Genomic DNA, 202,021 nt, shown 5'->3' with positions numbered 1-202,021 from the left:
ACCTTCTTGTAGCCTTTCATAAAGTGAAATGGAAGCTTTGGCTGGCGATAGAACACTGGAAAGGGGAAGGAGAAGGGCAGCCAACAGGAGGAAGGGTCCAAGTGATGCTTCCTGGGCTCTTCTCTTTCCCACCTGCACACTAAGACTGAGGATGCGGAGCCGGCTGCTCGGCCAGGCTCTCCATGCCCCGTTGGATGCTGGCAGCCGCCCCCCGTGTACCCCAGAGCCCCGGGCCGGGAGCGTGAGGGGGTAGATGGCAGGGCCAACCCCAAACTGTGGCCAGGCCGGGGCCCCGCACACGCTGTGCACCTGGCAGGGCAAAAACGCGTGTTGGTGTCGGCCTGGATTTTTTTGATTTTTTTTATTAAGAAAAACAGATGTCAGAGGAGGGGGGGGGGGGGCGGAAGCGGGAATAGAATGAAAAGGGAAAAAAGCGAAGGTGGGAGATTGCCTGGAGGGAGGGAGAGGCTCGCGGGGGCAGGACACGGACAAAGGGCGGCGAGGGCGAGGGGCGCAGCCCTGCCCGGCCGTAGCGGCGCGGCAGCGGGGGTCCCCGGCGGGCGGGGGTCCCGGGCTCAGCCCAGCGAGCAGCCCACACTGCGGCACCGCCGAGGCGCTCAACAGGCGCTGCCGCCCCGCCGGGACGGGGCCGGCACACGGCAGGAGCCGCGCTCGCTGCCAGCCCCGTGCCAGGCGGCGGCGGCGGGGAAGGGGTAGGGAAGGGAAGGGGCTTGGCCGCCGCTCTGCGGGGCTCGCCCGAGCGGGACCCACCCTGCCCGCCCAGCCGGGGCCGGCAGCCCGGCCGGCAGCGCCGCCGCTTCCTTTGTGTGCGTGAGGGGAGCTGCGGCGGGTCCCCGCGGAGGGCTGTCAGCGCTGCCCGCGAGGAGGCGGGGAAGGGAAGGGACGGGAAGGGAAGGGAGGAGGCGAGGGAAGGCGCTGGCAGGGCGGCTCTCGCGTCCCCGTCACAAGGTAAGCCCTGCTCCCCAGGGCGGAGAGAGGCGCTGGAAGCGCCGCGGGGCCCCTTGCCTGACCTGCCGAGCGGCTTCGCCCAGCCCCGCAGAGCGGCCTCGGCGGGTCGCCGCCGCCTCCTGCTCCCCGGCGGCGCGGGGAGCCGAGCCCGGGCTGCGGCGGCGGCTCGGCGCGGCGCGGCTCCGGCACTTTGCGATGGGCTGGCGGCAGCGGCGGCCGGACAGCAGCGGGGGCCGACGCGGGGCTCGCAGCTAAGGGGCGAGGAGGAGGGACCATGGCCGCATCCAGCAACTCCAGTTTGTCCGGCTCGTCGGTTTCCTCCGGTAAGTTTCTCCAGCGAGCGCCGCATTTCTCCCCTCCCTCCATTTTAGCAGGGAGCTACCTGTCTGCAGCGCGCCTCGCCGTCCCGCTGCCCCGACCGCCGGGCGGGCGCTCCCCAGCCCCGGGGCGGCGATCCTCTGCCGGGGCCCGCTGTCCCTGCGGCGGCACCCACGGGGGAAGCCGGGACAGGGAAGCGCGGCGGGGTCCGGTTCGCCTCCCCGCCGCGCTGCCGTGCCTTTGTGTGGGGTGAGGGACAGGGGAGCTCCGCGCCCGGCTCCCTCGCCGGGGAGCAGCATCCCTCCGGGCTCGGGAAGGGGCGCGCCCGCGGCCCCGCTGCTCCGCGTTCCCGGGAGCTCCCGCCGCGGGGCTGGGGTGAGGAGGGCATGCAGGGACCAGCGCGCATCCTCTGCCGCGGTGCCCCGCTCCGGGACCGGCTCCGCATCGCGCCCCGGCGATATCCCGGCGTGGTGCCCTGGGGCGGGCAGGGGGTGCCAGGCGTGCCGCTTGGTGGGTGTTGCAGCACACCTCGCGTTTTCTGTACTTCCACAGGACTGGGAACGATTAAATTCCCGATCCAGGTGAAACGTGCTGCAGGTGACGGACTGCCCCAGGCTTGTGAGGAGCTTGTGCCTGCTCTGGGTGCTGGGGGTGCGGAGCTCTGCCCCGCTCACGGTGGGGGTCTGGCTGCGCTGCAGACCCGCAGGAAAGCACAAAAGTTACGGTGCCTTTTTAACCGAGGCGGCCTGAAATTGGAAGCAGTGATCCAAGAGTACCATCGCCTGCTGCTCGGCTCACGAGCAGTTACTGTAATGTTTAAGCTATGAGAAATTGGCTGAGAGTAAGGTAACATCCTGGCATTTCAGTGGGCTGAAGGAGTAAATAGAAGCATGAACAACTTAGGGGTTCAAGGGACTTGTGACTCAGTGTTTTATTTGAGGTGCCAGACTGAGATTTTAAGAGCATTTCTTAAACATAGCAATATGTGCTGTGAACATCAGACAAGCTCTTCTGACTATCAATACAACTTTAGCAAAATATAAATAAATGTAAAGGCCAATGAGCAGCTACTTTTTTTTTAAGACTATGTATGTAACTTACACAACATATTCTATGCCACTGTTCCAATGTTCAACACTTACAAGCAGAGCTGAAGAAAGAACTAAATCCTAAAAACATTTTTTTTAAGTTTTAACAAAAACCACAAATATTCCAAGTCCTTATTGCCTTAACTTGAAAGCATCTGAAAGAAGTAGGCACAAGAAATTCTGCCTTGTGTTCATATTCACGATGCAAGAGTTGCAAGACCAGAATGAAAATAAGCATGAATCCAGCCAACTTTATAGCTTATTAGTGAAGGTACTTATTTGGGCAATGTGGTTTTATTTTACACATAATTTGTATATTTTTACTTCTAAGTTATGTGATAAAACCAGAAACAACTTTAAAAGCCCAGACTGGAACTTGTGACTCTCTTCTTTGGTGCTTCAACCACTATGCTGCAGAAGCATGTCCCCAGCTTGGAGGAAGTGTAGCTCCCTTGCTCCATGAATCTCATGGTCTTTCCTTGCATACTGCTCCAGGTCTGTGAAAGGGTACTGAGCACATACCTCTGAACCTCCTCTGGCTTTACTGAATCTGGGCTTCAGGATCCATCCTGTGGATGGAGAGATGTGCATCCCCTAGAGTGTTGGTTCAAATGCCTGAAATGCAGGGAAGAGGGGGAGTTCAAGCACATCCTTGGTGTGAGCAGTTGATGACATCCAATTCCAGGTGGCCTCCTGCTCACCAGGTAAATCTAGTGCCAAAAGTAACATTCAGCCAAGGAACTGAGATCTAGGTGTTAATGTCGTTCATTAAAAGATGTACATCAGGAGTTGACACTTGACAGCACCCTGCTTTGTATGAAGTCCTTAGCTACAGCCTACAACAGTTTGTGGTTTTCTTTTGTATTGTTTTGTATTTTTGCAAGCCTGAGCACAGCTGAGCCTTGGCCTGTGCCTGGGGCTCTTAGGTGCCACTGTAGTACAACTAATAAATGCTGTCAAATACTCTATAAAGCAACTGAGTGCCCTTCACTTTCATAACTTATGATCTTGGAATTATTTTTGCTTTTGTTCTAGTATATTCAATCTATATTTTTCTAAGTGTGTACTAACCAGCAGTTAAATTTGCTGCAACATGATAAAGTTGCCAGTATTAGCAGACACACCATATCTGACTATGTGCAGCTGTATTCTGGCTGTCTGTGGTTTAAGCTCTCAGAACTCAGCAAGTCTTATTGTTTACATGGTCTAAACAAACAGTCTTGCCTTAAAATTTAATTTGGTAGAACTTATATGTATGCTTAACATGCCAATATGAAGATTTCCATTCTATTCCACAGAAGAGGGGAAGTCATACTTCCACAGTACATGCTACTAATAGAAAAAGGAAGTGAAGTTTGAGGTTGATAGCAGAATACCACACTGCAGAGCTCAGCTCTGCCACTGCTTATGAATGCTGCCAAAGCTCAACAATGTGTTACTACAAGTGACCATTTGTGATGTAGCATTTCTGCTTCAATTTCTGCCAATTCATGTCAATGAGAAAGTGAAACAGTTCAAATATATTTATTGTGAGGATTCTGACCAAGAATTTTATGGTGTAGATATTTTGTTTGCCCACTAATATTTCTATAAATGTACAAGTAGGATTTACAGTCTTCACTTGAACTTGTGTCTACATTAAGTTCTGGAGTGGTTATTTATAAGCACTCCCTGCCCAGTGTCATGGCAGGGTGCTGAGCTGTAGCTATTGTACAGATGAGGAGCTAACATGCATGGAGAGCTGACTTCAGCTATCCACTAAGGGTAAAGCAAATATTCATACTTAGGAGGCTGTTGCTCCTTTGAGTTCACAGCTGGAGGACCAGTCCTCCTTCAGAGCTTGTGTCTGTGGTCTGTGTACTCATCTCAAGAGCCACTGTGAGGCTGCTAATTATAGGTTCAATAATATTAGGTTCTTGTTACTGGCCCCATCTGACAGAAGCCTATGAAGGATTTTTTTCAGAAAGCTGGCCCTCACTGCTAACAAAATCTACAGGAGAGCCATGCGTATTTGTGCTGTATTTCTTCATATATCATTTCTTCAAGCTCTCTACTTTTGGTACCTGAACTTAAGCTGCCCTGACCACCAGCTGTTGTGTTTGAAGTGGCTGGGGGAGAAAGAAGGGTAATATGCTGGGGGAAGAAGGGGGCATGGTAAGCAATTACATTAGGTGTTCTTCTTTGGACCTTGGATAAATCTGCACACGGTATAAAAAGCTGAAATTATAATTACTTCCACTGGGAATTCCACTTTACTTTCCTGTAATCTCTTCTTTAACACATACCCAGGTGATCTATTAGCTGTATTCATGGCAAACCCCTAAATTTTGTTCTTCTCCCTAGATGAGGTGCTTTAACTGCAAGCAGCATCTTTTCTTTCTCTCCTATCCTCTAAAGAAAACTGTGCATGTTTTTATCCTCTCCTTAAATTGATACTCCCTTGCCAGTGCCCATCTTAGTATTGACCCTTATTCTCACTCATTATAATCTTTCTTTTTAAAACTTTTATGCTGTTACTGAGACTTCTTGGCTTTTCCTGGCAAGCAATCCACCTCTCCCACTTTGTCACTAGCTGCCTCCAGTTTCCTCCACCCAGTAGCCAAATACTGATTATACAGAACTGATGAACTTGAGACTCGACTTTCTGGAATGTAAATAGAAGCTGGAGTGAAGAGACCTTTGTGGCTGTGCCTGCTTTGCTTCTCAAAGAAGCAACAAATGCAGCCTGTTTCCCACCTAGGCTCAGTGCAGTGGCATTTCTAGGCACTGTACTTCTTTGTGCAGTTGTGCCATCCAAAGTTAGTACAAAGTGCCTGTAAATGCCAGTTGGCTTTTAGAGCTGCCATTCTGCTGGAAGAGTCTTATGCCAGATTCCCCCCTGCTGAGGCAGGTGGATAGGTTAGACAGCTTGGGCTGTCTGTCAGGTAAGGGTCCACACCGAAGGTAAATGCAAATACAAGCCTGAGAAATGATAATGTGTAGCCAGGCTGCCTCTGACAGCAGGATCAGACTGTGCCAAAAGCTCTGCATGAGCCTGAGCCTGTGCTGTGAGATGGTAACACTGCAGGAATTTGGGTGAGAACCCAAGGCAAATATGTAAATACCCGTGCCAGTGTACCCAGGATTTTGTTCCTTCTGTGAGCTCCAAAGACAAGTTTGCAGGTGTTAGGCTGAAAGGGCAGCTCAGCACCTTTCTGCTTCCCATCTCGAATTGGTGCTTCTTCATGTGCTGTAAGCATTTTGAGTAATACCTGTCAGTAGAGCAGGTGATGGAGTTAAAACACACAGATGAGCTCTCTGCTACAGGCCAAGAAGGGCTTGTGTGTTTTGTCAGGGCATTTTTGCTTTTCAGCTGAGTCCACTGCTCTAATGAAAGATGGCTGCTTCTCCCCCCAACCTCCTCTTTTTGCAAGCTACTGTATAGAAGACTGTTACAAAATAAAGTCACTGATTATTGATTTTTATTTTCAAATTGAAAATCAGACGATTTTTCTGTCTCAAAGTTCAAAGAAAAATGCCTTTAAGTATCATTGAAGAAGTGGTCCTTATTAATTAATAATTAAATTTATGGTTCATGCACTCATTCAGTAAAATTTAAAGGCAGCAAATTGTTGAGTTTTTTTAAATAAATGAACATAAGTTGTTTAAAGAAAGCATAGTTCTCAACTCTGGGCTTTTTGAGAAGGATTAAAAAAGGCTTATCAAGGGAAGAAGAAAAATCTTTGATGGTTCCAGTAACTTAACAAGGTCAAAATAAAATATTAAAGGCTCATGATTCTCTGGGGGTCATGAAGGTGCTGTGATGTGAAATAGGCAGATATATTATAAAAATGAAAGTCAACATGGACTGATTTTAATTAAGATGCAAGCAAATGGGAAGAAATGAAATTATTATTGTACAGAGATTCAGAGAGATTCTAATTGGGGAAAAGATTAGTAAATGAAAATAGATGTTTATTCTTAATGATTTAATAGAAATAGTGTTGTGAAAGTGGCACATGAAAGCTATTGAAATCATGCTGTCCTTATGCTGATAAGGTGCTGCTTTTGATTTTTAAAAGGGCAATAAGGGTTATTTTTTTATTTCTGTTCCTCATGCCAAGCCTTCTGCTGGCCAGGGTGTTCTTCCTCTAAATTAAAGCTGAAGTTTTTTGTATCTGATGATTACAAAGAACTCACCATTCTTATTAAAAATAATAAAAATTCAAAAGGGAAAAAATGCCCTAGTACTCCATTCTGATGTAGTGATTGATTCAACAGTTAGTTACTGAACATGTAGGCTGTGATTATTTGAGAATATAATAGCCTGGAAATTGGTACAATGCATGTCTGCTTCACAATTTGGCTTGTAAGCACTCATGCTCTGTAAAGCATGAGTCTTGTTCTTCTTAAGGGTCTGCTTGTCTTACAGACATATGTGGAGGATCAGGTGAACAGTCTTTCATGCTGTCATGCTGATGACCTTTTTGGATATCCGTTCTGTTGGAGTTCTTGCCTCCTGTTTGATGGTTCTAAGAAAGCTTACATATGCCAAATGCTGAGTGATTGTAGGCAGGAATATTTTTACATTGGTGAGTGTTATAATGAGGCCTCTGGTATTCCCATGTCCATCATGTTTTGCTTGTCTGAAATCATAATTTGTTTACTGTGGTACCTAAGTAAGTCTTAGACCTGGGGTTTTAGACAAAAAAAGAAAAATCTTTTTTCAAAGTTGATTTGTTTATATGCATACCTTTGGCTAAAGGGCAGCACTGGCTGGATTGGCATCACTTACAACATTGGATGCTGGCAGAAGCTGTTCCCATGCTGGGGAGCCAGTCTGTTGTCACTCGTTCTTCTCTTCTACCAAAGGAAGAGATACTGAGGAGATTAAATATTTGGAGAACTCTGTGTTAGGGAATGGCACATTAATATTGCATGAAAAATCTTTTGTTGCAGGAAAATATAGCAGGATTTATACAAGAAGCTATAAATCTGTAATTCTATATATATCAAATTTTTTACAGGTGTAGTCTAAGAATTATACAGTATGTAGTGTAAAGGTATAGGTTTAACTGCTATGAATAATGACCCATTCTTGCTGTCTTTTTCTGACCTTTGATTATGAGAATGTAAATTTGAATGTTGCATTTGGAGGTGGTTATTACCAACTATGAATCATGCAGAATTCAGCAATAATTGTTTCATCACCCTTTTTTACTCAGCAATAGTCCAAATCCCAGGGCTGGAGGGTGAGTGTATCCCTGCAGAAGGAAACTGATGTTGCAATCTTGTTCTCATAACATTAACACAGTGCAAAGTTTGCCAGTGAAACATGACAGTGCAGGCGGATGTGTTTGGTAAGGTAAGGAGAGGTTAAAGGGTTTTTAAAATTCAGAAGACTACACAAGTATCACATGCCTTGCTTCTGGTATTATTGATCAAGGTCATCACAAAAGAATCAGTTCAGTAAATAAGACATCTGTTCTGAGGATATCTTTATCAGGCAGTCCAATTCCACAGAGACAAGGTGTTTCCAGTGTGGTGCTCTTACAGTGCAGAAAGTACAAGGTGGGCACTTCTTATCATCCGTAAATCATGAGTCACCTGCTGTGACCTGTGTGTCAAGTCACATTTCTCAGTTTCTTCTTACAAGCTTGTCATGTAACTATTCCTCTCCTTCCTTCTCATCTTCTTGTTGGCTGCTTAAGCATCACTTGGAACTTTTAGATAAAGTGGTATGTTTGTGGTGTTTCACTTTTTATTTCATCACGGAGCAAAAATGGGTGTTAAAAGAGAGGGAGATCTCAGTTTGTAAATGGGGATCAGTTGTTTAATTGCTAAAAATTTGTCTTATCTTGGCAGATCAATTGGTTCAATGTTTGGCTAAAAAAATGACAAGTACATGTCATGTACAGGTATATGGGTCACAGCCATTGCAAAGGCAGGCAGAAGTTCCCTGCAGAAGCAACTCTCCTCTAGCAGTGTGCTGTGTGCCAGAGGATGTGTGCTGTGGTCAAAAGCAAAAGAAGCCTAAGAGCTCTCTCAGCATTAGGTATGCCATCAAAAGTCATGAATATCTGCTGTCATATTTTTCTGCAGTGTGAAGCTGCACTGATTTTACCTTAATTCCCCAATAAACTAAATCTGATTGCCCCAAAGGAAAGAGGAAAGCATGGGGGGGATCATGAGGGACCCAGACTCTCAATTTTGTGAGAGGCCCATAAAATTCTCAAGTTTCAGCTTCTCCAAGGCATTGATATGATTGCTGTTAAAGCCAGTTGAGTGTCACTTTTTGTGTGGCTGAACTCTACCTTTCTGTGCATGCAGCACTGTAATATTTTGGCATATTCCACAGTGCTGTGGCTGCACAGACAGTGCCAGCCCTTGTATGTCCTGTTTTTAAGCAGTTACAGTGTGTAACTTAATAGCAAACCATATCCTCTGCTGCCCAGGCACTGAGGGTTAGGCACTTCCTAAAACAGAGACATACATTAACTGTGGATCTCTTTGGCATGGAAAATTAGAGATGCTGGTGGCTGACCTGAGCTGATATTCAGATAACTTTGCAGGAGAAAGATCCATCTACTGCTGTTAAGCACAATTTTACCAGCTCTGCCTGAAGTCCCTGAGCTGTATGTGAGCTGGGAGGCTGGTGAAATATGTGTGCTATAAAGCTGCTGTATTCTTTAGCACTTCCTTATGTATCCACTGATAGTCACTGTGGGAGATAATCTACTGATCTGACCTGTCGTTGCTGTTCTTATCTGTCGGGCTGGTAGAGTTACTGCTGCTGAATCAGCACACCTTTACTTCTAGGTCCTGAGTTCTAAAGCCAAGGGCTCCTAAAAGACAGGAAAAATTGGGGGTGAGTTTAAAATACAGAATGCTGACGTTATATTTTGCAGGTTAAAAACAAAACCAAAACCTGCACCTGTGTTACAAGGAGACCTGATAGAAAAGTCTTACTAATCATGTGCTGTATTGAAAAGTCTATAAATTTGTCTCAAACTCCCTTTCTTCTTTTGATTGAAAGGCTTTTTCTCTCTTCTCCTTTGCCTTGTGAATACATGAACCAGCTGGATTTATGGTCTAGCTACAGCTGGATCACATTTCATTCTTTCTGATTCCAATATTAAGGCTAGCAATTAATGAACTTTCAAGAGCTAGAACAGAATTTTTCAAATAAGGTTCCTCAAAGCTCCAAGATTTAGGGCTTTATAAAAAACCCTGAATGTTGCAATCAAATTTTTGTAATGCACAGAAGTGTAATAAAGCCAAATTTATTATTTGTAGAAGATTTGGTTTGTTAATGAAAAACCCTTTATGAAGACAAGGTCTTAAGTCCTGACCCTTCAAGCTGCTTGGTCCCTTCTGTTCCCACTTCATTGAGTTAGTAAATCAGCAGCTACTGGGTGGGATAGCTGCTTTTCTGAGTATTTGTATGCAGTTTCCATTAAAGTAGCATCTGCTGTTATGATGGGATAAATTATTATAAGCTATGTGGGAAAACTCCCCTTATCCAAGTACATAACTTATTTACTATTCAATTTATATATATATATAAACCTAACATGTCAGTTCATTGGTGATGAATTTCCAAGGATTATCTACAAGACTTATATTATATGTAATTTCTATAAATTTAAGCTCCTGATCTTTGCCAAGCAAGCCAAGATGATGGACAGCTTTTAGTGCCGTGATGTGATAGCTCTCTATTTGTTTTATTTTGCAATCTGAAGCATGTAGTTAGAATGTTTCATGTTGACAAATGTGTCTGCTGAAAAAATATTGAACCCTTTGATGTCTTAACCAAAAATGGATAGACAAATTTCAATTCTAAGTTTCCTCATGCATCTTCCTCTCTAATGTATTGGTGTATGTTGGAATTTTTGGTTAAGTTTAGAGATAACTATAAATAATGAAATAGAACTGACTGTCACGGATGAAATTTAGGGCTGGAAGATATATTAAGCCATGAAAATAGTGACTGACAGGCGTGCTTTTTTTCTCCTGTTCCATTATGACACTAAAAACAGCATTAAATCAGTAAGCCATGGAGAAATAGAGTTAGCTGGAGGATGGAGGTGAGTAGATGTTATATTGGTGAGTATTCACAAAGTTATGTAGACCAAAAAAAAAAAAAATTTTTATTTTGGTTGTAGAGAAATAAGAATCAGGATCCTGAACTCTCTTTTGAAAGCAAGTTGTTGTATCAGCCCATGTTATTTACCAGGGTGGGAATGTATGGTTTTTTAATGTAGAATTACTGGTTATTTTGGTAATAGGTGAGTACATCTAATCATGGGAGAGAGAAAGCCTGACACAAAATGTTTGGTGCTGGGTTCAGGCCTTACCTGGTGTTTCTGAGTGAGCACACAAACAGAGGCATAGCATCAGTCTCTGGCCACCAAAGCTTAGGTTGTAGCCCCTTCTCCTCCAACTGATCCAACAGGTGACTGCCAAAGTGAAGAACTGTCCTGTGCTGTGGTAGCATTGTAGGTACACATGTGATACAACAGCATTTCTATGATATGAAGTTTCAGGGTTTTATGGGAGTCTGCAAGAGTTGCATTTCCATCCACATGGTGCCTGGAGTGACCACTGTGGTAGCTTTCCCCATAGCAGTTTGAGTGATTTTTCCTCCATTTGAAGAAGTATTGTGAATACATGAGGTTTTCTGGGTGTGCTGTTGAGTAGCATGGCTGGCCACTGCTTTTGCACACTGCTAAAAAGTTGTTTTATTTCCTTTCAGAATTGATGGATTAGTTCCTTCAATAAGCTCCAAGAAAGAAAACCCATGAAACTCTCCTCCCAAATCCATTAAATTGCCTTGCACCATTGATTTTAAAAATAAATTTGAAGAAATGAAGTATAAGTGCAAAACCAGAGTGAAATGTATTATTTTTAATGATTAATATAACAGTAAATCTTTAAGCACTGGCAACTTAAGAAATCAACACACAATGTGTGATTTCCTCTAGCACTACAAAATATGGCAAATGTGTATAGGTTATATATCAGCTTGTTTACACATGAAAGCTATTTTGAAAAAAGGTTGTAAGAGGTATATTGAAAAAAAAAAAATTCAAACATGGAAATATTATGGAATAGTTATTCTGAAACAGCTATTCCTGAACATTGTTCAGTTATATTATAGTGATGTAGATCATTGACTTAAAAGGTGTAGAAATACAGCATTAATTGTACTCATTTGTTGAGAAACACTAAGCTTCTCATCTTTCATTTTCCTTTTTGCTGGATGTATTCTTGGAAGCTCATTGCTTCCTTTTGCCAGAGACAGAATGTGTTCCTGGCATCAGAAATTTAAAACTGAGCCTGCCATTTTAAAGATTTTTTTTCTTCTTTTATTTAGTTCTGTGTTGTTTAGCCCAGGAGCTGATCACGTGATGGTTTAACTATAAAAGGATGAAACGAAGATAAAGATGATTAATTTCAGAGTAAAACCTTGCTAAACAAAACAGGTCATTATTAGAAGTGTTCATAGGCATGTGAGAGGTACAGTCAGGGCTGAAGGTCTACTTTGCTGAATGTTGTTGAACAGGATATTATAATTACCACAGTATCATTTATGCTGACAATGCATTTATATAGAAATCAGGCGAAAAAGCCAGAGAAGTTGGTAGCTGTATAAATACAGAATAAATGCCTGTTGGGAGAACAAAAATCTTGTAACTTGAAAAATGCTAGGAGCATGAGGCTAGTGTGTGTAAACTGCAGTCAAAATGGTGAAGAACTGGCACACTTTTGCTAATGACCTGTATCAAAATGTGTGCATATGTTTAAGAAACAAAAATAATGAGAATGTTTAGGAAAATAACAGGAATTTGCTCCCTGCCCCCCATGAGCCATTTCTCCTTTAATTCTGTTAACTGAGAAGAAGAAGGCATATTGTCTCCAAAGAGTCACTGCAGAGAACTTTGGCTCGTGGAAAACCTTTTCTGTCTTGTGTTTGGTTTAGATCCTTTGATCTCTTTTGGTTTGATGAGCGTGTGTCATCACTTGGTATTACAATTTCTTCCTCTTGCTCAGATGTGACAGTAATAAATACATTCACTGAAAAGTGTAATTTAAAATTTATATTATTCACAGTTATTGGCAAGTACTGTAGCCTAAGTGATGAAAATGAGGGAGAGTCTGGTTCAGGTTGATTTTTTAAAAAAGAATTTATTTGACTTATCAATATGCATAATAAGCTTATGAAAATAGACTTTTCAAAAATTAAGTAAGAAAAAACTCAATATAAAATGATTGTAAGTGTAATTGAGTAGTGTAATTTACTTTCACTTTACAGGAAAAGGCTTTCAGCTCCACCTCTTAAGCAGCTTTAGAAAATGGCACACTGACTTCTGGCAGTAGTGTATTGATTGAAAGCATCCAAAGCATCTAGAAAGCATAAGTGTACATAAATTTGTCTGAAAGGGATGTGTTTTATAGAAGAAAACTCCATCACTGTCTAGGGTTTGTAGGAAGTATGTTAACTTCAAAAGTACTGGAAATACTATAATATATGATTGAAAGCTTGGTAACAGCAGGATTTCTTTAAAAACTCTTTTTTTCATCACCCTGTAAATACTTAACTAATCTTCACAGCACCTGTTTCACAACTGGGAAGAAATTAGGCAGAAAAATGGAACCACTCAACTATTTCATCAGGAATAAAATTAAAGTTTAAATAGAATAAAAATGGAAGATTCATCAGGAAACCTTCTTTGTTCATCAGTGAACTAATTGTGGTCCCTCTTTGGACCTCATATACAGGATGTATTTTTTTCCCCCATTCGTATTGTTTACTTTAGTTTGGTTTTGTTTAATAGTGTGTCCTAATTTGTCTTACACATTTTTGGTTCTTTTTATTAAATCAGTTTATGAAACGCTTTGTGTCAGTAAAATTTAGATAGATTTCTTTTTGTTTATTCCTCCTTTCTCATATGTACTGTCCTCCCCCAGATGAAAAGCTTTTCTATGCTTAGGCTTGGGTTAGGTAGACTTATGCTTAAACCAGTTAAGTAACTGCAAGAAATATCAATGACATGAACAGTGTTATCCTGGATTTATGTTCTAACAGTTACTTAGTCTGATGCTGACTTTCTGCATCCTTGATGATCAGATTGTTCCAGAGTAAACATTTCAGAACAGATTTATTCACTGCTACACACTTAAAGAAGTTGGTGCTGTTCATTTCTGGGGCTGTGGAGCACCATTTGGAGTAGCAGCTGCTGAGGTAACGATTTGGACATGTCCCCTACCATCCTTGAAAGGAGAAACATCGTGGGTGCACAAAACCTTTCCAAAATATCAACGACATGCAAGCCTGAGAGCATTTGCATATTTTATTTTAACAGATTTTTTCCCACCATGAATATATTTATCTTGCTTGCAGATAGTGAGTCTGTTTGTATGATGTCAAGCAGGAATGGCTTCAGGACTTTTTGTATATCTAGGGCCCCCATAAGCTCAGGAGCAAGGGCATTTTCTTTCTGATTACCTGCCAGGTTGTGACAAACTTAAAGAAATATGATCTTATGGGTAAGACTTAGTAGTCAGCTCAGTTTACTGTATCCTGTGATTTATTGGAGCCTGCAGTCCATGTAATGGGAGATGCCAGCTCTCATTTGAGGGAACTCTAGGAAAGAATGAGAAACTCACCTCCAGACCTGGACCAAATTCCTGAAACCCTGAGAAAAAGAGTTTTATAGTGAGGTTATTACTTGAGACCAAACCAATTTTTAAGCCAGCCTGTCTTCATCCCACTGCTCCTCCAAAAGCAGCCAGACCTCCACCCTTCTGCCTAGTAAACACACCAGTGTTGACAATCTGTAATCCTAAGGGGCCAAACCCTGGGGACAATCAGCTGGGTCCTTCCATCAGAGAGTCTGCCTGTCAGTGTTCTGTGAGAAGCTGTTCTGGTAGCTGACCTGTCAGAGCAGTGACAGTTCCTGGCAGTGCAAAAAGGAACTAAATGCTGCTACAAGATGTCCGAATCTATAGTGCTACTGTGGGGTTTATGTTTTTAAGGGTGTATTTCCTTTGGACAGGTTTAGTAAGAGGAATATGAAGATCTGCCTTACAGTGGTGCAAGCATGAGGAGGCAATCTCCAACTCTTTGCAGAAATTTGCCAAAATATCTTGCTCGTGTTGTTCCTTGCTCTTTCTACCTTTGGAAATAGTAGAATATTATAGAAGGATAGAATAAAATTGAATAAAATAGAATAAAATAGAAGGGAGGTGAGCCTAAAAAGTATGAAGGGGGAGAAACAAAATTCCTGTAAGATGACTTTGTCTCCATTCTCTTTTCCCTGTTTTGGGTCCCTTTGCAGGATATTAGTTGTGATTAGATGCAGCCAGAGCAGCCACTGGAGCTTGCTTGTGTAGGAAGAGCTGCAGCAGTGGCCACAGGCTCAGCCACAGCCCCGTGTCCTCCTTCCACCTGCACCCTCCAGCCAGTGCTGCATCAGGAGGGGAAAAATGATGGAGTAAACTCCTGCAGGCTATTCCACTGGCATCCAGGAATCTGGATGGCATCCAAAAATCTCCCTGGCTTGGGAGCTTCCTGAGACTGGGCTCTGAAGTTTAATATGTATTTTTTTATTGTTGTATTTGATGTTATTAATTTGGTAAGTTGGTATGTGGGCCCATGTAAACTTTGAACATCCTGTGAGGAAGAGCTCCAGACTCTGAATGTGTTATGCAAAAAGATGCCTTTTTCAGTTGCTTTTGAACTCATATGGTTGATTTTATTTAATACACTGTTATTTGAATAAACAGTGAAAATCAATTTTTATACATGTCTAAAATCTGGAGCAGCATAAAGCCCTTTATCAATATGCTACACTCAAGTATTTTCCAGCCTGAAGAGTCAGAGGGTATTTGACCAACCCTTGTCTGGAATAGCCTGCTTGTCTGGTCATCCACAATTATTACTCTTTTCCTGTCCTAAGGTAATCTTATAAAAATGGACCAGAAATTAAAACAGTCATCATGCTATGGATGCATTTTATATTTATTCCACTGAAGTTAGGATGTGTTCTCAGCTCCTTAATATTTGCTTTCTTTTTTCATTTGTGATATTTTAATGCTTTTATGAGAGTTGTGTTGACCTGTCTAATATAACATATTACCATGTGTCTGCCAGTACTGTTCTTTTCAATAGTTTCTATCAATTTGAGACTACCTGGGTTTGTTTTTTTTTTTTTTTTGGCTTTTTCTTGGGGTCCTTTATAAAATAGTCATGGTGTAAGCCATTTTGCAGTCCTTGGATTCTGAGGCAGTTTTAAAAGAGGCAGTTATTCAGTGCTGTCTCATCCATGAGTTCCTTAAGAATGCTTTCACAGTATCTTCTGATCTGTGCACATTGTTATTGTTCATATGTTCTTTCTGTAGCCTTTTCCACTGGAATCTCCACTTAAAATGGATAATCCAACCAGTACCTCATAAAGAAATGTTCTGACATGTCAGCTTCTCTGCATGCAAAGCTCAAAATTCTTATTTTCTGCTCTAAGTGCTGTTTTTATCCACTGATCATCTATTGCCAGACTGACAGGTTTTGCATTCAGATGTGAAAAGGGGACTGTGGTTTGTTCTCGTGTCTTCTCATAGTCATTTCACAAGCTGTCTTTTGACTTACCCAATTGTGGTTTAAGTTTGCTTTTGTTTTGGGGTGATTTTTTTTTTTTTTTTTTTTTTTACTTATTTAGCCAACAGTAGGTCATGAGTCTTCCTGCTGGCTTTCAGAAGGAGGTTTATTTGCTTCTGACAGCCTCTCATACCCTGTTGTTCAGCTACACTGGCTTGCTTTACCACTTTCCCAAATCTTTTTGTGCTACGTGCCATATATTTGCACTCAGCCTCCAGCGGGGTATCCCTGTTTACCATATTGGTAAGGTTTCATTCTCTTAGCTTCCCCATTTAGCTGGTTTCCTTTCAGCAAGATTTAATGTATCCTCCAGGGTGACTTAGAAATCAGATTTTGAAGATTTTATCAGTCCTGTCAAAATTTCTTGGTATGTGTATCAACAGTACCTTCAGTTACAAACCCATTTAAAAAGTCCAGACTGTTAAGAACTGAGTGTGTCTGTGTAAGTACATGTTCTGTTCATCATAGATAGAGAGCAGATAATCATTCTTGACAAGAGGAATAATTCTAAGTGTAGAATCTAGGCAGTCAAAGCTGGCTCTTGTTTGTTTTTATCAGGCTCTAAACCAGCTCAAACTGTCTCTTCAGATGTGATGCTGCTGGCTCCAGCACCTGTGGCTGCCTGAGGGTCAGCCAAGCTGCCTTTGGACCCAAAGTCTGGAAAGGGAGATCTCAGTTTTGGGCTACTGCAGTTTGGAATTTGGATGGAGATGGTTTAGCAGGACTTGCTTGTACAATTGTACATACACTTCTTGAAACTAAAGTGGGAAAATTTTATTCCAGGAAGAATCTGAAGCACTCCCCTAAAACTGCATGTCTTTGTCACATCTGACTGTGATAAATCCAGCTGAGCAGCCAGTAAGTGTTAGTGGAGAGCCTTAATAAGTGTGGACTGATGTGGTCCACACAAGTTTAGTAGTCCTGACACTTAGCTGTGGGTTTTTTTTTTCTTTATGAAAAAGCTTTTTAGAGAGTCAGAAGCGTAGGGGTAATTGGATTGCATCATAAGACATCACTGACACTGCTGCTAAAGGGAAGAGAAACTGAGAAGGATTAGTGGTTTGCAAATATTTTAAAAGAAGGTGGTAAAAGAATTTCAGAAAAGATGAAACAGTGAGCAGACATTTTTCTTTAAACCAGAATGAGGCAGTTTGTTTAAATTTAATGGTAGACTACAGATACATGTACGTGCACTCAGAAGCTGTCACATTACCCAGCCATTAATTTTGATCTGACCTGTTCCAGACAAGAAGCACTTGCTCTGTGAACTTTCTTCTTTAAACTTCAGATGTGAGCTCTCTTTATGATAATACAATTTTTTCCATGCTGACTTTCTGAACCTTCCTCCGTGTGTTTGAAATTTACAACACTGAGCTTTATCTGAGAGCAAATTTATTTTTAGACCTTACAAGAGAATAGTTCAGCTGTGTGAATAATGTGCAGAAACTGGGCAGCCTGGAAATACCCCTCTCTGAGAAGCAGCTCTTCTTGGATGGTCACAGCACCTTTCAGTTTCCCCATGACACAAAGAGGTATAGGGTGTGTGGTTTCAGTTTCCTTATTTGTAGTTTATTAACACTTTTAAAATATGATTGTAAGGGGAGGTGCTCTGTGCTAATTACGGGAAAGCTGACACTGAAATATATTTCTGTGAATGGCTAGGGAGGTCTGTTCCAGAAGCAGCAGAAATAACATCCCAGAGGCTCTTCCATCTGACTGGGATGATGTGTGCTTACCTCTCCCTTTCCTGAGGCATCTCCCCAGGGAATATGTTCCTCCTGAATGCACCTGCCATGCTCAGTGTAACTCCATCTTAGCCCTTGCTCCCTGTTTTCACCTTGATTATGGCAGTCCTTTTTGCCTTGCTCAGAGTAATCCCTAGCACTGTAGAAGATGTGTGGAGTGGGGTCATGGTGTGAGGATCCAGGAGGCAGCTTGAGCAGGCTGAACATCTTGATGGTGCCAGAGAGAGGTGGTGTCCCAGGCTGCTGCCTGCTCTCTGCTCTTCCTGCTGCCATGGATCGTGGTGCTGGCACTCCTCTTGTCCTTCTGTGAGCTGGCAGCTGGCACAATTTGAGAAGCAGGGCTGACAGTGGAAACCAGAAATCTCAATATGGCTTTTGCTTAGCAATGGTCTCCCCTCCTTAAATATGCTTTTTGTTTCTCTTCATACACTTCACGTGGCATGTTGATAATTTCTAACAGCTTTGCTTGCAGTGGCTTTCAGAATTCCCAGGTCTTTCTCTTCAGTTCCTCATCTTGCCCCCCACCATTCCTCCCCTCATTCAGAACTGTAAAATCTTTTGATGCCTGCATCCTTCCTTTCATCAATTGTACATGGATTTTGCCAACTCCTTAGTATCTGAGCCATCTTTAGGTTTTAATAAAGCATCTTTGGATTTATATTTTTTTAAATTTCAGCAAAGCTGAAAATATATACTGGGAGCTTTCTGAGAAAAAAAATGCAAACCAACAGTATTGTGTGTTAAAAACAACGCAAAAATGGTGCTAAGAACTGTCTACTACCAAGTTATGATATATAAACCATAAAATTCCAAACTTGAGAGTCTAGGTGCACATTTTCATGGGCACTGTCAGCATCTATATTAAAATGTAATTATAAAGCATATGATGTAATGTTACTTTGCAAAACATCAAATCACACAGTTTGTGCTTAGAATATTACCCCATCTCTGAAACACAGTGTGTTTTATTAGGTAGGTGAGCTGGAACTCAAGAAAGCTATTTAAATGAAATGTGCTTATTAAACAGAGGTGGCAATAGTCCTATAGCACCAAAGGATTAAAAAATAAATTTAAAAAAAGAAAAAGAGGGAAAAGTGAACCCATACATGAACATTTTAGAGTCCTGCTTCGCTGTCTGCATGCAAAGACTTGTTTTTTGGTTTGGTTTGGTTTCTTTTCCTAAGGATGCAGCCTTTTTTCTATAATTTCTTTCCCTGTTCCTTTGAAACACTAGACTGGGAATGATGATTTTCTGTGACCTATTGTATTAACTTGGGCTACTGCCAAGAAAACTTTTCTGCCTGGAGAAACAGTGCCAATTTTCAGGTTCAATATTTCATACTACCTGGGTGATAAAAATATTGTGAATTTCTGTGCAGCTGACAGTTTGTCTTTCCAATTCAATAAAGCTGTTACTAGAAACTGGTTAATTATTAATCATTGCAGAATTGCTTTTTTTTAAACCCAAACTGTCTCTTGAGCAGCTTTAGATAAATAACATTTACTGGGGGTATATTTTACCATGAGATTTTTTCAACTGCAACTTTTAAATGCTGAATTAATAACTTCTTTCATATATTAAATATTTTGCAACTGAGACTTAGATTACTTTAAGAGCAGAGAGATCATCAAACTGTGTCATTTTAGGAAACAGATTCCTCTAACTTGAACATATTCTGCAAATATTTTTTTTTAACCTGTCAGTAATTTGATAAGTTTAAGTTTTCAGATGCATGATGGTCTTAAGTGACATGACAGTAAAATAAGGAACATAAAATCTTTATTCACATGAAACACTTTGGTCCCATTGAATATTGAGAAACAATTCATTATAAATCAAATTGCTATGTAGGGAATTTCAGAGATGACACAGATATTAGTTTAAACTCTGGAAAAATAGTTGGGAAAACATAAAACTTTTTAATCTTTTCAACAGGGAGTAAATGACACTTACACTTATGTCTCTAAAATATCTTTGGTGGAGTAGAAATGCTTTGGAGAACAGTTAAGTGGAATTGGCTCCATGGTTCAGAATATTAGAGCCCTGCAAATGCTCAATAACAGATAATGAGGATATGTGAGAAATTCAACCAGGAGTGTAAAGAGAGGCTCATTCTTGCAATGAGCTCCATATGGCTACACATTTCTGCTTTGTAGAACATCACTGCTATCAGCAGGTCCCCACACAGTACATGGATCAGCAGTGTAGAGCTGATTGCATCATCAAAATGAAGTGGCAGCATGTCTCAGTTGGTCAGCTAAAGGTTGTGTGATATTCTTGATCATGGGGATAAAGCCTGTGATTCTTTTGTTTCCATTAGCTGATTCAATTGTGTGTTTCATCCAGTTATACTTACAGTGTTTGTTTATTGTCTGGGATAACACATGCCTAGGCTTTGTTTGGAATGGAACTGTTTAGTCCTAACAGCAATTTCTGGGGAGTTTCTAGAGGACAACTTGGGGAAAGGGAGTAAAATAAGGAATTCTGTGAATAGTTGAGCATCTTAGCCCTCTTTATCCTGAGTGCTCTAAGCTCCCCACTACTATGGCACCACATCCCAGCTGGATGCTGTGTGACTCCCCAGCTGTAACACTACAGGCATTGTCCCTATCTGCCTTCCCCTCACCTGTGCTCATATTTTCCCCTCTGTCCATCTGCCTGCAGCCCTCCCTGATTTCTTCCACTTCCTCCTAAATCTATAAGCTACTTCTTGAAGTACCCTCTGTATTTTTGGGCTTGTTTGGCTGAAAGTCACCCTGTCCTTTTGTTAGTCTCTAGCTGTACATTCACTAACTCATCAGGAAGTGTGTGCGACCCATTAGGGGTTTTCTGTCTGTCTGTCTGTCTCCAGAATGACATCCCCAGTGAGGTTCTGCCCTCTGACACCATCAGTGATCTTTGATTTCTCCCTGTCTTTTGAGTCTCACAGCCACATAAGCCTACAGGAATGTCATGTCTTTAAAATTTTTCACTTTCTTACATTAAATACAAATTGGGCCATGAATTACAGTAAGTTTTGTTGCCTGTGGGAAAAACAGGGACTGTCATTTTGGAACTAAGTAAAAACTCAGCTTTCTTGAAATATGAAAGCTGACTTGCTATGTCTGTACGAGTGACTGAATGTGATCCTTTTCAGTCTGGTTAGTTACATACATTTAAAAAGGGGGAAAATGTATTTGTTAGCGTTTGAAGTATGTCTGTGATTGAAACAACATCAGTATTAATAAACTTTGTGATTAATTAAAACACTAAGAAACTTCAGCTTCCTGTCAAATCAGAATTTCTTCCTTTCATCTTAAAACTTACCTTAACAGTAGTATTTTTAGACAGATCTAAATTAAAGTATGCATAATTCAAAATAGCTTTCAGTTGTATCTGTTTGCAAGTGATTTGTTGTTAAATCCATCCATTCATTTCCACAAGAATGCCAATTTTGGGGCCAGGTGAGACACTCCCAACCTGGTTGAGGATGCCAACACCTTATATTCATGAAAGACATTTAATCTGTCTGGGAATTAAGGCTCTTCACTGCCTCAAATACACTGGAAGAAGAATTTGGGGGTTCAGTGCTGCCACAGCCTTCCAGCACAGAGCAAGGTCAACAGGTGAGCAGTAGAAGTTAGAAAGCATCTGCAGCTGCAAAGGGGTTTGTAGGCTGCAAGCACCCCAAAGGGAGCTTAACACTTGGAGGGAAGTCAATGCCTCTGCTGTGTAAAATTAGTCATGAATTGAACAACCCACTGTGCTGGTTTATGGACTTTCTCTGAATGGTGTCACTGCAGGCAGCACATGGAGTTTGCACAGTGCAAATCCAAAGGACAACATTGCCTTCAAACCAAAGACACAGACTTGGCACTTCTTGCTCCAGATGTTTCATGAGCAGCTGTGATTATCATCATCAAAGTCTAGCACAGAGTAGCTGCATTTTAAGATTTGAAAATGCATGGGCTTAAACAGCACAGGTAGAATCTGCCATATTTTTCTGTCTAGACATGCTTTTAGCTGCAGCATCTTGAAGTAACAGAACATAAATTCATAAAAATTGAAATACAGCAGACAGCATCTTGATGTCAGGGTGGGAAGGGACTGCATAACCATTTGATCATGACAGGGACACATGAAAACAGAACTCAGTGGCTTATGCTAATGTGTGAATTTATGCCTTCTTCCCCCACAGCAGAACACTGCTTTTAATTCTTGGTTGAATGATAAATACTGTTACTGAAGTTACTGGTCAATTTTTTACATACATTTCTAAGCTCTTTCTTAATTCTTTGCAAATACATTTGAAGCATGAAGAGTGATTTATAAAATATGAGCCTTTGACAATTTTAAGATCCTTATTCAATAAAAGTACCATTCAATTTTCAAGATAAAAAGGATACAAAGGGATGATGGCTTCACTGTACTATAAAATTTATTTGTACTCCATTGCAGTGACTGCTGAGGTAGTTCTCAAGTTACTTGAGTTTTTCCTGTTTGCAAATGTTAATAGTTGCATATCTGACAAGCACAGGTTCAAAATGAGTTTCAAACTGGTAATAAGAATTACTTTCAGTCTTGAGGAGAACTTTTGTAATGAACCAGGATTTCCACAATATTTGGATGAGACACTTGACACTTCAGCACTGGAGATTTTAGGGTCAAAGTGTGATTGGACAGCAGAGAGATCAATCTTTTTAGGGCAGAAAGCTGTCTCTTTTCCCAAGGAACAAATACTAGTACAAGAGGAAACTTGTCCTCAAGTTGCAGCAGGGAAGGTTTGGACTCTGTGTTAGGAAAAGTTTATTCACTGAAAGGGTTTTCAAGCCTTGGAGGAAGTGTCACCAACCCTCAGAGATGTTTAAACCTGTGTAGATGTGGAATTTGGGGTATGGTTTAGTGGTCACTTTGGCAATGCTGGTTTAATGGTTGGACTTTTGTCTTAGATGTCTTTTTCAAACTAAACACTTTATTATTCCATGTCATATATTCCTGAGAGGTATTATTTATTAAAAGAAAAGAAAAAATTGCACATGTTAGGATTTTTCCTTCCTTCCCCCTCCCCCTAGTTTCTGTAAAGAACTCTGGAAGTTTTCACTAACAACTTCTGTCTTCTTAGCTGACATATGGAGAAGCCATGATGTTGGCATGAAGTTATCTCCCAGTTACAGTGCCAGCAGTGTTATTGTGCAGCATTGTTTAGCATAGGAAACTGCTTTGCCTTTTGTCTGTAATTTCAATTTTTCTGAATGTTTGTTTTTAGATTCATAATGTTAATATTGACAGCTTCTTTTGCATTTTGAAATGTGTAATAAAAAGGATAATGGTAGCAGGAAATATTTTTTGTAGATCTTGTATTTCTTTTTTAATTCCCTCTCCTTTAGATATCTTTAATGAGATCTCTGGGGCAGATATTGAAGAATAGCTGTTTTAGGAGGAATTGTAACATAGAAATGCCAACTTTTTTATGTCTGAAAACCTTGTATTAGTGCTAACATTAAGATCCATCTCAGCTGTGTAACAATGAACCGTGTGCTTCTCTGTTAACACAGAAAGCAAAGCTGTCAGTTTAGGTCAAATCCTGACTCTGTGCTCACAGCAGCAATAGGCAAGTCAGGAAGAAGGGAGTGAGGTTTCCACATCCCCATTTGTTTCCTGACCTGTGGACTGAGCAATTCTGATTTGTGAATTAACTAGGAATAAAGGCTTCAAAGTACTTTTAAATAATAACAGCCAACATTTTTGATAGCAAATTGTAGATAAAAGTCCTGGTGCTGTTGAAGTCAGCATTGAAAAATCCCACTGGCTTGAGCAGACCAGGATTTCACATCAGGACATTGATTGATGCTCTGTTGCCATGTCCAGGAGACAGGTGGGTGGGTAGGTGTCACTGCCTTTGATTTGCAGGGCAAGATTGGAGGATGAAATAACTTCCCTTCCTTCACAGAGAGCCACTTAGTGCTAGGACAGGAATTTGGGCTTCCTTGACCTCAGCAGTCAGTTCGTGCCTGACACCATCCTTTACAGAACACTTCTGCATGATATCCCCACGTGTCATGTTGATACTCCATTCTTTGGCCTTGTTTTTACTTGCCCATCTTTTTACTTACCATTTTATTTATCATGTACTTCTCTAGCATTTTTTCCCCTCTACTTAATTTACAGTGGTTCTATTTCTGGCCATTAGATTTCCTCTCCTCCTTTTATGGTTATAACAGAGCACACTTGTAAATCATCCTTTGGACAGCATGCACTGGCTGCCTTCTTGCTGCAAAACACAAGCAACTCTACCCTGTCACTGACATGTGGCAGATGTATTACCATTGCTCCAAAAGTATTATTTTCTTCATATTTTTAAATGGCTTTCTTAATATTTTTGATTGGCCTTTTTAACATTACTGGCCTTCAGTCTCTTTTCATGAATTCAATAAATGCATTCTAAAATGTGTAAATATTTGTTGAAGTATTTGGAAGCAATCTGTACACGCTTAATATTTATATTTCTTCTGGTTGCAGACTATTCAGTTAGGTGATGCGAAATTCATTTATCTGTCTCAGTTATATATTGTGTTCTACACAAAAACTTAGATTACATTCCTAACAAAGACATCATGTGAACAATGGTGGACATGCCTGCTGTATCCAACATCTTATGCTGTGCTTCTGGGAACAAATAATGTGCTATCTTTTTAAATTTCCTATTCATTTCCCTAGTCCATTCCTTGTTGTACTTGTTTTCAGTTTAATGCTGGCTTCTTTCCTCTATCAAATGAGATCTTTTGGAGTACCTTGGCATGTATTGTGATTTAATAGTCATTAACTGGGTTTTCTCTATGGACAAAGAAAAGCTGGCACAGACAGAACTCCCTGGGTCCCTCCCTCCTTTCTCTTCTCCCCTGGAGCCTTGAGCTCCAGCTTTTTAACAGCTGAGGTCTTATCTGTGTTCCCTGGCATTTGACATGAGGGTTCATCACTTGGTGAAAGGCAGCACTCATTTCTTTTAAGAGTTGCATTCAATGATTTTGTAACAGTGTCAGATGGCTTGGGCAAAGTGAGTTGAATCTGAGTTTGAACACAAATTTTCTGTGGTTGGTAGTCCTTACCATTTTGTTTTTCACTTCTACTGCACAGTCATGCTGAAATTTGCAAGTTTAATTCCTTATAACAAAATGTTGAAATGTGGCAGCTTAGTAAGTGAATTGCCACTTGCTTTCTGCTAAGCATTATAATCAGTTTTGGCTCCAAACCGAAACCTTGTTCTCAAGTACTCCAACATTTTGATCTGGGAAAAATCCAAAATCCACAGAGTATTTGTCTCCTGGTTCTGGTTTAGAAAGCATCAGGCTTTGCCAAGAGCAGTGATTTTTTACCACATCTCAGTGCAAGAGAGAATGATGTCTTTGAAACAAGTAATTCTGTGAGATTTCTACTAATTTGATGTAGCTAACTTTTGGAGTTTCTGCCTTTCCTCACGACTTGGGCTGCTCTTGCTGCCAAAGCAGTCGCTTGATCCATTCCTAAACTCTGGTGTAAAAAACACCAAAGTCTGTGCCCAAACTAATGCTCCTCAGTGTATCTTTCCCTGTGTTATCACATAGCTATTCATCTGTTTTCAGAGTGGAGGGGAGGGAAGGATGGAGGAGGAACCACCATCCATGTGAGCTGCTTCATTCATTATATGCTCAGTAATGCATTCTGTGACTATAGCAGGCTATTCATTTTAAATGGTATTATTGCTGTTCATAGAGGCATAGCTGAAATGCTGGCTTGAGAATTAGATCATGTATATTTAAATGCTAACAGTTGTAAAAAATGGTAAGCACTTAATGGCTGTGTAATTTGTTACTGAAATGACCATATGGATTGGTACTATTTTCTTGTGTGTTTGAAAAATCCATAGGTAGCTTCGACTCAAAAATAGGAATGTACCTGGATATGCCTAGGAGAATGCCAGTCTTGTATTTTTTTCAAAAATTCTGGAAATTCATCCAGAGAGATACAAATTCTAATATTCAGTGATTCTTCAGGTCCCTGAAATATTGACTGAAATGTAACAGAAGATGATAGCAGGGTTCATTCAAAAATTTTTGAGTATTCATTGACATCTAAGAGCGTTTGATTCTGTGAGTAATTACTGAAATACAACTGTACTTGCTTTTTATGGAGGAATTCAGTATGACTGAAAAACCATTTATATCAGTGCTCACTCTTCCTGCATTGTGCCTGCATTGTGAACAGGCCAGATGGTGCTTTGCTGCATGTGAGCACAGCAATAATTGCAGTTCTCAAAGTGAATGACTACATTTTGCAGCATGACACCAATTTTGGATGAAAATGAGGCCTGGTGTATTGACAGACACAAGCAGAGTGAAGCCATGGCCTGCAGAGGGGGAGTGGACTTGCATTCTGGCTATTCCCTCTTATTATTCTTTATTACATTTAACAAATGTCTATGTAAAATAGGGCCATTTGAAGAGATGTTTGGGTGGGGTGAAGTTTCAGAAATTATTCTTCTTCCCTGAGGCTGTATGTTTCAGGATCCTGACAAATTTCTTAAAATATTGTTTAGTTATTAAGGGTAGTAGATATTAGTATGTATTTTGAAAATAAAGTTTTGGTTGTTAGAACTGGAGAATATTTTTCTGCCAATTACTTGTTATTACCTAATTGAAAACGTTTGTAACTCTATACCAACTTGTTTTCAATCTCCAAATAATTTGATCAACTTCAGTGTTAAGTGCATTTCTACTCCCTTTTTCTGTCTGAAGTCTCATCACTAATCTGGTCTGCTCAGAAATTAGTGAGCACCCATCATTGCCTCCCTTTCCTGCTCTTATCCCACTTTCCAGGATGCCTTTTCTCTTCTCTCCATTCCTTTGAAATCACAGTGTTCAGCTACCTGGTCCCTCTGCCTCCTCTGTCCTTTTTGGGGTCCCAGACTTGCATTTTTGGATGGAGGGAAGGAGATGTTGAAGGCAAGTTGTCAGCTTCAGCAGCTCTTAATAGGAGAGAGGGGTGGGGAATTGGGGAGAGGGGGGCAGGGGTGGGAGAAGGTTGCTAAGGATTAGTTTTCCATCTGCCAGTCTCTCATCTGTCCTTACCCTGGCCCTGAGCTGCCAGTGCTCCCCTCCTTTTCTGCTGTTGAAAAGAAGGAAGAAAGCATGGGCTTTTACTTGTTTAAAAGCATAAAAGAAAGAGGGAATTAAGCTCATTAGTCCTTCCTTATTAGTCACCATTGAATGTAGAGAGTCAGCTTGAGTAAATGCAGCTTGCAAAATGATGTAAAACCATTCAATAGTAGCAGTTAAGGGGAAGCTGAAAGTTTTTTTTCCTGCAATTTTGAAAAATACTGAAAGAAGATAATTTTACATCAGAGTATGAAATTCAAAATCTGACATATTGTGTCACCAGTTACTTCTTTCCCTCTTACTGATTGTCAAAATAATCTAAATACTTATGAGGCAAGAATTTTAATTCATACTTGGGTTAGCTCTCCAGCATATGCTACAAACTTGGATTGTATGAATTCTAAGAGCAAATTTGTTATTTTAAATGAGTGCTCTGAGGTAATGTATATAAATACTTATATCTGAAATACATTAGAATTCTCAAATAGTTGTGTTTAGTAGGATATTGTTCTATTTGCAAGACAAGTTTCTGTTTTCCTGCTCTTGGATTTATCTTTGATTGATGCCATGCTAGAAAATAGACGAAATTCTGTGTTATCTGCTCTGATAAGAACTGTTGTCTTGATTTTAATCATGGAAAGCCAATTCCTGTTGACAATTTACTGGGTTCACCATAATTAGAAATTGGCTGGGTGCTAAGAGTGCTTAGTTAACTTAATCTTTATGATACAGAATGTCTAAATGCATGATGTAAATAATTTGCTAGAATATTTTGAATGTACTGTAAGGGCACCTTTTGACAGTGAAATAGTACAAATTTTCAGAAAAATAAAAAAAAGAAAAGGATCAGTAACCTAAAAATTCCCAGGTAAGAAACTGATGCCTTTTACTGCTGCTACTGTGTTGGAGACTGCAGCAACTAGTAGCCACAGTGCAAACTGAAGATATTTACTGGGGAAATTATCTTGGGAAAGCAGCAATTAGTGCATTCTTAGCACATTTACATGTTTGATGAACACAAGAGATGCAGCAACCAGGGAGATGAATTACCAGGTGCTGAGTGCTGTGCCCCCTCTGCCCTCTGTACCTGTGTGTGTGGGGGAATCCAATTTGCATCAAAAATTCCCTTAGCTTGGGGTGGCAGTGGCAGGTGGAGGTGGTCTCATGCAAGGAAGACATGTAGAAAAGGGAAATGAGCACTACAATTTCATAGACAGCACTACTGTTTTCCTCTTTCTTTTGAAGATTTCATACAAGCAGGTTGTTCCTGACATTCTTTGAAATTATGAACATGAGTGTGGATCCATGTAGTATGCCTCCATGAAGTTTATTGTATTTTTACATTGTTTGCTTGCTCTGGCAGGAACCAGTTTCAGTGAAGACAGTTGCTCACATGGCTTTAAGACAATAAGAGAAAACAGGCAATTGTTTACAGTACTTGTAACAACACCTTCATTGATATGTCTCATTTTTAGTATCCTTTTATCTACATGTCGAAAATTAAATTAGGTCTCCATTACTAAAATTAGAAGAGTCATTGGATTAGAAGTGCTTTCTTTCTGATCCTTAACTGAATGAAAGGAGCTTCTTTTGATAAAACCATAATAGAATTAAATGCTCCACATCTCATGTCCTGAAATCTTATGGATGGAGTATTAAGTTTATTATATCCACCAGACTAAAAACACCTTAAAAGGTGGGACAAAACTCTGTGAATAGGGAAATAAGGTTTATATGAGTAAGAGAGATTAGTCATTCAGCCCCAGTATTAATCTTTCACATACTGGATTTTTGTTTAAGGTAGCCTTCTTACCTTGCATAAACAGAACTCCCATTGTATTCAACACAAGTGTTGCTTGTTTGAGGCAACATGCTTTTCATAAACTTCATTGGATTTCACTGATGCTTAATTCAAAGCTTGTGCATAAGTATTTTTACTAATTGGGATAATAGCATCCAGCTTCATTGGCATTTTAAGGACTTCAGGATTAAATCTACTTATTGGCACTATTACTCAATATATGTGTTTTGTATGATTAAGTATTGGTATGTTTCTAAAATGCTTTCTTTTCCACTCCAGAAATCATTCATAGCTGAACCCCAACCTGGTTCTTTTCTGCTGAAGTTTCTGGCTTAGAGACCTTAAGTGCTCTTCAGTAGAAATAGTGTAGGGGAAGAACAGTAATCCCAGAAGTATCTGTGCATTCAACAAAAATATCTACATTTTCCTATGATTTATAAGTAGCAAGATCAAACACCTTCAGAGCATCTTTGGGAAGATGTGAATCCTTCAAGGTTTTGGGGGGCTGTGGATTTATCTGGTGTTAAAGGACTCTAGACAGGGCCTTTTCTACCTGCTGCCAAGAGGCCCTGGCAGATGACACTGCATGATGGATGATTGACAAATGACATTCTCTGAGCTCAAAATCTGATTTATGCCAGTCCCACACTCAGGTTGCTGGGTCAGCTGGGATGGTGCAGCAGGATATAGGGTGGGGAGGTATGTTCAAGTGGTTCCTGAGTTCTGTCCAGTTTTTTGCAGAGCACTGCCATGGAGTGCTGTGTCTCATTTCAAAACTATTCATCCAATCTTGCCAAAGACCAAGGGTTCAAGTTAAGTCTACTTCAAGGGTTCAAGTCTACATTTTTGTAGAGATAAGCTTATTATGTGCCAAATTTTGCATGTACCCTAACAATCAAAAATTCAAAGTAAAGAACATAAAAAGCTGTTCTGTTGACTCCATTTCAGTTGTTGAATGTTGGGGTGTGAAATTTGCATGTCTTTGAATTTATTTGTTAACTTGTCTTTCAGATATATAAGCATAATCAGCATTTGGGCATAGGAGGGAAAGCTAGTGTTAAAATTTCTTTCCTATAATTGGGTCATTCTCAGTGAAGAAATTTTCCAACTGCACTGGAGTTATTTTAGCATGATGCAATGCATTCTGTAATGTGAGCAAGGCTCTTTCATGTCTGATGTGTCACTTTTATAAACAGAGCTGTAGAGGAATATCTTTGAAAACTTCTAAGGTGATACTTGCAGTTTTCAGGACCTTTTATTAGTGCCTGTTCAAGCTGAAATATCTTCTAACTGAGCAGTTTCTGAGCTTACCTGCTTTGGCCTCTTTTCCATGTTCTTGAAGCACAGATTCCAGATGCAAGTTTCACTGCTTTTCTGGAGTTGGGACATCCATTGAAGCCCTGTTTCTGAGTGTTGGGATCCCACCTGGTCTTGTGGACCCACATTCCAGCCTGATATTTTGTACAGTAGTGTTAAAGCCTGGTTGGCCTTGCTGTAAAGAGTTGTGACACACTGTTGTGTTTGTCACAACTGGTGACAGATGTGACATTTTTCTAACAGGAGAAGGTCCTGGCCTGCATGAAGAAGGCAATTTGTTATCATTCAGAGAAACAACTGGCAGCTACTAGGGGTAATGAGAATCTCAAAGGAAAGGTTCATTGGGAGGTGCTGCCTTTGAAATAGGGGAAGAAGCCCAGAAGAAATCAAGGAGTGGGAGATCTGAAACAAAAGCCTCATCTGCAGCAGGATAAATGAACTATGGTCTGTAGATCTGGAGCAAGTGAATCTCTAAAAGTCATGCTTCAGTTTACATAAAGGATTTGTCCAGAAAGGTTGTTAAGAACATACTAGTGGTGGAAAATGTGATCAGCATGAAAAGCAGGCAGACCTAAACATGGAGCAAGCAAGTGCAGTACACAGGTTATGGGGTGTAGTTGTCAAATGAGTCCGTCTAATTCTAATTTTACATTTGGGTTTAAAGAATAAGGCAAATTATCACTTAAATCTTAGGCAAATGGCTGCTTAGAGAAAGGGAGTTTGCTCCTATTGTTTCTTTTTAGGTTGGAAGGGGCTTGGAGTGGTAAGGGCCAGTCAAGTTCACAGAGGGGCAGGATGTAACTGGAAACATTTCCTTGTGCGCAGTGAAGCACTGATGTGAAGAGGAAGTGTTTGAAGGGTGGATAAATGCCTGTGGGTATATTTAGCCAAAACCTCTATGACAAAGGGCAGCAGGGACTGGAAGGATTGCCAGGGCCTTGGTGTGCAACAGAGATGTGGAAGAGGTAGCACCCAACCTTCTGTCCAGGCTGGGTGCTGACAGCAGGGTGTGACCTCACAGAATTTCTCTTAAGAGCCTGGAATCCCTTCAGCATCAGTAGAAATTAACAGTTTAAAGAGTTCTATTTTTTCACATATATTCCAGTGAAGGCTGTGAAAGCCTTTACCAAAAGAGCATTTTACCTAATTTGCAAAATCTGTGAGGTGTGTGAGCAATGCACCTGCTTTACTGTTCACTGGGGGAAACAAACGTTTTGATGTTGTGATCTTTTTTTTTTTTTTGAAGGAAAGGAGTGTTGAAACTGCAGGAGAAATTAAAAATCCAAATTCAGTTTTGTTAATTCAGGTGTATAAATAGGTCATTCCAAGACAAAGGGATTTAAAAAGACTGTGAACTAAAATCTGAGTTTACAAGTATAATGTTCTGTGTATTTTATATGAAATATATTTTTTAGAAAAACCTGACTTGGGCATTTTTTATTTGAGGGTTAAAAAACCAAGTCTTAACTTCTCAGAAAATGCAGTGTTTCTGGAATGCTTGGTTCAGCATATATAAAACTATGTTTTGAGAAATTTATTCCACTTAACTCCATTAAAAGAAACCTGAGCATCTGGCAGTGTAATGGCAAAGACTGGAGTGTGTTTCTCTTCAAAAATGCAGCTGAACACAATCTTCCCCCTATAGTTCTGATGAGTATGTGATGGCTGTATCAGCTATTTCTACTTTACTTGTTTTGACAGATTAACATTTTGATGGGAATTTTTCATGGAATTAATCTTTTTGTAAACATGTACTTAATAAATTAGAAGTTGACTAACAGGCAGTGATGACTAAATTATAACGTAGGAAATACTAATATGTCAAGAATTCCTGTATCTTAGAAGTGATTTGAGCTTCTGTTCTGTTTGTATGTGTTGCTGTTAGCAGCAAGCCAGTCAAGACAACAATCCATCCTCTCAGTATTTTTTTGCAAGTTTCCAAAATAATGTCAAGTTAAAAACTGAATTCTTTCTAAAAGCAGTTTTCCCTTCCATAGGAAAGAAAGATTGGAAAAAATCTCATTTAATGTAACTGATATATCGCAAAAGACAAACTAAAAAAAAAAAAATTTACATCCATCACTACTTCTGCTATTTCTTGTATTTGGGTCTTTGGTCTTTTTTTGCCTTTTAAGTATCATTTTCCATTCCTCCTCCTAGAGCACCAAGAGCATACATATGTTGAAGACAGTATTTGGCATATAAAAATTTATGTATAGGGAATTATATGCTGGACAAGTCTTTATTCCTGTTAAAAACCCTAGTTGGATTAGCAGAAAAGGTGATGCCATTTGAGCAATGCTAATTCCTGAACACCTGAAGTTTACTCCTTTTTCTTCCTTGAGGTGTCTTCTCAACTGATAAGTAATAAATCACTTTTAAGCCAGGGCATAGGGGACTATGGCATGGAAGAAAATGCAAGGCTCATTTACTGGCCTAGCACACAAAGAAGTTGGGCAGGTTGCCATTTCTCATCTTGAGTCTGGAGTTCAGTTCAAAGAGATGCTTGTCAATGCATCTCCAAAAGGATGCGTCATTTCCATAACGAAGCTGGTGCTGACTGCACGCTCAGTAGAAGCTGTGAAGAAACTGGAACTTCCTCCTTGTTCTTGTTTTGACATGGGATATATGGTTTATACAAACTGGGTTATAAGGTATTAAAATTAATGAGTAATTGTCCATTGTTTTCTGGCTAGAAGAAAGTTGAAAGCACACTTTTCAAAACACCAAGCTTTGCCCAGACTTTGTCTGCTGCATTACCAAAGGGAACATGCCCTGATTTGTTTGGTGGATCACCCTCATCCAAATGGACTTTCTGGGTCCACAGCTGGTCAGAATACACTGAGGAAACAGGGATGCTCTGTCACATCTGTCCACTGTCCTTTCTGCTCTCCTGTTAAAGAAAGGCAGTGTCTACAACCTCATTGAACAATGGCTCTGAGTAAGCCCCCACTGGGTGACATTTCCACAGAGGTTCTAGAGAAAATTCAGAAACGTATGTAAATGCATTGTCAGAGAGAAAAAACAAAACCCCAGAAAATGAATTTTATTCTGCACACCCCAGGAGAAAATGCTACCTTCATTTCTGTCCTGCTAGCCAGAATGAAGTGTTCTGGTCATCCTGCAGGATTTCACATCCATTAAATCTCCTTTTAAAGTGCTGTTGTGGTAAGTGGCAGGATGTACTGATGCCACCAGAAAACTTTTAGTACATGCTCTTTCAGAAATAAAACACAATTTAAATTTCTCAGAAGAAACATTCCTTGTCAAACAAGAAATAGATTGAGGAGGAGAAATCCTGATGGAATCCTTGCTGGGTTTTTTTAAAAGGACATTTTAAAAGGTGTGATTCAGCTGCTTCTCAGTGGCCATTTTTATTTACCTGAGGTTTATCTGTGGGGCCCTAGGTATTGCCATGGATTGGAACTAAGCATGCCTGTATATGCACCTTACTTGACCCATGTACCATAGATTAACAGTTTTATTCTACTTTTAAAAAAATCTTCTGAAATTAAGTAAACTTTCTAATGTTTTTTCAAATGTGTGATGGGAACTCTGTTAAAATCAAGCTCTTTTTAGAGAAAACTCCATGTCTATGAAGTCTTTCTTCCAAAGCATTTGAAAGTCAGATCAAATTCTCTCTTCTAGTCTTTGTATTTAGTACTTTGTATATATTCCTTGTATCTCAGTTCATTTGTTTTGGCATCAACTTTTTACTACCTACCACTGAGCCCACAAACATCTGTAACTTCCCTAACAAAATTAATTTCTTCTATTAATGAAAGACTTTTTTTTCCCTGTAGAAACACATAATCAAAAATTGATTATACCAAACCAAACAAAAATTTTCATGAGCATGAATCTGAGGAATTCCCAGTACAGACAATAGAAATGAAGTGCACCTAGATCATTCTGACTCCTGTTCATAATTATTTACACAAGTAACAGGAACTAGGCTATGCTAATAAGCAACTCAGCCTTTGAAGTACAAAGAGTATGCAAATGTGTTAGCCAAAATTTGGAGTTTGGAATGTAATTAATTGAGCAGAAGAAACACTGAGGGCGCAGAAAAGTTACGGAACTATGGCCCACTTTCCAGGTGGAATTCACTGAATTTTGTGAAGTTTTTAATCATGCCCCAATTTTTTTTTTTCATTCTTCTGATTGTAATTTCAGGTGATAAATGATACTGTAAACTGCAGCAGTTTATGGATACCTGTTTTATATGTTAATGTTCATCTATTCTTCCTGCTGTTTATGCAGCTAAGGAACTTGTGCATTTACCTTTGCTTTGCTTGTGTCTTAACAAGCACAGCATTTTTGGGAATGCTCAAACTTAGGTAATTTTGCTCCTTAATTTCTCGTAGCATCTTTCCAGCAGCAGCATTGAGCCAATATACTCACAAGCTCTAAGGGGAATTTAAGGGAAAAAGTTAGTCCAGACCTAGGGGTATGGAAAGGTGAAAGATGAACATATGAGTTTGAACATTAGGAAAACAAAACAAATTACTTCTGAATGGATTTAACTGTTAGTAGAAGAAAAAGCCAATAGAGAGAGTATAGAAAAGGGTGAAAATAGGCAGGCAAGAAGGGACATTTTGAACACTTGGATAGTAGCAGAAAAGAATGAATGAATTGATAGAAGAAACTTATCATAGGTAGGAAGCTGGTGAGTATTTTCAAAGCATACCAAGCCAACCCTGTTTATTTCTATATAGAGATCTAGCATCTTACTTTGCCTTTAGAATCTGGAAGTATTTTAGATAAAAGTTTTATGTGCCTCCTTGTGCCCAGTTCTGATTTTTTAGGGAACATGCTGCAAGAGAGTTGCAGTGGCCCTGCTTTCATGCATAATGAAAGTTAAAGATGAAGGTGAGCACTCAGTGGTGTGGGATAGAGTTCATTTGTTCACTGTCAGGACAAGAGGAGGTATTCTGGAAAAACAGTATTTGTAACATGCAAATCCACTCATTGTGTTGTTCACATGGGCAGCTGTTGGAGCACTAGGCTGTATACATGCAGAATCTAAAGGGTTGGGGTTGAGGTGGCACTATCAGAGGGGTACAGATTGAGTCAGAGGTGCTTGGAAGCTAAATTACCTCTTTGGATTTCTTCAGTGCATTGACCCATACAAGACTGGTAGAATTTAGTGACAGATCTTGAAAGTAGCAGCTGACTGCAGTGAAGGGAATAATTGAGAAACTATGTCTTTCACACATTAGTCATCTTTGTTTTGCAAGATTGTTGATTAAAAAATGCTGGTGTTTTGGTTTATATTCTGAAGTTTCTTATATCACAGATGGAATTGAAAAAGAAATAAAAAAAAAAAAAAAGAAAATAGCGTCCTATCCAAGAGAAAAAAAGCTTCACGAAATACCTTGGCACTTCCTGGGATGTCTGCTTTTTCTTTCTTGGTAAAGAAAGAAAGCTTTCAAATCAAACTTGAAAGCATGGATTAGAATGTGTGCCCCATGTATATGTCTCCAACTCGTTTATGAAGAAAATATAGTAGTAATAGTACATATACTAGTAATTGTCCAATGCAAATTACAGATTACATTTGAAAGGGAAAATCCTCCATAATGAAAAGAATATTCAGAAACATAATCAGTTTACTGAAATTTAATTATCAGATGAAAATTTTTCCTACATCCAGAGGAGTGAAGTGTTCAAAATTCATAATTTTTATTAAGATTTCAACTAGTACAGAAATTCTGTAAAACTAGAAATTTCATATAGTAGAAAAGCATAGATTTTTAGTGATATTGAAGACCTCCACAAAATATTGGAATCCAGGGTAAACACTTTTGCTGTGGGTTTTGTTACTAAGAGTCTGCCATGAATTCTCTGTGGTGGAGCACTTCTGAAAGGCATTTCCTATCTCTGATTGTTGATTAGGGTCACAGAAGTAGCTGGTGAAGCCCGACAGGAAATGATCATGTGCAGCCCCGCACGCTTTCACTCCCCTCTTAAACTGTTCATATCCTGTTTTGTAAATGGGCGATGATTAAATGTTTCACAGAAGAACAGAACTTGGAAGGTGTGGTATTCTGGCTTTGTTTATAAATATTTTTGCATGCTTCTTGACTAGCCATGTTTATAGTCTGATGTTTTATTGCCATACTGCCCATAATGTTCAAGCTGGATTGGGAACCTCGTCCCACAAACCGCCACTTACCACTCCAGAAAATCTTAGTCTGTGTCCTGTGTTGTACAGGATACTTCTGTTGGCAGGGATGGTTAAGCTTAAAGATGTTAAAAAACCATTTTAAAAGATATGCTTTTCATGCAATTTCTGGTTCCCATTTGCCTTCTGCTCAGCAAAACCAGCTGGGTAAGAGCTGTACAGTGCGGCTTCAGAATCATAATTCTGCAGCTGAGGAAAGATGTTATTTACCAAATGGTTCAGGCTTTTCAAAAATGAGACTGAAACCAAGGAATATTTTGAAATTTATTCTCACATGCACAAGCTGTGTTATTATTTCCCCACAAAAAATATGATTTTGTGTGTAAAGATACTGTTTAGAAATGGCTCCTGTGTTGCCTGTACTTCAGAAGTGACTGTGAGTGGCAGTAGGAGGTTTGGGAGTGCAAGGAATATACATAAGAACCATTCTGCACAGATCTTATTGCAGACCAAGTACATAAAACATTGAATCAGATATCCACTGAGAGAAATCACTGAAGGTCTGTGGAAAGCTGCAGTCATCATTGGCATCCTCAGAATTAGAATGAGGTTAGCAAGCTGCTGGCTAAGACAAGCTTGTCTAGTTTACATGGTATTTAGGTTTTGGACTTATCATTTCTTGGCAAATTTATTCCTGGGAAGGATGTTAGCTGGCCTTGATGTAACTAGGTAACTTCATGTATTAAAAAATACAGTTATTTCCGAGAACATTTTTCCATGGCAAGTTTAAATACTGTTAGAGGACAGAAGTCCAGGAGAAGTTGTTAGGATTGTCCATCCAGAGCATTGGAGACCCCAGGGCACTTCAGAAATCATTATATTTATGCAGCCTTCCCTCATCTCTAGTTAGACCTACAGAGAGCATTGCTGACCTGTTGTTGAACAGATCAGCATTCCAGATTTGGAGAATGATTTTTATCTTGTTCTAGGAGAAAGCCCTAGAGATATGAAGAAGTGGCCTTGTACGAACACAGCTTGGACACGGGAAGAAACAAAAAGTACTTCCAGCTTTTTGAATGTAATTGATAGATGGTGGGTAACACTGGGAAATGGCAAAAGGTGTAAAGCAGACAGTTTCAGAGACAAGGAGTGTTGCATTTCAAAATAGAAAGGTGTTTTCTGAAGATTGTCTTCAGACAACCTGTTAGAGCTGGGTGTGTTAAACTCTATCTTCCTTTTAATGAAAGAAGACCTGAATGTTTTATACAGTAACATACATTTGCATGCAGTGGAAAGTGATTTTTATGTTACATGTATTTATCCTGTAAGTTCAGACAAATGCCTTAAGGAATGAGCCTGGTATAATCAACTTCAATATTAACAAAATTGTCGTCATCAGAGGCTGTTAATGCAAGCTTAAAATTACAATTTTGAACTTTTTAAAACATTTACTTCAATCCCATGTCCCAAACATCCCTTACATTTAAGTCTATAATTTGTTCTAATGTCTATTATAAGGAAGCAAAACATGACTAAATGACTTTGAGAAATCAGATGTATAAAGTGTTGTGAAATAACCAACCCAGAGCTATTAATTGCTATATATATATTTAAAAATTTCCTATATTTTTTGCTTATGTTACACGTGAGAATTTTTAATAGTAGGTATGGTTCCAAAAGCCATGGAGCGTATCAACAATGAAATAATAGTTTTAAGAGACACTGTAAGGCTGATAATCCCAAATTTCACCTACATGTTTTTTGTTTACTTTATGGGCTTGATGCTAGTCTAGACCTGCCACTGATGCTGCTAGCTTCAAAGCTGCTTCAGTGCAAGAGGAGCCTCCCTCTGCCTTTTTTACCTCCGGCAGTGTGGTTGTTTGAAGCTGTTCTTTGTTTTCAGTCTGCACATCATAATGTTAGTCTGCATATTATAACACAGGCATTCAGGTTCTTTCAACTCTATGTAGCAATAAGATTTATGAGACTGTTGTTGGGGTTGTAGTTAGTGTTCATTGATAGTGTAAAAGCGTGCTATTACCTTAGTTGTACTTTCCAAATCACCTCCCTTCAAGAATGTCTCCAGTAATGCAAAATGACTGAAATACAGGGTTGAAGAGAATCAAAGCCAAACAGAGAATACATTTTGAGTACTGCAAGTGTACTTTTGGGGGTGTGGAGCCAGCCAGGTGAGGCAGTTGGCAAGCCTGCAGGGGCTCTGTTGCATGAGTATTCAGAATAACTAAGCAATTGGACTTCTAGGGCATGCAACAGAGAACCTCAGTGCTAAGTATTGAATAGATACATGGAAGTTTTCACTTCATGAAAAGGAGTTGAAAATGTGACATAAAGGAGTGACTTCAGTAACAACTGATGATTAGTCTGTCCAAATTTTAGGTTTGCAGCTTGGTACTTCAAGAACATCTGGTTGAAAGTTTCTAAAGATGAAAAGTTAGGACTCAGAATCTCTTGAAAACAGGGCAAATACCCCAGCTAACCTCAAATTTGCACTGCCAGATTCTTAGCATTTGAGAAGTATGAGCAGTTGGCATTGTGTCAATGCTGATAGGAACACAGAACTTGCAGAAAAACTCATTTAATACTTGATACCTAAACACAAGTATTTACATGTATTTTGCTTAGTAAACACTCAGTCTTTATAACACAGACTATTTGGTACAAGATTTGCATGTTGTTTTTCCTTTTATTTGGTTCCAAAGTTTAAGACAGTCTTAAATGTCTTTTAGTATCTGATTCAGATGTGCTGTTCTCTCATAGGATGTTGGCTTTGTATGTGAGTATGATAAGATCATTTGCTCTTAATAATCAGGTATAGGCTAGAGAGTATATAGAATTCCATGTAGGTTTATATGTATTTACCCTATCTTCATTGCCCAAACAAAAATGAATAAATAGTAAGAAAGGAACTGGCAATTTCTGCCTGTGAGTAACATGGCTGGCAGGTTAATTGCAGGCTTAGGCATGAATATGCAAAGGCTGAGATGATTCACGATTGTAGGAATAAAAGGACAATGAATGGAGTTCTTGGCTAGATGTACAGTTATGCCTGGCACCAGAGAGGGTGAATATAATACTTCCTCAATTGGGCAATCACCATGATCAAGAACAAGTTCTTCCATGGGCAGAATTGCAATGAAACCTGGTTTGCTGCAGGTTTGTAGTGTTCACCTCCTCACCTTGTGCTTCTCTCCAGTATCTGCAGCTGCAACTTCTTTGGTCTTCAGTGCTCCCTTGCCTCAAAGCAGTCCTCTGTGCTCTCTTCCCTGCCATATTTCCTCCTCCTCTCATGCTCCCTTGACTGCCAGCTATGCAGTTACGCTTCACTCTTAAATTTAACAAACCAAGCTCTTAAATCCCTTCTGTGCCCTTCCCCACGTTGGTAAGTCACAATTTTCAACCCTTGTGTCTGAAAATAAAGCTGATATAATGTGAGCTTAAGACACTATTTAGGTGGGAAAGAAAAATTTGAGATGTCTGAAGTCTGAATTTCTATTGGATTGTTAGAAGCTTTTAAAAATCTCTAGTCCTTAAGATGCAGAGAAACCCTTGACTGACTCCTAGTTAACTCTTACCAACTTAGGAGTAAAGAAGAGTTATCATTTCTATCAGTTATGTATTTGTTGATGGGAAAATAAATTTTGCCACTTCTTTGGTAACCTGTTTGCAGTGCTACATAATGGATTAGAATTTTTTTTTTTAAATGTGCCTGTTGGATAATATAAGTGGTGCTCTCTGTGTGGTTTTGTGACCATAAGGATTTGCAAAATGCTCATTTGCAAGGTTACACAATACTTGGATGAATCTGGACAGTCTTCCCACACAACATGCTTTTAGCTGCAGTAAAGCTTCACAGTTAAACACAGTTAAACTTCACATGAAAGTTGTGGCACTGGCAGTTTTTGCTGTTGTTTCTGTGCTCCACAGTTGCATTTCTTTTCTCCCTGGTTTTGCTTTATGTTCTGTGACAGTTGAGTCACTTGTTGAGTGCTGATGAGCTCTGCTTTTTTTTTTTTTTTTGTGGCTTTTCAAAATGCCTGAGTGATGAAAAGAGCTGGAATGAAACAGGATTGGCCCTACTTGTGCTTCCTTGCTCATTTCTGCAGGTTTTTTTCTGTGTAATTTCAATGTGAAACAGATGATAGTGTGGTGATCCGAATAGCTTTGAAAAGTAATATGACATTCACCAGAAAGTACTTTTGAGGAATAAAGACTGAATTGGGTTTGTGGCTCTTTGGGTTGTAGAGGAATGAAGTTTTGATCAATAATCTTGAAGTACACAAAATTGCTGCTGATGTCTTTAGTGGATGTATATAATGAGGATAAGGCAGTTGTGCAGAATAGTGTTCTTATCTGAACCAACCCAAAAAAAAACCTCCAAAGTAGTTCTTGCTTTAAAGGGTGATCTCTGATTGACGGTGTCAGAATGGGGCTACAGTGTCCCAGCAAACAGGTATTATTCTGAAGACTGATAGTGAAAATACAACTTGAGAAAGGTTTTTACAAAATGAACTTATGAACTTTGGGAACATGTAAGTAGGGCAGAAGCTATCAGGAGCAGACTGGTGACTTCCAGTATGCATGTCACTGGTACAGCTGATTCCAGAGTACTGAGTCAGTCCTCATCTCCTTCAAAAAGGAAGTTGTAAAAGGTAACAACAAACAAGAGGGACACCAGAGATAGGGTCTGAGTAATGAATGAGTCTTAAACAATAAATGTAAAAAAGATATCAGGCTTATTTATTCATAAAGGAATTTGAAGGAGAGCTAGATTATGGTGTACAAATTCCTCCACAGAGGAGATATGGAGTGCTAAAGGCTTTTTTAATTCTGTGGAAAATGAGTCATAGTCATAAACAGAAAAAAGATAAAGTCAAAGGAGAAATTAGGTACTCAATTAAATGTGAGAAACTATGAATGAGTGAGGAGATGGTGCCGTGTCTATCCCTTGGTTTCTTCCAGTCAAAACTGAACACTTTTCAAAAAGGTGCATTTCCACAAGATAGTACAAAAAATAAGGATGTCATATACAGGACATTAGACAGTCTCAGGCCTCTCAGGCCATTAATAAAATGACCAGATCATTTTGACTGAAGAAGTAATGTAGCAACTTATACTCAAGAAACCTTGTGGATTTATATGCAATTACAGTTAGGGTGCCAGTTCTACACACAGACTTATTTGAGTGCTAAAGTAATACAATGCTAAAGCTCATGATGAGAATTAGTCACAAACTTGTCTCAGTCTCACATTTTATGTTTGTCTTTTAAAGCTCTTATCACCTCACTACAGGTTTATTTGTAAAGCAGCATTACTAATGAGTACACACACAGGATACTGAAAACAGTGGTAGGCACACAGTGCTGAAAAGCCAAGAGAGGAAAGGGTTAAAATGCAGTTTTATTTGCAATTCACAATAATTATTTGCTTTTCTTAAACTGAAGGAACGGCAATGGCCATTTGGATGAGGAGCAAAGTGTGTGATGCTGTTTTTCTAAAAGTTTATGGCTTAAGGATTATCTCAGGATTGGAGAAGGGAAAAGCAGGAGGGAGATGAGCTTTTCCAAAGAGTTAGACAAAAGTGTTTCAAATTATATTTTAGGGCTAAATGGGTACAAAAATAATACTGATTATTCTTGGAGCAACTGCAAGAACTTTTTAAAATGTCAGTCTTTATTCTGAGTTCATTTTCTTCTGAAGAAAACTTTCAGGACAGATTATAGGTATTTGAGGTGTAACATTTACTGCACTAATTTGAATAATAAGGAAGATGCTTGGGTAGCAGTGCAGCAGCCATAGTGATTTTAAAATATACGTATATATATGTATATATTTTTAATATTGTTATGAGGGGCTTTCTTGCTTAGCTATATGGCCTTTTCATTTCTTTAAAAGTAGCTGCAGGGAAAGGTCAATTGAGGGAGTACAGCTGATGCCTCCTGGGAGGGGGACATAGCTTGAAGTACAAAATACCTGATCATTAGCACCCTCCCCAGAAGGATCTGAGTGCTGCAATTAAATGCAGCGCTGTTTTTTTATGTTCAGCTTTAGTTTTGGTAAGTGCTAAATACCCTCAATTTTAACCATACTCAGACCTGAAAATAGCCAGTAGCAGGAGCAATTCATGGTCTCACACTTTCTATACCTTCTCAAACTTTTAATGGTATCTACTCTGTGTCTTGACCTCTGCCGCTTGCACACTAAAAAAGACTAGAAGACTGTTATATTTAATAGGAAGGACATAGAAAGAAATGTTAGATGGGTCTGGAAGAAGAAAGCTGTCAGTAATGTGTGGTATTTGATGCCAAATGAGGTGCAGTGCTCTAGATTTTTATTTTCTGTACTTTTTTCTTGCTCCAAAGTTGTACTATGTTAAGAGAAGCAGCTTGTAATTTTTCTTATTTTTGCCATCCTAGCCATTTAAAGTTAAGTTTGGGTCATGAATTAGAATAATCTTCTATTTCCTTCCCTGTCATTAATGAGGCTTTGAGTGCTGAATGGCTTTTTAGAAGAATTACGCATTTCCTTTTATTTTCCTCTCTGGCCTGTAGAATAAGCTGCAGGGAGGTGAATTTTATTTCACTGGAGTATTCCTCTTGGAAAATAAAATAAAAACTGTGCCACAAATCCAGCCCCAAGCATCCAGTCTGGGGAAAGCCCAACATTTGGTAATGAATTTATGGTTCTGGTGGGTTGTGTGACAGTTCCACTTTCTGGAGACATCTTTGTGAGCCTGACCTTCTGCAGACCTGGGAACAGAGAGCAGAGCATCTTCAACAAATGAGTAGCACATGAGAGGAAAGAGTAAAACTTAATTATTGTCACTGTTTGTTTGATGAAAAACCATATTCTGATATCAGACTCAGTAAATGCCACTTACTGTCACCCTTTTCCATTTTCTTTGTTGAAGCATGTGCCCACTAAAAAATGAGTGAATGTTCCTTATGAAGGGAACTCCTTAAACTCAGGATTTAGAAACTAAAACAGTGATTTCCTGTCTCTCTGTCAAGAGAAATCATTTTAATTATTTACAATTCTGTTCCCATTTCCTACCTTTGTTTTAAATAGAGTTGAAAGAATTCTTAGGTGAAATAAGTACAGATGCAAATAATTTTTAAGTAGAGCTACAGAACAGTCAACATCTAATTTATAAAATACAGATAGTGGGTCTGATAGGGTTGAAAGAATTCTTAGGTGAAATAAGTACAGATACAGATAATTTTTTAACAGACCTACACAACAGCTGACACCTAATTTATAAAATACAGTTAGTGGGTCTGGGCTGCTGGAGGTATTGGGGGATCTTCTTTGCATTGCATGTATTCAGTTCCTTCAGCATTTTTTTACAGGTCCTAATGTTAATAAGAAGTTTGATGCATAGCAACAGCAAAATATACAGCAAAATTTTATAGTGTGGATTGGAAATTAATTTTCCAGTGGTGATTTCACATAAAGTAAAACTCTTGAGGGGCAAATTTTGCACCCCACTGAAATCAGTTTGAAACTGATCCCGTGAGGTCTTTTCACTATCAGCATTCTCTTAATTCACATGGGGAGCAGCATTTCAGTTTTAGAGAACTGAAAGTGCAAACTTGCTCCGAGCAACATAGATAAGGTCGTGCATATGCATATATGTGTTCTACATCTCCTTTATGCATGAACATGTTCAGGATCTCTTCATAACCTTGAATGATAAATTATTGGCTTCATAATCACACTTCCAAGAGCCTGAAAAATTTAGTTGAACAATATTTTTATCTAGTCTTTATCTTCTATCTTCTCTTTCAGCACACTGTTGCATAAACAGATTCTGTGCTGTAGAGGTAGAGATGAAAATCCTCTCAAAACTTCCTCTATCATGAACCACTTGTCAGAGTGTTCTGAAATGGCTTCTTCTTCCCCATGGCAGAAGTGGAGAGATGTAGCTCCCTTGCTGGGAGAAGGGAGTGAAAGAGGGGTTTATTCCATCCATCTAGCACAGAATTCAAACACAACTGGAATCTTCTCTTTAGACTGGTACTTAAAGTAGCCTAAATTATTAGCTGAGACTTAGATGCACAACTTCTAATTGGCTAGGTTGAGACAAAGTCCTAGAAATATTTTGATATGCTCACTCTGTCCAGACACAGTCTTTGTGCAGTCTGAGGCCTGAGAGAGGAACCAAACCAGTTTGGTAGCCAGCTTACCAGTAACTAGTGGGTTTGTGTCCAGGTGCCTGGACACAAATCTGCCTTTAGATACAACTAAAGTGTGGTAGAAAGTACATCAGATTAACCTGTGTTAAAGTATAAATGGCATGCCAGTCTGACCCATCATTTCATTGGCAGATTCAGGCAAAAGGTAGTGTTGATTTTGTCATCTCTTTGGAAAGAATATACCAAACACAGCATCAATGTGTTGTCTGTGATTTATTCTTTGTGACTTCTGACAGGGTTTCAGCCACTGGTTTATTTCTGCCAGTGTCACACCATCAGAAACTATTAGCTAGTGTTTTGACAGTTCTTACCTCTTTATCCACTATCATGACACCATTTACTAGCTTTGCACTCTGTATACTGACATGCATTGGATCTTGACTAATCAGCTAATTGGATTGTGTTAACCAGCTTTTATACTGCTTTTATTGGAGACCTTTGGCTGAGATGTTGAACAGTGTAGTGTAATAAATTTTAAACTCCAGAAGTGATGAGTTTCACTGTTTGAGAAATGTAGTGTAGGTCAGTGAGCTGCTTGGTTGGAAATGAGGAAAAAAAGAGGACAAGACATGCAACTTCTTGCAGATGTTTGTAGAGCCACTGTGGGGAGGTAAGGAAGGTGTAGAATTCCTGATGTATAGAGAGCAATCCTGGCAGAAGCTAAGAAGTGCACAGCTACTTACACAGCAGCTATTGCCAACTCTGAAACATGTAGCTTTTTTTCCAGCCCATCCTCAATTTCTTATCATGGCTGTAGTGCTGCAAGTAACTATTTTCTCAGATCTTCCCACAGATATGCTTATTTAAAATGTTTCCTGACCTTGTTCCATCCAAAACAAGCTTGGTTAATTTATGCAGCCTGGAAAACATGTCTGTGTTTAACTCTACCTGATGCACTTTTGTGGGCTGAGACATCTCAGGCTGGAGTTGATGATCTTGGTGGATTTTTCTAACCTTAATAATTCTAGAATTCTATGGTCTGGCAGGAGGGCTGTGTGAGTGAGCTGGGCAACAATCTTTTCATTAAATCATAAAGAAGTTGGATGGAAGCAACCTTTGGAAATCTTGAATCAAAACCATTCCCAGCACTATGACTGATGAACGTGGTTTTTGTCCAGCTTAATCATGAAAACCTCCAAGAATCAATGTTTCACCATCCCACTGGATAGCCTGTTCCACTGCTGCCTAGAATTTTTTTAACCAGTTTTGTCAAATCTGAGGCATCTAAGCTGTAGTCCACTTGTAGTATTTCTGCTATTACCAAAGCAAATTTGGGTCTGTCAGCACTGCAAAAGCTCTTTAAACCATCGTAGGCTGCTATTAGATTGACCTTCCCTTTGCCACACTAACAAAGCCCAGCTCCCTTAACCTTTCATTGTGGGTCACAAGCCTTCTGTGTGGTGTTTGTATTATTTGTGAAGAAGGCACGCTGTTGGTTCCTATTTATTTGGAGTGCACCATGACCTCCAGGTCACTTCAGCAGGGCTGCTGTACAAGCAGTCAATTTCCAGGCTTCAGTGGTGTATGGATTTAGTCTGCTCAGAAACCAAACTTCACACTTGTAGTTGAACGTGATGAAGTTTCTGTTGTCCCAGTCTTCAGTTTAAGGAGCCCTGGGACCTCATTGGATTCTCAGCTGAATCTCTTAGGGAGAGATTGAGCTAAAAAGTAATTTAAATTGTCCACAGAGTTGCTGAGGGTCTGTTTTATCACTCAGGTAGCTGATGAAGATACTGAACAATATCAGCCTGCTACTGATATTGCAGTGCTTTGTTGATTACCAGAGCAGTTGTAAAAGTCCCTTCAGGACTGTCTGTCCAACCAACCAGCCAGTTTCCAACAGGCCTAAGAATCTGTTCTTCTAGGCCCTATTCCTCAGCTCTCTGGTGGGTATAGGAGAGTCACAATGTCAAAAAGTGTAATGAGCTGAGATATGTTGTATCCACCTCTGTCCTCATCCCCAGAGCAGGTTGTTTTTGTTCCAGAAAGCAGTCAGCTCGATGAAGCATGGTCTGCCTGTGTTGTGTCTTCTTGATTGCCTTCTTGCTCTTCATGTGTCTGGAATTAAACTCCCAGGAATTTGTTCTTACACAAGGTCTGAGATGAGGCTGATGTTCTCTTGGTGCTCCTTCTTGCTTTTCTTAAAATTGGCATATCAGTCCTTTTCCAGCCCTGGGGATTGCTGTGATTGTGTGCATTTTCTCATACATAGTGGCCACACAGTCACATCTGCCAGCTCTTCTGGCACCTCTGGATGAATCCCCTGCAGTTCCAGGTGCTTGAATAAATACATTGAATTTTACTGATGAGTCCCTAACCAGTTACTTACAAACTGTCAGCTGCCCAAACTTTCTAAAACTGTAGCAGCCCATGCTACATGATTTGGAAGCAACTTTTTCCACATTGTGATTCTGCTCCAATAATCTCTGCGCCTACATTTCCCCTGAACTTCCTTTTGCTGCTGGCACTGCTTGCAGAAGCCCTTCTTGTTTCCCTTTGCCTAGCTGGCCTAATTCAGCTGTAGCTGGCCTTTGACCCTCCTGGTGTTAACCCCTAGTGACCCAGCAGTGTGTTTATCCTCCTTCTCCGGTGCCTTTTTAACCAGCAGAGCTGCTTGTTGGGGAGGATGTGTGCCTGCACCTTGGGCATTCATTAAAGCCCCGGGAAGCTGTGAGTGCACAGACGGTGTTCCCGTCGCTCTCCCTCCAGGGCAGAGGAGTGCCTGCTAAAGATACCATCTTACTATTTACATCACTTCAGTCGCTTGCTTTTGTACACATGTAACAGGTCATGAGAAACTATTACTTTCCATATCCCTGGTGGCTATTTGCAGAATGACTAATTTATCTCAGCAGGCACTCTATTATAAATATGTATTATATTGGGATAGTGCTGTAAATGGCCATGTTGTTCAGAGGAATTGCTCTGGTTCAATGTAATACTTTTCCAGTTACACTATAGTGCTACCATTTTTTAATTCAGTGCAGTTAAAATGTCATAAAATTGCAATATAGGAAGTCTATTTTTTTACTTCAGAGCCCACATAATGGTACAATCTTGATATAATCTGTATTTTAAAGTTAAGGTAAAGCAATGCATACATAGAACTTTGCCCATGGCTTTTCTGCCTGGATACTGATGTATGCCACGGAATTTGTGTCCAAAGCACTTCAGAGTGAGTGGGTGTGATGGAGCTCTGATGGTGATATGTGGGAAGAAATCTCCTTCAGTTTAGTTGTCCTGCTCTCATATTCTTTGGAAACTGTGTCACTGAGACAGGCAGACTGTCTTGCCTTAGTATTGCCACCTCTTTGTTCTCATGACTTTTACATCTTGATACTTTTAACTTTCTCTTATACATATTTAGTTTGAGTGAACGTGTTTTCTAGTACATTTTATTGGCAACTACAATTTGTCAATAGGATGGATAGATAAATAATGTTCTGAAAGCTTTTTAAGTCGAACTTCGAGTGGATGTGTTTTGTAGTGCATTAATGGCAACACATACCCACTATTTAATTAATTGTATTTCTTATTCAAGCTGAAATGGCTTGTTCCTGGGCTCTTTTCTAGTATCAAAACAACAAAAGAGCAGTTGGCTTTGACCTTAATTAAGTTTACTCAATGTGAAATCAGTGTGCTAGGTCTGCTGCACAATTGTGTTTCAGAATTATGTTTCTTTTAAGAAGACGTCTCAAAGATCACAAGAGACACTTCTCAAAAGATTTTCAATAACAGCTTGTTTACAAGATGAAATTTCAAATCAGTAAATGAATAATGAATAGGGATGGAATAGGATATATAACAATATGTTTTAGAAGTGGGTAAGGCAGAACATGTCCTTGTCCAGTTTGAACAGAAACAAAAAGTGCTCTACTTGAAATCAGAAAAGACACTTGAGCTGTACAGCTGTTTGAGATTTAGCTTGTTTTCCTGGACAATTCTGTCTGTTCCACCACACTTAGATGATTTGGGGGGGGGGGGATTTTTTGTTTTTTGTTTTTTGTTTGCTGGTAACTTTTGTCTCAGTGCTTCAGTTACTTCCTGCACTTATCTGCTTCTTTGTGGAGTTAGGGAGTACTTTGTTATTCATAAGGAACTAAATCAATCATCACTTTCTCATGTCATCTTGCATTGCATCAGCTTCCTCTTGCAGATGAAATGGATGGGTGTAACTCCTTATGGAGTTTAGCAGTTTGCTGTCTTGGTTTTGGGTGGTGGTTGCTCAATATTAGCTTAAGCATTTAAACATTGCAGTTAATTTATGTTTACCCGTGCCAGTGCAAGGCTTGGAGTTTAAGCACTGTTGAGGTAAATGGGCATTTTTACTGCAGTAATGTTGTACCATTATCCCTACAGTCATAATTGCAAAGATTTGCATTTTCAGTGGAAGTGGGTAAGGATTAAGAACACAAGCAGGAGAGAGGTGGGTTGTAGAGATATAACTGAGAATACAATTTGTCCTGCCAGCTCCTATAATTGCTAATAGTACCTTAGAAGAAATAAAAGAGCTTGGGACTGTTTGCAAGATTGCCAATTAGTTTGTTTACTGGGGGGGTCGATGGAATATTTCATAGGGTTTGAGAGCTGACAGGTAACAAAAAAACCTTATCATTTGAAGCATACTTTTCAGTCTGGAGCTGCATTCAGGTTTGAGTAGAATTGAAATTCTATTGAAACAGAAAAAATGACATTTTCTTCAGTGCATTGTACGGTCTGCTCCACTCTGATTTAGTTCCCTGATGTCATAAGTGTCTGCCACCTAAGTTATTACATTAATATTCATTGGGTAGACCAGTATTGCACTGCTGGAACCAATAAATTTTGGTTTAGTTTAAAATCAGAGATGATATTTTATACATTATGTTAGCATACAATTTTTATTAGCATATCAGACTGGGAAAGAGTGATGCATTGCAGTAAAAAGCCAAGTATTTCAAGTTAATTGCTGTTCTATTAAGTAGAAGTGGTGGTTTCAGCTTAAAAGAGTGCAGAAGAAATGTTTGGCTAATGAAAAGAGTGCTCAGAGTGGTAGTAATTGTTTGATGTAGTGAGGCTGCTGGCTGAAAATACTCACCTCAGCAGTCAGAACTGAAGGCCCTCAGACAGTGGTGCTGAGATGGGACCAGTCCAGCAAACAGAAGCAGTGCCCACCAAGGCCCATTGTGGTACACAAAATAAATAAATAAATAAATAAATAGCTGCCAAAATAAGTATTCAGCAGCAGGTTTGTCTAACCTGACCTGCTCTTTTTGTCCAGAACAAGTTGTACAAGAGAGCCAAAACCACATAAAAGCCCTTGGTTAGAGGGTAACTGGTAGATGCATGTGTGATCCAGCAGATTCTTCTGCACCATGCAGTGCTGGTGCATTGCCAGCCCACACAGGCAGCTCCTCTCACAGGGCCACAGTGAGGGCAGGGAATCAAGGCAGGTGGTTTTTTAGCTGCTTCCTTCTCTCCTGCTCACCTTTCTGAGCTTTGGGCAAGTGTGGAGCCATCACTTCGTGTTACCAACATTTCCTCATCCTAAATCCAAAAGCAGCACTGTACAAGCTACCAAGGAAAGCTAATTCTACCCCAGCTCAAGCTACTTCTTGATTTCCTTCCACAGCCACACCCTCAGGTTCTTACTTCCTCTGCCATGACAGGGTTGCAGATAAAACCAGAGTGGAGGAAGGGAATCCAGCTTTTGCTGACTGCTATGGAGATCTCTGTTCAGGAATGTTGAATGAAAGCTCCTGAGACACATTTTGATTCATAACATAGCAGCAGTTTCCTTCCCCATGCCCCTCTTCAGTGATGCTCTCAACAGCTGCCACAGATTTCTGAGCACTGATTTGAGCACTGCAGCACCACAGGGTTATTTTTGTCAGATTAGAAATATCCAATCTGCTGAACTTTGCATTGAAGATTGGATTTGTTTACTTCAGTCTCCCTCTCTGTTTTTTGCTGTAGAGAGCTGCTTGTTTTTGAAATGTGTCCTGTTATTTGAAGCAGCAGATGTATTTATGGCTCATTTTGTGATGATGTCTAAAGGCCAGATTTGAACAGGGGTTCTGCTGCTGCACAAGATGGGGTAAGGTGGCTCCTTTCCCAAGAAAGTTCAGAGAGGAAGTCTTTGTCTTATAGCAATGGAATAGCATTTGGAAGAGTTAGAAATGTAGCTCAATGTCTGAAAATTGATTACTATCCTTTAATTGCAAACCATTCTTTATAATTCCTAGATGTCAGGGTGCTCCCTCCTATTGCATCCTTGAACTGTGTCACTGGTTTGTCTTTTTTCTAGCTGGATCCATGAAACCCTGAATAAAAAATTGGAAAAACCATAAAATTTATTTTGGATAAAGTGCAAAGGGGGAAGAAAACTTAGTGATTCATATATTATGAAAAATCCAGTGAAACTGTAAGGGATCAAAAACATTGCAGTGAGCATGGGAGAGGGATGTAGTACACTGCTCATATGTGTAAAAGAACAAATAATAATAAGCAGATGTGGTAGAGAAATCTGTGTCTATATATGCTGGTAAATGTATATGAGCATATTCAGAAAAAAAAAGCTGGAATTCAATAAACTTTTTTATCTACATTAGGATATAGTCACTGGAAACACATCAATTTCAGAATGTGATTGTGCAGCACTGGTGTTTGGTCTGGTGTGCCATCTTTTACTTTGCTATAGGTAAAGATTCAGCCTTCTGTTCTAACATAAAGTTATCTTGCCAATATTTAAGGATGAAGGAATTGGACTTAAAATGGATTTGAATCAAAAAGCGTTTGATACAGTTTCTATTTTGGGACCTTTGTAGGTTTTTAGGTTAGCTTTTAAAGAAGTTTTTAGTAATTGTTTTGGGTTTTTTCCACCAGGCTGGACACTTCTTTCAGTGATTGGCAGAGTCTGTGTTTATCCAGTGTATAGTTTGATGAATAGACTTCTGTAATTCCATAGGTGCTTTTAATCTTTACTGCTTTAGCAGTGCATGCAAATTCTGTCATAGGAGACTACATCTGTTGACCTGGACATGCAAAAATCAAGTGCCCTTTCAGTGTCAAGAGTCCTGGACTGTAAGGGTAATGAGAGTGGAAGGCTCTGGTTAGCATTATATAGAACATGAATAAAATTATTATAATTGGTAAAAGGTAAGTAGAATGTATTGCAGTCACTGGTACTGAGACTACCGAAAGAATGTGAGAACCATCTGCAGTTTAACACCATGACCACTGAGACTTCTGAGCTCACAATGCTTCTATATAACCCTGGACAGCACTTTGGCTGAAATAAATCATTCTCATCCTAGTGAAATCAATGGAGCAGTTGTAAGTTTTATAAATCAAAGTTTGGCAATCTCTGATATAGAATTTTTTATTGAGTTGAAACATCATGGAGGTCTCAGTTGTAGGCTGAGATATTAAGCATTAATTTTTTACCTCTTAAGAGATGTTTCTTCAGTACTAACTATGCTACTTTATTCTCACCTAAATTCACTTTTTGATAAATGTTAAGCTAGTACATATTTTGTGGCACTTTTTAAGTAAACCATGAAAGGATTAGTTACCTATTGTCCATAAGACAATAAATACAATATTTAAGATGCAGAATAAATAGCCCAGGTATATAGTGCACCACTCTAGGATATGCAAAAAATAACATTTGTGTAGAACAGCAGGAGCAGTCAGGGCTCAGCTCTGAAATCCTTGTTGGAACTGGTACAAAAAGACACTTGTACTTTGAAGGACATTTCAACTTAAAGTTGAAACTGTTTTAAGAAAAATCATGGGAGCTGCAAAGCCTTTCTTCGGAGATGGTACCAAACCATTTTGGCATCTAATCAGTCATTTCTCTGGTTGTTATAAAAACACTGAAACATTTTCAAGTGAGGGTTTTGAGAATAGCATTTGTACAAGGCTCTCCTGCTGTAATAAAATTGCCTGCAATACATTTCTTGGGGACGTGTGATTTGCAGCTAATGATCATGAGGAGCCACCTCATGTTAATAATCTTCCAGTACTTTTGTGCACAGCCACTGGGCTGCTTGATGGAAGCTCACATCTCACATCTCCTCCTGTCCAAGGGTCGTGTCATTGTAAATTGCCTGCGGCAGAGCTTGGCATTCTCCTGAATTTCTCTGTCTGATGGCACCAACTGGGGGCTTTGTGGACCTCATCAGACATACATGACTGCTCTCAAATCTGGCCTCCTCATTCCACCAGGGACTGAGTCTTGGACCCTAATGAGTGACAAGCTGGGAGGAAACGTGGTTCTTCTAGACAATGAATTAGGTTCAGAAAAGAAGCATTTATCAGTGGAAAATGTTTATCATTTGGGGACTCTGGACCACACTTTGCACAGCAGCAGTGTGAGTAAATTGGCTGGCACCAATGAAATGATGCACTGAAATCAAACTGCTGAGCAATAGGCTGTAGGCATGTCTTTGAAAATGCAATGAAGTCAGCTGCTGTTCTCTATTGCACCTTAAGCAGGGCAGGATATGCCCAGCGTGAGCTGCAGATTGCTTTGGAATAACTCACTCTTCAGTAGAGAAAGGTTATTATAAAACCTTGATCCAAAATAATTATTTTATTTATGTGATGTGTCACTTCTATAAAAATGTAACATAAATGTATTGAGGTTGTTTTTCCTTGTGATCTCAGAAGAAACTAAATCTCCACCATTTTTCTTAACATTTATAAGCAAACCTCTCTCATGTAATAATAAATCAGCTTATCCTAAGTTACTGCTAGCATATTTATGTGATGCTCTGCACTGCTTAATTTTTTTTTTTTTTTGCCAACATCTTCTGTTTTCTAGTTAACTTTTCATTACATTCAGACAAAACTACTCTCTTAATAACTAGGGGAGGATACTGTGGCTGCTACTTATAGCTGACATGGATAGCACTCCTGTTACTCTATTCCTTTTCCATCTCTTTTCCTTTTATCTGTTGGATGCTTGCCACACACTATAATCACAAGCACTTTTAGGTCAGTGACTGCTGTGTTTTATTTTTAAACTGTACTTGTTAGCAGTTGGACGTAATACTGAACCTGATTTTGGGTTCCAAATGCTGCCATAATGGGAATATTTAATGATAATAAAATGCTTTGCTTCTCTTTCATTTAGAGTTCCACCTAATCTGACTAAGCAATCAGCAGTTAGTAGGCAGATCTAAATGAAATATTATTACTCTATAAAGCTGTTTAAATCTGAATGATCTTTTATTTAAAATGCATAAGCATTTTTGCAACATTTGCACTGTTAAGCAAAGTATATGCTATAAAAGAAGCATTTATTGCTTGCTTGTAAAAATAAAATGCAATATTGGTAAGTTAGCTGGGAGCTTGTAGATATCCTAAAAAGATGACAAGGTAAGATAAGCAGCAGAGCTAAGCTGAAATTGCTCTGGAGGTCTTTCTGAATAGCTGCTGTCAGTTTTATGTTCTCCTAGCACAATAATGGGCACTCCCAGGAGGTGGGAGCCTCATGGGATAATTATTCTTCTGAGTTTTAAACTGGTTTTGCTATGCCTTTTCCACAGATCGGTAAGACTGCCTTACAATTATTCCCCCTCTCTTTCACTAGGTTTTGCTAATATAGAAATTAATAGAATTAAATTTGTATACATGCAGTGTACTTGCATTACCTAGCCTATTAATGAATTTCAAGCAATATTGAATGCTATCAGATGGCAATAGTAAGTGGTCTGGTTAGCTTTTATCTTGCAAATTGGATTTAAGTCTCACTGCCCTTGCCTCTTGATATGTGTTTCTTTTTAATATTCAAGTCTATTCTGCTGTCATAAGCAGGCATATTTACTCTCTCAGATTGGTAAACCTTTAACTATCCTTGAAAATAACAAGACCAAGAAGTAAAAGTTTAAAATAAATGTATATTTACAGCTGTTGAATATTTTTACAGTTCTCGGTGCACAAAGCTGACACAGATGCTCACTATGTCCCTTGTGAGCATCAAATAATATTGGTGAATTTAAGCAAAAACCTGGCAAAACCTCAGTTTCCTTTGGGGTGAGTTGTTGGGCAGCACATTGGCTCAGTCATTAGTTATAGCTGATGTTGCCAATAAACTCACAAACTGCCAGCAACCTTATCCTCTGGGCTCTCAAGCAAATCTGTATTTTGGGAGGTTTTGCTACTAGAATGATCTGACAAGCTCTGACAGGTTTTCCTGTATGATACAACGAACATAGAGGAAAAGCAGGAAAAACTTTTTTGAAAAAGATACACATGTATTGGTGTATTTCCAAGATGAAATACCCATCTATGTTGTACCCTCTGGTGATGTTGGACAGGAGTGAATTAGCTCATCTTTTAACCCAGCTTTTGTGTCTCTGAGAGCAGAACTTCAGAGCTGTGGTTGCTACTAGGACATGCAGTTCTTGCTCATCACCAGCCCTTCCCCTTAGCTCAAAAAAAAGACATCATTTTGCTTTGGACATTTGCCAGATCTTTCCAAAGGAAAGGCATGAATTTGTTTTGTTCTCCCCTCTGTGCTCCAGAGAAACATTAGTCAGTTTTGAGTCTCTGAGCATGTAGACACATGTTTGTCCTTTGGGAGTAATGAAATGCTTGAACATGAACCTTGCTTGGATGAAGATCAGTATGTTATCAGAAGAGCAAAGCTCTCCTTGGTTTCATTACTGGATAGAAACTGATGGAAAACATCTTTTTTGTTTCCATAGATATGGATCTGCCAGAGTACTGGTACCTCCATGTGAGCCCTGGGAGCTTGGGCACAAGGACAAAACAGCTTCTGTAATTCTGCCTTGCATTTGGCCAGGTTTCATTATCAAGGCTGTGGTTATGCTATGGCATTTAAAGAATTCTGACTCATTTGCTGTTTTAAGGGCAGACTGAGCTGGGTCATATAGATCAGCTGCTGATTTTGGTCCACAGGAGAAAAAATAAGGATATTTGATGTCTAAACTTTACCATTCAGTGTATAAATCACAGTAGAAAGTGTACTTGCTTAATGGTATTGTATTGAATATTGTTTATTATTTAGCTACTGGAAGCTTACAGCAAATACATTTGCAAAACTTTTGATGACTATTGCTTCTTTTCCCTGAGCCTTAGCAATGAAATATATTAAATACTGTTGTGCCAAAACCATAACCTTATTCATAATTAATTGTCCTCACAAAAAGTGTTTCAGGGGGATGAGTTAGAGGGTTTGTTCAAAATTGTGGCAATTGGGTGTATCTTTAAAAATAACATGATAGAAGAGGGTATTTTTTTCTTTACTGACTGATTTTATGATCAAAGATATGATGGATGTGCTTTTAAGCACTAACTTTACCATCTTCTGAGTCTTTCTGTAAGATAAGTGGGGTGAGAAACAAATTTTATTATTTTTGCAAGGGTGAAGAACAGTTCCAGAAAAGTTACTGAGAAAAATTGTGCTTTCTCCTTCCTTTGTAATTTATTAATTATATATGTAAAAATAACCAGCCTGTCTCTGATTGCACAGAAGCAAAATCCATTTTTATATAGGAATTACTGCTTCCACTCTATTTCATTTAGTTATAGCATGTAAAGAAACTTCATGTGTTCTAAGACACTTAAATACAGTATTCTTGTGCTGTCTGCATCTTAAAAATTTGTGAAGTAGGAAACTGGGATATTACCCAGGCTGCAGTTGCATCTTCCTTTATGAATTTTGGGTGGCTAAATTCTGCCCTCTCACTCAGTGGCAGTGGAGACACTCATACACTTGTCCTACGAGCACCAGTTTGGAACTGTTTTAATTTGACAATGAAAATGCTAGAGAGACATTGGGCTGGCCTCATCAGACATGTCATTGTCCAAAGGTGGGTGCCTCAGTAATACCTTAATCCAAACTATTGACCTTAGATTCAGAGATTAACTTCACATAAAATAATAATTCAATTGATACACTTACATAAAACTGCCCCCCAAAGAATATCATTAATAGAGTCATGTTTTTCTAACATGAGAAGTATATTGGTGCAGTGTTGCTTGTTGTCCTAGGAGTCCCATTTATTCCAAGTTTTATCCAAGAGCTGTGGGAATGATAAATATGCTTTGCAGGTGGGTGGTGGTTTTCCTGTTTTTCATGTTTTAATGCATAGATGCAAATACTGCAGCAATACTGCAGGACCTGTAAAGCAAGACAAAGTCAAATCTAATTGTTTGCTAAGCTTTTATTCTTTGGCAGATCATTATGCCTGCTCTGAATGACAGGATAGTTCTCACCTCTCATGCCCAAAGCTTGAAGGTGTGTTTAGGCCAGAGTTCATTAAGGTCCCTGGGGTATTCATGGTCCCTATGCTGAATACAGCACATTTTGTGATTTTATAAGCAACCAGTGTAAATTCTCTGATTCTCGTGGCTTTGCTGAGTGACACGAATTACCGGATTTCCATTTCATTCTGAGTATGCAGTTTCAGTCTATGGAAATACTTACAGCTCTGTGTCCAGAGAGGGGCAAGTGCAGGGCTATGTGGAGCAGGTGGGGATGGTCTCAAAGCTGGTGAACAGCCTCCATGGTCAGCTGAAGAACTGGGACCACCTCACAGCCTTGAGCAGACAAACATGCCCTTGCTCACAGAGATGGTAAAATGACTCATGTCAAAAATAACAGAGTTACCAAAAGCAATGATTTGGACTTTGCTAAAGGTTAATGAGTTTTCAGGGAATGTGCTGGCTCCTTTGATGAGCCAGGTAAACGAATATCATGTCAATGTATGAGTGAATTTCTGGAACTGGGCATGTGCTGGCAATACTTCAACATAAATGCTCTAATTGAAATACTTCATGGTGACCATTTTAATGCCATTTTTTGGCATTATTGTAGTTATTTCTGTTACATGCTCTCCTACCAAGCCTGAATTTCTTTGCTGAGTCCAGGGATCATTGGTTGGAAGGTTGTGGGGGGTGAGTTTTAGGATACAGTAAGTAAATGATTGGAAATGCATTCCCATATCCTGTACAGTGATAAAATTACTGCAGCAGAACTATGCTTAGATATGCCAACTGATTATCTGGTTTTGATTTTCAGCCAGGAACTAACTGGTCATTAGTTAGAAGCTAAAGTATATCTGTGTAAGATAGGAGGTCTGCTAATGTGATGTGATTTAACTTATATCATGTGTTTATTCCTAAAAATATGTCCAGTCTCAGTCAGGCAGATGTCTGATGGTCCCATTTTAATGCCTTGATGCCTCTGGCTTTTAGATTAAAAACTTGAAAAGATGAAAATAACTATTAGATTTTAATTGCACTGGCCTTAGTGTTAAAACAGAGAATGGTAACAATCACTTGGGTGTGATTTTTAGGGACCAGATTAAATCTAATGGCAGCTAATAACTACAACAGGTTTTTTGACAATGAAGGATGCAGACATTTTTGTTGATTTTTCATTGTCTACCTTTCTAGATTTTAGACACAAGTATTTAATAATCTGTACAAGGAAATTCTTCATTATTGCTCTGAGGAAAAAAGCTTTTCAGAGCACTTAGATTATGGAGGTTCTAAATGCCATCCAAGGGCAATAGATTCAGTGTGATTCAGCATTGAAAAGGACCTACCTGTCTAATATTAAGTGGTGTGATTACTCCTCAGCACTCTTAAATCTTACATATTTCCCAGGAAATATTAAAAGCATCAGGAATATTTTTATCAGTTTACTTAGATCCCTGTCAGCTTCTTGGATTTGCACTCTGGAAGAGCTTGTTTAATTCTATTTTTTGGGTCCTAAGAAAGACTAGATTCCTAAAGAGTTTGGAAACTAGACCTGTCCAGATACCCTTCCCTTTTTCACTTCTCTTATTCTTATTGAGAACTCTGATTATTCTTTCTCAATTTCCAGATTTAAAATTATATTTTCAATGCTTATAATTATCTTTAAATCTATGCAGAATACAGAGGCAGATTTTTTAATTAATGGGACATTGCTCCAATCTGATGGTCATAGTTGACTGAACACCATTCACCAACTGCAGAACACAGCTCCTTATAATTTTGTTCTACAAATTTTGCTGTGGATGTAAAAAAGTCAAACCTCCTGAGATCTGTTGGTATATGTCCCTAATAACTTGCTTGCTTCAAACTCATATTTTATTTGATACTTGGTAACTCTTGTAAATTATTGAGTTTACCTATTTTTGTGATCTTTCACCTGCATTTTAGTAAAACGGACACGTGCACTAAACAAAATTAACCAGGGACTGACCACCTGTCTATCAGTGGATAGATACAGTTTTGAAATCTGAAGCAAAAACAGGAGAGAGCACAATGAGCTACCTTTAGAGCAGGGGCCTCTAATAGCAAGTTTGTGGTAGGCTAAAGGAAAATATACAAAATAGCTGTCAATTTATATTGTGGTTATTAAAAGCTTACAGTTTCAGTCTAATTGCCGTGTGAGAGAGAACTCCACCCTTTTTGTGAGCTTTTTTTGACATTTAAATTACACACTATTGCTGATTTTTAATATTTTTTTAGGAGAGAACAGCTCAGTGGGAAGCTCCCATCATCTGAATTAATACACCAATTATAAACTGTGTTGCAAGTAAACAGTTTGATCATTTCGTACCTTATGCTGAAAGCTAAAGTGCCTCATTAAGACAAGAACTGAAGTCTCATTCCATATTTTAGCTGTCCATGTGCTTGTGATGAGAAAGTTCTGTGATAAATCTGGCAATTTCTCACTCCTCCATGGGAAACTATTCTTTCTGAATGAAGCATTAAACAGAGTTTTTGACATCCTGAAATATTTCAATAGCTCCATTGCTAATTATTAACTGCAAGAGAATTAATTTTGCTCTTCACAGTAGCAGTGGCTTTTCAGGAGTTAGAGTAGGAGGACTTATTTTTCAGCATGGTTATTTACAACTTTAAAAATAAGAATATTCTTTCTTAGTGTGGTCAGATGTGCCTGTAAGGGTGGTTGCCATATGTAATAGAAGTCATCATGATGTCCAAAGTGTATGCCAAATGAGTGGCATCAAGCATAGAAAAACATGCCAATTTAAAGTAGTTTGCAAAATGACTGCAAAGTGACATAGTTGTGTATGTTTATATATTACTTGTTGAGAGAGCAAAATAAATTAAACCAGCTTTCCCCAGGTCAAGATTAGCCAGTAGGGGATCAGATAGGTAGAAAATTAGCTTCTGTAATTGGTATTTTTTTAATCACAGAGTGGAAACTGTTTTATGTGTCAGAAAAGAACTGATGGCCCCCAAAGAAGACTTCTCACTACTCTTTCACTTTAGTCTCCATCCACCAGTGTATGCCAAGAACCACCCACCTGGAGAACTGCTTGGCAGAAAAGGGGTTCTGGTGGACCCCAGGTTGAAGATGAGCCAGCAGTGTGTCCTTCCCTTGGAGATGGCTGTGGGTCCTGGGCTGCCATTAGGAGCAGCATTGCCAGCAGGACAAAGGAGAGGTGATTCTTCCCCTCTGCTCAGTGCTGATGAGGCCACAGCTGGATTGCTGTGTCCAGTGCTGGGTTCCCCAGGGTGAGAGAGCTGTGGATGTGCTGGAGAGACTCTTACAAAGGGCTGCAAAGGCGTTGCAGGGCTGGGGGATCTCTCCTGTCAGGAAAGGCTGAGCGAGCTGGGACTGCTCAGCCTGGAGAAGAGAAAGCTCAGGGAGATCTTATCAAAGTGTATAAATATCCAAAGAGAGGGTGCAGAGAGAACACAGCCAGCTCTTTTCAGTGACATTAGCAGTGGTGATGGGCACAGAAATGGATCACAGGAGGCTCTATTAGAACATCAGGGAACACACTCCACTGTGAGAGTGACCAAACCCAGGCTGCCCAGTGGGCTTGTGGTATATAAAATCTCATCCTTGGAGATACTCAGGAGCTGTCTGGACATGGATATAGGTGGCCAGGCTTGAGAAGGGGGTTTGGATCACATGGCCTCACAGGTGCCCTCCAACCCCAACCATTCTGTGGCTCTGTGACAGCCATCCACATTTCAGTAAATTGAATTGAATTCAACTATATAAGTCGAATAATAAAATTCTCTCTGTAGAAAAAAAAATATTGTAAAAACCATGTCCATAGAGAGTGCAAACGCTGTTTATCTCTCACAGAAGCTGTTGCTCAGCAGTTTTCTATTGTATATATAATTACATATATAAAAGTAAGAAAAACTTATTTAATAATATGTGCTAACTTAATGCTTTGGAAACAAAGCTATAAATATGAAAGTGTACGTGGTAAACCTGTGAAAAAACACTTTAAAGAAAATATACAAAGGACATAAAAACACTCATAATTATTATTCTTGGTCCTAAAATAACATTAGAAGATTAAAAAAGTTAGTAACTAGACTTGTTCATCCGGTGAATCATTTATCTGCACACTGCCAGTAAACCAGTGGCTTCCAGACTGGCTTTTCCTCACACACAAGTGTCTTTCCTTGCACATGCAGGTCATAGTTTTAAAATTAGTTGTTACTGGAAAGGAAGTCCAAAATTCAGACAATGGTGGCAGAGAATCTAGGCTGAGGTAGTTCTTCCAAGGCAAACTGCAAAATATTTTTTTATAATCTTTTAGCAAAGACAGAGGCAAAAAAAGAAGAAAATCTTTACTCTTTTTTCATAGAGACTATCAGAAATCAGCAAATAATGACAGTTCACCTTTGGTTGCTGCCCTGCTGCTAGTCTGCTTAACTCTTTACAGTCATGAGAATCACTAATACTTTTCAGCATATCTAGAACTGGGCATTGCATGTATCTACAGTATTTTTTACTGTTCTCCTTATGCTTAGAAATGCCACTTATAAGTCAGAATCTTTGAATCATGTGGCATAATTTGTGGACTTGCCTGTAAAGCAGAGTTTATGCTTTTCAGTATATTACCAGTCTTGATAGTCAGAAGAATCACTTTGAGCTTAGTTTCTTATTAGATCTCCTTTAGCCAAGTCAGTCACAGTGCTGGTAGCACAAACCCACATTTGGCATTACATCATCATTTTCACAAAGTACAAGGAAGTAGTAAAAAGCAATTCTGTCATTCCTGTGTCTTTCACAACTACATCCAGGAAGGTGTCACTTTGGTACAGGGCCAGGCCCAGTGAAGAGCAAGGGTTGAAGTCCATGGATAACTTTACTTACTATATACTTAGTGAAAGATAATTTCTCAGAAATTGCTTAAGAATGGCTCTGAGTAATGTATTAACCCTTTACTACTATTGGCAGTAATACAGCATTCTGTCTTCATGTTTCTTTGAAAAAAAATCACAGAATAATCTTATGTAGTTTTACTTTTAATCTGTCTTCTTAATGCCTTGCCAACTTTTAAGTCTTCCCTTTACTGTAGTCTTTCTACACTTACTCAGCTTTAAACTGAGTGCCTCATCAGCTTTAGGAAGATATTTTTTCCTAAGATCCTTTTCATCCTCTCAGCTCTGTGAAGAATAAAGTAAATAAAGTGAAGGAATAACCTTTTTTTCCCCCCTTACTCCCATTTTCCAGTTCCAAGTATCATTTTTAGTTTGACAGTTTTCTCCAATATCTATTTTTTGTCAATTTTATGTTATGAGAAACCTTCTTACAGCTGTAATATTCCTCCAGAGTCAGCATTTTGCATCCCTTTTGCCCTTCTGTTTTGCATACAACTGACTTCTAGTACTTTTCTAGGTTTAATAAATATTCACTTTCTCAGCCAGAATGTTTCAAAGCTTTTAGTTAACAGTATTGCCTGTAATATTATTTGTGGAAGACTCTCATGCTTTTTTGAGAGTTCTAGTCTTTTCGGTAAGCACTCTTAAGTTTTTCTGGTTTTGTCTAGTTAATTTATGATACAATTTTGAGAGAAGACTTAGAAGAATTTTAAAATACCTTAGGTGGACATTGTGTAATTCTTTTACATTGTGTAATTCTTTTACAGTGAGTCTTTCTTATGCTGACATTCAGAAAAGTATGTCACAGATGACCTTGGGATATTTGGCTGGGTTTTTCAGAGCTGTTACTCATCTTGTGATCTGAGTTTCTCCTTTGACAGCTGCTTTCAACCTTACCTGGCACATTTTCTGAATCTAGACAAGAAGTCACTGTAGCAAGCATGAACCTTTCAAGAAAAGAGCAATAGGAAAGAACCTGTCTTATCACCTGAGAGTGCCTCAGTGAATCCTTTTCCCATGCTGACAGTCACAGATTTGACAGTCATTGCGATCAAAGTTCATAGGAGAGATATTATTTCATGGGACATCAACACAGGGCATTTTTCATTTGTGCCAAGTCTGATTGGTTGATTGATTGATTGATTGATTGATTGATTGATTGATTTTTGCTTGAAACTGAGGTCTGTTGTCCTTGCTGAGACCATTACCATGTGCAGAACTGAAAGCACAATCTGTGTGAGTTGAGCTGTCCTGTAGTGACTGAGCCAGCCATCCAAACTTGTATTGGTAACTTCTGTGAGCCAGAACTGCTGTTTAAAGTCTGGTGATGGAGAGTGGAGCACAATTTAATGAGTAAAGCTGCTGTGTAATACAGAGGAATAATAAAATAAAGAACAGAAATTTCAAAAAGGGCAAATAATAGTTATCAAATCTGCCCAGGCAGGATTTGCCTCTTTTGACTTAAGAATGGTTGAAGTTCAATCTAATCTTGTCAGCTGGGATGGGAGTCCTAAGACTTTACCATACAAGGATGAGAGTTGTCTAAACAGGGGCCCAGCAGCCTCCTGCCACAAAGGAGGAAAGAGGTTTCTGTCTGGATTCCATTAGACCTTTCCCTGATCCTCAATCATGACCCTTGTCTCCAAGTTGTATTTAAACTAATTATTCTTTATTTCCCTACAAATGGGTGCCATCAAATCCATGACAGCTTGACAATAAGCTCTATTAGTACTATCACTGTGGCAATTTGTTCCCTGTGATTTTTGGGACATGCTTTAAACTGAAGGGATCACAGAGGATGTAGCAGGACCTTGTAATGGTGAATGTGGAGCTGGTGACACGTGGGTTTCCTCCAAGTGTTCTGTCTTCTAGAATTATTTTAGCTATTGAGGAATTGTTCTGTCCACGCTTTTCAGGGCTGGCAGATTCATAACTGTGACAAATCAAATGCAATCACTGGGAGTTTTGTTTTATGGTTTAACTCCTGGATGATTCTCCAGCTCGGCTGCAGTGTTTCCTCACCAGCAGTCTGTCTCCAGCTAATGAGGCACTTTATGGCCACTTGTACCTCAGCTTTCACTGTTGAATTTACTGTGCACTTTTTAATTAATTTGGAAGACTAAAGCAACAACTGATAGCTGTTGGTTTTTCATTGTTTCTCCCCCTTACTTCCTTATCTGAAGTCAGAAGTATAGATAAAAGATATTTGCATTATCTCAGTGTTTCTTTTATTGGAAAAATAGTAAGTGAAGACAGAAATTCAGAAACTCTCTTGCAGTAGCACAGAATTTGTTGTAGAAGAATTTAATACAGAATATTATGGTGTTACAGTAAACTATATGTGAAGCAATAGATGTATGGGGAAAAAGGATGGCATAATACTATTACAATTTGAGAAGAGAAAAAATTAATTCTTTTATGAATAAATTTCATTCGTCTCATGAATAGCCTCATATAATTTAAAATAAATCTTCTGCATAATGAACTTGCAAACTAATTACTCTTGGATTGCCACAGCACAGTATAACTCTGTCAGTCTGGGAGCATTTTGAACTTTGTCAGTTATGAGGTGGATTCAGTTGAAACTGAAACCGAATGGGTTTCCCAATCAATATATCTACAAATTGTTTCAGAGTGCTATTCCAAGCAGTAACTGTGATTGTTGCTAGATTTATCCTCTTTTAAAACAATAGAGTTAAAAGTGACAGATGGTAGTTAGTGATTAACACCCCTAGTAAAAAGACTTTTGCAGGGATATATTTAAAGTATGGTGTGTATGTAAATAGACAAGGAGCATGAGCTATGCAACTGTAATTGAATTATATTAGCATAACTTAAGTGGAAGTTTAGTAAATAACACACACCTTAATTAACCTGGACAGTTTTGGCAAGTTAATGAACGTACCCATGGTAAATGAATTTAAAGTTTTTGGCAGCATGACAGTTCAGAGCCAAACCAGTACCCAGTACCCCACCCTTTGTCAGTGGTGTTGCTCCTTCTGCTCCAGCTGGGATTTCTGTAGGTTATTTCTGTAGGTTACAGCAATTGGCCTTCTTGCAGAGAGCTGGAAATATCTCTGTGGAGTGGTCACTAAAGAGACACCAACTCTTTGTGCCCCTTTAGTCAATAATGTTACAATAATTCAACCTGTTTTTAACGGCAGCTTTTGCAGTCTTTCCTTTTTCTATCTTTTTCATATTGTTTTTGTTGGTTCAGCTTCTGGAAAATATGCCAATTACATATGCTAGTGGGTTCAAAAAGTGTAATTAACTCTCATGGAAGCTGTCAGGTCTGTGCATCAGAATCCAGCCTGAGCTGTGCATCTTTTTACCCCAGCGTGTGTTACTCATTGATGCTCATTTTCAAATCTTACCAGAGGGGTTAGAAACCATATTGAAAGCCAGTAGTGATTTACCTGTTTATCGTGCCAGGTAAAGCAAATAAATAAATGTAGTTACCAGCCTAGTTAATTATTTTAAAAATACTGGTGATGATTGCAAATTGGTAAAAAATTAATTTCTTTTACAGTTGAATAATTTGGGAAAAGCACATTGGATCCAAAGTTGCTGAAATTTGTATTCTCCCCTCACACAGCAAACTGTACTGTAAATAGGCTATCATCTCTCTTGGGAAAGAAATGTGAATTTTGCTGACAAGTAGAGGTCTCTCAGCAGAAAAGTGCATGCTGACAGTTTGACCCAGTGGCCAAATGACTGATTTCTTTCTCCCTTTTTGTTTCCATTTTAGATGCTGAAGAATACCAGCCTCCAATATGGAAATCATACTGTGAGTATACAAGCAATTTGAATAATCTTAGTGCCTTATCAAGGTGTCAGTCACCGTTAGGTCTTTTGTTTTGTTTGGAAGAAACACATAAATATGTACTAGATGCTTGTACAAATTATTGTATGGGACAGCAGCAAAACCTGAACTTTTAAGGACTTCCTGGAACAAGGTCAGCAGGATTATATGTGCCAGATTCCCCCCACTGCATTACAAGTGTGCAGCTCCTGGGTTTCATCGTTTCTCTGCTGAGATTTCCAGGAAGGATTTCAGAGGTAGAGGTTAATGCTTTGTATGTTTACTGAAGGTCAGGCTTGAGAATACTTGTCTTTTTATATGGGTCACCAAATCACTTTAAGATAATAATATTTTTGATCCTTAGCAATAAAAGCTGATTTTTGAAGTGGTGGTTTAGAAGTTGGAGACAGCATTATCAGCTCTTTGAACCTTCCTGTCTGCCTTTAGAAAAATCATTTACATAGAGTGCAGTGCAGGAGTGCATATTTTATGCTCTTTTGCTTTGTTCCAAATGTATTTTCTAATAGAGTAGCACAGATCTAAGACAAAATATTGGCTTTTAAATCCCTTATTAAGGATGGCCTTTAAATTTGATCTTTTTATTTTAAACCCTTCCTGGAACTTTAATAAGAGTGTAGCTTTGAGTATAGAGAGTTGTTTTACTCTTTTTGTTTTCAGATAGAGAACTATCCTAAGCAAAAGTCATCTCTTTTATTGTGGCAAAATCAGTACAGTGCCATTACCAAAATGCAGCTACAAAAAGGCAATGATCACAGTAGCTACATGAATGTACATGTGTAATTTTAAAGACTAGAATAAACTTGTTGACTTCACTTACATGCACATTAAACTGTCTTGCTGACTTCAAAGACATCACCTCTGTTTTACCTGAGAATGACATTCTGCCCCACAATGGACTAGGATTTTTTCAACCAAAATTTGAATATACTATTAAATTATAGAACTTGCTTCTCATAACACTGTTTTCCAGATACTTTGTTGTTGTTGTTGCTGTTGTTGTAATGTTTTGAACATATAAGAGAAACCTCCCAAAAAGTCAGCAAGAGTCTTGGAGCATTCCAGCATTCTTTGCTGAATACTTAAAAAGAGGCAGACAGTTCAGTGATTTTTTTTTTTTTTTTTTTTTTTTTAAAGAGAAACCTGGCTTACTCAAAATCAATGCAAAAGCTCCTATTGACTCTGAGAAGACCAGCATTTCAAATGACAGATACTTCTTTTTGGCTTTAAGTTATCATTAATAAGTCAGGATATAAGCACATACCTTTAGCTCTTAGTTGCACAGTTGTGCAGCAGACAGATCACTGCAGTGAAAAAGTTTGGTTACTTTTATCTGATAGCTTACATTTAGTCCAAGGAAACATTTTTTTAAATGGAAAAAAAAGAGACTCAATGAAACCAGAATGGATGAATAGTCTATGAATATATAATTTCCAATTCCACTATATGTAGGATGCCAGTATTGTGGCAATGACAAAATCATGGCCTCAGTGTCTAAACTCCATGCATGAATGACCTTGGAAAAAGTTGCACAGCCCCAAAATGCAGAAAATATTTTAAGCTTAGAAAGATTTACTGCTGAGACTGCTTAGCCACAGACACATATTTTTCTTTGCAATGGTGGGTAATGTATGCTTCTTTACTCAGCAAGAAGAATTCTGATCTGGTAAATTAATTATAGAGGTTATGTCCAGCACTAGTGTTTGTCTATGATTCAATCTGCAGTCCTATCTCATGACAGTTTTAACTTATGCATATATTTCTTGCTTAGCATTTTGAGTTTACTGCCTATTTAGCAATTATTTCCAGTGTATTTTACCTAGTAACTTTTAAGTTTGCCAATGTACTAGTAAGATACTTTGCCTAGAGTTTTGATTTCTTATTTTAAGTCCTGGATAAATTTAGGTGACTATGCTGCCTTTTACTGACATCAAGATCAAGGCTTCAATCCTTCCAGCTTCTAAACAAAGGCAGATTTTCCTGTTTATGCAGACAAAGTATTCAAATAAATAGTGTTGCACGTGTCCATGGACAAATACTAGTCAAGTCTAACAGTTTTCAGAACTCAAGCCTTCCTGTTTTGACAAATGTACAAATTTGATTGAGCTGTATTTGGAAAACTTCTAATACAGAAGATCCTCACTTGCTTGTGAAAAATTGTTAGAATTTCACACAGATTTCACGGGTCACAAAGTTTTTCAGATTTTTTCTGATAGCCCTGGGACACAGACAATAAAAGAAATTGCAAGAATAATTTTGTATTACAGGAAGGAACCTGGGAAAAAGTTTGGAAATATTCTAGCAGCCAGCAGCCTCTAGGCAGTAGGTTTGATTGCATTTTTACCTGAGAAGCAGATCAACAAATAACAGATTTCTTATATCATTCCAATAACAGATTTCTTTTTGTAGTCTGCCATATGTTGGAAGTATTATAGAAAATGATATTTTGCCATTTTACCATCACCGAGGTAGTAAATAAAGAAAGATAAGAATCACAGAATGTGGGTTGGCAGGACTTCTGGGGTGAGCTGATCTGGCTTCCCACTCCAAGCATGAGTGTTGTTGGCTCTAGAGAAGAACAGCCATGACTTTACATAACTGAGCTCTGAAAACCTGCAAGGATGGAGCCTCTGCTGCCTTTGTGGGTAACCTGCTCCAGTCCTGCACTGTCCTCTTAGAGGAGAACCTGCTTACCCTACCTGCCTCTTGGGAGGAGCAGGCAAACTGTTTGACTGAAAGAGCACAGCCATTGCTGGTTTCCAGCCTCAGCACATATGTGCTTGAATTTTGAAGAGATGTAAAACCACTCTTTTCCTCCTTTTAGCCCTGTTCAGATTGGCATGTGCTGAGTCAGTCATGTGTCAATGCCACTTCAATGTTTGTTTGCATTATTCAAGATCAGTGTGTTGGTGGGAAGCAAAGTGGCAAGGCACAGAGCATCAGCTGATGCCATGCTTCAGCTCCTCACGAAGCTTCCCTGCCTTCTGTCCTTCATCAAATAATAGACACAGTGTCCGAGACTCATTTTTGTTAGAAATTAAGTCTTTGCTTCAGCCAAGCACTTAGGTTCCTAATTAAGCATGTGAGTAATCCTGCAGAAATAGGACAGCTCATATTGTTCGAGCTCAGCACATGGATAAAAAATGCCTGGCTGAGATGAGGCTGAGGAGGTAAAACTAAGGAACTTCTGAGACAGAAGGTGGAATATTTCCTTGCTGCTTTATAAAAGTGATGATAGGAATTTTTCCTCTCCGCTGGAGCATCACTGAACACTCATCATAGGTGAGTTAAAGGAGAAAGCTTGAGGTCCTGACACGCTGCAGAATGGGAAAATAAAAAAAAAATGAAGAAATGGGTGGTAGACTGGCAGAAAAGGAGTAAGTGTTGATTTTTGTGTGTCACCCCTTTGTTTCTTAGGCAGATTGGGTTTTGAAATTAGACAGCTCTTTCTAAAACATACTGTAGAATTTCCCTATTTCATCCCTTGAGACAAGACTCGTGCTCTAACAGGAACAAAAGAGAGAAAGATATATTCTAACCAGCTACTTTACATCTCAAAGAAATGTTCCTCAAGTAATTCAATAATAAATTTAAGTTTTGTTAACACTGTAAGTTCCAATGTGATTATGATACTATGAATGCTGGCAAGCTATCTGAAGCAATATGAAACTGATAAGGATGTTCAGGGTCAAATAGAAGCTACTGCATTTTTCTGTTGCAGTGCTGCATTTTTGCCTAGTATTTAATGTGTATTATTACTGTGCATTTCATTTGCATCTGGTGCTGAACAAAAAAAAACACTCCCAGTCTGATGCAGTTTTCTGAGAGCAGTAGTAATACATTTTCTTTTTGCATTCAATTGACTTTTTATAAGGTTAATTTTCTCAGGGTTAAAATAATAATGCATCATTATGTTGAAGTGTCATCTTTTCTATGATCACAGTGGATTTGTCTGTAACCTGCCTGTCAGTTCTAAATGCTGGAATTGACTGGGTCAGATGTCAATCATTGCTTTCCACTGCATTAAATGTGTGTTTTTCTATTATTTCACTAAACCATGGTCTTTTACACTGAATTCTGTTTTAAGATTTTCAGAGGTGGGAAAACGAGGCAGAAAGGCAAGGATTGTTTGCCATTTGAGCAAGTAGGTGAGGGACATGGTGCTTTCTGAATCTCTGACCATCCCCTGGACTGTGCAGGGGTCTCAGCAATGTCAGCCTCAGTGGAGTGCCCAGCACTTTGGAAAAAGTGTATAATGAGATCAGGCAGAGCTGCAGGATGTTCAGCACTTCTGAAAATGAGGTCACTTAATGAGGTGTCTGTGCTCATTGGAACTTAGCTGTAGGGCACATTTTTCTCGAGTCACCTTAGCCATAACACTGCACTGTATTCATAGCCCATTAGCAGGCTTTCTCATGGCAATCTTTTGAAGCAGAAACACCAGAGACCTTTCTGAAGGAAAAGCTTTTGGTAGGGTCACACTGGCTTTGCTCCTTAATGTCTTTGTGAGACACTGCCTTCCTTGTTTTCCACTTAACTGAACTTTAGGTGTTGTTTTACCTTTTCCACCCTTGCATTCCTTACTGGGAATCCTTGGCAGCTGTGTGTGTGTCTGTCTGTCTGTTGGCCCTTCTCTGTTGTCTCCCTGAGCTGTTTGGTGTCCCTTACCACAATGCCACTGGAGCTTTTCAGTCCTTTTTCTGCTCCCAATCTGTCTTCTCTCCCTCCATCTAATGGTTCTGTATCTCCCTCCAATTGTTCCACTGGTTTGTCTTTCTGTCAGTTTAACGACTATCAATTTAAAGCTAATATGGCCAAATCTGAATTTTTTTGTCTTACAGAGGAAGTCGTTTCCCATTTGCAACATATTCTATCTTGATCATGCTTTAGCCATTTTCTCATCCAGTACATTTAGCATATAATTTGTAATTATTTATTTGTATAGTAATAATCTCACTATGTTTTCTTCTGATGTGTTTCTTAATCAGATATGTTTCTCAGTTCATATTATTGCACAGATTAATTACCTGCCTCTCTCTGAGAATGACAGAACGTTTTCCACTCTATTCAAAACACAGTTGTTAAGATGATTTGTCTTCCTTGCACTCATCATGAATCCTTGCACTGATTTATCCCACCACATCCTATAAGCATCCGGGGTTTTGTGTTTGCTTTCAGGTCTTGCATGTATGTATCTGCCCTTTCCTGTTAATCATTCCTTCCTTTGTTTTGTGAAATGCTGACTCTTCTCCCCACCATTGCTTCTTTGGTATTATCAGCCTCAGAGATCCTTTTGGTCATGTTAGAGGGTTCTTTGCTTTTATCATTTCTCAAAAATGTTGCACATCACAAGATAGGCTTCCTGTGTGTTCTTCAGACCAACTTGTTTTGTATCACTCTTATCAAAGCTGCCTTAGAAACAGCTCCACTAGCTTAATTTGCTGTGTCAGTCAATGTTTAACAGATTTGATTATTGAAAAATATATTTTTTATGAAGTATGATTTTTCAGATAAAATTCAAATTAATTAATTGGGAAACAGATAATTCACTTGAGCAGCAGTCATATTCTTGCCATGTATTGAACCCTTAATTTTCCTTCTCTCCACTGGAAATGGGGGGAAGAAAAAAGTTCTTATTTTCTTCTTGGATGTGTTTAGTATTATGCATAATTAAATTGCTCAATCAGTGATTATGCTAATTTCAGGCTTTCAGAAGTTAATTTTAAAATCATGATATTGGGCTCCAGAATAATCAGAGGTTTAAAAAACAATCGGTGATTTTTGAACAAAATTTTCATGCATTGTTTGACACTTTATCCAGATACACAAGTGGATTGATCACAAAACAGTAGAAGTCTTTGAATCTTAGTCACATAATTACAAGAGGTAAGAAAGACGATATTTATCATGGAGTTATCAAAATATTATCAAGTTATCATAAATCTTAAGCAAAAGTAGCAGGAGATCTGACAGTACTGAATGATACAGAGTGAATCCAAAGCCTTAGTGGAAATTTAGAGCTGGATCACATCCAGCATTAAAATTGGTAGGGAATATAAGAAATTATTAACTGTCTTTCTGTGCCTCTCCAAGGAGCCAGGGATGAAGGCTGGATTGGTTAATGAAGTGGTTATGGCTTTTTCTACTTTGACATGGGCAGAAAGCAGAAGCCCCCAAAGCTTTCACATCCCACTGAGTTTGTGTGACAAACTTGGGGGCATTCCCTCTTTCCAAATTTTGTTGCTTCTAGCCCCATTTAAAGAGAAGGTGCAGCAGGTGGGAAAAGGTGCTGAGGGCTCACCCACATTTTCAATTCACTTTCTGCAACAGGGCTTCTGTGTTTATCAAACCTAGAGACATTTCCTCCCATAATCTACCACCTTTCAGGGCATAATTCTGAGCTTCACTAACATTGTGAATAAATGTGTCCTGGAAACTCGGTCTTCTAAAACAATTCATGGACACGGCGTGATCTTTCCAAATACAAGAAGGTCAGCATACAGAAGGCCTTTCTCGAGGGAGGCAATCCAAACCTCTGGGATTTTTACTGGAGTTACAGAGAGACAGTCTGTCTGTGCTGGAATTGATTACTGTCATGCATGTCAGCTTCTTCTCACGACTCTGGAGTGGAAGAGAGGGAGAGGATCTCATTAAATACATGCAGTGAAGAGTCTGGGGGCCAGGCAGCAAGTACCCCTAGCCTCAGGTCTCTCTCTCCTGCAGCCCTCAGAAGATTTGCAAAATTGATCCAGGGCCATTTGAATGGGGCATAATTGCTCTGAAAGGAATGTTTGCTTGCTCCTCAGTAATTGCCAGCTTACCTTGAAATAAATTATGAGAGTGTGATGAACCTATTCAAAGGTTTTGAATTTTTTCTTGGCCTATCCAAAAAATGCTTTTGTTACTGGTAAACAATCTGCTCTTGGGTTGCTAAAGCATGATATATGCAAAAGTGGGATTTTATCCTGAGACAGACCTAGTAAGTCTTTCTGGCTAGTCTTCCCTGGTATAGAAATGTAAAATCTAGTGCAAAAGGATAATACTTCTAACAGGTAAAGCACAGATCACTTGAGTCAGTTTGCTGGTCAACAACTGATTTTCATATAAATGACTTAGACACACTAAAATACCTCATTTTGCTGTCATCATCTTTATATTTGCATTTTTCTTTGTAGCCCCTGGCTAAAAAGACTCATCTGAATAAAAGTTTGTGTATGCTGCCATCTTCTAATGATCTGTACATTTTTTGTGTTTGACAGTGTATCAATTGCAACAAGAGGCACCACGTCCCAAGAGAATCATCTGTCCTCGGGAGGTCAGTTCTTTTGCTCTACCTTGTTATATCTGATGAATTGTCAGCAGCATATGATTGCCAAAAAGACTTTTGTACAGTCTGTGGGTGTTATTTGCTTTAACTTTTCTATGCCATTATTTTATATAATAATTTCTCTTAAGATTGACTAATTAAAGCTGGATAATATTTACTAACTAGGAATGGCAGCCTCATTCTACCACTAGCAGCACCTTCATTAGACAAGACTTGCTTTTCTGTGTAGTATCTAAAATTTTTAGTTTTCTTACCAAAATGAAAGTGTATTTTTCTTCCTGCATTTGCATAATAATGTCTGTGTGATATGTTTCAACATGATACACATAGCCTCAGTTTGTTGAATGCTTCCTACCAAATACTATGTTCAAGTTAAAATACTGAAATGAAAGCCAGAGACCTCTGTTCTTTCACAGAGACTTTGAACTTTATAGAGTATTTAGAAATCTCCTGGGCTGCAGGTTTGGCTGAGTCATCTTGTCCCCTTGTTTTCTTTTATATTTCTCCATTTCTACTTGCTTCAATATGTCAGTTCATCAACCTGCATGGCACAATCATAATGGGAAACATGTAGATGTCTCTACTCAATCAAAAACACTGTGATAGCTTTATCTCCTTTAATGTCAGGGACAAATTTTGTGCAAATAGACATGTAACACTAACAGTAGAAATAATAAACATGTGAAGTGATTGCACAGGGTGTAAAAGATGATGTGCAGTAAGATATAAACTGCAGCTCCTTGGTGTGATATACAGCTCTACTCCCAGACATCATCCTGAGCTCTGTCCTGCTTCCCACACTCTGTGCCCATGAAAGCAGAGTCCTAGCATCTCTCAACATTTACATCCTGCCTCAAAACACTTCTGTGTGAGGCAAGAGGTTTTGTAGCAAGGCACAGGTGCTTGCCTGAGTTAGTGAAGAAAACCCATTGCAAAGCCAGGAATTGAGTACAGTTTACCTGAGTCCACCCAGAGCCTTCATTAAAGAGCTCTGCATTTCTCTCCCAGGTGCCCTCTACTGCAACTGCAGGGCAGGGAGAGCAGGCTCTTAGCCCCAGTCTGCAAGTCCTCAAGTCCTGTCAGGTTGGGATGATGCCAAGACATATACAGAGGATGCTAAGAAGCCAAGTGAAATGCCAAAGTGGGTGAACCCTTGTGTCATCCTTTTTCCCTGTCAAAGATGAGGCTTAGGGAGAAGTGTGTGCCAGCCCTCTGGGACTTCAGAGCACATGTGCTGACAGTTTTTATCAAGACCTTCCTCTCTGAAATCCTCATGCAATCCAAAGGACAGTTGGGTCTCTGTGGCTGGTGTTCTTTAAAGGAGAGAAGTGAAACAATGAAGTTTTTACTGAATTAGTCTGGGTATGGTTCTAACTAATGAACCATTTTCAGTTGCTCATTTCATAGACTGCAGAGTCCTGCTTTGAGTTGTTTGGATTTTTGTTCTACATTCATTAAACAGCTGAAAATATAGAGACTTTATTTAGGGGCTGGTATATAAAGCAGTATGAATTCCCACAAATACGATCATTGGTTCTTGTTACTTGGATTTCAAATCTTTGTGTACAATGAACTGTGTGTGTTCACAGCCTGATTGCCAGAAACACAGATTCTCTGACCCAAGAGCCAAAAAAACACTATGGCACTGCTGATGTGCATTATTTTTGCATATGGCTGGGGAGGTGGGGCAGAGGGGATGTCTTGATACCTAAAAGATGGCAACATACACAAATATATGGTTCAAATTATCAGTTTATATTCTAAAGTACAACTGCACAGTGGTTTTGTAGAGCATCACAGATTATTTTAGAGAGGAAATTCAGGACTCTGTTCCTATGGCACCTATTACCTTTCTCATAGCCCTCAATTGGTAAGGTAGTGGTTTTGGGGTTGTTTTTCTTGATTCTAGTTTGATTATACTGTCATCTGATGATTTTACAGGCTTACTTCACTAAAGATGGTGTTTTATTAATACTGAGTTTGCCAGTTACATAGAAAGATCTCAAAATCTAATTTTGTGTTATTTGTGAAGATATATTAATTGGAAATACAATAGTTATTTAGCACACAGCTAAATGAGCATATCCAGTATCTGGAGAGAAGGTGTCAGCAGGATGTGTGGCTGATGGAAAAGATTTATGTCTCCATGTGCATGTCATAGGAAGTGGACTTTGCTGAGGGTGTTTCCATGTGTAATTTAGTAGTCAAACTAATTTTAAAAAATCTAAAAATTGCAAATAATTTGAAATTCTTCATGCTTGTGGGAAGATGTCTTTCGTAACTGGGAAATCCTACACTGTTTGCAAGGAAATTGAAGCATCTGCTGCAAACCAAATCTGTAACAACAACACATGAACAAGGAATGGAGGTTGTTTCCTTTTCTTTCACCATTTAGCATTTTCATCATTCCTCCATCTTTTCCATTGTAATCTTCCACATTCTCCACTTTCATTTGCTCTTCCATTACTTCTCTGTTGTTCCATAGTCACAGGGGTTTTCGCCTTACATCTCTGTAGTTCTACCATCTAATTTGTGCAGATTTCTTGATAAATTATGCTGTGGAGACAGAAATCACCTCTCCTGATATGTAAACCACCAGACTAAAAGCTGGGACTGTTAATAAAACATGAAAATTTGTATCTTTGTGTCTTTGAGCTTTGCTATCATGATTTGCCTTTTCTTCTTTTGGTTGCATAAATATCTTGTCAGCAAAAGCAGGGTATTCCTGCAATGGGAATCATCTGGAATGAACCATTCAGGCTCCAGGTATCCAACATCTTTTAATTAATCACCACTGGCAGCAGACTGGTGTGAATACCCTACCTTCCCAATAACATTGGATTTCTGCCAATATCCTCATTTGTAACCATATTCCTTCCAGCAGTGTTTTAATGATTTAGCTTTTAAATAGAAAAATTCAGTTTAAAAGTGCTGTTCAGGTGGAGGAGTAGCTTTTAAATATTGAGTGGTGTGGTGATAGGCACCAAAGAATCCAATCCATGTTGTGAGGAAATCATATTACAAGGTGTCTTTTAGAGTTTATTCTACAGAAATGCTTATGAAAAATTTACATTCTCAGAAAATAACTCAAGCTTTCAACTTCTTTGTTTTATTCAAAAGAAATATGTCAAATTATTCTTAATTTTAAGAAGTATTTCAGGAGTACATTATTCAAAGCTAAAATACCTTTTTAAGAAATGGAGGTTTTAACAAAGTAAAAGAATTAAGGAAGGATGGTGACATTACTTTGGACTATTTTTTGTTTAAACAATAGGTGCATTCTAATTTTTTTTGAAGAGGGAATGAGTGTTACTCTTGAGTTCTTGGATTAGTTGTGTAGAAATATTCATACCTGTGAGTGGTATTCCCATTCTGTTCTAAGAAATCTTTAATTGCTGATGGCAATTTTTGAGGCTGGTGAATTTGTCTGCATTAACCCTTCCACATTCCTAACAGTGCCTTGGCCAAGCCAGTGTCAGCAACACTGAGAAACTTGTGTAAATTTCCCTAGTGTGAACAAAGCCTTAGAGCCCCAACTTATGTTATTATGTAGAAAAATGTCAGTTAATTGCCTTCCTTGTCGTTCTGAATTCCAAATAGGTTGTGTCAGAAGTGATAGAGATTATTGTTTCTGCCTTTACAGCATAAAAATTATGGTTTCTTGACTAAAAACAAATATGATTACAAAAGGGAAACTGTTCTCCTAAAATGAAAAAAAAAAAAGAAAAAAAAGACTTTTTGCTTAAATAATTGCAAGAGATTAAAATAGTGATGACACATTAGAGAGTACTGCTGAGAGTCTTTAACCATCTAGAGGGTCCAAAACTGTTTTGACTTGGTATCCATTGCCTAGATTTATCAAAACAAGTGTATGGATAGTGGCATTTCATTGAGCATAACTGTTGAAATGGTCACTAGCAGGTCTCTAAAGCTGTTGGCATCTTGTGCATTACCAGCTGCAAATATACAGGATTATTGCACATCTCCAAAATTGAACTGTTGCAAATCACTTTTTACTCAGTTCTCCCCAAAGTTTATTCTGAAGAATGGGATTCAAGCTGAGAACAATGCCATTAGAAGAGTGTCATTTAAACAACTTCAGTATTAAAAACACTGGTTATTTTTATTACTCCTTCTTTCAGATACAGCAATACTTTATATTTGTACATTAGGAAAAGCTTGTTATTGAGCAAGCTTGAGCAAGATTGTTAAAACTCAGCCGTAGTAAGATATTTGAACAGTTTATCTGACTGGATAATAAGTATTTAATCCTTGCAATAAGTCTTCCATGAATTCCCTTATTCTGCTCACTTAGTGACCTTTACAAGCTGAATATTTCCTCTTTGCTTCTGCCCTCATCTTTCTAAGAACAATTTCTATACTGTGGTAAAGTACTAGAGAGCTGTAATAGGGCACTGAAATTGGCCATAAAATTGGTGGTAAATAATGGGAGTAAATGGGAATTTTCATGGCACTTGTTCAAATCACTCTACTGCAAAAAGTCAGACACTGCCATGAGGTGTCTTTTACTGTCAGTCCTGAGAGCTTATCTGAGATAATTCAGAATATTATATTATCTTTCCTTTAGAAAGAAACCTCAGAGCACACACAGTGACACACCAAGAGACCCCATTAGCCAGCAATTAAGTGAAAATGAGCGGAATAGCACTGAAAACTGTTTTCATTAATGAAAATGTTTGTAAATATAAGACTTAATGGAGCCTATATTTTCAAATTCTTATAATATTGCTGATGCTTTAATTGTGTTTTTATCATCTTATTTATAATAGAGACAAAGAGGACACAGCAGTAGTCTGTGGGCAAATGAAGCTAAAGAGCAATTTTGAATAGACATTGACAAAAGTTCTTCAGCTGAAACCCATAGCAAGGAAGGGGGAAGCCTGGCTGCACTGGTGGTGGCTGAGAATAGCTAAATAGTTCAGTTAAATTGGTGCAGAGGACCTGTGGAGTATCAAAATATACTGTATCCAGCATCCCTCTAAACTGGCTACCTGCAGGTTTTTCTGCATAAATTTAAGTTGTGGGTTTAAAATTTTACAGGAAAAAAATGTCATTTTTCTGTAGCATCTCCATAGTGAATTTAGCCCCACAGAATGCCCGTGGTTTGCAGCTGAAGGAAAAGAAAGAAGGGAGGCTGGAATATTGCTTGCCTAAAATTCCCTAGTATTCATCATATCAGAGAAATTTGCTGGTGCTTTTTTCCAAGGTATTTGAGTGACTGACAGGAAATCTCATCTCTCCTAGAGTCCATGAATCTTGCAGTCTCTCTCTGCTGAAATAGTGAGGTGGTGGAGCACTCAGATGAAGCCAGATGATTCTCATTTTAACAGTCCATTGACTGCTGAACAGAGGAGAAAGCTTCCTAATTATTCTGCAGGCTTGATAGTAAATATTTCATTTAAGTAGTTACAGCTAAACAAAACTAGAAGAGATTTATCTGTTTCACTTGAATTTCCTCAGTTTTGATTTACTAATGGTATAGGTTATGATTTGCAAATTGGACTAGTGTTCATCTTCATCAGAGGAATACAGTATGAGCCAGTCAGAGCATTTATTGATCACTGTGAAGTGGAAAAGTTAAAACCATCTCTTTTGGAAGACATGATGGCAAGCTTTGACTTGTTTGATGAGCACAAACTGTAGGTAGCCGTCTTTCTGGACTGATGAACATGCTAATTATCCCTCTGGGTTTGCTTGAAATCTTTGCAAAGTTTCACACTCTTCCATCTCTCCTTGGAAGTGCAGGTTGTGTGTGTGTCTGTGTTTGTGATTCTTGCTATTCTCCTAGATTTTTATTTCCTTTAATCCTTGTTGCATATCACTCTTTTAAGCTGGTTCTTTTTATTTAGACATGGTGTTGAATATAAGAAGTTTTCAAGCCAAAATAAATGAAAGCTTCTTTCATATCTTGACCTAGATAAAATTTATCAATAAGCCTATAGGTAGGTGAAAAACCTATATGCTTTTACAGGTTTACATACCTGTTCCAATTCAGCCCTGTATTCCTCGTGCCTGTAGAAAAGGGTCTTGCTGCCTCTGCTCTCTGACTTTGTGTCTGGTATGTTTTTTCAGCTTTCAAGATGAGGAACTGTCCTGGTTTAACCCCAGCCAGCAGCCAAGCCCCACGCTGGCGCTCAGTCACTGCCCCACCAGTGGGACTGGGGAGACAGTCAGAATAATAAAAGGTAGAAAGCTCATGGGTTCAGAAAAAGACAGTTTAATAGGAAAAGCAGAAGCTGCACACACAAGGAAAGGAAAGCAAAACAAGGAATTCATTCACCACTTCCCATGGGCAGGCAGGTGTTCAGCCATCCCCAGGAGAGCTGAGCCCTATCAGGTGTAACATTTACTTGGGAAGACAAACACCATCACCCCAAATGTTTCCCCCTACCTTCTTCTTCTCCCCACTTTATATACTGAGCCTGATGTCACATGGTCTGGAATATCCCTTTTTCAGCTGGGATCAGCTGTCCCAGCTGTGATTCCTCCCAGTTTCCCCAGTGCTCCCCAGCCCCTCCCCAGAGTGGCAGAAAAGCAGAAAAGGATTTGGCTCTGTGTAAACCCTGCTGAGCAGTTAAGAAAAAATTCTCTGTGTTATCAACTCTGTGCTCATCACAAATCCAAAACATGGTCTCATACCAGCCACTGTGAAGAAAATTAATTAGAATTAAATCAAAACCAGGAGCTCAGAGTATTGAGCAACTGCTTAATTTGTATTTCCTAGTATGAATAAATACAGAAACTTTTCACATCTCTCTGTCTTCCTTCCTATGTTTCCTGTACATATAGCTAAAGATAAGGATGATCAAATCAGTCAGTTGCACACATTTTTTTGGAACTGTAGACTGTTGTAGCATGTGTCATAGGAATGTTTTAGTGCTTCTCAGTGGTTACAGAAGGATCCAGAGCATTGATGTGGCTTACTGCATTTGTCTGCTGCTGCTGGGGATAATTTTCTTCCCATTTAAATGACTCAACGTATCATTCTTGAAAAAAAAAAGAAGTGTAGTCTAAATGTTGTATTCAAATTTTTCATCCTGCATTCAGGGTAACATCGATATTCCTTTTACATTTAATGATGCCCTCACTGAGCGAGTGGAAGCTGCATAACAAAATAGATGACTCCTGCTTTTGCTCTTGAAATTGTTTGAACCTGACCCTGACTGTTTAGCAGCAGCCTTCTTGATTAAGATTTATTTCATTTTATTTTAGCTCATGTTCAGGGAACCAATATTTTCTTTACTGCATGTGAAAATATTTGGATTTTCTCTTCCTATTCAATCTTGATCTTTTTTGTTAAAGCTGAGAATTTACTGAAATATGTTATGGTTTGGTAGCAATAGAGATGTCCACATTGTGAGAGATTTTTGCTGCCTTCTAGAGTTTATAGTGTTTTGTCTGGTGTATTGATTATTGGCTGCTGGTCAGCTTGTTCAAGGTCATTGAAGAGAAACAAACCTGAGTTAAAAACACCCTCAGAAAGGATGTCTTAAAGCAGCTCTTTTGAAAGTTTGGTACAAGCAAGTAAGTAAACAAGTGAATTAAATTATTTGAATATAATTTGTCTTTAAAAATGGTAGAAATAACCTTGGCTGAGTGGAAATCAACCTGCAGTAAGTGCCACAGTAACAGTCACATCTGTGGAGCCTCCTGTGTTTCTTTGCTATGTGTTATCCTTCTGCAAAAGAGTCATTATGCATTTTACCTTCTCCTTAGGTTGCAGCATGCCATCAGAGCAGAGATGTGCAGCTTTACACATCACTTAACAGCATTCTTTGTGCTCTTCATTTTTATCTTATTTTACATTCTTTCTAATGATGAAGAACACTCCTACCCTCTCCCTGGCAGTGTAAATTTTTCCACAGAATTATTTTGTTAGAAGACACCAAACACAATTTGGCACTTCATTATGATGATGATGGATTTAAACTGGCTCCTGTTATTTAGTTAAGTGGTGACAAGTTTATCACTTGAGGGCTTGGCTTTCTCCTCCAGAACATTTCTCTTGGTTCCTTGCCTTCTCAGTGCTGCCTTCTCTCCTGAGAGCTTCATAGATGTGGGCAGAGTATTGTTGTTGTTTTTTTACAATATTGTTGTCATTTTTACAGCCTATTCCAGTCTGCTCCTTGCTTATCCCTGTCTCCTGAGAACAGTCCAGGCAGAGATGAGGAATAGGCTGAACTGTGCTATCTTGGGGCCAGAAGAAACTCAAGATGTTGTCATTCCTGTGTAAAGAAGATGTGCTTTTCTTAAAGCATTATCCATTTCTTAAAGCCTTGAAAAAGACTACATGAGGATTTCTTGACTGTCTCTGTTTATTTAGTTAGTGCTTAATTATTTTTAACATTTTTCTAAGTTTTATCTTCTTTTTTAGCAGTTTAAGCCTATTTCATCCTGCCATACCTAGTCAACACACAGACAATAAATTTTTTTCCTCTGGAAAGCAGTCCTTTTGTACCTATCTGCTACAGCCCCTCTCTATCTTCTTCTTTAGGCCAATCTTTCTTCATGTCTTTTCACAGTTGCTAAATCCCTGCTCACTCCATTTATTTGCTCAAGTCCTTGAGTCGTGGTGCCGACTCCACAGTCTGTATTCCATCTGGAGACTTTCTGAGTGGATGTCCCAAGGAGAGGATTATTCCAAGGTGTCTTGTCAGCTGCATTCTTGAGTTTGTACCTCAGTGTGACATTCTGGGTTTGGCAGTTTTTGCTACAGACAGCATCCAGTGATTCAAGCTCATTTATTGACCTGTAGCCATGGCAGGATCCTTTCCTGCAGAGATCTGTCGAGTTGTTGGTCCTCTGGTGTTTTGAATGGATTTGACATCTTGCTCCCAGCTTGGAGGCTCTGTAATCCCCTGCTGTCTGCTGGCTAAATGTGCATCCCTCATGTGGCTATAGTGCTGGAGTCTCTGTGGCTCTGTGACTGACTGATAAAAGGAGATTCACACTTTCAAACCATTCTTGTCACCTTTCTCTCTGGACAGCTCTGGCACGTGGGCAGTGCAGGTGGAATGTCTTCTGGGGACTTGGGCATTGCTGGTTTCTTTCTGAGGAATGCCTTTGCTCCTCCCTCACCACACAATCAAAGTACAGGAACAAACTCAGGAAATTACACGTGACATTAACAGAAAATCTTAAGGGAGGAAACCATTTTTTATTATGTAGGTACACTGTAAGTTCCATAACTGGCCTGCCCTTGGCTGGGGACTAGAGATGTTGTGCTGCTGTCATTTCTACTGACAAAATTAGCAACAGACTTTATGGTGTGAAACATTTTGCAAAACCAAGAGCTGTTTCTCTTTGAAAACACTGGTGCCAGAGAGCCTGATAAGGTAATAAAGAAAAAAATGGCTAAAAGGTAAAAGAAAAAAAGATAAATATTTCCCTTCCGAAAGAATGCTCTCTCAAATTGCTTAAGAATAATTGGTGATACAATTTGTTCTATTTGGAGAGGATTTTAGACATGCTAATTGATATAAGTAGATTTTTTTCTTTTTAAAAGTGTAGAGGGGAGAAAAAAAAAAGGCTCTGTAGGACTAAGAAAATACACCATAGCTTCACTTCATTCCATTTAATGGGGGCTTGCAATTTCCCTTAATCCATTTTGGTTGCTGATTGTAAGTATAAAGTTTGCAGTGGGCTTATGATAAATCTGCCTAAAGCTGAACAATACAGACAATAAACTCCTTTTCTTTACAGTCTGTTTTTTACTGGGCTAGTCTTGAAAGCTTCTCTTCCAACCCTTCTATTTCTCTTTATGTCAAACTGAGCTGAAAAACATATTTATATCCAGTCAACCAGAGTTACTGAAAAATAATTAGGATTGTTCCAAACAGAAAATATATCAGATTAAACTTCCTTTGGGAAAACGCCTCACTGCCTGCGCTGAGTAAACACACCAACATTATTAACTCGTGGATCTTGCTCTCTGTTCTTTCTGTATTCTGAAGAACAGAGAACCAGGTGCAGCTACCCAACTTATTGTTTTCCTTCCCTTTTTATATTCTCATCATGGATGTATTAAGGTAGTGGCTGAAATGGGTCCACAGTACACAATGTTATCCTGTGCTAGCCCTTCTGACTTAGAGAATTGCTGTCCTAGGGGGATTTCTAAACTTTCATTCCAGCATTTCTAGATTTCAGCTCTGACCACTGGATAAGGAAATATGTCTTGTGCAATGGAGCTGAAGGGAAATTAAATTTTTCTGAAATTAGGGTTATTCTATTTCTGTGGTAGTATTTATGCAGAGAGGATTCTTCAGGGTATCTTGAAATCTTCAGTGCAGCATGGCTGGGATGTCAGTGCTTGCAGTGGAAATCTGTCACATTAGGGGATGCTCACCTCCTGCCTGCATGATTCCCAGTAGTTTTGTGATGAATTATCTTGCCCAGTGGTGTGGGAATTTAATACAATAATCTGTACATTAGTGGGAGTATGCCATGCTAGGGCTAAACCATCCTGGCCAGAAGAGGAGCCACAAATCCCAATGCATTGAAATACAGTAAAACTTCAAAACTGTGTAAAGGTAATATATTGAATTAGCTCAGATAGCTAGCTCATTTTAAGAAAGCTTATTTTCTTCTCAGTGTTGACATCAAATTCCAAGTACAGCCTTGAGGGATATGCTGTAACATTGTAAAAATTATGTAAAACTAGCCTGTGAACAAGGGAGGGTTTTTTGGGGAGGTGGAGAGAGGCAATCAGGTTTGGCAGGCTGGGACTCATGGCTGGAGCATGCAGAGTCTCTCAAACATGAGCTTCCAAAGGCCTTTGTAGAGTTCCAGGAGAGCTGTGCAGGGTTTCATTTCTCTTTGAGCATGCATCAAGATTAGATGTCATTGAATGTTGCTGGCTTTGTAAGATTACTGGATTAGTAGTGATTTAGGTTGTTTTACCATACATCTTATTTCCTGATCAATGTGACATGAGTTTTAAACAATTTTGGCATTCACTGGTGTTTCACAATTTATACAACTATGAATTTCATTAATGATTGTCAGCATATTCCCCACATGAGCAGCCAGAAATGCCTGCTCTGGAAGAACATTTTTGGTTTGAAATTGGCAATAATGCCTTTTTCTAAGCCAAAAAATTATCATCTCACATTTGAATTGAAAGCTGCCACGTACTTTCAGTGGAGAGGGAGAAACCATTTAATTTATCTTCTGTATGGGGGAAGTAAAAGCAAGCTGTGATGCTCTTCAAGGCAAAATATGTTTTCACTAGTGAAGAGCTGTAATTTGCCTTATGTAATTTTCCTCATTTTTGTGCTTTGTTTTTGTCTGTTGCTGGAAGACCCATAAATGATTCAAGCCCTCTGATCCCCCCTTGCCCCATGTCTGGGGAGTTATGCATTAGAGCCAACTGGTTGCCTAGGAAAGGTGGTTCTTTTTTCAGCAAGAAAATTGGGAGGATTATAGTGAAAGTGATGAAAGTGTTCTTCATGGGTATTATCTATGCAAAAAAACCTAAGTGTATGAGTCCTCAGAACAGAGCTGATTGTTCTGGGCTCCTACCTCCAGGAAACAGTCACTTCCCTACCTGTGGATTTTCTGCTCTTTTAGCTGCTGAGAGTTCTTTTAGGTGGATCTGCTTGATTTTGTGTGTGCAAGCCCATTCATAACAGGAGAGGGAAAGCTAATCTCAACTGAATTTGAGTCACCTTTGCCTTCTGGAATATATAGAATTTCCCTTGAAGTTTTTACAGAGTCTGCAGTCGGCACAAAACAGACCTACTGGCTCCTTTGATATATTTTTAAGCCTCTGCTTCATCAATTGTGCAGGCTTTTGGTTTATTTCCAAGTTCAGTCCAACATTCTGGTTTTGATGTAGAGACCCTGATGTTATTTTTGATCTTTTATCTTGCTTTAACTTTGTTTCCTTGTGTTTGTTCCTAGTGGTAAATTTGGTTAGGACAGAAATTGTTATTTCAGGGCAAAGGTTGCAGTAAGCACAAAAGGGGATTTTTAGATTCTGAGGTACCTGGATGATTTGACAGATCAGGAGCTTCATTTCAGGAAATACTACAGTATCTTTCCTGTCTAAAGCCAAAAACTGAAGTTGTGGTGATTTTAGACACATGAATGCTAAAAGATGTTGGAATGAAGGTTTCTGTTCTATGGAATAGAAGGAAGAAGAGAGAATTAGATAAACTTTGTGTGGATTCTCAGTAGAGCAAATCTTTTAGCTCATGAACAGCAGGGAAAGTGAAAATCACATTATCCAGGGTGGTTCAGTCAGTTGCTAGTCAAATGATAAAAATTTCACAGAAAAGTTTCTATTTTTGCATAAATAGTGTGAGAAGGATGAAAAAATATGCCTCTCTTTGTTCAAGGTGTTATTTCCAGACTGCTTTTATACTCTATATATCTATTGTTACATATATATGCATATATGGAGGAACTTGTGCTTAAAGCTAATTTCAAAGGTGGATCCAATTAGCACTTTTATTTTTCTGAGGTAGATTGGAAGTGTTGGGATTTATTCTGTATATAAATGCAATCAAGGTAAATCAGTATTTTTAAATAGAAGCAGATCCTGACTGCCACATGAAAGTCATGCTTGACTTCTTTTGTCTAAGTGTTTTATTTGGCAATTTTCAGTGCACTGAGTCGCCTTTGTTTCCATGAAAGAGAAGATTGCAAGTGGTGGTCTTATGTAACCCAGCTTCTGGTACCAAATTTTTAATTGAGTTGCCAGCTGAATCTATGCTTTCAAGGGTTATTAAGGTCTATAAGGATGACAGGAAGGCTGCACAGTTCCAAGATAATAAAGTCATATGTCTTATTGAAGATGAAGATATGAACAACCTCTTTTCAGAGGGGATACATCTTTTCTTGGTATTACTTTTTACTTAAAAATAGAAAGTTAAATTGAATTAATGCACTTTCTTCTCTAAGTTCCCATATATGCATGTAGAAACACAGCACCCGCACTTGATAATTCCTTTGACTTTGCTCTGTCTTCACTTCTGTGTTTTCTTTTCTCTCTAATTCCTGCCCCTCAGAGCTCAGAAATGTTTGTATCAAGGTATTATTCCTGGGCAGGAGTTCCAAGGGTGTGATACTGCTATTGTTAGTGTCGTGCTAGAAAAGAAACACCAGGCTGGGAAAGAAGCACAGTAAGGACTTGATTGAACTCCCATAGGCCTTCCATTGAAGATTCTCATTATCTTGTACAGACTTTTGTTCATCTTGTGCTGTGTTGTAGCCCTAGTGACTGCAGGGTAGAAAGTCAGCTGCTTCTCTTCAGTGCTTGGCGTGTGGAATCAAAAATGTGACAGTTATGCATTTGCTATTCAGAAAGGGAAAAAAAAAGCAAAAAAAAAAACCTTTGCCAATTTAAAAATTTTATGAGCAAAATAATAAGAATCCATGAAAACAAGAACATAAGCACTTGTTTTCAGTCAGGAAAACTGAGAGAAAGTCGCTAAGTGGGTTTTATGCTAAAGAATGAAGCAGTCTTGAAGCTGCAATTTGTCATGCATGTGCTAGCAGCAATTCCAGAGATATAGACACACCTTCACTGAGATATACAGATAATAATCTGTACAATACAATAATCTGGAGACTTTATGTGCACCTTGGATGAAGCTCTATCAGGCTCAGAAGGCCCTTCCTGCAGACACGGGGTTGTGGATGCGCCTGAGCAGAGCTGCGGGCGTCAACAGATGATGCCCGGGCGTTAATGAATGATTCCCGGGCATTAATGAATTAATGATGCCCGGGCGCTAATGATGGATGATCCCGGGCAGGGCTAATGGGGGCGGCAAGGCTGGGCGGGTGGCGTCCCCTGCCGGCAGCGCCGGGAACGGCACCGGGAATGGTACCGGGAATGGAACCGGGAATGGAACCGGGAATGGTACCGGGAACGGCACCGGGAATGGAACCGGGAATGGTACCGGGAATGGAACCGGGAATGGCACCGGGAATCTTCCCGGAGGCTTCCAGTGGGCTTTGGGTCAGCCCCAGTAAAGCTTGAGACTTCACGGCATGTAGGACCAGGTCTAAATAAATAAAACCCTGTTTTTTTTCCCAGGATATCAAACGTGTTGCTTTCGGTCATTTGCCATATAAAGGAAAAAAAAAAAAAAAAAAGTGTATAAAGGGTATATAAATGTCCGTGAGTACATGTAGTAAATATATATATATGTATATTTACTAATATACTATAATATATATATACTATAATACAGTATTATAATATATAAGACTATATATATGATAGATATTATATATCATATATATAATACTATACTATATAATATATAGTATTATAATTATAGCATAATAATATAGTTTATATACTATAATACACTACGTAATATAAATAAGGGGTATGCAAATGTATACAAAGGGTATATAACAAAAACAGTCTTACTTTATGTTGCAAACACCAAATTGGCAAAACCACAGTAAAATGTTCTTTGTCTGTTTGGTCATATTTCATGCATATTCATACACATTCATATCTGTAGTTTTGTTTTTTGACCACTGACATGTTTTATCTCACAGAAATATGTCAATAAAAGCACTTCTTCTGTTTTCATTTTTCTGTTCTTATGTCTGGTCATGTGCCAGTCACAGATTTGAGTCTGCAGAATATTGTAGCTTAGATGGGTGCAGTAGTCCTTATTAATCAGGAGTAATTTATTGTTATGTAGTTTATTTAGAATTGTATTTTTAATTTTTTTTTCTTTCTTTCAAATTCTAGGTGGAGAACAGACCAAAGTATTATGGAAGAGAGTAAGTGTTTTTCTCTTTTAAGTGTCTGTTGGGTATATCCAAAAGTTGTTACTCTAGAACTAAAAAAGAAAAGGCACAATGGAGGTCTAATAAAATATTTTATTTTACCTTTCACTTCTACTGGGAGCCAAATACAATGAAAACCTAATAATATGACTGTGTTACAGTCCATTGCTGCTGGTCACAATCCTTGGATTATGCTGTTGTGTGAGCCTGCATGTTTATTTTACTTCTCTCAGGAGAGTTTTGTGCAAAAAATATTGTCTGGAGTACTCCTTCCTTTTATTTTAGTTGTTGTTTAAACCTGCTAGGGGAGAAGCAGCTTGTGTCTCTCACTGCCTTTTTGTGTATGCTCCTTTCACCACCCTACTGAGTTGTGAAACTCTGTGTATACTACTGCTTGTGCAACTGCTGTTCTCCCTGCTAAAGTTATGGGGTCCAAAATACCCAAAGAAGAGATGTATTTTCCTGTGAAGGAAAATAACAAACCACTGGAGAGTAATTCCTTTGTTCTAGCAGTCTTTTTGCTGACAATCAGGAAGGGGCTGTGTTGTGCATTAGTGTGGAGATTGGGCAGGTGAAGTTGGAAGGCACAGCCACTGCAGCAGCCACCCAGCCTTGGCATTTGGCCTTTTCCAGAGTAATATGCTGAGACCCCAGCCCTTATCACTGGCTGAATTACTTAGATCCCATATCCTATTTTTTATTCCATCCCAGGCACACCATCTTTGTTTAACGAAACCTCAGAAACCTCAAGCACGAGTAGCTTTGCCCCTAATTACTGAAGTTTCATTTTTTAAATATTGCCTTTGCCAAAGAGGAATTCAGATCTAGCCAACAGTGCTGAAGACACCAGGTAGTTGAGTAACACCTCACACTTCCTACAGCAGGACTTGTAAAACCATTGCTGCAGTCTCTTATCCAGGAACTTGTCTGGGTTTGTGGAGCAGCAGGGATGACAGGAACTGCAAGACATCACCTTGCTGAGCCTGTCCAGGCAAGATCACCTCAGTGATCATTCAGAAAGGAGATTTCAGAAGTACTGAGGTAGTGCTATAAAAGGAGTTGACTCAGTACTTAGTAGTACTTGGAAAGAGAAACAGGAATTTCTGGGGAAAGAAGCTGAAAAAGCCATCATTACATTGCTATATAAATGTGATGTGGCTGCATTTTAAGTAGTGCACATACTCCTGGTCCCTGTACCCTTTCCTCCTCCATTCTTTTTTAAAAGGTTATGGGAGAAGAGAAATTACTGCAAGGGAGTGGAACAAAGGGTTGCAGCTCCTGCCAGGGGAGAACAGGTCTCCTGAGTGGTGCCCAAGAAGGGGACATGCACAGTGCCTTTTTCAGGTTCATTGCCAGAGGCAGCTGCAGAGGCCAAAAGCACCAAGATCTAAAAGGGTTTACAAGTGGCATTCTCAAATACGTGAAGGGCAAGGTCACAAGTGATCAGACACGATTGTGTCTGGAGCAGTGATGGATAGACAGGGATGAGAAGTGAAAGAAATATGTCACTGCTTCCTGCACTCTTTCTGCAAGCATTTCTTGTCTGCTGCTGTCAGAAGCAGGCATTAGTTCAGGGGATCTTGTAGCACATACAAGCACCTTTCATGCTCTTATAAAAATGCACTAAAAATATCTGTAAGAAAGTCCAGATTACCCAGTGCTTACCACCCATGGTTAAAGAAATTTCACAGATGCCCCAAGTATCACATCCATGTGATTTTTTTCAATTGATCACAGATATTTTGTCCTAATATCTAACCTAAAGTCTGCTGTATTTTGTGAAGAATTGCTTATGCTTATGCTTATTATTTTTGACTACAATTATGATTTTACTGGTAAAATCAAGTTATGTCATTTAGAGGATATTTGTCCCCTACCTGTACAGAGAGAAAAGATTAATCAATTCACATTACCTTTAACACAAAGTCACCCTGGAAAGGTCATCAAAACCTACTATTTTCAACATGTATTAGCTGTGAAAAGACAATGTAAAGAGAACTGAACAACTGCATTTACATCCAATGTGTTTTTCTTCTCTTTCACTACCAAGCCAGAGGCAGTGTTAGGAATGTGCCACTTCATATGTATTGTCAGAAAAGAGAAAATGCTGAAGGCTAGTAGATTTTAGTGCCTTTTTTTAAGACAGCAGCAAAAATAGAAACTTTCAAAACCTCTGAAGAGACCCTCAGAGACTTATCAGCTAGCAAAATGTGCGTAGGAGTTAAGACTCAAACTGCTGTCAAGACTGAATTTGTACTTATGGAGAGATCACTGCTAAATATTGGTTTTCATAAGGTTAATTGTGCATCCTAGGCCCCCTTTCTTTCTTAAAATAGCAATGACAAAAGAATCAGAGAAGTATTGCTTTTTTCCAACACTGAATGAGAAGCTCCTTGACATGAAGAAAACAATGTTTTACTCAAGACTTCTCTGTACCTTCTTCTATTTTAATATATGCAGAATAGAATCCTTAATAATTGTTTCCATTTTTGTCTCTATTTTCCTTACAAATTTGAGGAAGCAATGTGATATTAAAATAAAGCAAATTGATTATAAGACCTATTATTTTAATTATACCTAAATATTTATGCATATAAATACATACCTTTAAATAACTACATATTAAAATGCAATAAATCAGGTTTTTTTAAATTACTTTTTGCCTAATTTTCAATTCTGCTGGAAGGCCACTAGAAAGGAAACAGGGAGGAAGGGCATAGACTGAGAAAAAAGAGAAAAGAGAAAAAGAGAAAAAAAGAGAAAAGTTGTGAAAAGACAGGGCATTTACAGAAAATAATCTTTGGGTGCAGCTGAGTTTATCCTGGCTGAAAGTGCATTTGCAGTGGGATTTTTGTGTCTGCGCTGAACTTGTCCAGGCCAGGTGACCAGCCTTGGATGCTCCCCTGATGGCTTAGACCACGGTTCTGGAGAATGCTGAAGTTTTCAAATGTTTTCTGGGGTGGAGAAGGACGTTTCTCTGGTTGGGTCATTCTGTTAGTCACTGAAATATCTCCTCTAGGTTTCACGGGATCATTTCTCGGGAGCAAGCAGATGAGATTCTTGCTGGGGTAGAAGGAGCGTATATTCTGAGAGAAAGCCAGCGGCAGCCCGGCTGCTACACCCTTGCTCTCAGGTAAGTGCTGGTTTAACAGAGGCTTAGAATTCCAATGTAAATGTGCTCAATGGAGGGGATTCTATTGGTCCCTTTGGAGTAGAGTCTGCCTCCACCATTACTTAATACACAGTGTGATACCAGAGTACTTTCACACCCTGTTGTCAGCAGTTTGACCATCACGGTACTGCAGCAACCCGGCCTCCTCTTTCAGCACCTGACTAGGAAGTCCTTTTTCAGAAGCTGTGCTTATTTTCAGATTTTTACTTTTTTTTTTTAGAGTTAAGTTTTGTAAAGATGGATCTTCTCCTTCAAGGCTCTATAAAAGATGTGAGTGAATACAGAACAGGAATGTGTCCCAGTAGAGGGCACAGCCAGCTTGTCCTCTGAGCTCAGTGTTGTGTACAAACATCAACAATTATCTGTGGTAATAACCCCAAATAAAGCTGGAAAATCATGGCATCCAGAATCTGAAAACTGGCAGTTTTCTTCCCCAGTAGGAACCCAAGTTTTTTTGTAGAAATGCATTGTGAGCATGGGATGCTGCTGCTCAAAGAAGTAAGAGTTTGCTATTCAACCAGACAAAGAAATTCAGTGGGAGCACAAGCTCCAAACTCACTGCCCCTCACAGGCTCCTTTCCTGGCTTAGCTACCATTCAAAACCTGCCCACTCAGGTCTTCAAGACACTGTATTGCCATCAAGAGGACAAGATATTCAGTTGGGTTTCGATGAAACAAACTCCTTGGCAATATTTTGCAATTTTTATAACATTATTTCTCCTGTAAGAAACACACAAACTAAAAGTCTTCATTTTTACCCTTCTGCTAGTAAGACACTAGAAGAAAAATCCTTTGAGGAGTTACCCTAAGTTGCTGTGATACAGTGTTGAAATCATGCTTAGAATTTGTATTGATGTGCAGATGGTAAAGCTGGAAAAGCTGGTGAGTCATGCCAGCTAAAAAGTGGTGTAAATTAAAACCAATTTGTGTCAGCTGAAAAAGAACAAATGCAATTTTTTAGGGTTTTGGAGGAGATTTCAAAATGAAGAATAAAAAAAATAAAAGATAAGAATTATGGCAAAATGCCTATTGTTTTGATGAAGCAACATGTTTTCTAAATCCATCTGCATAATTATTTGTAGAATCAAAAACTGAATTTAATTATAAATTGGGATTTTATATGAAAAATGTGGGCAAAAAATAAGAAGCTTAAACCATGTGATTTGAAGTCCCAAAAAATTTGCAAAGACGTGCAGTTTTGATGCAGTATAAGGACCATTTAACACCATATTGTATTTTTGAATGCTTTAATCAATGATGAGATTCCATCCTCAGTGTCACAAACTGAATGTGCTACTACAGCACTTGGATTATTAAGGTACTTTAAAAATCCCAGTAGACTGCACCTGTTGTAAATGGGGCCAGAGTTTACCATGTAACTTTGGATATTTCATTGGGCCCTGAATTAGGAGCTTGGTCTCCTTGGTTTCCTGACAGAGTGTGATTCAGACCCTTAGGATTTTGATTCCTTTGTAGATACCCATCTCTTTGTTGACTGTAAATATGTCCACATCTGGTTGAGCACCCACTTTCTGCACCTCAAAAATGTTTCAGGATGGAAGAGCCTTCAACACAGTCTGAATTCTCTCTCTCTTTTTTTTTCCCCCTCTGTTTTGGTTTTTGTTTTTGTTTTTTTCTGGTGTTTGCAGATTTGGTAATCAGACCTTAAACTACAGGTTGTTCTATGATGGGAAGCACTTCGTTGGGGAGAAAAGATTTGAATCAATCCATGACCTGGTTACAGATGGCTTGATAACATTGTATATAGAAACAAAGGCTTCTGAGTATATTTCCAAAATGACAACAAACCCCATATATGAGCACATTGGATATGCCACTTTGCTTAGAGAAAAAGTGTCCAGGAGGCTGAGCAGAACAAAAAATGAATCAAGAAAAGCAAGTGTAACAAGTGAAGAAAATACTCCAGTTGAAAAGGTAAGTATTCTCTTTAAAATTTTCTTAACTAATACCAGTCTATCCAACTTGAGAAGAAAAAAAGTTTTGTCAGAAGACCTATTTTCCTGTACTTTAGTAAGTATCCCACTGCAAAGTTTACATCCTGTTAATATGACCTTGGCTCCCAAACTAATATTTCACTGGAGCTTATGATGAAAACTTTCTAATAAGCACCAAATGAAAATGTTTTCTCCGTGTAAATACATGGGTATATACCATTTACCTTAGGAGCTGCATCTAAAATTGGTCACAGATTATATTTGTCCCTGTATATACTCAAGGATTTTCCACAGTAGGGTTATGAATCTGGTTCCCACTGACCCTTCACCACAGCTCAAGTTTGTTACCTTTCTGTACGTGGTTCAAAGCTCCTCTTTTCTGGCAAGCCTCTGGTGGATGGGTCTCAGATTGGGATATTGTGTTTTCTTTCCTTCTCATGGATCTGAATTTGGGCTGTTGTCTGTTTGCCTCCATTTCTTCTCGCTCTTCTCATTTGAAGTGGGCTTTGCTTAATCTCCTCTTATGCACTCATATCCCAGAGCATTGTATGGACTGGGACTTACATGATGATAAACTGATAAGCATGATTTTGTGCAGTTAGCAGCCATCTGAAGATGTAAAATTAGAAATTATTTTACATATGAGAAGCAGCCTTGTAAGCAGTGACATGTGGATATTTTCATTTCCCAGGTGGTATGGCAGCAAGAGCTGTCAAACAAAACTTTGGTTTTGAGTCTGGTCCTTGTGCTGAATTGACTTACTGGCATTTGTTAAGCATACTTCTGCAGTGTGACTGTTGATTTTAGTGTTCAGTACTGGCCAGCTAGTTTGGAACTAGGGCCAGTTTTTATTTGGAAAGCAAGGAGTGAATTTTCTGTCATATAGTCATAGCGAGTATGAAAGAGATCAGCTTTTTTGTGTGTATCCCTGTGTCTCTAGGGCATTTCTGACAGAATAATCTGTTGAGTTCATATACCTGCTTTGGCTGATTATTTACTGGTTTGGATTCCTCAGTAATAACAATTGCTTGAGTAACTGACCTGACATGTAAACATATTTATGCTCTATAACAAATTAATTCCAGTGACAATGACAGTTTTTAGGGAAGGCATACTGATGCAGGGAAGACCTTTGGAGAATGACACAACAAGTCTTCCATTCATGTTTCATTTCAAAATGAATCCACTTCTGATGGTTGTTTTTGATTCAATTGAATGGTACTGTAATATTCAAGAGGAGTAGATGCCATTGAGACATCCAATGCTCGTTCAGTTGATTCCTGTGATTGGACACTGGGTGATTTTGAATCCTGTAACAGGCATAAGAAAAGGAATTTTTACTTTATTTGAGGAACAATAAGGAGTAGACTTAGTGCAATGTGGCAATTCTTTGGTGTAGATGTTTCTGTGTAAAGGACTGGTCCAGAGGGTGTTCTGGAGCTGGGTCATTACTGGGATGATTGTAAACATGCATGTTGTATAATGAAGGAATCATGGCATTTGAAAACCATGCTACATTCTCTTGGAAATCAGAAGAATTTTATTAGTACAGGGAAAAATACAGTTTCAAAATTGTGTTTAGTTTTACATACAGTTTATGCAGTTGAGGAGCAAGACCTTTGTTATTCTCAAAGTGCTCTCAAAGGCTTCAGGGGGACTGCTCTAGTACCGAATATTCCATAACAGATTGTGTTTTCTGTTGTGCTTGAGCTTGGATGCTATTCTTCAGGCTGGGCAGCTTTAAGTAGGCATTGTAAAAATCTTGTTAGACCAAGAAAAGGTAAACTATTGCTGAAGGGAGCCCAGCCTCTCTCCTTCACCACCACCCTTTTAATGATGTACAGTTTTGTGCAGCTACACAATAGGTGATGCTAGCAAACAGCTCAGATTAAAACTGACTCAGTCAGAAGAAAAAATAAGTGTATTTTCTTCCACATCTTCTACCTGATTCACCTCATATGAGTGGAAATGCAGCACATGACTCTTCCCTGATAAAAGCTCAAAAACTTGCAATACTGGCTTAATGTGAGAGAAGTGCTGCGTTCTTACTTCCACATATCTGTGCTTGAAAATGTTTGGAGTTGATGTAATGCAGTGGCAATAGAAAACACACCCTGGACCTCATTAATGACTGTATTAGATCTTCTTTTGTATTGCTGCTGAATGAAATTTAAGTGTTTAGAGGATTATTTGTCTCTGAGGTGGTTCATGATGTGAAAGGCAGGTCCTTGGACTACAAGGACTTGTGCTCACCTAGATTTCTGTGCGTGCAGGCAGGAGCAGCCTGCAAGGCTGGGCTCTGTGGCTGTGCTGTCATGTAAAAATAGCTGGCTTCAGCTAGGCAACTACACTGTTGGCAACCCTCTCTGCCTTCCTCCCACAGAGGGGAAAAGCAGAAGGAGGAATAGCAGCTGTTTCTAACATATTTTTCTTGCCAGAAGGAGTAGGAGCAATCACAGCTCTAAGAAGAGTGGGGCTAAATAAGCAAAGGGGTCTGCTCAGGCTGAAGACCTGATGTAGCAGCTTAAGCCATAATATTGATGATTAGGACTCTCAGTGGGCTTCTCTACCAGTACCAGTGATTTTCCATCATCTTGTGCAAATTAATGCGAAAAAAAAGATGAGAGCAACTAAAAGTCTGTATGGTGAAGCCTACCTTGGCTTCTTTTGATTGAAATGCTCCTGAGGGAAGTCATGAGAAGTTTGGTAGCAGAGACTCAAGGGTCATCTTCAATTTTGTTACTCACAGTAACCTCAGATGAAGTATGGACTGGGCTTTGGAATAAACTGGTGAATTATTGGGCATTTGTCCATGCTAACAAGTGGAGATAAAACAGGATAAAGGGAATTTCATGTAGTCCTCTAAAATAGAAGAATATTATGGGGAAGTGGCAGTTCAGTTATAGTTCTATCAGATTTTGCTTCAAGCTGATATGTCTTGTACAGCATTTTAGACAAAGGCCATAGTTTGTCCACAAATCACAACCTTCAGTAACTCCAGTTAATTTCAGACCCCTAGAAATAATTTAATGAATATCCAGTATGACATTTTTCTGCAAAGTAAATTCTTTCCTGAATGTGTGAAAAATTATTCTGTTTTTTTTTTTTTTTTCCTCTGGCCAGCTGAACAGGTAAAATGTTAAAAATTAAGATTATTGAGCTGATTTATTTGAAAGTGCTGCCTAGAGTGTTTTGGATGATCCAGAAATGATGGGGGGAAGCCATACACACAGGACAGAAACTTCCATTATTTCTCAAGAGGAGGATGAGAATTCAGTGCTTTAAGGTTAAGCACCAGTACTCTCCTAAGAAATTAGGCTCTTTACAGGCAAGATTTTGTTTCATACTGAAGCTAATGCCAGAGTGTGAAAGTGCAGCTGAAGGCGTGCATCTCCTCAGTGGGGGTGTTAACACCATCCAGGGAGTCTGTTCATTCTGTCACCTTCTCCCACGTTGACAGTGGGGATTATTCAATGTCTCAGTCACCCCAGTGCCACTGCTTCCACGGGTGGGTCAGCAGAGGGGGGCCACCTCAGGAGGCAGGAGGAGCCAGCACTCAGATGAGATTGTCTTGGTACTGCCTGGGGTACTTGTCTATTCCCATAATGATAATTTCTTTGAGGTTGTAATTAGTGGTGTCATGCCCATTCCAGAAGGGGATGTGATAATTGGGCTGGATTAAGCTGTTGCTGTTCATGCTTTTTTTATCCAACATTTTGTATATCGAGCCTAAAAAAAGCATTTACGCTCTAAGATAATGCTGGTGTTTCATCCAAAAGTTATTTCTGTCTGATTTTGAAAAGGTGCTTGGTTTGTAGACACAAATTCTAAATTTTAGCCTGAATGGTTTAACAGATCTTTAACCTGAAAGGAATGGCAATGATTTTTAGGAATTAAGTGTTGTGAGAGAACAGTGTCTTTCTTAACAGTGTAGGCAGTTGTTTTTTTTATCAGGATCCAGGTTCAACAAGGATTTTGGAGAGAGAGTTTTTTGTGCAAAGAAAATTTGATGATCACATGTTGTCTGCTTAGACTTGTGATTTGAGCTTGGGCAAGTTGTGATTGCCTGATTTATGTTTGCTCTGCTTATGGAATGCTGTACTTGGGGCAAATCAACACATACTAGAGGATGTAGGGCAGGTGAGTACCTGGTACTGGGGCAGCCTGTAATTAATTACCAGTAGTTCAAGTTAATGGTGAATGTAGGAGAAGTGTAACCTGCTGTGAGCAATTAATCCTCACGTAGAGGAGTGAAAAAAATTGCAGTAATCTGTCAGTAAAATAGGTAGTTCTGAAACATTTATTGCTATTGTGTTTTCCTGCAAATGCTGCCCTTACTGAGTCAGCAGTCTTTGTACCACAGAAAAGGAGAAAATAATACACCTTTCTAATCCTACCTCAGCAAGTGTAATTTGGAAAATATATTTGAAAATAATTAATTGAAAATAAATAATTGAAATGTTGGAAGTAAATAGAGGCTGTAGTTTCCTGAATGCTCTGATCAGGTAAAAGGTACCAGTTGCTGATGGAGAAGCCATCCTGGTTCCCAGCTCTTGCACTTTCAATCCCACTCCTGTGACCTTCCATACTGCAACCACCCCATGCCTTGGGTGAGACGTGGATGCTGTGACACAGTGCCCTGTGTCAGACAAAGGCTGTGCCCCACAATTTGTTTCTTTGCTATGCTGGTCTGGTGAGAAGAGCAGGCCGGAGTTAAAGAAAACCCTTAGCAGCATTTGAGCTTAAGATATTTGAAAAAAGAATGATCTTAATCTATCTGAAAGAGGACAAACTGTTGGTAAGTGCAGTAAAGATTAAGGAAGGCTTTTTCCAGTGCCAGGTCTCTGCTCACTTGGGTCCTGGCAGAGCTCCCATCAACCTCTCTCCCAGTCGGATCTGGCTCAGTCAGCTCAAACATACCGGTTGTACATGAAATATGAGTTTGCTTGGGGCCTGGGCTGCAGTGCTTGTTCTGCTCTCTGCCTGCAAGTGCATGCCAGAAGCAGCATGAGGCATTTAGCAGTGATGGCCTGTACAGAGCAGTGCAGATTTTGAGCTAAACCAAGAGCTCATGGAGCCTTCAGTGAACAGTGCAGAAAACTCTGTGCTGCTGTTTGGCGTGGTAACCTCTCTCTATCTGTTTTGGTGGAACTCATAATGAGACATTGAAGTGCAAATGACAGAGCCCACAGTTAATACTCAGCTAGAACTTAAGAGCCGAAATGATTAGCATATTTTGAAGTCTGGAAGGCTGTAGATTTCCTTGGCAGAAAAACCCACGCAAGTAATAGATAGATAAGCAAACTATTCCTATTAAGGCAAAGGTGAGAGAAAAGGAAGAATAACTTTGCTAGAAGTTGATATTACTGTCCTCATCATTTATGCTGCTCACACAGTTTCCCATAGAAGAAAATGCAAGACTTTCAGGGAAGACTATTTTCTAACATCTCTTAACTGGAGATGTAATCTGGTTATGGAACTAAATTTTTAGGGGCACTGCTCTTTTGCTTACATCAAAATTATACAAGAGGCAGTCAATTTTAAGACAGCCTATGGTTTGGTTCAATTTTTGTAGGTATTTGACACTTCTACATTTTTATTCACACCACATCCCTTTCTGAAGGCTTTTTAGCCTCATCTTACAACTCCATTTTTGTCTCTTCATTGAATTTTCTACAGGTACTGCTATTAGCCAACAGTAAAGAAATCTTTTCAGTCTTTCATTTATTCATTATTCTTCCCATTCTGCAGCTCCTCTAAAGCTCTAATGATCCTATTACAGGTTGCTAAATAGTGTTTAATTCTCTGTTGGGATGTCTGTCCAGATGTTGAGCATTTCCTTCCACAGGAGGGCTGCAGGGCAGCAGCAGATCCTGGGTTAAGAAGGTAGTGAGCAGAACCATGTGATCTTGCAGATTCTGGGCTGGAAAGGCACTGATAATTTGATATGATGTATTTTACATTGCCTTCAACTCCTTTCTTTTTGCAGCATGCTTGGGCAGGAAAAATTAAAGTGCTCAGCTCTACAGGGATGTTAACAACCCACCACAGTCTTTTATTAGGGGTTACAGTCACACTCCTGTATGCATGGCCACAGAATTCACAAGGGACTTCTCTCTGGCAGTACTAATTTTTCCCAGAAGATGCTCAGACACCACACTGATAAAAAGCAACATAAATCCTGTAAGCAAAGGTGGCCTTTATCTGCAGGGTTAAGTAATACACACAGTGATAAAAGGTGTGTGGCATTTCTGCTGCTAGAAGCAACAAACTAATACATCAAAATGACTTTAGGAGTAATGAATTCCTTTCATCAGTCACTCAGGCTTGTCCTGCAAGAGTAGTATTCTACACACAGGTTACCACACATTTGTACTTAATTGTAGCGTGCCTTGACACGAGAACTTAACCACATAGCTGACTCTCTTCTTTAAATAACTGTTAGCCATTCAGGAGTGATTCCATCCAGAATACTCTTGGTATTGCAGCTCAGCAAGGAGGAGTTCATATTAATACAGTCGGTCTACCAGCATAGATATTTTAATAAATTTGTATTTCAAATGACAAACAGCATCATACCAAAAATATTTTCAGCTGATTGTTTTATTCTGCCCTTCAGTGATGGCATTCTTTTGTATTTTCCAGCTGTGTCTCTGCAGCTTTTTTGTTTATTTAGTGTGTCATAAATAAAAATAAGAAAGCTACCAATGTAAAATTGTGGAAAGTATCTGTTTCAATCCCTTCTCTCTGGCTGTCTGTGTTTAGGCAGAAGAAAATGGACAGTGCTTTGTAGTTGGCTGTGGCACTCTTAACTATTGCCTAATACTTGGCCTGATTGAACAAGGATTTTTGAAAAGAATAATTTTTATCAATTATAACAGTAGTGAAAATTGAGAGAATCAAAAGAAAGGGGGGTCTCCATAGCAAAGTATTTGCTTCCATTGCTTCCCTGAACTGTTAACATCTCTCCTGGTTCCTGGTTTATGTTGTGTTATTACTGTCAGCTTAGAATTCATGATTTTTGCCTTAAGCAGAATAAGTGATATGATTATGCCTGAAGAGAGCTTGTAAGTTGGAGACAATATTGATTTACACAAATGACATGATGCAATGGATATAATGATCCAAAATGCTACAGGATTAAGAGGAAGACTCCCTCAAGGATTTTATTGAGTCTTGGAGCAGTTCACAGCATTACTAAGCATATGGGCAAAGATAAATATCAAGTTTTTTACCACCATCATGTTTTCCAATCCAGTGTTTTTGAAAGACAGCCAAATGTAAGCAATGTGAACACCAAAACCAGGCTGAAGTTTTCTCAAATGAGAATTTCAGTTTGGTACTAAAAATTATTCAATACACCAGAAGTGCTTATAGTACTCCTAAGGCAAATGCCACTTGTCTCTTCAAGTACAGTACAGTGTATCTGCAGGTAGACTTACCAAATTCATAAATTAATCCTTTTCTCTTGGGTATGTTCTTCTTATGATCTTATTAATAATTCTACTAAAGCTACATGTTGGTTGCATAAAAACCATGCTTAGTTTGATGTACTAAAAATAAAAGCTTATATGAGGGTATATTATCTTGGCTTTTATACTCTTTACACAGTTTGATGGCATTAAATTCATATAAACAAACTTCCACATGGATTGGGATGGAGCCTTCAGCATAAACATTTCATTTGTCTAGCCACTGGAAAATGAGAAGGCATTTTTTAAAATAAAAATCCATACTTGATTATCTTGCATGAATCTTGAGACACTGAAATTTTACAAGCACCTTTAAACTGCCATGTTCTGATATTGGAAGACAAGTGTTCAACTTCTTAAAAATTAGAGAGCTAATAATTTCTGGTAGTGAAAGATTTGGAATTGGTGTCAAAGAGAGTATATAGGTTGTGAGTAGTATTTTTCCTTTGTATTTTGATTAGAAAATAAGTATTTTAAGTGATGTGCATGTATAGGTCATATGCTGGCTTGGCAAATTATAAGGAAAAAAAGTCACCTGTCTTCTGTGTTCATGCTGAATATGACAAGAAATGATAGGACTGAAATACAGTGATGAGTATTGCAGGTTAGCTAGTAAGGGAGAAAAGAAAGAATAATGAAATGTTGGGCTTGAGTGCCTGAGGGGGTGACAAAATCTCCCTCATCAGAAGGCATAGAAACATATTAGAAAACATCTGGCAGAAAATGCACAGAAAGCATGGATACCTGAGGCAGGCAGGAGAGAAACAGCTCACAGTACCTTCTAGTCCTATTTCTCTACGATTTTCTTTCTCTGAAAATATATTATCTAGGCTCTGATTCATCTTGGCTAGATGAAGACAATGTACTAAAGTAGGTAAGGACTGGTTATTTGATTCCTTCCCCTGGGAGGAGGGAACATTCAGCCTTCAGTTCAGAATCGGCACTGCACTAGTGAGGCATTAACTGCAGCCACAGTCCTGCAGTTTGCAATCCTGCCCAAGGCTTTTTCATCTGGTCTCTCACCACAGACAGGCAGGTTAGCAGCCTGCATCCACCTCCTGCAGCTGGGATACTGGGAATCCAGGTGCAGGTGTCTCCCAGGTCACCTTTAGGCTTTAGCAGATTAATAATTAACAATCTCAGTTAATAGAGCTTGATGCTCTGCCAGGCAGGAGAAGCAGCAGCCTGGGCTGGAGGACAGCTGGTGGTGGCCACAGTGAGGCACGTGCTATTGACTATTCTCAGCTGAGGTTGGCCTACAAAGTTTGGCAACCAGTTGTAAAAACTGCTCATATTTGGAAAAGAGGACACTGTGGAGTGACAAGTACGAATGGTAGCAGTGGGCTTTTCCTTTTAATGCATCCTCAGCCCTGGAGATCAGTGGGACTGTGCACAGTCATCAGCATGAGTTACAAAGAAGGAATGCTGCCAGTTAGACTTGATTGCCTTTTTGATAGATTTACAAAAGTACTGAGTGAAAAGAATGCAGCAGATGCAGAATAATTGGATTTTTAGTAAAGTAGTACAATCTCTCATGAAACTGCACTCTTGACATTAATTCAAATTTGGTTGGCTCATGAACATGGTTACATGGACCAAAAATAGGTAGAGGAATTTCAAGCAAAGAATGGAGAGAGACAGCAACTTGATGAGCTGGGGGAAAGTGGTTGATGAAGTACTTCAGGAACAGGACTTTCATTTAAGATTTTTATTAATCTGGAAAAAGTGCAAACAGGACATTACCAAAAACTCAGGACAGTTTGTGCTATGATGTCACTCACTATAGGAATTTAATCCTAGGAACATAATGAAAGTCCGTGACAGAACTACCAAGAGAATCTCAATTAGAATTTTTAAGAGGAGAATTTGGCAGTTTTTAATGCACAGAAAGAAGCCAAGCCACATACAGGCAGTAGCCCTTCTTTGGGGAGGGTTGTTTGCATTTAAGCCAGGTGTATCACTGTTAAGCAGGGAATGGAGGTGATGAAGGAGGAGATTGCCATGGCTTCAAGAGAAATTGTCTTCACTGTTTTTGAAGATGTTACACTTTGAAAGGATCTTTCCCTGATTTTCAACTGGTTCCATCCGTCAAAGCAGTACCTAGAGCTTTGGTGACTCAATCCACTTCTGCCAAGCTGTAAGCAAGAGGTAGTGCTTCACCTTCACAGAATAATTCTGCCCAGTACCTTTAGGCAGGGAAATGTGTGCCAGGTTCCATTTGGCTGGAGGTACAAGGCAGCTTTTCTGAAGTCTGTCAGGCTTGTTTGGGACCTTGACAGCAGGGATGACCCTCTGAGGTCAGTTTTCAGTGTCTTCTGCATTGCCCATGGCAGTCTGAGCTGCAGGCTCCTCAAAAAAGAAGGATGGGCTGGGAGTTTAGCTTGGCAGAGTTTCTCAGGAGCAAAACAGAAATCGAGACTGGGCTTTTTGTGGGGGAGGATGGGGGCAAATCTGGAGAAGGAGGTTCCAGATTACACTGCCTAGACTCTATAAACCTGGACTTGCAGGGAACAGCTTGGGAAGAATCAATCAAGATGATTTATGAATGAAATTGTCACAATTAAACACTAGGTGGCATGTTTACTTAAGAGTTTCTGGGGACTGAGTTAGGGTATCTTACACTGCTGACACCCATTTGTGCTTGTGCAATGAGTGGTTTCATGGGAACATGATCACCCAATGCCTTTTTTGGACAACTAGCATTCATCTTGTTCTTAAAAAACGTGGCACAACAACACCATTGCTTACTTCAGCCTTAGAGTTAGTCTTTAGCTTCTGAAAGTCACTTTTTTTTTAAAACAGATTGTGAAATGCAGTGTGTATATGGAGATACAGAAGGGTCTGATTTCAGAAGACTTGTGTAAATAGTGACACGGGTTAATATGCAAAGACATCATATGGTCTACTTGTTTTACATCTCTGAAAAACTAATGTGGGATATATAATAATATGTACAATTATATATATATGAATAATATATATAATTATGTATATGTATAATATATATAATCGAAAAATCAAATGAAGAAAACATTTATTCTTATACGAACTAAAAGCACAGCTTTTGATTTCAGAACTAGGATTTTAAAGTAATGGCATCCTATGGTTAGGACTAAGTACTTATTGGCAGAAAATATGCTTTTATACTGCATGTCTATGTGACATATTTTACATCAGTCAGGCTGAAGTTTAATGTATGCTATTGCTCCTCTATTGGTAGAAGAATAAATGCAGCCATCTTCTGTTGTGTGAAAAAGCCTTTTCACACAGCTCATCCTTGAGAAAAGCCAGGGCCACAGTCATCACCAGGGCAGAGCACTTAGCCTCTACCAAAAAAATACTGTTCAGTGTGTCTGCTCTAAGTTGACAAATAGATCCTTTGGACTAGCTGCAGATACTGTGAAGATAAACTTTGTTCATGCAGGAGATATCCATATTGCTGATTGCACAGGTTTTTGCAGCCCTCCCTGGAAGGGAGTTATACGTGCCCCACCAGCCAAAATTCTGTGTTGAATCCTATTGTCTGTCAGTCTGCTCTGCCATAACTCATGCATGGACCTGACTTGACAGAATTGGTTTTAGCTGTAGAGTGTGAGCTGGTACAAACAAGGTTGACCATATAAAAAGGGAGCTAAAAATGTAAGGGTGTGCTCATGCCAGTGCTGAAGGGTGTGGAAAGTAGACTTTGCCATAGCAACAAGGTTATGGGGATAGATCCTCTCCTTGCTTCACACTAGGTGTGCCCCAGACATGCCTGGTGTTGGAATTAGGTGATCTTTAAGTCCCCTCCAACCCAAGCCATTCTATGATTCTGGGATTCTATGATTTTGACAGCTTGCATTAGGACATCAAAACTGCATCCAAAGCATCTGTGCTCTGGCATCAGGAGACTCTTTGTGGTTTGTACCACAAATTTGTGCCTGTTTCCATTTTCAGTAGTACTGGTGCCCATATTCTGTAAAGGGGTTTATGTCTGTTATTTTTGCAAGCCTCAGGAAGATTCTAATAGAGCAGCACATAATTTGGACAGTGAGCAGCTGTCCTGCATGTCCATGGCTGGACCCCTGATTGCTGCCAGGCTGCATTCATAAAACTGTGGTGGTTTGCAACCAAAGCACATAGAGAGACACCTGGGAAATTGTTTCAAATAAATTAATTCTATTTCTGTATGTATTTTAGGAAGTAGAGGAAAAATATTTTTCCCATATTTCTCTCTTCCCCTTCCTTTAATTTGATCAATCCAATCAGTGGACTTTCCTAAATCCATCTGGTCTATAATGCATTGCCGAAATTGAAGCCAAGTGAATTTGCAGACAGAGCTTAAGGCACTTCCAGAATGGCCAAAATTGAAGTATACTGCCAGAGACTGGACTAAAGAGAGTATTTTCAAGGATGCTATTCACCTGATTTGGTTTCTCATAGACCTCAAAGTACTAGGAATTAGGAGAAAATTCTGGATTGTGGTTTCTTTGTGGGCTGGCAGAATCCCAGTCAAACAGAGCCAAGTCATCATGTGATATAACTTGCTTTTTATGAGACACTGCTTTCAATGCAGTGTCGATTCTGCTGCAGGTTGTATTTGAGTAGAAGACTGCAAATAAAGGGACAGTAGCTGAAATGTTACTACTTTTGCAGTTTATTGCCTATTTTCATTTTAAAACATGAGTACAAGTACCTCAATAAGGGTAAGAATCATGACAGTAATAAGAAAGAGGAGATTAAAAATTTCAGCCATCAGCAGCCTTTCTGACTGTATGCAAATTGGCTTAACAACTGTGGAGGTTTGCACTCTAACACCACCACCTACTTCTGTCTTGTCAGATGCTGCTAAGAATAATTTAGTATTTTGAATAATAGTGTGTTTAAAGACATGCACAAGAATGCAGAGAAAGTCCTTGAATATTTAATATTCCAATAAAGAAATGAAAAAATAAGTTAATTCAGTTTTTGATAGCACTTCCAATCTCATATAGCATTATCAGAGACAATCAAGAAAATAATATATTCCTATAAATTCCTTGTGCTTTTTCCTTCTGTAAAAATTTAACTGATAAATATGTGCATAGAAAATAAGTCTTGATATTCTCAGCTTCTTATGACTTTAGAAAACACAAGTTCTGCATCATCCTCAAGGAAAAAAAACAATATAGTACAATTTGATAACAGTATAACTGAGTATTTATTGCAACAGGGAAGATGTATTTTTCACAAGGCTTGAAAAAGAGCCAAGGGAGGGAGGGGATGTGGGAAGAATTGTTGGTATCCCTGAGAAAGAGAAATTGGCAAATTGGAAGCAGTTCTATAATAGCTCATGTGGGACTGTGGAGCATTTTGGATTAGCCATGCACCACAGGTAATACCAGTTTATCATTTTATTATTGTTGTTCCATTTACAATTCACTGTGTTCCAAGATGCTATCCATGGCCTTTTGGGGTACAATTACATTTTTCACTTGATCTGTAATTTAGTATCTGGAACAAGAAGACAAAAGGTTATTTGGAATCAAACCTGATAGCCAGGAGGCTGAAGTGCTGACATTAGTCTGCCTCTGACTGGTCTATGCCTCATGTTTGTTTTGTCTATGTGTGTGTTTGTGATATATTTAAAAAGCAAGAAACTTAGTAAAAAGGATTCTCAGCCCACACACAGGTGCAGGAAAAATGCACAGTAAAGAGCATTGAACTGTTTGTTTTATTTTAAGCAGGGTGTCTTTTTTGGGGGTATGATGGAGGGTGTTTTTGGCTTGCTTTCCATGAACCTGGTGAAAGTAACTGTCCCACAGAGCATCAGAGGATGCTTTTCTTCTTCCATTAGCAGTGCACATTCTGTTGAACTTGAATCCATATTACTGAGCTGGTTGTCTGCCTTGCCATCTTTACACAGCCCAGTTGGTCCACTGGTGGACCTCTGTACTGTAAACCTATTGTGTTGGTGTGACTGGCATTTGCTAGCCAAATAATGGGAAGTTCTTCACTATCTGCCCTTCACCTCTGTATGTAGCCATGAATTAATGTCTGTATCTCACCATTTGGTGAGATCCCTTCTCATGGCTTCCACCAAGACCTCATCTCCACTGCTCTTGCACAAGAATCTTTACATGTGGACACTTTCTTAAATTCACAGAAAGGAAAGCAGGAAAGCAAAGATGCACAAACAGTGGCTTTAGGACAGAAGTGCAAACCTGTCTTGTTCAAGAGTGATGTGTCAGTGGCTATGGTAATTAGGGTTGTTTTGTAAATATGGTCTCATGATGGCTTATTTGGAGTAGTGATATCAATGCACAGGGTATTTTGTATACCTAACAGCTCATAGAAGTCAGTCTACAGAGGATGGTGTGTGGTGGGGGGATGCTAAGGAGGCACACATGTGCTAGTGGAACTGTCACTAAAGGTCAGGGTTGTACCCAAGCATGTCTCCATGATAAGCCAAGACCAAGCCTATTTTGGCAATGTAGTCAGGGCCAGTGAGGTGTTGCTGCCAAAGACTATGATAAATCCCAACAGAATAAGTACAACCTCCATCAGATTTTCTTTTAATTAACATCTCTTTATTGATCTCAGTGGCAAACACAGAAAGGACAGCTATTGTAAAAAAACTGCAGAGCCTTGAGAGGCACAAACAATAGCAGAAGTGACATAAAAGGCTTTGTAAAAATTCCTTACTGTTCTCAGTCATCAGCCTTTTTCCTTGAACATTCTTCTGTGGCACAAGGCCAAAGTCAAAACATTTTACCTTAATTACACTTTTATAGATGTCTTGATAGTTCAGGCTTCTGGATCTAAAAACTGCAGAATTTTTAATACATCTCTGTAGATAAGTGTAAAACAAATACAGGAGAGATAGTGCTACAGGTTTCATCAGGTTTAGTTGCCAAAGCCTGAATTTCCAAATTCCCTTGACTTTAATAACGCTTCCCTCAGATGTGTAGACAGGCATGTGATTTGCATCTAAACATAGCAGCTCAGGGATGTGGTGAGCCTTGGGCAGTGCATGTGAGATGGGAGCAAAGGTTTCAATGCAGCAGCTTTTGACTCTTAGCTCATCCCTTGGTTTGAGCATCTCAGTTTTTCAACTCTGAGTAAAATTTCACATTGTGTGCTTAGGAGAGGCTTAGTAAATAGAGTGTTCTTTTTCCCATTAAACATTTTGCAGCTTCCCCATCTATGACTTTGCTGAGGCCTTATGGGTGTATCTCTGGTAATGGTGCTTTGAGCTTTACCTTCCTTAGCTTTGGGCCCTTCTGTTCAGTCTAATTACTTGCTTTTACAGGACTTTACTTTTTTCTCCTCAAAATCAAGCTTGAGAACTCTTGGTGGTGTAATAAAGGAGTCCAGGGGACTTGGTCTGACATATGAGACTGTCCAAGCCAGAAGCTGGGGAGAGTGATTTTGAAATACAGTCTCTAAAAAAGTTAAAACCATGGATGTGGTTAGATTCCACATCTTTTGAAGGAGACACTTCAAAACAAGGAGCTATTGTTGAATCCAAAGATGTGGTCTGTATGTGTCCCACATCAGTAATCAATTTTTTCTTTATTTTGTATTTTGTTTAAAATAAAGTTGAATGTTTTCTTCCAGTACTGCAGCCACCTCAGGCTGTGCTTCAGCCTCTTCCACCAGGCAAGAGGGGCAGGAGAGGCAATGCCTGGTACCTGCACCATCTGCACTCCTGAGCTGATGGGCAGCAGGATTATGAAACCACTGGGTTTTTAGAAAACCCCATTTACCAGCTGCTACAGAGAGTCACCACCAGTTTGCCCCAGGATACAAGACATTGAGTTGCTGCCATTGCCACCTTCAGTGAAGGGGAAACTCCAGCAGCAGGCCACTGCTGAAAGTTAGGAGAAGAAATTCAGGTGTCTGGACCTTGTGAAGAGGCAGCACCAAGCTCTGATATACTGTCCCATCATTTGCTTCTCTGTGGGATGACCAAACACAATAAATATCATAGCTGTGTTGTGGTGTCTAGCCTAATCCCAGAGAAGGAAGAGTGTGTAGAACCAGATTTTATTTATACCCCTTCCCACTGGATATTTCCAAGTCCTTCCCACTGTTTGGATACTAGACTGAAGATCAGCCTCAGTCCCTCTTTAACAACATGAATCTCTTAAAAGGGGTGAAATGACAAATAATTTTGCACAATGAGGCTTGAGGTTTATCCAGATTCTGATGCAAACAAAAAAACGTGATAAAAATGTAACTTCCTGTTGCTGCTACTAAGGAACAGAGCATTAGTAATTTCTTCTGACAAGTGACATCAGTTCCAGAGAAGCAATGAGAAAAAACATCAAAAATATGAAATAAATATCTGTTTGGGCAGATCTTAGTGTCTGTTGACTTCCCTTTTTGTTTAAACAACATATACACATTTCTAAACAAACTCTCAAGGATCAAAGATGGGAATTTTTGAGGGATATACAGAAATTGCCTTCTTATCTGTCTTTAATCATAAGTGACATTGAAGGCATAGCAACAATTGGAAAGAAGTCTTCCAAATTCAGGACAAAATGGCTGTGTATTACAGACATATGTGTAATATATATATAATAAAGGCTTGGATCCAGCTAAGCCATAGTATTTATTTTTTGAAGCAACCCTTTAAAATACCCAAGGATAAATGTGATAAATGTTGTGATTACCATCACTTAAAGGAAGAAGCTTATTAAAAAATGAAACTAATTATTTTTGGCCCCAATGGATACCACAACTATTATGTAGACATTGAATACAACTAATATATGAATATGAAAATTATGTAAAGCAGAAGAAGATCCAGATTAAGAAACTGTTGGATCTGGTTCTTCAACAGTTTACATCAGCTTGAGGCTGGTGTAAGGTCTGCCTGCCAAAAAAAGGCATGAAGAATACACACACTTTTTTCCTTTAACAACAAATTTTAAGGAATTCTCTGTCCATAATATTTTTTTTATCCTAGAAAAACAACACCTTTTTTTTTAGTGTATGCTCATGTACACAAATAGGGGAAAAGTGTTGGAGCTTTTTTAACTTCCTCAAGGCCCTCCAGGCTGGTTGTGGGAACCCCTCATTGGGAAGTATTTTCATATCTGACATAAAATCACTGGCAGCAGGGGGATCCAAATTGGAAAAATGGCAATTCAGAGCTGGTCCATGAAAAAACCTCAATACACCTGTTCTTTGGGAGCTGAAAAGATCCGACTGGCTGAGAACACAGCCTGCTTTGTGATTCTCCTCAGCCTTTTACATTCCCTGCCAGCAAACAAACATGTTGAGCCTCAATATTTTAGGTCTCAGATTTGGATTCTGTGTTGGGATTCTGTCTGCAAAGTTCTCAGGTGTTGCTCTGAATAATCTTGGAAGAAATGACAACTTTCACCCCTGTGATAAAGTGCAGCAAAGGTTGCAAATTGAATTGCTGTGTAAAATTGTCTCTCAGAAGCATCCCCCAGAAGGAATTTTGCCTTAACACTCTAATAATTTAAGGAGAGAGATCTTGGTCAAAACATCACATGAGAAAACAACAGACTTGTCTCCAATGTGATGCACTGAAACATCTTCCCCCCACCCCACCCCCCCCCCCTTGTGGTTTTTCCTTCAATCATTTTCATTTCCTTTATTTAAGCTATCATCCTAAAAACCACTTCATGCCACCTTTAGTTTTCCTCATTATTTCCCTTCTTGCCTTCCCAGGACAAGAAAAAGTCTTTCTTTTGGCTTTTTCCCACTTTATGCTTCAGAAACCCCAACACAGATACCCTGGTTTCTGCCTATGGAGCACCAGCCCAGCCGAGGAAAACTGTCACCTTCTGCCGCAGCACGGGAGATGCAAGAAGAACCAGCAGCAAAGGGGTTAAAGGGAGCCCCATTGCAAAGATATGCAATGCCTTGAAATTTTAAGCACTAAGATCTATTAATACATAAAAGAATAAATCTCTGCAATTCCAGATATTTCTGGTTGACACAAAACACTTGGAGCCAGTTATAAAGGGTTGTTTTTTTTTTTTATTGTGAGCATTGGAATTGCCTGAGTTCCCTATTCATTTGTGCTCTTTCTGCACGCTGTACTCCCACTTCAGCAAGCCCAGCCATCCCTCCAGACCTTTCACACATCCATCCCTCACCTCCATTCCTCCTTCCTCTACCCTCTTCTCCCCTTATTTCCTTTTAATTTCACCACCTGTGAAGGAAGCAGAAGGCATTGCTGCCAGGCTGGTCAGGAGGGAGCACAGCAACCCAGACCACATCTCTCACCTTAATCAAGCCATCAAGTTTCATGATGCTCAGACTGTTGCTCTATCAATTTCAGCTAAAATCAGTCAGTTGGTTCAAAAGATAGTCAGGGCAAGTGGCAAAAGAGATTGGCATACGCTGCAATTACATTTCTAAGGCAGCTTGGCTAATTTGAAGCTGATAATACTTTTTATTTTTAATGATATTTTAAAGCTCCATAAATACAGCTTCCAGGCATATTTTTTACCTTCCTGAAAGAGTAAGTGTAGTGATAAGATATACCTCTACCTTTTGTTCCACCCTATCTTTGTAAGCATACTTCTATCTGCAAAATGCATGGCTGTAGGGGCTCCACTGGTTTCAACCAGTGCCACTCAGCCTGCTCCTGGGTGTTTGTGACTTGCCAGGTTATTATATTTCACAGATTGGCTTCAGGTGGCTTAAAAAAAAAAAAAAAAATCAGAATTTTGCTTTTCCCTGAATACCACAGGTGTAGATGACCAGAGTTTTCACTGCTTGATAGCTGCTGGAAGAAAATGTGTCTGGGAATGAGCTGGGCATTTCACCAAAAGTCTGAGACCTGCTCATTTGAAATTGTGAGGAGGGTGAGTCCCTCCTCTCCAAAAAGTGGCTGGTGTTTTTGCATGGGGTGGAGGGAAAAAAAGAGGTTTTATTGAAGCTGTTTTCCACACAGTTGAGTAGTATCTGGCTCCCAAACTTCTCTCTTTTCAAGTGGACTGAAGGAAACAATTGCTCCTGCCTTTAGCTCCTGGGAGTGGCAGCTTTGAAAGGGGCAAGGAGCCCTTATCTTTACCTACAGTGGATAAAATTGGGAGAATCTCTTTCCTTTTCCTCATCTATCAGGGATATCTGAGAAATGTCTCATTTTTACCTCCTTCCCTCAAAATGAGGGCTCTGGGTGAAAGGGGCATCACCCTCCTGTGGTGGAGTTGGGTCCCTAGCTAAGGAACATGCACTGCCTCCTTGCAGAAATGGTGAGAAGGGTCTCCAGAGTGGGTCTTGTCTTTGTTTGTACCTGAGCAGACATTAGAATCTTTCAGGACAATCTGTTCTGAACCAGTCTGCAAGCTCCAGTTTCCCAAATTGTGCGTGGAGTTACGAGCGCTCAACGATACAGCAAAAATACATCAGAAAAATATGCATCAAATGACATCCTCTGGGTTTGGTTTGTTTTAAATCTCTGATTTAAAAATCTCTTTACTTCTAAAACTTATTCTCCATTTTTCTGACTGTCCTGTTTCCAAGGGAGTTTGGGCTTTCTTCTCTTCTTCAGCAGGGCTGCTCTCCTAGTGAGTTACTGTCTTGGTTGTGCAGAGGGATGAATGTGTGATTTTCTCCATTTGAAAAAGGCCCAAAAAACATTCTTCTGCTCAGCCTCAGTCGTTTGGCAGGGAGGTTTCCACATATGTGTCAAGCTGGATTTTCTTCTCTGACTGCTGAAAAATACTCAGATGAGGTTGAGGGAAAGTACAAGTTTCTGACAGCACACAGAAGATTCCAGCTAATGTAGTTCATTGGGAGTTTTTCTGGTAAAAAATGCCAACTCCTTGTGGTAGAGGCTCAGCTCCAACAAACTGCTCACTTTAGCAGATAGAGTCTGAAGGAGCCTGAGACTGGCCAACACAAAACACTCTCCCTTTTAGGACTGAAAAATTCTGAGTGCATAGTCTCATAATTGCTCTGTTGTCATCAAAAAATAGTGAAAATTCATTGATTCCTTATGCTCTTCCTATGATTGACCCATCCACAAAGTTATTAGCCACTTCTTGCTGAGCTGTACTGCAGATATTTGCCCTTGTTTTTTTTGAGCTTTGGTCCAGTCTGGGCAATTAACCATGTCATTGGGGATCCCTAGCTCACACTTTTAGCTTGGGAAAGGTATTCATTGTTGCAGGAGTCCAAAGAAATTAGATTAAAGAGATAAATATTTAATTCAAACATTAAAAGAGCTTTGAAGGCACAAAATTAAGATAAGGAATGCCTGCCAGAGGGTCACCAATACAATCTCAGCTGTGCATTTGCATGGTGGGGGAAGTTTCAGTTACAGGATCTCTTTTCCTTTGTGTGGGTTTCCTGCCTCACTCAGTGCACTGGGGAACCTTTGCTCCACTAAAGCAGAATGGTTATGTAGTTAAACATGCTGCTTTCCCTGGGTTCAGTTCAAGCAGTTTAGAAATAAGAAGAATTTCCAAACTTTGCTTTCCACTGAATGTCACAGCTCTAGCTGACTACTATTTCAATTGTTTCCACTTTTTGGTGACTATTAAGTCATGGCTGTGAGTGAGTAGGTGGCTGTGGGCAAGCAGCTTTGCCCAGCTATTTATGGAAGTGAAAGGCATGTGATGAAAATGAAAAAAGAAGTCTACAGCAGTGATGAAACTGGTTGAAAGTTGCACAATAGGCTGGATTACATCCTTGCTCAGAGCCTTAATTTTGTGTTGGCAAATAGTTCAAACATGTTAAGAGGCTAATGAGGCTACTTCTGCTACTGAGTGCACAAATTAGATTCTGCAGAAGTATTGAGCAAGTGCAGGTGAAACTAATGGGATCTGTTATCTAAATATAGGAAATAATATAGCCTATTAAATTTTATTTAAAAAATACAAGCTGCAATTCCAATTTGGTGCCAAAAATGAGAAAAGATTAATATAACGAGTCAGCCTCTTGTCAATGAACCAGGAATAATACCAGCTTTCTGATAAAACCTGTTGTGCATCATCCAGACTCCACAGCTTCCCAATTCCCCAGGAGGGAAGGGAGGGTCATTAACATTCTGATTCTGGATAGTTTGAGAGGAATGTGCATGATGTGAACTAGCTTGAGAAAAATAGTCTGTGCTCCTGTAAACACAGACAGCATCATAAGGCTTCAAGGGTCAGAGCTCAGCTTGAATTAAGACAGATCTTTCTTATTTAATATTTAGCATTGGGAGGATGAAAGAAGTATTGCCCTAGAAAAATCATTTTTAAATTCTGCTGGATGCTGGGATTTCACTTTAGAAATAAATAAGAATGTTCTTTCCTTTGCATTGCACTTCAAAGATTTACATATGTGACAATGAGTAATCAGCTGTTTGCTGAGTGCAAGTCAGTGTGATGGAAAAAACAGCCACTGGTTTGTTCTGTGAAGTCATGGGAAGAAACAAATAAAACAAATGACACAGGGAATGTTTGATGGTTTTTAAGAGCATAATATGGCTGATTAGAACATTTTTTACCAGCAAGGGTAACAACCATCTTTGTGGTTATTAGAAGCAAAATTTTTTAGTCAGAATATTGTAATAAAAAGGAAAGTACTTCCTACCACCCAGAAGCAAGTATCTGCTCATCTCCTCAGATATCCTGAGGAATACTATTAAAAGTTTCTCTTCTTATTAGTATATTTTTTCTTTAGTAGCACTGATGTGTACTAGGCACTTTATGTACAAATAAGGAATTGAGTTACTTTTCCTAGAAACTTGTAATCAATTGGGGTTTGCCTGAAGTAGGGTAAAATGAATCTTTGTGGGCTGTATTTATTTATCTATTATTTGTAAACAATCTATCTTTCATGCCCAGCTGTGACAGGTCTTGTTTTACAAAACCAAAAACATAGTAGATGATCCACAGTAGAGTCTAAGCATAGCCTACAGCTGGAATGGTATTTTCAGGGAGAAACAAAACCAACCAACGAATTCAACACTAAAATAATAAAAAAAAGATGATATTGGCAGGTCAGTCTTGCTTGCTATTCACTCTGCAAACTCCAGCCAATCTCAGAAACTCATGCAAATAGATGTTTCTGTAGCCTGCCAAGTTTAAATGTTAGAAGGAAATGGGAGAAGCAAAGCTCCCAATGCTGGTGGAGAACCACAGGGTAGAAAATGAATCCCAGGGAGCCCAGTGCAGATGCTGGGTGCTCTGGGCATCCTGTCCCCACCAAGAAGAGCAGGCTGGTGGCTACAGCCTGGTGTGCACAGCCTCAGGTCTGCTCCTGAGCAAATGGCCTGGAGGTTCCTTCACCCTGGAGGTGGAAAAGCAGAGAAGAGTCTTGCAAAGTCTTCATGAGAGAAAAAAAATTCGCATCCTCATTAGCATTTTGAATTATGTAAGGCACTGCTCTTCCTGGTGGCTGAGAAGGGATACTAGCTCTAATAAATTCTGCTAATTGCTGGAAATTTTAGGGAAAGATGATTTATCTTCCTTGGGTAAACAGTTTAGGTTATAACCAAACACATTTGCTGACACAGCTGCTGGAGATTCCTATTTTAGCTGCATGCTCCTTACACAATCTTCTTTTAAACAGTGACATTTGAAAGGTGTGCAGGAAGAATAGGTGACACATTTTGCTAAAAAAAAAAGCTTTCTTTTGATTTGACTATGAACTTAGATCCATGTGAAAAAACATGGTCGGTCTTTCTAAATGCTATAATTTTTCCCTATATATCCACACTATAAAATAAAATTGTGTAGGAAGGTAATATCCAGATTTTTCATTTAAAATTCTAAATATTTGCATATTTCTGATGAACCACCCTGATTATTATATTTTACCCATACACAATTTAGCACAATAATGTCTAGTTCAGAGACAGACTGTGGGTACATGAGGGTGGTATTTACTGTGCATGCCTCCAGTTAACATGCCAAGTCTTTCTTCTGTCTTTAATACATTTTTCAAATATGTACAACTAATTAAATTCAGATATAGAGATTGTTCTGTACTGATATGCATATTATATGCATATATAATATGTGTGTAGCATTTCAAAATATATGTACATATGCAGACATACTAAAGACAAATTGTTAATGTTACATTACATGCATATAATAGATTCATAAATATAAAATACTTTCACTGTTCTTTGGTTTCCATGCAGATTTATGGTCTAGCAAATGGATTAAACCCGGTGGCTGCTGCATAGTCAAGTAGGCAGCTGCTCAATATTTATTTTTATCTTCATTGCTGAAAAAGTAAGCTCCCTGCTCATTAAATTAGTCCTAGTTCTTTCAGTAAACACTGTCTTCTTCAGCAGGTTAGAGATATTTGGAAGTTTTCCAGCAATTCTTAGGGGTTTTTTCTTCTTTATTCTTTAGAAAATATGTTTTTGAGCCTGAAAGATTTTGGTCAAAAGAGAAAGGAATATTTTACTGAGTCCAAGTGGCCATCTGTGTTCACACATCACACCTCCACCCTCAGCATTCACACCTCACCAGTTCCTTGGATTTCTCTGGATGTCCTGAGCCTCAGTTTAATCTGCCTGATAGATGGGCTAATTATGTTGAAAGCTAATGATCCCTGGGCCTTAGGCAGTCTGCCATTAAGCTGAGAACCCAAACCACAGTCTGGCTGGCAGATCTTCCACAGGCATAGCAGACCTGAAACTTGGCCATTTTTTTGCCAGAAAACTCCTTCCATCAAAAGCTCACCACTTCCCCTTGAGTTTAAAATTTTGGAAGAAATACAGGAAATTTCACAGAGACAAATCCCATGCTTTTCAGAGAAGTCTAGTCTACTCACAGTAGGACAAATCATCATGTTAATCCACAACACCTTTATATTAATATTTGCCTTTTCCTATTTATGTTCATGGAATGACAGACTCCATGAGAACATACATATATATGTGTATGTATGTGTGTGTATATTTAGATACACACACACACACCAAATTAGACAAAATATGTTGTCTGTAAGTAGGTAAGATTTCTGTTGTGCCCAGAAGGGCAGAGGGGGGGGGAATTCTTCAGATAGTTCTTAGCCTTAGTATTTCTTGGCTCCTAAATGTTTTAGTTTGCAGTCTATTTATAAAGTTAGAAAGTTATTTTAAAGATGTATTTGAATGGAAAGTCTAAGAGAGGCTCATTTTCAACTAAACTACTTGTGATTTTTCAGTAGATGTTCTAAAAATAGTTTTGTTGTGTATGTGATGTGCAGAGTTTGGCAATAGCAGGGTTCCTGGGCAGTTTGGAGTTTGTCAGGAATTACAAAATGGAGTATTGGGTTATAAAATAATCTACATCCCATGGTAATACTCAGGGAGAACTCCAGATTCTTATAAACATTGAATACATTGTCTGGCCATTGTTGTACACTTTTCTCTCTTGAACTTGTGCTGTTTTATTCCCTGAAGAAATAAGAGATGGTTATTTTGGGCAAAACAAGGACAGCAAGAGAACAACCTTTGAATTAAAATGGGATTTCTACTTCTGTCCTCTTCTTCATTTGCATTTTAGTTAGAAATTCAGCTCTTGAGCAGAGACAGGAACTTTATGACTTGGGGTATTACTATAGTGCACTTTGAAAATACTCTAGCAATTTACTATTGGATCCTCGACCTGATATTTGAAAATTCTTCTTTACGGCCTTAAGTCTCTTGTGGTTATGTTTCATTTCATTTTTTTTTTTCTTGTGTGAAAAAGAAATGTGCTTGTTCTGAAGGTGGGTAGCTCTCTCTAGAGTGTAAGCTCTCCAGGGCAGGGAACATCTCTTACTCTGTGTTTGTACCACGTCTCTGTTGCCTTGACCTGGTCAAAGGCTCGAGCTTCTGTGCACTGTTGCAATGCAAATAATAAACACTACTGAAAAGTAAAAAGTCTGCCCAGTCAATTGGAGTCTTACCCGAGGATGAACTGGGGGAAATTGAGTGTCAAAGTCAATGTTCTCTATTGTAGGTTGTTCTAACATGTAGTGACAATTTAAAATAGTAATGAGTTTTATAAACTGGCTGTGCACTACTTGATAATTTGCAGACTTTAGAATATTTGCTGATGGTAAATATGATGACATTTCTTGTTAACAATAAATAATGAGACTGTACAGATTTACCAAACAAAGGAGAATTCTTAGTCTGGGATCCTGCCCTAAAGGGGTTCTGTAAGTATAAACTCTCTGTAAACTGCAGTATTGCCAAACCACACAGGCAAGTACTTCTGTAAATGCAGAGAGTCAAATCATTCAATTTACTGCATGAATTATCATAAAGGTAACTGTAGAGGGCCTTTTTTTTTTTTTCTTCTAAAAAAATGAGTTTCTCTAGGCAATGACTTCATGAGTAGTAGTGATTCCAGACATCTTAGCAAATAAAAATGGAACTTTACAAGCTGAATTAGCTCAGAAAGTATTTTTCCTCTTTTGATGCTTCATGTGGTTATGGGACCAAAGTCACAGAGTCATCTCAGCTGAATGTGAACAGGAAATCATGGGAATATTGATATGCATATGAAAATAGTGGCCCAAATGTGTTCAGTAGGATGAATGGCCCATTTCTAATCTGAGACAGGCAATTACACAAGGGCAGGAAGCAGAAGGTGAAAAATAAACAATGTAATATTCTGTCAAAATGACAAGGCAGAGATCACTGTTTAGAGATGGTGCTGAACAGCAGAAGAATCTTGACTGAACATTCACTGAATTCTTCTTCCTTCCAAGTGGAACATTTTATTGTGCAAAAGTAAAAAATAAAAGAACTGCTGTTTACAACGTTGTCCTTATGTTGTAGTTTTGGAGGAATGTTTTAGACATTATTCTGTCTGCTCAAGACAACTTTCTGATTGCTTAGATGATGTTTTTCAATATGGAAAAATCTGCCAGAACTGCCAGTGTTCTTCTTCACTTGTAGGTTAAACTTCCATGACATTGGTCTGTGTGAAACCAAGGAGCTAATCTCCTTATCCCTGACTGATCTCTAAGGTTCCCCTGATCTCATTTGGTGCTTAGCACTGCTGTGGTTTTTAGAAGTGATGCTTCCCCATCCTTGTCCCTATGCTTTGCATCCTGTCAAAACCCAGTACCTGGTCCTTATAGCCTGGGTGTAGAGAGCTGATACCTGGATGGTTCCTAACTCTTCCCCTTATCAGCAAGTCTGTTTTTCACACTGCTGAACCCACCACTGATCACACTGTCAGTGCAAACAGCTGTAATTGCTTTTTCGTGGCTTTTTTATTAGCTGAGAGCAACCACTTGTTCATTTCCAGGTGTTGGTTCTTTGTCCTGGGAGCTCCCTGGGAAAGATGTTCCCATTTAACTCCAGCCTGCCAGAGGCCAGGCAGCTGTGGCACTTCAGAGGGCTCCAGAGGTGGCTGGTGCATTGAGGAGCAAGTGGTACACACGTGTTGTCAGGCTTGTTTTCCCTGCTGGTTTGCAAACAAAATTAGCATGTTAAAGCTTAAAAGAATTAAATCTGTAAAGCTTGAGGTGATTTGTGAATTGCTGCCTGTAAGAGGTAACCTTTCTCTTCCCAATGTCTTGCCACTGCTGGAATTAATGAAGAAGATTAGTAAGAAAGCAGAAAAAAAGCCCAGTTGGGAAGAACTACTCTAAGCATTAGGAAAAAATCCAGGTTTGATGCCCTGAAAGTGCCATGCAGCACTGATGGCTGTGAAACTGGAATGCAAATGAAACATTGAGCACAGGGAAAATGGAAGCAACTGGCTTGCTTTGTGAAGTTGCTAAGAACCCATGTTGGTAAGGAGAAAAAAAATTGCTATAAATTAAAACAAAACAAGGGCAGCAATGCAATCATAATGATGTTGATAGAAGATGACAGGTCATCTAATGAAATCTCCCTGTATTACAGCAATAGTAAACCACCTTGTTAAACTTCTGAAAGATTAAAAGGCTTTAAATGAAGTGAAAATGCATTTAAGTGATAAATTAACTTAGTTTATTTGAATGAACAATAAAGTGCTCAGGTTATTTTTCAAATGTAGAACCAGCAAGCTGTTATTTTTAATGTGGAAATAAAAAAAAAAATTCTAATTTGGAAGTTGATATAATACAAATGGAGGCAATTAGTGTGCTGTGAAAACATACTACCCAAAAGGACATGCCTGGAGCTATGGTTTTGTCTCAGTGCAGTGAAGTCTGATTTCAATTGTCTTGTGTTCTGGCAAGTTTCTGTCTGGTTTTTGTAAACTCCAGGTTTGAAATGCTGCATTGTCTGGCTGAGTAAATTCTTCATTAATGCCTTCTATATTAAGTGTGTCTGGCCCCTCCACAGGGACTGAAGTGTGATACTTTGCAAACAGCTGAGAGCCTTCCCAAGGCATTCCTTCAGGAGCCCTTCTCATCCCTCAGCCTTCACAGGGCCATGGCTGTGGTGTGACCCCTTACCTTGCTGGGTTAAGTCTTTCTTTCAGCTGGAAATCCCCAGAGAGCAAAAAAGAAAGCAGAAGATGGCCATGATTCACATCAGCCTTCTAGGACACGAGTCTTTTGTTAATGCTGTCTTCAACTAGGAGAATAAGATTCTTTTCTGCTTGAAGTTATAAAGTGTTTAGATATGTACCTTTTGTTTTAATAGCAGAAAAGGCATTCTCAGCAGTACTGAGACTGTCACTGCAGATTAAAAGTGCCCAGGGGAACAACTGATTAACAAAAAGAAAATTAATGTAAAGCCTTTGTGTCTCTGTATTGAGCTTGTACTGGGGAATACAACTTGCTTGGCAGTCATCATTAGAAGATCACCTTTGAAACTAACATTTTACCAGAGCACATAGTGGAAGGTTGTAACATTAATGGGTAATTTCTGCTCTTTTGTTTTTAATTCAGTCTGATATGTGGTAAAAGTAAAACTCAGCTTTTCATAGCCAAGTACTGAGGAGGCAGGATAAAGTTCGATTGACTGAAACTGTTCCAACTACTTTTAATGTTTTATTAACTGTTTTCAGTAAAACATTTAAAACTGGAAACAGAAAATAGGTTTTTAAAATACTTTTAACCTAAGTGTTTCTACATTTAAAAAAAATTGGCTCTTGGTCAGAACTTCGCTGTGCAAAGTCCCTGGTCTGATGAGTCACATTTTCTGCAACAAAAACTGTTTCCCTGAAAAATTCACCCCCGGGTTCAAGCATAATGGCTGATAAGATGTTCTACTCTTCAGATTAGCAAATAAAACATGATAGTACTTTATGAAGCGAATGAATCATCATCTTTTTAATCTTCACCTCTGGTCTAACTCCATGGTTTGCTGAGTTCTGTCTGCTCTGAATTAATGACAGTGGAAGGTGTGTAACAACATGTTGTTGGTTCAAAGCCTTTCAACTCTGTGCTGGTGTTGCCATCAGGATTGCTGTGACACTAAAATCAGAATGTGTTTGGATGGGAGCTGTTACATCTCTTGTCTCATCAGCATCGTGGTTTTCTGCACTCCTATCTGCTGGCCACTGCTGTGCAAACATTCTGAAAGCCACAGCTTAGCTCCAGGAGTCTCCCAGGCAGAGCTGGTTTGTACAGCTGTGCCCAAGGGAACAACCTGGACCTTACTCTGGGTGGTTACAGGCCAGGAAAGGCTGTGCTTGGTTCTAAGGGCAGAACCACAAACAGACAGTGACATCTCCCAGAGATGCTGATCAGCACTTGGGAGCAAAACCATCCTGAACCTGATTCGGGGCTGAGGCAGGAGCTGTGCCAGGGCACTGCCAGGTGATGAGTCCCAGCCCAGGCTGCATGGAGGAGTGCATCTCTGATGTTCCCAGACACTCAAGGGGAGAAGAAATTGCTTGCTTGCTTTCCTTTCAGGGAAAAACAAAAACATGAAGAGGGTGGTAGCAGCTAACATGGCCACTTTGACAAGTATCTTCAATGAGACATCTGTTGCAAAGCAAAATTCTCTGCTCTGGAGAAAAAGTTTGCTGCAGATGGCACCAAGTACCACACATAGAGCAAGGCCAAATTCCCATGTCCCAAAAAGTAACTCAATAATGTGCTTAAAATAATAAATAAACTCAGATAAATACCTTTGGTGTTTGGTAATCACAAAAAGAAAATTCAGTGATTTCATAGATCTGGAGCTGAATACAAGGCAGAAAAGTGACAACAAAGCTCACCAATTCCAGAACTGATGCTTTGCACTTTTTGTTTTGTTTTGTTCTGTTCAATTGACTTAGATGGCTCTAGGAGATACAGATGAAATATTTTACCTACAAAGTGTTATAGCAGGATTGGACCTAATGGTGAAAATCATTTACTCTGTATTATGTTTCTCCAGCTACATCTTATGAACTCCTCATCAGAAGTGAAACAAAATAAATAAACCAAGTTACTGCAGTTGAACTACAGCCATGGATAGAAATAGAGTACAATATCAGTCTTGCTTTTAGGGTACTTTAGAAGTGTTGCTGCTGATAGGATAGTATATATTCAGATTAACTAAAAACTGTTAAAAAATATAAGTATCAGAGTGCTGGCAACTGTATATTTTTTAAAAAGTGTCTTACCATGCAAAACACAAACTTTTTCCTGTCCATGGGCGGAGTCCACTGGAGTGTTAGTCCATGCCACTGGTGGCACCACAAGCCCCATGAATTAAATCCCAGGCTGAGGAGTGATGTCATTCCCTCAGTTTTTTTAATCTCCTTTTTGTGCTGAGAGCAGCCATCTGTCCCTCTCCAGACAATGATGGAAGCAGCTGTGCACGGTGTGCCATCAGCAACAAAAGCCTCTCCTTCATACCAGAGGGCAGCAGGCTGCAGGTCAAAAGGGGTTACAAGGCTATCAGGGGCACATGACTTGTACAGAAAAATAAAACTAGGTTTATACAGCCTTTGTGTCTTCATTCACTAGCAGAGAAGTGGGGTCAGCCTTTGTCTGAGTGTTTCTCTAGTGGCCATGGGAATGCCTATGTGTTTTCAAGGATAGCTGTGCTGCTACTTACCCACAGAGTAAAGGAGTAACAAAGCCAGCTTCAAGCAAAGGGCAAAGCAGATGTGACACCACACAATATTATGAAAGGAAAATAGCTTTGGTACCTTCCAGCTTGGATACATTCTGGTGCTTTATGCAAGTTCAAAGAGTGTGATCTCGAGTGGTTTGTGTATCCTGTAACATGCCCTTCTAAAAGCAGACTGGCCCCTGCTTTTCATGTGCAGTCTGTGGCACACAGGAGTTCTCTTGCTGCTTTGTGAGGAAGGGGAAGCTGAACGAGGGCCAAGGTGTTCAAAACCTCCTTTATGAGAAGAAGAAGTTGGTTGTGCTTTGAGTGGCTTTTTCTGCAAGGTGAACTGGAAGGAGCTGGAGGAGGGTACACATTCCATAGAAGGAAATTGCCCATTCCTGCAGATGCCTTTCTACTTTGCATATGTGGTGCCAGTCCTATCCCAATTCTTCTGTTCTGTGCTGGATCCATTGCAGAACAGACACTGATACAAGTGTAAGCTATAGGAGCGCTTCTTATATAACAAGGAGTAATGTAATACATTCCTGAGGTGAGGTCCAGGCATATAATGAAATAGGTGAGTGAACCTGGCTGAGTTCAGAGCCTCCTGTCTTTTCTTTAGCCCCACATCACTTTTTTCTGCATGGATTCCTTCCCTGTTTCTAAACAAACACACATTTCAAAGGCAGAGATACCAGGGAACATACAGCCTTACCACTTCTTTTGGGATGACAGCCTGGGATTTGACACTGTCTGTCACTACCAGGGTTAATGACATTCCTTAAAGGTGATGGGACAGAAGCACATCTTTCACAACCAACTAAGCTGTAAACACTGTATGCTCCTGTCTCAGGGGAATGTGTCCTGGGACATTTATGGATATACAAGTAATCTCAGACAAGATGTTAGGCAGCCATGGCTGGGCCATCACCAAAAACCAAGCCACAGTTTCACTGTGGGAAATGCTTCCCTACAGCTCTCTTTGTTTTTTTGCAATGCAGTTCATAAAGAATACTGAAATGGAAGTTCACAGTTGTAAAGCACAGCACTTTTGTAAAAGTTCTCCCTCTATTTTTTTTTTTTCCTGGTTAAGGGCTGTCAGGCTTGTTAAAAAGTATTCTTTCAACCTGAAAACTTGTTCTTACTTGCTAATTGCCTACTTTGTTTCCTGAATGGCATGGTTAAGTGTTTCCACCTTACGTTGTCTACAGAGTTTATGCTTTTTTTTAATGGGAAAAAGTCACAAGATGCTACAATAAAAGGGGACAAAAAATATTACTAATGATGGAAAACACATGACTACATTTCTAGGCCATTGTACTGTGTAGTTTATCAGAAGGTGCCACAACTGCTGAGCAGCAGTGTAATTCAGTAATGTGAAATAAGTTTGACACTGAAGCTTTAGAGTCCCTTCTCACCACAGAGAAACTGCCAAAACTAGAGAAAAATCCTGTTTGCCACTTGATGCTGATCTTGGTACTCTCCCCCGTGGAAACTGTTTATCATTCCCATCTCCCTGTGGGAGCAGAGCATCACACCATTGAGAATCCATTCCTGAACTGTTACTGTCCGGCAAGAATTTTACGGATTGCAAGTTTTTTAGACAATATGACCACCAGTTCATGAATCACGGGTTCACATATTATTTGTTCCCTTTCAGGCTGCATCAATCTCTATTTAACCCACAATAAAGTCTCTTGGTTTAAGCTGTCTTAAGCTAGGGCAAAACTTGGGGCACTGCTGTTGGTTCCTGAGACTGCCACAACATATTTTACATTCTGGCAGCTCTGTCAGCGTGGCTTTACAGCTCCTCCAGAGATCTGCTGGCTCTGCTGAGTGGTTAGTGGCTCTGGACATAAATACCATTGCTGTCCCACTGCTGTTTCTGGGAAACTTTCATGAAGCCTGTTTTTCTCCACATTTTATCATAATCCCAGAAGGGGCAGATTTTTTCTTCTCTGTATGAACAGACACTCTGACTGCAGTCTGTAAGTTTCAGTCCAGAGCATGTGCTGAATTGGTCACACTCCAGGAGGTGTTTATTTTCACTAACATATACTATCAGAAATCAAAGTGAGAAACAGAAGAACTCTCTAACTTTCTTTATTTTTGTATTGTGTTTATTTTTGGTTGTGTTTGGTTTCACTGTGTATGTTGAAGATAGACAGTTATTGTGTTTCTTTGGGTTAACACCTGGCTGTAGGGTGTTGTAGTGTTTGAGAGAGAAATGAGAATTATCCCAAAAGCAAGGGTGTAGGTGTTTGTGTAGGGTGCTGTGTGTACATTTGGGAGTATAACAAGGCATAAGGTCAAACATCCAAGCTTTGTGCCTGCTGTACAACATGGTATCTGTATAGCACTAGGATTTATTAAAAAGCTGATATTACACAGACTTTATGCAGTCTCATAAAACACAGTCCTCAGCCAGCCCTGTGTTTGAGCATGGCACCCAACTAGCTCCATTAAGGAGCCCCTCATGAGCTAGCCTAGAGGTCCCAAGGGAGGTCCCCTACTGCCTGTGGCACCTCCAGACCTTTTGCCATCTTTTCCTTTTCCACTCATCACATTCTCTCAAGGGCACTGCAGTGCACTCACAGGAGTTGTCTTTCTCAGAAGGGGCTTTCTTGCCTCTCTGCTTCTCCCCAGACAGGGAAGTAAGAGCATTAACTTCTCCACTTCTTTGTGGCAGCCCAGTGGGTTTGGCTCTGGTTCAAGCTCTGCAGTCTCCTTGCAGGGCAGTGATGGTTTTAATCAATGGCAAGCTGGTTTTCCTTAAAAAAGTACTATTTCTTTAGAAAGCAAAAACTTCATAGTGAAAATGTAAAAATATGAGCAGGTTGTATAGGCATATAGCTTACATGGTGCTGAGCCAGCACCCACTGGGGATCTGGATAAAAACTGTAATGTTTAGGTTATTTTTTTAAGTCTCTGCCTCTTGACTAATAGTCCCATATAGTGCAGACAGCATGAGTCACTTCCTTCTTAACTCATTGAGGCCATTTTATGTCATATTAACTTCATTATGTTGTTAGGCTATTTCCTCTGTGGGTGAGATGTCAAAATACTGGCTACCTACATAGTCAGTGTGAGAAATCTGATAAAGACTCTTCCTTCTATAGTCAAAATTCTTGAAAAAGTTCATTCAATGATCCCAGGTAAACCTACAAAGTGGCATGCAGCTGGGTAACAAATGATGTAGTAAGCTGGATATTCCATGTTTCCAGAGCATGAGTCTGAGCCAGTCTGAAGTATGGGGAGTGTTGATAACCAAAACAAAGTGCAGTTGTTAATCTATAATTACTTATAGATATGGTTGAGGCTGATAAAATAAATGATTCCTTACTTAATTTATTCTAAAATTGAATAGTTAACAGAAGCATAGATACAGAAAATAGTACAGAGATATATTGATTTTACCTAATTTTGAATATCTTGTAGTGAAGCTATCTGTTTCTACCAGAGCCATCAAGTTTTCCTGTATGATCCATAAATTACCTGCAAGAAGGCAGTTAGCTCATCCATTTTAGACTTGACCTCTCATAGAAGAGGGTGAATCATTGTGTGGTGGTTTCTGTTTTCCTCTTAGTCTATAAAGCAAGAACGTGTTACTGTTTTAGATTAGACACCTGCTATGCATCCATCCATCCATCCATCCATCCATCCATCCATCCATCCATCCATCCATCCATCCATCTATCCATCCCTTCTTAAATGTCTATTTGTTAAAAAAACACTACATTAGTTCTGTTGTCAAGAAAATCATCATTGACAGAACAACAGGATCACTGCCAATATTTTGCAAATATAATAATATCAGAATAAATATCATGCTTGAATTTTCATTTGCCTACAGGCCAGATGTTATCTTGGATACACATTGATCTATACATGTGATAACAGCACTCATTGACAGACACTGCAGGCAGGCAAATTCACTCAGTTACATGTGTTGTATCCCCAGAGAGAGCAAGAGGCAATTCAGAAATCAATCCAGTGTGGTTTCCCTGAGCTCTTTGCAGATGAAGGGGCTCCTGGCAGCCGTGTGCCGTGGGCACCTGGTGTTCCTCCTCCTCCACAGCAGCAGCAGTGGCCCTGCTGAGGTTCTGCTCTCATCTGCCCCACTTAGTCCTCATGGCTCTTCTCTTTTGTCCCTCTGCTACCATTTCAGTCATGAATATTAAGCACAGAGGAGAGGATCATGAACTTGGCCAGGAAAATGTCATTAATAACCTTGACAAGTATGGAGATGGATTGGGAAGGATAAAGGAGAGAGTGGGAGGAAAGGAAGTCAAGACAATAAATAGGCTAGACCTGCTGTTACCATGTTAATCTCTACAGGGTTATTTGAGGGAATTGCTGTAGTGGTTCATACTGTGCCTAGATCCTCTCCTCATTTCTGCACTATTTCTTCCCTCATACTTGTTGGACACTGACATTGTATTTGTAACACAATGCCTATTTATTGTAGTTGACAAAAATAAGAAATCAAAATACTATTTCAGACATACATTCAGAATACAATGGTGGATAGGAAATGCACAAATTGATGCATTAAGTGATAGAACTGCCTGACAACAAAAAATCTTTTAATCCACTCACTGTTTTTTTAATTGAAAAGGACTATGTAATTGCACACCACTTAATGTGATCTCCAGTTGTTCCAAAATAAACAATAGTTTATTATATTAATACACCATAAGAGGCTTACAGCAACTATTATTTTTAATAATATTCTCACTAGTGCCTTCCTGATTATACACTATTTCACCTTTGGCTGTTGCATTGTTTGGTTCACTACATTGTTTTGAGAAAAATAATCACGATGCATGCAGAAAAATCTGTTTGAGAAGGATTTAGAAAGGGGATCTGAAGTTTATGGGAGATTATATTTCCATTTGCTGTAGGTAAATTGTATTTTTTATCTGTGGAGGAAGGGACTGAATACACACATGGTCAGAAATAAGTAAATGACATAAATGACAGCTAGTTGCTGAGATGCTAATATGTGATCAATCACATTAATTTAGGAGAGGTGTAAATATTATCGTTTTAATAACTTTAGCATCAGAGCATGTACTTCAGAAGTCTTCCTACATAACCAGTTTCTTTTTCTGTGGATTGTCTGAAAAAGATAGGTGTGAATGGTGGTGATGGAAGTGCAACCAGGCTCTCCAGAACAGGAGCACAGTGTAGACAGTCTGCTGCCTAAACACTTATGCATTTTGTTGACAGCTGCTCAGTCATAATTTTCAGATTATTATCGTTATTATTCAGATTATTATGGTGATTATTTAAAAAAAAAAAAAAAGTTGAAATTCCAAGTAGTAAAAAGAAAAATTATAGATGAATCTTAATCCTTAAAAATAACTCCAGTGGTTCTTCTTCTATTTTTTTTTTTTTTTTTTTCAAATCAACAGTGTCCAGTTTACTGAATGGCAATTCACCTTGAAAGGAAGTTTTTTACTGGAAACAAGAGACTGTTGGGTTTGGGGTGGGGAAGAGGCAAACCAGAGGGCAGCAGCAGCCCAGTAGCTGTGCAATCCAATCTCTCCCCTAGCCCCTGGCCACATGTTGTGGATCTTCCTGGCCCTGCTCACCTCTTCAACCTCTGCTCACCTAATTGACACTGGCAGCCCTCCCATAGGAGAGAGGGTTTCCTAGGAAAGGGGATTTTTCAAGATGAGGTTGGCAAACACCGCTCTTCATCCCCTCTGTGCCCTGTGTCTTGCCAAGGGATGGCTTCTTTAACATGTCCTGAGCACGTCATGGGAAGGGCTCCGTGGGAGAAAACCAGGGAAAACCCAATAGCTGCAAGATTTCTGCTCCGTGTGTCATCTCCACCACGTGTTTGCAATTGAGCAAACATAATCTGTCTGGCAGATAACCCAGTGTGCCGTGCCTGCAAGGAAAGGGGCCTCTCTTTGACCTATGACTGTATCTAAGTGCAGAGTTAAGTGTATTTAGTTAGAAATCAGTCATGGATTTGTCACAGTTCCTCGTCATGGAGCAATCTCCGTGGTGTCATCCAAGGAGACATTCCCGTGCTCTTCCTTTCTCCCCCACAGCTGTGTCCTTCAGCAGGCAGAGCAGCAAGCCAAGGCTGTGCTGCCTGATCTCCCCTCCCTGCCAGCCCCAGTCAGGCATGGTGGCAGCTCAGGGAGAGGAGCCACCACTCCCAGGAGGCTCTTCCCAGCACTTTGGAGCTGGCACAGACAGGCAGGGCAGCGTGCACTGTTCCCCCACCACTTGCTTCCAGCAAGTCCTCAGCTCTGCCCACAGGACTGCAAGAGAAACCATACTACATGTACAAAACCAAAGGCTTTTCATGCTGCAATTTGTTCTTTCCTGGGCCTGAGGCCTTTGTTAGCAAACAGTCTTCCAGGGAAGAGACAATGCTGTGGCTCAGCTCATGCTGCGGAGGCGCCCTGGAAATGGTGCAGCAGCTCAGTTGAGCTCTTCCCTCCTGCTCCTCCCCTTAATTTTATTATTCTGGTTCAGTGACATTTATTTGTCTCTAAATGCTCCATTTCCTACACAGCACATCTGTTTTACGAAGAGACTAGTAAACTAAAAGTATATGTTAGGCAGAAATTCCATGGTCTGAAGACACAGATAACCCATATTCACCTTCCAGCCTTCACTAGCTTCACATTCAGTGACAACCAGCAATAATATCCTCAGCCACTGGCTTTCTCCTCTTTAGCTGCAGGCTAACTCACTAAGTTGATCAAGAGATGCTATTTGAATGAGCTGACACCATGTGCAGCCAGTTCTGTATCAGGAAAAAGAAAGCAGATAAGAGTGCTGGGTTGAGCCTGTGATTTCAGGAACTGATTGTAGCTGAGAATCTGTCATTGCTGAAGTTTGCATTGTATTTAGAGAAGGAAGTGGTTGTATATGTGATCCAGCTCGTCTGAGGTTTGCAGCACCCTTTAGACACCAAACCTGTCGGGGCTTTGATTAAGCTCCCTAAGAGGAAGCTCTCACTGCTGGCTTTCTGTGCACATCCCATGTCTGCAACAAATCCTCCTGAACAACTGTCTAAACAGGGCCCAAGCAAGACAGATACCCAGGGGATAAATAAAATTTATGTGATAAACAGTAAATACTGCTCTGCCTTAGTCATATGAACTGGTTTGGCTGAGCTTTCCTCCCCCAAGTCTATTAAGTTTAATGCTTCTGTGTGAACACTCAGAGTTTCCATTAAATATGTCTGTGTGTCTGATCCCAGGATGACACTCTGATATTCCAAAAATAGTTTAATAAATTGAAATTCCAAGATGTATCATCATAAGCCTGTCACTTGAGTATCAAATCTGCCATGTTATGTAAAAAATATTGGTTATATAATGGGATTTTTATCAGTCTAGTGACATAAATGCAAATATTTGAGCGTTATTAGGAAACCGACCTCTCTCTGACTTTGGATGTGTTATGCTGGAAGTTAGAGAAAAAGTAGCTTATGTATATGTGGGGGATTTAGATGCTGTAGTTTCAGAGGTGTCTGACAACCCAGAGCTAGTTTGGGGGTTTTCTTTCTGATAAATATAAATACATTTTAAATGGCATTGAGGAAATAAACTGGAATGTGGTAAGAACTTAGAGCAACTCCAAGGTTTCCTTTGTGATGGCCCAAACTGATGCCATTGCTGCTGTCAAAAAGCAATACTTTTTACCTCCTGAAGCACATGGAGAAAGAGTTGGGCAGCTATAGTCTGTCTTATCTGCTGGAAAGCAGACAAAGGTCCCAGCTAGCAGAAACTGGGACTCACTACAAGAGGACATATGGAAGAGCAGCAGGGATTTCCTGCAGGCAGAGCAATGCTCATGCATGCATCACAGCCAGTTGTCACCAGTGGTCAGATAGCAGTGCCAAGCCCTGGGGAAAGGCTGAATGGGCAGCAGAGGGTTTGTATGCAAGTCCCTTCTGGGGAGTGAAAGCTTTGAAGTATGGGAACATGTAAAAAGTGGTGCTGTGAGTTACCTGGAAAAGAAAGGGATTAAGTGTGCTATACATAGAAGTAAGTGCATTTTTTATGACTGAGAAGCTGATTTTGCAGGTTGCACAACTTCTCGAAAACCCTAAGTAGGGTACTCTCTGAAATTGCACAGCCTGATGTTACTGATGGACAACCATCTGTCCCCATGGGCTTTCAAATCAGCAGAGCATCACTTTTACTAAGCACAGGCAGTCTGTGTGGTGGAGGGGTTAGTAAGTGAATTAGATGAACCTTCTGACTTTTCAGCCTGAGGTAAAAGCAGACTGAAAAAAGTAGTTGCAAGGTCAACTTCACAAGTTCATATAAGTGAACTAAATACTTAAATTCCACATATTTTCTGGGTTAGTTGAAGTGGGGCAGACTGTAAAAGGCTGGTGTGGTCTTTAGTGTCTCCAGTTCAAAGAGGTAGTTTTCCCAGTAGCACTGGCAACTCCCTACTCTGCTCTATCACAGCACTTTGAGCATTAGGCACATCTTTAGACTGAAATCTCACAGTGCTCTGCCAGGCAGGTAAGTCCTATCCTCCTCTTATGTATGGGGAATTAGAATACATAATAAAGAAGTAGAAGAGGGGAGCTACAGGGAAGGAAATGGGTGGGGAGGGGGCACTGAATTGATTCTCAGCGATGCTCACTGTCAGACATCTATGTCCTGGGACACAGAACTACCTGCCTGTAAAAAAGTGGATCACGTGCCCAAAGTAACACTGAAAGCTGTTACTGGTCAGGGTTCCAATACCTCCTGTCCCTGGGCTTTAACTAGGAAAGAATTCCCTTCAAACTCTATAGATGGAGGTAACCAGAGCAAAGGACAGCCACTCTTGCCACCTTGAAGACCCTGTTCTGCAAACAGGGCTGTGCATATGGGCCTCAATCCTCCTGCATACATGTGAAGCTCCCTGCTGCCTTCACTCCAGTGCTGCACAGGGCTCCAGGGCTTCCAAACCCACATAGTCCCAGCTGGGCTTCCAGCTTTTCCTGGCAGTGAGCTACCTCAGTGCTACCAAGTGCACACTGACAAAATGCTTCCTTTAAACCATGGCATAGAAGTGTTATTAATGCTTGGAGTGCTGCTGGATTTTTTTCCCTTGTACAGCATATGGAAAAAAATTTTAAAAAAAGAGACAGACAGAGAGAGAGAGAGAGAGAGAGAGAGAGGGAAAGATTTTGTGCCCTGTAAGATTAAACAATCATCATGGTTTTAAGGGCTTAATCTGCTAGCATGCAGACTGCTGCCTGATAAGCCTCCGAGTCTGAGTGTAATTGGATGCAGCATCAGATTCAGTCGTGTGGGCTTTCCAGGAGCTTTTTGTTAGTTTGTTCATTTTTTAGCACACTGTAGAGTGGAAGAGATCTGTCCCTGGGAATGCCTTTTGGGGTGAAGCAGTAGAGCTGCGTGCCCCCAGCCGGTATTCCGGGGGGATCTGGGGGAGGCAGCTGAGTGTATGAATTTGTGCCATTGTTCGGGCTCACATCTGCCTCAAGAAGCTGCACGGCACAGGCCGTTACTTATTCAGATGCAGAAGCTCCTTCCGTCCCACAAGACGGCCCATTCGAGTCACATGCCAGAGGTCTCTGCAGAATGGGCTGCAGCTGCTTCAAATCTGCTGTCTAACATCAGAAGCAGTTGGGCAAACTGTACGGTGCTGACTCCAGTCAGGCTCCCCGGCGCCGAGGAAGACAGGGAAAAGATTTGGGATCCCAGCGCTATGTTCTCAGAGGAGCTGTGGCTGGAAAATGAGAAAAGCTGTGCCGTGGTTCACAAGGCGAAGCGAGGAAGGAAGCGCCAAGAGCTCCTGGCCGTGGCCCTGGGGGTGAAGGTGGGAGTCAAGGGGGCACTTCTGTGGCAACCTCTGAAACTCTTTGCCTATTCACAGATCACCTCCTTGGTCAGGAGAGCAGCCTTAACTCAGAATGACAACCACTTCAACTATGAAAAAGCACACAATTTTAAGGTAAGTGCCGCTTGCTGTTATTTTCAGATAAAAAGTTATGTTGAAATGCTCGACATTTATTTTTTATTGTGGTAAAGTTTGCATGCACCTATTTGTACTAGCTCTAAGAAAAGTGTTAAAAAATTAATTTTTCTTCCTACGTTACGTTACATTAGCTGATTTCTTCGTATTTCGTTACATAAGCACTTAATCCAAATATTGGTTTTCTTGCTCACTGTACTACTTGACTGGAAATTTAACTCTTCACAGATTCAGTTTTCTTTTTTTTTATTCAGAAACAAAGTACTTCATATTTATTGTCTTCATCTTAAGTGTATCTTCTTTTAAATAAGAAAAAGGCCCCTTTTCAAAATCCAGCAAACATTTTGGACCATTTCTGATTTCAGAAGAAGTTGAGAGAGCCCGGGTGCTCCTAACAATAAAGCAAAGCACAGTGGAGGGTATTGTCTCCCAGCTTTTGTTCCCCCACCATATGCTAAGGAAATGTTCTCAGAGTCCCACTGAGCTGTGGGATCTGAGCTTGTGTTTGCTTGTCAAACTGAAACAAATCGCTGTGCAAACACAGGGACATTTAAATGGATCATCTCTCTGCTCTCTATACATACAAAATCAGATTCTTAGGGATCCTTTTCCTGAGTGCTGTCTCTGGCAGACTGCAGTAGGGAAGTGACTCAGCTTTGGAAACAGACCTTCCAGGCAGCTTGTATTAAAATGTTTTGCCAAAAAGACTGTGCTGGTTTCAGAGCACGCCAGCCAGTTACCATAGCTGATGCTGTCAAATTGTTGTTTTGATGCTTATTGAGATGAGCATTGAGAATAAGAGGCTGTAATAAGACAAGAAAGGAATGTATCTCAGCTTTGAAACATCAGTTTAGTTAATGCTCCTTGAGGATGCTGATCTGGGTCACTGTCAGAATAGTTCAACTCATTAGCAGAACTAGAATTTTCTGATATTCATCTAGGGCATGTCAAAAAAGGAGAAGCACTGATCAAAATAATTTCACTTAGCAAAAAAGTTTCACTTCTTATTTTTCTTCATGCTCTGCTGTGCAGACATTGCTAACCTCTGTAGTGCTTCTGCTGTCATTGGCAAATCAATAATTTAATATTAGTGAACAAAGTAAATAATGGCATCTCTTTCCTCATTCCCCTTCCTTGACCCAGACAACAGAAAAGTCGATATTTATCTCTCTGATCAGCACTGAAGGAAATAGGGGAAACACTCTGTGTTTTCTTGCTTAAGACAACTTTCATTCTTTCTGGGTTTTGTCCTCATTATCATTTTAATATCAAAACTATTCTAGTTTAACTAAAAAATATTTTCTCATGACTGAGACTTCTTTCCACTTTGACCCATGCATTCTTTCCTCTTCAAAATTTCCCTTGTTTTGGCTTTGATTTATAATTGGACCTGTGCCCAGTTAACTTTGCATTTGCACAATCTAGCTGTTGTACAGTTTCTGTTCCTTTCTGTTTCAAAAGAGTCATAGCTTAACTGAAAAGCCACATGATTAAAATAGATATGTATTCAAAGACTTGACAGCAGAAAATAATTGTTCTGTCCTAGTAAAGACAGTAACCCTAGGGAACAAACATTTTCAAAATAATTGTCCAGAAAGGTCAAGCAAAAGTGTTACATTTGCTTAATGGACAAATATGTTCACTATGCAAATACAGTTACTTTTCCAAAGGAATACATCAGAACATGTCCAGTTGTTGAACAAAAAAAAAGTGGATTGTATACCCAGAACAGAACATTTAAATTTCAAACATGGCTCAAGGCTAATATCTTTAATATATTCCATATTCATTGCATAAAAGGGTTAAGAAATCATTTTAAAAAGAAGGAATGGCTTTATGGTCTTGGGGCAAGATGCTTGATGGCTTTTGACAGCACTCAGGCTATGATGGTATGGGGTTTATGTGAAGGACAATGCTATTTTGAAGACATTCAAAAAGTTGTCTTCTCCATTTTTAAGTGAATACTGATGTGCATTATATCATTCATCTCAGTTTCTAGGGATAAAGGTTATGTGTCACAGTGTCCCTCATAATCTTGTCATAGACAATTCCTCATGAACAAGCAGGCACTTTTTAGCTTTTGTCCTTTACCCATGAAGAATCTAAAAAATGAAGGGCACATTTCTAGAGAAACTGATGGGATTTTTTGTCATACCAAAGATCTTACTTACTGCAAGAGAGAAGGAACAAAAGGAGGAAATGGGCACAAGGCACAAATTCAGAGCAAGGACAGCTCTTATCCATCCTTGCCAAGCTAATACAAAAATTACAAAGCAGCATAGAAGTTTGGAGCATGAGGACACGAGGTTTATGCTCTTCCAAACATCCATCCTTTCTCATTCAACCTCTCTTCCAAATTTAAAGACAGTCAAGGCAAGTGGACAAAAAAAGATTTAGTATCCAGGCTGATTTGTTAATCTGTGTTCATCTTGAGCACACCACACAGTCACAAGGATTTAGGGTTGGAGCTGGCGTCTGTCTGGCGGGACAACTTTGCATAAGCCAGTGTACACATACCATAATTCAGGAAAGAGAATAAATCTCCAATGCCCTGTTTAGGAAAAGCACAGAGGTATTTCTCTGGCTGTGTGGGTGTCAGCCTAACTGGATCCCAAAGTCCTCTTGCATCTTGCTCCAGTTTGGATCCAGCAGCCTCTTTAGGATGTGCTTTACCTGCCAGCTTCAGTGGGGTCCCAGCTGGTGGTGGGGTCAACCTCGTGCCTGAGGATAGCAGCATGGAGTTTGAGGATGCTCCACACTTTTTGTTCTAGGCTGGGAATTCATGAGAGGGCTTCTGTGCTGCTTTAAGTGAGCAAATGCAGCTGAATAGTGTGCATTTACCACAATACTGTGCCTGTTTGTCACCATAGCATGGGCAAATCCCATTTGCAGGTGGGCTACTGGAGTAATGGCAGCTGATTACAGACAAGTCAGGAGGTCTGGGAAAGAGGGGGCTCTGGGATAAATCTCCCCTTGTGGTAAGCACTGCAGATAATACTTCTTCTGAAAGACAAAGGGTTTGGGGGAGAAATTTTTTAAAAGATTTTGTGCATTCATTTAAACAAAAATAACAGCAGAGTCAGCTTTTCTTCCCTGCAAATGGTTCAGGTTCAGCAAGAGCCCACAAAAGTCTAAATGTGTCTGTATTCAGGCAGAAGTCTGAAAAAACCTTATTTTCTTGGAAAGCGAATGGAAAAGTCTTCAGACCCAATCACATAAAACCAGAATTGTCTCAGAAACAAAACTGTATAATGTCAATTTTTTTAAAAATGGCATTTCAATTCATGACAATTGTTTTTGTTCATTTCTGCAGTATTGCTCACGGCATTGTTTTGTTTTGCCACTGCACTGGCATTCCTTAACTTTGGTCTCAGTTTCCCCCCCTGTGAAGATGACTCAGACACAAACTAGAAGAGAATAAGGCAGCACCTGCAGGGGGAATGCTGCCATTTGAAGGCAAGGGCACCTGGGGGGCAAAGGGCAAAGAGAACAGGAAGGCAACAAGAAGAGGCATGCAGGGTAGAGCTGTGTGAGATTGTCCAGCAGAGAAGAGACAGTGAATGTAAGAAGAGACTTTCCATTGGAAGAGGATGAAAGAGTGAACAAGAAAAGTACAGTGTATAGTCTGAAATGTCAGGGGGGTGGTTTATTTTAAGAAATAGTTCCCTGTAAATTCTTTTTAAAAGTCTGAATTGCGTGTCAACTGGAGCTCAGGCAGCTCAAGTCTGTGCTGTGTGTTCACAGAGAGGTCTACTGAGACTTCAGGACGGGGTAGGAACCAGCAATAAATAATTCCAGATCATAGTTCCAAAAAAATCTATGCCCAGTCTGTTTGTAATGACGTGGTTACAGAGGATGGGGCAAAAACTAAAACGACATCTCAAAAGTCTGAGACATGCTGTTACCTCTTCCTGTTAGAAATAGAGGTGATGCCAATCTTGCAGACAAAATTCCCTCTTACCATTCAAAAATGTTGTGTTCCTAAAAACAGCTTTCCTCCGTTATTTCTTTAAAATTAATGACAAGCCAGAAGAGACTTAGTTCAAAACTGCATCTTAAGGGAAATTTTGCACCTTCATCTAAAAACTTTTACAGTTCTTCTTTTTTTCACTTAATTTCCCTGTTTCAACTTGGCCAGAAACCACTAAGACTAGCTTTTCACAGGGTATTTCAGCTGGAGGCTTGCCATTTGAGCTAAAATGCGGATCCGTGAAAAATTGAAGTGAATGAATAAAGAGAACTCAAACCTTTGAGGGCCACCAGGCTGAATGGAACAAGGGAAGGATGCGCTGTCAGCACTTCTCAATTGGAGCCCTCAGTCAGCATTGATGACTTTCCAATTAATGGCAGGAAAGATCAAGGAATAATCAGCTACCATTTTCAAAATAAGCCTCAGCCAGATCAGTTGAATTAAGCTTTATGTAAAGTGAGCAACTAGGCCCCAAATATCCTAGCAACTGCAATGGACTTTATTTGTGAAATGATGCGTTTTTAAAAGTCCTGGCTGAGCTCTTACAACCCCTTCTCACAAGGTTAGCTTTTGTAAACTGCTGCAAAGCAGAAGACACAGCTAGTTATCTTCCCACAGCAGATGATTTTCACCCACAATTAAGTGCAGGTGCAGACCTACTAATTATGTGGCTTTCAGTCTATAAGTGATAAAGATGCAGGCATAATTAGTTTTATCTGTAGTTTTATATCCACTGAAGGTCACATAGTGCATATGACTGAAACTCAGGTCCTCAGCTGTTACATACAGCCATTTACCCCCACAAAAAGCCATGTCTGAAATTCATGCTACCCACTCTGCAAAATAAAATGAAATTAAATGAGAAAGAAGTGTGGGGCTATATCCATTAATATATCTATCTTAAACTTTAGGGCAAAGTCTTGTTTCACAGAGATACCTGTTTTTCTGAGAGGTAACATATCTCAAAAAGTCAAACATTCCAGTTTTGACCTTTCACTGTCAAAAGGGAGGAAGAACTACTATTACTTTAAGTTTCTTAACACAATTATTTGACTGTGAATAGTTGGTCAGGAGCCATTTACAGTCAGGCTCACATTTTTATCTCAAAATCAGGAAAAGAAGTCTGTATTAAAATCATAATACTTCATCTTTCTGGACTCAAGAGTACAGGCTTGTGTCAGTGTGATCCTGCAGACAAATGGGGCAAAAACATTAGCATGCAAAATGCTTGGCCTAAAACTTTACAGTTTATCTGAAAAAGGGCAATGACTGTTTTTTCACTCTATGAAAAGCAAAGAGCAGCTTTTTCCCATCCCAGGGGTGGAAGTGGCCTTTCAGCCATCCACCCGATGGGTAAACAAGAGCAGAGAGAAGGAAAGGATGCATTAGCAACCAGTGTGAATGATTTATGTTTTGTTAAGCTCAATTAAGTCTCTGGCCAGAACTAGCTCATACCATGCCCATTCACAGGGGAATAGACCTCACTATTTACTCTTCATTTCAATGAAAATTAAATGCTTACTTTACCAGAATACACATCTTAAATAAAAAGATCTTCTGCTGTAGCCTTTGGAAAACCGGTGGCGGAAGCAGCCATGGTGTGCAAAACGTGGCTGGAGAGATGTGGGTTCTGTAAGCACACAAGTCATTTTATTCTTCTTTATTTACTCATGTGTGGACTGTAGCAAAATGAAGTTTGATCTGCTGAAAAAGGGTCTATTGACATTTTTTCCCTATGTAAATTCAAATTATTTACTAGACTGGGGAAGGGTGCTTTTATCTACAGTTCTTTGGATTATTAGTTTTACTTTATTTTCTCCTGGTTTCCTCCCCTCTGCTATAGCTAGAATGTCAGCAGGGAAAAATTATTTGTTTTCAGTGTCATCCACAGCCTGGTTCTCTGCTATGTTAAGCCTACTGCAAGATAAACTTCAAGTTCAAAGCAAATTTCTGTTCCCATGGTTTATTTCATCTAGACGTTGGAAGGATGTGGGCACTATGTGCTAAAGATTTACTCCTACTGAGTCTTCTGTTGTTTATCCATTTCAGTTGCTCCATCTGCCAGACCATCTGCCTGCCAGTGACCCCATTTCTTTCCCCCACCCCCATTTGTGTTGCAGGTCCATACGTTTCGAGGTCCGCACTGGTGTGAATACTGCGCCAACTTCATGTGGGGTCTCATCGCTCAGGGAGTGAGGTGTTCAGGTATCACTCCAACATTTCCTCCCATTCTCCTGGAATGCTCACATCTGTGCCACCCCAGCCTGTGCTCCCTCCAGGAGTGGAGGGCTGGGATTTCTTTAAAGAACAAAGCAGGAAATCCTCCCATAGAAGTTAGAGCATTTTCATTTGCCTCGTTAGCTGGTTTCGAAATGAAGCCATCAGCCCTTGGTTGCTGAGTTGCATCCTCTACTAGAACCTTGGTCCTGTCTGTGCCTGTGCCTGCTGTATACATTCAAACTTGCTCTTTATGATTGAGTTATCCCTGATGTTTTTATGTCTTGAGATGCAAGCACTGGAAATGGCAAAGCCAGCCAGCAACGAGGCTTCATAACTTCTCTTTTTGCTACCAATTGCTGGGAAGTGCCTTTGTCTGCAAAAAAAGACTGCCACCTGTTTCCCATAAAAATACCATGCATTGCTGCAAGCCTGAAGCATCCCACCTCAAGATAAAAACAAAAAATATGACCTTCATTTTCCAGGAGGGATTGGTTTTCTGGTGCCTGTATTGGCATTTTAATGATGCCTTAATTATTTTAAATTTGTTTGCTTTTTTGTGGAAAAAAGATTATCTTGCAAAAATCCAATAACCATCACATCATGAGCTTTTGGATTCAGCAAGTGAATTAGTATTTGTTGTATTACAAATGGATTTTTGTAACTTCTTTCTACAGATCTGAAATAATTTCAAAAAATTGTTTGTATTACCTTTCCCTGCCCTGACCTCCAGTCATTCCTGATCTCAGGCTGGCACCAAACACATCCAGTCCTGACATCTGCCTTTCATAGACAGAGGAGATTGTTACCTAAAATTAATTTAGACCACAGTTTGGAGGATCAAAATAACTTTCACAAATGCAGGGTTTTAGTAAGTGCAGTCTCAGCTTCTGCTACATCTTTTCTGTCTGAAGCTGAATAGTGGTAGCACAAAGAATACGAGAAGGACATTAAAAAGGAGGAATAGTAGTTCGCTTTTCAAGATATTTGATCTTAAACACAAGTGTGCAAAATCTGACCTCCCTAATGCACAGCACTGTATTTGTTCACATACATAAAATATGAAACTTATGAAAAGGCATATTTATTTAGCATGAAACATAATACTCTCCCTCATAAAATTACCAGCATTTAACTCTAAGTAGACAGATGCATTTAAATTTAACTTCACATGCCTGGAGAGCAGCACTGAACACAATGCAGGCAGGATCCTAACTACAGCTTCCCACATTTGTTTAGATTTCACAAATAATGTATTATTCAGTAATAACTGTATGGAGAAACACACAAAAACCTACCCAATTCTATTAAATTCTCAGGTGTACTTATGATTTTGCTTGATTAATATTTTATAAAGTATAATATTGAAACATACTGCAAGTAAGAGTCCTGTTTACATTTTTAATAGCTTAATGTTAAATTATCTCAAAGGGTCATCAGTGATAAATGTGACTGGGAAGGCATTAAAACAGGAATCAGAGTTATATAAGACAGTGCAACTCACATGGTTGATTTACTGAAACTTATAAATTCATTTGGCTGAGTACTTAAATATATTAGAAAAATTCAGTTTGTGCAGGTGAAGGTGATGGTTAAACAGAAACTCACCTGTGCAAGTGAGGGCAGTATTTGGCTCTGGAGTAAGACAGCAAGAACTATTTTTAAAATTAATCACTTTTTACATCATGCCTCTCACAGCATTTTATATGCCTGATCTGACCTACAGGCTAAGCCACAGGGGGCACTTAGTCACCAGTGGAGTGATGAGACAGGGCTGGGGAGTCTGCTGATGTGGCAGAGTGAGCCAAAATGTGACACAGGAATGTGGAAGGGGGAGTGAGGCATGGAGACTCCCAGCACTGTCCCAGTTGGAGTGCTCAGGTGAATCTTAGGTTCTCCAACCACGATCAGTGCTAAGCCACATGACAGCTAGCAAAAGACAGTCACTACTGTGCCAACTTTATTTATGGCTAATCTAAAATACCCAGAAGTTAAGTCTCACGTGTTTAAATGCAACACCTTGAGCTATGTGTCCAGTAATGAACAGACCTAAACTGCACCAGCAGTTTCCTTCAGCTCAGAGGAGTGTAAGGGACATCCAGAGTTTTTAAAGCTTTTTGACAACCCTGCTGAAGTTTACTTTTCCCACCATGAGCTTTTTACACATTTTCTTCCTCATCCTGCTCATAAATTGTTAGACAAGACCTATCAGCATGACATTAAGGAATTTAAGGGTTAACCTGGCTAACTCTTCTTGCAGACTGTGGGTTGAACGTACACAAGCAGTGCTCCAAGTACGTGCCCAACGACTGCCAGCCAGACCTCAAGAGGATAAAGCGAGTCTACTGCTGTGATCTCACCACGCTGGTGAAAGCCCACAACACCCAGAGGCCCATGGTGGTGGATTCCTGCATCAGGGAGATCGAAGCAAGAGGTTTGTGTGCTTGGGAGAGCAGCAGGCACAGTGAAATGAGGATGGGTTGAATTACATGCTAAGATAGAACACAGTGCTGTGCACACTGAGGACAGGATGAGAAAAGGGGTGTTTCAGTGTAGGTGATGCATTGCTTTGCATTAGCTAGTAAAATTAAATCACGGCATTCCTTAATGCAATTCCCTGAAATGCTTTCTGAAAACGTGTCAAAACATGTATTACATTACACTTCTGAAAGGAGTGAGCTTTAAAGTGAACTTTTAAGCTCACGTTTGTGTGTCTTTTTTCATTACTTTAACATACCTAGGGACACATCCAATTTCAGAGTAATCAGTTTAAATCAAATGCATTTTTAATAGCCTTTACGGACATTGTGGGCAGGAGAACACCAGTGACTGGAAGTGACTCAGACAAGCGAGGTCAGGGGCTGTGGTGTTCTGTGGTAGGACACGAACTGCACGGGTTTCTCACGATGCTCGGTCAGTGACTGATGGATCCTGTGGCACAGGCAGCATGTCACTGCCAAAACTCAAGCTTGTGACAGGTTTTTGGTAAGCAAATGTGTGCTAGATTGAAGGAAAGCCATACTCCCTTCAATAACCATGTATCCCCTCTGTAATATTCATGTCTTTTTCCTTTGGATAGCAAATGTGTATGTTGTGCTGCCAATAAGCCAAATTTTCCTGTTAGTCACAGCTTCAGCACTGGAATCTAATAATGTTGAATTCATGGCATTCCAGTAATCTGCATAGCAACACACTGATACTAGCCATAGGGATTTCAAACCCACACATCATCTACTGAATTGACTCAAAGACTTACTAGTAAATCCCCTGCACTGTTCTGTAAAGCCCCAGCAGGATTATATCATCATTGCAGGGACAAATGGAAAGAATAGTATGGACTAAGACAGAAGAGCTTTACTCTGATGATATAGCAGGAAGCTACATTGCATTTGAGATCTAATCACTTACTTGTACATTTATTGATTGAGATAAAATCTGCTGCCTGCTCTCTGTGTTTTCAGCATCTTTAGATTTCTTTCCTTAATTGCCATAGAACTATGAAAGATTCTGATTTTGTTCTTAAGAAGACAAAGAACAGTGGAACTTATAAGTAGGTTGGCACAGTGCATAGTTACAATAAGGGATTTTGGGATTGAAATTATTAATGTGTGTGTAATTTGGCTTGCTCTGCTGAGCTGCTCTGCCTTTAATGTTGGTGTGGAGAAATGGGGGGAGAGTTGTGCAAGCAAGTAGATCTCTTGTGGTGAAAGAACTGCAGAAAGGATGTACTGATGTGGGGAAGAGATGTATCCATCACATCTATCAGCTGTGTATAAGTAAAAGCTGACAGCAAAACAGGAACCAATTGTGCTCAGGGAAAGGCAGTCTTTTACTTGCATTGCTCTTTATCATTGGGCAACTGGTAAAAGGAAGGGAGACCTCTAAAGCTTTATTAATTATAGTCAAATCCAGGAAAATCTCCTACATAAAATGAATAAACCATAATAACATCACATGCCTCACCATTAGCAAATTGCAGTGTTTTTTTCCTAACACAATCAAATCAACCATATACCTAACAAAATCAGAAAGTATAAATTCTAGAATGCTTTAATCCTTTAAAAAAAATTTTAAATCGTCTTGATCTTTCCTTAACTGCTCCCAAGTTTTGCATTACAAGTAACATTTTGCTACACTTTGTAGGTCTGTTGTTCTTGCTTTATTGTTCCTAAGCCTAAATACCTGCAGGTTACTGAAGCTAAGTTAACAAGAACTTTTTGTTTCAGGTTTAAAGTCCGAGGGCCTCTACAGAGTTTCAGGCTTCACTGAGCACATTGAGGATGTGAAAATGGCCTTTGATCGAGGTACACCATTTTTTAATCTTATACAGTTTTAATCTAAGCTTTCAGTTCTAGGACATTTCAGATCTTTCAGGGTTTATATATGTACTATGGTAATGAAACTGACATATAAGCAGGAGTACAGAAAGTAACCTGTCTTTTCTGACTTTAAAGTGATCTGTAGTCCTTTCCATAAGAATAAATTATGTTTCATAGTTGGAAGGAATAATTAAATGTGAAGTACTAGTGTTTAGAAGCTTAAGTGGGGGAGTGGATGATTGCTCAACCTAGCTGCACAGCCTAGGGTCTTAGTTGGAACCAGGGGAAAGTTGTTAGTACTGTCTTTAATAGACTCAATACTTTACAATGCAATAATCTATTTATGAGTTTAAGGACCAGGAACTCCAACTAGGAAGTCCTTTTGCATGAAGTCTTGTAGAAAGCACTGCACCACTGTGCACATCATTGCACAACAGATGAGAGGGGCATTGAGGAGATCAGTTGTGCAGCATATTGAGAACTAACCATTAAAACACTGCCTGATTGCCATCCTCATAGCCCTTCTGAATTGATTGAGCTGATCATATTGGTTCTGGTTGTGCACACAATCTTTGCACACAGGACTAACTTTAAGTGTGTATGTAAGTGAGCACAGGGTAGGGCCTCCAGTAGAAAATACCTTTGTAAGTACATTTAGGAAGTCCAGCTAGAAATTGGCTGTTTTAATCCTGAAATATCCTTTAAAAAATAAAGTATATATTAAAATATGCAGCTAGATGCTGCAGTTGTCAACATATACATACACACATAGGTCAGCCACTCTTTGGGCCAGAGAGATGCACAGTGACATGACTGCTATCATGGCAAGATAGTGTTCCACATGTGCCACATGAAGCAATGATCCTGGGAGGCTCACAGTCCCCACAGGTCCCATTCTGCTCCCTGCTGGCAGATCTGGCCTGGTAAACTCTTCTTTTCTGTGTGTTAATTCTCCTCTAAGTGCACCAATCTGGATGAAACCCAGCAGGAAAGGCACAGGTTGTAGAGGGAAGAGTTGGAAGAAAGCAGATTTAAATTTATGTCTGAGCATGACTTCAACACTGCTGCAGCAGTAGTTCCTGCAAAGCAAATGGTTTGAACCACTGGAGCCACTTCAGTTTATTGCCTATTTATTAAGTATACTCCCAACATAACTGACAGCAATACACTCTTGGATTAGACCCACAGCAGGGAAGAAAGTGTGATTTACAAAGGTAGCAGCACCTAGAAACAGGAAGAGGAAGGTGACTAGCAGTATTAGATTTCCAAAGGGAAAAAAAAAGCATGGGTAAACATGAAAGCTGAGGAAGCAATAACAGACTTTGTATACAAAGCCTGTGGGGAAGATCATTGGGCAGAAATTGACCAAAATCTCTATCTTCTTTTTTTTTTAACAGTTAAATGAAGGGAAATGGCTGAAAAAGCAAAGAGTTTTGCCATAAATATAAAAAGGCATGAATAAAAGAAGGAGAATAAAGAGCAAAATCTTGTTATGGGCTAGAGAACTAGAGTATTGCAGAGATCAGAATCTGACAACTTTCAACACTTTCCTGTTTTGAAAATGTTTTTTCCCTGAACTGGGGTGGAAAAGGAAGATGAGTTGAGAGTTTTTACAGGAAAGGATTTAAAGAAAAACAAAATGGTTTTGGGTTTTTTTTTTGTTCTGACTTGTGGGCTGTGCAGCATGAAGATTGTTGTCAGCTGGTAGAAGTTTGAATTGGCAAGACACTTCCAAACTGAGATCTCAGGCCCTGCTTCCCTGTCAGATCCATACAGAGACAGGGATGCCACCCTCTCTTATGCATCCCAGCCACATAGGTAGGAACACACTGCTTTTCTGTTAACTCTTCTCATACTAGAAGTGAACTATCCCAGGAATGAGGGTTATCCCATTCTCTGTCCCAGCTGAAAGATCTGGGAGAGAAAGGATCTGAGTGCCAGCTGGCAGGTCTTGTCTTCAACACCACCTGGAAGTTTTCTGTTCATATTTAATTTTCTGCCCAGAAAGTGAAGTTTGTGAGGGTTTTATAAAATTCATGTTTCCACATTCACTACAGGAAATTACCTTAAAAAAAAATAGAGGAAATTAAAATTACAAGAAATTAACTTTTTGGTGGGGAGAGGATAGTCAAAGGAGATGCTGAGAGCAGGGATATGAACCAGAGAATAGAACTCTTAGTCTAATTGATAGTCTTGGCACACTACTGGAGGATGTACACTAGCCAGGAATAAATTTCATTTAACCATTTTTCACTTTTTAACCACCTGAAAGCAAGGCTTTGAAACAACCTTCTAATAAGAGCAGAAAACATTAGCTAGTTTTATAAATGGAAGTTGCAGAGTTTACAAGAAGGTTTATCTTATATAAGAGCCATTATAAGAGCATATAAGAGCTATATATAGCCATTGTATGCCTACAATGGCTGCCCATTGTTTCTCAGTCAGTCCCCAGGTACCTGGATAAAATTCCAGGACACTTTCACATCTCCAGAAATACAGCATTTAAGAAAAGGGTTGGAAAACAGACAGGCAAGGAGTCCTCCCATTTTAATTCACGGGATACATCCTTCAAATAATGCAATCAATGTTCTGGTTCCAAGCTCCTCATCAAGCCACAGGGGCCAGCAGGATACAGCAGGATACAGCAGGATACAGCAGGATGAGGCATGGGAGCTGACTTGGCCAGGGGAACCTCTCCTGCTGATCTCATGAGCAGCTGAAGGGGTGCAGTGAAGAGCAGCCAGCCCTCCCTCTGACTAATTCTGCCTTGACAAAGAGGCAGTCACTTGGTGCTTCCAAAGAATTACAGCAAGCACAGAAAAAAGCTACCAGCTCCAGAAGAGAATAGCATCCCACATAATGCTGCTTGGGCCAAATGTTGCTGGGATAGTTGGTTTTAAAAAAGGGTAAAATTGGTCCTCATCTGATTTAAACTGCTTTCCAAAGCCCAGGCAGTGTAAATACCCCTACTGTAAATTAGCATTAGGCTCTCTGAGGCGTTGACAATGTTCCATTTTAGTGATTTTTGTAATGAGAAGGAGGGGAATAATGTGGATTTATTTAATCTGGTGAATGTTGGTGCTGTAGAATGACAGTTGCTCTCTGTCAGCATTGTTGAGCTGTGGCGTCGTGGCATCCAGAGAACACCCATTGTGTATTTCATCCACAGAGCTGCCATTGTCACCACCACATTCTGTCCCCCCACTTGTTTGTACAACTGGCTGGTACAATACACTTGCTAAAAATATTATGCTGTTAAATATTACATGAGTCCTTAGAGGCATCCTAATTCATACTCTTTTGCCAGTGCAGCTGAAAACCTGTCAAATGCCAAATCCAAGAAAAAACAAAAAGAAGCATGCTAGCATAGTAAAGGTTGTGCAATAAAAGAAACATTTGGGAGAAAGGAACTTAAATAAAATCTAATTCAGTATTCAGAGGGCATGGGTGAGGCTTTAAGAATGAAATACTTATTCTATTTCATTCTCTAATGAACTATTGATAATTTCTATGGCATCCAACGTCAGCTGAAACCTTTAAGGAAAAGAATAAAAACTTTCTTTTTCTTGAGATATTCAAATTTCAACATAATGAAACAAAATACATTGAGATTCTAACAAAGAAAGACAAATTATGGGGTTTGCAAAGCTGAAATTGGCTACGTGTTTGTAATCCAAAATATAAAAAAAAATCTATATTAACATATGGATGCTGCAATGATACTGAAAATACCAACTACAATCTGAAATAGTTCCTGTATTGAAGAGTGAAAAAAAATTATTGTGGTAATGCAGAAGGTACCATGTGAACCACATGTAATTCATATAAGCATACACACACCAATCCTTACATATTTGCTACAAAAATGTGCAGGGTGTATTACAACAGATGTATTGCTGGGCTCACTTTAAAATAAACTTCAGTGCATTTCCAATGGATGTGTATTTGTCTCTGAAGAGAAGAGCAAAATCTTTGACTCAGGAATTCATAATTTTTCCTACAGTAAGCACATATGTAAATAAGAGGTATGTTTGAAGTACATTGCAGTTTGAAGTACCCCAGGCTGAAGTGCCCCTTTCAGGAAGCTTGCTGGGCTTCTTTGTAAAAGTCCTAAATAAATAACACTTGCACTTAGTGTACTGGTGACCTGGATAATAGATGTAAGCTTGTGCTTTGCTGTATCTGTTGTGGTGCAGCTGCTGGCTCCTTGGAGGTATCTGTTTTCAGTGCAGCATTTGGAGTGCTCAGTGTCCATCAATTAAATAGAGCTCTTCACACAAAGCTTTACAAGACTAATGCTGCCATGCCTGGAATGTGTGGATTAAACAAAAGATTGGGGCAGTGCAAACATCCTCCTAGGGCTTATTGATGCTGTATTAAATTAAATGCTGATGGATGTGTTGAGACTGCTCAGATGCATCAAGAAAGGCTGTTTGTTTTAAACACTTAAGCATATAATCTCCTCTTGATGAGAACATGTAGTGCTATTAGTCTTAATGAGAATTATGTGCATACATTGGGCAGGACGTATGCCTGCAAGATTAATGCCATAAGTTTGTATAAAATGCCTGCAATCAATATAAACTCTTTTACTGTTCTGTGAAAGCCTTTATCTCCATCTTGGATGCCATGTATCAAGCACCCCCACTCATCTGTCTGTATCAGGGCATGTCCACAAGCACTGTTACTGTGACACAAGCAAGGCAATGGCTCTACAACATGTCAGCACCTTGGTGCTAATAGCCCAAGCTTGTGCCTGCACCTCCTGGCACACAGCAAACCCCTCTCTGCTGCACAGGCAGGCAGAACCTTGCATCACCCCATGCACTGTGTGCTCCTCACCTGCCCTGAGGGAAGCGTAGCATCCTTAGCTGAAGGGTGGGAAACAGGGACTGCAGGTTGTAACTCATGTCCAAGAAGCCTGAGGTAAAGCTGGGGGTTAAATCCAGACAGCCACACCCCCTACTTGAGCATCTTTCTACTGCAAGACCTCCAAGATAGACAGAGCCCAGGAAGGGAGGACAGCAGAATTTCTTGATATGGAGAAAAGTGTGGGTATGAGGTTACTTGGTAGTACAAAACTGAGGTAGTCATTTAAACTTGAAAAATTACAGTGATCCTGCCTTGCTGCTACTTTTTGTAATTTCACTCATTGCAAGCCAGGACTTCCCTGCAACACCTGTAAACTTCAGGGTCATGGATTTAAAAGCACTTTGTAATAGAGTTCTGACTAACTGTTATATTGTGGCAAACAAAATGTTTGCCTTTTTAGATGCATAATTCATCTGTTTAGCATTTCATCTGTTACAATTATCCATATTAATTTTAAAAAATGTGATGCACATTTCAGAATAATTGTATAGGTAAATGCCTTAGCATGTCTGTTTAAATTCAGATCTTTGCTATAAATAAATAAGTCTAACACTAAGACATTAGAAGATAGCAGAAAACAAGGCAGCTTTCTTTTCAGCTAATCGCTATAGATATGTTGGTACAAGATGTGCAAGATTTGGATGTTCTTTGATTTTTCTTACTGGTCTCCTGAGGGTCATTGGAAATTTATGTTATTTCTCTATGCTTCTCTTTCACCAAGTGGAGATGAAAAAAATGGTTCATACTCCTTTGCACCTGTCTGCAGATGGAAAATCTGATGTCAGAACAAGTTATTAATAGCTTAGTTTCAGTGAATAAATGGGCTAAATGCAAGAAATACATTATTAACATGGTTTTTCATCCAACATTAAAACAGTATGTTTGAGGTGGTACACTGCAGATATGGATGCTGTAATCACCAGCCCTTCCAGCAAGCAAATAAATTGTTTACTAAAACATAAAGAAACTACCATTCCTCATTGGTAGCAATATATTCTCATTTAAGCCTTCCAAAGACTTTCAGGTTGATTTTCTTGTCAGGTTGCACACAATAAATCTGACTTAAAAGTCTAGCCTTGCTTCTGTCAAAATTAGGATGATTTTAAACAGATTTCTTCCTCCTTTTCTAGATGGTGACAAGGCTGATATTTCTGCCAGTATTTATCCAGACATAAACATAATTGCTGGAGCACTGAAGCTATATTTCAGAGACTTGCCAATTCCTGTGATCACCTATGACACCTATTCCAAGTTCATAGAGGCAGCAAGTAAGTATTGCTTAGCATTTGTACCAACCTTTATTCGCATTTAGCATCCATAAAGCTGTCCACCTTAAAGGAAAGGATGGAAAAAAGCCTGGAAAAGTGGCTGCTGTCTTCATTCCTTCTCTGCCATGTCCTTTATTCACATGAAGCTTTTGCCTGATTGTTCATCAGATGGGATATCATGCAAGTAAAAAAGATAAAAGTAAATGTATGGTATCAAAATAACTGACTAGTATCAGAAAGTGTGGTTTCAGTATCTTTTTGTATGTCAAGATAAAAAAAAGAGTGTAAATCCTGTTCAGATTTTTAGAGGGAAATTGCCAAACAATTTTAAATGAGCACTGATGCTCAGTATTATAGGTATCTTTGCTACCTACATATTTAAATACATTGAGAAATCTGGAAGTAATTCCATGTCATTTCAATCTCTAACTAAATCTACATAAACAAGCATAGTAACCTAAAGTCATTTATCTGCACTCTCATCCAGTTTTGAGGGCTAATGGAAATAATCTTTTGCAATATTTTAAAGGGACAGTTCTGGGCAGAATAGCATTGTGAGACACTAAACAAAGCTTGGGTACTGTACCTATACAGAACTGTAGATAGAGCTACAGACCATGGAAATAACTCCTGAGCAGTCTTTGGTGCTGATTTCTTTTTAAAACCTTTTTTTTCTTTTTTTGAGTATGCAGAAGTAGTTGATAAGAGTCACATTTATGAGTGCAATATTTATCCTTGCTAGCACAGTCAATGGCTTGTAAATGATTCCATAATAATAAGTTATCTTCCTGATTTATTGCTGTGTACACATGGAAAGCCCTATTGACATTAATCCTGTTTGGTGTTTTTACAGAAATCTCCAATCCTGATGAACGACTAGAAGCAATACATGAAGTGTTGATGTTGCTCCCTGCTGCTCACTACGAGACACTTAGATACCTAATGATTCATCTCAAAAAGTGAGTTAATTGACACACAGGGTAATTCTTGAAGAGCTTAACAACTTGCTGCTTTGAAAGAGAAATATTACAGAAAAGTCCTAATAAAGCTTCCATTAGGGCACTGCCACTAAACCAATAATGCTACAGATAAGTAGGCCAGCTGTTTGTATAAGTACATATAAGCTGTGCACTTACATAGCATAGATCCTTTGGCTGGCATATTATTGCAAACCTTTTAAGAGTTAATTGACATTTGTCACGCTTCTCTGAGGCAGATAATATCTGAAAAATACTGAATGGTGAGATGTGCTGCTGTGAGGCAGCACTTGAACATGCTTTGCTTCTGCCACCCCTTACCTCCTGTTTTGTCTTCTTGAACAATAACCCTAAAAGGAAAGAGCTGTCTCTTATGAGTTGTTTGCTCACATCACAGTAAGCCAAGAGTCAAGCAGGGCCTATTTTTACATGACTAGTAAAAGTAATATAGATCCCAGTTATATCTCTCTTGGTTTTAAATGTGTTCTGTCTCATTTCTTTCCAAAGCTTCTTTAGGCATATATAAGACATCCATGAGGGGCTTCATAAAGCTTCAGAAGGCATACAAAACTTTCAAAGTGCCTAAATTTAATTTTTTAAGGTGCCTAGGAGTGTACTTACAAGTTTCCCAAGTTTTTAACTAGGTACCTAGAAAAATTAAGGGCTGCTCCAGAGAGGGTCCATCACTTACACTCATTTCAAGCAAAACTGTTTTTCAAAACCATGCTAACTCTACTTTGCTGCTTTGGGTATTTACATGTCTCAAGAAGTCTCCTTTGTAAGTTTTTAAAAATTGAAGCTCAGTACAGACTGGTGCTGTCATCTCAAAGCAGGCCTTCATTTATGGCTATATTGCCTGAGTTATTCCTTGTCTCTGGACAAGGAAACAACACAAAAAGGCATAAGGGAACAATAAAGCTACTGACCTTCCATTCAGAAAATCAGTGATCTCTTCTTAGTTGCACTATTTGCAACACAGTCATAAATGAGGAGTACTTCCTGGGTTTCATCTGCACTATTCTGCACTATTAATGCCAACCTAAAAAGACCTCAATTCACATAAAGCTCCATCAGAGAACTTTTGCAAAGTGCATTTCATGCTCTATCAGGTTCTCATTATGCAGAGACTTTTCCTCATTTTGAATCAGCTCAGGTCATTGCAATTGAGTAATTTTTTCCACTTGATGGCACATTACCTGGGCATGCAGGAGCTTCTTTGGACTCTACAGAAATGAGATGTGCAAATACCCACTCTTGTCAGTACATATGCATGGACAACTGATGATGACTCACATTAGCTTTTAAAAAGGCCTGTGGAGGCTGTAGAAAAGTGATCTGCACACAGAATCAGTACTTTTATGTCCTGGCAACAAATTTTTAATATACATGTATGGACTTGCCTTCCTGCTTCTCAAGAACTGCAGTCCAGACTTTGGTTCAGCTGTTGAGCTGAACTACTGATGAGGCAAAAAGAGTCTGAAGTGTTGATTAGGCTTTCTCTCTCAAATATCTGCATTTGTAATGCAATGTCATGCAATGAGTTTCCTCTTCATTCCCAAATTGTAGCTTTTGGTGTCTGCATGGAAATCAAGCACACATCAGTTCCTGTAGAGAATCTGTTAGAGAGATCTGAATGTGAAAGAGGAAAGAATTATTAAGGTTCAGACTTATGCTGTTCTGTAGATTAAACACAGAGTTCCAACTCTCTAGGCCTCTTCCTGCATGGATAAAACATAGACCATATAAGGGAGTTTGTGTAAGGACTGCAGGGTCACAAACTCTGCACCACTGCTGTCTCAATAGAAAAGAAACTCCAGAGTTTTTGTTAAAAGCACAAGAAAATCCAGCAGAGGACAACATCAGCAACAAAAAATGAGCTTGACAGTCAATTAGTTACCTTTCTGATAACTTTTTGCCCAAAATTGAAGGAAACACAATGAGCATGGGCATCACCCCTTTTGGTGAAATACATACAACTCCATCCACACTGACATTGCAGTCAAGCTCTGAATCTTCTCTGTGTTCACCCCAGCTGTGCAGCAAGCCCCACACTCCTGAACAGAGGTGCTAGTGAGATCTGTGTAGCTTTGCACAGCTGTTGAACATCTGTGCTGCATATGCACAGAGGGAAAGCAGAGTGTCAGACACACACTTGCACAGAGGTGGCTTCAGCTTTGCAGCCTTGGTTTGTCTTTGCTGCTTGCAAAGCACAGAAGATGAGGATGTATCTGTGAGTAGGGGCACTAATGGATTTCTGTCCTGAAAGCAAAGAGGAAGAGCATTTTCTGTGACAGAGCCATTCTTTTCAGAGGGATGACATTAGAAGCAAAACCAAGTCATATGAGTACCTTGCAAACAAGGGAAGACCAGAGTACTTCTGGTTTCAGCCACTTTGTTCTCCCCTGATGGCATGAGTGAATCCACTCTCAATGCCCAGCTGGAAATTGCTGTGATTAGGGAAGGCCTCAGCTGTTGCCAGGACAGGTGTCTCCAAAACCAGATGTGCTTCACCCTGGCAGAGTAGTTGCATGAAGATGTGAAATTTCCCAGGCTGTACTTCTGACAGGAAATGTCTGATCAAGGACCAAGGATGGTGGATGGATCAAGGGACTGTGGCTGTCCTACACTGCAGTGCAAGAGCACTCTCAGGACTGAACTCAATGTGCCACTCAAATAGGACAGCACTGATCTGATCCAGTTACCTGGAGAGAACCCTTGAGAACACCTGGCATTTTCCAGCAGGCCTGACTGATTTTCCAGTGGCTGACTTCTCTCTAGCTTGGCCAATCCTTGGTGGCCCTTCTTTGCTCCAGCCAAAAGCAGTCCATCTATTCTTGTATTTACGTTATATGACCTATTTCAGCAAACAAAACAGCCCAGCTCTTCCCTGAAGTGCCTCTGCTCTCTGTCAAGGATAGATGGCATTTATAGCAGCCTGATTTAAGCAAGCCACCTCTCCAGGCAGGTGCAGCATTCAGCCTACTCCCAAAGTAGTTGGAATCACTCAGCTCCTGGTTGGCCTGAGGCAGCCAGCAAGGCAGAACATCCATGTGAAGGGGTGGATTCCTGCAGGCTGGAATCATGTCTGGGAGCATCAGTCGTCTTAGGAAAATTTGTGCCTGTGTTTGTGGAGCACAGCCACCCCCCCATATGATACACACCAAGCACAACCTGCAGACAACTGCAGTTACTGTAGTGTACAGCACAGTTCCATACATCCTCATTTCAATCATGATTATGCTTTTTAAAAAGGAAATACCACTAATTCTTACACCCTAACAGACAGCCACATGGAAAAGAGAGGTGTTTAAAGGCACTAAGAGTCACAGTCCCACTGTAGCTCCATTGTACTGGTTGTGGAAACAGTTATTATATTGAGATAATGTAAAAATTGTTACTGAAGAAAGTCTATGTATCAGTACTTGGTGTGAAGCAAGACTACAGAGAAAGATGTAGATATTCTTTTTTTCTGGGAAGTAAGCAACTAATTTTTTTTTTTTTTTTTTAGGGTTACCTTGCATGAAAAGGACAATTTTATGAATGCTGAAAACCTGGGAATAGTGTTTGGACCTACTTTAATGAGACCTCCAGAGGACAGTACCCTTGCTACACTGAATGACATGCGGTACCAGAAGTTAATTGTGCAGATTTTAATAGAAAATGAAGATGTTCTCTTCTAGTCAGAGAGGCATATCTTCAAAGCCATTTGTTTTAAGATAATTAGTCTGAAGGAAAAACATTTCTTTAAATTTTTTTAAACAGAAAGGAAGAGTTCCTTGACTGCACTTCAATTTCTGCAAAGTTGCAGATGGATGCCAAAATGTTTAGGGAAGGCCTATGTCTCATAGACATATGCCTCTTTGTAGAAGGGAAAAAGAAGGTCAGAAAAAAATCCTCTCACCTTGTATCTTTTGCCTTGCCTCAGATGTATATTTGTTTTGAGAAGTTTCAAACAATTTTATTGTTAACTTATTAAGAAACACAAAACGTATTTTAATATGGCTAGAGAAGCAAAAAGGTACTTAATCAGTGTTACTTGTATACACCTATACATTTCCTTCTTCATGAGACATAATTATATATGTCAATTGTGAAACAGAACCTATATTATAAAGATATTTTTACTTTACCTAGCTGAAAGAATGGCATTTTATTTTAGCAAACTATAAATCAATGCGGTGCATTGATTATTTTCACGTAATTCTTTCTTGTGTTTTTGCTATGATATATTCAAAACAATTGCCACTAATGCAGTATTATCCTGACATACCTCTTCCATTGCAAGTGTTTTAAAGGAGAATACCTTTCTTGTGCATATTTCAGCTTTCCTTAGGTTTCTTTGCATTTAGGCACTAGCATCCTAGGATTGTGCACTTCCAGCCATTTGCTATTTCCCAAAACATATAGTATTTTCTCTCCTTTTTTTTTTTTTTTTTTTCTCCCTCTCATGTAAAATATGGTCTTGAGAATTTTATAAAAGTCCTGGTGATAGTATCAGTTTCACATGCCAGATTTTTCTTGGATTACAGTAATATATAAATTACGTAATGCTGGGACACTGGATATTTTCTGGCCTTGAAAGTCAGCACTTTTTTGGGTGAATGATGAAGGATTTGGTTTTTCTGTAAAAACTGAGTTATGTTTTGTCATGTTCCTCTATTTATAAATGTACAGTAAATCTGCTGAAATTGTAGGTATTTATCTTGAATGTGTTTCCTGATGGTTTGTTAAAAAAAAAAAAAAAAAAAAAAAAGAAAGAAAGAATGTGTAGGACATGTGGGAGCTGGTAAATTTAATTATTACCAAATTTTAATATTTTTCTCCCCTCACAAACATTGACCTACAGAGTTCATAGTCTAACTGCAACTTATTCCTAATGTTAAAACTGTTTCTCAGCATGACATGTTTGCAAGCATAGAAAATCAACATACTTTACTACCAAACTCAATTTTCAGTACAAAAAAAATTCTAATACTCCATCATCTTGATCATTTGTATCATATGATTGGTAACTCAGTGATGCAGTTTCCTGAATTATTTCAGGGAGCACATGTTTCTATTCAAATTGAAAAATATGTGTAACTATGATAATGAAGAGAGGTAGAGAGTATGAGTGTAAATTTGTTGTCTTCTAGAGAAATAACTAAGGGCTAGATAGATTAACCCAGATTGCAGAGCTAAATAGTCTGAGTTCCCAACACTTCTATCTTCCATAGATCCTCCTGCCTTGTACAGGACTATTTGTTGTAGGTTATGTACTACTTAATACTGTCATAAAAATGATCTGGAAATGGTTTTATTTTGTGAAGTGAAATATGCTTTGTAATTTATGATAGTGTAAATGGAAGGAAAAATCCCATTAAATGTGTTAAAAGAATTTTGGTGTCTGTCACTGACTACAGGATAAGCTGCCAAACAAAAATCAATCGCTAATTACCATTCTGACATTGCTGGAAACTTTCTGGCTCAAAAATTTAGAACAATTTTACTGCATGTTACTTACAGTTTCAGGTTGGCACTTGGTTGCCCATGCTACCACAGCCAAGCACATGCACACACTTATTTTCACAGACCACCTTGAGCCACACTATGCAAAACTTCAAGCAAGCAATGAATTCCAACATCAATCTAATCAATATCCGTGAATCAATGCCATCAGAGTATTTATCCACACTCCTGAACACAGACATTTGACTAACAATGAATTTCTTTATTTTTTTCTGTTCAGTTCCATTATGAGTTGGGGTTTTTTTTTGGTTTTTTTTTTTTTAAGTTAGTCTCATAACCTGGAATCTCCAACACGTCCCATCTTAAGGATTTGATAACAGTACAAGGCAGTGTGCCTAAAAGTACTCAAGCTTGGTGTCTGGAGAGAACAAGTTTTTAATCTGTTGAACAGATGACTGATTCTGCATCTTAAAACACAAATATCTACAAAATTGTTCACATTTCACTTGGCTAACTGATGAGCTGAAGTCCAGCATCCTCGGGGCATACTGAGCACACAGCTCACACCTCGTTGGTGCCACCTTGTGCTGTGCCTGCTTCATCTCTGGTGTCAGACTGGCTGTGGCCATCACTGCTGCACCTGGGGTTGAGCTGCATGGCTGAGGTCACACCATTTCAGATTCACCATCTGAGGAAGTAAAAAGGCAGCAGACCTCCCTCTGCAAAACTGAGTGCTGAGACAGTTGAAGAATCATGTTTACCTTTAACAGAAACCTATAATCCAGTACCCAGGGGAAAAAATGGGTCTGACTGGATTAAACAAATCCTTCCTTTTGCTTCAAAGCATTCAGCAAGAGCATGATGACTTATCACACATGAGGCACTAGCAGTGAGTAGTAAGAGTGCTTTGAAAGATGCTCCAAGAGGCTGTGTGTGAGCCCATGTAGCTTCCCTGCTAGTTCATTTCCTCTCCAGTGGAACCCAGTTCTGCACCTCTGGGAGCAGGTGAGACACTGCTGTGTAATTGCAGTTAATCCTGCCTGCAGCCAGGTGTTCAGCAGAAACCTTGTTCCAGCTATTGGAGAAGGCCTTTGGTGAAGCAGCAAGTCCCCTCCTGCAGTCACCCACTCCAAATTTCCATCTGCCATACAACTATCCCTATGTTCTGGGTGCCACTCTGTACACCCTCACAGCAGCTGGGGTGAGACAACTTGCCTTCCATAAAGCAGAAGTGTCTTAGCCACAATCAATGAAATATTACATCAAAGTTGTATTAGTGGTTTGTAAGGTTGTAGCTTTCCAGAGTGCCATGGAACAGTTGAAATCTCTCCTTTATACTCATCTTTGTGAGACTCATTGCTGTCAGGTTTAAGTGTTTGGAACCCACCAAGGAACTGAGTAAAGGAATTGTTTTTTGACACCACCACGCTGGAGACAAAGCAGCATGCTCTGTCTCTGTCAAAGCAGACACATTCTGAGAGCACACTGGACAGGGAACTGTCAAAGGGTTTCCTCAAATGAGACACCAATTCTGGGCTCCTCCACCCAGACACCAGTTGCTGACAAATTTATCTCTCTCCTGCTGTCAAATATTCTATTGGAATTTGACAATTTATGTAGAAGTTACCGAGGAAGAGTTTGGGGGGGAAAGGGAGGGGGAGAAAGAGAAACAAAGTACATAGTAAGGAAAACTTTTTTTAACATGAAGTTACAAAGTACAAAGAAGACAGAGCTTTGTTCTCAACTCTCTGCTTTGCAAGCTGAGGTCAGTTTAAGCTACAAAACAGGTCTAACAGAGCACAAAGCTGGGTGAATTGGAACCACATTCATTGTATTTTTAAAGAAGAGGTAAGACTACACTTTTCACCACACATAACATTCTCAAAACTTACACAACAGTGAGTCTTATTGACAGAGAGTGCTGCAGGGGCACTTAGCCTAAGACTCTGGGAAAGAATGTATCAGGTTTGGGGTTTCTTCTGAAACAGGGTTTTTGACAGACCTGGGATATATACTACTGGGAAATGTAGTACACAGGAGGGAGAAGGGATTGCAGGTGTGGTATTGGGCTAAACTCTGGGCTTAGTGGACCTTGGAGAAGTGCTGGGAATACCTGGAGTAATAAATAGCTGGACTGAATTACAGAATCATAGAACAGTTTGGGTTGGAAGGGACCTTTAAAGGCTATCTAGTCCAACTCCTCTGCAACCTCCCTGCAGGAGCCTGTCTGACCATCTTCTTATCTCTTATTGACAAGTACAGAGTGAATTTCTGCATAAAAGAGAGGAAAATATTGCAGTGCCAATAACCCCCCTACCCATAGCCCAGGACTGAAAGCACAGAAACTGAGGAGGGAGGTAGTTGACAAACACTTAGGCAAGAAGAATGCCATCTAACTGGATCTTCAAAGCAGAATTACACTGCTATCCCTACAGCTATGTAAAGGGAATGAAGAGACTATAGGGCTAATTAGAGATAAGGGGGAGAGCATCAATGTGCTTTATGTTCTTTAGCTGTAGAGATTAACTCCTTGATTAAAAATAATGGTTAAGATTCAGAAATCTGAACCTTAGGGAACTAAGATTATTGCTGAATGCTCCAGGGCCTACAGATTCAGGACATCAGTGGATCTTATATGGGGGCCATACTTTACATTGTCTTTCTCCAAAGGCTTGGTGTTCTGAATATAACTATGTTGATGCTACTGGTAGTGCCAGGACTGGGCATCCACAGCCTGAAGGACATGGATTGTTGCAGGATGTTTTAAGGACTGCAGTTAGGAAGAAAGCTTGTGTCAGATGGAGCAAGTGCTTTGTAAGCTACAGTAGGAATGAACAGCTGCTTATAAGTAGAGAAACTGTCAGGGTTCAGTTTGCAGCAGATTTGGGGATGGCACAAACCAAGGTTGCCACTGGAAGCAGCTTTCATTGCAGGGCCTGAAAAGGTGCCAGTCTAAATATTATCTCTTTTCTTGAAAGTATGAGCCATTTGTTACCACTAAAAGGAATGTTAGAATGAGGAGTAGGGTTAGCTGTAAGATTTGGAACTGCATATCTTGAAGAGCATAAACTGCTGCCAGCCATATTTGAAAATACCTTAATTTCTGTTCTACTGTAGGGCACATATGATCAATGTGCATTAAAATCCATATTAATTACCACATGTTGCTGCCCAAGAACTTCAGGAGACTGGACTCCATAGGTATCCATAACATCCATAGGTAACAGTTAGGATTAGGTTATTAATCCAAATAGTGAGGATCCAGTATTGTCACTGCAAGGAGCACAGTATTAGGAATAGGGATTATATCAATAAGGGGCTGTTGTTCATGTGGGATTTTTGTTGTTTCAGACACGAGTGTCACAGTTACAATTAAAGCAGGAATTAGGGACAGACCTTAGGAATCTAAAGCCTTAAAGACTGAGTGGTCCCCAAAGTTGTGAAAACTTCAGCATGTTGGTATCACTAATGATCAGCTCCATCTTTCCTTACAATGTGTGGATTCTCTGTTAAAAATAAGGATATTGGATGAACAGATGACTTTGCAAGGCCTTCAGAGCTAGGAAGGGCACTGGTGTCAATATTCACCATATATAACAACATTTTTCTGATCTGCTGAAGCAATATTACCTTAGTTTTAGCTTCAGATACTATAAGGGTGAAAGAGAAGATAAATTTTAAGAGTTTGGGATTCAAATAATCAGACTGAGTTTGCTGCTGAACATACAAATGTTAGAATAGGGCTGGTGTCAGAGGCTGACTGGGAAACAAAAATTTGAGGAGCTGTGTTTATGGTCTGTTTTGATGAAGTTTTGGGCCTTCCTTGTAGTTATGGGTGTTCTAGGTTTCAGAATCTGTTGAGTTCTGAGACAGATTTATTCATGCAGCTGAACTTAATGAGAATAAGCACTAGCACTAAACTACAGCACTAGTACCCTTCACAGAGCTACCTTAGGGCCCATATAAATAAGTATATTGTCTGCCCTAGTATTGGAGGTAAAATCAGAAAACTCAAGACTACAACTGTGTCAGTCAATAAAATGGAGTCAAGGCAATCATGCCCTATCCATATTACATTGTACTTAAATGAGGTCCTCTCAAGGGCCCACAGTGTCACCTGTGGCCTTTGAGACTCATTTTTTTTCTAGAGGCACTGGTTCAAAAATTGTGCAAGGGCCCATTATAAAAGGGTTGGAGTCCTCCCTTGTGGTTATTATGGTAAAAACTAGGGTTTGAGATGCTGCTAGGACATGGAAATCTAAATCTACAAGAAGCTAAGTTACTGGCTAAGTTACTGCTGAATTGGCAGCTCGACACAGTTGTTTGTGTGCTCTTTTCCTATACACAGAGGCCCATTAGTTTACATTAACATAACATTTAGGCTCTGAGACTTAGAAGTTCCAAGAACTTTTATTTAAATGCTGAATGTGCCAGCAGGTATCATTGCTGCCTATTTTTTTTTTTTTTTAAGAGTTTAATTGAAACTTGAAGATACAAACACTGAATATTGCTGGGAATATGGGGACCTCTGCTCTGCTCTTTTCAGTTAGAGTGAACATGTCCTTGGCCTTAACATTAGTATTTGAAAAACTCAAGTTTCAATCATCTAGTATATTTCCTGGATGGTCTGGGGTTTCAGGTAAATGAGAGCTCTGATAGCAATATTCACTAGTGTGTGTTATGCTCCTGGGGGTCCCCTTGGTAGAATTGTAACTGCATTTAATACCAGCTTTAGAAGCCAAAGGGTTCCATGGTGCTGGGAAGGCTGATGTCTCCAGTGGACCACACCTCTCTGGTCCTGCCAGCAGAGTTGGATCCCCTCAACACAATTAGATAAGGGTGTGGTTTGGCAATCCAAGTTTTCCAGAGCTCAGTTTCAACACGAACAGAGTAGGGTCTGCAAAGTGTGGAAAAAGGACAGTGGGAACTGCTAGAAACACTATATTTTTTTTTTTTTTTGTTGTTCACTGCAGGTAGAGTTAGGGGTTGTAAATAAAATTAGTTTGAGGACTGACATTAAAATCAGTCTTTGAGAATCTAAGTGTTGAAAATATCAGGATATTTCTGAATTTTGGATGGCCAGCAGAATTATGAAGAAACTTATGTCAATATGGTCCAACTGTACCCAAAAGGAGCATGTTATAATGTAAAAAAAAGGCCCTACCCTTTTATTTTGCAGTGTACTGGGGCATCTGCTAGAATCCTGCACAGACACTCTAGCTGGGACTACAAAATCCCACAGCTTTTTATCCCAGCCTCCTGCAAAGACAGGACAGAATTTAACTGCAGCAGTCTTATTAAATGAATGTACTATCCAACTTCCATGAACTGAAATAGACAATATGTTATTTATTTTTCTGTTTAAATAAACACTGTAAATTTATGTAGACTGAAAGAATGCAACAAGTACTGTTGCAGCAAGAAAGGGAGAAAGTGTGCATTTTCACTGTCAGAGTTGTTTTTTTATAAACACTAACCTTAGTGACAGTCTTGTGGAACAGCATGTTGTGACTTTCAAAAGCAGAGCAGGTTTTGCTCTCCTCCTGCACCACCACAGACTCATGCAGGCAGCATCCTCCCACTCCCATGTCTCTTACAAAGCTTTCCAACCTGCTTCTCTCTTTTCAGTAGACTCTTTTCAGTAGACTCTGCTTTCAGTACGCTGTCAAAAAGGAAAAATCTCTTATTCTAGGACTCTTTGAAATGGGTTTAACAAAAAATCCACAGTGATTTAATGTAAATTTGTCATTTTGTGAGCTAAGAGGTCAGCTGTATGGTAATTAAAATAAAATAAATTCTAAATGTTTTGTATGAGCCTATTTGCAGAGTGGAAGTTATAAAAGACAACTAGTTTGGGGGTTTGTGTGTGTGTGTGTGTGTGTACGTGTTTTCTTTTGTGAAAAGGGCATTTAAAATAAAAACCATCTTCATTTCTACATAAATTCCCTTTTTCCCAGGCACTCCCCTGGGACACAAGATGGGGAGAGATGCTGGTGTTCTCTTTCTCTACAGATAAAAGTGAGCAGCAGAGCAGTAGGTCACAGTCTCAAGGAGAAACTCGACCCTGTGGTCTGCTGCTGTCCTTGGCCCAAGAGAGCCTGATGCCCTTGTGCTCTCTGTCTTGGAAAATGTTAGTTGCTTACTTGTTAGGAGGGAATGTAAAGGCCATCTTTTATCACTGGAAGTTAGTACTTTTTTCCATAGAAGAATTTTTTTGCTGTTGATTTAATTAATATGATAGACCATTTGGAGTACTTTCAAGTGTATGCTTCCCCATTCAAAAGCCTTTACCTTTGAAGAGGGCAATCTACAGAGTAAGTTAAGTGTCTGCCCCAGGCTCCTCTCCCTCAGTAACCTGCATTCACCAATTTCCATAGCTCTTATCTTTATGGGCTATTCAGCGAAGCTGCAAGTAGCAGAAGTTGATCTGCAAAAGAAGATGAGGCTGAAACATGATGCTTTCACAACACTTTGGCATCATCACAGGCATCCTTGAGTGGCTGACTGTGTAGTTGATGAGTAGGGCGTTAGGAATCAAAAGTGTATTACATGGCATAGTTCTCCATAGAATAAATCATCACTTTTAACATATAGTGTAGCACAAGCAAATATTTTTCTCCTTTCCCGGTGAATTAAAAAAAAAAAAAAAAATCGCAAAGTCGTTTGTATGGCTGTATATCCATCAGCACATAGAAAGTCTAAGTCCCAATACTAAGTCAATTTAAATACAAGTATCAGACTACACCGCGTGACCCACAGCGCCACTCAGCTTTTTAAAGAAGGGCAGTTAACCACAATTCTATTTTCTTCAAGGCTATAAAATACCCACCCACGCGCATCCATCACGTGCACAAACAAAAAGCAGTGATATTTTGTGCTGGCTACACCGCATCCTTCCACCGGATTTCACGGCGCTCCCTGCTCCTCTTCCCCGTCTCCCCACGTCCGGGTTTCCCTGCAGGTGACACCGACCCTCCTCCCCGGGCTCGGGGGCGGGGCGCAGGAGCCGGGCAGGTGAGCGGGAGCCGCCTGGCCCGGGGCCGGCCGGGCCGCCGCTCCGCCCACGGGGGCGAGCCCGGGGCCGGCCGGCACCTGCCGCAGCCCCGGAGAGCCCCGCACCGCCCGGCCGGCCCTTCCCCGGGGCAGCAGCGCGCTCCCGCAGCGCCGGGCGGCCGCCGCGGGTCAGCGTCGCCTCCCGTACCTGTTGCGCAGGGAGCCGGCGGGGCAGGGCGGGGAAAGGAGGAGGGTGGAGCGAGAGGAGCCCCATCGCAGCAGCCCCATCGCAGCAGCCCCAGGACGCGCCGGGCTCCCGGCCGCTTCTGGCGGGGAGGGAGCAGCCCCAAGGTACCGGTCCTCGGGTGTGCACTGGGTGCTGGGGTGGTGAGAGCGGGGAGCGGTGCCGCGGCCCGGCTGCGGGGCGTCATTCACCTGAGGCGGTGCGAGCCGCGCACGGAGGCGGGCGGCGCTCCCGAGCCGCTGGACGGGGCGCAGAGCGCTCCCCCCGTCCCGGGCGCCGGGCTCGCCGCCCCGGCAGCGCTCGGCTCCCCGGGGAAGCGGCGGGGCGCCATGCCCGGCTGCCAACCCGCCCTCGCCCTCTTCCCCCCCGCAGGCGCCCGAGATGGCGGACAGCGCCGCGGCCGCCGCCGCTCCTCGGCCCGGCGTCAAGGGCTCGGCGGGACCCTGGTGGAAATCGCTGACCAGCAAGAAGAAGCTCAAGGAAGCGGCGGTGGCCCCGCCGCACCCCGTGGCCAGCGAGAGCCCCGCCGACAGCCCCGGCCCCGACGGGCGGGAGGAGCAGCCGCCTGCCCTGGGCAGCGCCGACGCCGCGGGGAGCGGGGCCGGCAGCCGGCGGAGCCTCCGCGTGTCCCACTCGGGCCGCTTCAAGGAGCGGCGGAAGGTGCGCACCTCGCTGCTGGCCGACAGCCCCGAGGTGTTCGACGGCGGCGGCGCCCCGGGCCAGGCCGCGCAAGGGGCCGAGTAGCCCAGCAGGACCCTACCGAGGAGCTGCCGCTGGATGGGTGACAGCCGCAGTCACTGACTGCCCCACAGCTGGGCTTTCTCCCGAATTTGCCCCAAACCAGGACGAACCCGCGGGTGACATGTAGGCAGCGCTCCCGAGCCCCGGCCGGACGCTGCGGGGAGCCCGGCAATCGCGGGCTGCGCTACGTGAACACCGCCAATACCAATACGGGACCATGTGATTGTCTTTTTTAAAAACCACCAATAAACACCCCACTCCCTGTGCCGTGGTGAGCGGACTCAAAGGTGCTATCCCAAGGCCGATGGTGGGGTCTCTGAACCTCTATTGCCAGGAGCCGACGTGCTGACTCAGGTCTGCGACCCTGCTCCTTCTGGCTCTCCAGCCGAGGGGGGGCTTTGCTGCTTTCATCTCACGCTGTCTTATCGAAGGAGGGGGGGAACAAAGTGCTCTTATCTAATTTCAGGGCCGAGGACCTCTGGCGGTGCTGAAAGCTTGTCCTGCGTTATCCACACATCCTCCATCCCCCACCGGGTCAAAATAGACCCCCATGTCCCACATCACATTTACATGTGGGAAAGGCTGGTATTCTCCCTCTGCTTACTGGGTAATACTGAGCAGGTGTTTCAGAGATGGTCCCTCCTAGTTCTGTTACAGAGGGAGGCCCGTGTTCTCTAGCAATTCTTTACCCAGGGAATTCGTGATTTTTGCATAATCGGTGATAACTGGCATAATGAAGCTCCAATGAAGAAATTGTGGGATAAGATGTAATAATTCTTCTGGGAAATGAGACCAGGCCTGGAGAGCACAAGCAGGGTTATAGTTCTGATGTGGAAATAGGCTCGGGTACCACTGGAAGTGTTTACTGTGTCTGAGGCTTCTGAAGCAAGGTTAAGTGTCCCAGGATTTCTTCTGATGGTGAGATAGTGTGCTTTCACTAGAGTGAAAAATCTGCTCCCTCTAAGAGCTCTTGGGTTTTTGGACAAATAAATATAAGCCAGATTTGTACTGGTGTTGTGCCTTAAAGAGCAAAATCAGCTAGAAATACTGGGCAATTACATATTTCTTGATAATAGGTGATGTACAACAACTGACTTATTTATTTTACATGCATTCACAATATACTTTATATTGCTAAAATGGTTTTAGACTTTTTCTGAATACAAGATACTATATTGACAGGCACTGAGAATGATTTCCTAACAGTCAAGTATTATGCAGTTATGATTTTTATTTGATTGTAACTAATCATTTGAGGTCAATTAAAAAATGAAAAGTGACTGGAAAGGAAATAAGAACTGAGTTCCAGTTGAAAATATGGGTTAAACCAGCCACTGACAATCACTGAAATGTTGCACCAGATGCTGGGCAAGTGCCCCGTGGTTCAATGTGCACAATAATATGTAATGAACCTTGAAAGCTCCTGTGCAATAAACTCAGACAAGGTAGCTGCTGAGGTGCTCACTGGTCATTCACTCCTTCAGACTCTGGAACACAAGGACAAAGGGACTGTATCATCAAATCTATTTCCATGAAAGCTTTTTTTTTTTTTTTTTTTTTTTTTTTTTCTCCCACCCACTGTGTAGACACATGCTTTTTTAATTCAATTTAGCAAAACTACAAGATACTGGAATTGGACTGTCTTTTTATGTTTCTAACTCCATTCTGACCAAGCAAAGATCTGGGCTGGGGTGAGGGGAGCTCTTTAAGCTTTCTCCTCAGTGGTGCTTTTCTTATGGGAGGTCCCTTCAATCAAGGGACATCTGAAATCCTTTTCTTGAGAAGAAGGAATCAGAGCAAACTAGTCTTGGAAAAAGGAGGTGAGAGGGAAGGGGGAAGCTTTAAAAGCTGGCAACAGAGGTGAATGAAGAAGAACCATATTCCAGCTACAGTTAAGCCAGGATGGGATTGGGGGGGAAGGAGGCAGAAAGGGGTGGCTTTGCTGCCAGAGTTGTCATACTACCTTTGGAGGGCAAACTGCTCATGTTTATTTCAGGCAGAAATTGTCTGCCTCTGTTTATGTATGCTAAGGTCCAAAGAAATGTTTTTGTATGTGTGTGTGCCCAAAATGGAAGAACAAGTAAGCAGAAATTGCACTGATGCACTTCTTAACTCCTGCATCTGGTTTGGTGTGAGTTCTGTGAGGGTCAGATCCTCAGAACTAGCCAGAGGCTGGAGAATGAATGCAGACTAGTATTTCATATATCTCATGTAGATGCTTTTCTGCATTTTTAATCATTAAACTGTTGTGAAAATACAGGTTTCTTCTCTCTTCTGTACCTCAAAGCTGCCTTGTTCTACAGTGAACCTCTGTTTGCTCTTTGGAAAAGGCTCAGGTTTGTTTATTGCAAGTCTACCTGGGCACAAGAAACATCCAGTTTGAGTTTTATTTGAGAAGTCTGGTGTGCTGTTCAGATGGCTGCTGCTAAGATTCAATATCTGGCTAATATGTGACTAAATATTAGCCATGTCTTAATCCTTACCTATGACACTTTCATCTTGGAAATTTGGTTGGAATACAAAGTCGATAAATGCACATAAAATACTCAGCACTCCTCCATCTTTATCCTGACCTTGAGCTGTGGGAAGGAGACGTAATTCTATCTTCCTGCTCAGCTAAATCCTTGCTTCAATGAATATGATAGCAGCCACTGAAAAACTAGATCCATGAGAAAACGGGCTGGCTGCCTCGTCTCACTTTCCCTGCCCTCTGTGCTCAGCAATACCTGCACTTAGTGCTCACCCAGGTACCAGGGCCACGAGGAGGGAGAAGGCTCTTGGCCAGAACCTGTAGCACAGAAATAGCCCTCTTGTTTCTCAGCCAGAGCACCAAATAAAGCTTAAGTAGTCTGTACACATGTAAATTAATTAAGTTGATACAGAAAAAAAAAAATCAAAACTGGCATTTTATGGAGCACCTGAATTACTGATTTTAACCCTTGACGTGGAAATTCTTATGTGCTTGCTCTATTATAACAATAGTGCATTTCTGAGCATTGGATTATTGAAAGGCAGTCTGCACTCTTAGTGTGGGTATTTTTCTCATCTTTATAAAGATCATGGATCAGAAAGTAAGTTGAGGAAATAGGGGGACTGAGAAAGTACTTGCTGTATATTTTTAGAAGTAAACAGTGACATATTGACAAAATAAATGGAAATAAGCACATGAGGTGAACCTCAGATATGTCAGTTACAGGGCAATTTTCTTAATATTAGCCCAGATACTAAGGATTGCTGGTTTGGGGCAATAAATAAATATTTAGCAAATAGAATGAACTTTTCAAATAAACTTGCAAAGTATATGCTTGCTTATTCCTACCCTTGCCAAAACTAAAAATAAATCTCTGAGTGTTTGCCTGGTGAATCATTCCCTGCTATTGTAGGTTGTTCAGTCTGGACCTCAACAAAGATTATAGGGAGCACCTGCAGAAAATAGTCCTAAATTGGAAACACTGGAATAAATGTCTTGAAAGCCTTAAGACTTCTAACCTCAGATGTTATGTCAGGAACTGGAAGAATGGAGAGAGAACCATACTGTATGAAGGAAGAGAGGAGTCTTCATTGTTTGGAGGGTTGTTTGTCTTTTTAGTGTGGGGAAGGGGTTGGTTTTTTTTTTCATTTGGTTTGGTTTTGATTTTTTGGTTGGTGTTTTTGGTTTGGGTTTTTGTTTTTGGGGTTTTTTTGCTTTGGCTTTTGGGGGGTTTTTGTGGTGGTGGTGGTGTATTTTTTGCTTTGCTGTTTTTTTTAGTTCTCTCTTCGCTGTAAGAGCACCAGTGAATATATAATTTTATATTTAAAATACCAAGTCCCTTGTCCCTGAGCAAGATAACCTCATATGAAGGCTAAAATCTGAAGGACAGGACTCCTGGCCTTGGCCTGGCCAGTGCATCAGGATGCTAGACCTTAAAGTCCATGTTTAATTTGGCTCATTTAAACAGCTGATATCAGAAGACAAGCTGTTTCAAATGCAGGCACAAACTGGAAGCTCATTTTGCTGCCTCTTGGGATCCTATCTGGTAGGACAAAACAAAGAAACCCAAACCTGGCATTTTCTAAGATGTCTTTTAAAAGCTGGGGCAAGGGAGGGTTGGTTATAGAATGATATTTGAGACCATATAATTATACTATTTTGAAAAGCCAATCTTTGCCCTTCATCTCTAATTTGTTGTAAATAAGATCAGAAACCTGCTGGCTCTGATTTTTCATTTCAGGATACAACAAAAGAGAGAAAGTTGCTCAATTTTATAGATGCCAGAAGTAGTGTTTATCCATAGTTTATATAGTTTATCCATATCCATGGTGTTTATCAGTTTTATCCATAATGATACATCTGAAATTCACAAGTAGCTCTAAGAAACAGTATTTGAATGTAGTTTTCATCTAAATCATATTGATTAACAGCTGCAATTTATGAATTTTATTTACTGCCCATTTTATCTAGATAAAGCAATATAATATCAGATAATATGTGTTTTGGGGATAGCAAGTGGCTTTCCATGATAGCTGTAAGGCATGATTTTAACAAAAAATCTACCCTGGTGAGTAATCCTCATCAGATCTAAACATCATGTTTCATGTGAGTAAAATGAGACAGAATGGTTCTTTTCAGAGTATTAGTTATCCAGATATTTTGTGATGTGGGAAATTGATTCTCAGACACAAACCTGTGCATGCTGTCAATCTCCTGCTGCCTATTTGGAATGTCTCAGGTCTTTCCTCTCATCCAAAGTTGTTGTTCATCCTGGTAGTTCCTTTTACATAAGGAGGTAAAGAGAATTACTCTCCCCATTACTGAAAATGAGAACCATACCTTTGTATGCCTGTTGAAGTGGAGAATTAGAGGTAGTGTGCACTTGAACTTTGATGACTCACCTTCTTCCCCACTGCTGACTTAAGTTCATTTTGCTTTCCGGGTCTTTGTTTTATTCTCAGTCTGTAAATGTTTGAGCAGATAAACCATCCACTGATCTCTCAAGAGCTCTCAGTGACAGGAGAGTGGGCAGCACTTCAGTGGCCAAGGGAAAAGTTAAAATAGATCTGTTTCTGGGCTCTTTCCCACTGAATTTTATGAACAGGAGCAGAACTGAGCTTTAGTCTTGATTCTGGAACTATGACTACCTGGGAAACAGAAGGAGACTCATAGTCTGTGCATTCTTGGTTGTGTTTATCTTGGCATGTGCTTTCAGTGACAAGTTTAAAAAAAAAAAAAAAAAAATTGGTTCACATCATTGGGTTAAACATCACTGTTTAACATCATTGGGTTCAGGACTAGGAGCATGGTGTAAACTTCATAGAGAAATCCTGCCAACAGTATTTCTAGAAATGCTGTAGCTCAGACCTCTTCAAAAAGGGGAGGAAGAGGAGAAAAAAACATATTCTCTGACTTCTCTCTTCTTGTGTTCTTTTCATGTTATACCACTGCTATAATAATCTCCTTGTTAGACCCTAAAACAGCTAGAGAAGTAGAATTCATGAAATAGGCAGATGTACAAAATATACAAGCACAGCATTTTACACTGGCATACATTTAAGGAAGAGACAAGCCCACGGCTAAAGACTGCACTGAGCATTTAAAGGTAGTTTAATTCTTCCTGCAAGGCTGGCAAGTTACAGTTTGTTCCTGGCTCAATTCTCCACTGGCCAACAATAGACAGGAAAATGCCTCTAGGTAATATATTAGCTATCACAGGTGTTAATTAACATCTGCTGAATTGCCTCTGAAATGGCAAAGAATGAGAAAGTGAAGAATCACATCAGAACAGCAGACATTGCTGAGCATGACTGAAATCACATAAGCTTTAGAAAGCTAAGGCCCCACTTTAAATGATAAGTTGAAGCACTTAAAATATTACCTGTTTTTGTTGATGACAGCTATTTTTTCTTAATCTATATATTTTATTTTTCTGCTGTAATTGTTTACCATACAGATACTTTTTTAATGAGTATTCTTACACACTATGTATTACCTCTCTAGTTTTATTGATTGCTTTTCCACTTTTTTTCTGCTGAACAAGAATTTGGCTGAGCTTGTCACCTGCAAAAGGTTTCCACAAAATTAGAAGATAAACCTATGACTTATGCATAAGCCTAAACTCAAATTCGTAACCTTGCAGTTGTGGGGTTCTCTGGAGAAGTGAGCTCACATGAAGACTTATCCTTTCATCTTCCTGAAAAAAGGCATGTAACATCCCTACTTTAAAGAAAGGAAATGCAGGAAATAGGGCTAAAGTAAAGCTTCTAAGTATGTGAACAAAATTATGCATCTAGTCTGAGACAAGAAATCTGTGCCAAAAGGATCTAAGAAAACCAAGGTGTAAACAGTGGAGGCAAGAGTGTGAATGGACTTTCTAAAGTTTTAGATCTCCAAGAAGAACCTTTGGGTATCTGGGAGTTTTAACATGACTTAAACTTAACACATCACTGCACAGTGACTTCCAGGACGTGGCTGAGATTTCAACCAGAACCAGAGATGGGCAGAAGTGGAATTGCATCTGTGGCACTGGCATCTCACTTGCACACATAGGAAAAACAATTTAGTTATACCCTGAGATGTGCATGTACACTAGTGTGATTGTGTGGGAATGTGTCTCCCCTTTTGCAGCTGCAGATTTCCAGTGTGGTCAAAGGGTCACATTGATAAAAGCATTGAGGTGTCTGGTTCCATTTGCTTCAATGGTGTCTCAGTACCCTTGTGATTCTAATCTTCAGTAAAACCTCATAAAAAAGGGAGTGTAGTTAAGCAAAGCTGTCAAAATTGTACTAAGATGAGAAGGTTAAAAAAAGAAAATTTCTGGTTTATTTACCTATGCAAATGGAGTTAACAATGCAAAAGAACTACCTAATAGCACATGTATTTTTATTCTGCATTTTCAGCTGTTTGTGCTGAAGCAGTGTAGCTGCTTTCTCCCCTCCTCCCCGGTATATTCTTGCTCTCCAGCTGCTATTTGATCTTTTCCAGTCAACTTGAAATTATTCCTTGCAGAACCTCAGCCCCGTGTAGCATTTCGGCAGGGCTATTGTTCTTTTGTCCACTGCCTGTAGATCAGCTTTTACTGCTAAACAGCTTCTTTATAAAGCCCAATGAAACCTCCTCTCGTGCTTTTGTTTGCATTGAGAACCAGACCAAAAGTTGAAGAGGGTTATAAGTCCTGAGGTGTGTGGAGCCCCCCCATCCCTGCCTGTGTTTTGGTGTTAGTTACTGCTTTGGCCTTTACCTGTTTTGCTTTGCCAGGCAGGATGGGACACACCCTCACACAGCACAATGCAAACCCATTTAATTAAGAACTATTCAAGTTCTTTTCTTTTTCAATATTTGCTTCAACAATGCCCATGTCAAACAGCAGTCATACAACACCTTTCAAAACCCTTTAAACCAGAGTAGAAACCAGCAGCACAATTTTGGTTTTGGGTCTGAACCATCACTGTAAAGGTTCTCAGGGATTGTTTACAAGGCTGGGGGAAAGTCAGTTTCAAAGGCTTTGCAGCTCCTTTATAGCATTTGTGTTTTGTAAGGTTCTACAAGTGATACCAAAAAGTGCCTGCTTTTAGGGAAGAGGCAAAAATGGCAGCACAAATTTGGCTTGAGATTGGCAACTTCTGCCTGCAAATGCCCAGTGAGCACTAGCACATGGGATATTTTCAGGATATACACCTAGCCTTTGATATCTGTGTAAGATGCCAGCTGCCAGAGTGTGTGAAGGATTTGCTTTTGGACACATACCTGTGCAAATCAGCATGCAGGAAACATTTTGAAAATGTCCTTCCTGTCTTGCTTGGGATCTGGGGCATCCCTGCACACCCCCTGTGACTCCTCAGTGGCACTTGGCCTGAGGAGGCTGAGGCTACCCCAGGTCTCCTAAAGCACCTTGGCAGTCCCTCAAGAGGAAAGAGAACTTGCTCAACCAACATAATTAGAAGTACCTGAAGCTACTACCCGAAGTGTTAATGCCACAGGGATCCTGGAGAAATAACTCTTCATCTTCTTTGCCAAATCAAAGCTACTTGTGGGAGCTGTGTTCCTGCTGCCTATTGCTGTGACAGATTTACCTCCTTCTTTCATCTGTCATTAAGTAGCATGGCAATATCATTTGGAAATGTTTGACAGATTTGAGAAGGGGTGTGGTTTTCTGAAGGCTTGACTAAGGAGAGAACGTGGAGAAAAGTAATTTTTATGTGATAAAACAGAGACAATTTATGGGGAGGGATTCCCTTGACTAAGGCCTATATGTCTTGATGAACATAACCATTAAATTCTTGTGAATATGAGTGGCAGGATCTTATCTGAAGGTGCAGCTGACTATGGGGGATGGATCTATGTGCCCTTACACTCTGATAGAAACTGATGTGTGCTCTGAAGGACTTTGAACCTGAGGCTCTTTATCCTTTCCAATGGATGAAATCTCAACATGTAGAGAATGTGAAGACACATCACAAATTGGTTTTTAAGACAGGCCCATTGGCAGACCTCTTTTTATGTTTATGGCAATGTATCACCCATGTGTCATTGTAATCAGTCTTCCTTAGGGCTGCTCTGTTACCCTGTGCTGTGAACCTCCACCCTGAACCTGCCCAGAGGCTATTAAAAATATGCCTGAAGATGAAGGTGCCTTGTGGTATCAGACAGTTAGAGAAACCTGCCTATCCAATAGACTGGGAAGATTTATGGCCCCAGGTATCTCTCATGACAGAGGTAGGTCTGAGTCCCCTCAGACATGAGGGAAGCATAATTGAGGGAGCCACTTTCCTTGTAAGTGCTCTAAATGTCAGATTCAGTATCTCAGTGCTGTTGATGGGGCTCAAAAACTATTAGGCAAATTACAGTGCAAAGATTGGGTTATAACCCCCACAATAGAAATTTCTCAAGTAGTGTTGATGTCTTGTCAGAAGTGGGAGTGCATAGCAGAAGAGTTATCCCATGTTCATCCTGTTCAGGAGATGAGAGGGGAATATTTGCTATCAATTACTGTCAGAGGTGCTAGATTAGATGGATGTTCAGTGTGACCTGGTAAAAACCTGTATCTTGTTAAAATAAAAATGCAAATAAGCTCTGTGTCTTTGTGGAAGAAATGGTGCTGGCACGTGAGCTCAAGAGGCAATCCTGGGCTCTGGGGGTGGCCTTGGTGAAAACATGATCCAGCAGAAAGGCAGGACACAAAGCACTCATGGCTGTTCTTAGAACTTTCACCTGAACCCAGCACCTAAGCTTTCAGTTTGGAGCGGAGTCCAAAACTGAAACTCTTTGGGGAACATGGCTTTGCTGTCACTCCAGAAGTAATTTGCACCAGAGCAATGACTCTTTCTGAGGGACTACAATTAAGTTGCATTCGTCAGTGCTGGTTTCTTTCTGGTTCAAACCTACCTTTTGCTACTGCTACAATGAGCTATAACTTTGCCATATTTTATCTAATTGTGGTTGTACCTTTTCACATAATGTACTTGTTCACAGGCAGATAGTATTTCCTAAATGCTTTTGAATTGCTCTGCATGGGAGCTGCATGAACAGAAGGGATGGCTTTCTGATCCTAGGGGTGAACAAGTACCTGGCAGGAGCTCCTGTGCCTGCAACTAGAACATGAAGTATCTTTAAAGTGCTTTGTCATGTTCAACGTTTTTAAAAACCAAAACAAACCAACAATGAGCACAAAAGGCAACTCCAGGCATATGCAGGGTGAAGTGGCATGCAGGTGTTTATGGCAATTAAATTGTCCAATGTTCAAACAATAAAATATTCAGAATTACACAGTAATAGACAGTGTCCTGCCTGCTGCAGGGAGGGGCTGATATGGGAGGCTTTTCACCCACATCCTCTGGGAGGTTTCATCTCCTTCCCAATGGAGATACCCAGATCTGTCATCTCCAACATTCCCTTTGCAGTGGAAGGTAGCTTTTACACTCATCTATTCTTTCTGATGACTCCAGATTTTAAACTTATATACCAACAGAAATATTTTTTAAAATCAGTTATGTTGTAACCTTGAGATGATCTAGAGTGCACCCTGGTAAAAGTTTAATCTGCAAGAAGATGAGAATTTTACCTGTAAAATTCCAGCCATGTGAAATTGACCCTTTCACATGTACATAAAATTGCTTAACTAAATTAAACTTAAATTGAACATTTCCTGAGCTGGCACATAGTAGCTTCTTGTAGTTTATTGTCATAGTTTATGTTTTTAGGTCTTAGTTGTTAGAGCATGGTGACAATAATGCCAAATTTGTGAATTTAACCCTCTGTGAGCCATGCACTTAGGACCTGGAGGTTTTTTTTAAGGAACTCCAGGTTCCTCTGCAGCAAGGGCTATTGTAAATTGCATCACCAAGTTGAAGCAAGGAAATCAACTGATCAACTAATCAACTTATTAGTAACTAATTAGTAACAATTTCAGTAACTACTGAGATTTTAACCTGTAGGAATTGTGAATCCCAGTTCAATCTTCCACTCACATTTTTTTTTTTTCTCACCCTCCTATGAGTTTGAAAACATGCAGTTTACAAGCTTTATTTGTTGGGCACTGACAATAACTGCTGCTATTGATTCTGGTTCTCTGTCAGGAGTGATCCTGTTGGGAGGATTTAAGCTTTCCATAACACTTAAACCTTTTGCTCTTTGATGTATCAGTCTTCACACTCACTCTACCCTCTGAGGTCTCGAGAGGCATGCTGAAATTGCAGACTGGTACGTCAAGGGAAAACACAACCAGGAGATTCCAAGAGGTTTTAATCAGGCTTTTAATTATGTTAAACATAAATATCCTAAAGCTTTCTACATTAGCAATGATGGTATAAATGTTAATTTTCATGTTTGCAGGCCTTCCTCTTGACAGTGATGACCCAGCTATGGACACAACTTTCACAGATTTTCTACAGCTGTCTGCTATTCATGACTAATAACACACTGTAGGATTAGGTTAATTTGGCTTAAATTTAAGAGTACTGTGCATAACTAAACCAGGAGTAAGCCAGGTCTATAATTTTATTAGATTCCTTGGGGAAGAATACTTAATCTGATGTTCTTAATACTTGTGGAAAAGTATGTCTGGGTTCTTAAGGCATTACAAAGGATGAATGGTTCACTCTTGCCAGAAGTGGTGGAAAGCTTTAAAAAATAGCACATAGGCCTCTCACCAGTCCAGTGTATTGGCATGGTTTTGTCTTGGGTCTGGAGCAATCTCAGTGGGCATCAAAATAGTTTTCATCTCTCTCTGCCACCTTCCCTAGTAGCTCCATTCACAAGGTGGGATTGCTGCTGTCCTCTGCTCAGCTGCTGTGGGATAGATGAAAGGTCCTTGACCCTGCATTCTCTATGTAAGGCTTTTTAATGTTCCATTTGCATGTGCTGAGTGGCTCTGCTTTTTGCTGGCTTAGAAAAGTTGATCAAGGGGTGTTTCCCACCCTGCATTCATGTACTCTGCCAGCTCCACAGTAGGGAAGGCACAACACCCATAACCCATTGATAATATGCTCCTGAAAATGTCCAGGAGGCACCTGGAAGGGGGAGCCAGAAATCTGCAGGTCAAAATGTGAGTCTCCCCAACCAGAGCATGGGGTATACAGTTAATTCTCTGTGATTTTGCCATGAGCCCTAAAAATGCTGTTGGTTTGAACTGTAAATTGTGCCAGAGTTGGAAGGCTGAAGGAGCAGGAAGACCAGCAGCTGAGGAGCAGGACATCATGTGCTCTGTGTTGGCCACAGATGCAGCAGGGTAACTGCCAGTAAGGCATGACAGTATACTGTCTTCAGAAGTGACATCCATCATGAAACAGGCTTGGATGTAAACATTTATGCAAGTTGTGTGCTCTTTGATGGGAAAGCAGTCTGCTTTGGTGTGGCAAGAAGAGCCCACTAACAAACTGGGTGCAGGGTTAATACTCATTCTGTCTTTTATTGTTATTTGCATTATGAGCATGACACAATGTCTATTAACAAATCCTTTATTGGCATTTTAAGTAGTAATGTACTAAAGCTAATCCTGATACGTGGCTAGTGGATGAAAGGACATTCAATTTCCCAATTGAAAAAAGCTGCTAAGGACAGAAAAGCTTTCCTATTATGCTGGTGATATCTGATACACAGTGGAGTATAGCAACAGTCCTTGCTGGCCTCACAGACAAGAGAACTATTATGAGTTTTTTCTGCTTTTATTGTCCAAGATTTATATGCAGAGACGTCTTGATTTCCTGCTGCTTTGGAAAACAAATAATTACTGGTAGATACATGGAGAGCTTTACTGGACCATAGGACTATATGGCTAAAGCAGTGTTTTAACTTCAGTGTGCAGCAATCACCATATGTATTTTAAAATTATACATATTTGACTGCAGCATCCAGAGCTGCTATGTATAAAGAAAGATATTTCTTATAATTTGATGTTTAAAGACTGAAGCTGTACGTATAAAAAGGACATGGATTTGAAAAGTTGTCTTCCACAACAATCAAAACTGAGTGGAATGATTCCCTTGTTTCTTGGGCAATAAATTATTTAATTGAAAAAGGAATAGTCCTCTAATGAATCAATAATACTTTAAAAGACAAAACTTTTAAAGGGTAATAAACGTTAAAGTGCTGGAAGTGGCTCTCGGTGAAAAGGCACTGGAGAGCAAGGTGACAAGATTATTGATTATTCGGAAAAGTCAGAGTTTAAACTACAGTGTCAAGAGCTGATAAATAGAATGACAGATAAAAGCCAAAGTCAGTACAGTAATGGGTACAAGGAAAATAACCCTTGCAATGGTAAACTCTGCAGAAATTATTACTGGGCAATAAAAAGAGGCTGAAACTATTGTGTTGGCTTTTTCAGAAGGAACACCAGTTTAGTACCCTGTGACAGTCCAGAAAGGTAAAGCAAATGTTAAGATTTATCAGCAAAGGAACAGAGAGCAAACATGAAAACTGCAAGTTCATCATGTGGCCACAGTGCAACTGTCAAAGGCAGTTCTGGTCCTTATTTCAGTGAAAAGATGGCAGGACTACAACAGGTGTGCAGAAAGGTGAAGAGGCTTTGGAAAAGTTTGGAAAGGTTTTTGTTGGAGATGAGATTAGACAGATTTGCTAATAGTAACATAACAGTCATAACACACCTATACAAAATCAAAAACAGCAAAGAAAGGTGAGCAGAACACCATGACTATCTCTCTATGCAAAAGCTTGGGAAACCTGGTTTAAAGCAGTTGGGAATTATTTTTCACAGCCTATGGATTAACATGTGCAACTCCCCACCACAGGGTATTGTGGAAACAAAAAGTGTAAGTTGAGGGAAGTGTTACGAATAAATTTGCAGATGAAACAAAAAGCCTTCAGAACTATTAAATACTATTAATATAATAGATATGTATTAAATCCCTCTCTCGGGTAGGCCCTAACTAGTCTGGTAGGATCTGTGAGGATATACCAGAGGAAGTATAATTGTGCATTTGCTTTATTCTTGCACTCTTTTCCTAAACATTTGCTGCTGGCTGCCACAGAGCCCAGCTACCAGCCTGGACAGACCTTTGCTCAGATCCAGTGTGGCTGCACTTGGGTGCCATAAATCTGTCTGTTTGAGAGGCAAATACTGAAATTAAGTTTGTACATCAGATAGTGCTGGAAGATACATGCTCCCTTGTGAGTCCTATAAAAAGTATGCAAGTCATCTATCATTCCCTTGTAAATATATGGCAGGGAGCTATTTTAGAGCACCATGATGTGCTCGTTATCTATGCTCTGTCAGACTACTGATACCAACTCAGTACGGTTATATTGCAACAGATTATGTTATTTTCATAACACAGGTTGTGGCATAGTCTTGGCGCCAGAACTTTGGCTAGTTTAAAAGGTTATTTCTCTGTTACAGTCAAATAGTTGCTTTGGGTCTTGCTACCAATGAGCCTGGTTTAACAAATTCTTGTGCAGGATCTTAAAAATTAGGCTATTCCTAAAGTGCAGGTCTGAGGTGCATTGGAGTTCACAGTTTTAGATTAATCTCTGAAAATAAAGCAGACTTCAAACAACTAAGAGTTTACCAAATATTACCAACCTCAATTAATTAACAACCCTAACCCTTGTGTTAGAGAAGGCCAAGAAAAGGATTTTTTTCTGTGATTAGAGAGAGATCCAGACTAAAGAGTGATTTATCTTTAACAGAGATCTACCACATTTTCCCATTTACATAGTAACATTCATTATATGAGGAATTGAAAGTGCTTTACAAACATGAGTTACCTAATGGCTATGAAGCAGACAGACACTGGAGTAGCCTCATTCTTTAGAATGAGAAGACTTCCATGAGGAAAATTTAAATGGTTTTAAAAAATTTCCCCTGGAAAAAGGCACCAATAAAGTTATTTTTGTGAGGACAGCTTTCCATATCTCTTCTGTGCTGTATTTTCACATTGCTTTTATATGTTGCACTTTGAATTAAGGAAAGATTAAATACTTACTGAAGGAATACCTGAGAGTCCAGTAGTTATTATAAAAAAAAAAAACAAAAAACAACACCTTCCTGTAGCTGTGGTTGAGTTCAACTGAACTTCACTTTCTATAATCCTGTTCCTGTTGGCAAACTTCACTTCTGCAACTGCATTTCCCATGAGCTCATTACTCACAACAATGCCACCCTCTGAAATCCTAAGCACTAACTAAGAAATCACTCCTTTCTCTGGCATATTCCCTGCAGGTTAAGTTCACATACTTTCAATAGCAAAGGCATTATTCACTGATCAGCATACATTCCCTTTCTGAAAGGGGAGACAGAGTAGAGCATTTTGGGGAAGCTGGAAGCTGGCAATTCAGGTGGAACAAAGCTGGTGTCTGCTATTGCCCTTTACTATAGGAATGGATGTTTTGGTTCAGCTGGAGGATCAGTAACAGGAGATGTTTTAGCAAACAGGCTTTGGGGTTGAAAACAATGAATTACTTCGCATTAAACAAAACTAAACAAAACAAAAGAAACAAAAACCAACAAAACGCCACGAAACCCAATGAAACAACCCCATGACCAGAGTTTCAGTGGAAGCCATCTATGCCCCTGTGAAATGGCTTGTGAATCCAAACAGTGAATGCAGAAGGGCAAGAAGGGAAAGCTGGAGGAGAGCATGTAGGTAAAGCTGGTCCTGATGAGCCACTCATCATCTTCACTCGTCACCTTCACTCATCATCTGAAAGGTGGATGGGAAATGTGGCCTCCTGGTAAATGGATGGAATATTTCCAAGAGAAATTAAAAGGCAAGTAAAAACAATCCTGGAACAGCCACACTCTGAGCTGGTGGCCCTGGCAAAAATGCTAAATTCTGCCTCTTTGTTGGCAGTTCTTTTTCTCAGGAAAAGCTGGACTCCTCTTTGAAAATATTTTAAATTACTTTTCAAGCTGTGTACCCAAACCATGAGTCACTTCTTTTTGCACTTGTTAGTGATCAACTCATGCTCATGTATCTGTTTAAATGCTTTAGTGTTTCCTGTGGAATATTCTCCACAAAGTACCAAGATATGTTTCAGTGTCTTCTATTTCAAATTCAGAACATTTCAATGAAGAAAAGCAACAGAAAGAAGGCTCTCTCAGAGAGAGACAGAGCAAAGTGTGGAACTATTCCTCTTTAAAGTTCTTTTCCTTCCATGGTGTGACTGCTGTATGCTCTCTGTAAAATTAAACATGGAATTACTCTTGCGAGTAGACAAAATATTTAGAAATTAGTCACAGTATTTTCAAGGAGTTACAAACAGCACCCTTTAGGATTAAAAATCCTTTATTAAAAACAATAGACCACTTATCTGAAAATCTTTCACATAATCCAGAGGCCAAGCAATGTTTCACAAATGAGCTTTATAGAATTCTTTTTTTTTGTTTTTTTAATGTTAATATGTTTTAGACATCCAACTTCTGCTGTCATCAGCGGGGAAAAAAGTATGGAATTCCCCTAGTTGTTCTTGAAATGTCTGTTCTAGGTTTCATCTGACCTCAGATGAAGCAGCCTGCTGGTTTTAAGGAACTGAAGGAAGACAGGGAGAAGGTTAATCATTAGTTTAGGGGGAAATTGTCATTAGGCACCATGGGAATATGACTGTTAAGAAGATTTGCTCTAGTATGGCATTTAGCAGGAAGGTAGTGCAAAGACTGCACACAAATGACAGGCTGTGGTAGCAGAACAACCAGGGCAGCAAGAATTGCTGCAGTCTGGATGAGCTGCATCTCAGAAGCAGCTCAATGAAATGAAGAATGACAGTAATTTACCAAAGAGTCTATATCCTTAATGAGCATAAGATCCCTATAATTTTACTGACAAGGCATTGGATGTGCTGTTCTCCAGTTTATTGCAGAAACAGCAGGAAGTCTCTTTGAAAGCAAAACATCAACAACAAAAAAACCTGTAGAACAGTAATGATTGCTTCATGTGTCCAGGCTTCTGAGTCCTTTTCTTCCTGAAGGTACATTCTGACCCCTGTGAACAGGAATACCATGCTGATACTTGAAGTCCCTTTAAAACCCCATGACTTGTTTTATACCCACCAACAATGCTACTAAAGTGTTGCAGAGAAGGTATTGAATCAAGGGTAGTGTGGCCTGGGAAACAATGCTTCAAATCTGTTCTGCACTGATGGGATTGCAGTTGGAGTATTCATCCAAGTTTGAATCCTTCAGGCACTAAGAAATAGGGAGGGTAAGTAAAAAGAGTTTATGAGAGGTACTTAATATGCATGAGCAGAAGCCTAGAAAGCATGATATATGAGGACAGACAAGAGAAATTAGAGGGTTTTAATCTAGAAAGGAAAAGAAAGAACAGGAAACATAATAGTCTTGAAACACCTATAAAATTGCTGTAAGAAAGAATAATCTGCTTCCTGTGTCCTTGGTAGCTAATGCAAGGAGTAATAGGTCTTGACTTCAAAGTGGATGCTTAGGCTTGACCTTTGAAAAAGCAGAGGTTGGAAGGCTTGCCTTTGCTGTACACAGTTTTGAGATAAGGGCCTCTTAGAAATATAGCTAACATTGCCTTGGGGCAGGAGGCTGGAGCCAGGGATCTCTGCAGATTCCTTCCAGCCTTCCAAGCAGTTGGTTGTAAAGGGAGAAATAGTGGCTGTCTGTCTCTGATGGCTGTTTTATGGACACAGAAAGAGCATTCCCACCAAGGAAAGAAATTTATATGAAGCTGATCATGCATAAAACATTTGTTTGGTCCTGGGAAACATGCTGAATAACTGCAATCCCTGTATGGACCTAGGATATTTTTGACACAGCAGAGGCCATAACACCTTGATGATACCTGGTATATACTATGGGAAGGTAGTGTAATATAAAGGAAAGCCATTATTAGGAATGATGTTGGGTCTTTCTCAGCAGTAAGATTTGTAAGGGGCTGTAAATGCCAAAACTCAGCCCTTTCCACAATGACTCTGAGGATTGCAGCCATCTGGCCTTGGAGAAGCTGAAGCCATAAATGACTTCTGCAAAGTGCATGTTAAGAGGAACAACCAGTTGATCTGATGAAGAAGCAGAAGATAAAATCTCAGCAAGAACCAGTGAGCACTGGTGTTTCCAGGGTCCAGAGCAAAGCAGCGTGGGAGGATTCCAAGTTTCATGTGTTTTACTCTCCCATTACTTCCCACACTGTGCCCACACAAACATTTACCTTTTCTTGCCTCAGCTGGAGAACCTCATCTCCTAAACAAGTAAAAATGTTGTTTAGAAAGTTCGGTCTGCATCTAGAGAGCCCTAAAACAGGCATGAATCAACACCAGGGAATGTTTCAGCTCAGCCCCTTACAGCAGTCCCTGGATGTTTCATTTAAACAGAAGGCAACACAGTGCCCACCCTGGAGTTGCACAAATCCGAGGAGACAGCAAATATTCACATTCCCATCTGTCAGCAGCAAGCACAGCCTCAGAGAAGTAAATCTGCCAACTTAGGTTAGTGATCTGTAATAAAAATCCAGTTATTAAATAGCAGCAAAAGTCTTTGGCTGAGGAATTTCAGAGCATGGAGCAAAAGCTGGCATTTGCTGACCACCCATTTGGTTCCTCAGTAGGTTCATTTGTTCATCTAATGTGGCTGGGTCTCCTTACAGTGAGATGAAGACATGCTTTCACTGCTTCACTGATTTCACAGACTTTGGTTTTTGTGGGAGATGGAGAGCAGGCTAAAAGCTGTCTGGGTAAACCTGTGCCAAAACTGTCAAGCAGGAGGGAGACTGCAGAAGAGCATGTTTCTGGAGCAGGAAGATGTGGGTGCAGATGGGTGCTCTTAGGGAGCACAACCTCTGCAAGAAGAGCTTGCACCAACAGCTTGTATCCTGCTGCCCTCACTGTTGCTGATCAGGACTTTGTCCATCTTCCTCCTAGACAGAAGGATTTGGCCATGTCCTGCTGTTCATTGACCTTATAACCCTCCAGAGCTCCCTGAAAGGAGTTTGTAGCCAGATGGGAGTCAATAGCCAGGTGGGATTTAGTCTCTTCTCCCAGGCAACCAGCAATAGGACAAGAGGACACAGTCTTAAGCTGCACCAGGGGATGTTTAGGTTGAGTATCAGGAGAAAATTCTCCACAGAAAGGGTGATTAGATACTGGAATGGGCTGCCCAGTGAGCTGGTGGAGTCACTGTCCCTGGAGGTGTTTAAGGAAAGACTGGATGTGGCATTCAGTGCCATGGTTTAGTTGACATGACAAGGTGGTGTTGGTACATGGGCTGAACTCAGTGGTCTCAGAGGTTTTTTCCAGTCTAATTTGTTCTGTGATTTTCTGATTCTGAGGTAAACTCATGCCTCCATCCTCCCTGCCCTTGACAGGACAATGGAGATGGCACGATGGAGATGGGACTAGCTTTTCCCTTTCAAAATGTTTAGATTTCAGTTTTAAAGCCTGGATGGAGAAATTGCAAGGAGAAATTGATCCCTAAATATTGATTATAAAGTAGGACTGGTTTGGTACAGAAACTGTTATGTGCAGAAATATTAATGGAAAAAAACCCTAGGTATTTTATTAATAATCAATACCAACAAAAAATACAATTTTTAATAGTTAATACTTGAGATGTCCAAAATCTGGACACATGATTGTGTTGCCAGTAAAATCTGACATGAACTGGCTCTTATTTCTGTGTCATTTAACATTTTTCATCAGTGACATGGAAGATAAAAATAATTCCCAGTCTTAACCATTACTGATATCTCAAACTTACACAAGGAGATAGTGGTTAAAAAATGAAGGTGTGTCATGTACAAAGACCAGTCTGGGTCTTCTGGTCACATCAAATAATACATACAAACAAAAATCAATTCCTACAGAAACCATAGGGTGTTCAGACCATGAAAGGCAAGCCCTCTTTGCAAGCTTTCAATGGCCAAAGTATGTACCATAAACCTTGATGTGTGAGCAGGAGAATGGTGAGAATGAGTGGGGAAGGCACACTGCCTCCATCATCCCACTGGTGTAGCCACTTCTAAAGGAGCATCTAGTTCATTTGTCTGGGAATGATTAGAGAGAAGACTGATCATGTAAGATCATACAAGAATGATTAAAGCACTGGAAAATAGACCTCAGTGTGAGACAAGGAGAGTTCAATCTATTTAGCTTAACAAAGGAGCCACAGCATGACAAAACTTTGATCTCAGGCTCCTTCATCTTGCAGACAAAGATATAACAAGATCTGGGACAGGATGGCAGCAAAGTCAGATTATAAATAAGATGTAGTTTTTTATAAAATCATTGCAATTTTAAGGTTGTAATACAATTATTCATAGATAAAAGGCTTTAATTCAAGCAAGAAAATATTTGTCAAAACCTCCAAATTCATGGTGTATGTGAAGTCAGATCCATTAACTGAAGTAATCCCTCATCCCAGATAATCTATGGGTTACTAAGAAAATTTCCCATGACTATTTTATTATTTCATTATATGTTACAAGCATGTCAAGAGACTCTCAAGAAAATCCACATTTTTTGTAGTCAATACTATGTACCTATATTTCAGAGAGTAAGTGTCTACCCCAAGCAGGTCATAAAAGAATTTATTTTATTCCCTGTTTTGCAGATAAAGTAATTTGACCAAAATCAGACAGGAAGCTTGTGACAGAAAATAGATTTGAATCTATGTAGTCCTTAGAGCTACCTTAAGCAAAATGTCATCCACACCTCACTGGGACATCTGCCAGTGTTGTGTGCTTACAGAGTGCTCTTCCTGAAGTCTCTGCAGTGCCTATGTGCTGGTGGCTCACCCTCTGTGCCACACAATGGTGATGGAATGTGAATGTCCACATATTCTTAGGGAAGTCACCTCGACTCTTGCTGATGGGACAATACTGATGGTATTTCTGGATCAGTTTTCTTTCTTTTTATTAGAGCCTGCAGAGGACAATAAAGTCAGGCTCACATAATGTGAATTAGCCATTAAGCTGTCAGTGCCAGAAACAGAGATATAGAGTGTGGTGCATGGGAAGTGCAGGTCTTCCCTCCTGGTGTGCACAGAGCTGAGGACACTGCAAGATTTGTGCTGCTCTGAAAGCATTTGAAATGCAGCCCAGCAGCTGCACCTCAGCCCACTCTAACCACAACCACACTCTGCTCGTGGGAAGCCATTGCCCCTGAAGGATTGTGTCCTGGCTTTGGATTGCACTGCAGCCTGCCCTGGCCCTATTCCTACTGTCTCCCCCAGCTCTCCCTGTGTGCTGTTCTTCTCCCCCTTTAGAGAAGGGAAGTAAATTATTCTTCTCTGCTTTTGTTTTAATTTTCTTTTTTTTTTCATCCTGCATTTTCAGACTGCATTTCTAATGAAGCTCAACAGTTTGAGAGGAGTATTTCTGAGGGGGTGGAAACAAAAAATCCAAGAGTTCCATTTGGAAGATGGAGGCCCATTGTCAGAGAACTCTGGGGAATTTAGTTGTGTAGGAAAGAAGCACCCAGACTCAGTGGCTATTCCGTTGGTGGTGACATTTCTATTTCTCTTGGCTACATGTCATGCAGAGTGAGGAAGAGAAGCCTTTCCCTGTCCAGTGCCTCTAAACACACACATGAATTCACGTGGTCAAACACTGCCTTTCCCTTCATCCTGAAGAGCCAGCTGGTGCTTTCAGGTGTTTATGCAACACAGCCATTGCTAGCTAATGCAATGGAAATTCTGAGCAGCAATTAAATAGCAATTAGTAAGCTGAATGCTTTATTATGGTCATAATTCCTTTCCATTTTGCTAAGTGACAGCAAGAATGTCTTGGCCAAAAGCCAAGTGATTGCTCACAAGGGTGATTCTGCATTTCCACAGCACCCAGAGAGTTAAACTTCGTGAAGAAATTTAAAAGCCAGCAATGAAGACATAACTTTGTGAGATGCATGGCAGGAATGACTGCTGTAATAATGTTACATGGTGACAAACATTTTGGAAACAGTTCTTTGGCACAGCAGCCACACTCCTTCCATCTCATAGCTACACTAAGGGCTTTTTCTTGCCTTCTGTGACACTGCTTTTTTATTGTTTCATACTTTCAACACTTACGAACTTGAAAAACTACAACTCTCATTTTCTTATCTCATTAGGATAAGCAAGGGATGAAAGTTGTGGAGATCCAAAGACCCTTGTCCATTTGGTCCTGTTGGTCTCCCCAGCATGTCCTGTGACTGAAGAAGGCATATCTCGAGCTGTTCAGCTGTAACCAAGCTGACTAAATGAAAACAAGAGAGCTAAGGGTAGTCAGGTGTGGTGCCAACCTTTGCTCATGTGCTTTTGTTTGCAGTTGGCAGAGTCCAGGCTCAACTTATCTCATTCCCTGAAATCCATATCTCTATATGTAATTGTTGTCAAAAGGAAATGGGCATGTCTTGTGGCTTCTGATTGAGCTAGGAAAAGGTAGTGGTCACCTTATATTAAACCTAATTTTTTTTACTGCAGGACTGCAGTGCTATACAGATTGTTAAGAGTGGAGTTTGAAAATGCTGGTTAAAAACCTCAACTGAAGTATAGTTGTACATAAGTGATTTCTTCAATCAAATCTCTACATCAATCAGAATAATCCTTGAACTGCAAACACTTTTTCAAATAGGTGCATTAAAATCTATGAGGTATCACTTTTGTAAACTTTTTCAAACCTGGGAGATTTGTTGGGGGGATGCTGGTTTTGTATCCAAATGCTAGTTTTATGTCTAACCCATAGTTCCTTAGAAAAGATCATCTAAACTTCAAGTAATTTAAAGAAATCGGAGTATGCAGCTATGTTTCTATACAGACTGTGGCATTTTAAGGCTGTGAGATAAAACCATTTATAAATATTGTTTGTGGACAATACAAACCCTCAGTATATTGAAAAGGCTAATTGCTAGGTTTCTCCAAGACATTTCTCTATTTTTATTTGCCCTGTTGCTCACATTGCCTCCTCCATTTTTTATGTGAGGGAATGATAAAGGAATTGGTGTATCTGCAGATCCACAGTTGCTAGGTCTTCATTAAGGTAAGGCCTTTCTGGTCACTTCCTAATCTGGACAATAATCAGAGAATTAGATGAAATGTATTTTGGGCAGGTGCTCCCCTCTTATGATTAAATGCAGAGAAGGATGATAAAGATCATGCACAGCAGCCCTGCATGTACTGAAAGTATGGTAAAAATCAGAAGAGCTTTGAATTTAGGAAGCAGCACTGTTTGGCAGGAAAATGGTCACCATTCACTCTCAGCAGTACAGTATTTCCAAACTCTAAAAAAGAAGACATTCAAAGGTAGATTAGCTAATGCAACATTGCATTCGTAGAGAGCTAGACGAGTCTAAATCTTCATTTATTCTTATTATAAACCGGCAATATTTGGGACTTGCTGACATGACAAAGTCACTTCAGAGTGCAAGCAGAAAAGTTTTGCTTATGTGTATATGTGTCAGAGACAAGAGAAGCCTCAACAGTGGCTGAAATTCACTTTGGAATATATACCAGTCAGAAAGGATTTACACCTAAAACATTTCCTCAAAGTTGTTAGTTACATCTCTTTCGACATCTGTAGAAAGACCTTTGTTTCTTCTGAGAAGTCAGAATAAACTCTGTAGTACTTGAACTCTTTGGCACAGGTGACATTACATAATGATGGTATTGTTTTCAGCATAGCCTGCTCTTCTGGGATGACTTATGCCTAAAAAGCATAGAATATTGTTTTCCTCTAGATAGACTTTATGACTGCTATTCTGATGTATTAAAGTCTTATCTCTGAGTTTTCCTTTACTTATCTCAAAACTAAAAGAACGAAGAAGACACTTCTAGCTTCCATAATTTTTAAGAGATCGCCACCAAGTGGTAAAAGGGAATTATTACCATTTTCCAGCTCCCGTAGGCAGCAGGTGTATGGCACGGCTTAGAAGTGACGGTGCAGATCTAAATATCGCCATAATAACACATGCAAAGTAAATATTAAGGATCATGCAATCAAAGGTAGTTCTTATTTTAGAGTGAATTAATCAAGGAGGTAAACCATTTAAATGTAGATGACACAGCTTTCACTACCATGCCCTGCTCTAAAAGAAACAGCCCTAAATAGGTAACTTTTTCTTTGAACCACTGACATTGGTTATTACAAAGACAAGAACCACCTGAACTACACAATCTGACTTATCACCATTCAGAAAACTCAATAGAAATGATTGCATTAACACATCTACCTTTTTAGCTGGCTGGGTTTCAAGCAGCTAGGTCTCTTAAAAATTAGCACGCTATTATTTAGTCACAATTTTTTTGGCCTAATAAATGTTAATTGTAAACTCTGTGATTGCAGGAAGAACAAGATCACTCATAGGGGATCCTGGACAACATGCTGGACATGAGCTAGCAGTGTGTCCTTGTAGCAGGAGTCCAACAGTATCCCAGGCTGCAGAGAGGGTATCCCAGGATACTGAGAGAGCTGGGACTGTTCAGCTTGGAGAAGAGAAGCCCCAGCAGGGGTTTCTCATCAATGTGTGTAAATATCTGAGCAAAGGGTACACGGAAGATGGATCTGTTTGCAGTGTTGTCAAGTGACAAGACAGTGGGCATAGACTGAAACATAGGAGGCTCTGTCTGAACATCAGGAAACACTTTTCATGTCATAGAATGGTTTGGGTTGCAAGGGACCTCTGAAAGATCACCTAGTGAGGTGTGAATCATCACTGTGAGGATGACCTGCACTGGCACAAGCTGCTCAGAGAGGTTGTGGAGTCACCGTTCTTGGTGGCATTATCTGGGCATGAGCTCTGCTTCCATTTACCATCAAATTTATCAAAATGCATTGTTTGAAAGTGAATTTCTTGATTCACAGCAGGAAACTGTTGACTTGAAAGCACTGAAAGAAGGGAAAACAAGAACTTGATGTGGTACATCTGCATAGAGGTCAATATGTTTATAAATATAATTTTGGAATTATTTTATCTATTCTTATTTGTTTGCCATTTCAAAAGTATTTTCTGTATTCTGTAACAGAAGTCAGAAAAGCACACAAAATAATTACCATCATTGATTCTTCTGCAAAGCCAACACATTTTTATATCACTTTGAGATATCTTAATTCTTGAGATCACAACTAGCAACTTTTTTACAGTGAAGTAATTTTTAAATTGTATTTTCTGACCACTTATTCTGTGTTCCACAGTACTGTTGGAGGACTCTGCAATAATTAGGTCTTCTGTGGTCCAACATTATTTGCCATTTATAAGAGCCAGTCAGCTATGCAAAAAAAAGAACATAGTCTTCAGGAAATTTGTGTTCAGGTGCAGCTACAGAATCTACAACCAGAAATGGCCAGCTCCTAGTCCATGGAGGGGAACTCCATGGACTTCATGAGAAACCATTGCATCCAGAACTTCTGCAGGCTGGGTTCTGCCCCAAAAGCAAGGGCATTTAGGTTCCTGTCCTTTGCAAAATTCAGAGCTTGCATAATCACTAATCCTCTCCTGCATATCCCAGGTTTTTTAAATGGCACTTACAATGTGGGGGATAAGTCTCTAGTTCCACGTGATTTAATAAATGAAAAAAAAAAATGCCAAAGACTGACTCCTTTCTGGGCTCTTAAACAAAGCAAGTCTTCTGTGTCTCCAGTGACCCATGAACCATCATGAAATGTTCTTGTTGGTGATTCATTGCACTGTGACCAAACACATCACCAAATGCAACCAGCTCCAAAGAAAAAAAATACACACACATACACAAGACAACTTTTCAGTCATTCTCTGGAATAAAGAGCCTCCTACCAACTATATTATATTCTGTTTTGAGCCAGTGATCCAACACAGACAACCTTGTCTTGGGAGCCTTGGCTTGTGTTTTGTCAAGCCATCAATACTGCTAAAAGGCTTCCTGTTGAGCAGAAAGGACCAAGTCCCTCTCAGGAGAAGACTCAAAAGAAATTTTACTTAAAGATTGCTGCTTTTTAAAATCACTTTATCTTTCAAGACCAATTGTATTCTTAAGTCTAATTTATGGCAGTGGCATTGAAAATCAGACCTGTAAAGGAGGTTCAGGTCCAGTCACTCCATGGATATTGGAGACTGTGCTCAGAATGTGGCCACTATGCCACAGTCACACTGTTACAACATGTACAATTCATGTCCTGAAAATACTGTGGCAAAACTCACATACCCAGTGCTTTATCATGCATGTAGTTATGCAAACATTACTCAGGTTTGGAATATGCTCATAAGACCATGTAGCTAGGTATGTGTTTGTTTAAAACCTGGGAGGAATGCCAAACCTATATTTTCCTGCTTCCTGTTGATTAAAGGAACAGGGTACAGTTGAAATTTGTTGTGCAGTGAACAGCATGGAGTGTGGGAAATGAAGACTCCACCACTCACAGGAGCCCCATCCTTCCTTTGTGCATACAAATCTGTGAGAATTATACTGGATTGTGACAACAGCCTTGGTCAGGTCATGAATACTGGTTGGGAATAAATTCTAAATTCAAGGGACTGGGTCAGCCTTGTTTTAGCAGGATGATGGTTAGCATGTTAATTATGTTTGGTTTTAAGCTGATACAGCTTCAGCAATGTGAATACTAGAGGTTAACTGGGCAGCAGTAGGGGATAAAATACATCAGTGTGTTATCTGTCCTCTACTCACGTAGATGCTGCAGGATTAAAATACCTGATTTATGCACCTTGTAATAATTACATCTTCAAATTGATCACACAATTGCAGTCCCTTGATTAGTGTAAAGCTTTGCTTGGTGAAGGCACATTCAAAGTTAATGTCCCAGTGTACTGTGTGGACAGCTTTGACATGAAAGGTGCTGATCTCGGCTGCCTGGGATGTGATGGTGTCTAATCATATTTACTGGCCATCTTCTCAGTCACATCAAGGTCTCACATGCAATTTCTTTTTTGCAATGGAAGCCTGTGTGCAGGCTGCTGCCTTGACTGATACATTGAAGAATCAGCCTCAGACCTTGGGGGAAACAAACCTCAGGGATCCATGGCTGCTACAGTTTGAGCTGAAGATCCCTGGTATCATAGCTGTGAGCTGTAAAATGCCTCTGTGCATCAGTCCAGATGGGATCTGTATCACATACCACAAGGGGCTTGCACTTCATTTCAGCCAAGCCTGGCTACCTCAAGCAGATGAAATTTGGCCGTGGGGCTGAACAATGAACTGTTGTGTTTAAACTCCTACTGGTTTAATGAATAAACAGCTATGAACACCACTATCAAAATGGTCTCTTAGTCTCTTTGCCTTTAGTCTCATTCCTACAGGGATGGCAATAGGAGCAGTGTCAGTCTGTGACTTGTAACCTCTGTGATGTGACAAGGTTATTAATCCCTTTGTCAGCTTAAGCCACACTGAGAGACTGAAGCAGAAAATGAGAATCAGCTCTCTTTAGCAGCACCCTCCTGTGTTTGGGTGTGTGTATACTCTGCTATTTATGTCAAACCAAACCTTTTACCTTTTTACATATTGATATACATTAATGAAAATTTAACATATTTTGTGTAGATTTTATTTCTCTGTTGCAATAAAAATAGTTACCATTTTGGCAACTGTCTCAGAGTATAGAAATCTGCTCATGGGTCTAAGGAAATGTTTGGTTGTTCACTGTGTGACTCCCTTGATTATAATGTGTTTATACAATTTCATTAATGTTAAAGTAATGAAATACTGAAGTAGGCCAACTGTCTTCTCTTCACAGACCCAATGCTGCAATGAACAATCTGTTGAAGACATAAAACCTCTTACAGAAAGTAATAACCTGACTGCACACATTCAGAGCAGATTTTGTAGGTGTCCCATGATCACTCTAATCTCTTTTGAACATGTGGCAGTCTACTGGTGACTTGGCAGGATGATTGTGCTGCATCCAGTTCCACCAGTCTTGGACAAGTGATCTTGTTCTTCATTTTGGAGAAGGGTACTAAATATCTGCTGCATTTCATTTCATAATAAGGGAAAATTATTCCTAGTTATTAGCTTCAGGGAAGATCCTAAGATGCAAGAATTTTATCTACATTTAGCCCAAATATAGCTCATTTTTTGAAAGAGGGTTGAGTTTGGACATTACTGAGTTTTGAACATTGGGATTGCTGTAGTTCCACCTTTGTGTGTTAGTTGGACAGAAGATGTGGATAGTTCAAAAGCAGTTCTGTTGACTTGTTTCAGACCTGTTATATTTCATGACATGAGAACAGAGCACTCTTAAATGAGTTCTTCCCACAGGCCCACCCTGCCCTGGCTTCTCCCCAAGGAATTCCTCACTCCAGCTCCTGGCTCCCCAGGGTCCAGCTGCTAAGCCACAATTGCCTGCTCCTAAATTGATTTCAAATCCTAGTTTTCCCAGGAACCAAATTCATTCCCAGCCTTGCTGAGCCACAGAGCTCAAGCTGACACAAGATTTATGACTAGCTTTTCTTTATTAAGGCAGGATAGCAAACAGAAATAGTTTACTGTCAATCGAGCACTGGTCAGTCGTCCAGCTCCTAGAATCCCATAATCCCCAAACTGCAAGTGTCTTCCTTATACATTTATTTAATTTCCTGTATCTTGCAGCATACTGTTGGATATTCTCTTTTGCCATTCCTTTTCTAAAGGGTTACATACTTTTCCCAAGCCCTAAGAAGGCACACAAACTCCAAGCCTCAGCAATGACAGGTACTCAGGTCAGACTGGATTTTTTAAAGGCTGTAGATGGGCTTGTCCCAGTCCCTGGATGGACTACATACATTCTGCTCATTTGTCTGGTATTTGAGCCCTTAGCAGTCACGCTCTTCTCTTTACTTCAGTTGCTCAATTGTAATAATTAGACTTGCAGCTTTCCAGGCCCCTGTTGCATTGCATTAACCTCTGCCTGGCTGCAGTCTGCAGCTCCAGCATTTGCAACACAAATGCACCTACAAGAGGCCTGCAGCTGTGGCAGTGCCTGCCAGAGCTGCCCCATAGCCAAAGTAAGACTGCACCAAGGTGACCCCAAGCAGCAGCTGCAGACCCCAATTGTGCACCTGTCATTCCCTTGGGTGTACCTGTTATACTTCTCTCTTCATCCATCACTTTTGACCAAGCCTTTGGAGTCTCGTGCACCAGCAGTCAGGTGAGTGGTCTGTTATACAGCAGCCATTTGTTTAGAAGGGGATTCTCTGCCTTTGTGTACAAACTTGTTTGCATCTACTCTTGTTCCTGCTCTCCTCTGTACCAAAAACCTTCCTCTAACCAGCTTGTAGTGTTTAGTCCAGGCTTCCACGTAAGAGCAAACTATGATAAGTTATCTGCAGCAACAGCCAATTAAAGTGAAGTAAAAAAAAGGAAAGATTTTCAAGGTTAAATATATAGTGGGAGGTGATTTAATTGCTCACAGGGTAGGGGGATTGAGAGCCCAAATAGCCAAATCAGTGCAGCTGGAATAATGACACCCAGCAGCCTCCCAGGAAAAAGGAGAGATAAGTCTGTCATGAAAGAGGCTTAAGATAACTCACATTATATCGCATTTGCTCTGGGCTAAGCCTGCACACAGGACAGTTGCCATGGCTTAGCTGATGTGCAGTAACTTCTTAAGCTCTCATACCTCAGTCACATGTGTGAGCCCTAAGATTGTAGAAACACAAGCTAGATCAGATTGGAAGAGTTCCATAAAAACACACAGAACTTAGAAACACAGGAAAAGAAAACAGAAATTTATTCAGGAAAACAAACCAAGCCACTTCCTTCAGGATTTGGGTTTTTTTTGTAGACTCAGTTGAAATTCCTGCAACACCTTAACCCTGCACTTGTGTGACATATAAGAAAGCAACCACTACAAGAAGAGTGAAAGTAAATGATGAAGTTGTTAACATAATGTAAAACTAAACATAAATTTCAGCTGTGTGCTGAACAAACTGAGTGAGAAGCAGAATGAGGAAATGGGTGTTTTGGTGAGAATAAAAAATAAATCTATGCTTTGGGAACCAAGAACAACATCCAGGTTTAGTGACAGAGTCATGGAAATAGCACTTTTTCTCAGTCTTTCCCACAGGGCTTCTTCATAGAGGTCTAATGTCCTTTAGGTCAGAGAGCAAAGAATGGTGTCGCTCCAGGCTCTCATGTGTGTATTCCAGGGCCAACCTCCATGACTTGAGTTAAACAAAGTGGATAGTTTCAAAAGCAAGAGTTCAAATGGTCCCTAAATCCATGACCAAGGCACTACAGTACAACATCAGACCTAAATATAATTTTTGCTCCAAATCAGACAAGATCTGAACATCATCTTCCTGTAACCAAAGTGAGAGCTGTGTGTGGACTTAGGGCAACTATAAGCAGACTTTAAGAGACTATAAGAGCTGTACCACAGTCAGCAGACATCCATGGTCCTGCTTCTCATTTTGTCAGAGCTGGAGCCTGAAAACCTAATCAGGGCTGTTGGTTAGGGCAGGGAATGAGACATTTCAGCATATAATAAGAATAAGCAGCTGTCATCCCCACCCCTTCCTCTGGCATTCCTGAAATGTCCTCCCCACTTTCTCCATAGTCCTATCCTTCCCCTCCCTCCTTTCCTCTCTTCCTGTGGTAGAATGAACCTAGGTTTAACTGCAGACAGGAAAATTAAACTTCTCTGATGTTGCTGAGATTCCTTAAACTGAATCTGGTGTAAGCACAGCACTTTTGCCTAATAAATCTCATTTTTTTCCAACTGATATATACAAAAGCTAACAAAGAGATGTATCACCTGCCAAAAAAAAAAAAAAAAAAAAAAAAAAAAAAAAAAAAAACCACCACACTTTGTTTAATTCTCAGGATATTTACAAACTGAAAAATTAAAAAAGTCTTGTTTTCCAGTCCAATCAAAAGGATTTTTCTGTCTTTTCTTCTAGACAAACTAAAAACCTTAACATCTTAGAAAGATGTGAAATAAAGGAGCAATCTCTTATAAATAAGAATGAAAGAGACATGCATGACCTCAAAGATGAGTAGTGAACAAATATCTATGAAAGAGAAATTACTAAGTACATTAAAGCAGTAGCTGAGGTAGAAGCCACTAGGTGTGAAACCTGTGATTTCAGCAAATTCTGCATCAAAATCCCTTGCTTTTTATTGAGCCCTCAAAAAACTGTCCCCCAGCTGGAGAAAGGGGTGGTATGCAATACACTGGAGAGTCCTAGAAGACAAGAAAAGGCAGAAATTAGCTGTTAAGACAAAGTGTTTGCCTGCTGTGTAAAAAGAAAATGGCATAACCGAGGAAGACATGGTGACCTTGTTGCCTGGAAACATTTAAAATGTGCTTTGTTTGTGACTTTCCAGTTGGCTGGGATAGACTTGGCAGTGCAGGACAAGCCAGAGGTGTTGGCTGATTGCAAGGAACCTGCCTGCAGCTCGTTTTCTGCGGGGTCATTCTGCCCTTGGTGTCGAGACTAACTTGGCTGTGAAATGTTCTGCACCACGTTTGCTGCTCCAGAGCACCTGAGGTGTTTAGCACCTGCCCTGCTGCAGAGTTTTCTAAAGGGAAAGGGGACTGCAGGCTGCCTGAGCAGCTTTAGGGGAAGGCTTTTCCATTCCACAGCTCCTTTGTGCTGAACACAAGAATAATCAGCCTGATTAGTGCTGAGCTGCTCCTCTGCACACTGTCTTTGCTAACCTTGGAAATTCAATTAGAAATCATTTAATCTGGACTGGTTCTGTTTATTCATCTGGCTTTTGAGCTGAAGAACATGCTGTGCTTATGAGATGAGTTGAGTGGGCAGTTCTGGATACTGCAACACTTTCTAAGGGGACAAATATTCTTGTATTCTTTTGCTGTTGTACTATCAAGAATCCTCAGATGGTTTTTTCTGATCCTACCACAAAAATCATACTCCAGCCTCAGATTAAAAATGTGATATCTGCATTGGTATATTTAATCTCCTAGTATTTTCTAAGAATGTGTTCAGCTTTGATCCATCTTACCAAATTTACAGGTAAATTTTCTTTACTTATAAGAGTTTATCTGAGGATGAACACAGTGACTTGATCAATGTGTGATTAAAACCAAAAGACAAAACACAGTAATAGCACTAAATAAAAGGGACTTCAATGGCAAGTTCCTGATAGAGAAGGCAGGAAAAAATCTTGCCCCAAATTCTGTTCATAGGTTTTCCACTTGTGGGACTTCTGAATTTATATAAATTACCATCTCCCCTGCAAAATATTATTAATCTTGTTTTTCTGGGGAGTGATGAAATTTGTGGTGTTACTCGTGCTGCCTTCTACTGAGGAGCACCAATGCTTGTGGTTATTTGGGCTGGGTAACCACAGGTGGGAAAATCAGAGCTGGTTGTATCCTTGGTGTTTTGTCACCTCAAAGCAAATGGTAGCAAATTTTGCAACAGCAGTTTTCACGTGTCAAAGAAAGTAAGGAGTCTTTGTCAGCATCAATAAGAACTGTAGTGAGTCTCTCTCAAACTCACACAAACTGCTTTGCCCTTCCATCCTGTAACATCATTCAGTTCACAAACTAGACAAAACCCACAATTTTATCTTCATCTCAGTATCTTGAACAGATGAGTTGGCAATTAAGCCTTTTCTATGCCCTACAGGAGAAGTGAATGCTAACAAGAAGATAAAAAGAGTGTTTTTGACACATCATGACTTTTGTAACTTGCAGGACAGTTACTGCAGGCAATTGAACTCTTTCTCTGGAGAATTTTTTTCTCAGATACTTTTACATCTGGCTTTTAGCACAGAATTCATTAGCACTTTAAGTCATAATAATGTAAACTGCATTGAGATTCTGAAACAAAAACAGTTGTTATTACAAAGTATTAAACATTGAGCAAAAGAAGCAGCTCCTCAGTGGCATGTAACAGTTACAGCTTTTATCCCACAAATCACTTAAAGCCACTTTTAACTACTATTATTAGGCATAAAAGCCCACATGGGTTTTATGGATGCTGGAGAACTGAGACAAAAAGATTGCTTCAAAGTGAACAGTGTCTTGATCATCATAAATTTTTTGGCTCTTGATCAAACATGGTCATAGGAAAAATGGAGATTCTACCAGTCCAGTTGTGTAGGAAAAAAGTCTGAAGATTTAAATACAATGTATCTACAAAGATTTTATTGTAATTAGAACATAGCAGAATAACAGCAGCAACCTGCAGTGATATCATCAAATCAAGGCTGTTTCTATGGGAACACCACCAACTCCCAGAAATTATCGTGTCAGTTTGCCATAAATAGAAAAAAAAAAAAGAAAGAAGGGGATTAAAAGGAGGAAAGAAAGAGGGAAAAAAAGATTAAAGAAGAAAGAGAATGAAGAGAGTTAAGTCCTCTCCTTTGATACTTATTTCCAACATATTGTCAAGTTTTTTTCTAAAAAAATGTAGTGAGATAAAAACATGAGTTTTGCTGCTCCTGCCACCCATTTGAGGCCTTGAACACCTTTCTGAAGATTTTCTAAAGTGTTTTGAGGAAAGAAAGCACATGCAATCCATTTTTCTATACTGATCTCCCTACTTCCTGCATTTTCTACGGCATGAGTAAACTCAAGGTTGGTGTGGGAGAGAGAAATGCTTTTGATCATAGATACTTGCTCTGTTTCCTCATTCTGATTCTTCTGTTAGCTCTGTAATTTGAAGGTCTGGCCTGAAAGGGACACAACTACAGAGAAAGAAAAGTAAGCAATGAACACACAAACAGAAATTATTATTTCCTTCCATATCCTTATCTGATTGTCCCCATTTCCCAACAATCTTCTCTCCAATAGCTACCTCCATCCCAGTGCCTTCAGTAACCACATAAATAAAGGGAAACCACTCAAGTTCCTCCCAGGAGTACCTAGAGAAATCCTCCCCTTTAAGGACTCCAGTCCAGCAGCATTTCTGCCCTCTGACACTCAGCAGGCTTGTTTCTCTGGCTCTCCTTGCCATTGACACAGGCTCCCCTCTGTGCAGCTAGAGCCTTTCCAGGCCAGGAGGAACAGATTCCTGGTGCTGTATTCCCAGCTGTGAAACTCTCTTGCTTATGGTTTGTGACTACTATTTTTTCCCAATTGCAAGATGTCTGTTCTATTCTCAACCATTCTCATTAATTTCTCCCTCTCCAGTCATTCCTCCTGCAATCATCCATTATAATCTTCTTGAGTCTTGGACTACTGTTGTTAGTAATATTTCCTGAATGCCACACAATAACCTGTATTATTTTCTTTATATGAGAAGAAATCCTCCATTTAGAAGTAGCCCATGATAATAAATTATTATTGAATTTTACTTCATTGAATGACTGAAATAATAATGTCACTTTGAGCAAAATGAGACAGTGATAGTAACTGCTGCTGAGAATATTGAGAGTGAACTTGATGATAGTCCTTCAAGTGCAATCTTTCCTCCTTAACCACTTGATTGAAACTCCTATCTGCATGCATCACAGCAGAGGGCACTCCCTTCTTCAGATCCCCACAATGAGTCTAAAGTACTGTAAGTGGGCTGAGATAGTAGCTACATTTCAAAGAGAAAAATGCTTTTAAACATATATTAAATGGTTGATTCCACCACTTGTAATGAATATGTGTGAACCCACTTGTTCCTACAGGTATTACATGAATGTTTTTCATCTGCAGCAGAACACAAAATTTCAGATTTTGTTGTTAAGTGCTGAAATGCTGAATTGGCATCATAGAATGGCTTGGGTTGGAAGGGATCTTAAAGATCATCCTGTTCCAATGCCCTGTCATGAGCAGGGACACCTTTCACCAGACCAGATTCCTCAGAGCTCCACCCAGTGTGGCCTGGAGCAGTCCCAGATATAAAGTATTCACAGCTTCTCTGGGCAACCTGTTGAAGTGCCACACTGTTGTTACACTCACAGGAAACAATTTCTCGATTTCAAAAGAGAAATCTCAGTTTCAAGCAAGGCTATACTTTTCTTTAGACACAAAGGGCCAGATTATTACTTCGAATAAAATCGGAAGGATTTTCAATAATATATCTACATGTTTAAGCTGAAGATTTTCTTATGTAAAGAAATCATGAGCCCTGCTGGCTGCATGCCTCCAACAGCACAGACTGGCCCCTCTCTATCAACACGATTTTAAGGACTGAGGAGTTGAACAGTATTTCAGGCTTGTCTGGAAGTGAGCTAGACAGAGAAGAGAGCACTCTAGATAGAGGCAGGGTACAAGGAAGTGCAATAATTTGCTGAGAACAGCCAGTTATGCCTGAGTTACTGTCAGGAGCTGTAAGGACAATCTGGTCACTTGTACTCTAGATGAGCAGATGAGGACTCTCGCCTCACTTTGAGTACAATGAGTTGCACAGGAAGCATGAATAGCCACGATGTAGGAGACTTCCATTTGCTGTTCTGCGTAAACTCTGAACTAAGCCCTGTACTTGACATCAGTGCTTAAAAATAAGAAGTGTTCAGAACAATAGGCCCTCGATGTAGAGAAACACTCACGCTGTTTCTCTGCTACAGTGCGAGAGCTGAAGCAAAAGCAATTTCAGGGGGAGGGATGGGAAGGAGGGGAGGGATAGCCAGAGGAGGGCCGGTGGGGGGGGAAGTCTTGCAAAGATCACAAAGTATCTTTCTATTTCAAGAAAGTGGCAAAGGAAAGCATCGTCCTCAAACGCTGTATTTGTGCCTCCTAATTATTAACTTCAAGTAGGCTCCCCCTGGTGGGGATGAAAAGGGCACGCTCTGAAAAGTGAGAGCCCGAAATGGGATTCTGATTCTTGCCCTATTTCACTTTTCACCCTAATTGCAGACTAGCACCGGGCATGCTTTCAGCTCATTATTCTCTACAGAGGCCTGCTAATGGTATTTCATCTACTGCCTAATTCTACAGCTTTAACATGGAAAAATTTCTTTCAAATTCAATACCAATGGGAACAAACTGTAGGTCTGCTTCTCTGCTTTTTGTTTAGCTGTTCAGTAACTGGATAAACATTAACCAGCTGGATAGTGCAATTATAATTTTTTTAAGGTACTGTAAATGCTTGCAACAGCATAGTATCTGGCAGCCTCACAAATATTAATGAATGCATTCTTGTTCCACTCACACTATTAAAAGTGATTAAGTACTTTCACAGAGGTCATGCAGAAAATGAATGGCAGAACCAAGCACCGAGGAAAATGCAAAGTTTTTTCCTGAGAGATACTTTTTAAGACATCCCACGGCACAAACAGAAATAAGCTGAAGAAATGCAATTAGAGAAAGAATTGACATTGGGCACTAATTATTTACTAGGAGCCTGTATGTACTTAGACATTTCCAATGAACTCAGCAAACAGCTTGCTCAACAAGATCAGGAGTAAGGGTTTAGGATTTGGATTAAAAACACAGAAAAAAAGTAAACGCTAATATTCCCCTCTTGGGAAATCATCTCTACTAATTATTTGTCTACAGCTTTCCTCAATATTGGTGTCTAAACTGCATTTGTAAACATGGCTCCATTATTCTGTAACAAGAAATTCATGTGCTTTTAGGAATTTCTTGCTGAACTGTATTAGAGAAAATTAAAGTTTTGAGCTATTATTAATTCTCTGTGGAAAACACTTCATTTGTACCAATAATAAGGGAAAAGTAAATATTTGGAGACAAATATATGGGAATTTCTGTGTTTATACATAGAAAGTCTCTGTTAATTGTGTTAGCTCTAAAGCTAACAAAGTCATCAAACACAATGGCTCAGGCTATTATTGTAACAATTTTCAAATATTGAAAGCTATCAAGAAGTGTAATCAAATGGCACCCTGAAAAGAAGAAACTTTTTTTTTTTTTCTGCTGTTAAGCTTGTAAGCTTCATGCATTTTAATGCAAAACTATTTTTTACATCAGTCACAAATACCTTGACCTCTGGGTATTTTTCTTATATTTTAGAAGTACATGCATAAACAAAGGCAAATACAAACCAATTTGTATTTTTTGACATGTATTTACCCTTGATCAAAATTTTTTTATTCATTTATGTAAGGTTATGTATTTTTTGTTTGTGCTCAGTGGTGACCAGAAAGCCTTACATGAGCTTCTTACTCAAAACACCAAGGCACAAATGCTGTAAGAAGATTTTCAGCTTTTTCTTATATTGTCTGGAGGGGGGAAGAAGTGTAAGTATTTAGGATAAGGATAAGCACTTCTTTGGCAAGTATTTGTGTTGACACATGCCAGCAAAGCCTCACAGATTGTTGTTCTCAAAATCAGCAACCATGCCAAATAGCTCTGGTTTATTCTCTGTTGAGGACACACTATCTCCTTTTCATTGCTTTCATTTATTTCAGGTATTTTTCATTTTCTTGTATGGAATTTTTTTTTTTAGGAATCTTAAAATGACAGTGCCATAAACACACTTTTAGTACAGAAAGGAATTTTTAACTAAAAAAATGGTCAATTATATATTTGGTAAGAATTATCATCATCTAGTATTGAACAAGTTATGAACAAGAGGAAACTCCTATGAAGTAATACGTGGGGTTTTGTTCTAATTCATATTTATTTGTAGTAAGAAATGGTGAATCAAAATGAAATGTCTCTCAGTCTCCATCAGATATTATAGCAGCTTACCACAGGCCATTCACATCTCTCCTGTCTTTAATAGCCATGACTTCTTTGTATAGAAGACAGAGATTCTCCTTTCTCCTGTTTTAGCTTAGATTTATCCTGACATTTATTTGTACTCTTGTAAGACAATGCTTTTTGTCATATTTTAGAAACTATAAGCTCATAATGAATTTGACTTTCATCAGAAGGGCCAGGACCAGAAATGGAAAGGGTGCAAAATTTCACATAAGTCTGACAAGGTTGAAGATACTTTCAGCTGGAGTTCAGCTGTGCAGGACACAGCAAAGGAAAGAAATGTAGGAGAAAAGTACCAGGCATACCAGCTGTAGGAGAAAAGTACCAGCTGTCTGTTCTGGAATAAAAAGATGACAGGCCAGAGCTGTTATGTTGCTCAGCACAGACTCAGAAAATCTTCTCCAGATCGACCTCAGAGACATGTTCCCATCTGTGACAAAACCCCTAAAAAACCCTAACAGCTGCTTGTGAAATGGTATCAAGGAACTACAGAGAACCAGTAGCCTGACACATACAAAGATTCTCCTTTTCTAAAGAAATTGATGTAATTTTTGATCCATGTTAAAAAGTGTTTGTCAAGAGTAAAAATATAATTGCAATACAAAACATAATTTTTAATAATTATTCAGGGACAATATATGGAAAATAATTGCATTTATAGCTATGCATTGTAAAAGATGTCAGTGTTAGCTACAAATATGTTTGAGGCAAATTTTCAGTATTTGAAACACTTAATCTTAAATTGATATATAATAGAACCCAGGAAAATCATATCCTATATGACCATGTAGGGTCAGTTTTGTCCCTGCTGCATTACCCTTTCTGTGATTTTGGATACAGCTGGGAGGAAAACAAGCAGAAGGAGAAGGAGGAGGAGGAGGACTGCATGTGGAGAATCACAAGAAATGAGTGTTTCTGTGCACTGGCCTTCACAGAACTCTTTGAAATTAGTGCAGAAGTCTTTGGCCTCTTCCACTGCCATAGTGTGCTCCAGAAGAGCCTTCCTTCCAATTCAGCACAGGAAAGGGAGAACCTCTTTCCTTTTTCCTTTTCTACATCTCCCAAAGACAAAGCAGAAAGAGGAGACTTTCATAACTCCTAGGCATGCAATCCAGTAGGATTCTCTGAATTAAATATAGTGTGTGACAAGTTTCTGTAACTAGCCAAGAGGCAGTAGTATCTCCTGCAGTGTTTTAAATGCAGGTAAACTGTGTACCACAGCTGATAGTTTCAGATCAGACCAGTGTGCAACCTTTGTACTGGGTCAGTTCAGCCCCATAGGTGGAAAAGTTTGCTGCTGCACTGGACAAATTCTGGAGTCATTATATGAACCTTGTTGGGAAGTGAAAGAAATTAAATGAAAGAAAAGTCATAGAAATGGGACAAAACAAATTTTTCATGCTGTTCTTGCAGCCTGTTCCTCTGAAGTTCCTTTACTTATCTAATCCAAAAGATGGACAAAGCTCATTTCAGCATTAACAATCTAAAGTCAAGTCTCAGCTGAGACAAATTTGCATGAATGATGAAAGCAGTTTTCAAGTGTGGTATTATATATTTATTTTTTTAAAAGTAAATGTTGACGTTTTGATTTTTCTGGGGCACTACTTATGACCCTCTTGGCTTTGTTTTGTGCTTTGAAGTTCAAACTAGTGACCAGCTGTAAATGGGTTTAGAGCTCCCTGACCACTGTGGAAGCAACTGGAGCAGATGCTTAGGACAGAAAATTATTTAGTCTGGCAAGCAAATCAGGAGGATATTTTCAGAATAATAAATCAAACTCACACCTCTGGAAAGACAGGACATGAAGATATAGATCACTGATTTTTGTGTCCCTGCCCTGATGAGCAGAAGTGCCACAATAGCCCTTTGTTGTCTTTCCACCAGTCTCAGGCTGACATTGCCATCATTCAGGTCCAAGTGACATTGATTTGTCTGGATTGTTTATAAGAAAGTAAGGCAATGAAAACCACCATTTTATGTTTCTCCAGCTAAACAGGTTTTCCAGAGAAATGCAGTGAAGATGGGCCTGCCTCTCAGCCACCTGCAAACACCATCCAAAGGCTGCTGGGCAGACCAGAGCCCACATTATGATTTTTAAGTTGTCCATCAGCATCGTCATTCCTGAGATGCAAACTCGGGGTGCCCCATTCCTCCTCCAGCTGTCTGGGAGGCTGCTCCTCTGCAGCTACCTTGCCCTGACAGAAACATGGAAGGCTCATTAGGGCAAGACCTTCATGTTCCCATCTATGAGCAGCCTTGGAATAAATCCAGAAGAAAACCAGA

The 202,021-nt window shown here is 39.8% G+C and overlaps 2 protein-coding genes and 1 long non-coding RNA gene across 4 annotated transcripts; 2 read left to right on the top strand and 1 right to left on the bottom strand.

The window, feature by feature from the left end:
* The first annotated feature begins 1,102 nt into the window (after positions 1-1,102).
* Positions 1,103-154,798, top strand: CHN2 (chimerin 2). The gene is made up of 13 exons (XM_079300156.1): positions 1,103-1,292; positions 65,183-65,221; positions 72,514-72,569; positions 87,319-87,350; positions 90,376-90,489; positions 92,178-92,463; positions 131,700-131,777; positions 137,889-137,973; positions 140,246-140,419; positions 142,212-142,289; positions 148,307-148,444; positions 149,298-149,403; positions 152,930-154,798. Exons 1-13 carry the CDS (start codon positions 1,244-1,246, stop codon positions 153,099-153,101), a joined length of 1,407 nt encoding a protein of 468 aa, XP_079156282.1. The 5' UTR covers positions 1,103-1,243; the 3' UTR covers positions 153,102-154,798.
* Positions 154,799-155,430: 632 nt separating this feature from the next.
* On the bottom strand, positions 155,431-162,467 carry LOC306799331. 2 transcript variants are annotated; one of them, XR_013773578.1, is made up of 4 exons: positions 162,298-162,467; positions 161,161-161,296; positions 160,347-160,517; positions 155,431-155,557 (listed from the first exon to the last, which is right to left on the bottom strand). It is a non-coding gene; the product is annotated as an uncharacterized lncRNA (long non-coding RNA). The 2 variants fall into 2 exon arrangements; XR_013773579.1 differs by lacking the exon at positions 162,298-162,467 and adding an exon at positions 161,699-161,801.
* Positions 162,082-165,106, top strand: PRR15 (proline rich 15). The gene is made up of 2 exons (XM_079300170.1): positions 162,082-162,213; positions 162,479-165,106. The coding sequence occupies exon 2, from the start codon at positions 162,488-162,490 to the stop codon at positions 162,848-162,850; it is 363 nt and encodes a 120-aa protein (XP_079156296.1). The 5' UTR covers positions 162,082-162,213; positions 162,479-162,487; the 3' UTR covers positions 162,851-165,106.
* Positions 165,107-202,021: the final 36,915 nt, after the last annotated feature.

This window comes from Erithacus rubecula (assembly GCF_903797595.1).
Source record: "Erithacus rubecula genome assembly, chromosome: 3".
In the NCBI taxonomy this organism is placed as follows: Eukaryota; Metazoa; Chordata; class Aves; order Passeriformes; family Muscicapidae; genus Erithacus; species Erithacus rubecula.
The sequence above is the reverse complement of the archived record's forward strand: the minus strand, read 5'-3'. Positions and strand labels throughout refer to the sequence as shown.

Coding starts and splice junctions, on each gene's coding strand:
- CHN2 (XM_079300156.1), top strand. CDS start 1,244: ATGGCCGCATCCAGCAACTCCAGTTTGTCCGGCTCGTCGGTTTCCTCC. Junction 87,351..90,375: donor CCAAAGTATTATGGAAGAGA/GTAAGTGTTTTT, acceptor TATCTCCTCTAG/GTTTCACGGGATCATTTCTC. Junction 131,778..137,888: donor AAAAAGCACACAATTTTAAG/GTAAGTGCCGCT, acceptor TTTGTGTTGCAG/GTCCATACGTTTCGAGGTCC.
- PRR15 (XM_079300170.1), top strand. CDS start 162,488: ATGGCGGACAGCGCCGCGGCCGCCGCCGCTCCTCGGCCCGGCGTCAAG.